This window comes from Pungitius pungitius, chromosome 9 (assembly GCF_949316345.1).
Source record: "Pungitius pungitius chromosome 9, fPunPun2.1, whole genome shotgun sequence".
NCBI classification, from domain to species: domain Eukaryota; kingdom Metazoa; phylum Chordata; class Actinopteri; order Perciformes; family Gasterosteidae; genus Pungitius; species Pungitius pungitius.
The window spans coordinates 19,778,777-20,051,050 of NC_084908.1; the positions used below are offsets into that span (position 1 = coordinate 19,778,777).

The following is a 272,274-nucleotide window of genomic DNA, read 5'->3' on the forward strand; positions in this document are numbered from 1 at the left end:
GTAAGTAATAATGTGCACATTTCTTCAGTAAATAATATACATAAGTACAAATAATAATAATAAAGTGCAAACTGCACAGTAGAATTTACTTTACCATCTCTATAAAAGAGACCATTCTGCTATCCGATAGAACAATATTAAAAACATTTTCCCTACCATCAGTTGTCAAAGGCCCTACAGAGGCACACGCCTGCATTTCCTAGCTGCAAAATCAGCTCTCAGGTCATATGACAGTTTCTGAGCCACGTCCCATTGATGCTGATGACAGCCAGACCACTTAAACGTTCCTGCCCCATTGATGAGCGCAGGTACGTTTTGATTAGTTTGAGCTTTGAAAAGCTTCGCTCAGCAGAGGCAACTGTGACAGGGAGAGTCAGTGCAATACGAAGCAATCCATAGATTGGGATATGCCGCTTGAAGCCGATTGTTATGCTAAAACGTAAATGATAACATAAAAAACAAATGATAACAGAAACGGTAACGGTAACAGAAACTTGGGGCGGGCCGCGGACGAGTACCAAATACGGCCCACCGCGGTCCGTGCGGACATTATGAGGCGAGTACATGTGGGCAGCCGGCCGCCCGGTGACCGCTAGTAACGGTCCTCACGAGACAAAGTTCGGGGACCCCTGATTTAAAACATTGTCTTAGCTGAGAGCGACGCGCGAGCATCATCCCGCTGTCTCTTTTTTCCGCCCCCGACTCTTGATGCCTTTTCGAAGCCGTTTCAAAGCTGTCTGCCACATTTGAGATTTGAGGCATAATGGAACAAACCACTGGGAGGGGGGGGGAGGGGGGGCCGCACAGGAGGTTCCCCTTTTTCTCCACTAATTTGGTCTAGGCCTATTACTTTTTGACTTTGTATTGATTTTGCATATTAGCATGCTTTAGACATATTTTATTTGTTATTTATACTAGTAGCCTACTGTGATGATTTTTCACGTCCCAGACTTTTTGGTGCCCCCCCAGGCACTTGGTGCCCTACGCGCAGCGCGTGATGTGCGTGTGCGGAGCGCCGGCACTGCTTACAGGCTCTTTAAATATGGGACACCCTACGGACAACAACTATACGGACATCTAGTCCTAATCGCCCCCCCCGTAGTCCCTCCTTTTCCTAAATAACACGAGCACCGCTGGATTGCACGCCAACTGGAATTTACTCACGCTCAACACGTGCCTTTGAACGCACCGCCTCACTACAGACCTTTCACACACCTTCCGGAAATGCACAATCTTCGTGGTGATCTTCTTCCTGTCTGTTCAGGGCAACAGTAAACAGAATGGAGTCAAGCGTCTTCAGACTACACCTCGACTAAACCACTAACAAACCCTAGCACTTGAATTTGTACTTATAATGACACTTATCTATAAAAAGTTGTGAAACGGCTTATGTGACGAAAATGGCACTTCTTGTTGTTTCTTGTTCTTCTGACGTTGCATCTCTACGGTTGAAATCCACTTGTCGTAAGTCGCTTTGGGTAAAAGCGTCAGCTAAAAGGCTTCCCCCCGTATCTGTGGTTGTCCTGTTCCCTGGAACCATTGAACCCCTACAGCAGGGGTCCCCAAACTTGTTCCTGTGAGGGCCACATGACTTTTCCCTTCTCTGGAGGGGGCCGGGTCAGAAAAAGTGTGACGATTGCAGTCGGTGCCTAAATGTAAACATTTAATGTTTTCCAGAAAGCCACATATAACCAAATATTAATAATCCAGGATCTTCACAGAAAGAAAAGTCAGGAAAATAAATAATATCACTTAATGAAATAAACAATAACCAAATAATCTTCTCGCCACCGCCTCTTGACCGATGAGAGCATTGAACAAACAAATAGTGGTTTGACCTCTGCAGGTTAAATACCTGCATTCTGAATCAACCTTTTCTCCATTATTCCGTTCTACTTCACAGGGGCAAGTCTAGGATTTGCGTGGCCAGACTGAAGAGAAAATAATAATGCCCCTCTGGTATTGTTCAGGGGGCCGGGCCAAATGTGGAGGCGGGCCGTATCCGGCCCGCGGGCCTTAGTTTGGGGACCACTGCCCTACAGGAACAAGGGAGCCTGTGTTTGAGAGGTGCAGCTGTTGAAGTCGAGATGAAAGGAAATGGCAAAGAAAACTTTAAAGCTGGACCACGATGATGCAACGCCTTTATTTATTTGGTTCTTTTTTTTGTGAGTTTTCCTCCACCAGTCTCCACCCTCAGCAAATGTAACCGGAGGTAAATCTGTGAGTGAAGTTGTGAAGACTCGGATCCATTTTCTCTTGACATGAAGTCCACTTCCACATTGATTACGCATTTCGCCTTACTTTGAAAAAGGTCTTTTCACATTCAATCTGCAGAAGTAAGCCTCTGTTGCTATGCATTGTTTGCTCAAGTGATCAATGCTACACTATTGGCTTTTAGCTCCAAAGGCCTCACCTTGTGCGACCAGATCACTTTGCAGTAATAGACGCAAATACAATTACAAATTAAAAACGCTATGAATAATCCTCTAACACCAGTACACGACACATTCAAGGATTACAACGCTTCTTCAAGTAAACCTATTATGGCAACTTTTACCATCTGATATGTAATACACTCTAATCATAACATATCTTACATCATCACATTTCATAACATCATTAATCATTATGTTTAACTCATTCTTTAGATTTCACAATCAAATGCTTGCCATGCAGATCTTTCCTATCTGTACACCTGTGACATCCCTGGCTCCTAAACTTTAGCATCCGCCCCCCAGTCTGAACATTACATTATAGCTGGATGCCATTCAAATGACTGACGAGATATACAATGTGTTTAGTTTATGTTGCAGATTTTTCTCTAAAATACCAAAATACTAATAACTAATCTAAAAACACACAACTACAAATCAATCACTTTTTATGATCACACGTATTATGATTCTTACCACTAATTCTGCTTAATTTCCTGGCATAAATATTACCGAAAATAAACAAACATTTATGTTACATTAAGATGCTCTTTACATGTTATCAACACCTTTAAATGTTTCCTTTCAGCCGGAAGATGACGATAACATCTAAGCAACTTCTGTGGTTCTGTAGATTATGTAAATTAGTCATTTAAAGAGGAAGGAAGCCCTGCTGGGGTTGAACAGCAGCTTAGTACCAACTCCAGAAGAGAGGAGCTGACCTCAGAGACATCAGCCTCCTCTTTAGTGTAGACGTGTTGGTGGTGACTTAGTGAATAAAGAGTTTCTGATCTGAGGAGCAGCTATGAGTTCATCAGCCGGTGGATTAGTCGTCTTCCTTCTCTCTGTACAAGGTACTGTACTTCTACATTTAGATTGGGAGGCCGTTAGCACCTCACACACACACAGGGAGCTGGCTTTTTAGTTCATACACAGGTCTGATGGCATCAAACACAAATAAGGACTAAATGAACATTAACAAAGAAGAAATGTCTCTGTTCAACTTCCTCTAATCGTTCAGCAGCGTTTCTTTGCATTACAACACATTTAGAGGCTGGGAGTCACTCACAGTCTCTGAGGAGCTTTGTTCTGCTTTTTGTCGGGTTTTATTGTGTATTTGTGATCATTTTTATTCTCTTCCTGTTTCATCAGTGTCTCTTTGAGTGACATTTCGTAGCTTTGATCCGTGTTACAGAGAATTCATTCACTGCCAGATGCTGAAAAGTCACAAATACATGGTGGTATTTGTGAAAACAAATACAATTTGGGAAAATTCTATTTCTTATTTCTTTACTTTTGAAAGCCATTATCAGTGAGTGTGAAATTTCTCATCAGTGACGTGTAATCTAATCAGTACAAAAATTGCACCATTTCAGGGGGATGTGTGAAAATGTGCGTCTATGTGCCGCCATTTTGTCGGAAAAAAGACCAGATATGAGAGTGTGTGTGTGTGTGTGTGTGTGTGTGTGTGTTTTAAGACTCCCATTTTAATGCCTGTATTTTAGATATCAGATTGTATTCTCACTTGATTGATTTCTCCATAAATGTTATTAGATAATCGAGTCGTTTGTGGGTCAAGTCTGTCTAGTAACTCAATGGTTTATTTTTGTTACATCCTGATTAAGTGTTAATATCTTTAGAAATAGTGTGTGTGTGTGTGTGTGAGCGTGTGTGCGTGTGTGTGTGTGTGTGTGTGTGTGTGAGCGTGTGTTTGAGCGTGTGTGTGTGTGTGTGTGTGTGTGTCTGTGTGTGTAATTGTAATTGAATTCATCATAAATGTGTTAATAAAGTCATTCTTTGAGGTTTGCAGGTGCTTTGCTGATATATTGATTAAATAATGCATCTAAACGCTGATGTCAAAGGTTACGTTTAGTTACATTAAGAAGACTTCATGCTTCATTGAGTGACATTTTTGTGTCAGAGGTGATGCTGGAAGCAGGACTCAGTTTTTGCAAATAAAGACTTTATTTGAATAATTAAAATACTTTTAAACGCAGCCCAGGATGCGGGGAAACAAAAACTCACTGGCATACACACTCATACAACGTAATGACTCGATAAGGGACAAGAGACACACAGCTGGGAAGGTGCAGGTCATTGGACAATCAGGGACACGTCAGACAATCACAGGGGACAACAGGGCAGGAAGTGAAGCCAGGAAACTACAAAATAAAACAGGAAAAGAACCAACGCACACCAGATTTTACAGGTTTACATTTGTAAACTCCACGATAAAGTCATAATTTAGCTTCGACTGAAACAAAAATGTTCCCGAGTTGAGCTTGAACGCACCTTAATGTGACTGAATGTAATCTCCATTGAGCTCCATTATTTAATCCAACAGGTGTGTGGGGCCTAGCAGCCGCAAACCGTTAGATTAACGCACCTGAGCAACCAACCTCATTTAGACGGGTTATTTACAGGCTTTAATGAATGTTCATCATCATGTATTTACTACACCTCACAAGAGAAAGGAATAGAACACATTGTTGTTCTGTAACGTTTGCGTCACACAAACTAAACCACTAAAGCAAGCGAAGCAGGAAGGAGCACATACTCACCTGCATATTAGTAGCTGTTAAGAAAATAAGAGTTGTCCTTAATTGAGAAATACAAAACGGATTTGTTTCCCATTACGGAAAATTACTCAAACCTTCCTGGTTTGGGTCTTTACGAGTCCTTTATGTGACAAACACCATCAGAATGACAATAAAGTGCATCAGTCAGTCCACAGGTGACAGAGTGAGGTTTTATTTGTGGTCTGACTGGAACACTGTCAGGTTCACCCTCAGTCCGGTGTGCGATCAATCACTGATGACCTTCATTCAAGGCTCTAGTCTGACGGTACAAACCCTTTTCTGGGTTGATGATGAACCGAACTGAGAAGAGAATAAACCCGTAAAAGGCGATAGAACAGAGAAAGGATTTGTGTGTCAACGAGTACGTGACAGACGGCAGAGAGACAAGTAGGACTTGTGATGTCAGGACGTTGTGTGTCTTTGTATGAGGAGTCATCAGAACTCAGAAGGTCATCAGAATTCACAAGGTCATCAGAACTCAGAAGGTCATCAGAACTCAGAAGGTCATCAGAACTCACAAGGTCATCAGAACTCACAAGGTCATCAGAACGGGGTGCAGGAGACAAAAAGTCAAAGTAGGGGGAATGTTAAACAGTATCCTTAAAAACTGAACATCACATTTTACTCCTGAAGACAATATTTCTAGAGAAAACTTAAAGTAGTCAATTATTGATTTTACTAATGAACCTGCATATAATACTATACTACTAATAATAATACCTACAACACTATAGTTTAGGAATAATACTTATTTTTACTGAAACATTTATCATTGTCAATACAATAACCATCTATTTGTCTTAATAATTACAAATGCACACAGCAGGGAACAATTCATTAATATATTTACAAACTTAAACAGATGGATTTAAAAACACATTCCAATGCAGACATTTTCAACAAGGACCTGTAGCCAATCAGATGTTGCCCTCAGCAGTTGGATAACGCTTGTATTAAAATGCCTCAAAATACATCAATGTGCAACATATTTAATGAAGCAATAATTTACAACTTAAACGCAACTTAAACTTAAACTGCAAGTAGCGTAGCTCGTGTGATTGGTTGAAAATGAGGGCAACGTCTGATTGGCTGCAGATCCATGTTGAAAAAAGGCATTTGTGGATCTGCGAGGTAAGAAGAGTCTCAAAAAACCCAAATGTGAAGCGATCCACTGGCAAATAGAATAATTACGTAATAATAATATGGTAATTTATTGATGTGTGCATTGGAATGTATTTATAAATGCTTCTGTTTGTAAATTAAATGTATTTGGGAATTGTTTTGTGCGCATTTATGCATTTGTAATTATTGATGTCTATAATGCGCAGTAGCTGCGTGCTGCAAAGGACTCGTTGTCTGTAACAAACGTGTTTAGACAAATACTAGTGGGATGTTTGTGTGACAATCAGTGACCATGAGGACATTTCATTATTAAATAAAGGACCCTGTCTGGCCCTCTGTTCTATTAATACACGACAACACCTTATGACACCTTTTAACACGTCGTATAACAATGTAGTTAAATGTGCCCTCACACACACACACACACACACACAATTTGTTTAATTTCCGACAAAATGGCGGCCAAAATTGCCCAAACAGACACGTGGACGTGCATTTTCACACTTTCCACCTCCCTCCAAAAGGTGCCATTCAAATACCGCTAACCTCTATCTCCCAGTATTGTTGCCCTCAGAGTTGTGGTTTCTCTACAGTTTCCATCTCCACTCTGCAGCAGACTGACCACAGACAGAAGAGCACAGAGCAAAGCACTCTTCTTCTCATCAACCAAACCCTTCTAATACTTCAACTTGAGCTTTTTCAAGTCCACAGGTTCAATACATCGCTGTTCCTTCCAGCTGCAGAGTTCATGTGGACATCGTGGACTCTTTCATTACTTTCTAGAAACTCAATGATTTTCACATTTCTCATCATATCTTTTCTCTTCAGTAAACTACCAATGAGAGTGTGTCCTGTGATGTTGTTCTGAGTGTGACTGTGGTTCCTGATGTGCTGTGTTACAGTGATACAGAGTCAGGACGGATGGAGAGTGACTTACCCTCAGACTGATGTCTGTGCTGTAAAAGAATCAACTGTGTATATATTCTGTGACTACACACACCCACCTGGAATAGATCCCTCTGATATAAAGGACACATTCTGGTTCACTAAAGAGAAAGATGGTGAACCTGTGGATCTGAGAACAGTCTCTGAGTATTCAGACCGTGTGGAGTACTATTGTTATGAGAAGAGATGCTATCTGTTCATCAGAAACCTGACAGAGAGCGACTCAGCTGAGTACAAATTCACATTCAGGACAAACAAAGGAGAGAAATATACTGGTTCACCTGGAGTCACTTTGTCCGTCACAGGTAACATTTTAATTCACATATTAATCATCTCCAAATGTTCAACATCTAGAAAACTAGAGTATAAATGTCTTCTGTGAATGTTGACAGTTTAATAAATAATATTCACAGGTTCAGGTCTCCAGGTGCAGGTGAACAGATCCAATTCTACCTGGTTGGAGCTGACGTGTCACAGCAGCTGTGATCTGTCTCATCATCCTGGATACTACTGGTTCAAGAATGAAGAGATCATCAAGACAGGATCTTCTCTTCTAGTCTCCTCTGGTTCTACAGACAGATATTCCTGTGATTTAAGAGATTCTTATGGTCATCGTTCTCCTGCAGTGTGTAAGTTGACTCCTATGGAATGCCGTTTTAGTCAAAATTAAATAAATGACCAAATACACGGTAATGCATAATGACACTGCATTTCATGATAAATAAATGAATAAATACACGGTAATGCATAATGACACTGCATTTCATAATAAATAAATGAATAAATACACGGTAATGCATAATGACACGGTACTCGGTAATGCATAATGACACGGTACTCGGTAATGCATAATGACACTGCATTTCATTTCACGTTCTTATATGCAAATCAGGGGGCGTGGCTATCTATCACATTCAGAACAGACGACAGAGCCGTGTGCCGTCGACACCGCTAGCGAACGCGGAAGCACCCCCCCCCCCCCCCCCCCTAGCATGCTAGCATTAGCGGATCAAATCGATCAACATGGGTTATCTGCGGTATTTATTTACGGTATTGAGCAAGTAACCGGACCAAACTTTGAGAAATTGTACCGTAAATGTCAGCATAAACGTGCACTAAAATTCAAGTGTCGGCTGAGTTGACCACGGATATCCGAGTGTCGCCTGAGTTGACCGCAGTCTAGAGCTGCCGAAGTGGGAACCGCAAGCCCTAGTATTTCCAAAAAACCCTCAATATGTGTCAAAATAGTATCTGCAGATAACCCATGTTGATCGATTTGATCCGCTAATGCTAGCATGCTAGGGGGGGGGGGGGGGGGGGTGCTTCCGCGTTCGCTAGCGGTGTCGACGGCACACGGCTCTGTCGTCTGTTCTGAATGTGATAGATAGCCACGCCCCCTGATTTGCATATAAGAACGTGAAATGAAATGCAGTGTCATTATGCATTACCGAGTACCGTGTCATTATGCATTACCGAGTACCGTGTCATTATGCATTACCGTGTATTTATTCATTTATTTATTATGAAATGCAGTGTCATTATGCATTACCGTGTATTTATTCATTTATTTATCATGAAATGCAGTGTCATTATGCATTACCGTGTATTTGGTCATTTATTTAATTTTGACTAAAACGGCATTCCATAGACTCCAGTGTGTCGGCCTGTGGAGCTTCAACAACATTTCATATGGAGACACCAGAGCGCTGCATGTAAACTAGAGGCATCAAAAAGATGAAGCACCACATTCCTCAGGAGGTGGAGCCGTGGTCCACTGACCAGAGGGTCGCTGGTTCAATCCCCGGCCCCTGCAGTCTACGTGTAGCAGTGTCACTCACACACTGACACAACAATATGATTCTAATCACAGCTGTAAACACACTGGAGTCTAAATGTTAAAGTACACACAGCTGCTTATTGATGTCATTCTGTTATTAATAGAAACTCAAATATAAACTATTACCAGACAGAATAATATAATGTTCATAAAGACTCAAGTGGATTCTTCCAGAACAGAAGTAGAAGTGATGTGTCAGCTGGGTGGAGGAAACAATCAATAACTCCTCCAACAACTAGAAGTGAGAGGACAGACTCAGCTAAGGACACAAGCAGCATCTAAAGAGAAGAATGTGTGGAGATATGAACATTACAAAGGATTAAAGGCTGCTTATTGTCACTTTACACCAGCAGGAGTCTCACCTGTGACACCTGCTGTGATGAAGAACAGAGAAAAACACACAAGTATTCATTCAAAGGATCAACTATCTACACTGACATCTTCTAACCTCTTAGTGTGTTTATTCATGTCTCCTCCAGATGGTCCACAGCGTCCCTCTGTGTCAGTGAGTCCCTCTGCTGAGATGATGGAGGGTGGTTCAGTGACTCTGACCTGTAGCACTGATGCTAACCCAGCAGCTAACTACACCTGGTACAAGGAGAATGGAACTTCAGACCCTCATCATCTCAGTGAAGGACCTCAGCTGGTCTTCATCTCCATCCAGTCCTCTGACTCTGGAAAGTATTCCTGTGCAGCTGAGAACCAGCTGGGGAGGAAGAGGTCTGACTTCATCTCTATCGATGTGAAATGTGAGTGAAACACAACCTTCTGAAAAACAACATAATCACTATTAAGGTAGAGTTTTGTTATAAACTTCTATTCATTTAACTATAACATGTAATAACATGTGGACATGTCTCCTCCAGATGGTCCACGACGTCCCTCTGTGTCAGTGAGTCCCTCTGATGAGATGATGGAGGGTGAATCAGTGAATCTGAACTGTAGCACTGATGCTAACCCAGCAGCTAACTACACCTGGTACAAGGAGCATGAAGACTCACCACGAGCATCAGGACAGATGTTCACCATCACTGACTTCAGAGCTGAACACAGTGGGAATTATTACTGTGAAGCCCAGAACCAGATGGGACGTAGTACCTCCACCTTACTTCTGATTACTTCTCCAGGTGAGTTTCTCCATGACATGAATCATGTGACTAATAAACATCTCCCTGCACTTTTATTCATGGATCAAATCCTTCTAATGAGGTAACGTGCTGTTTGTCTAATAACTGTGTGTCTCCAGGTGGAAATACAACAACAATGATAATGAACATCACCAGGTGGACTCTGGTGGTTGTGATGCCGATTCTTCTGCTTGTCTTCTGTCTGTGGATGAGGTGAAACATCTAGAACTCATCCTCACTGAGCTTTTACTCACTACTAGTTCAGATAAATGTTGAATGTATTTGTGTATTTGTGTGTTTTATGATTGAATGCAGGAAGAAGAAAGCTGTGAGCTCCACCACTGAACCACATGAGTCCAGAGAGGCTGTGGAGGTGAGACATTTGTCCTCAGAGACAGAACCCACCAAAGGGACATCGTCTGTTGTTATTAAGTCATGAAGATAATTCAAGTAACTTCATCACTGACATCTTTCTCCTTTTGAACCACCAATATCATCGTCTCTCCATCAGATGGACCTTCATCCTGAGTATGAGGACCTCTCAGCACAGAGAGAAGAGCCAGAGGAGCAGGAAGACCAGGTGTGAAGGTCAGCCAGGTGTCAGTCTGCTGCAACTCAAAACTACTTCCTGCTTCCATTTCTGAGGAATAACGTCATGTGATCTTCTTCAGATGCAGTGGAACCAGAGGGAGACTCACCTGGACGGAGACAGCAACAAGTGGACATATTTCCCTTCAGAACCACCAGTTATTATCTGAGGTCTTTTTATTTCATTCTCTTTGCTCTTCAATCGCTGTTCTTATTTGAAATGTTATTTTTGTATGACTTGTATTGGTGGAGAACTTTGAATTTCATTGTTGCTGAAATGTGTTTCATAGATAAACTTGCCTTAAACAACAGAACCAGTGGCTTTTAGCAGATTATTCATGATGCTTTAATTATACCTGTGTTGGTACTTGTGTCCATGATTTAATTGAAATGCAATAAATTGCCTTTAACAAATACTGATCACCAACTTTTCTGTCTTTCTTCATGTGATTAAAGCACAAAGGACAGAAGTAAAATTATTTTAGGAGTTAAATGGTCTCCATCTTCCCCCCCACGTAGTGATCCATCTCTGTGGCCAGTGGTCTGACCTGCTTCTTCTCTCCCTCGGGTCAGAGGTCAGGGGCTCGAACAAATCCCCCCCCCCCCTTAGAGACAACAGCCTTTAGGAGGCATCAACGCTTCTAAACTGTAGTGGAGGGTAAAAGGCCTCGAGCACAAAGACTGAAGAGGATCAATTCACCTTAAAAAACACTGTTAATAACGTGCTTTCAAAGACGAGGATGCAGGTAACAAGCAGCCTCCCTGCTTCCATGTAAATATACTTAATCCTCACCTTATTTAGGTCATGAAAGGTGTACAACACCCTGTAAGCCAAATACACTGGAAACATGGATTATCTGAAAACAAGTCTGATCTCAATGGGAATCAAACCCTTCATGGTGACAAAGGTACACGAGTGTTCCTTCACCTTCTCAGTGGAGTTGGTAGGCTCCATAACTGGTGTCCTCAGCCCCACAAGTCAGAGAGCACAGAGAGAGGAGAAGCCCCAGGAGGTCCAATAGAGAGAGAAGAAAGAGGGAGGAGGCTGGTGAGAGGACCAAAGAGTGGAGAAGAGCAAAGAGGAGCAAATGAAAGACCAACAGAGAATGAAGCAACAGAGAAGGATGAAATCGATGAAGAAACAGGAAGTAAGAGAACGGTGAGGGTTCCCTGTCATTCATTGGAGATGAACTTCTTAGTAGAACATGTCATTTCAATTAGATCCATTGTTAAAAGCCACTGTGTAACTAGTCATAATAGTATTCTATGTCTACAAAATGAAATTGTATTGCGTTAAAAGGAGGATGGTTAAGTATGTTATAAAATGCCATAAAATAGTATTCCACAATAAAAGTTAGCGTATTAAATTTCCATAAAAGATTCATAGTATGGAATGTTAATACAATAATCTGTAAAAGTACAGCAAATAGTGATCATAAAGATCACAATATAGTACAAAAGAACAGTATGAGGAGAAAGTTACAGCATATTCTGTTAATAAATATATGAGGGGGTGAGGGGAGGAGGAAGGTGGGTGGAGGGAAGAACTCTGGACGTGTTGGGTCTTCACAATGAGAGGAATTTATTCATTACAAAGCTCCACTAAGATGTTAAAGTGTTGTAAAGCATGTCATGTTCTTGGGGTTCTTCTATATTAATTTAGCTCTAGTGTTTTTTAAGATGATCCTTTTTTTCTACAATAACTCTTCCACCTCTTGTTAGCTTAGTGTTTCCAGTCTTAGAAAAGTAGAAAAGCGACAGTTTTGTTGGGTTCAGACCCATCAAGCTGTTATTGATTTAAGCAGAAGAATGGAAACTAGAACACATGTGACCACGTCAAGTGTTAAAATTGTAGTGTGTGTGTTATTAGTTATTTTAGCAATAAGGGAGGAGAGACTGTACTTTATTGTAAAAGTTTGAGGCTCTTTTTAGGCCCGACGCGCAGACAGCAGCCTCCTGTGAAGCCATTTATAATATAGTTATTATATTCTTAAATCTTTTGATTCTTCACCTCCTGACGGGACGAAAGAAAAGAGGAGCTGAGCCTCTGATGTGCTTCTTTTTATCTCTGTGCAGAGTCTAAGTGCAGCTTTTACTTCCTACTCGATGTGTGTGACCAGATACAAGATTACAATCCTTTCCTCCACTTTAGTTTGTAGATGTCAGTCACGTCTTTCTTCATCATCACTTCTGATCGTCCAACAAGAGGAAGGAAGCCTCGCTGGTGATGAACTCGATAATTTTGACGTGACTTTAACTCCAGAAGAGAGGAGCTGACCTCAGAGACATCAGCCTCCTCTTTAGTGTAGACGTGTTGGTGGTGACTTAGTGAATAAAGAGTTTCTGATCTGAGGAGCAGCTATGAGTTCATCAGCCGGTGGATTAGTCGTCTTCCTTCTCTCTGTACAAGGTACTGTACTTCTACATTTAGATTGGGAGGCCGTTAGCACCTCACACACACACAGGGAGCTGGCTTTTTACTTCATACACAGGTCTGATGGCATCAAACACAAATAAGGACTAAATGAACATTAACAAAGAAGAAATGTCTCTGTTCAACTTCCTCTAATCGTTCAGCAGCGTTTCTTTGCATTACAACACATTTAGAGGCTGGGAGTCACTCACAGTCTCTGAGGAGCTTTGTTCTGCTTTTTGTTGTGTTTTATTGTGTATTTGTGCTCATTTTTATTCTCTTCCTGGTTGTTCAGTGTCTCTTTGAGTGACATTTCGTATCTTGGATCCGTGTTACAGATAATTGATTTACTGCCAGATGCTGAAAAGTCACATTCTGTGGTTTCAGAAAAACAAATACAATTTGGGAAAATTCTATTTCTTATTTCTTTACTTTTGAAAGCCATTACCAGTCGAGTGTGAAACTTCTTATCAGTGACGTGTAATCTAATCAGTACAAAAAAATGGCACCATTTCAGGGGGATGTGTGAAAATGTGCTTCTACGTGCCGCCATTTTGTCGGAAAAAAGACCACATATGAGTGTGTGTGTGTGTGTAATTGAATTCATCATAAATGTGTTAATAAAGTCATTCTTTGCGGTCTGCAGGTTTGCAGGTGCTTTGCCCATATATTGATTAAATAATGCATCTATACGCTGATGTGAATGGAGATTACGTTTAGTTACATTAAGAAGCCTTCATGCTTTATTGAGGAACATTTTTGTGTCAGAGGTGATGCTGGAAGCCGGACTTACTCGCAGTTTTTGCACTTAAGACTTTATTTGAATAACCCACTAAGAAAAGAATAAATCTGTAAAAGGCGATAGAACAGAGAAAGGATTTGTGTCTAAATGAGTAAATGACAGACGGCAGAGAGACAAGTATTATGTTACAAAAAGAGACAAAAAGTAAAAGTATCCTTAAAAATTGAACATCACATTTTACTCCTGATGACAATGTTACACTTAAAGACTTAAACACTGAAGCCAGTGACAAACTGGTTTAATCACCAACAATAAGCCTCAAGAAAAGAGTATGTCTTATATTACAGGTACCATGATTGGTACCAAGTAGGCAGATAATATGGTTCTGTAAACAGAACAAATGACACACAGCTCAGTCACGTAAATGATCATATGGATGTTTAAAGGGTAAGAAGTTCATGATGTATGAGAAACATGGAGCAGATTAGACAAAGTTTGGCCGAGTTAAAACAACTTCAACGTTTTTGGCGAATGGTGGTTTTTTGAAAATCTCCATACACACATAGTTTGGAAATTCTTCTGGTAAAGTCTCAGGATCACACTGCGCAATTTTGAAAAGAATCGGGTTTAATCCCTGGCTGGAGTTCGTTTTTTTTCAATTGTAAGAAATCATGAAAAAAGGCCAAAAACAGGCCAAAAAGGCAGATTTTCAACCATTAATTACAGCGCCCTCTATTCTTCAAAAATTACGTAAATATTAGTGTGTGTTTAGGGCTTCAATGTTTACACATACTATAATTTTGGTGAGGGCAGGCCAAGTCATTTGGAAGTAAAAAATCTGCCAGATAAAGCCACACCCCTTGTGAAGTAAATTACCCCATATATCATTAAACAATGAGTTAGCAGCACCATTCTGATATATCAAGGGCATATTGACCCAATAATGATCCACCGACGGTTTCGTGACAATCAAACTTAGCGTTTAGGAGAAATTGCCAAAAATGTGTTTTTCACTAAATCCAAAATGGCGGAAAATCTAGTTCGGTGCATTTGCATACTATGATTGACTTTTTTGTAGAGCATGCCAAAGAGGACCTGTGTGACAACTTTCAAGTAGATTGGACATCGGGGGCGGAAACAATTCTAGTGTGGTCTTTTTTAGATTTCTAGAGGGCGCTATAGAGACATTTCTTTACCCAATCGTGAGACCCAAAAATTATCAAATTTTTAACAGTCCAGATATCAATGCCAAATTTAACATCTTTTTGAATATAATCAAGGCCCCACAAATGCCAGCGGTATGTGAGAATAATGATAATAATAATTACTATTACTAATTAACAGAGGTGGGACAAAGTCATTGTAATGCAAGTCACAAGTAAGTCTCAAGTCGTTGCCCTGGAGTCCCGAGTCCCGGGTGAGGCAAGTCCCAAGTCGAGTCAAAAGTCAAAGCCAACAAGTCTCAAGTCGAGTCCAAAGTCTTACCATTTTAGTTTCGAGTCATTTCAAGTCCTCTTATTACAGAAAATCCCATACAACCACATGTTTTATTTATTTATAAAACTACTCTTTACTCTTATCAATGTTGTGTTAATATTCATTGTCTATTGTACACTAAGGTATACGATAATACATTTCCGTTTATGCAATATTTAGAATATTTTAACTGCTTCAAAAGCCCTTCCCTCAAGAAACCGAAGTCATATGCTTTAAAGAAAAGTGGGGACGGGGAACCCTGGGTGATGGTGCGCTGCCTCACAGACCTAGACTACGTAGGGAAGGGAAGGGTAATGGTGGATCGACTGTGACTGCATTTTAGTACTTTAAAACGGACGTTGACATAATGTTGGTGTCACAAGCAGACGCTCCCTGTCTCCGGAATATTGAGGTTCGAAGATCGGGACCTCAGTCACCCCTCTGTTTAAAGCCGTAGTGGTTTGTGCCATCTGGGATCAGCCCACCGACACACCTCGGGCTCGTCACTAATCAGGACCGGCCCTGTACTTAAGCCTGTGACTCCCCAAAGCTCCTTGCAAAGTCTTGTGCATGTTCCATCACATTCTGAGCGTTATTCTCGATCACCTGTTCGTGACCTCTCGTTTGTCCCAGACCTCGTTCCTGCCTGCCTGATCCTCAACGGTACTTCTGCCTAGTTCCACGCAATCCCGGCTTTCAACCACCCGCCTTTACTCCGGACACGACCACGCCTGACCCCCCCGACGGTGCCTCTGTTTATCCCCGCTCTCCTGGCTTTCGACCCTCTGCCCGCCTACTGGACTCGACTACGCCTAACCCTTGTTTGTACTTCCCCATTAAAGCTGCGCTCTGCGCTTGGGTTCACTCCTGTCTCTTGTGGTGCGTTGCAGTTGGCGAGGATTTCCATCGGAGTCTGAATCCGGGTTAAAAAATCCATATTTTTGTAAGCATGAACGAGCCGTCTCGTTGATACGGTAAAATGCTCGTGAGTTACGGTACATTCGATAAGGTGCTCAGCATTCGTTCAAAACGTACCTTTCTTTGTGCAACTTCAGTTCTCGAACAAAGTTGGACGTTGTGGCAGCTCCGTCTGTAATCTTCGACCCGCATGTTTTGCAAATAGCAACTCTTTTTTTGTCGACTACCTCGTCATTTTTACAGCCAAACAAAACTATCTTCGGTATCATTTTTCCAACTGGCGCGTTGTTGCGCTTCATTGGTTGTCTTGCAATGTGCCTGTTTAGATGCTGTCGAATCAGAACCAGGTGGCACTGCAGTGATTGGATGTCGTGCAGGTGGCGCACATTTTTTTGACAGATGCAGATAAACAGAGCGGCGCGGCCGTGTGAAAATGTTTTCCCCCGGTTTTCATGGGAAGTAGCAAGTCTTCTCGAGTCAAAAGGCTCGAGTCCAAGTGAAGTCACGAGTCATCGATGTTAAAGTCCAAGTCGAGTTGCATGTCTTTTTGTCGAGTCAAGTCTGAAGTCATCAAATTCATGACTCGTCAAGTCACATGACTCATGTCCACACCTCTGTTAATTAACCTGCATATACTACCAATAATACAATACCTATGACACTATAGTTTCATTTACTAAATTAATAGAGACTTTTAGGAATAATACTTACAGAAAAATGTATAATTATCAACATAATACCCATCTATTTGTATGGGGTCAGTCTTAATAATTACAAATGCACACAGCAGGGAACAATTCATTAATATACTGTATTTAAAAACTTAAACAGATGGATCCACTGCCAAATATAATAATTCCATAATAATAATATGGTAATTTATTGATGTGTGCTTTGGAAAGTATTTATAATTGCTTTTGTTTGTAAATTACATTTATTTATGTGCCCACACACACACACAATTTGTTTAATTTCCGACAAAATGGCGGCCAAAATTGCCCAAACAGACACATGGACGTGCATTTTCACACTTTCCACCTCCCTCCTAAAGGTGCCATTTAAATACCGCTAACCTCTATCTCCCAGTATTGTTGCCCTCAGAGTTGTGGTTTCTCTACAGTTTCCATCTCCACTCTGCAGCAGACTGACCACAGACAGAAGAGCACAGAGCAAAGCACTCTTCTTCTCATCAACCAAACCCTTCTAATACTTCAACTTGAGCTTTTTCAAGTCCACAGGTTCAATACATCGCTGTTCCTTCCAGCTGCAGAGTTCATGTGGACATCGTGGACTCTTTCATTACTTTCTATAAACTCAATGATTTTCATATTTCTCATCATATCTTTTTTCTTCAGTAAACTACCAATGAGAGTGTGTCCTGTGATGTTGTTCTGAGTGTGACTGTGGTTTCTGATGTGCTGTGTTACAGTGATACAAAGTCAGCGTGGATGGGGAGTGACTTACTATCAGACTGAGGTCTGTGCTGCAAAAGGATCAGAAGTGGGAATGGGCTGTGACTACACACACCCACCTGGAATAAATCCCTCTGATATAAAGGACACATTCTGGTTCACTCAAGAGAAAGATGGTGAACCTGTGGATCTGACAACAGACTCTGAGTATTCAGACCGTTTGGAGGATGAATGTTCTAAAACGAGTTGCTATCTGTTCATCACAAACCTGACAGAGAGCGACTCAGCTGAGTACAAATTCACATTCAGGACAAACAAAGGAGAGAAATATACTGGTTCACCTGGAGTCACTTTGTCTGTCACAGGTAACATTTTAATTCACATATTAATCATCTCCAAATGTTCAACATCTAGAAAACTAGAGTATAAATGTCTTCTGTGAATGTTGACAGTTTAATAAATAATATTCACAGACTCAGGTCCCAAGGTGCAGGTGAGCAGATCAAATTCTACCTGGTTGGAGCTGACGTGTCACAGCAGCTGTGATCTGTCTCATCATCCTGGATACTACTGGTACAAGAATGAAGAGATCATCAAGACAGGATCTTCTCTTCCACTCTCCTCTGGTTCTACAGACAGATATTCCTGTGGTTTAAGAGGATCTTCTGGTGACCGTTCTCCTTCAGTGTGTAAGTTGACTCCAGTGTGTCGGCCTGTGGAGCTTCAACAACATTTCATATGGAGACACCAGACCGCTGCATATAAACTAGAGGCATCAAAAAGATGAAGCACCAAAATCTTCAGGAGGTGGTGAAGACAAGATAAAGATATAAAGAGAAGAATGTGGAGATATGAACATTACAAAAGTTTATAATACGGGGAGATCAGCGTTCTGATTGGTTTAGAGTGAGTCAATATTGAGTGATAATGTACAGTTGCTGTTCATCCGATCGTTCCAAATCTCTGCGCACTCAAAGAAACACGTTAGATTTTGTGCGACCGTTAATTGACAAGTAGGGTGGACGTTATGAGCGATGTGAATGGTGCGAGACCCATTGCTGTTTACATGCATGTACGAGGACTATTTTGTCCATAACCCTAACAACGTCCTCAAACTGTTACATTATTGGATGATAAAGTACAGCCTCAAGTACCTTTATTGCTTAATTAAAGGCTGCTTATTGTCACTTTACACCAGCAGGAGTCTCACCTGTGACACCTGCTGTGATGAAGAACAGAGAAAGACACACAAGTATTCATTCAAAGGATCAACTATCTACACTGACATCTTCTAACCTCTTAGTGTGTTTATTCATGTCTCCTCCAGATGGTCCACAGCGTCCCTCTGTGTCAGTGAGTCCCTCTGCTGACATCATGGAGGGTGATTCAGTGACTCTGACCTGTAGCACTGATGCTAACCCAGCAGCTAACTACACCTGGTACAAGGAGAATGGAACTTCAGACCCTCTTCTTCTCAGTGAAGAACCTCAGCTGGTCTTCATCTCCGTCCAGTCCTCTGACTCTGGAAGGTATTCCTGTGCAGCTGAGAACCAGCTGGGGAGGAAGAGGTCTGAATTCATCTCTATCGATGTGAAATGTGAGTGAAACACAACCTTCTGAAAAACAACATAATCACTACTAAGGTAGTGTTTTGTTTATCAATTCATTTTTCAATTCATTTTATTTTGTGAAAAACCCTTCAATAGGGAAAAAGGGAAGAAACCTTAGTGAGAAGGTCAGAGGAGGATCCCTCTCCTGGGATGGACAGACTGTAATGGCTGTCATGTGTACAGAATAAACAATGTGAAAGATGTACAATACATTCAATTCTTACAAAAATAATACAAGTAATTGCAAGTAGCAGAACAAGTGTACAGCAAGACCACCATCAGATAGAACCACCATCAGATAGAACATCCATCAGATAGAACCACCATCAGATAGAACATCCATCAGATAGAACCACCATCAAATAGAACCACCATCAGATAGAACATCCATCAGATAGAACCACCATCAGATAGAACCACCATCAGGTAGAACCACCATCAGACAGAACCACCATCAGTTAGAACCACCATCAGATAGAACCACCCTCAGACAGAACCACCATCAGTTAGAACCACCATCAGATAGAACCTCCATCAGGTAGAACCACCATCAGACAGAACCACCATCAGTTAGAACCACCATCAGATAGAACCACCCTCAGACAGAACCACCATCAGTTAGAACCACCATCAGATAGAACATCCATCAGATAGAACCACCATTAGGTACAACCACCATCAGATAGAACCACCATCAGGTACAACCAACATCAGATAAAACCACCATCAGATAGAACCACCATCCACAAAGGCTTCTGTGGGGAGGGAGCACAAAGATGTTGGTTCATGGTTCTGCTAGGCGAGAAAGCACAAAGAACTCCCGGAAAGAAGCTGAATTAGTTATGTACATTAATAAAACATGGATTATTGTAGGAGAGAGATTGAGAGTGAGAGAGGGGCTCGGTGTGTCATAAGAAGTCCTCCAGCAGTCTAAGCCTAGAGCAGCTTTACTAAGGGCTGGTCCAGGCTAACCTGAGCCAGCCCTAACTATAACTGAAGGCTCTCTGGCCCTCATCCTACTTTTTAAAACTCTAGGAACCACAAGTAGCCCAGCATCTACAGAGCGCAGATGCCTTGTAGGACAATACGGTGTAACAAGCTCTTTAAGATGAGACGGTGCCTCACCAGCAGGTGCCTTGTAGGTGAGGAGAAGTACCTTAAATTCTATTCTTGATTTAACAGGAAGCCAGTGCAGAGAAGTTAATACAGGAGTTATATGATCCCATTTCTTAGTTCTTGTTAATACACAAGCTGCAGCATTATGAATCAACTGGAGAGGTTTACGAGATTTACAAGAGCAGCCTGATAAAAGAATTACAGTAATCCAGTCTAGAAGTAACAAATGCAAGAACTAGTTTTTCTGCATCACTTTGAGGCAGGAAGTTCCTGATTTTCGATAGATTCCGTAGATGAAAAAAGGCAGATCTTTAAGTCTTCTTAAAAAGAGAGTTGAAGGACACATCCTGGTAGAAGAGGGTTCTTGACGGTGTTGCTGGATACCAGAGCAATTCCATCCATAGAGACTGTATCACGTGACAGCTGACTTATGAAAGAAAGAAAGAACCAACGTGTTCTAAATGTGAAGCTCAGTTGGGGATGTCTGGAAGAATTCAGCCAAACGAGTGTCTTGTTCTGGTAGATTTATTTGCCAGGTCACAGGTCAAGTATCAGCGCTGCGTTTGCAAAGGCAGGAGCAGTTCTGTGGGCCCGCGTGCCAGAAGAACAACTCACTGATATCAGGAAGAACATCATGTTTTATAATCCTTGTTAGACAGAAAAGGAAAGATTTCTATTGGCCCTAAACTGGCGTTGAGAGGGAGCAGGTCCTCCCCCCACAACACAAGATCCACTCACATCCAATGTGTGTCTCCTGACATTAATGTGAACATAAGAACAAAGCGTGAGTCTTGGATGGTGCCTGGTGTGTCTCTAACCTCCATCCTGCTTGGAGCTCTGACCTTTCATTCCTCAACCAGGACAAGACAGTGACTCCCTAACTGAGCACTATGAGCCTATCATGGGATCTTCCATTATGAACTTCTATTTAACTAAAACATGTAATAATATGTGGACATGTCTCCTCCAGATGGTCCACGACATCCCTCTGTGTCAGTGAGTCCCTCTGATGAGATGATGGAGGGTGGTTCAGTGAATCTGACCTGTAGCGCTGATGCTAACCCAGCAGCTAACTACACCTGGTACAAGGAGGATGAAGAATCACCACGAGCATCAGGACAGATGTTCACCATCACTGACTTCAGAGCTGAACACAGTGGGAATTATTACTGTGAAGCCCAGAACGAGATGGGACGTAATACCTCCACCTTACTTCAGATTACTTCTTCAGGTGAGTTTCTCCATGACATGAATCATGTGACTAACAAATATCTCCCTGGACGTTCATTCATGGATCAAATCCTTCTGATGAGGTGACGTGCTGTTTGTCTAATAACTGTGTGTCTCCAGGTGGAGATACAACAACAATGATAATAAACATCACCAGGTGGACTCTGGTGGTTGTGATGCTGATTCCTCTGCTTGTCTTCTGTCTGCGGATGAGGTAAAACATCTAGAACTCATCCTCACTGAGCTTTTACTCACTACTAGTTCAGATAAATGTTGAATCTTTTTGTGTATTTGTGTGTTTTATGATTGAATGCAGGAAGAAGAAACCTGTGAGCTTCACCACTGAACCACATGAGCCCAGAGAGGCTGTGGAGGTGAGACATTTGTCCTCAGAGACAGAACCCACCAAAGGGACATCGTCTGTTGTTATTAAGTCATGAAGATAATTCATAAGTAACTTGATCACTGACATCTTTCTCCTTTTGAACCACCAATATCATTGTCTCTCCATCAGATGGACCTTCATCCTGAGTATGAGGACCTCTCAGCACAGAGAGAAGACCCAGAGGAGCAGGAAGACCAGGTGTGAAGGTCAGCCAGGTGTCAGTCTGCTGCAACTCAAAACTACTTCCTGCTTCCATTTCTGAGGAATAACGTCATGTGATCTTCTTCAGATGCAGTGGAACCAGAGGGAGACTCACCTGGACGGAGACAGCAACAAGTGGACATATTTCGCTTCAGTACCACCAGTTATTATCTGAGGTCTTTTTATTTCATTCTCTTTACTCTTCAATCGCTGTTCTTATTTGAAATGTTATTTTTGTATGACTTGTATCGGTGGAGAACTTTTAATTTCATTGTTGCTGAAATGTGTTTCATAGATAAACTTGCCTTAAACAACAGAACCAGTGGCTTTTAGCAGAATATTCATGATGCTTTAATTATACCTGTGTTGGTACTTGTGTCCATGATTTAATTGAAATGCAATAAATTGCCTTTAACAAATACTGATCACCATCTTTTCTGTCTTTCTTCATGTGATTAAAGCACAAAGGACAGAAGTAAAATGTAATTTAGGAATTAAATGGTCTCCATCTTCCCCCCCACGTAGTGATCCATCTCTGTGGCCAGTGGTCTGACCTGCTTCTTCTCTCCCTCGGGTCAGAGGTCAGGGGCTCGTGTTCAAACCCCCCTGTTTATCACCAAGTCACACCCGGGGATGTGTACTATAACGCTGAAGTGGAATTACTGTCTAACTATTTTTAGTTACCTTTTATTTATAACCTGAAATTGACCAACAGTAGTCCTGTGAAAGATTTTGAAGGAAACCATTTAGCTGATTCATGGTATTATGAGAGGCTTTAATTTTGGAATGGTCGATCAGAATGTCCTGGTTATAGCAGGCTTATAACGAATGATGCTTTACCAGCTGCTTTCATACCTTCATAAACTGCTGGGTAGCTGTACTCATACTTGGGGGTTTATTTATCACTCTATACGACTCTAAAACGATACTAACGTAGTGAAAAAGACGTCATGGAGTAAAAAGTACTGCCTCTTAAAATGAAGTGCAGCTAAAGGATAAAGCGGCAAAAAAATGGACATATTTAAAATTCGACACAGTAAACCACCAGATCCTTATCTCCGCCCTTCAGGAACTTGGTGTCACAGGATCCGCGCTGTCTCTTCTTTCATCCTACCTTGATGGTCGCACCTACCGGATAACTTGGGGAGGATCAGTGTCGGAACCATGTCCCCTTACAACTGGAGTTCCTCAGGGCTCCGTCCTGGGTCCCCTCCTCTTCTCAATTTACACCAACTCCCTTGGCTCCGTCATTCGCTCGCATGGTTTTTCCTATCACAGCTATGCCGACGACACCCAACTAATTCTCTCCTTTCCCCACTCGGACACTCAGGTGGCTGCACGGATCTCTGCATGTCTGACTGACATCTCCCAGTGGATGTCCGCTCATCACCTGAAGATCAACCCCGACAAGACCAAACTACTTTTCTTCCCTGGAAAAACCTCGCCCACTCAGGACCTGACCGTTAACATCGGCGACTCAGAGTGCCAGGAACCTCGGCGTGACACTTGACTCCCAACTCTCCCTGACTGCCAACATCGCAGCGACGACACGATCCTGAGGATACACGCTCTACAACATCAGGAGAATACGACCCCTTCTCACTCAGAAGGCGGCACAGGTACTGATTCAGGCGCTTGTCATCTCCCGCCTTGACTACTGTAACTCTCTGCTGGCAGGTCTCCCAGGTACCGCCATACGACCACTGCAGCTCATCCAGAATGCAGCAGCTCGACTGGTCTTCAACCTTCTGAAATACTCCCACACCACACCGCTTCTCCATTCTCTTCATTGGTTACCAGTGGCTGCCCGCATCCAGTTCAAAACATTGGTACTGACATACCATGCTGTGAATGGATCGGGAACAGTCTACATCCGGGACATGGTGAAACCCTACATCCCAACCCGCACACTCCGATCTGCATCTGCCAAGCGGCTTGTTCCTCCCTCACTGAGAGAAAAACACTCGACGAGATCACGACTCTTTGCTGTCCTGGCTCCCAGATGGTGGAATGAGCTCTCTGAGGAAATCAGGACTACAGAGAGCCTCTACGTCTTCCGTCGAAAAATCAAGACACGCCTTTTTAGACTCTATCTTGACTAAAACACTAGCAAACCGTAGCACTAACAAATGATAGCACTTAAATTGTACTTATAATGGCACTGTTCTATAACATGTTTTAAAAATGCTTATTTGATGAAAATGTACTTTCTTGTTACTTGTTCTTCTGTGTTTGTAGCTCTATGTGGAAATGCACTTATTGTACGTCGCTTTGGATAAAAGCGTCAGCTAAATGACATGTAATGTAATAATGTAATGTAATGTAAAATGAAAGTACATTGAAAAATGTCCTTGAAGTTGTGTCAATTTTAGTCAGAACGTTGACCATTAATTCTTTCTGCTGGTCGATCAGCTTGAATCACAGTAACAAAGTGACAGAAAGTTTGTACTCTTTTGATCCCTTTCTTGTTTCGTCTTTGTTACTTTCAGTACTTTGCATAAACGCATCGATGCTCTCTGATGAAGGATATGCAGGCCAGCGTCCTCTAAACAGAGAAGGGGGGGGGTCCTACATCCGGTTAATAACCATCTAAATCCAGTGTGATTCATGGAGGCTCCTCCTCCTGGCTCCGGTTACTCTGAGATGAGCCCGTGAGGGTGGAAATAGCCGCTGGGCCTCCTGTACGGTGGCACTTGGGTGGCTTCGCTGCGACGAGGACGACTGGCTGGTTAAAAATAGCCCCAACTGCTGCCCACAAGTGTCCGAGGAGGACTGGAGAACCCTAAAAAGGTCTCACGAGGCTTTAGCCATGTACCAGTGAAATCGTCTTTGGTGCTTAGTGAACGTTGGTGAAGTTGGTCTAATCTCGTTAGAACAGGAAATCCGTCGTCCTGCCAATACTTTTGAGATCTTCTTTTTACCTTTTAACGGAAAATAAATCCATGAATGTAATAAACGCAGCAGATGAAACACTCCTCTAAATAGTTCAATAAAATCGAGCTGGGGATGCACACTCTTCTACTCCAAAGATCAGAATGAGTACAAAATGTGGGGGTGAATGCTATATATAGTCTTCAGTGCGCCCATACATGGGGTGGAAGGGGAGCAGCATTGCCCCAGTGAGAGGGTAATATTTTTGTAGTGCTTCCCAAGCGGCATCAGGCTGGTGTTCCTCCGCTTTGCGCTCTTTTAATCCCTTTGGGTAAGTCACTTTTCTTAATTTTACCTTCACCACTGTAGACATGACTCAGGAGTAAGAGGAGAAGCTGCCATGTGCTGTGCTTTAGATGATCTGATGTGCTGAGCAGCACTTCCTCACGTACCAGAGCTTTGAGAGGTGGCCGACCCTCTTCTCTCGCCTTGAATTGTCATGTTGAAACTATCACGATGTTCAGTTAATGAGCATGGTTTGATTTGAAGGAGCCTCTGCGCTTCCCGTCATGTGGTTTTCTTTATTAAAGAGTCCGATGGAGGCTTCCTTCTTTTCTCTATTCATGGGACGGATCTATTGGAGCTATTCACAGCTGGGTGAAACAGAGCCGAGCTCCATGACGGTTTGTGCTGATACGCTTATGTGATGTTCTGCATATCAGGGTTTGAGCTACGCGGTTATTTCACATATATGAATGTTCCTGGAGGAGAGCGACGTGATACACGCTGTAAGGTATACCGTGGATCACAGAGACGTCATGGGGGGGGTGTAAAGAAGGGTGGAGGTAACATCTCCTGGCTAACACTGTGGTCTGGTGTTGTTCCCCCCCACTCGCTCCCACCCCCTCCACTTCCCAACGCCACTGGTGTCCAGCTGTCCTTCAAGTGTTCCCGTCATGGCTTCCAAAGTCACAGCTCGGTCTAAGAGGAGCCAAGTCCAAACCGATTACGCGTACCATCACTCTAGATGCGTGCACAGCGTGCAGCAGACAGCAGCGAGGTAATGTGGGGGGGAGGTGGGGGGGGGGGGGGGCACAGCTCCTTGCTGCTTCTGCAGAGCGACAGATACGCGTAGCTGACAGGTGGTCCAGGCTTCCCGGGACGCTGTGCATGTTGGGAGGTGCGGGGGCCACGTTTGAATACAGAGACCTGCCGATGACTCATCACATCCTAAAAAAGAGTCAAAGCAGCTTGACTCACAGAAGCTTCCGGCCTTTTTCACAGACTATTATTTAAATAAAATATCTTAAGAAGCAGCGGTTTATTATTTCAATTCAAGCCGGAAATTAAAGCCATTCACATCTAAAATGTTTTGTCTATATTGCTAAGTATTGATAGATAACGTACATATGCAACATGGCAGCTTTAAAAATAGTATTAAATAGAATTATTTATTAGAAATGTGAATAAAAGAATACTCTGTGAAGCTGTATCGCGATGAGGGGTTTAGGAATCAGTACTTGCTCATTTTAGAAAGATATTAAAGCATAAATAAATCACACCCTTGTTGTGCTACTTGGCTACTGTGGTAGAAACATGTGGTCTTCAGGTCTACAAAGAGCATGCGTGCTTGTATTGATCTGCATACGGCTCCATATCTAAACGTGTCTCCTTCTCATGGCTGCAGGCAGCAGCGTGTGGCTTTGTCTTCCCACTGGTTGGCTGCAGAGCTCTTTGTAGAAGCTTCTCAGCGGCTCGGTGCATGGTGGACATGGGGATCACGCTAGAACCCCGACCTGGCTGCTCCAAAGACAGGACGTCTCCAGTTCGTCCTGCTTAGAGACGCAATGTCGTCATGTGGCGTCCTGTTAAGTGGTCAGAGCTGTAGATGCTGACCTCAGCGCCCAGAGGGTTTTTATACAGAACTTTGAATAAATTTGATGAACTAAATGTTTGCTTTAAATGGTTTTTGATGACTTCTCAGTCTGTCATTTCAGCAAATGTTAAGTTTTAAGTTGACCCAAATTATTGTTAATCAAATGAGTTCATTTAATAAGAAATCGGTGGAGAGATGATTATTTAGAAAAAGACTATAAAAAACCCAGATAAAGAAGCCAGCATCTGTGGTCAACTGTTTCTATCAAGTTCTAATTTTCCCCTCAGTTGGATGTCAGGGGATTTTTTTTGCGCCGTGCTTCTGGTCCACTAATACCCGAAAGTCCATTGTGGTGGAATGTCCCTTTAATGTCTGCTTCATAACGATGGCGACAGGAAATCAAGCTCTTATTCAGCGAATCAGGTGCAGGCCCAGGCCACGGAGGCTATGGCGGAACCAGCTTATACCATACCGGTGTTCCGGCAGAGGTGAGTCCCCATTGGCTGCTGTGGTGGGTCGGGCTATTTTAGGCGTAATACTAGTAACTAGTAATACTGATCCACAGACTCTGCCAGCTGACCGCACACATAACATTTCCTCCAGTGTTACTAGTTCATTTTTCACTTACCGCCCTAAAGCACCACCTGCTGTATGGTCTGTTTGACTCTAAATGAACATCATGTTGTATTGAAGAAGACTTGAAACTAGAGACTGAGACCATAAACTCATGTTTACAATGTTTACTGAGGGAATAAATTAAGAGGTCTGTTGGGCAGTGATCCCACCAGAGAAAATGGGAGCATTTTTATTAAATGGGAGCAGAGGAGTCGCCCCCTACTGGTCACTAAACAGAAGTACAGTCATTTCCTCATAGACGTCTATGGGAGCAGAGGAGTCGCCCCCTGCTGGTCACTGCACAGAATGCAGCTTTGAAGGCACTGCCGCCTGGTGTGAAGCAGCGTCTTGGTTAGCATTGCCAGTAAATGGTTGCTTTGGCCGAAATAGCAAAGAAAATAGCAATTGAATTGAAGCTATATTTGCAGATCAACTCTGTTCTTCGGATTATAAGTTTAGCTCTAAATGTACTTTTTGCGTCTCGTATTGGTTAGCGGGTGAACTGAAGCTGTGTGTTGGTAGGACTGCCGACGAGGGGACGGAGGAGTACCAGCGCGTGAGCACCAATGTCGGGAAAGGACTGACCGTCATCCAGGACGAGCTCCACAGGATGAGGATGGCCACCAAGGCCAAGGTGGAGAGTCTCGCTCTCCAGAGAGAAGTATGCAATGCCGTTAGGATTCATGTGTATTATTTAAAAATATTAATGCAACCAGACCAAAGAGTCACCACCTGCTAAGGTGTCTGATTTTATGAACTTAGTTATAAAAGCTAAGTCATAATAGTGCATTTAAGGTCTGTATATTGCACATATGCAGATGACACTCAACTCAACATTGCACACCACCTGGTCCTATTGATATTTAGTTTAAATCTCAAAAACACGTTGCAGGATGCAAAATGTCCTCCAGTTTAATGGGTACAACAATCTTATGGTGTTTCTATGTTAATGCTAATGCTAATTTGGTGCAGTGTCTTGAGGATCTATTAGTTAGTAACTGAGCGAGTACACAAAGTCACTTAGTGGGGAAGAGGCTGAATAAATGTAAAATTATAAAATAACATTTAAAAAGGCTGCTGCTGAGTGTTTCACCACGCACACCCTGCCGTGCTCCCTCCAGGTCAAAGAGATGATGTACAGGAGGGTGGATACCTCGGAGGAGTTCCCGAGGATGCCGGACTTCCTGGTGGCCCTGCGGCCTCACACCGTGTGGGAGAAGACCCCCGTCAAGCTGTTCTGCACCGTGCAGGGAACCCCGAGGCCGGTGGTCCAATGGTCAGAATATTCTCCACCTCCCCGCGGGTGTTCCGCTTGGTTTATAAGAGCTGACGCCTTAAATCAAAATGTTCAGCCCCGCCTTCCTGTTTGAAACTCGCTGGTTTTAGCTGCTGACTGTCTGCAGGTATAAAGGAGGAGTTCCTGTCGATCCGCTGAGCGCCCCCGGAAAGTACAAGATAGAAAACAAGTATGGAGTCCACGGTTTGATCATTAGCAGGTACGGCAAGAACACTCCGATGACGTCACAATCTGATGACATCACACTCTGGTGTGAAGGGTTTCCAATGTGTCAACTCTCACCGTACTAAGAGAGCCGCTAGGAACAAGTGTTTAAAAAAATAACAGTACTGTATATCATTTATTGTATTAATATGTAAAAATGTACTTTGGTTTTCATCCAATATTGTTTAAGCCTAATTTTAGGGCAAGACAAGTATATTCACATAACACATTGCAGACACTGTCTTCTCAAGGAGCTTTATTATTATTATTATTACTATCAGGTATAACATGAAACCTGTAGGAAGAACAGTATTAAAACTATAGAAAACATTTAAAATAAAACATTTGAAATGACTACAGGTGTCCAATAAAACATATTGAAGACAATGAATAAAGATGGTATTTTATTTAAACTTATTTTGAGAAGACACATGAAAAAATAAGAAAAAACATGAAATCAAATTTTAAAATAGATAATGAGAGTAAAAAAGTATAACATAGAATCGAATAAAAAAAAGATAATGGAAAAATACAAGCCAGAGTTTAACAGAAAGAAAATCACATTTGAGAGAAAGACAGGAAGAAAGATAGAGAGAGAGGAGGAGGACTCTCAGACTGACGCCATCTTCAAGACTCGTCAGCTGTTCGTGTCGAGCTGCTGACCTCTGCGTCATTCGAGCCACGAATTCCTCCCACAGCTCTCTCTCTCTCTCTCTCTCCTTCCGTCATGACATCACTGTGTATTAAAAATATCGTCAGTCGTTAAGAGGCCTAAGTGAGAAACTGTATAAGAAGAAGAGCACAGAATCTGTTTAAAATAAAGAATAAAGTCGTCTTCTACAGTATTCAGTATTCCACATTCTACAATGTAAAAAAATACAGAAATGTGATACAAAGTTAAATGAATATAGATCAAGTTTTAGAATTGTATTTCTTTATGTTGAAGTACGGAACAGACATGTAAATCTCCCTTTGACACGTCTCCGGGGGGGGCGGTCCTGGGGGGTTTAGGTGTGTTGTGAGTGATACCGCTGAGTACAGCGCTGTGGCCACCAACCCGCACGGCTCGGCTACCAGCAAGGCGACCGTCACCGTGAAGAGTGAGTCCCTCATCCTGCACAATGACCTCCTTGGTCTCATTTCACACGTGTCATACGTCACGTTCCCTCCACAGGACCGGCGGGAACCGGGGAGTCCTGCCTGCTTGGGTTAGGTAAGTGTGAGAGGGGAGAGATAGCAGACCACGTGATGAAATGTGACAGATTGTCAAGTCTGAGGTGCCCCCCCCCCGCTCAGTGCCCCACCTGACGGAGATCCACGCCAGTAAGCTGGAGGTCACCCTCCTCGACCGCTTCTCCGTGAGCTTCGGGGTTGAGGGCGGCTCCATCAGCCTGGCGTGCACCATGGTGGTCGTGCCCGACCTCCCCAACGTGCCCCCCCTCGCCCAGTGGTACAGAGACGGTAATTCATTCATTTGATGCCTTGCTCCAGGACACATCGGCAATGTTCTTCTCTTTAACTATTCAGATGGAATTTGTGTTGTAACTGACACCCCCCCCCCCCCCCACAGATAAACTGCTGACCGCGGGTCGGCGTGCGGAGATGTCGGTGGGCGGAGGAGCGGCCCGCCTGACGCTGCCCCACCTGGCCAAGGACGACGAGGGCCTCTACACCCTCCGCATCTTCACCAAGGACGGCACCGCCGAGCACAGCGCCTACCTCTTCGTCTCAGGTTCCCTCTGTTCTAACCCTAACCCTGTATTCATGTTTAATGCTGTATTCAGCGGCACGTTGGAGATCTGCATGTGATCCACGGCTTGGAATCAATGAGACAAACGAGCCACGGCGAGTGAGCAAATATCTCAAGAAAGAAATGTGAACCTCCAGGAAGGAGGATATGAGGCGATGCTTGATTACATAATTACACACAATTCAATGTTCAAGTAGAATCCTCCCTCTTCTCCTCCCCACCTTATGTCCTTGTTTCCTTGCCCCCTCAGACGCCCCCCCCCCTGCGCCCGGCGCCCCCGGTGCCCCGGTTAGCGCGAAGGCGTTCGACATCAACGCCGACTACGTCCTGGTTGCCTGGAAACCGCCGAACGCCGTCAACGAGGCGGCGGTCAGCGGATACTTCGTGGATCGGTCAGTCGATAAGTTCAAATCAATACGATGTCATGCTTCGTTGATATGACATCCCCTGACTGTGCTGTTGGATTTGAGTCTCACAACTCCAGTATGTTTATGAGATCGTTGTTGTGGCGCCGGTGATGTCATCACACCAATGATGTCATCTCTCCGTAGCTGCGAAGCCGGCAGCGACACCTGGGTCCAGTGCAACGACGCGCCGGTGAAGGTGTGCAAATACCCGGTGCACGGGCTGAAGGAGGGCCACTCCTACCGCTTCCGGGTCCGAGCCGTTAACAACGCCGGCGTCAGCAGGCCGTCCCGCGGGACGGACCAGGTGACCGCCCTTGACCCCGCCGAGAGCGAGAGGCTGCAAGGTAGCGAGGAAGGTAAACACCGCACGGCACGCCCGGCGCCCTCGGGCCTCCTAACGGGCTCCGTTGTCTCCCGCCACAGTGATTAAGATCGAGGGGAAGTACGACGTAGTGGTCCGGGCGGACGACCTGGAAGGTACGGTAGATCCCGGAGGCGGATCTGGGATCAGGGTTCGAACCCCTCCGCGCGCTTTAGGTTCACTAAACATCCTCCTCAATTCCCTCAGTGAAACACACTGACATCTAAAATGTCCAAAACCGATAAATGGATAATAAACTCACATCGACTCGCGTCTAAAACTCCCTCATAACCTCCACCTTCAAAACAACCCTCCCCCCCCACACTTTAACCCACTCAAGTGGTTTGTTTCCGATTAAAACACTCAAAGAGTCGAGTTTCTCCTTTAACCCCAAAACTGAAAAGCACGCTGCTGTTTCTCTGAGTCTGTTGTAGAAGTCCCACATCGACTGTAAAAAGGTCCTTTCTCATTCTCCTACTGTGTAAATACACCAACTGTGGAGAAAAACCTCATACAAAAACATCTGACCTGTCCCTAGAGTCAATATTCTGCTTTCAGACCCCCCCCCCTTTATGTATTTAACATCATCACAACATCCTCAACAATGTGAGACTTCTGCAAGCGGCGCCGCTCTTTGTCACTGTCGCCCCCCCCCCACCCCCCTTAGGCTACGTGACCATTCCGACGGCGCCCACCGACGTGCACGCCTCCGAGCTTTTTCAATCGTACGTGGTGCTGAGCTGGACGCCGCCCAGCCCGCGGGGTCGAGCCCCGCTGTGGTACGTCGTGGAGAAGGTGCGTGCCCCCCCCCCCCCCTCCCCTCCCACCCATCCCCACCCCCCGAGGGCCATCTCCCCAACCCTGATCCATCCATGCAGAGAGAGGACACGCCTCTTAACCTGTGGGGCTCTCCCTCCTCAGTTAAACAGAACAGCTGCACATCAAATCCAACGGTGACATCACAGGATGAGCACGCGTGTGAGGTTAGATTTACCGTCAGAGTTCAAGAGGTCACGCGTGACCATCAGAAGCTCGTTGTGTAGCACTTGTGTTGTTGGGGCTCCACCTGTCACCCAAACCTACACAATTACACAAAAGCAATCGACAATTTGTCACACGTATGATGTATCGTCAGGATCAATAGAACCAGTGGACCAGTATTATTATGACACACACTTACTATAAGCCGGGTAAAACCCTACAAATCCAAAGTTGAGCCGCAACTATGCAGCGACACAAGCGCCCCCCCCCCCCCCCCCCCCCACAAGCTCCTCTTTGTGTATACGCTGCATTGCTGAGGTTGTCTCCCCCCCCCCCTCCCACAGTGCTTAGCAGGCACTGGAGCTTGGCAGCGGATCAACACGGCAGTCGATCTGCACTCCCCCCGTTACCCGGTTTTTGATTTGCAAGAGGGGCAAAAGTACCGCTTCCGGGTGACCTCGGTCAACCGGTTCGGCTCCAGCGAGGCCTCGGAGGCCTCGGAGCCCGTCCAGAGGGGGGGCGAGGACGGTAAGGCGTACGGACACGTCTCAAAGCTTTTCACCTGTTTGTGTGAGTGTCACATTTTGTAGAAATGTTGCTCCCCGGCAGTTTAACGCGGCTCAAATTGTTCCTGCATCTCGGCGTGGGGCCGCAAAGAGGCTTCTTGAGGGACCTGTAGTTCATCTTTGTCTAAAGTGCTTTGGTTGAGCTCTGGTGGACGTGATGTGTGGTGTGTTGCAGGTGCTGGGGGGCCGCTGGGTACGTACAGTTCAACTTAAACACTGATTCACGCCGCTGTGACCTCACAGGTCCCTTCACTCCTCACGCAGTATATATAAATATATATTTATATATGTCATCCTATTTCAGTCAAGCTCATCTGATGGCAGTTGTTTGAGCTCGTATCCCAGCATGCATTGTGCAGCCTTTGTTATACACCATTTGGAAATTAAAGATGCAAAGAGTCAAATGCTCTCTGACTTCACGCTTCTGTCACGGATCCTTTGCACAAAGCCGAAATGGGCGTGTGTTTGATTCCTGTGATTGACAGCTGACCCAAGGGCCCCCGTTGACTCATCTTCGTACAGACGTTCACGGGTCCTTTTTCCTGATTCTGTGATGTGTCTCACGAGCTCCCCCCCCCCCCCCTCCCCTCAACAGGCGTCCCCTCTGCCCCCGGTCAGGTGGTGGCCACCAGGAACACCAAGTCCTCCGTGTTCGTGCAGTGGGACCCCCCCAGTCATCCGAAGAACCTGGTGGGCTACTACATCGACGCCCGCGTCGCTGGGACCAAGGACTGGTTCCCCTGCAACCACAAGCCCTTCAAGCACTCCAGGTACCCCCCCTCACTGAGACCCTTCTGGAGAGGAGGGGTCTCGACACCTGTGAAAGCTTTTATTGTATCTCAGAGTTCTTTTGGAGTTTCTGGGCCGGTGTTCTAAGTGACAACACGAGCTGATGGGTTTGTCCTAATTTGACTCATTGATGATGTATGGATGTTACGTATTATGTTTCAAGTGCCAGTATCTACATAGAGACATCATTCGGGGTTCACATGAGTGATGGTGACTATGGCTATGTGTGTGTGGTCTTCAGGTTCGTGGTGCATGGACTCATCCCAGGAGAAACCTACACGTTCCGTGTCCAGGCCGTCAACGTGTTCGGCCTCAGCGATGAGTCTCAGGAGTCTTCTCCCATCTCTGTGGAGCCGGCCCTCTGTAAGAGACCCCCCCTTATCATAGTATACCTTTATCAAAGTATACCTGTATCATAGTATACCTTTATCATATTATACTTTTATCATAGTATACCTTTATAATATAATACCTGTATCATAGTATACCTCCATCATAATATACCTTTATCATAGTATACCTTTATGATATTATACCTTTATCATAGTATACCTCCATCATAATATACCTTTATCATAGTATACCTTTATGCTATTATACCTTTATCATAGTATACCTCCATCATAATATACCTTAATCATAGTATACCTTTATTATACCTTTATTATGATATCTCTTTATTATGAGCTCTGCTTCCAGACTTACAAAGTGAAAGGTAAACAAAGGAGGTGATGGGAGGTTGATGGTGATGTCATGTGTTGTGTTCATGTGTTGTGTTCATGTGTTTGGTTCATATGTTGTGTTCATATGGTGTGTTTATTTGTCGTGTTCATAAGTATGTCTTCATTCCATAACTCTATCCAGGCCCGGGGGGGGAGTATGGTACGTAGGGAAACAGCATTTTTTTCCCCCTCCTGACACTTTGTGCACTGTCACTGTGCATCGTGAGCTGTAATCACACGTTAACTGTCACAATGAAGAGAATGAATAAAGATGGTATTTTATTTAACTAGTGTTCAGTTATCAGATATTTATTTATTTTATATTTTGAACACATATATATATTATAAAAATATTCACAATGTGTTATCGTCTGCATATAGCGCCATACAATTATAGTTAACTAACTAATCAGTGACAAATTCTTTATAGCAACAAAAAGCTGTTTTATTATGTCATATAAGGTTAAGTTATTAATACTTAGTAAATAACCGTCTAATAATAATAATAATAGTCTTGAATAAAGAATTTCTTTATTTTACCTTCTAAGTTATTATCAAATGGTTTATAATGTGTATTGATTATTGATCTGAAGCAATAATAAGTCTGGGTATAATGAGCTACAAGCAGAGTTTAACATATAAGTATAATCATAATTCATTATGGATACTTTCACTCTCACAGTGAAGTCAAAAGCTCTGTTTACGGTTGTTAAGCCTCTGATATTAAACGTGAAAATTTGTGATGCAGCAACTCCCAGCGCTCCCTTTGGCATCACCATGCTGAGCTGCGACGGCTCCTCCATGACCTTGGCCTGGAAGAGCCCCGCCCACTGCGGCGGCTCCAAGATCAACGCCTACTACATCGACAAGAGGAACGCCGACACGCTGCTGTGGAAAGAAGTCAACCTGACGGGGCTCACAGAAAGGCTCTGCAGCGTGAGTGGGCTCATATCACACTGTATCACACTCTGGATTATAAAAATAATCACACTGGATTATAGAACCAATCACACAGGATTATAGAACCAATCACATTGGATTATAGAACCAATCACATTGGATTATAGAACCAATCACATTGGATTATAGAACCAATCACACACTGGATTATAGAACCAATCACACAGGATTATAGAACCAATCACATTGGATTATAGAACCAATCACCCACTGGATTATAGAACCAATCACACTATTGATTATAGATCCAATCATAGACGGCATTATGGAAACAGAAACTCTCTCTTTCTGTCTTTCTCTCTCTCTGTATCTTCAGATTGACAATCTGACGGAGGGAGTCTTCTACGAGTTTAAGATCCAGGCCGCCAACATGGCCGGTGTCGGCGTTCCCAGCGCTCCCAGCGCTCCAATGAAATGTGAAGCCTGGACCATGGACGAGCCAGGTGGGACGACCGCCGCTGCTTCTCCAATAATAACAACAAGGTGCAGACATCGTTCCTTTCAGCTCATGTTCCTGTTATCTTACACCCGTCCTCCAGGCCCGGCCTACGACCTGAGCTTCAGCGAGGTCAGAGGTCAGTCCCTGGTCATCCTGTGGAAGGCTCCGGTATACACCGGGGCCAGTGCAGTGACCGGATACGTGGTGGAGATGGCCAAGAAGGGCTCATCGGAGTTTGTTACTCTGAACCAGGAGGCCGTGAGCCATCGCTACCTGCAGGTAGGGTAGAAGTTGGCGAGGCCATCACAGAAACACCTCCAATTACAGCCAACGTTGCAACATGTCGGCTCTAACGTTGTGTTTCCTGCAGGTGACTGGTCTGAAGGAAGGGGAAACCTACGTCTTCAGAGTCCGGTCCGTCAACGCCAACGGGGTCGGGAAACCGTCCCAGGCGTCTGAGCCGGTCTGTGCCAAACCTCTGCCAGGTAACCACCACTAAGCACCACTTGTTTGTTCTGGTGTCAACAAGAACAGCAACAGCAACATACCCTTCTCTCACGTCACTCCATCTCACCAGACACTTTTATAACCGGTAGTTAACTATAAAGACCGATACATGAATGGTGTTATTGCTCTCAGGGACTCAGGAGCTGGTGGCCGGCGTGGACGAGGAGACCGGAGACATCTTCCTGTCTCTGGAGGCCTGCGAGATCTCTGAGACCTCCAAGTTCGTTTGGTCCAAGAACTACAGAGCCATCGGCGACTGCCCGAGGGTCGCCGTCACCACCAAGGGCCGCAGGTACGTGAGAACTCAACCTTACATATATACTTGTAATTATTATACGCAAGTGAATAATTTTTTGTTAATTAGTTGTTCATCCGTTTGACTTTTAATGGATATTTAGTGAATTTTAATGGATTTTAATGGATTTTACAGCTCCAGGCTGACTTTCACCAACCCGGACAAAGACGACCTGGGCCGGTACTCCGTGGTGGTCACCGACACGGACGGAGTCTCTGCCAGCCACACGCTGACTGAGGACGGTAGGGCCCCCCCCCCCCCCCCCTGGCCCCTCTCTTACTGCTGTTGTTGCTGTTGTTGTTTGTTCCGTGCTCACGTTTGTCGTCTTGGATCCATTCGCAGCCCTGAACACGATGCTGGAGCTCAGCTACGCCATCCAACACCCCGGTGAGTACCGTGCACCTCCTGCATTCACCTCCTCCCCGTTTCCTCCGGATGCTAATGGGTGTGTGTGTGTGTTCCCCCTGCAGTCGTTCCTCTGAAACACGGCCTCAACTACGAGGTTTTGGAGAAGGGTCACGTGCGCTTCTGGCTGCAGGCCGTCAAACTGTCGCCCTCCGTGTCCTACCGGGTCATCGTCAACGACAAGGAGGTCCACAGCGGGGAGGTAAGGGGAGGGGTTCTCTGTTGACTTCTGTTGGCGCTGAAGAGAGCAAAGATAACAGTGTGACAATGAGATAAAGCAGGGAAAATATTCTAAATATAGCTTCTACTTACACAACCACACTCCAATACATCTGTCTCACCCTTTCAGTACAAGTCAATAGAGAACAAATGCACCGTTTACTTCACCGCAGTTATTTTAGAGCTCTGGTTACTTTATAATAAATAATGTGTCAGTCTTGAGGTTTTCACAGGTTCACACCAGATGGATGTGAAGGCGGATCAATGGGTAGAAAACCTTTCTTCTCTCTCAGGGCATCAAGATCAGCCACGACGTGGCCACGGGGGTCATCCAGATGACGCTGGATCACTTCACCAGAGCCAACGAGGGAACCTACACGGTGCAGATCCACGACGGCAAGGCCAAGACGCAGAGCTCCCTGGTCCTGGTGGGAGACGGTGAGTCCCGCCTGAGAGAGGGGATTATGGGGGATTTATTCTCTCACGCCACAGGAAAACAGGATGCAGCATTTATTTAAGGCCATCCAGAATGCATTTTGTTCCGGTCTCATCACTTCACATATCATCACATAATTTTTTTACATGAAATGAAATCAATGGTAGAAAGTACTTTAATCGAGTAAAACTTTCATTCAATTATAGAGTTTTAGAATATAGAATGTTTTCCCCGTTTCAGTGTTCAAAGCTGCTCTGAAGGAGGCCGAGTTTCAGAGGAAAGAGCACATCAGGAAGCAAGGTAACTCCCCGTCACCATGGAAACCGTACCAAACATCGCTTGCGCAAACACAAGCTTTCATTTCATGAATATATATATATATATATATATATATCTTTTTTATTGCACCTCTTCATTTTAGGTCCACATTTCTCTGAGTATCTGTACTTCACCGTCACTGAGGACTGCACCGTCATGCTCGCCTGCAAGGTACCACTTTAACTTCCATCTCCTTCTAATTGCATCTTTTTAGAGCAATTTAACAAATGGGTTATGTTTATTTGTTTGTTTAATTGTTTGTTAGGTGGCCAATGTGAAGAAGGAGACGTCCTTCCACTGGTACAAAGAGGATGATGAGATTGTTCCAGAAACTCCAGTCAATGTGATGTCTGGAGCCGTCGCTCTTCCCATCCCCATGGTAACTACTGCAGCATCCACACCTACGTACACTCCCTCACTGCATTTATACATCTATATCTGTCCATATATACTTAATATGTACAGCTTGTGATAACAATGTTGTTGTTTCTTCCAGTTTTCCAGGAAGGATCAAGGCGTCTTCAAGGCCGTGCTCAGTGACGACAGAGGGAAGGACACGTCTCTGTTTGACATATCAGGCAACGGTAACAATCTGTATGCTCATAACACACCTTTCATACATTACATGCACTTTAAAGGGCTTTGTATTAAGAGAAATCTGCAACTGTTAGACTATTTTTTTCTGTTGTACATTAATGTGTTTAATTCTTGATGTACCATATTTTTGTATTCAATAATTCTAACTTTATTCTTCCATAAATCAGTGTGCTGTACCTCCTGTGTGGTGTCATGTGGACGCGTTGTAAAACATTACTGCTTTATTTAAATTCAATATAAATAATATTTAGATTTCTAATTGTAATTCCTGTTATAAAATATAACGTATTTGTGTCTGTGTGATTTTCAGTGTTTGATGACATCATCAATGCCATCGCCAAGATTGCTGGTGAGTTTGATCAGCTGATCAATAAAATGTGAATCAAGGTGTTCGACTGGGCAAAAAACTAATGCAAATCTTAAAACAAATAAATAGAAATTCAAAATATTAAATGATTTGATGCTGAAACTTTTCTTGAACCGGCCAGTGTGTATCGTGCCCTTTAATATAACGTTTGCCTGTGCGACCTGCGCTTCGTCTTGCAGGCGCCTCGGCCTCTGAGCTGGTGCTGCAGTGCACTCCAGAGGGCATCAGGCTGCAGTGCTACATGAACTACTACACAGAGGAGATGAAGACCATCTGGAAACACAGGTACGGTTAATCTAACACACCGCTCCTCCCCCGGACATCACAGGTACACAGATGTGTACTTTCACCTCTGAAAGGGCAACGATCTGGCAACGATCTGTTTTTATTATGTAGTTTATGGGTAGTGAATATCCGTATCACTCATATGGATATCGATCGCTTGAGTTAAATTCAATGAGAAATTCCTCCAAAACGAGGGAACCAGTATTACGCTCACTTCCCATTAGCGTCCATCAATAAAATCTCCCAGTAGGCGTTTCGGAGTCTGCTCCTGTGACTTGTGATGAACCCCCTGCAGGGAGAGTAAGATCGCCTCCTCTGAGAAGATGCGGATCGGAGGCACGGCGGAGATGGCCTGGATGCAGATCTGCGATCCTTCCGACAAGGAGAAGGGCAGCTACTCCATCGAGATCTCAGACGGCGTGCAGACCCACACCAGAGCCTTCGACCTCTCCGGACAAGGTAACGAGATAGCTCATGTGACATCAGAGGGTATTCTTGTAGATTTTAGCTTGTTTTATTTTCCTAGCCATTTTTTTATTATTCCTGTATTTATTTTTGCATGGATTTATATGTTCTAACTTCTGATTTTTGATTTCCTCTAAAACCTTTTATGAGATGAAAGTCCTGAGCTCATTTTTATTTTTGCAGCATACACTGACGCCTATGAAGAGTACTTGAGACTTAAGTGAGTTATTTGAAAAGAACAATATATTGATAACATTGATTTCTTTAAATTATGTCCAAATAATTCTAATCATTTATATATTTATTCTTTTATCCTTTAGGGCAGCCGCATTTGCTGAGAAGAGTAAGTATATCATTAGTTTTTAGGGAGATATTATATTAGATGAATTCATTTTTTATTTATTGAAATATTTGGAAATCTTTTTCAAAAATATTTTTTTTAAGTCAAAATGTGTTGTGTCTGAAAAAAAGAAACAAAAAGTTGAAATTTGTCATTGACAAAAATTATTTGGCTGAAAAATGTTTTGGAAAAAAAGTCCAATTATGTTGTGTGGAAAGATTTCATGGAAAAAAATGTCAACACATATTAGGTTAAAACATTTTAAAAAGAAGTAAAAATAGGTTGTGTTGAATAATGAGTAAAAGTGGCAAAAAACATTATTAGGTCCAAATATTAGGTCCAAATATAGTAGGTTGAAAAATGTGTTAAAAAAAAATTCTGAAAAAAAATGTTTTGTCAAAAGACATAATGGAAAAAGGTTTTTTTTTTAAAACATCTTGATGAAAAGTCAAAATATGTTGTGTCAAAAAATTTCATTTCGAAAAAGAATCATTTGAAAATAATTTCAGTAAATATTTTTCGTCAAAAATAAAAATGTTCTGAAAAAATCTATTAGGTCTAAAATACTTTTTGAGCGCAAAAACACGAAGGCCAAGTCACTAACCATTTGCCCCCCCCCCCTCCCTCCCTCAGATCGTGGCAGAGTGGTCGGTGGCCTTCCTGACGTGGTCACTATCATGGAGGAGAAGGTGAGGATGTTAAATCGACACACTGTTAACAGGTAACATGACATCATCATACGTTCATTCCCCTCTCCCCGTCCCCCTCAGTCTCTCAGCCTGACCTGCACCGTGTTCGGCGAGCCGACCCCCGAGGTCTCCTGGTTTAAGAACGAGCAGGAGGTCGTCTGCAACGAGCACACCAAGGTCACCTTCGAGGGCGGCAAGTTCGCCAGCCTGGTGATCAACAAGGTGACCCCCGACGACTCGGGAAAATACAGCATCAACGTGCGCAACAAGTACGGCGGCGAGTTCGTGGAGATCACCGTCAGCGTGTACCGGCAGGGCGAGAAGCTGCCCGAGCCCAAGCTGGGGCAGCCCAAAGCCCCCGCCACTGCAGCCACGCCCCCGCCGCCCAGGTCCCCGGCAACGCCCTCCAAGACGCCGACCCCCGCCCCTTCTCGGATGTCCGTGAAGAGCCCGACTCCGGCCTCCACCCCGGTGCCCAAATCCCCCACCCCGACTCCCAGGTCCCCGGCCCCGAAGTCTCCCACCCCAACTCCGTCTCGCGGCGTCAAGTCGCCCACCCCGCCCAGATTCATGAAGTCCCCGACCCCGCCGAGGAAGTAGGCGATGGCGGTGACAGGGGAGCGGGGGAAGAAGGGGGGGGGGGGGTTCCGAGTAGTAGCATGAGTGTGAAACCAGAAGGCGTTAAAGTTTAAGTAGACGTAGGAACCTCTGCAGGAGCGAAAAAAAGCCTCCCCAGAGATGAAATAAGAAATAAGAGGCTTTGACAGCGGCTGCTAACGTGCAGTAGATTTACTTTCTAGGATTAATATCAGTTAACTGAAACAGCCGAAGAGAGAACGGCGCAGAAAAATGTTTATGTTGAGTGTTTGGAAAGCTGCACTTTAGACGCTGGTCTAAAGGATAACTCCTGTTAATTACACATTTTTAATTCCTGTCAGTGACATCACTTTGACGGAGTCAGACGTCTAGACCAGCTGATTTGGAAATGAAAGTCTCGAGTGTCTCTTTCAAAGAGGGAATTCCAACGACATGTCAGGTGTGATGACTTTAAGGTTTCACCTCCCAATAAAAGTGATTCTGTTCCTCACCCGTCTTCAGTGATTTCCAGATCACCTGGTGGGAACAATGTTGTAAGAACGATGACCAAAGCTCTGGATATGAGATGAAAGTCGTCACTAACAGGAATGACCTTTTGGGGCAGATGAGCCGGGGTCACACAAGACACCAGATTATTTATTAGTCCTCTCTGCAGGGTGGGGATGTTTTCCTCTGTTATCAAAAGCTAATGTCTTTCATCAGCTGGAATAAAACAATATTCACTTCCCGCCCTGCTCTCTGTGCCAGTCTGTCTGTGACATGTTGCCCCCCCCCCCCACCCCACCATGCTTTGTGATAGCAATAAACTCTCAACCTCCTTCCGATGTGTGTGTGATTAATCTCTTCTATTCATTATTTTCACGATGACATCACACCAAAGGGGGTCCTGAGAGGTGATCTCATCAGGCGGGTCTGTGTTCCTTGTGTCCTCTGTGGTTCACTCAGTGTGAGATTAAAGAGGTGTAAACTGTGATGGGCTGATGTGGACCAACCTTCTATTTCTATTGTGGAGTGTGTAGAAGAGCTCAGCCACGCTTTCGGGAGAATGAATACTCATGAAACAGGGAGCTGCTCCCACTGAGCTTCCCCCTCGCTTCACCTGCTCGTTTCTTCTGTTCCAACTGTTGATTTGGACGGATCTTTGTCTCGCTCTGTGTATATTTGTGCGTTTTATTCTCCTTGTGCAGAACTAAATAACATCTGTTTGTAAAGACTCAACACGTGGAAACTACTCAGACATCTGGCGGGACACAATGAGGCCTTTGTGACAGCTGGGAGAAGATAAGCCTTTAAAAAGGGCTTAATGACAACAACACGGTAACATGAGTCCCCCTGAAGCACGCGTCCGTGTGCCCTGTTGTGTGTTGCTGTGTATTTGGGCTCGAGTGCAGCTGGATAGGTTACCGAAAAACCGGCTCCCGCTCACCGAAACCCAGGCGAGCCGAGGTGGGCGGGGCTTTGTTACAGCTTTGTGAGCTGTCAGTGGAGCCGACTGGGCAGGTACGACAAACTCAACAGTCACACCTTTAGTGCAGCACACACGCAGACACACACACACAGACACGCACAGACACACACACATACATAAAGGCTTCCTGGAGGGTTTGACCGTGTCTTTTAAGCCGTACCTTGGATTTTCAGGACTCTTAATGGATTTCTCTTTCCAGTCATGAAGTAAGTCCGTTCGAGGCACTTTTTAATCGCAATGAGTCGAATGTGCCTTGTGCTATTTACCCACGTACCTGTGGTGAATCACACCTGACAGACTGGTTTTGACATTTTCCCCATGATGGGTTTGTTTTTCAGTCTGAACATTCATGTTCATCCGTGACACACGACTCCCACTGAAGGTAAAGGAGAGGCCTGCTGCTCATTGAGGTCTGGGGTCACGGGAAGGGGGCGGGGGATCCGGCATCCATGGAGTCCAACCTGTCGTGCCTGTCTTCGCTAAAAGAAGACAACAGTCCTCTTTACATCCAGCCACATTACAAAGAGTCCTACCGCCTGGCCATTTACGCGCTGCTCTGTGGAGGCAAGGAGGCCTACGAGGAGTTCCTCCGCGCCGAGCAGATCGGCCACTTCCTGTCCGAGGAGGAGATCCTCTACATCTTCCAAAATGCGGAGCTGCCGGTCACGGACGACTCCCCCGAGGGTAAGCAGGTCGAGGACCGGGCCGGCCCCTCCACCTACTTCCCGATGGAGTCGGACGAGGAGGTGCCCGAGCTGGACCTGGGCTGGCCGCAGGTGTCCCTGAGGAGCGAGGAGACCAGCATCAGCCTGCTGTTCAACCCGCCCCGACACAACACGCCGACCATCAAAGAGGTGGTGCGCAAACAGATACAGGAGGCGAGGCAGGTGAGAACACGATGCTGTTGAATGCTCTGAAGATGCAGGGTGATGTCGGTGTCATCTCATCCATCAGCGAGGGGATGGCGAGGTAGAAAAGATTCCTCTTCCTGTCTGTGTTTCACACATCACAGCCTTTAAAACACACAATCGAAGGCCTTGCTTTGCTCAGGAGACGATACACATCACGCTACATATTTCTCTGCACATACAGCATACTCTGATCTTGTTTATTGAGGGGAAAGTTTCAATACCACAGTCTAAAAAATACCTCATTAGAAGTAGAAGTCCTACTTAATGGAAGAAGTGTTCTCTGCAAGATCATAGTATCAAAAGTAAAGGTACTCCATTTGCAGAATGGCTCCAGTTCTATTGTTCAGTTCATATTATGTTGTTAGTATTTTTAAATGATGTTTGTCAATGTGAAGTTCGTTTGAGGTACTTTATACTGGAGGATCAGTAGTGTTGTACAGCGCATGTACTCTCATGTAAAAAAGAAAAATAAATAGCAGAGTAAAGAGTACCCCTTCTGGTTTCAGCTCAGGAAAACACATCTTTTCAGCACTGCTGCGCATTGCAGGCGCTGTTAGCGCCGTTAGTTGCTAGCCTTGTTAGCTCCTAGCCCTCCGTCTTAGCGGTTGCCATGTTAAGAGCTTTGTTATGTTGAGAAGCAATCCCTCTGATTAAATTAGCACCTAGAAGTGATATGCTGAGTAGTTGTACTTAGTAACATTGGCCTCGTCAGGCTGAGCTAAAGAAAGTATTTGTAGCATCGCTGCTCTTTGCAGATGATGTGGTGCTGTTCGGATCAGAATATGACCTTCAGGACGCCCTGAGGCGGTTTCCGTTTGAGACGAGCGTCGACACTCTGAGTTCATGGATCTCTGAGGTCAGAAATCCGGAAAGAACAGATTACACTTTTCTATTTTATTTTAAATTGCATGAATTTTGCTTGTATTTATGGAACAAAAACTTTCTACCACAATCGTCTTCATTTGGCTGCAGATTTTGGTAAAAAAAACAAACACGTGAGCGTTGTATTGAACAGTCCCTTTGTGAAGAGTACGAGATGAACCGTGAGCCTCAGCAGGCAGAACCCTGACTAACCGGAAAAAACGTAGCCGAGAGGGAAAATCGATTATCCATAACTCTTGTTCAAAGACCATCTTGGGGCACACAATGAACAGAATCCACATCGGAACATCTGCACACTGACAAAGAGTCAATTTGCCACCTGTAATGAGAGCTCTCGATGGAAAAGGTTAACCTGAAAGCCGTTTTTTCCTTTAGGAGATGTGACATGCCAACGTGTCTCTGCTTGATTTTTCTCTACATTCAGCTGCACACAACCATTTTAGTAGAGAACCACACCTCTTATCATTCAGCTATCTGATACAACATGTCTGGTTGAAATTGAGATTTAAATTACCTTATAAAGTCTTATATGAGGCAAGGAAGAGTGTGTTAACTCTTTAATAACATGACATTTCTGTTAGAGCAAATGAAATCTCACACGGATGGTTACGCTTGTAGCACCTGTTTTTGTTCTGTGCAGGAAAAGAGCTTCCAGATATTCTTCTTTTCTTTAAGTTTTTTTTAAACTAACTTTTTTTAATGATTCAATTTCAAATCAAATCTCGGTAGAGCTTTTAATCAGGAATCAGGAAGAATTTATTACCATAATATGTTAGACACACAAGGAATTTGACTTGGCGGTTGGTGACACATTCCGCCAGTCATTTAAATATAGCATCGGTCATTAAAAAACGCCTCTGACGCCTTTTGTTTGTTACCTTTGGGAGTGAATGAATCATTTTAAGTTCTTCTCCAAATTTTTTATTCTCTCCAGGTCATCGCCATAGCGATGGACGTCTTCACCGACCTGGATATTTTCAAAGAGGTCGTCACTGCCGCGCTGAGGGGAGTGATGGTCTACATCCTCCTGGACGATTCCCAGTTCAGGAGCTTCCGCACCATGTCACAGAGGGTGGGCATCAACGTCCAAGACTTCAAGGTGAGGAGAGACACAACATGAGTCCCTCTCCTTTTAAAACGTTGTCTCTCTCCTGACCAGCTGGGGGCAACTCCTCCACGTGCAAAAAGCAACAGTTGACAGCTCAACTAAATAGATCGTAAAAATGTAAACGCTGCAGTGTGAGGCACATAATATATATAGATCTGATCTACAAAACCTTCAGAGTGTTTCCCTACATTCGTATTCCACCTGCAGGAGGATGCTTCGCCTCTGGCCAGACCTTTCTTGTATTGGCACAGGCGTTTAGTTGGATTAGGTCTGACATTTGCTTCACACGCCTTGGTGAAAAGGCTGTCGTGAAAAGGCTGTCGTGAAAAGGCAGCGTTTCCCAGCCTGTCAATATCATGCGAGACGACCTGAGGCCACCTGGGACAGCCCATGTTGCCGTTGCCTGATTTTCCTGTTAGACAACCGACGACATCTCGACAGCCAGATCAACGGCGACTGAGTCAGAGCGGCGTTGAGATGTAATTATTTAGCCGGTAGCCATCTAGAGAAAAAAAAACTGACACACAGGTTTGGTCATGTTGAGGATCCTAAGGGGGGTGTGTCCTGTTTTTATCGTAGGCTGATGCTTTGTGCTGGATTGCCGATATTCAAGTTCACTTAACAGGGTGTACGGGGCGGCGGCCATTTTTATGTGTGCTGCTGCCACGGCGACTGTTGTACGTTACTGCACAAGATTCAAAAAAATTCACAATTATGAATCTCGAATGACCGAGAATTACTACAGTTTAACAGCTCAATGCTTCATCAAAAACATGCATTGTCCACGGACAACTATTGAAGAGGGACAACTTTGTTCAGCTAATTTTTTTATCTTCGCATTTTTCAGCTCATTGTTTTGATTTCACAAGCGGAAGTTTAATCTTGTAAATTTATATTTAATTTAATTATTTTGATTACCCTCCTCAAGCTGCTCTGTATTCCATTCATTCAATTATCTTTTTTACGTACAATAGCCGCTGTCCTACTGAGACCACTCAATGTCCACCGAATGGATGTGTCATCAGGAAACTGTTTGCTACCAACTGTGTTGTCACTAACCCCTAGTGGCCAGAAACCTTTGATGCAGATGTGCCTAATGAGTTTATTGAAAGGAAAATGACAAAATATGTCTTTTTTGTTTTGTTATGGCTCTAACTTTGTGATTAATTTCGTTTGTCTCTGCACCAGAACATCCGTGTCCGGACAGTTTGTGGGCAGCGGTATCAGTGTCAGTCCGGGGTGAAGTTTCAGGGAGATTTGGAGCAAAGATTTCTTCTAGTGGACTGTCGAACAGTTTTGTATGGAACATACAGGTAAGTCGGTCCTTCCTTTTTCTCCCTTCATCAAGAATTATAAAATAACAGAGGCCAATATTCATCAAAAATAGTCTTTGCACCGCCGCCCCCCCTCCCGTACCATTAGGCCCCATGAAGGGGCTCAGAAAGGTCTTTCCATCATCATTATCATCCTTTCTGCTTGCACTCTGATGACTGCCTTTTTCCTTTTCAGCTACACATGGTCCTTTGAAAAGATCAACGTTAGCATGGTCCTGGTGATCACTGGTCAGCTGGTTGGCTCTTACGACGAGGAGTTCCGCAGACTGTACGCCCGCTCCACGGTTCCCACCATCCTCTCCAGGGAGAAGTCGTCCGTCCAGTACCTTAGAGACATCGTGGCCCTGCAGAGCCCCAACTCCAGCCACCTCTCCCTCCACCAACTTCACACCCAATCCCAAGTGACCCACGGCACGTGGGGCGCTCGGGACGACCGGTTCAGCAATTCCACCGCGATGACCCGAGGGCTGAGCGTGCAGGAGAAGCTGCACCAGTCACACTGTTTCGACATGGGGAACCTGATGAGGGGGCACAGCTACGGCGGAGAACTTCAGAAGTTGAGCCCCCTGACTCGGCTGCGGATGGGGACCAAGAACATCGGAGTACCCATCAATCCAGAGAAGACGCGCCCCAATCCGAGAGGGGGCAGCGACCTACTGCCACCAAACAGATCATCTCAGCACCACCTCAGGCACCAGAACCGCTACGGAGCGGACCAGAGCCTGATCCCGTTCAACTCTGAAACCTCCCTCAACAGGTGGAAGATGGACACGTACTTCAACGACAGCGGCGTGCCTCTGGATGCATCTTGTGACACCATGTCATCTATAATATCTCCGTACGGGAGCCACACAGGCCTGAACGAGCATCAGACGCAGCTGATCCACAACAGGTCGATGGACATTAAGTCCAGGCTGGAAGAAGTGAGGCAGAAGAGGCTCAGTCTGCAGGACTACACCAATCTCAGGCACAGCCAAGAGTCCCTGAGGTCTACTTACCAGGAGAAGACAAAATATAAGCGGAATTTGGACAAGAGGAAGGTTGTGGCAGACTCAGAGCCAAATGCGCAAAACGGGCACAGCAGGGATCCGGCCGACCACAAAGACAGCGAGCAGAAGAAGGTAGCGGACAAAAGAGAGCAAACTCTCCCCAAGGGCCAGCGCTCTGCCTCCCACTGCGACGGGGCCGTAGCTCCAGATCGCAAGACAACGCAGACGTATGACTGGCACGAGCCAGGGGCTGATTTAGATGTTACACAAAGCGATTCAATGCTCAAGGTTTCTCATCTCCAACACCCAAGGGCGATGAAGTCCTTGACTGAGATCCCGGAGGAAAAGGGGGAGTGCTTACCCGTCAACAGTTCAGACTCGGCTGTGTTGAAAGAAGGACGAGAGGAGGTTTGCAAAGATGAGAGAGCTGTTCCAAAAGAAAAATCTGTTGAGTCCAGCATACCCGCAGAGTCACAGCTCAAGGACCCAGGCGGAGAAGGCCTTGACTCCATCTGCAAGGCGGGAAAAGGCTCAGGCCCAGCTCCCCGGGAAAGAAAGAAATCCACATCCAATGATGTACAAACTGTCCCAAAAATCTTAAACCCTTTTGCAGGATCTCAGCCCTCACTGGCAGATAAAAGTGGTCAGGTGGAAAAAAAGAAAGGATCAGGCCAGGAGCCGCTGCTTCAAAGGAAGCATTCCTTAAGGATGAAAGTTGCGTCAATGCTTTCGCAAGACGAAAAGAAAGTGCACAAGAAAGAGGAGAAGTCCCTCCAGAGAAAGCCCTCGGTAAGATCCTACGCGGCCCCCGCCGGGCACCCGGCCGAGAGGGACCAATCGTCGAGCCTCTCCCGGTCGCAAAGCACTCCCGGCGGACCGGCGGAGACTGTGAGGCAGAAGTCTCCGTTCCCGAGGCTGACTCCTCAGCGCTCCTCCAGCCAGAGGAAGCCAACCCCCTCCGGGGAGCCGCAGCGAGGCTTGAGGAGCGACGAGGCAGCCGATGACTCCGGGAAACAGAAGGTCTACAGTCGATTCGAGGATTTGCTCAGCTCTGATGGTCTTCCTCCGGAGAGTGACGGGCGCTCCTTCCTGAACAGGCAGGACTCCACGCATCAGAGCGCCGCCGACAACAAACTTGGACGCTTCATGCAGCGTGTAGGAAATCTAATAGGCAAGAACAAGTGAGGGGCGCAGAGGCAAAAGATGGCCGCCGCGCTGAAGGTCCTCAAGGTGCAAGACCCAGGGGTTGCTTGAGGATTTATTTGGACCCCGATGCAGAGACATTTGATGGATTTGTTTTGTTATTGTCAAGTCAAACTCCAGATGAAGCCTGGGCCATATAGTGTTATGAAACACTTTTTCTTATTCGGCAGTCTGAAATACCTCAACTTTGATTAACAGTTCCAACTTCTGCCTGTCTTCAACCCAAATCAGGGCTTCGTTTTTGCATTTCTTCAATCGGGGGAATCCTCAGACGGTCGATGATCTAAAATTTAAAACATGAAATGAAATTTATCTTCAAAATCTTTCAGATCAAGAACATTGTGCATCCTTTTCTGTGATACCAGCGCTCAATGGAGAACAGCATGTGGTGTTAGTGTGTGTTCTCTGATCGTGATATTTTCCACGGTGCTAAAACACACTGTTTTAACCTTTGTTGGATATTAGGGTGGACGCAGTCGATGGGGGGTGATCATATCGGTGGGTCAAGGTTTTGAAAATATTTGTGAAAATAAACGTCACTCTTTTTATTGAAAGTGTTTTGTCTCTTTTAGTAAAGTTGAGTTAAAAAGACATTTTATATTTTTTCGTTAAAAGCATAAGGTATTGTGTGTATCAAAGCCTGATACCTCTTCCTCCTCTTTGCCATAGACCTCCCCCAACATCTCATCAATGATTATATTATCACCATAACGATACACACTGTAGTTTTGCTTTAATTTGCTGTTTAAAGGAATCTACTGAGAGCTGTATTTAAATGTGAAGGATCTATTTTTGTTACTTTAATCTATCTATAAAGTGAACAAATGGGCTTGTGGAGTTTTGAAAGTAAGGATAGTTTTGGTTTGATTTGTTGACAATAACACAACAAAGACAACAAGTAATGTGATTTACCTGTGCACATAAAAGGGACATTATCTGCCTGAATGGGAAGACACCACTACGACAACACAATGTCCAAGTGTCATGGTCCAGCACACAACAGCCGTTTAGAGAACAATGACACTTCATGGTAGGCCTGCCACTCATTTTGTTGGCAATATATTGTGTTTTGTTAAAAGATGGAAGGTTTAGCAGAGGAACCCTTGAATAAAGTAAGATATAGAAGCTCTTTGAAACTGCAGAGAAGCAGAGGCTCCCAAAGAGGAGGAAAATATTAAATAACAGCTAAAGCTGGAGAGACACAACCAACAAAACGTGTTTGCACATTGAGGGAGTACTTATACCTTTATTTTGAAATAATTGAAAAATATCAACAATCCATGTGATAATCATGCAGATTCCGGGGTTTTCTTATCTTAATAAAGTATCAACATAATATGTCAAATGAAAAAAGCTATTGAAGCTATTTCATTTGTGCGGCAGTACCATAAAACAGAGAGGGTGTCTAGATGAAATACTCCAGGCACTTGTTCCGCTCATCGTCCAGCTCTTGAGTCTCAATCTCAAACTTTTTCATGGCGATGAAATACTGAACAAACGGTTCACCGAGGGTGCTGCAGATGACGTGGTCCTCCCCCAGCGCCTCTAGAGCATCGTCCAGCTTCACAGGGACGGCAAAGTCCTTCTGCTGGCTGGGGGCTTTGTCAAGACCGCCGTCAAAGTTCAGGTTCCGCCGGATGCCATCCAGTCCCGCGGCCACAGTGGCGGCCAGCACAATGTAAGGGTTGGCCATTGCCGAGCCCAGCTTGTTGTCGATGTGCGTCTCCCTCCCGCCGTGACACTTGATGTTGAAGGAGGTGCTGTTGTCGTTGCAGCCGCACGTGGCGTAGAGCATTGGTTTGGGGTCTTTGATCGTCTTGGCCATGTGGCTCCGACAGCTGAGGCCGGGCGACATCAGGCAGCTCAGGGCGGCGGAGTGGACAAGGAGCCCGGCCAGCCACTTCCTGCCGATCTCGGATAGCTCGACGGCCTTGTCTCCGCTGACGAAGAGGCTCTGCCGTCCGTTGGCATCCCACAGGCTGTGAGAGAGCACCCCGGCGTTGTACAACCCGTCATCGGCGAAGAAGCTGGCAATGTAGCTGTGCTTGCGAGCCATCTCTTTGATGCCGGTGCGGAAGGTAAAGGCGCTGTCTGCAGCGCCGATCCCGAACTCCGGCCTCAAGTTGATCTCCATCTGACCGGGGCCGCTGGCAGACGCGATACTGTCTATGTCGGCGCCCATGCAGTACATGCTGTCCACCAGCTGCTGGAAGAAAGGCAGGTCGTGGTTGCCCAGCAGGGTGGTGGCCGGGAATAGAAGAGTCTTCGGTCCGATCCGGTCCGGCGCTCCCAGGACGCAGCACTCGTAGGTGAAGGACGACTGCAGGGAGAACCCCAGGCTCTGCAACTGGCTAAGGAGCTGCTTGGCGATGAGGCGAGGAGAAGTGCGAAGGGAGCTTCCCTTCACAGTGCAGGGGTCGCAGATGACTCGGGCGGTCTGCTCCGCCCAGGGTAAGACTCTGAAGGTCGAAAGGTCGGGGATCAGAAGCACGTCACTGCTGAAGTTGGCTGCGTTGGCGTTGTCTACCTCGTTGCTCTTAGGGCTCAGAGTGAGCTCCAAGTAGCTTCTCGGCATCGGTACCCCGTACACCGCTTTCTCCTATGGATGCAACGTGTATATCGAAGCATTAATGCAGGGGTGTCAAACTCAGTTTAGGTAGGGGGCCAGACTAGTCAACCGGGCGGGGTGTGCGCGGATGGTCCGGTCGGACTTGCGGAGTGCGGGTGTGGACGGTCTGGTTGACCAGGGGGGAAGGTGTGATGCGGCCGTCGATCCTCCTGGTCAAACGCATGCGCTCACTCACAGAGTGCAACACCCACGGGACGTTTTAGGAATTACAGCTACTTTTGACACCCCTGCATTAATGGAATGTACCCATATCTTTTTGAGAATAAATGCCATTAAAAGGAATAAAAGGAATAAACAAAACGAAAATGGAAAGACATTGATTATAAAAAAGATGGGGTTAATGTTGAATAAATTACCATAAATCAAAAAAATCACTGTAGTATAGATAGATAGATAGATAGATAGATAGATAGATAGATAGATAGATAGATAGATAGATAGATAGATAGATAGATAGATAGATAGATAGATAGATAGATAGATAGATAGATAGATAGATAGATGTGGTGGGGTGATTACATGGAAGAAGCGGACTGGCACAGTCTTGGACCTGGACACCCCGTGGAGGTCGGTTGCCTCAAAGCGGACAAAGTTGATGTCTTCTCTGGCAATCTGTTGCTTGATCTGCTCCATGGCTGTCATGAACTTCTGGTTTCCAAAGATCTTCACAGTCTCGTTTCCGTTATCTGTGGAAGGAGTAATATCCTTATTAATATAATACATGCTATAAAGTACACATAGGATAAACTTATGTCTTAATCAGAGCTTCACCAACCTGTATGAGGAGCTCCAGTCTCTCCACAGGAGCCGCCGCTTGCATATGAGTCGTCCCCAACTACAGGCTGCCTATTTGTGTTGTTGTTTGCCCTGACTGAGCTGGATGAATCCACGACGGAAGGCTGCTGAATAGACGTGCCGTCACTGGGCACGGGCCCTCTTCTGGAAGCGTCAGAATGGGGTTTGAAGGTGCTGAACGTCCTGCCGGGGCTCTCGTTGTCCTGACGCGCGTCTGGCCTCCCGATCCCTTCGGCGCTGCTGCTTCCGTGCAGGTAGGTGTAAGGACTCCCTGGCTTCCAGCCGTCTATTCCCCCGGGGCTGAGCAGAGGACTGTCCCTCAGCATGGTCTTCAGCTCCTCCGTGGTCTGAAGGGGGAGTCCCGAATCCCTGAAGGACGCGCGGTATTGAGAGGGCCCCTTTGTGGTCCAATCCTTCCCCGAGGCAGGTTTGTCTACCTCGGGATCATCGGCTGTCTCCGGGCGCCTGTGAGGCAGGGGGGCTATGGAGATCAGGGTGGGGGCGGGTGGAGGTAAAGGGGTGCTGGCGGGAGAGTGGACGATGGATGGACCTCCTGTTCTGCAGGCCCAGTCCACACGGTGTACATGTTTGCCCGTCACTTTCACCCCCTTCCTGGTGCCCTGCAGGCTCATCCTTGTGCCATCGGTTTGGTCCATCACTCTACTCTGGAAAAGACAAAGGAAAGGAACGTTCAAGTGAAGAGTGTGAGGATTCAATTTTAAAAGGCACAGATAAAGGTTTTTAAAATGTATTTGAAGCCCAAACAGATGAATCCATACACCCCTTTGTGTTTAAAATATAAAAGAGAAAGATAGACTTGGAGTTATTACCTGGAAATCTTCAGAGTCATTCATTTCTTTGTGTGGACTGTTTCATGAACTGTGATTTGGAATTTGATCGCCCTCCTGTGAAGGCAGAGCTTCCCTCGCACATCAATCTTTATAGACAATTGGTACAATAGTGACGGATTGGAAAATTCTCTTTGTACCCACCCCTCCTATCTCCAGCCCCCCCACCCCCCCAACACCCACGGGGGTCCGGCAGGAAACTGGCACCGTCCGGCGTGCTGGAGGACACGGAGCCGCCGCCGCTCCCTCTCATTGGCTGCGCGGAGCACCATTCAGAGCCTCTTTTGTGTCGCTGCAGAGTGAAACTGCAGAGGTCAGCGGCTCTGCTCCGGCTTCCAGAAAGGTGTGGGAGCAAACTTATTCATTCCAGAGAGATGCAACCACACGACTACGAGGAACCAGACAGATTTACCTGAAACTGCAAATTATATACAGTATATTGAAAGTGAAGAATACGAATTAATCAATGTTTCTTTTTAACTACATACGCGTATATCCAGGAACCTTTTTGGAAAGTAAAAAAATGGTGTTCCCAAATGACTTTTCTTTTCAACCGAGAAGTTGTGTTAAATATTGGGTTGTCATAAGTTAGAACTAAAAAAAAAACAAAATACCTGAGTGCAATGTGGTACCAATATAATTAAAATTCTTAAAGTACTGATGTATATTTAGCAAATCTTCTCCTCACAACATTTGCGTTTGCCTCTTTTACAATTCCCCTTCTGGATGGGCCACCTCCCTCTGGTGCTGTAGGCCTCCGTCTGATGACTGGTGACTCAGCGTTGAGGATTCGGAAATTAGACACTGATGACTTGGGAATTCAAACATCAAGTGGCCTGACAAAGTTCATTTAATTAGGATTAAATTGCCCTAGAAAGCAGCTTCACATTTTCTTAGTCTCAATAATATTGATGCAGAAGTCTCCATTCTCACATTTAGCTATAAAAATGACATGCTGTATATTTTAGAGTTAGGCATTTTCAGTAGATCCATGTCTATGTATCTCGTCCGGGTGTAGTATCTGTATCATCTTTCTTTTTTCTTTACATTGTGATCATTTGTGATCACGGATGGTAAAAATGTGGTGGTTACAGGGGATGGAGGGGCAGTCCGAGGCCTCACCACCTGACCGCTGCAGCATGCAGGCAGAGGGATGTCTGGGCAGAACACCTCACGTTTACCGGGTGGGGTTTTAAAGAGCCGCATCAAGCTCGCGATAATTCAATCTAGGCATCACCGGAAGTCTTCTCGGTTTCACTTCAAAAGAAGCTTACGGTCTGCCATTAAAGGGTACAAATATACTTGGACGGAGTAACAAACAAAAAAAGAGATGTACTCATTGTGGTTACTGGCCGTTTAAAGTATTATATTTATTATTTTATTGGATTGAAGTTGGTGATGCATGAATGTGACTAAATTGCATGGTTTGAGCCGGTGTGGGACACGTATTTAACCACACATCAGATCATTCTGAATGTCATGATGATTTCCCCAAGTCATCAATTATATCTCAATATCTGACAACGCATGACATTGAATAGCTGATACGTGTTTACGAATGTTTTCGGAAATAATCAGCACCTGTTACGTTTTATTTTGAAAGTCCTGTCCGGAAGCTGTCTGATTCTTCCTCGGCATCGTGACGCTGTCGTCGCAGCGGATCAGGAGACTTCGGCTCCGCTCGGAGAAACACGCGGGACTGTATGGTGGAGAACCGTTTCACACCTTTACCTTTTTCTGGGGACCGGCTGTATGATTAAGCTACAATCTTCAATGAGTAAGCATATCCCAGTAAGTACCGTGTGTCTGTGTGTGTGGCCGCCATACTGTTTCTACTGCATCGGGGTTTTGAGTCAATCTGTTCGTTATCGTTCACCAAGCTGGCCTTCTTCTCCGTTAAAATCACGGCCTGCTCGACACAACGACAAAGGAAACGCGTTATGGATCTCGTTGACTCCGGCGTTGACGTCGAGATGTCTCTCTCGAATCGAGAAACATTAACCGAGCGGGTGAGCTTTGGGCTCGTTGTCCGCGGTTGGTGCGATGTTCGTCACGGGGAAGGAGGAAGCCGTCGTCGGGATGCGCAGCTCGGAGCTTCCTAACGGTTAAAATGGACGCCCCTTCCCCTTCACCCTTTCCCTCCTTCGGGTCACGCACACACAAGCGAGTGTCGCCTCGTCTGCCGCGTGCCACTCGGAGTGGGTGAAACGGGCCGCCGTAAAGCGGTTGTCCGTCGAGTGCCTCGGGGAGAGGGGAGGGGGGGGGGCTCTACCGGGGCGGCGATGAACCCGGTGTCCCCTCGCGGTGTCCCTGTCCCCCCCCCCCTCACACAAAGGACGCGACGCCGCGTCCTCCGTCCAAATCACCGCTTTGACACGACTCGTCTCCTTCGCCTTTCTCCTAAAAACCCTCCCGCTCCGTCATTTTGGAACTTTCTTTGTCCTCGGAGCAATCATCATCATCCACCGCCCCCCCCCCCCCAAAAAAAATATGCTGGAAGCCGGAAAATACCGGATTAGCCCGAAGCAGCCTTGAGCCGCTTAGTGCGTGTTTTTGTATTTACTGCGGGGAAAGGGACGTGTCCCCCCAAGCAGTCTTCGGATGCGGGCTTTAAAGGACATGCAGCCGCGGTGAGTCGGATGTACGGTGCGGGCGGTGGTAATGCGTGTTAACGCTGGAGGCCTCGGTTATGTCAGATATGACACATCCTTCCCGTTATACACCAGCAGCCATTAGGTAAGACGTTACCGAGCCGCACTGTCACTTTACGTAAGCGACGCCTTCATATTTTGCTGTAGTTCTTTCTTTTGTTTTACCTTAAAAAAAAAAAAAAAATCACCTGTTCAGGGTGGGACTCGAACCCCCGTCTCCTGGCAGGTGATTAGTGCCTTGCATAATAACATGTTGGGATGCTGCCATCGCCACTCACAGGGGCTGTTGTGCAACTTAACGTCACATGTTTTCGTCTGTTTATTATCGTCGCTTCATATTTTGGGTGCTGGTTGCATCACAAATAGGCAAAGACACGCAGGGCGGTTTCGGTCTCGTTGCTTGATGAACTCTCATTGATTTTAGGACTTTAATTTAAGATGCAGTTTCACCATCGTGGGTGAAACTAGTTTTTATTTAGGTTTGTTGCCTTTGATGAATAGAACGGTTAAGTGATTTCAAATAATGTGTAATTATATTTCAGACTAATTAAAGAAGAAAATGAATACAAAACGGCCACTTTGTGATCATTCTGTTTTTCAAATCAAATGTAACCGACAAACCTCGCCGACCAAAGACTTTTGACCCGACCCATTAGCAGAAAGCCAAACCACAGCCAGATCTTTGCCTGTGAAAAAACCCGCCGTATTCGAACCGACTGCCCAAATCTAAGTGCACTGCCCCGCTGAGTCCGGTCTGTAACGCTTTGATTTCAGCAGAAGCTCTCTCTGTGTTCCGTGTCCTCTTCTCAAACCCCTCCCCGTCTCGTGTCCTGCAGCAGTTCTGTGGTGTTCTGGGTCACACATTTATGGAGTTTCTGAAGGGCAGTGGGGACTACTGCCAGGCTCAGCACGCTGCCTATGCAGACGAGTGAACGGCCGAACCCGCCATCCATCCGACGCACTTGAGCCCCAGCGGGGACCCCGGATAGTTGGCAGGACCGGGACGCCTCCCACAACCAGCGACAACTCGGCCTGGATGGGGTAACTTCACCCGCTGCACACTGCCCTCGTCGGCTATCCGCCTGCCCCGAATCCAGGTGGAACCAGCTTCCTTTTTCCTTTCTTTTCTTCCAAAGGAGAGGGTTTTGAGTTCTTTTCCCTTTTTTTCGTCCTTCAACTACCTAAATTTCCTCATTGGCCCGTTGCAGCCTTCATTTTTTTCCCTTTTATTTTTTTTAGCCAACCTCGTAAAAAGACAAGGTTTTTAAAAGCTCGTTGGACATTTGTTTTTTTGACTTTCCCTCCCCAGTTTAACCAAGTGTTTACATTCGTGTTTTTACTCTGCGGAGGATTTTTGGTTTTGTTTCCTTTTTACGTTGTCACAATGGCTCGTATGAACAGACCGGCCCCCGTGGAGATCACCTACAAAAACATGAGGTTCCTCATTACCCACAATCCCACCAACGCCACCCTGAACAAGTTCATCGAGGTGAGCCTCAGCGCCATCGGTTCACTGTTAAACTGCTTATTCGGGGTCGAGGGGGACGTTTAGTTTGTGTTTTTAAAATAACATGGTGGGAGTGGTTTAGAATATTGTTTCATAATGAAATGAGCTGCAGTTTAACCAATGGAAGACACATTTGAGACTTGGAAGCAAGCAGCATCATTTGTGAACGTGCTTGAGATAACTTTCTAACACATCCCATGATGCATCTTCACAGGAGCTGAAGAAGTACGGAGTCACCACCGTGGTGAGAGTTTGTGAGGCCACTTATGACGCCACTCTGGTGGTGAAGGAAGGGATCCAAGTCCTGGTGAGTGTCGGTGCCATAAACCCAAACTGCTTTTTACTCTCCCGCCCCCTTAAATGCTCCTTTTATTAAAACTCAAATAACGCTGCGCTCAAATCTTTGACTTTTCCCCCAGATTTAGTTTTTAAATATGACCTGTTGCATCGCTGAAAGGCATGCTGGGTACAGCTCGCTCAGGCACACGTGGTACATTTCATGAAGGAGATATTTCATCAGAGCAAAGTTCTAACATCAGCCACTTTCACCCTGAAGTAGCCTGTTAGCACAAATAGCTAGCTGTTAGCAGTCGGGTGGTTGACATGAGCATTGCTGGAAGACATTTGCTCCAAAGTACTGTTTGTACTGTTAAGTGAGTGGGGGGGGGGGGGGCTGCCTCCATGAACTGATAAATTCATGACCAAATTAAATCCATAAACTGTCAACGGAGACGCGTGTGAAGGCAGAAACCCCCCCGGACATCCCTCCCACTGCAACAACATTCCTCTTCCCCCTGCAGCCGGTTCAGCCTTCTCACCTCTTTTGTTTTGGTTTTCCAAGAGACTGGGCCGATGACATAATCTACCCCACCCCCCCACCCCTTACTCTTCCAGGATTGGCCCTTCGATGACGGAGCTCCTCCCTCCAACCAGATCGTGGACGATTGGCTGAACCTGCTGAAGCTGAAGTTCAGGGAGGAGCCGGGCTGCTGCGTGGCGGTGCACTGTGTGGCGGGTCTGGGGAGGTGAGCCGTCTCAAGTCATTTCTTATGTTTCATTTGTTCTGCGGTCGGCTCCAACTGGCTGGTTGTTATGGGAGATCCAATAAATGCTCCTGGTTGCGTATTATTTAATGTTGGCGTATAACGGTCGCTAATTAAACGTTATTTCCCACTAGTGGGTAATGTAAATATCTGCCATAAATAAGCTGTGGTCTGTTCCACCACTAACGATGAAGATGGCACTGAACATTCATCACTTTCGACTGAACATGAGAAGATAGATCAATAATAACGGCCTGTCTCCCTCAGAGCTCCGGTTCTGGTCGCGCTCGCCTTGATCGAATGTGGGATGAAGTATGAAGACGCGGTCCAGTTCATACGGCAGTAAGTGACACTTGTGGCTCTTTACATTAGTTAGTCACAATATAAAAGCACCCTTTTAAAATATGGATAGTGATGATTAAACCTATATGATAAATGTTAATAATATAGCACTTGGATTATTTTAGTCTACACCTCCTGTCAATCATTTTCAGTGTTAATCAGTATCGAGCATTAATTAGAGAGCATTACCATTTATAACTAACCTTTTTATAGATATTAGGATCAAATAGAATAGTTAGTTTTTTTCGCAGTCGTAAACTTAAATTTGATGGATCTATAAAATATCCAACGGGACGTTAGTTTAGCAGATGGTTGTGTTTTATTTGAGAAGCAGATTTGTTCTCATTGTGATTCTCCAAGAAAAGACTGGACCTTATGGTCTGAGAAATGAACATCAGCGCTCTCTGCTGGACAAACGGCATGAAAGAGACCATGACACACACACACACACACACACACACACACCATGATCTTTCACGCTAGTGGTGCAAACATTACTCATGTGTACGCCAATAATGTCTCTACGTAGATTCTGTGATTTAAAACATAAACATCATCAATGAGTCCAATTAGGACAAATCCATCCAGAACATCAGCTCTCCGAGGTCTGCAGTAGAAGTCCTAGACCTCCTCTTCTGAATCAATCAACGGGGATATTATTGATTTTTATCAATGACAAACCAAAGTCGGTGCAAAACGCATCTTTTTGTTTTCGTATTTATCTTCTCACAGCGCTGCACAGATATTAAATAACCATTTTATCAGATTTGGGGCTTTCACAGAATCCGATTTCCGCTGTGCTAAAACAATTCAAGCTGATGTTGTTGTAATTAGGTAGAAATAACAAATGTTTTTTCTGTATTTGTATTATTTACGTGTTGTGTGTGTGTGTGTGTGTGTCGCCCTGACCCTCCTGCAGGAAGCGCCGCGGAGCGTTCAACAGCAAGCAGCTGTTCTACCTGGAGAAATATCGTCCAAAGATGCGCCTGCGCTTCAAAGATTCCAACGGCCATCGCAATACCTGCTGCATCCAGTAGAGCTCCACCCCCCCCCCCCCCCCCTTCAGTTTGAACCCGCTTGTTGTCTTAGCCATTGTGTTGAAGTATTTTATTTTGGTAAACCATGCTCATTAAGTCAAACTGCCCCCCCTCCCCCCTTCAGTAAAGTAAAATGAGTTGTGTTAACTGGAAGCACCACATTTTCTCCTCAAACCGTCACAAACCCGCTAAGGAGGGGCAGCGCGTGTCATCGTTTAACTGGTGAAATGTTTCCCCTCCGTCGGCCCACGTTTACAAACCCTGAGAATCTCCCAAAAGGCCAATTCATGTGACGAGAGAGAGGAATGCCTTCCTTCAAACAGATGGTTCATCCGTAAATGCCTTACAGTGGAAGTGAGACGGGGGCAGAGGGGGCGGAGTCTCGCCGCCCGCCGGCATTTGGAAAAGGTGTTTTCATTTTTCTACTCGGAGCAAAAAAAAAAGCGAAACAAAAAAAAAACCTAGAAATCGTTGCCTTTGTCTTGTGCAGGAAGTCTTACTCTCACTTTCAGTAACTATTTTTAATATACAATGCTTACGTGTTGCAATATTTGTCAATTTTATTTCTTTTCTCTATCAAACCTTCTGTTTACTAATTAACTGCCATATCCAAAATGTGATTTCATTTTTTAATTTTAGTTTTTTTTTATTTTGCTTCAAGCTGGACTTCCAACGTCTGCGATATTTTGTATTTCTCTTTATTTGATGTCTGTAACTTAAGACTTGGATACTTGATGATTTTATGTATTTGATAATGTGTATTATCATTATCATCATTATTATTATTATTAGGTTGGCTATTTATACTATCAATGGATGTGTGATTTAGTACCGTGAGCGACAACGTTGTACCTGTTCACCAACCTGTGAGTACATTAAATGATACACTGATGAGCAGAGTCAGCGGCGCATTATTGATCCTTCTTCTCAAGTCGTGCCGTCATTTATGATTACATTACATTCCATGATCATCCAAAGGCAGCGATGAACACATGAGGTTTAAAGTTTAGTGGCTCAGGTTAAAATGTGTCTGTTGAACATTAAATCAGTTTTTATTTTATGGTTCTGAGGGAATCAAATGTAATTTTTGTTTTCAATTATTACACCAGAAAAACATGTTTATGGCAGTAATTTTTATTTCATAGGAGCCATCTTATGTTTCAGGAAATGTATCAGAATTCAGGCCTTATGTTCAGGATTGAATCACGTCGTCCTCTGTATAGTCATCATGAGTTAAGAAAACCTTCATTGCATTAAATGTCTTTCAAAATCCCAAATTATTTCGGTGGTTTAGTTGGATGTAATTTTGAAATCTTGAAACAATCCTAAGTAATGGAATTTTTCATTCATGCACCACGCGATTAAAAGAATAGGAGAAAATGGTTTTGTTTAAACAAAACATGCCAGAGGTTATCAAAACGTGTTTATTTCTTCCTTTGTACAACTCGAAGACGTCACCTTGAATCGTGATATAATAAATAAGTCATAAAACTGAGGTTTTCACAAACTACAGTCGTCATGACAACAAATATCAAACATAAGCTGAAGTTAAAGTGGACAGAAGCTCAACAACACGTGCGTTCAGCTGGATCATCTGCGTATCGACACATTTACAAGAACAGAATCACGTTCAGACGCTGCTGCTCGGGTAGAAACGTGAGGTCAAAAGGTCAAATTAAGCTTTTTGCGTGAAGGCCTTTTCAGGAGCTGCATTTGGCTTCTCAGTGTTCACCTTCAGCTCGTAAACCAATCCGCTTCAAGGGAACCCAGTGACCCCCAGAAATAAAACCGTGAAAAAGACAAATGCCCCCCCCCCCCCCCTCCTGGTTTCCGGCTCCTGCTCCTCACATCTCACCGGGGCCCTTCATGCCGGAGTCCTTGGCGAACACCGGCGCCGCCACCATGGGCGGGACGCACTGGGACGACGCGCAGTAACCGGTGGCGCCGGCGGTGCCGGGGGGCCCGGGGACTCCCGGCACGCCGGGGACGCCGCGGGGGCCCCTCTCCCCGTCGCGACCGTCTGTGCCGTAAGCCGCTCGGCCGGGTTCGCCTGAGAGGAGCAGGGGGTCATTCATTCTTATATATTCTATAGCTTCGTCATTTCATAGCAATGAGTCCTTGGTCATCATCACTTGCCTGGTAGACCCGGGGCCCCCGGCGCCCCTTTGGGCCCCCTCTCGGTGGGTCCCCTGTCCCCTCGGTCGCCCTGGTCACCTGCACAGAGGACGCACGTAATTGAATTTGCCGGATTTAGCCGTGAGTTCGGGCGTTGCCTCGGCGATGAACCGGACGGAAGTGGGTCAGAACGGGATATAAATAAAGAACACGGGAGACGGAATGAACCAAACATTCCTTCAGAGGGGAGGGTTCCTCCCACAGACGCACCAATCACATCCTTTCTCTGCCAGAACTGATCCGAAGCTCAGTTTCCTCGAGATGAACTCGAGGTCAGCAGGTGCTGCTCCCCAGACATTTTACTTTGAGGATGAAAAGTTTTAGAATCCAAAAAGGCCCAAAGGTACAGAAGAGAAGAGATGGCGCGTGTTACGATCATACTCTGTGCAGAGGAAGTGGACGAAGTTGTCGTGACGCCACCTTGGACCTACTGAGGGAATGAATCAAGAGAGAAGAGGGTATTTTTCCCATAGACGTCTATGGGACCAGAGGAGTCGCCCCCTGGTGGACAGTAGAGAGAATGCAGCGTTTGACCGTCTGGTGCCGCCTTGGGAAGTGTTACTGGTCCTCCAGAGAGTTTGAGAATCTTACCAGTTCATTTTTCCCCAGACGCAAACCACCTTAAGTCACATGACCACGCGACGCGAAGCTCACCTTTGGGTCCTTTGCGCCCGATGAGCCCGGCCGGACCCTTCAGCCCGGGCAGTCCCCGAGAGCCGCCGTGTCCGGGGAAGCCGTTCTCCCCGGTGGGGCCCGGGGGTCCGGGCGGGCCGGGGGGGCCGGGGATCCCGGAGATGCCGGACTCGGGCCTCCTCAGGCTCGCCGCCAGCTGGGCCAGCTGCTCTGTGACGCAGCAGGACACGTCGCAGGTCGGTATTCAGAAGCTCTGTCAGCGGTAATCTGGGCCGCTCCAGTAGAAGTGGGCGCTACGATACTTTGCCAGCATGACACATGATGGGTGGGGTAGAAGGTGAACCTTACCTTGCATCACCCTCATGCAGACCCGTTTGATGTCTGTGTCCGTCGGAGATTTCCCCTGAACAAAAACAAAAGGTTGCTCTCAACGAGGAGCCGTTTGTTGACCTCAACTGAAGGACATCTCATGCGAACGCGGCCCCCGGAAGCTTAAATGAAGGATTGGTACTTTCTAATCCAGAAGTCTGTACGGACGGAAACATTTCGGAGGTAAAAAAAAAAAGGCATCTCACCGCTGGGCCCTGCCCCCCCGGCAGGCCAGGTACCCCCGCGTCGCCCTGCATGCCACGAGGCCCCGGTTGGCCCGGCTTGCCCTCTTTGCCCTGCTGTCCTCTGCCGCCCTCGGGTCCTTTGTTCCCCGTCTGGCCCGGGGGGCCGGTCTGTAATCAACACCGCGACGTCAGGACGGGGGGCGGGGCTTAGAACACAAAGGAGCTTTTCGTGGTGAGCTCAAAACGTTGCCGCTCCACAGCAAAAACACAAGCATCCCCGTACCGATCCTTTCTCCCCCGGTTCTCCTTGATCCCCCTGAAAGAAGAAGACATGCTGTTATAAAAAAGTCGATCCTGCAGTGCTTCTACTACGTTGGAGGCATTCCTCACATTCCTCTGTGTTTTTTTTTTTATTTCTCCCTCAACAAACAAATCACGACTAATGCGTGAAAACAAAGGGTTTCAGTCGCTTACCAGTTCTCCGGCATCGCCCGCTGTTCCTTCAGCGCCTGCAGAGCCCTGAAATCAAAAGCATTTTCATCTGTTTCATGTGCTGAACACCGCGTGGTCTAACATTCAGTTGCAGGCGTGTTATCTGCAACCTGTGAGACGTACCTGGTCTCCTTTCGGACCATCGAGGCCGACGGCCCCCTGAGGAAGAAAAAAACATTTGAGCTCGCACACAAATCCAACACTGAGGAGGTGAAAGAGAGTGTGTCTTAGCATCACTATGTTCAGTGTGAGCTTGGATCAATCACTGAACTACAGATGTAAGTATTTCAAAGGGGGAAACTTACAGCTGTGATGACTCTTTTCATTTTGACATCTACAGATTCCCGACCATGGCAACCATCACTGTCTTAAAAGCTGCATTCTGTGTAGTGACCAGCAGGGGGCGACTCTGCTCCCATAGACGTCTATGAGGAAATGACTCTACTTCTGTGTAGTGACCAGCAGGGGGCGACTCCTCTGCTCCCATAGACGTCTATAAGGAAATGACTCTACTTCTGTGTAGAGACCAGCAGGGGGCGACTCTGCTCCCATAGACGTCTATGAGGAAATGACTCTACTTCTCTACTTGATTTATTCCCTCAGTAAACATTGTAAACATGAGTTTATGGCCTCAGTCTCTAGTTTCAAGTGTTCTTCAATGCACCATGATGTTCATTTAGTGAATGATGGTCCATTTAGAGTCAAACAGACCATGAAGAGGGGATGCTTTAGGGCGGGGCTACACGCTGATTGACAGGTTGCTGTCACAGCGTGAGCCTGAGTACATTTTACAGCAACCTCAATGTGTTGACAAAGCGTCTATGTGCTCCTGACTGGTTTGGGTCCATCTTTGTGTTTGTGTTGTGTGTTGTGTGTCACTCACCCTGTCGCCCTTCTCACCGCGGTAACCAGCAGGACCAGGAAGACCGGGGAGGCCTGGATCCCCCTTGATTCCCTGTTAAAATATGCGCACACACAAATAATCAGTCAAATACACACAATGTACACACACTCAGATTCACAACATAAGACCGACTGTGTGACGCTTGGAACAGTCCCACCCCTTAACCTGAGCACAGCCGCAGTATAAACATAAACATACCCAGCTTCACATCATCTGATCTGTGAGGCTGGACCCCCCCCCCCCCCCCCCCAGGACCCAGGAGTACAGTGGGCCAACGGGTTTCAGGCATTCCTGGGGAACAGAGAGCTCTTTCAGGGCCTCTTTTTTGCTATGACCCCCCCGCCCCCCTTAAATGAAGAAAAACCCCTTTGCCCATCGGATTTGTGCAACAAGAGGCCATTCATGCCCGCTCACGGCGGATTAGAGACTTCACCACAGCCACAGGAGTTCTTGGAGGACCTGCCACTCTTCAGTGGACACCTCAGCTGCCAGATGCGAGGTTTCTCCTGGTCGAGTGGTACCTTCAGCACGAAGTATTTGTGGACACCGGTTGCTTGTGTTTCGACCTCTTAGTTTGAAATAGAGCCGAGGTTTTGAGCAGGAAGGTTCAGGAGATTATTATGTTTTGAGCTTAGCTTTATAATATGTGCATGTTTTTGTATCTGCTTCACAATCCGTATATGGTCTAATCTTTTATAGTGTTACTGTAATCCTGTTGTTTTTCTCTCAGGTTTAAAAAGCGCCTTCAGAAAAGCAATGTTGTTCCTACATTTATCTTTACAATGATAACAATATCTTCTTCTTTACATCCAGGATTCAGGTTTTTTAAATCTATATCTAATGTATGGCATTCATTCTTATAAAACACAGAGAAATTTCTTTAAAAAAAATGTTTTAACTAAATTGTTTGTGTGTGATTAAAAGCCAGTTCATCACGGCTTGTTAATCAACGAGCTCGTCTCGACTTCATGAAAGTGTTATTTTTCTTTGTTTTAACATAACACGTCATTTTATGGAGAGACGCTTGACTCATAACTCATAACTAAGTTTGGAGCACCACAGGGTTCTGTGCTGGGGCCACACCCCTTTTGGGCACCTTTCTACGCACTTGATTAGGGTCAAAGTTATTATTCTTTATTTGATTTAACTTTGAATGTATACATAGTACTTATGTAGTATGCACCTGTGTTGATGCTTAACTCGATAGAGCCGGGTATCAAGTTGTGGGTTTTATCTTTTATATAATATAATACATACTAAAGATTTTTCCAGTAAATATCAGGACACAGAAACTTGTGGTTGTGGTTTGACCCTCATTCTTTGTTCTGTACCCACTCAGGTGTTCAGGTGTGTTAGAGGGGGGTCTTACCCGGGGTCCTGGTGATCCCAGAGGCCCGCCGGGCCCTCGCTCTCCTCGTGCGCCCTGAACCAGAGAAAAACGACATTTTAATGTGGAGAGAAAACACGAAGAGATGCATAAACGTATCAAATCACAAATTAAAACAAAAACAAATGTTTGGCTGTTGTTGGCAATTTAAAAAATTGAAAATTAAATGAAAATTTTAAACAAAAAGAAGATGCTTTTAATCTAGATTACACATTTGAGCTGCAAATGCAGCCTGACTTAAGTTACGAGAAGCTCAGTTATAGTTTCTCTCTCTTTTTTGCTTTCATCTGGCAGCGTTTACGTCGGCTTTAGCAACTGAAGTCATCAGAATTACTTATTTCTTTGCACCGTTTCGTATTAAATGATGCAAATGGCATCATTTACGCTTCACATTGATCTGGTGATCCTCGCTCAAGTCAGGTTTACTTCTTGTTAAGTTCTCATCTTGGAGACGAAGGATAAACCCTTAAAAATAGGGTTTGTGTTCCTGCTTCAATTGGACTTTAAGCGTTTACGCAATCTACAAATGCTGCCCGGCCCGGACGGGCGTGAGTGTGCGATGGAGGCCGCTGTACTGGAATGAAGATGCAGCTGACTCACTGGTCCTCCTCGGGCTCCGACCGGTCCCACCTCGCCCTGCTCGCCTCGCTCGCCCTGCAAGCAGACGGACCGCACCACGAGGTCAGAACAACAAAACACGTTTAGATCTGAGGCCTTTGCTTTAAATGAAATGTGTGTGCTTTACACTTACTTGTTTCCCTGGAGACCCCATCTCCCCAACAGCACCTGGATCACCTGGGATTCCCTGGAAAGGGGAAACCGGAGCAGTTCATTTAACCGTAAATAATCATCCTCTAGAAGGTTTCAATGTTGGAGACGTCAGTTACGATATCAGATCATACCGCTGCACCACTGACTCCCTTCTGGCCCCAAGTGCCTGGCAAACCCTACATGAAGACAAGACACATCAACACATCGCTCTCTCTCTCTGCGGAGGAAGAACCAGGGATGCTTCTGGGTCAAAGGTCACACTCACAGGAAGCCCTTGTGGGCCAGCAACACCCGGAGCCCCATTTTTCGCAGTGAGACCCTGAAGAAACCACAGGAACAAACGTTCAGACGACCGCCTTTCTACCTGAAAGCCAACTGGTGCGACGGATGCAGTAAATAATTGTCGGGCGATACCTTGGATCCGGGCAGACCAGGTATTCCCTCACGGCCATCTGGCCCGGCGAGGCCCTGTGGACCAAGAGGACAAACGCTTTACGTCGAGATCTCTCTCTCTATATATGTATATACATATATTACAGCATGTGATATCTGTTCAAATGAAGGGCCAGGCCTCCATCAGGTTGCATTGTGGGAATTATTGTTAGTGATTGATTGAGTGAGGAGAAGAAGCGGCGCTCACAGGCTCTCCCTTGGGCCCCGGCACTCCTCTGATCCCCGACGGACCGGAATCCCCCTAAAAAACATCACAGGAGGAAGCATCTCGTGTTGGTGACAGGGAACTCAGGAGAAACAAAAGAATCGGTGACAAACTTGTGTGTGAGTAAGATCTCACCCGAACCCCCGCTGGTCCGAGCTCCCCGACGGCTCCCCTTTGACCCCGGTCGCCCTGAAAGATGTCATCGGTTGAGGGTTTTAGCATTTTTTATGTTTAATCACAAGCGGGGGGGGGGGGGGGGGGGGTGAACAGAGGTGAAAGAAAAGACTCACTGGGGCTCCCTGGATTCCTCGAGGACCTCCATCACCTTGTTGTCCACGAGCTCCCTAGAAACGGGAACATTTTGTAAGGAAAAGCCGATTTGTTTATCAATTTATTGATGAATCCTCTGTTCTACAAAGTGGCAGAACGCTGAACATCCCGGTTGGAGGGGATTAAATGTATTTTTTTTAGCAAATCACAACAATATCCATTTTTAATACGATGCAAACAAAAAGAGAAAATAGCCCAAAAAAAGGCCTTCAAGCCACTTGTGTGACTCATGTTGAATGCATGTTGTAATGAGCTTTTATTGTGAAATGTCGTTGATGTGGGTTTAATCATAATTGGTAGCATCATCTCTGTTTTCGCTTCACGTCTTCGCGTCTTTGTGGGTGCGTTCGACCGGTCTCACCCTGTCCCCTTTGGGCCCGGGGATTCCTTGGAGGCCTCTCTTTCCGCCTGGGCCCTAAAAGCCGAATTCGGCGGACGGAGGGAGGGAGAAGAGACAGAAAAGTGTTGGTACGTGCGATGAGACGTCTCATTGTGAAGCGTCTTCAGAGAAAATGGAGGAATATTTCACCGGTGGTCCTTGAGCTCCGACTTCCCCCGCCGGTCCTTGTTCTCCTTCCTCCCCCTGAAAGAGAAGCTCGGGTAAGTTTTTCATCCACTGCCTTCTACGTCTCAGAGGGGATCATAGAGGCAGACGCGTGTTACCTTGTGTCCTTGTCTTCCGGGCTCACCGGATTCACCTTTGACCCCTTTGTGGCCCTAAAGGCAGAAAAAATGGGTGAGATTCGATTATTATAGAAGTTTTTATCCACCATTCATCTCATGTCAAGAGTGAAATGTTCGTTTTGTCACAGGGATTCACTTGATTTTTTTAACATCGTGACTGAAATGATCTCTGGTGTCTTTTGTCCCAACTCATCGGCAATAAAGTTTAAACATTCATTTGGTAAAAAATAAAATACGCTTCACTCACCTTCATGCCGGGGAGGCCAGAATGTCCGTTGAGTCCTGCGGGACAGGCGTTGGGACACTGAAACACACCACAGCCTATTTAAGGTCATGGAAGAGCCCCGCCACTAGGGGCCGCCACCCTCCACTGCCCCCCCCCACACACACACACACACCCTCACACCCATGAGCGAGTAGAGACAAGTTTAAAAATAGAGGACGCCGTGCCCTTGATCAGTCGATGGTCGTCTCTCCGATGTCCGAGCTTTCTACGAGCACTTGAACACATCACTGTGGCTTTCAGTTGTGTTACAACACAAATTATTGAACTTTAAAGTAAACAACGAGGTCCTTTAATAGGCCAAAACCTGATGGATGAAACTTGCTGACTTTGTGGTTAGATGTCAGCCATGTTTTTTAGTCTTTATAGCAGGAAACAAGTGCTTTTATTTTGACGGGGCAGAAAGCCATTTTGTTGAAATTGTTGTGTCCCTTGGGGTCAAACTCACCAGGTCCTCGCCTTTATACACACCCGGAGGACCCTGGGAAAAAAGACATGAAAACACATTACTCTCATATGAGCTGAAGTTAACCTTTGACCTTTAACCTCCCGCAGTGTTACGCCCACTCATTAAGAGTTAGAGCTTAACATCAGTCATATTATGATAATATTTACCCGCGGCCCAGCAGAACCAGGGAGACCCACAGGACCTCGCCCGCCTCTTGATCCCTGTGAGAGGTTTAAGTCTTTCAGCACAAGTACAACTACATTATATACATTATATCTCTATATATACATATATGTATTTAGTGGTGGTTTTTGTCGTGCTTATAAACAGGACCAACAGGTGTACTCACAGGTGCTCCAACTTTGCCGAGTTCTCCTGGCAGCCCGTCTGTGCCCGGGAGGCCCTGTTGGCACACGAGAAACATCACCGTGTGACGCAGTGAGTCCTCTTACGCAGCTGAACAAATGCAAATAAATATGTATAAAGTATCAATGTATTCACTTAATAACTTTTTTTACCGGCACATATTAATCCACCAATAATAATATATAAATACGGTTCACTCCCCGCTGTAAACAAACAGATTAAAGGACCAATGACACTTTGTTTCCAGAAAATAAATGAGACCAAGTGGCCAGTAACAGTAAAATGTACATTAAAGCCGGTGGTTTTTGATGAAATCAACGCAGGTATATCTGCATCCTCCGGGTGACCTCGTGACCCACCTGACATCGGTAACCATGACAACGCTGTGCTTAGACACTGTGTGCATACTCACATCCAGCCCGTCGGGTCCGACCCCCTGTGGAGAGAAATCGGGGATTCAAAGTGATCTTTAAATATCTTTTTTTAAAGTCAGTAACTCAAAGATATTCAGTTTAAAATCATGTGAAGCACAGAAAAGACTGAAAACTTCCTTTTCTGTCTCGAAAAAACGATTAAACACAAAGTAATTATGGTCAAAATGCTTTGTTGTTGTGTTTGTGCTCACCTTCGCCCCCACAGACCCGATGGGCCCCTGTTGTCCCTGAAAACAAACACAAACAAGAACCCTGAGTGCGACAGATACAGAACATCATACATTTATTTACATTTATTAAACAGAAGGGAAAATCCAACAGAGTAAAGCAATAATAAAGTTACTTTTTGTCCTTTGGGGCCCCCCAGGCCCGGATCTCCAGGAGGTCCAACGGGTCCCTACAAAGATGACACAACATTTGAAAAAAATAACCTTAATGGTGGAATAAATGTGTGGAATAGAGCATCAGTGGTTGTGGTGAGAGACAAGTTTCATCTCGAGAGGATTACGATTGATGTTGCACAGAGGGACCAGTGACGTCATCACTGAACCAAGAGAGAGACCAGCCCAACACAACAGGAAATGGTCCTCTTAAGGTATGAATGATCTTTGTCATATCGGGAGGGGGCGTGGCCTTCCTTCCATCAGCCCCTCCCCTCCCGTGCCTCCTCCATAACTCTCAAAGACACTCCCGAGGTCACAAAACCAAAAGTCAAAAGGAAGCTGTGTGTGTTCCTCCACCCAAAGACCCAAAATGATCTCCTCCAGGCTCTGCAGTGTGGTCTATTTGCTGACGTAGGTGTAGCTCCTTCCTCCACCTCTTCGAGCTTTTCCCACACGTTTGGATCCACATGAAGCTCTGGATGTGTCCTCAGCGCTCGGACACACTGGGTCCATTCTGCACCCCCCCCCCCCTCCCCCAACCCTCCATCCACCTCCCACACACAAAGAGCCCTGTTTCTGTCAGGAAGGCACGCGAGGCCCCCCCCCCCCCCCCAAAAAAAGAGCGACGTCGACGGGTGTTCCGTCCGGTGTCTCCACTCACGTCGGCCCCCGGAAGGCCTGCAGCTCCCGGAGCTCCGTCCCGGCCGTCGTCTCCGTCGGGTCCCTGCAGACGGATCAGAGAGCAGATCAGTCATCAGCCATCAATCACACCGGGGGGGGGGGGATGGGGGGGGGGGGGGTTAGGGCCCACTCACCGGTCCTCCGTCCACCTTGGAGTCTTCTCCTCGGTCGCCCTGCAGGAGGAAGGTGGTTGAAGAAGTCAGAGAAGCTGAAGGACATTAAGGGTCCTGCTGTATAACCCCACCACCCCACGTCGTCCACTGAGCCGTTGTCCCTGGAAGGATTTATTAATAAATCAATGGATCTACTGACTCTTTGTTTTTGGTGGAACTCGAATGAACATGTTTGTGGGATTAAGAAAAACTTGATTCAATCGGGATTAAAAATCTTTTCCAACTCATGGTGCAGAATTTAATCTGAATTAAAGGCTAAAAATGATCTGACTGTAGTTTGAAAGAACAACAATCCTTGTGAGGTCCGTTAATCTGTTTTCTTCGCCTCACGTGAGGACTTTTTAAAAAAAATTAAAATAACTCCTTCATGTGTGAAACGATTAAAAACCTGCTGGACCCGATCCCGCCGGCTTCAGAAACTCACATCAATGCCGTCCACTCCGGGCACGCCTGCTACTCCCATCGGCCCCGGGGGGCCTCTGGGACCGACCGGGCCCCTCTGCAGAATAAACACACGCATTAAAATACTCACTCACTGAATTTCATCTGTGCGGCTCAGACACAGACGCTCATTGTTCAGGGAAAGGTCAGGAAACTAAAGCCGGGTTCCCATTACGGTCCCGTTGCTGCGCCCCACCGCCGCCATCAGCTCCACGGAATTAAACGTCTTTTTGTAAATAACGCCGGTTTTGAATGAAAACGTTTAAAACGTTTTCCCCTTAAATGAGCCCAGATTTAACAGATGGGTCACAAAGTGATTTCATAGGTGGTGCCTGACAATAGAAACACTAAAACCAGAAATAAAGTACACATCAGTCCCTCAAAATGATCTCTATGACTCCAAAATATTTAATAAAGTGTACAACGTGTACATTTCCGTTTAAAAGAAACACATGAACCATTAAGGATCATACCTTTGCCTCAGATACTCACATTATGACATCGTTCATACACATTGGATAAAAACACTGAATATAATCCACGTTTTACAACAATCTGTGTAAACGCCAGCCACCTGCAGGAATAAAGAGCTCTAACATCTTCTCACCTGAGCCGAGCAAATCAACACCACCTGCAGCAAAATCACCAGCAAAGACTCCCGACAGATCCCGGAGCGAGACATGGTCGTCCCAGGGCCGAGGAAGACGAGGAAAAGTCCCTTTTCTCCCAGATTAAACGGTCCACCTGTCAGTCTCCCCCCCGACTGAAAGCCCACCGCCTGCTGGAAGGGGAGGACGTTAGAAGCCCTGATTATTCATAAGAGGCTCAGCAGGAGAAGGGGTGGGCTTCTCTACACACACACACACAGGGGAGGGGGGTGTACTTACCTTTTTCCATGAAATTAAAATACATTTGACCCCACAGTCAGTTGAGAGTGGCCGTGACAATGAAAGATTAAAAGAGGAGAAACGAGAGGCCTGGAGGAATTAAGTGGTTCGCACATGTTCAGGTCTGTTATTTTCATCCAGGATCCGCCTCGACTGGTGGACACAATCCAGGTGGACGCCATGATGCTCGCTGCTCAGTCGGATGGACAATGTTTGTAAGTGAGGTAAAAGAGGTCGGCCGCATTACTTGGGCAGAGAACTGTTTGTGTTGCTGCTTTTTACTCCTGGAATCAACCATCCAGTTTTGCTTTTGCTTGTCATGTGTTGGATGACGACAACAGATCCCTGGATCCCCGGAAGAATGCAGGCGTCACGAATCAAAGACGATTCCAAAGTCAATGGAAGAGGACGTATTCAGATTCACAAGTAAAGGAGCTACTGTGCAAACACACTACTAAGTATGTAAGTATTAGCAGAAAACTGCACTTTATGTATTACCTGAAACTAGTTTTTCACTGTAATTTAACTTGTTAAAAAAGGAAGAACATGATTTGAACTGGGGTTGTTTAGTGCTCCTGTTGCACTCCGGACACGCGGGTGGCGCTGCTGCACAAACCCGCCGACCGCTAATAAACACCAACGAAGAAGAAAAGCACCGGAAGTTGGCGGAAGACGCCGAGGGCGTCGTTTTCAAAGCTCGATAACCGGCCGTTGTCTCGGCGCTGTGGTCCCCTTCCTGTAAACAACACAACGACATTTATGAACCAAACCACACACACACACACGTATCCGGGGATGTTGACCTTATGAATTCAGCGTAACAGCGAACCGTCCTCCTGCAGTGAGAAACAGGTAAAACGCCATCAAGTTAACGTTAGTTGTCGTTGTTTTTGTTCACTGCAGCGTGAATGCTAACTGTTAGCCTAGCTCGCTCCCCGTACCCTTTTTAGAAAGGCGTCCACTTTACGGTTTAACTAATTAAACTAAATCAAACCAAAACAAGAGGCCGCATTAGATCTCAACAGTGAACTGCTTAATTCGTCTCGAACAATAGCCTCAGTTCACTTTAATTTATTTATTACATAAGTAGCAGCTGATGTAAGTGAGCTTTAATTCACTATGTTTTTCTGCATTAATCTTCGAGTAATTTAATTCACTTTTCTATAGTAAACAACGTCCTCACTGACAACGACTCACTAAAGTCAAGGCAGGAATGTTTATTATTTATCACTAACTTCCCAAAGGAAACCTGACTACACAGAAAGAGCTAAAGCTGAACTGAATAAAAAATAAATGTGTTTTAACTTAATTTAAGAGCTCTTTTGATCTTCTTTAGACCTGTTTTATAGTCATTTGTTTCCACCTTCAGGCTTTCTGCTTCCTCCTTAAGAATATAATGGACATCCTGGATTTTTCAGAAGAGGAAATTCAAGAACAACTTTTAGCCCTCGGATACAAAAACATACCGAAACATCGTCTGTGTGAATTCAAGCAAGGTCTGAAGCACAAATACAACTTTATTTTGCACGTTGATGTAACATAATGAATCATTGTAATTCACCACCGTCCAATTATAACAGACGAAGAAATAACTATCAAACATGGGACATTGATAAAAACTCTTCTCCCTTTAATGTCAGACCTGGACGAGCTGGTTCGACGTGGAGAATGGAAACGCTTTGCCTCGTCGGCTGGGACGAACGGCGCCGCCTCTGGGCCGAGTCCTCCCGCCTACACCAAAGAGAAAGGTCGGCGCACGCCACGCGGCCGCCGCTCACAGCGTGTCAGAGTAAATAAATAAATGTAATAAATGTCCTCCATTAACACTAATCTATTCCCCGCGTTGCTTCACAGTGGGTCCGTGCTACTTTGAAAACTCTGGTCAAGGCTTTTTCTTACATGCAGGAAACGTGCAGCATGAGCGACAGGTACGTGTAGCGACACCTGAACAAAGTAATCTCAGGCATCAATAATGACACATTCATTTATTGTATTTCAAATGTGACTATTTTTACTCCCATGGAGGAAAAAGTGCACACTTAAAACTGGATTATTGTGTAACGTTTGGTGTCGTTCACGTGGAGATTTGTCTTGAAGACAATCAACCTCTTTGAGTGGCTTGTGACGGGTGCTTTGCGTTGGCAGGTGATCAGCTGTGACTCGTACGCTCGGCACTCGGTGGCTCTGAACCACGGGCCTCCTCACGGGCCGCCCGGCAGGCTGCAGGTGGAGGAGGAGGAGGAGGAGCCGGACCCGGGCGAAAGCCTCCACCCGGCGCTAACGGACAGCTACGCCTCCACCCCCGACTCCCACAGGGGCCGCTACATCAAGAGGAAAGTCCTCAGGTGAATCTGGTTCCTTTTCATTTCCCTCTTCATTCTTTAAAGTTATTATTTAATTTGTTGTTGTTTTGAATATTTGGTGAATTTTTTTACACAAACTGAGGATGAATAAAGGTGCAATTAGTAGGTTTTAGTGGGAAGTGTTTTTTTCACGAGTCTCGTGCTGCTCGCTCTGTAGCTTTGTACTTGTGTAACACCCAGGCTGGAAATATAATAATAATAAAAATAATAATAATAATGCAGCTCTTTTTCCACCTGTAGGAAACACGAAGGACAATCACTCGTCTGCGATGAATCCGTCTACAGCGAAGAAGGTGATTTATTAAGTTGTTTGCTTTATATTCCTCTCTTTTTCAATTGCAAAACAAACTAACAAATAAATATAAAATAATTTAAATATTTCTAATTGAAGAACTGGATCAATATAAAATGGATAAAAATAATTCTGTTAGTTCAGAATAAAAGAAAAAGAGAAAGTTGAGTTCCACATCTGCTCCGTCGAGTTCCAATAAAATATTGAAGTAATCCCGCTGGTCACCACCGGGGGGGGGGGCTGCGTCGCTCCAGAAGAAGCTCCTGGATGTCGGCGTAATCCTCTTAGCTCCCTCGCTGAGCCTCCTGCCTCCAGACACACACCTCGGCAACATGCACAAAGTGCACCGACCTCCAGAGGACCACGAGCAGAACTCGCTCTGCTCCTCCTTTTGGTCCGATGGAGACGGACGAGAGGAGGAGGAGGAGGAGGAAGAAGAGACTGAGCAGGTGGTTGGAGAGGAACACTGCGAACCTGTCAGCGGGTCAGAGGACTCTCACCAGGAGCAACGAAAGGAGGACGAGTCCAAACCCTTTGGGGACGACTCGCTCCAGGAGACATCTGATGAAAGGGACTCTGAATCCTTCAGCTATTCAGAAGACTCTCTCCAGGAGGGACAGGTGGAGGAGGAGGAGGAGGAGTCCACACCTGTTGGCGAAGCAGGAGACTCTCTCCAGGACGAGTCAGAGGAGGAAGACGACTCCAAGCCGCTCAGTGGTTCGGAGGACCACGAGGACCCGGAGGAGGAGGAGGAGGAGCGAGTGATCGCCGAGGAAGAGTCTGCACCTGCTGCAGGTGAAGAGGACTCTCCTCAGGAGGAGGAGGAGGAGGACGACTCTCGTCCTCTCCGTGAAGAAAAGCCTGAGGTGAACCACGAGGTCGGCGTCAGCACGGAGGGTTTGGAAGGCGGACATGATGATGATGAGGAAGAATGCTGCAGCAGGCGCTCCAATAGTCTGATGACCTCCGGCTACGGAACCTTCCAGCCGGAGGAGCTGGACGGAGGAGACGACGGGGACATCGCGGGCTTCGATCACGACAGTCGCCGAGACCCGTCCGAGACGGGGGACGATGAAGAGGAAGAGGACGACTGCTCGCTGGGCTGGTTTGACCTCGGCCCCTCGGAGACACGCTGTCCCCGCAGAGAGGTGGACGCGGCGGGACCAGCAGGAGACAAAGGGCCGCGTGCAAGATCTGAGACGGGAGGACAAGTCTGTCCCGCTGAAGACAAAGTGGACGTGAAGAATCCTGAAGGCGGGAGAGGTGACGAAGAGGCGACGCGACGGGAAACTAAAGCGAGAGACACTGAGGACGAAGCAGAGTCCTCGAGCAACAAGGACATCAAGTTTATAGACTCCAAAGTGGACCCGGGACACCCTGAGAGGGACGGAGACCTCCGGCAGAAGACGAGTAAACGGCTTCCTCTCACAAGACATGAAACAAGGATTCAACCGTCCTCTTAATGTGTTCCCCCCCCCCCCCCCCTTATATGAAGACAGCCCCCCCGATGTTTGTAGATATTGTACTTAAGTTTTAGTATTTTAACATTGTTGACTCGTATACACGTCACAGTAAGTTTGGCGCTGTATTTAAAGGGAACACACATCGTTTTATTAACACAAAGAATCAAACGTCAACGAGTCGTCGTTTGTGTCCGTAGCAGCGAGCGTTCTGGAGCAGCGGCTGGCCGGTCTCCACGTGTCCTCCTCGGGTCACAGCTCCGGGACGGACCAGGTCTCCTTCAGCGCCTTGGACTCCTACATCGGGGGCCTGGTGGGTAACTAGTCTCCCGGGAGGGGGGGGGGGGGGGCTAAAAGCAGCCACTGTTTACTGGGTTTCTTTTTCTCTTCTTTCGGGACAGATTCGAAGTCGTAGCGACGGTGACCTTCGACCCAAACCCAAATCCTGTGAGTGAGCAGAACCCCAAAGTACAAACTCTGAATATCCTCTTATTGACAAAACCGCTCTTATTCAAAGAAAAAAAAACAAATCCTGTTTCAGTCATCCGGCCAGCGATGAGTCAGCAGACCTTAAAGAAGACGGACCCGGTGGCCAAGTGAGTCACGGCGGCTGCGTCTGAACCTTCTCTGGTGCTGGTGGCTGTCGATGACTCATCGCTTTCTCTTCTGCAGGTATTTCAAGTACAAGCAGCTCTGGGAAACGTTCACGCTCCCAGGAGACGGGGACCGGCGGTCCCTCCGCTCGGAGCTCAGGGTGCGTGAATGTAACGTCGATTCAAGTGTTTAACAACAATGGACAGTCGTGATATGATGGGAACCGTTTCCTGCTCAGTGGTGAACGTTAACCGTTGCTTCTACGCGTTTGTTTTTTTTAGGAACGACTTGCATACCAACCTCCAGCAGTGAGTAACTTATTATTATCATTACATATTCATCCCTCGGATTCATCCCCTTTCCTCACCGCTCCTCCTCCGCCCGGCAGCCTAAACCTCGGAGGACCTACGTGCCGAACTCCTACGTGGTGCCGACGGAGAAGAAGCGCTCGGCGCTCCGATGGGAGCTCAGGAACGACCTCGCCAGCGGACTCCTCCCCCACAGATTCACATACCAGCCTTAGGCCTTCTTAAAGACTTTTAATTCCACTGCATTGTTGTTTTTATTCAAAACGGTATTTATTGATTCTTTCTGTGTAATAAAGGGTCTCTACGGCAGGTCCGAGTAGGGCAGTCTGTACGGGTACAGGGGGGTGTAGCGCTGGTCGTGCCAAAGCAGCTTCTCCTCCAGGAAGCGGACGCTTTGCAGAGTGAGGACGAGGGCTTCGTGCTTCAGCATGCTGTGCACGTTCAGTCCTGGCGCACAACAAGACAAACGCGTTCACTTAAGAGTCCTGAATCACGGCTGCTGTGTTCAACGTGAAGACGATCGTTAACAACCACAAAGACTCACCTATCGCTGGAATGATGTTCACCGTCTTCAGACTCGCCGTCACCTCGAGGATGTTCTCGGAGAACTCCTCCCCTCTGAAAACAACCAGAACAACTACGTCAGCACCGAGCGAACCCCCCCCCCCCCCCCGCGGGTGGAGCTTTAGGCGGGTGACACTCACACGTCGACGATCAGCACCGACTCCCCCCACAGCTTCTCTCTGACGAGGTGCAGCAGGTCCTGGGGGTCGGGGCTGGAGAGGTTCACAGAGTCCACGATGTGAAGGTCGTCCTGCAACGGCATCAGAACCAGACCCCTTAGAAGCCACAGGTGCTCCCAGGTGTCGAGAGGACGGGTGGGACGTACCTGCGCCAGCTTGGAGCTCAGAGCCACTTTGAGTCCTTGAACTCTGAGCTTCATGGGCAACATGTAGAAGTAGCTGGTCGGCCCTCTGGGTCCATTGGACACGCCCCCTGAGAGAAGAACACCCGTCACACTCGGAAGAAGGTCAATTATCCAGTACGTCCAAGAAATGCATCGTGTCCCGTGTCGAAAAGAGTCATGTGACCGTCACTTCTAAGTATTGATTTTGAGGCATAAAACTATAGAAAGAAAGAAAGAAAATATCTCTTCCCCCCCCTAGATATTATTTTATAATCAGGCCCGTTTGCGTTGATGGAAGCACAAGTTTCCACCTCCTTTCCAGATGGGCGAGCGGATGCTTCCATGTCGAGCTCTTCCGCTTCCTTTCTGGTTCCACGGTTTCCTTCCTCCTCCTCTGACCTCTGACCTGATCTTCGTGTTGGCGTGGCTCTGAGAGTCAGTGAAGACAACGTCAGCTTCAAGGTTACTGATAAACAAAAACACTACATCACTCAGACATTGATGAAGAATTAAAGGTTATTTATTTCAGCCGTTTGTTAAACTGCAGCGAATCAGGTGGAACATTTACATTATAAAATTGGCTTTTTTGTTCCTTTGAAGCTCAATGTCTGTCGCACAGCATCACGCATTTTAAATGTACTTTAAATGTATTCTTGTACAAAAGCAAATCTTTGCTGCTGCTGCCCACTGGGTTTTTGAAAAAAGAGGCTGTAAAAATGACACATCTTTGACTAGTATTGATAGAGACACATGTTCCACAATGAAGATGTTTTGACTGATATAATTATACTTCAAAAGCTGACATTTAATGTACTAATAAAGTGTGTGTCTGTGTGATCATGTTGCTACCTCTAAAACCATATAATAATTACATTAACAATAATTTAGTAATTCTGTATTCATTCATCCCGATTACAAAGCGTAGGTAAAAAAAGTGAATCCGGAACTTACGATTCTTTTAAAGTTTTTCTGCCAGGTTTCAACCTCGTGGAGAATATCTAACCTGAGGAGCAAAGACAACAGATTAACTTTCCTCCTGTAACTAAGTGACATTAGTACTACTACCTTACAATAGTACTACTACCTTACAATAGTACTACTACCTTACATTAGTACTACTACCTTACATTAGTAACCCTAAGTGACATTAGTACTTACTACCTTACACTACTACCTTACCTTACTACACCAATGAAAGCTGAAACATTTACCTGGGGGCCACGGCAAAGACGTCCGGGTGGAGCTGAGCCCAACCCAGCGGCTCGCTGCCCCCCCCCTCCAGAGTCTCCACCCACGCCTGGACGGCGCTCCGGTGCGCGGGGACGGCGGCGTCGCAGCTCCTCAGCAGCGGGAGGGAGCAGTCGGCAGGAGGGGGGGGGCGCTCTGCAGGAGGAAACACACCCGTCAGTCACTCAGTAAATGAAGGCTGCTGATCAGTCATTGGGTGGGGGGGGGTGCGTGCATGTGGAGAAGGTTTCCTAAAATATGAACATGTTCAGCTTAGTGTCATTGAAGAGGAAACAAAACGGGAAGTATTCACATTAAAAGAAGCTGGAATCAGAATCAAAATAGATCAGTATGAATTTAATAGTAGTTTCATTAATTCTGCCACATTTTATCTGAGGAGACTTTTACTTCAGTTGTTTACAAAAAAAACACAATATTCAAGTGTTAAGAGGATCAAACTGAAAAGTGATCATGTATAAAATACCAGGACACACACACACACAGAGAGTCAGACAGAGTGAGGACTCACTGGATCTGGAAGGATCCACCAGGTTGGTCGGCAGCAGTAAATTGGGGGGCAGCGCGCTCTCACTGCAGAACGACGAGGACAGCTGAGCGGGACAAAACCACACACATACAAGTCAAAGAGTTAAGAGTGCTTTTACTAACTTTAAATAACATGCCGCCAGCAAATGTAATATTTACTTTGCTACTTGGCGGTTTCTTATACATTTAAATGCTTTATGTTGTGAAGTCGTTTATTAGACAATATGCGTTTAAATGGTCACGCATGCGTTTAGGTTGTGGAAATGTCTCGTATTACTTTGCACGTGAGACATATTTTGTAGATGGAGTGAAAACATCTGTACGAGGATTGCACCACTGTCAGGAATCAGGTCCAACAATCATATCACACGACACGCTTTATTCAAACCGATTCATTGGAGACCTTCAAATGTTAATAACTGACGTGTTTTAAAGTAAACACACAGATGCAAAGTAAGCTAATAGCAGCGTGTGTGCAGCGTGTAACTCACCCGTCCAACGGCTCCTCTTCCGCAGACCAGCCGCGTACAACGAAGCATTTCGGTTCTTTTCTCTTTCTCCAAAAGGCTCAAACGCACGACAATAACATCGCAAACGCGTCTATTAACACGCCGTGAAAGGCACTCGCAGCCGGTTGACGCACTGAAAGGTCGCGGTCGCGTTTTCCCGTGTAGTCTTTCGGCGCGTTTTGATGACGTCAGATCGGGATCAGTCGCTACAGCGGCTGCGCCACCTAGCGGCTGGCGGTGGAGGTTATTTTCCTAATTATTATGATAATAACACATAAATAAGAAGTTCCACCTTCAGCCGCTCAATTTGATATATTAAGACTTAATACAACACGCCTAGATTCAAATGAGTTATTGTCATTGGTGCAAATGTAAGTAATTGAATTGTAAGTAAGTGGTTATTTAAGGTATTTGTACTTCACCTGCGTATTTCTATATATTACCATTTTCTACATTTATGCCTATTTATGCTATAGATAACTGTTTTACTTTTAGATTCACCAAATTTGTAATACTAGGTCAAGTTACTTTGCAGGTTTTGGATTATTAATTCAAAATATCAATTTAAAAATGATGATAATGTAATTGTATAGGTCCTGTTACCTGGAAGTATATGGAGTCATATTTTAAAAATCATTATGATCCAATAGGATTTATATGATCCTGAAATTGGCCTTTCTGTATTGAATGTACTTTTGTATTTACAAAATACTTGTGTATGTTGTTTTGAAAATATGAATCAGGAAACAAATGGAATTCAAATTATTCATCTTTATTATTTCGTACAAAATGTTAAATGCTGTGCCCATTATAATCCATTGTAACAGCTTCATGTCTGCCTATAAAACAGCCACTCAGGTTGAAAAGTTAAAAATATATTGTCATCTTAAATACTTTCATCATATTATTATTGCTTAAAAACGTTGCAAAGCAAACCTCTATTGAACCACAAATGGTTATAAAAATAATAACTAAACTGTATACTCTAATGAATATGAAATACATTTAGTTTAAAAAGTATAGACATAGTATGATACAAAGGTTATCCACAAATTTGTAGGTAAATATACATCTTTAAATACTTATATCTTTCGATCTTGTATTAGTCCCCCTAAACCCTCTTAACTCCAATGTAGATAGAAATAATACCTTGTTGTCAATTGCCAAAAAGTACAAAAACCGTAATACATACAAAACAAGTGCAAGAAGGCTTCGTAATGAAGGCTTCATTATTATGAAGCATCAAATTGATTTTCTATACTAACAAACAAAACAAACAAACAAAACAAACAAAAAACCTTTAAAAGGCATAAACGAGAAACACATTTCCAAATTCCACGACATCTAATAAAAGTACAAGAGCTTAAATCACAACAAAACAACAAAATATAAAAACCACACTAAAAGAAACATCTGGTTCTGCTTATGGAAACATGTTTGGTTTCAAACCTACATGAGATTGGACAAAAAAACCCCTTTTTGGTAATTTCCTGCTGGGACTTCAAGGTCCATGTTTTGTGGACGAAAGTCAAGCCCCCCAAGTGTGTTGTATTTGATGTTTGGCCTTCTTTGATTGTGTTGTACGTTGGGGAAAGCAGTGACGTGGTATTGATCTGACTCGTTTGGGACTCTGATTCTTGAATCTAGTGACAAATGTGCGTTGGGTACCCGCTGCATCGATCTGTGGTCCATTGAATACATGTTGTTGCCTCCAGAAGGCATTCTATTGGTTTGTCCGGGGTCCCTTGAGTGCACGTTACCATGTGACGGAAACATGACTTCTCCAAGCCTATGTGGCGCCTGGAAGTCAAGTTTTGAACCTCTCGATCTAAGCACATGATCCTTTCCTGTGAAATCATCAATGTTGAGATCTGAACGGTGGAAATCTATTTGGTGGCCGAAACCAGCATCCGCTTGAGGATAGCTGGACCTTACGTTGTGCCTAGTTGGACGTATGTCCATGTGACGAAGTCCGACATCTCCATCTACGTCCAGGTCGGGCATTCTCATGTTCCCCCCTGGGATATCAGATCTGCGATTCCTATAAGAGGGCTCTCTAAAATTAGGTGAGGGATTGTCTATGTTAAGATCTGGAGATCTGAGATGTAGTTGTGTATCCCTCATTGTCACTTTTGTCATATTTGGAGCACTTACATTTGGACCTGTGAAATCCCCAATCAACTCTTTTGGTTTCATGTTGAGTTTTGCATTTGAAGACAAACCCAGATTTTTTGGTCTGCGAGATGCACCAAAGTCCATATCAGTTCCTTCTTGGTTAAAATCTGGACCTTCAAAAGGTGTAAAGAAGTTATGAAAAGTGGATTGGCTGTCTTCCAAATGATAATCAGTTTGAGGACCCTGGAGGTTTCCTGAAGGAAGATCTGGACCTCTTATTCCTCCATGGACATTAGGGGCAGTAAAGTTAAGGTCAGGTCGACCTAAGTTACCTTCTATCCCTTGATCAGGATGCTTAGCATTAAGGTCTAGCTGAGCGCTGAAGCGGTCTTTCGGCAGGTCTGGCATTTTTGGACCATGGCCTTTCAGCTTAGGTCCTGAAAGATTCATATCCGGTAGTTTTGCCTTAGGTCCAGAGAGATTGAGGTCTGGTGTATTTACACTTGGAATATTAAATGTTCCTTTTGGACTATTGAAATCTACATTTGGCATATTTAAGTCAGGCCCCTTTAAGGCCCCATTTATGTCAACATTGGGGCCCTTTGGCATATTTATCATGGGCTTTTGGAAGCTTACATCAGGGAAGTTGAAATCTGGAGTGTCCATATCTAATTTGGGAGTTTTAAGGTTCATTTTTGGCAATCCCAATTTGGGGGAACTGATTCCACCTTTCAATTTTGGAGTTTTAAGGTCTGACTTCATGTTCAAATGTGGTAATTTGTTATTAAGATCTGGTGACTTTAAGTCAAAGTTTGGACCATCTAACTTTGGACTAGAAAAACCCACATCAGGAATTTTCAAATGTTTTTTTTTTAATTTTGCAGATGGGCTGTTAAAACCAACATTTGGCATTTCAAAGTCACTTTTGGGTCCCTTAAGGTTGATGTTAGGTGCATTGATATCGATGTCTGGGCCATCAAGGTTTCCATCAATCTCAGGTCCTTTTAAACTTGGTAGATTCGCTTCCGGCATTTTCAGTTGTGGCATTTTGGGAGCTTTGAGGCCAAATTTAGGCAAGTCTAAGTCAGGGGCGACAATTCCCCCCTTTAACTTTGGAGCTTTGAGGTCAGTGTTCATGTCTATATTTGGTCCTGAAAGATTGAATTTAGGCAGTTTAATTTTGCCTGAGGGAGCTTTAACATCCCAGTCTGGAGAATGGAGCTCTGGCATTTTCATTTTACCAGATGGCATGTCTAAGTTGAGATTTGGGGTATTAAAGTCCATTTTGGGGCTTTTAAGATCAACTTTAGGCATGTTTATGTCTGGAGCATTGAAACCCCCGCCGAGATTGGGACCAGATATATCTAGATCAGGTGTTTTGAGGCCCAGGTTAGGACCCTCAAACTTTGGACTAGAAAGCCCAAAACCAGGCATCTTAAAATTTGGCTTCTTCAGTTTACCCGATGGACCAGAAACATCCAAATCTGGCATTCCCAGATCAGCGTTAGGGCCTTTGAGGTTGACATTGGGTACATTTACATCAACATCTGGGCCATCAAAGTTTCCATCAATTTTAGGTCCTTTAAAGCCGGGGAAGTTCAATTTGGGCATTTTTAATTTTGCATTGGGTGAGCCAATGTTCACATCTGGAGCGTTAACATCAAACTTGGGAGCTTTAAGGTCCATATTTGGTAAGTCCAAGTCAGGGGCATCAATTCCACCCTTGATCTTTGGAGCCGTCAGACTCAAATCTGGTGCACTCAGACCTGTGTTTATGTCCATGTTGGGTCCTTTTGGTAATGTACCTGTAAGATTGAATTTAGGCAGTTTAATTTTGCCTGAGGGAGCTTTAACATCCCAGTCTGGAGAATGGAGCTCTGGCATTTTCATTTTACCAGATGGCATGTCTAAGTTGAGATTTGGGGTATTAAAGTCCATTTTGGGGTTCTTAAGATCAACCTTAGGCATGTTTATGTCTGGAGCATTGAAACCACCGCCGAAATTGGGACCAGATAGATCTAGATCAGGTGTTTTGAGGCCCAAGTTAGGACCCTCAAACTTTGGACTAGAAAGCCCAAAACCAGGCATCTTGAAATTTGGCTTCTTCAGTTTACCCGATGGACCAGAAACATCCAAATCTGGCATTCCCAGATCAGCGTTAGGGCCTTTGAGGTTGACATTGGGTATATTTAAATCAACATCTGGGACATCTAAGTTCCCATCAAATTTAGGTCTTTTTAGGCCAGGGAAGTTCAATTTGGGCATTTTGAATTTGGGCTTCTTAAATTTTGCATTGGGTGAACCAATGTTCACATCTGGAGCGTTAACATCAAACTTGGGAGCTTTAAGGTCCATATTTGGTAAGTCCAAGTCAGGGGCATCAATTCCACCCTTGATCTTTGAACCCTTGAGACTCATATCTGGTGCACTCAGACCTGTGTTTATGTCCATGTTGGGTCCTTTTGGTAATGTACCTGAAAGATTGAATTTAGGCATTTTCATTTTGCCTGAGGGAGCTTTAACATCCCAGTCTGGAGAATGGAGCTCTGGCATTTTCATTTTACCAGATGGCATGTCTAAGTTAAGATTTGGGGTATTAAAGTCCATTTTGGGGTTCTTAAGATCAACCGTAGGCATGTTTATGTCTGGAGCATTGAAACCCCCGCCAAAATTGGGACCAGATAGATCAAGATCAGGTGTTTTGAGGCCCAAGTTAGGACCCTCAAACTTTGGACTAGAAAGCCCAAAACCAGGCATCTTAAAATTTGGCTTCTTCAGTTTACCCGATGGACCAGAAACATCCAAATCTGGCATTCCAAGATCAGCGTTAGGGCCTTTGAGGTTGACATTGGGTACATTTAAATCAACATCTGGTACATCTAAATTCCCATCAATCTTAGGACCTTTCGGGCTTGATAGACCAAATTTAGGTAGTTTGAATTTGGGCATTTTGAATTTTGCATTGGGTGAACCAATGTTCACATCTGGAGCGTTAACATCAAACTTGGGAGCTTTAAGGTCCATATTTGGTAAGTCCAAGTCAGGGGCATCAATTCCACCCTTGATCTTTGGAGCTTTCAGACTCAAATCTGGTGCACTCAGACCTGTGTTTATGTCCATGTTGGGTCCTTTTGGTAATGTACCTGAAAGATTGAATTTAGGCATTTTCATTTTGCCTGAGGGAGCTTTAACATCCCAGTCTGGAGAATGGAGCTCTGGCATTTTCATTTTACCAGATGGCATGTCTAAGTTGAGATTTGGGGTATTAAAGTCCATTTTGGGGTTCTTAAGATCAACCTTAGGCATGTTTATGTCTGGAGCATTGAAACCCCCGCCGAAATTGGGACCAGATAGATCTAGATCAGGTGTTTTGAGGCCCATGTTAGGACCCTCAAACTTTGGACTAGAAAGCCCAAAACCAGGCATCTTAAAATTTGGCTTCTTCAGTTTACCCGATGGACCAGAAACATCCAAATCTGGCATTCCCAGATCAGCGTTAGGGCCTTTGAGGTTGACATTGGGTACATTTACATCAACATCTGGGCCATCAAAGTTTCCATCAATTTTAGGTCCTTTTAGGCCGGGGAAGTTCAATTTGGGCATTTTGAATTTTGCATTGGGTGAACCAATGTTCACATCTGGAGCGTTAACATCAAACTTGGGAGCTTTAAGGTCCATATTTGGTAAGTCCAAGTCAGGGGCATCAATTCCACCCTTGATCTTTGGAGCTTTCAGACTCAAATCTGGTGCACTCAGACCTGTGTTTATGTCCATGTTGGGTCCTTTTGGTAATGTACCTGAAAGATTGAATTTAGGCATTTTCATTTTGCCTGAGGGAGCTTTAACATCCCAGTCTGGAGAATGGAGCTCTGGCATTTTCATTTTACCAGATGGCATGTCTAAGTTGAGATTTGGGGTATTAAAGTCCATTTTGGGGTTCTTAAGATCAACCTTAGGCATGTTTATGTCTGGAGCATTGAAACCCCCGCCGAAATTGGGACCAGATAGATCTAGATCAGGTGTTTTGAGGCCCATGTTAGGACCCTCAAACTTTGGACTAGAAAGCCCAAAACCAGGCATCTTAAAATTTGGCTTCTTCAGTTTACCCGATGGACCAGAAACATCCAAATCTGGCATTCCCAGATCAGCGTTAGGGCCTTTGAGGTTGACATTGGGTACATTTACATCAACATCTGGGCCATCAAAGTTTCCATCAATTTTAGGTCCTTTTAGGCCGGGGAAGTTCAATTTGGGCATTTTGAATTTTGCATTGGGTGAACCAATGTTCACATCTGGAGCGTTAACATCAAACTTGGGAGCTTTAAGGTCCATATTTGGTAAGTCCAAGTCAGGGGCATCAATTCCTCCCTTGATCTTTGGACCCTTGAGACTCAAATCTGGTGCACTCAGACCTGTGTTTATGTCCATGTTGGGTCCTTTTGGTAATGTACCTGAAAGATTGAATTTAGGCATTTTCATTTTGCCTGAGGGAGCTTTAACATCCCAGTCTGGAGAATTGAGCTCTGGCATTTTCATTTTACCAGATGGCATGTTTAAGTTGAGATTTGGGGTATTAAAGTCCATTTTGGGGTTCTTAAGATCAACCTTAGGCATGTTTATGTCTGGAGCATTGAAACCCCCACCGAAATTGGGACCAGATATATCTAGATCAGGTGTTTTGAGGCCCAAGTTAGGACCCTCAAACTTTGGACTAGAAAGCCCAAAACCAGGCATCTTAAAATTTGGCTTCTTCAGTTTACCCGATGGACCAGAAACATCCAAATCTGGCATTCCTAGATCAGCGCTAGGGCCTTTGAGGTTGACATTGGGTACATTTAAATCAACATCTGGGACATCTAAATTCCCATCAAGCTTAGGACCTTTCGGGCTTGATAGACCAAATTTAGGTAGTTTGAATTTGGGCATTTTGAATTTTGCATTGGGTGAACCAATGTTCACATCTGGAGCGTTAACATCAAACTTGGGAGCTTTAAGGTCCATATTTGGTAAGTCCAAGTCAGGGGCATCAATTCCTCCCTTGATCTTTGGACCCTTGAGACTCAAATCTGGTGCGCTCAGACCTGTGTTTATGTCCATGTTGGGTCCTTTTGGTAATGTACCTGAAAGATTGAATTTAGGCATTTTCATTTTGCCTGAGGGAGCTTTAACATCCCAGTCTGGAGAATTGAGCTCTGGCATTTTCATTTTACCAGATGGCATGTCTAAGGTGAGATTTGGGGTATTAAAGTCCATTTTGGGGTTCTTAAGATCAACCTTAGGCATGTTCATGTCTGGAGCATTGAAACCCCCGCCGAAATTGGGACCAGATAGATCTAGATCAGGTGTTTTGAGGCCCAAGTTGGGACCCTCAAACTTTTGACTAGAAAGCCCAAAACCAGGCATCTTAAAATTTGGCTTCTTCAGTTTACCCGATGGACCAGAAACATCCAAATCTGGCATTCCCAGATCAGCGTCAGGGCCTTTAAGGTTGACATTGGGTACATTTACATCAACATCTGGGCCATTAAAGTTTCCATCAATTTTAGGTCCTTTTAGGCCGGGGAAGTTCAATTTGGGCATTTTGAATTTTGCATTGGGTGAACCAATGTTCACATCTGGAGCGTTAACATCAAACTTGGGAGCTTTAAGGTCCATATTTGGTAAGTCCAAGTCAGGGGCATCAATTCCTCCCTTGATCTTTGGACCCTTGAGACTCAAATCTGGTGCACTTAGACCTGTGTTCATGTCCATGTTGGGTCCTTTTGGTAATGTACCTGAAAGATTGAATTTAGGTATTTTCATTTTGCCTGAGGGAGCTTTAACATCCCAGTCTGGAGAATGGAGCTCTGGCATTTTCATTTTACCAGATGGCATGTCTAAGTTGAGATTTGGGGTATTAAAGTCCATTTTGGGGTTCTTAAGATCAACCTTAGGCATGTTTATGTCTGGAGCATTGAAACCCCCGCCGAAATTGGGACCAGATAGATCTAGATCAGGTGTTTTGAGGCCCATGTTAGGACCCTCAAACTTTGGACTAGAAAGCCCAAAACCAGGCATCTTAAAATTTGGCTTCTTCAGTTTACCCGATGGACCAGAAACATCCAAATCTGGCATTCCCAGATCAGCGCTAGGGCCTTTGAGGTTGACATTGGGTACATTTAAATCAACATCTGGGACATCTAAATTCCCATCAATCTTGGGACCTTTCGGGCTTGATAGACCAAATTTAGGTAGTTTGAATTTGGGCATTTTGAATTTTGCATTGGGTGAACCAATGTTCACATCTGGAGCGTTAACATCAAACTTGGGAGCTTTAAGGTCCATATTTGGTAAGTCCAAGTCAGGGGCATCAATTCCTCCCTTTATCTTTGGAGCTTTCATATCTCGGGAGCCAATAGCTCCTTTGAATTTGGGGGCTGAGAGATCAAAGTCAGGAGTTCTTAGCTCACCATCAAGCCCTTTAAGCTTTGGTCCTGACAGTCCAAAATCTGGTCCATTTAAATCTCCATTAAACCCAGGAGCTTGAATATCTGGTAAATCAAAGTGGGGCATTTTAAACTTAGGAGCTTTGTATTTTCCAGATGGAACTTTCGTGTCAACCGATGGAGTGCCAAAGCCTAGACTTGGTTCTTTCAGGTCAGCTTTTGGAAGATTTACATTTGGTGTATGAATGCCACCTTCTATTTTTGGTGTTTTGAGACTCATGTCAGGTGTTTTAACATCAGTTTCACTACTGCCTGAGAACCCAAAGTTGGTCATGGAGAATTTACCAGATGGAGCATCCACATCTAAAACTGGAGATCGAATCTTTTGTGGCATTTTAACTTTACTTGACGGCAGGCCAGTTTCCAGTCCATGTATGTCATGTTGCAATACATCAACATCTGGACTTTCTGATAACCTTCCGGACAATTGATAGTCCGAAGTGTTGAACTGCAGATTTCTAGCCTTGTCTTTCAATCTTGGTACCTGTGCCCCACCTTGGGCATTCCCATTACCCAAAAAGGGAAGGTTCAGATTGCCTTCATATGTTGGTTCTCCATTGTCATCCGATTGTGACTCATCATCAATGTCTGTGATCAGAGTCCTGGGTTTCATAAGTCCAAAGTCAACTCCGAGGCGAGGTAACCCCATGTTGTTCTTTAGGTGGACCATGGGGGACCCTGGATCGGTTCGCTTGGTGGTAACGTTCTTGTCCACAATGCTCTCCATTGAACCGAGTGTGTCACGTTTCATAAACTTCCTGATTTTGGCATTGTAGAGTTTGTTGTAGGAATCATTCAGCATCTAGAAATGTAACCACAAGTTGGTGATTGAAATGTAATTATGATTCCTCCATCGAGGTAAATATTATCTACCAGTTTGGGTGCACATTCATTTTACTATTGCTACCAGAATGAATGCCCTGGAGTAGTTTGGTTTTTATCCCGTTTGACTTGATAATAATTGTACTCCACATACCGTCTCGGGGCCCGCGGCACACTGGTCCAAGTTTCCGAGGCTCTTGCTCATGTTGTTCCTGGTGAGGACTCGGACCTTGTCATCAAACGGCTCCATCATCTTCAGCATTTTTAACACCTCAGCTTTTGACGGATGAAAATTTATCGTGTCTCGCAGAAGGTCATCTCCTGAAAAAAGGAAAAATATTTAACCGTGAAGATAAAACCCGGGTGCAAATCGTAATATATAGCACCTAGAACATAGAACCCCAAAATTGGAAATAACAATAGCGGAGCATCGAGGAATTGAAAAGCATTTTGCTTAATTGCTACACTGGGTTTAGATATCAATCAGCAAAACATAAATGTATACTAGGAAAATATGCAATCAATTTCCACTGGACTGATCATTGATGTGATTGTTCACCAACTAAAGTCCAAAATGACTATAGGCCACAATAGGAAAACTACTGAAGGTGAGAAAGTGAGAACAAGTGCACATTTTAAGTGCGTAACCTCCTAAGGCGTACTGGCATGAATATGAACAAAGACGTCATTGAATCTTTAAGGCGTGTTCCATTGTGGACCAGAAACACATCAGGCGGCAGCAAACACAGATGTTTCATAATATGTTTAAAACCGAAGAGATTTTAACAGCAGCACGAAAAGTACATTTTACAATTATTAACACACAAATAATAATTAAATAACAGGTGGATGTTTCGTACCACAAACGTTAGGTCTCTGTCACAACCCTTGCTACATATCTTCTCACTTACTTATCCTTCCACCCCACTAGATTTTTTAAGGCAAATATTGCACTTGCAACATTTCTACAGCAGTTTACATTAAATTACATGGCATTTGATTTATAACTTTGCACAATTATAGTTTTGAATGCATCTTTAAGCAGGGAACAAGAAATACGAGACCATTCAAACCTTTTCAGGTGGGAAAAATCTAATGGTGGGGCCATCAAATACAGTCTATGAATGGGAAACACTCGTTTATCTTATTACAGTCGCATTAATCAGTGATTATTAATCATGTCTTTTGAAAGCTATGAGACGATGAATCACACATTGTTTTAGAGAAATTCAAATCTGCTCATATGTATGTAAGTATAAGTATTTTTTAATACTTTTTGTATATATATTTACCTCAATGTATCAGGGGTTTATTTAGACTAAAATAAATATTAACATAACAGTCATCTGCAAACAGTAGGAAGAGCGACCTCGTGGAACTCCAAAGATTCACCTCTCAGGTATTTGAGCTGTGGCTCAGGAGGAAAGCGAGGAACAGGTTCATCGAGAGCGAACAAGTGACCCGCTGTTGGGTGTTTCCTTATTTCAAGCTCACAAAGTGAGAAATAAAAGAAAGAGAGAGAGAGAGAGAGACTACGCCCAGCGCTTCCCAGTGTGGAAGAGGACTGGCAGAACCCCAATAAATCCAGACACACCTGGAACATCATGAGGATCAACTGTTTGAAATGTATTCAGCTCAATTCATAGAAGCGTCAGTGCGACCTTACTACAAATGATTTCTGCATCATTTCTACATTTTGATGTGTGAAAAGAAATGAAGTGGCAGAATGTTCAAAATCCCGCTCGGGTCAACATTCATTCAGACAAAACAACTCGACCACAAACCTTTGTGTTAACACAAAGAGAAGAAACTACACAACAACACCATTATTCAAACAATCCCAACTCTAAATCCAGATTAGATCAGCAGTTCTTGAGAAGCTACTTCATGAGGACAAACGGCTCCATGTGTCTCCATGTGTCTTCATCAAAGGATCATCGGCAAAGCAGCTGATTTACTACCTAAAAAGTTACATATTACTCGTCTTACAGGTGAGCCAAAGTGCACCTGCCTGAACCCAGCAGAACCACAACGATGAATACGAGTATTTAACAGATTTGGTCCGTAAGCATTCACAGGTACTCGTGCTTCTATGTCGTCTGTATGTTCTCAGCATCATGTGGTCTTCAGTGAACACATTAACACAACCATCCCTCACTAAGTAGCGCTCAGGCTGGTTTTAAGAGAAAGTCTTAGTGGTTCCTGGCAACAAAGTACAAAGACGGAGTTTCTAGTGCTACGACTGCAGGCTTATCAACAATAAATGACTCATTGTTTAAGTGCTTGATAAATGCGTACTGAGCCTAACAAATACACAACTACTACACACAATGCTGAGATAAAAACATGATCAGCTCTGATCTTCATGTGGTTGACACACTGACAAGAGACGATTGAAGCAGGACAAAAGACACAAGTACTGACCTCGGGCTCCGGGAGAGCGAGTCGTTTCCCTCCAGAGTCGCCGCGCTGTGTGACGGAGGACGGGGGCCGCGGGGCAGGTGCACCGAGCTCACCTGGAGCCGACAGACGGGTTCCACCTGTGAGGCCCCGCCCCCTTCCAACTGTTAGCATGCACACGCACACGTGCAGCGCGCACGCCCTCCTGCAGACACCACCCTGACTACCCCGCGGCTCCCATGCGTGCAAAACAAAAACACACAACAGAAGACATAAAGTACAACGTGAAGACTTGGCCTGGTTTCCCTCAAACGACAACACACCTGTTCCCACAGTCTGAATCGCACGCACGCACGCGCGCGCACACACACACACACACGAAATACTAATATATAATACTTACACATAAAAGTCTTTTAAGTTAAAACTACCAATGAAAGTCCCAGCGTGTGAGTTATTAATGGTTTGATGGTTGGGTTCAGTGGTTTTACTGGTTTATGAGCATTGATGCGTTGATCGTCCCTCTGACGTCACCGTGGGCGACGGGCTCACCTGGTGCCCGGGGAGCGGCCGGCGTTCGCCCGGTGAGTCACTTTGATTCGGGCCACAAAGAACAAGCAGGAGGAGGCGTCAGGTGACGCTCCCTGGACTCGTTTATTACACGAGGAACCCGTTCATTTACAGTTCTTCTTTTATCACGCAACCTGGTCCACAGGTAGGACACATCGAGTTGTGTAAAGTACATCATTCCAGCCATAGCTAGTGGATTAGTACTAATACAGGCATCTAAACTCCACCTAATGGAGTCAAACTACTCTGCAGACTACAGAAGAACCTTGTTTATGGGATTTAAAACCAATAACTTAAACCTTAAGTAACCTTAAGGATTGAAAAATAAACAAGTATATAAACAAGTGTTAATAGCAATAAAATCATTTAATTTCCAGAATGTGAAAACAAACCCGGTGTTTAATATTTACAGGAAATAGTTCCACGTTTCTTTATTCTCATGAAAAAACAAAAACAATGTTCAAAATGTTCAAAAACGACAAATTATTATTTGATAGTTGGTGCGAAGATTTGACTGAATGAAAGTGGAAAAGGAAAGTGAAGTGTTCAGTGATTAAGGGAACATTTGAAGGTGCGGCCGTCATTAAATGTGACAACAACGAATGTCCCTCACGGCTGTGAGTCATTGATCTGAGGACAGAGACGTAAGACATACAAACCTGGAGCAGCAAAAAACACCAGTCACATGGCGGAGGATGAGGCTCGCTGCCGCTTCCTGCTCGTAGTGAGGGGGGGGGCGACATGCTTCGGTCCCACGCAGCGGAGACGGGCGAGGACGGGGGGGACGTCTGAAGAATAAGGCGGCGGGAGGGGCGGTGGCGAGGAGCACCCTCCTCCAACCGCCAATTTAAAAAAAACGAAACGTCAGCACAAAAAGGGAGGAAACCTCCACCTGCCGCCGCCGCCGCCCACGACCCCGGAGCAAGGCGCTCGCCGCTCCAGACGACGTAAAAGACAGTCAGCAAGTGGCCAAGATACAAAAAAATAAACCCTGTCCCCTCCTACAGGCCGGCCCGGGGAGCCGGGACGGGTCCGTCTGGGTAGATGGCCGCCGGGGTGTCGAACGCCTCCACCTTCCCAGCATGCATCACCAGCACCCGGTCGCAGTCCATGATGGTGTTGGTTCTGGAGACATTTTAAATGGAGAGAATATAAATAAATGGGGAGAATATAAATAAAGAGGGAGAATATAAATAAAGAGGCGCTGCGTTGCTCATCCCGCCCACGGGGGGGCGTGACGGCATCACCTGTGTGCGATGGTGAGGACGGTCTGGTCCTCGAACGTCTCCCTGATGGTCTGTTGCAGCAGTTTGTCCGTCTTCGGGTCCACGCTGGCTGTGGCTTCGTCGATGCACAGGACCTGCAGACGGGGGGGCGGGGGGGGGGACGAGAGGTCATCTCATGAGAAGCAGAGGTCACCGCGTCTCAGAGGCTCGATTCAAACAGGAGACATGAGGTCTGACCTTGGCCCGGGTCAGCAGAGCTCTGGCCAGACACAGGAGCTGTCTCTGTCCCACAGAGAAGGACTTCCCTCGCTCCCCGACCTCAGCATCAAGACCCCCTGAGAGACACACACACACACACACACACACACACACTTTCATATCTTAAAAACCTTTTCTCCTGCGTCCCGAGCTAAACGCCTCCCCCTCCTCCCCCGCCTCTCACCCATCCTGAGGACCACCGGGCCCAGGTGGCACTGGTCCACCACCTCCAGCAGCCGCCGGTCCGGGTGTCGCCCGCACGGGTCCAGGTTCTCCCTGACGGTCCCGCTGAAGAGGAAGGGGTCCTGAGGGATGATGGCCAGCCGGGACCTGCAGAGGGACGCACAGCAGGAGTCACGTGACCGAGCCCTCTGATTGAAGAAGGGAGATCTTATTTTATAGAATTCACTCTGAGTCCATTTTCGCAATCAAAATACTGAAAACATTTTATTTTCAAAACTCAATTTAAGAATAAAGAAAATCTAAATCGTGCATGCGCGTATCTCACCCTACCTGAGCTGGGCCAGGCCCACGGCGCTGATGTCCAGCCCGTCCAGGAGGATCTGACCCCGGTTCAGCTCCACCATGCGGAACAGCGCCAGGAACAGGGTGGACTTCCCGGAGCCCGTCCGCCCCACGATGCCCACCTTCTCCCCAGGTCGCACCACCAGGCTGACCCCGTCCAGGGCGTCGGGGAGGCCGTCCCGGTAGGACAGGGACGCCCCGCGGAACTCCAGGAGCCCCCGCTGGGGCCACGAGGGGGGCAGCTGAGGGGGTCACAGGAGGTATGAAGATCCACGCGCCCCACCCACTGACTCTCTTTGACTCACCTGTGTGTTCTGGTGCTGCGGCTCGGTCGGCAGGCGGGTGGAGTACTCCTCCGTCCTCTCCACGCTCACCAGCTGCATCTCCGTCTGCGTGAAGCTGGACACGAGGCCGCACAGCAGGGAGGTGATGGACAGGGCGTAGGACAGGGACAGACCCACCAGACCTGAAAGCCAGCGCCGGGCGTCACGGAGACGACCCCGAACCTCACAGAAGAGAAATAAAAATGAGCTGAAATCACTCACCTGGATCGACGGAGTTGTACCGGTGCTGGACGACGGCCAGCACCCCGAGGCCGGTCACCACGGCGACGCCGATCAGCTGCAGGCGGATGCCCAGCCACTGCGCGGCGGCGTTGGCGAGGAACAGGCAGCGCTGGTTCTGCTCCAGGCGCCTGGCGAGCTCGTCCTCGAACCTGCGGCGGCGGCGGGAAGCTCGAAGTCGGGCGGGGGCGCAACTTTGGTGTTACCGTCGAACCCATTGATGATTTAAACCTCACCTGGGCGCGCTGCCGCTGGCCCGGATGGTCCCCAGGCCGCTCAGCGTCTCGGAGAAGTGCGAGTAGACGGGCGACAGCGTGACGCTGCACAGGCGCTTCAGCTCGCGCGACGTGTGGCGGTAGAAGCGCTGCGTGCGGTGGTAGAGCAGAGCCAGCGGCAGGGCGAGCACTAGGACCCAGGGGAGCCCGTAGCCGATCACCACCAGCACGCCCAGCAGGCCGAACGCGTTGGCCAATAGGATGTTGAGGATGAACGGCAGGCTGTCGTCCACGGCGTACAGGTCCGAGGAGAAGCGGTTCAGGACGCGGCCCGTCGGCGTGGTGTCGAAGAAGGACGCGGTGGCCTGAGGGGGGGGGGGGGGGGGGGGGCAGGAGTTTTAATAGCAATAAACACGATTTGGTGACACAGCGGGACCCTCGACCCCCCCGATCACCTGGAGGACCCGGTCCAGAAGCCGGTCGTGGATGGCGGCGGCGGCGCCGACGGCCCCGTAGGCGAACAGGAAGGCTCTGAGGGCGGTGAAGACGGTGTTGGCCCCCGCGAGGGAGCCGTACACCGTCAGGTAGAAGCTCACGTCGGGGGTCACAGCGCTCGGGGACAGCGAGGACAGAGGAGACCTGGGGGGGGGGGGACGGACCATGAGGTCAACGTCGACTGAAAAAAAATTAAAAAAAATAATAAACGTGTTTGGAGAACGTACATCAACCCTCCCGGAGAGAAGAGCAGCAGGCGCGAGCAGCTGGAGGCCCCCCAGGAGGAGCCGTTGGTGGGGGGGGAGCCGTTGTTCCTCAGCTCAGAGATCCAGTGGGAAAGCCACCAGTCAGACACGTTCCTGGAGGCTGAGGAGCAGAGACGAAAACTCCAAGAAAGGTGGAATCAAAAAGAGCAAACTATCCACAGACACCCACACACACACCCACACACACACTCACACTCACACACACACACTCACACTCACACACACACACACACACACACACGCACTTTATCCACACACACACACACACTCCAAACCTTGCATGAGGAGCAGCGACATCAGGATGGAGGCGCTCAGTGCTCCGCCCACGGCCACCCAGTAGGTCCGGTACACCCGCCACGCCAGCCCGCCCACCTGCTTCTGCTCCGCCCCCGGCGGGTCGGGGGCGTGGGCCGCGCAGACGCCGGGGGGCGGCGCCGGCTCCCCTCCCTGCTGCTCCACGCCATCTGGTTTCCGTGACGATGATAATTCACAATGATCCACACAGAATGTCTGATTTCTGAGCCTGACGATACGAAGAGGCGAATATAACCATAGAAAAGCGTGTTTATTGTGAAGCTGCCATTGACACCGTGACCTCATCACCATGTGACTAAACCTCATCCAGACGGCGACATTAGCAGTGACCCAATTTCACAGCAAGTCGTGGTTGACATTTTCCATCAAAGCTTCTGATGTGAACTTTGTGTTGTTGCCAGAACAAACAACGGTATTTATTTAAGTGGGATTGGAACTATTCTGTTGGGCGACACGCTGCTATTTACGAACCAACCTCTTTCTTTCACGTTGTCGTCGTTCTTCCGTTTTTTCGGCACCGCCTCGACCAGCGGGAGGATTTCTGCCGGCGTGCCTTCGAACCAGAGAGTAGTAGAACAATGAAGTAGATATTAGGCATTGATCACAGTGATCAGAATTAGCTCTCGGCTCGTGTTTGGCTCGGTTCTCTACCCGTCCTGACGATCTTCCCGTCGTCCATGAGCACCACGGCGTCGGCTCGGTGCACAAACTCCACGCGGTGCGTGCAAAGGATTCTGGTCTTCCCCCCGAGGAGCTCCATCACGCACCTCCTCATGAGGTGCTCGGCCACGTCGGCGTCGACGGCGGCCAGCGGGTCGTCCAGCAGGTAGATGTCCTTGTCCTGCAGGGAAGAGAAGAGAACAAAGCGCCGCAGTGTGAACCTCTTCGGTCTAAAGACCCGTCAGACTGCTGGGTTTAGGCTCATTGAGCCACTTTCTGAAGTTGTTCCGATCGGCGTTTGGTGGAGCTGACCATGTAAACCGCTCTGGCGAGGGCCAGGCGGGCCTTCTGTCCCCCGCTCAGCGTCACGCCGTTCTCCCCCACCTCCGTCCTGTCGCCGCTCGGCAAAACCTGGACACGCGTTAAAAAAAACAAAAAAACAACAAAGTCAAACGATCACACAGACGAGGTTCCTTGAAGGTGGGAAAGACGCGGGCGCGAGAGGCGTGTCGTACGTTGAGGTCGTCCGACAGGGCGCAGGCCTCCACCACCGCCTGGTAGAAGGCGGGGTCGTAGTCTCTGCCGAACAGGATGTTGTCGCGCACCGAGGCGTGCTGGACCCACGGCTCCTGGGACGCCAGGCCGAAGCCGACCTCTCGGCCCGCCACGTAGACCACTCCGCTCAGCCTGAACGCACACACGGACACACACACACACACACGGACACACAGACACACACACGGAAACTAGTTTATCAATCACATGTAGGATCATCATATTCTTTACAAACACTGGACAGGAAGTAAAGAACAACTTTTACCTCCGAGTTGGATGGAAGAAGAAGTAAAACAGGACATACAGAAGTACAAATACCACGTGTACTACGGCAGTGTACTCGAGGGGGTGTGCAGTACTCGAGGGGGTGTGCAGTACCTGCTGAGCTCCCCGGTGAGAGCAGCCAGCAAGGAGCTCTTCCCACAGCCGACCTTCCCCACCACGGCGACCAGAGAACCCTGCAGCGAGACGCAGGGATTCAACCACAAGAGCAACAACAACAGAACATAAAATCCTTAAGAATTTAAATCATCGGATTTCGACTGAGTTTTAGATTCACAAATCTGGGATTGTTTAGTTTGTGTTTCACATCTGTTCATCTGCACCTTGGCGACGTGCAGATTGAGGCCGCGCAGCAGCAGGCTCCCCGTAGCTCCTCCCTCTTTGTCCGGGGGCGGACCCTCGGGCCCCCGCCAGGAAAACGTCCCCTGGCTCAGCAGGATCGCCGTCTCGCCGTCTTCAGGAGGCACTGGGGCAGATGTGGACAACATGCGCGAGGTCACTCACTGCTCCTTTCCTGCACACGTGCTGTGAGCCCAGAGGAGCCCGCCCTACCGACGCCGTAGTGCCCCCGCAGGTCCTGGTTGGTCAGCTTGAAGAAGCCCTGGATCCGCTCCAGAGACACCTTGGCCTCCAGGACGCCGTTCAGCACCCACGGAAAAGCGTTGAGAGGGACGATCAACATTCCCACCAGAGCCAGCGTGGTGAACACCTGCAGGGGGGGGGGGGGGGGGGGGGGTGTGATGCTGCACTTCTTAATTCTACAGCATGATCTTTAATAGAATACAAAGCGTGTTAAAGTTAAACCAGAGAAAACTGGTGTATTTTTAATATATATTTTATATTTATAGAAATAAATGTGGCAGCCCCCCCTCCCTCCCTGCTCACGCTCTGATGCCCCGCGGTCACGTTTGACACCATTTTTGGGGAAGCGCCTCCCCACCTTGGCCGCGGTCAGCTGGTGTCCCAGCAGCACAAAGGTGACGAAGGTGAGGATGGAGACGACCACCGGCAGAGCGGCCCAGGTGTAGACGCACATGGCGTCCAGGTACTTGAGGGCCTTGAGGTGCTGCAGCTCTCGCTCGCGGCACCCGGCGACCTTCCGGGCAAAATGAGGCTCCCAGTTGTAGAACTTGATGACGCGAATGCCGAAGAGGATCTCCGTCATCATCTGAGCGGGAAAAGGGAAAACACGTCATTCTCCTCATTTTTCGTTCTGGGAGACACTCGATGGATTTGGTTCCCACCTTAACGCGGCTGTCCTTGTGCCGCAGCATCTGTTGGTTGTTGCTAAGGATACGGGAAGCGAGGAGCTTGTTGAGCGGCACCAGCAGCAGAGCCACGGCGAGCCCTCCGAGGAAGGCCACGCCCACCTGCAGGTAGAGCAGGTACAGGGTGACGGCGAACTGCAAGGGAAGGCTCCACAGCTCGTGGAAACTTCCGAAGAAGTTGACCACGCGGTCGGCGTCCGTGCTCATCAGGTTCAGCACCTCCCCCAGCGCGGTGCCGGCCAAGCTGCGGCCGCTGACCCGCAGCGCTTTGCCGTAAACGGCCGACACCAGGGCGGCGCGCGCCGACAGCGCCACCTTGGACACCTCGAAGACGAAGACGTTCTGGAGGAAGGACGCCAAGAGGGTGGTGGCGAAGAGGCCCAGCGCGCACCAGGCTCCCCGGCTGACCGGCGCCGCCGCGTCCTCCACGAAGTTCACCAGACTGCTGAGGAGCAGCGGGCCCGCGAAGCCCAGCATGTTCACCGCCGCCTTCAGCGCGCCGAGCGCGTAGTAGCGCGGGCCGAAGGCCCTGTGCAGCACCCTCAGCAGGCCCACGTCCCCCTCCAGCGCCGGCGCCTCCTCCTGGCAGCGCGAGCTCCAGGTGCCGCTCAGGAGGTTCCTGCTGACCGGCCGGGGCCACTGGTCCCGCCCGTCTGGGGCCGTCGCCGCGCCTCGCCGGCAGGCTTCCCAGCACTGGTGGAAGTGCCGGCACACCACGGCGGTTCGGAGGGTCCGGGGGAGGTGGTAGACGTCGGCCGGGCGGTCCAGCTCCCCCCGCCGCCCGCGCCCGAGGAGCGGCGTCAACCAGAGGAAGAGGAGCCGAGAGACGCAGCCGCTGCCGTCCTCGGCCACCATGGCGCCCGTGTCGGGCCGGGCGCCGCCGGGGTCGTCGGCGCTCAAAGCGTAGCCGGCATCGCCGACGCAGGGGAACGCGAAAGCCAGGAGGTAAACCAGGAGGGGGAGCGCCCGGGCCGAGGCGAGCACGAAGCGGGAGAATTCCAGAGGCTCCGCCGGGTTCAAGCCCTCCCGGTCGTGGCAGAAGGTCACCAGAGTGACGGCCAGGTTCGGCACGGACAGAAGGACCGGCAGGAGCAGCAGGGGGGGCCCTCTGGTTCTCCGGGACGCCGTCCTCTGGAGCGCCGCGACGGCGCCGAGGTGGACCAGCCAGGCCAGGACGGCGCAGCCGTCGGCCAGCGCGTCCAGGTACACGTCGGCCCGCTGCAGGAGGCCCGCCAGCGCCGCGTCGGCGCCGAAGAGCAGCGCCGCCAGGAGGGCCGAGACCTGGCGCAGCGTCCAACCGCAGGGGGGGGGCGCCGGGAGGGGGGCGCACCTACGAAGCAGAAGCATTTACACGGAAGTTACAACACAGGGCGGGTCAAGGAATTCAGTTTTGTGGTCAATACTGATGTGAAAGGAATCAGAGGTTGAAGATAAAAGCTACATTATTATTAATTAATTAATTTAAATCATTTGAAAGCCCTCAGACTACGTTACTGCATAGAGAATACCTTGTTACAAAGGGATGGATGTATGTTTATCCTTTTCAAGGACTCATCTTTACAGGATCACAAATGAGTGAGACTTGATGTATTCAGGTGATCAGACCCAGAGATCCAGAATTTCTAGTGCCCGAATGATCCGTTTGGACCAGGAAGTGAATGTTGTCGTAAAGTAGTAGAGTGTACTTCATGGACCCACCTTGCCGCGCCGAGGTAGCAGGCGCTGAAGACGGCCATGGCGGCGTGAGGCAGCGCCCCGAGGACCAGCTGGTTGAAACACGTGCCGACGCGTCCATGCTGCCACACGGGGAACAGGTTCTGCTCGTTTGAATGACAGAAGGCCGCGAGCAGCTGGGCCGGCCCAGATGAGCTCATCTCTCCTCCCGTCGGACCGCCGTCATCCTAGAAAATACCTGAAGGGCACAAGAGCATCACTGTAAGCGATGGAGAGGGATAACACTCATTTAAATCTTTAATCTTATTTAGCTGTCGCTGAGTGGGATCTTTGTCTCTTTTTCAACTATCACTTTAGTTTAATCATTTCAAAGCTCCTCAACATACAAATAATATGTGACGATTATTTGGCAAGAAAACTTACAACCCAAAACGTAAAAGATACATAACTGCACGTTACAAACTAAATCCAAAGGACATTTCATTTATATTTTATAGAAGGAAGTTTGAAGACTGGATGGGCTTCAAACACCAGAGACACCATCAGCATTCAACCCTTTCCCAGAAGAGGTCATGGTAGACTGACATAACGTCACTTCACACATATTTGTCGGTGAGTTTCTATCCTAAATGTGTTTCTTATCTTCAAGCTGCACATGTAGCAGAAGAAAAAGAAAGTTGTAAAAACGGACCACAGCAGAATTAAGTCGATTGCTGACTTGAAGTTGGCAGGTGGATCAGATGTAAACAACCGGAGCTAACGTTAGCTAGCTAGCTAGCTAGCTACTCAGTTAACTAATAGCTTGTTTAAAGGGCTCTGTCATGCTAACATGAATAAAATGTAAAGACATATACGCGTGCTTAATATAACTCAAGAACAACGAGGGTGGGAGAAAGTTAAAATGAGCAACCATTACATTTTATCGGCGTTTGCTCAGCTAGCAGGCATCGCGTGTCGATTCCTGATGACGCACAGCAGTGACGCGGACGAGCTTTTCAAAATAAAAGTAAAATGCCAAAATATTTTTTTAAATCAAAGTCCTTTTTAGATGACTTACTTGTTAAAATAAGAATCGAATGCATCAATGTTTTGTTCATTAAGTACAAAACACAAACATTTTTTTGTTAACAAAAGTAGAATAAATGCAGTCAAACTGTTACGTTACTGTACTGATGTCTGAAGTAAATGTTATTATATTTTGCTCTGTCTTTATCCTAGAGTTCGAATGCTTGTCTCCAACATTGGCCGGCTGTTTAAACCCAGGACTTTATATTTTGAATCCTGACCAAGTTAGAAATGTATAGACATGATATATATATATAAATAGTATTGAGGACAAAACACTTCACTGAGAACGGAAAATAGGAGACAGGCAATAACAGTTTGAGTTGTTTATTGAGATGTGTGAATGTAGAAAAGGAGCAAACTTCATATTTTAGCACCGTTATAAAAGATAGATTCTCCTTTAAGCGACATATGCGGCGGGAAAAGGAGAAGCATTTAATTCGCCAAAACCAAAGCGTTTAAATTTGGAACATCTCATCATATTTCATTAACAATATTAACATTCTAATGCACAGTTCATTATCATGTGCATTAGTTAAAAACACAAAGGAGTTTTTCAATAATAGACATAAAACAAAGATTTTTAAATACTGGGTGCAGCTTCTTAAGGCATTTTTAATTCAATAGAAAAAGGTTGTTTTATACAAAGCAATGAAGTAATATAATATCACATTATATTTGATTCCTTCAGCAGTGGGCAGCTTCACTTTAGTGTTTCTATTCCCTACATTATTTACACATTCAGTCCTGATGTAGAAAGATATGAGCTGCGTTTGTCCTCAACAGCATCTCGTGTCTTCAGACACCATCTCTGAAAGAATTCACCAAATATTGGCCTCCTCCGTGTCCGCTTTATGGGTTATTTGTCGGCCCGTGAAGCACTTTGAATAAAACCGCTTCAATGTGCTTTTTAAAAAAATTAAATACATTGGACTTTTTGGTCAAAGTTCTGCTGTTGGATGTTTAGAATGAAAACGCTCCTTTCACAATACGTTGATTTTTTGTTGTCGTTTGAAATAAAAGGTTCAGACTTCAGGCTAAATGACATTTCTCTCAGCAAATCTCCATCACATGAAAGCAACGACATGACAATGTTTTGTCTTTTTGTAAAGCCAGAATTATTGGAGTAACTTGTGTAAATATACCGCGAATCAACCAAAACTAAAAGCTATGAACAACTAAGAAAAGAATAAAGTAACCGATGGAAGCGTTTTCTTTTTTCATTTCTGGGTGTCATTGTCATGGTAACTGAAATATGAGCGTGTACACACACACACACACACACCAGTGCACAAGGCTCCAACATGCCGACGTGAGCAAAGCTGACTTCACTCATTTATTAGTACACACAGTGTAAGTAGGGCTGGGAATCGCACGTTTTCGACACCTTGCACGTCGACAAGAACAAACACCTTTCTTACCAACACACGCGCCACAGTGAAAATGCGAAACCTTTCAAGTAAAAAATACAACAATCTTTTTAATAAAAAGGAGAGTTCAGATAAAACGTCTACACACACGCAGACATTCAGAGAACTGAACAGAATACTGTCTAAATGTTGGGATTCAAATCAAACTGTGACGAAAGAACAATTCATACGAGTATGAACCTCTCAATACTCTTGACACTGCGCGGTGAGGATACATTTCGGGTAAATACGGGCGCCGCGGCTCGCAGAGGGAGGAGAGCGAGGCTTGACAGACTGGATTGGTTCCGCAGGTATGACGCCACCGCTTAAACACACAGGGAACAAAAGAAGAAGAAGAGACTCTGACGTATTACACACACATCATGAATGAAATCATCCCTCAGTTACTCAACGGCGTTTCCTGAAAGAACAGCTCTGAGGTTCCTCACTGAGGCGTTAGTCGAATCGTCCGAGATGTCGTAAAAACAACTTCCTGCCAACAGCTGATAAAAAACAAAAAAAACAAAAGTGACATCCTGCATCACCTCGACCTCCACAGACGCTGCTGGAGTCCCACAGGGGTCGACCCCGGGTCCTCTACTGGTCTCGGGTGACGTGTTTCTACAAATCCTGATGAATTAACCAAATGGAAAAAAAAATAGTCCTGATCAACTAGATGAGATTTGAGACATTAGTGAGCTTTACTCAGGTTTGAATGTGACAATTTAAATGTATGTATATTTCAAATTAAGAAGAAATTTGTTGCGTTTAGATTTCTCAGTAGTCAGGATTGTCACTAAGAATTCAGTTTACTCGTCAGATCTCAGCAGCTTTTCACTCGTTGCCTGTTTGTTTAGACATTTTTAATGTGGCTCCTTCTCCCCCTGAAGTGCACATCGAACTCCTCCAAAATAAAACCCTACGACTGCAGCTCCGCCTCCTCAGTACCGTCTCACACAAAATGGGCTTTTTACAGCCGCTTTGTGATCCTCCTGCTTATGACTCATTTATGTTATTTATCTCAGGTTTTTACACCCTTACCTTGTATATCCATTTCTAACAATTGCATGGAAAAATGTTATAAATAGTTTATTATCAATATTATGTATAATAGTATGCATACACACACTTAAAAAAATAGTCAAGTTAAACTTCTAAAAGCTTTTCAAAAGTCTTTGAAGTGGAGTTGTTATGCAATATATATTTATACATATATGTATACATAGGGAAAATTCAACACACTGTATACATAAAATACATGTATATATATATATATATAGTGTATTGAATTTTTTAATTTTCTTTCCTTATGTTTAAAGCCAATTTCTGGGATCTCCCACCGGTCCACAAACGTAAAAAAAGAAAGCAGGTCGGACTCGCAGAGGGAAAGTGAGACTGTGACTGGAGTCCTGCGGCCTCGTTGTCCTGTGGTCTCGTTGTCCTGTGGTCTCGTTGTCCTGTGGTCTCGTTGTCCTGTGGTCTCGTTGTCCTGGACGTTCGTCCTCCGGAAAAAGTTTATAAATAAGCGAGTGAAGCTTCTCTGCGTCTTCGGTTCCGGAATCCACCCCCCCCCCCCAAAAAAAACAAAAACAAAGATGAACTATTATTAATTGATTTTCTGGATGCTTTGAAGTCCACCAGGAAGGATTTCTTTGTACCCCTCACAGTGTCCCAGGGGGAGCGAGCACCTCCCCTCACGGGGCGCGTCAGGGACGCTTTAGTCTTTAGTGTCACTTCGTCCTCACAGGTTCTTGGTGTTTATGTGAGTCTTATAATGCTTCGTCAGGTGGTCGCTCCTCATGAAGCGCTTCTGACACTGGCTGCACTCAAAGCGTTTGTCCCCTGTGGGGGACGGACAGAAGACGAAGCTTTTTAATTATCCCAACAGCAGCACGTCTCTACGATGTCATTTACAAACACGTGTGTGACATACATATCAAAGTACACAACATTACAAAGATACATTAGATCAGGCTGCAATTAAAAAGTACAACTTCAAATGTTTAAAAGAAGGACAAATAGGTCGCATTTATCTTTGCTTTGGGTTTAGTAGATGTCTTTGTGTGTGTGTGTGTGTGAGTGTCGGGGTCCAGCAGACAGACCTGTGTGCGTCCTGGCGTGCCGCTGCAGCTCGTCGCTGCGCGTGAAACGTTTCCCGCAGAAAACCCAGTTGCAGACGAAGGGCCGCTCGCCGGTGTGCAGCCGGACGTGAGCTCGGAGCAGCGACGTTTTCCTGAAGGTTTTATCGCAGCCGGCGACGTGGCAGATGTGCTTCCTCTTCCCCACCTCCCCGGGCCTGCAGACGTACACACAAACGCACACCGTGAGATCCACGGGTTTTTGAAACCGTTTCTTACATAAAACTCTCAAAAAGGTCCGTGATTTGCTCAGAACATTTCACACACTCACCTCTTGTCTGCGTCTTTGCAGTTGGGACAGGTGCAGGCCATGCGTCTCTTCTTCTCTCCCGGCGGGCCCGGCAGCTCCAGGGTGAGCGTCTGGTCCACCTGGATGGCCTGCTGGCCCGGCGATGCCGCCAGCTGGAGACCCCCACCCTGCATCGCCTGCACCGTCAGGTGCTGCTGGCCTGACAAAAGACAGGAGGAGGAGGAGACGCCGTAAGAGACACCGCGGGGCTGCTTGCACTTTATACCCTACGACCTCGTTGTTACCAACCACCGGACCCCCAAACAAACACCAGCTCACCCCCCGCGTTGGTGATGGTGACGGGGACTCCCTGGACCTGGACCCCGTTGATGCTGATGGTCTGCACCGCCTGCGTCGTCGAGGTCAGCTGCTGCGGCGTGTTCAGCGATATCATCCCCCCCGCCGGAGCGATCTTGGCCAGAGTCCGTTCCTTCCGCCCCCCCGCCTGCGTCCTCTTGGAGCCGGCCGGCGGCGAGGTGGTGACGACCGAGGCGGTGGGCGTGGGCATCGTCGGGGAGACGGAGTCCTGGATTTGGAGAGACTGCCACTCGCCGGAGGCCGTTTTGAAGAGGAGCTGAGGGAAGAAGTTTCATTTAAACGTTGGATCCTCACAAGAACGACGTTGACGCGCACACACACGCACACACACACACGCACACACACACACGCACACAGCAGGTCTGACGGAGGTCACGGGTGATACCTGCGTCGGCGTCGCCTCCGCTTGTGAGACCTGCAGGCTCGACGGGGCCGGCTGCCTCTGCGGGACGGTGGGCAGCGTGGCGGAGGCGGCCTGCACCACCTTCAGGGCCTGCTGGGGGATCTGCACCACCTGAGGCTCCGGTTTGGACTGGACCAGCTGCACCTGCTGCACCATAGCCGGCTGGCCGGGACTCTGCACGATCAGGAGGTTGTTACCTGCCTGCTGATAGAGACAGCAGAGGGTTACTCTGTGGTGTTCAAGTGTGACCACAGATTAAATGCATCAGATAGTTGGACAATGACTCTGGTTTGACTATTACAGCTTGACGTGAAGTGATAAATATCCACATTTAGCTTTTTAGCAGCAAAATAAAAATGTATCACATCATAATTTACATTATTGAAACCAAAAGCTAATGAGGCCTTCCCCGTTGGTTCTTTGATTCCATATGAACATGAACTACTCTGATCGTATGAGGTGTACCTGAATGATGTTGTCTACGGCTTCTATCAGGATGGTGTCCATCTGCTCCGGGGGTGGAGAGGCCGCCTCTGCAGGAGGATAAGATGGAGGATAAGCCAGAACAACTTTCCTCTTCCTCCCTCGCCCTCCCTTTCCTGGCTTGGCGGCGGCGGGCGGCGTCTCGGTGACGTCTCCGGTGGCCACGCTGTACGGCAGCGTGATCCCGCCGCCCAGCTGCACCACGTTGGAGTGGTTTGCTTTGCGCTGCTTCGGGGAGGGCTTGATGGCCACTGCCTTCTGCGGCGTGACCGGGGCGGCGGGCGGCGGCACGCTCATGGGCGTGGTGATGATGGCCTGGTTGGTGCCCGGTATGAGCTGGATCTGACCCCCCTGCGGCATCATCTGGATGGCCTGGGCGCCCTGGATCTGCGGCATCATCTGGTACTGGATGTTGGCTGGGCCCGAGCTGTGGGTGCGGGCCGGGCTCTGCTGGATGGTGAGCACGATGGGGCTGCCGGGCGCCGCCGAGCCCAGGCCGGCGGGCAGCTGGATCACATTGCCTTTGGCCGAGAGAAAGCCCAGGTTCTTGGGTGGCGCCGGGGCGATGGGAGCCGGCTTTATGGGGAGGAGCCTGCGAGGCTGCGGCTGCGCCGGAGGCGAGGTGACTGGGGCCTGAGCTGCGGGGGGGCCGATTTTACTGCAGGTGGCGGCCAAGAGGGCCAGAGGAGAGGGCTGGGCGTCCTGCAGAGCACACAGACTGCATTAAAACCGGCCTGAACATTAACAGTGAAGCAGGTGAGATGCTCCAATAATACAGAGACAATATTATAACGACAATAAACAATGTGGATGTTTCCCCCTGCAAAGCTTCTGTCATTCTTTTATGTGCTATGTATCAAGCTACACTTGAGCTACAATAAAATACTGTATAAACAATAGAACATTTTATGTAGGTAAGAAAAAAATCAAGTATTATCTGCCGCGGCGTACTGACCTGCGTGGAGGCGTTGGAGGGCTGGAGGTATTCACTGGGACTGACAGCAACAGTGGTGGCCATACTGTCCTGTTGTTCTGGAAAAGCACACAGACACAGCAGAGTCACATTCAAGGCCCTTTCAAGGACATTCCAGGGGCCTTACTACAAAACAAAAGGCACATCTGAGGATGACTGAGGGACGCGTCCGTTAAGACGCCTGTGATTATGTCTATTGGTTACAAACGTCAAGGAATATAAGTCAGGAATGATCAAATATTTTCCCTGTATGATTCAACATTGAACCACTAAGCAGATGGGCAGCGAATAGTTTTCCAAAGAACTACTGCTACCAGTGCAATAGACAAGTTACTTAAAAAAGCCTTTTATAAGCCATTTTGATAATGACGTTGAAATATTTACCTCAAAGCACATTTTCAGTTCGTTTTTTTTATAATTCATTTCAAGCTAAAAATAAATGGCGAGGAACTGAACACCACTGTGATGAATTGTCTAGTTCCAATACTTAGTTCCCTTCAAACAGCATTTAAATATTATAGACAGCTACACATATCACTTTGATGCATTCACTACTACTCTGTGTTAAAAGTTCAAATCATTTTGTTATTTTGATGATTTAACACCCGACTAAACAATCACCCACGCACACGCTTAGATATCAAGGACAATCAATTGTGCAAACATTTGGAAAGAAAAGGCTTTCTGCAAAAGTATGTGCGAAGCAGATGACATCTTTTTGATATCTTTGACCAGCAGACATCAGAATACTGCCAACAATTCAGACGCTCAGCGGACTGCAGTCATTACTTGCTGCTGCAGCCTCTAAAACAAGTGTTTTCATTTGGTTAAATGCAGCAGTAGTGCCAAGAGGAGGAGTGAGAGGGGGGTCTAAGAGGTCTAACACAACATATGTCACCATCAGTCATGAACGTGTAAACAAACTGAAATATTAACATCGGCAGTATTTGAGTCCATCGACGTTGCACATCCTCTTGGCAAAGAAACTTGAAAATCAAACAGCAGGTGACACGAGAGCGAGAAGCGCAAAGGCTGCTGGGAAAGCACCGAGCTCACGACGCACTCGTGAGCAATTGGGTGGAGCAGTTTGTGCCCCTAAAAGCGGAGCATCACAGATGCTGTGTGCCATCTGTGCGAGGACACCACTTACAGCAGACGTCTTTATCTGGGTTTGTAAATTGGGATTTCATCATTCGTCTTTGAGCGATCGCCAAAGACTGACGTGTGTTCTTTCTGCGGTAACAAATGAGCTCGGTGACTCTGATGTAATCGTAGCCAGGGGGTTCATTAGCACCACGCTCAAACAATGAAAAGGAAAAAAAAAATCACTAGTCGGCGTTATGAAACCTGCAACCACAACATTAACTGCGTTGATCTACCGCCTCCTCTGTCTAAAGGGAATTTTACCCCGACAGAAAAAAAATAACCTCTTTTGGCTGCTGATCAGCAGACCAAACAGGAAGTGTTGTCTTCCTCATCAAGTGAGAATATTATAACTGCAGCTATGGATCATTGCACCAAAACCTTTCCCCCCCTGAGAAACCACAGCACCCTGAGTGAACGCACTCCGATGCCGCAGGTACATTTTTTGGCAGCGGTGGAAGAAGGATTCAGATATTTCATTTGAGTCGAACTACTGAATCACACAGTTTAACCATATGAGTGACGTACGGCCTTCAAAACAGTACGTCAGTGGAAGTATTACAAGTAAAGGGAAAATTGTGTAGGCAAACGTGGCTTGTTTTTAAAGATTGTTTATGAGGTTTCAGGATTATTGTTGCAGCTGCATTAATGTGAATGTTACATTTTCCTGGTACACATGATACAGCTCTGCTAATCTTACCTCAGTCATATGCTGTTAGGCCGTTTGACAGAAATAAAGCAGATTCTAGGAGATCCTACTATGACTGTAGCGTTCTGTTAGAACCACTAATCCCCCAAAAGAGAACTATTCAAGAGCTCAGAAAATTTTCAAAAAGTTTAAGAAGTAGATTTTTCATGCAAAGCAACACTTGATCCTTCGGTTTCGAAATCAACACATCTGGGGATACAGTTTAAAGAACTAAATGTCCCTCTGACATATACAAGTTGCATACAATGGAAACACTGAAATAAAGTTAGATATGAATTGAGCCACCTTTAGCAGTTGCAACATTAAAGCCAAGAATCTTGCATGATTTTGTTTATTTAAGTATGCATTTTTACTCGAGAACGCTTTTGAATGAAATACTTGTACTTGTATAAAAAAAAAATTTAAAAAAAAAGTATTTCCACAATGCAGCCATGCCACTTCATGGGAGTGAGTACTTGGTCCACAGTAATGCAAACATATTGACAAAAACAACACCACGGCCACAAAATAGCGCCGCCATCTAACACAGATGGTTTGGTTTGCTGTGGACAGCCAGCTAACGGTAGCTAGCCGGCTAGCTAACTAGCAACACTAACCGAGGATACACTGAAGTTGCTAGCAGCTAGCTTAAGCAGATCTGACCCGAGTGCGGCTTAGGTTGTACTTTCAAACCAACCAAGATGGGGCCGTTGCTTGCACTATTACTGTATTTTATTGTGGAATAGATGGGCGGGGGGGGGGGGGGGGTAGGGGGGGGCGGGGGGGGTTAGAGGACCGCAGCTAACACTCGCATATTTGGCTAGCTGAAGAGAAGCTAGCAAGTCAAACTCTCTTTGAATACGTTACAGAAAAAAGCAGCTCTTTTTTTCCGGAAGTGCATTGCTTATTTCGGGTCACACAACTGTCCGAGCCTCACCTAAAAACACATGTATTTGTGTCGCATAGCGTCCAGTGCGTTTCTGCCCGACGCAAATACAATGTTAAACGAAGTAGAATGTAATATAAACACCAATGTTTTAATTCCTACCCACCGCTCATGACGACATTCGCTCTCCGTGAGCCTTGAAGACCGAGCCCCATGGAGGAATCCGCCCGCGCGCGCTGCACCAATGGGCGGACAATGGTGCGTTGAGCGAAGCGCGAGACGGCCAATCGCCTTGAGCCATCCGCGTGAGTGAAATTCAAGACAGCCAATCGCGGCGCGACATTAATGTACGTGACGCCGAGAAAGACGGCTCGACCAATGGGATATCATGATGTGCACAAGGCGGGGGCGTTTCTAAAAGAGTAGGCCGCGAACACGCGAGGACCCTATTACAGCGAGGCTGCGGTTCTACTGACGTCCCAGACGACCAATGAACGCGTTCGAGGGCCGATCGATCCGCGCGAGAGTGACAGCCGCATCAACCACTAAGCTGTGAGCCGCTGGTACGTGACCCGTTTAAACTGCCCATGTTTCAATTATGAGGCTCAGACTATTATGTGTGATGATTTACGAAGCACGTAATCCCTGCAGACGGATTATATAGATTTAGTTTTGAAGCGAATATTTGTTCGTTAATCAATGCGTGCAAAAAGACACAGGACACTCACGTGGTTCGCACTTGTGGAGGAAGCATTTGAGGTCTTCCAATTTGCCTATTGACATTACTCATACCATTAGGTAAAAATAGCCTGCTAACGCTTTATTAAAATGTAATTGCATACTCTGGTCACATGGGAGTGGTGGAGCTCAAATGGAACGATTAACTTGGGGTTGTTTAAATTATGGATTAATCTGCTGATTACTTTCTCCATCAATCAATAGTTGGTGGTTTTGGTTCTTACCCCCCCCCCCCCCACACACACACACACAATTAGTCCAAAGTGACTATATAATCATGTTATAATAAAGTTATAATCCACCACTTCTTGAGGTCCGTTGGGGGCCGTCTGAGTCCGGCCTCCAGCATTTTTCAGCCAGATGATGAGCTGTGCTGTTCCTCATTGGATCACTCTTACTACACTCCCCCCCCCCCATGGAGCGCACTTGACCTTATTCACCGCCATAGTCGTGTCAGTCCCGCCCCCCTTCATCCTGCCTCACCACAAGTTTCGTCTTTAGTGCTTTGGAAACCAGAGGCTTTTAGCTGTAAAGCTCTTCCTCCCTCCTCAACTCAAGTGTGCTGTGCATAGTGGTGGTGGGGGAGGGGGGGGGGGGGGGGGTGCAGATACTGTCTATCAGCGTCTCCCCGGGCACCTCTGTGGAGAGTCTCGGAGAGAAAGAGCTGCATAATTCAGCCGGAATATATTTCCATTTGACAAGCTTCACGAGCGAGCCGGAGAGGATTCGGCCTCAAACGTTTCAGAGCGAGCGGCTGCCGTTAAAGGAATGAAAGAAGCTCCAGAAGCTGTCGAGCACCGATGGGACGCTTCAAGCTGAAGCAGGAACATGTGACTGAAAGGTTGAGTCAATTAAATGATGGACACACACAATCAGCTAATTAAGGATAATCACATTTTTTGGAAAAACCTCTGGATTGAGTGTTACTACTTTGGCTAAAAAAACTCTTAAACCCAATTTGCCTCAAAGCTTTTCAAACTAAAGGTACATTGCTGAAAACAAAAAAGAAATCTCATCACAAAGTCCAACTTTTGAAGATTTGTCCGCATTGGTTGCGTTGCTCGGGAGGCTTTTATAGCTGTGACTGAAGCGTGGACTCCATCCACCAGTTACACGCCAGCAGAACCATCTCCATGACAACTGAGCAGCAGCATTCGCGCAGCGAGGCCATGTCATGTGGTTCAGAGCTTCAGAGAGGGAGTTGGACCTGAAATTTAAATTCTAAAGATACGGATGTTTCAAAAAAATATATATCTTTGACAAAATAAATGTTAAAAGTAAAATCGGACGTCAATACTTCTAAAATCCTGAATCATTATATCCTTCATTTCTTATGATTATATAATTATAAAGGCTGGAAATGTGTTTTTTTTTTAAATGATACCACAAAGACCTGTTATTTTTCTTCTTTTTTTATACTGAAATCACTGAGCCAGTAGCTTCAGCAAAAATACACCTGGGCGATTTCAACAAATAAAACTGACAGGTAAAGATGAGTCACAGATACACACACTGAGGCAAGGCATTGTGAGGCTCACAGATTCCCGATGCTGTCATTCTAAAAAACAGTATTTGCAAAACTCTCTTCTGTTTGATTTTAAGACATTTGGGGAGCTTTTAACTTCTACTAAAAGTGGACCAATCATAGCAAATAAAGTTTCTTTTTATCACCGCGACAAATCGCTGTTGTTTGGTGACTTCGATGCCAATGAGCGGTTTGCTTTTACAACACCAGCTCTGCTCAGTTTAAAGGTTCCTCTTTGGTGTCGCGCGTGAGCCTCAATGGACCAGAATGCATTGCAGCTGCAGGACACGTGGTGCATTGTGTACGAGACGCTGTTCATGAGATTTACAAACAGGTTGCAAAGGGGGATTCTGGGAAATGTAGGAAATCACTACAGTGCTACATTCCAAAATATTTTCTAAAACCGTCCCCGAACACGAACCTGATGCTTTTTGTTGTTGCCATGACAACGAGAATGACCGAACTGGTTTTTTGTTGTTGTTTTTTTTTACTCTGAACTGGAGGTCAGATGTTTTTGAACTAAAGGCACAATCCACCATGTTGGAGGCGGGACATCAAGAGGTGAAGAGGTGGGAAAACACAAGGTCAGGTTTCTGTGACCCTGTCGCTACAAGAAACGGACGAGACCGAAGCAGAGGAACGTGACATCAGAGGGACGAAACGAAATGCCCCTTCATGCTATAAATAAATATTCATGTCAAACTAAACTGCCCGAGGAAAGGGAAGAACAAGCAAAAACAGGGAAATTAAATTGAGGGTTGAATTGAATTTCCAACAAATCTGTATGTCCGAGACATCTAATATACATTCGAGATGCATCAGCGTCGTAGCTAACGTTAAAACGTTGTTATTTCCGGGGCAGAAACAAGGAATCCGCTGAAGAAATGAGATTCTAGGTCCTCCAACATGGTGACTCGGTCTCCTGTTGAACACGTCCGGCCTGCCTCTGTGTGTGTATCCCTCCTGAGGACCAACGCTCGATCCACAGCATGGAAAGGAAAAACAAGGAAACGGCAGCAAACAACACTTGTACGAATGGACCAGTGCATTGTGGGTTTCAGAAGTCCAGTTCGGTAGCTTCGGGGGGGGGGGGGGATTTTGCAAATTGAGTTCATAAATCCTCCTTTTTGTTTCACACCGACACACGTTTGGCAGCTGAGAACATCTCTGCAGTCCCTCTGAAGACGAGGCCCGTGTCCTCTCGCACCTGGATGTCTCCTCGACTGTCTGTCCGCCGCACGGCCGCAAACACTCGTCCCTCTTTTGGGTCGGTCCGGAGTCAAGAGAGAGGCGGGTCCTTCCGAGTCCAGCTGGAGACGCGGAAGCATCCAGGCGCTCCGATTGGCCGATGCTGGAAGACTGGCAGACCGGCACGGATCCGTCCTCCATGCGGAAACCTGTGTTTGGAGCAGGGTTAAAGTCATTTTCAGTCATTTTCTCATAGACTTCTATGGGAAAACGCCGCCCCCCGCTGGTCACTGCAGAGAATGCAGGTTATAATACTCTTCTGACGTTAAGTTAATCTGCAATTATGTGAAGCTGTAATGTCGGTCCCATAACTTTAAGTCTAAGTTTATTCGTGCGATTTCACAGCGAGGAACGACACTGATTCTGGAATCGTCTCTTAAAAAACACTCCTTCACTGCATACACACACACACACACACAAATATATATATATACTCCTTTATTTAATTACCAACACCAAACCGACACTCACTTGAGCGGAGAAGATCTCCGGTGCTACGTCTGCGACTCGGCCTCTTGTGCTGCACCCACCACCCTCCGGATGCTCTTGATTGAGAGGTACGTCTCCTCCTCGGGGTCGTAGTAATAAAACTTACTCAGGTAGGAGATCAGCGGTCTGGAGGAGAGCCGACGACAGACGTGGGACAACAAAGTCACACCTGTGAAACGACGCTCCGATCCCCCCGCACAGCGCATGCTAAAGTGTTAGCATTCAAGCTAATAGTCATCGGTAAAATAAAAGAGGTCCCAGCCGAAGAATTTGAAACGGCTAAATTATCTTGTCTAATTATCTGAAAATTGAAATTATGACAATTTATTTCAAAAGCCACAATAAAAAGTCTGGAATGAGAGCTTATTGAATCGAACGAACAAAGTCAAATGGGAGCACAGAGCCTCGTGTTCGACCTCCTCACAGCAAGGTCAGAACCTTCCCAATATCAAAGAGGTGGAGACAGACTTTGGAGGCCACGCCCGGACGCCTGGTCCCCACCAGGTGTGTGTCTGTCTTGCCCGAGGGCGTACCTGGGCAGCGGAAGCTCCTGGATGTGGTCGATGCGGACCATCTGTCGGATGCAGAAGCGGCAGAGGTGCTGCAGTGACTTCACGTTGCTGAAGCGAGACACCGGGTACAGCAGCTGAACCGGGGTGGGAGGAAGCCCTGAATCACACACACACACACACACACACACACACACACACACACAGAGGATGAAGCTGGTGTTTCTCCACATTCTCTCTCAAAGCACTTCTCGCTAAGTGGAGGCCCCGCATCCATTTTTGATGTGCGGCGCCTTTTCCTCACCTGGCACCCTGGAGCGCAGGAAGTAGAGGAACTTGCCGTTCTTGGAGTGCATGATGGCTCGCTCGATGAACTCCACCACCGAGTGGCAGCGGTCCTCGAACTTGGGGTGACACCACAGGCTGAACGTCCCTGAAGAGGCGTTTTGACATGAATAAATCACCGCGGCGTTAATTATGAAAACAGTTTGTAGTGACAGTGAAGGCGGGCAGAGCACCCGGGTGCGCGTCGGGCCGCTTGGACCTCGTTCTGATCTCAGTGTTCAAAGTCGCGTCCACAGAGCTGAAGAAGGGCTTCGGGCAGTTTTTCCTCATCGCGCAAAAGGAACATTTCACCCTGGAGGGTTTATGAAAACTTTACAAATAACAAACTCTGCAGAGCCTCCCTCAGCACTTAATGCAGCGGGTAGATGGTGAGCTTCGCTGAAAGACCTGGTGATGTCATCAGAGCTTCACCAAAGCCAGTGCAACGTGTCCCCCAGAGACCCCGAACATATGTGAAGATATTTCACTGAGTCGGAGGGTTCATCCCGAGGGGACCTCGAATATCTGAGTCAATCAACCCATTGGTTGCACTGGTTCAATCCACGTTGCTTTAACAGATGCTTCAAGACGTGCCCTTTATGTATTACTGTCCATGTATTGCTTGTTTTAAGTTGTATGTAACATCTATAGTATTACTAGTGTTGAGGAGGTCATTCAGGTGTATGAACCAGCATCCCCTAAGAAACACATACACACATATCATATCTTGTTATGCTGTTCCATTTCTTGAATTGTGCGAAATAAACTAAACTGAATGAAACACTTCAGAATAAAAGCCCCCCCCGACTTGAAGCGGTGTGCAGAGAGAACAGACGCAGCCAAATAAGTTGCTGAGTGTGGTTGTTGACTTCCTGTTTATCTGCCCTCGATGCGTTCATGCACACATGATCGTGTTGATGTGCACGTGTTGTGTCAGTCTGGCCCTGACGTCTGAATTATGGATGTTTTTGGCCGTGTAGCTTTATCATGGTGAGTCATTAATATAGAGCCTTGTTGATGTATGGAAGTATGTGTGTGTGTGTGTGTTTGTGTACACATGGATCTCAGAGTCACCCTGTTGAGTTATTCACAGCTCTGTGTTGTAGTCGACCTTTTTGGATCCTTGGAACGTCACGTTTTTGCCCTTTTTTGTTTCGTTACGTGCTGTTTGATGTCCTGTTGTCCTGTTGTCATGTTGTTGTTGTGTTTATGAATACACACACTCACACAGTCCTAGCAGGTAAAGCGTGATCATTGGGAAGAATTATTTCCACACAGTGTGTGTGTGTGTGTGTGCGTGGGCCTCACCTCGGTAGTGCTCCATGCGCGTGTGTGTGTGTGTGTGCGTGGGCCTCACCTCGGTAGTGCTCCATGCGCGCGTGTGTGTGTGTGTGTGTGTGTGCGTGGGCCTCACCTCGGTAGTGCTCCATGCGCGTGTGTGTGTGTGTGTGCGTGGGCCTCACCTCGGTAGTGCTCCATGCGCGTGTGTGCGTGTGTGTGTGTGTGTGCGTGGGCCTCACCTCGGTAGTGCTCCATGCGCGTGTGTGCGTGTGTGTGTGTGTGTGCGTGGGCCTCACCTCGGTAGTGCTCCATGCGCGTGTGGTGTGTGACCCCCTGCGACCTGAAGCTCAGGCTCAGGATGTACCGGGGATCCGAGCTGTCTCGGACCAGGAACGATCCGTCCGGTTTCCCCTTCAGCTTCATCTCGGCGTCCTCCCAGTTCATGGGACCCCAGTACCAGCCACACTGAGGAGAAACCCCACAAATAACCCACTTTGCAGAAATTGTAGTGCTAAATTTGTGCTTTTTATCCATTTTATACTATTTTAGGCTCTTTCCTGGACAGTGTTGATAAAAGACTCAAAATGTCCCCGAGAGAGAACCTTTTGGACAGTGGGACAGGACGTGTGGACATTGTGATCTCGGGGGGGTTGTTTGTTGCCTTAAATACTAAATGCTGCTCAGTCCACGGCTCGTTAGAGGGAACTCACCTTCTCCAGCTCTCTCAGGCTGGCGGTGAAGTTGCTGGCTTCCGACCGCCGCAGCGCGCACAACATTGGGGGCGGGGCATGTCTGGAAGGGGGCGGAGCGTCAGCCGGCGATGGGGTCGAATGAGGGAGGGCTCGAAGGAAGGCGTCTAAATCAGAGGCAGAATGTAAGGGGACGTTTACGGGTGCCTAGTAGGCAGATATTTTAAATCCACTGTTTCATTTTTTAATGTCAGGAAGCAAAACTGTAACAAAGCTGCAGTGATGGAAACATTTGTTTAAGTAACTTCTGAAATCGATTGTTTCATCTCCCCCGGACTTCTTCGTTTGCTCCACAGCGACGCTCACTTCCTGCTTCGCGCCAGGAAGTGATGGAGTAGATTCAACGAAACGTCTTACCATTGAGGCTGAGACTGTGCTGCATGGTGGCGTGGGAGGGAGGAGGAGGAGGGGGGAGAGGCAGGGGGAGGGACTGCAGGGAGGCGCCCATTACACTCACTAGGAAAGGCCCAGGCTGAGGCCCAGCTATGTCATCTGGAGGAAGGACAGGAAGGACAGGGGATGAAGAAAGAGCAGGAAGGAAAGGAAATACAGAAGTAAAGGGTGGAAGGAAAGAGGGATGAAAGGAAGTAACAGAACGAGGTAGGAAGGAAGGAAACAAGTAAAGGAGAGAAGACGGATGGAAGGTGAAGGAAGGGAGAAAGCAAGGAAGTAAGGAAACAAGTGAAGGAGAGCAGATGGATGTAAGGAAGTAGTTATGCAGGGAAAGAGAAAGCAAGGAGGGAGGCGAGGAAAGAAGGAAGGATGCGCCGGCAGACGAGGATAGGGATCGAGGGAGGATGGTAGGACAGAAAGGGAGAAAGAACAAGGTAACAGGGAAGGAGGGAGGACAGGAGAGAAGCACAAAAGCCATGATAGAAGGTGAGAAGGAGAGAGGGAAGGATACGAGTGAAGTAAAAGGAGAGGGTTGGAAGGAAGGATTAAAGGAACGAGGTCGGGCAGGAAGGAAAAGAGAAAGAAAGGAGGGAGAAAAAGATACATGGGCATGAGATGAGAAAGGGAGGGAAGATAAAGGAAGGAAGGAAGGAAGGAAGGAAGGAAGGCTTTTCAGCACTATCAGACAGGAAGCTTTGGCCCACCAAATTAAAAGAATCTTTCTTAATATTCAACATTAAATGTTCACTGTGAGTCTCCGTTTGTAACGTAGACAAAAAGAACAAAACCAAACCGCTACAAACTACAGAACCCGTCCGACCTTTTCTCCTAAAGCACCAAGAGATGCTCAAGAAAGCTGCACATGTGGGTCAGAAGACACCAGGAGCACAAATATGCATCCGAAAGGTCAGAGATATTAGAAATGAGGGGGGACAAAAATATCATTTGTGCCTTTTACAATCAATCTTTTCCCCAATATTCTATCGTTTCGAGGTAATCTCAGATTTCTGGGTTTGCTTTTTGAGTTGCTGTAAATGGACAAATGTGCCTCTCAAAGCAACAAATAATCCAATTAGAGCTGTTTCCTGTGAAGAGAGGAAATCGCAGGCACAAAGGTGGGGGGGGGGGAACAGTACCTAACAAACTGAGACTTCTGCGCGGAGGAGGGGGCGGCGTGGGAGGGTGCGGCGTGTTGGCCCCTCGCCGCGAGATGTCCACGTCCACCAGGGACACCGTCTCACCTGAGGCCAGAGGAGCAGAGCAGGAGAAAAAGAAAAGGGAGGGAAGGCGCGTTAAAGACGGCGTTTCCGCGCTTGTCGTGTTTCGTGACCTTCCTCCCCCCCCCTCGGATCTCCTTCCTCCAGAAGCTTTTCTTAGCTTCTTCTGTGAAACACCGCGGACCAGCTGGTGAGCTTTCTGCAAAGAACCCTGCGGTTCTGTGAGAAACAACATCAGCTGGTCCCGCACGGTGCAGCTTCAATGTTTTCCCTTTTAATTGGCGGTGCGATAAAAAAAAACTACAATAACCAGAGAGTACTTTTAAAGCCCTGCGGACCTTGTGGACAATTCTCATAAAGTCAGCTGAGTATGTTTTTTTTTCGCCAGCTGAGCTGCCGACCTCCTTCGCCCCTTCTTACCCAGAGGCCTCTGGGGCCTCGCGTTATCTGGCGCGCCACACGGCGTCTGACGTGAGAGGCGCTCACGGTGTTGCTCTAAAAAATACCAGCGATGCGTTTTTGGACTCTACGTTTAAGTGGTTCGGATTTTAAAGGAATAGAGAATCGACGACACCGTGATTTGTCAGTTAAGTATGAAAGCTGGTTAGCTTAGCTTAGCATAAAGACTGGAAACAGAGGGAAACAGCTGGGGGGGGGGGGGGGGGGGGGGGCGTTCGATGTCATCACCATCACACTGCAGTGCACTCATTGGAAAAATCTGGCATGTTCCTGCATTAATGAAATGTAATGTTATGTTGATAGGAGGTGGTACTGAATGTGTTGTTGTGTTGCCAGAGATGCAACTAATCGTTTTACTGTTGCGTTTTATGACGAGTCTTCATGAGCTCCACGGATGCAATATTTTAAATCTCAAGATGCAGCTTAACTACAGCTGTCAGAGTGAAATATGGAGGAATATCCAGAAGCACAAACAGAAGTCTATGAAGGAACTCCACCTCGGTCACATGACGTCATGTTAGTCTATGAAGGGTCACATGACTTTACTTTTCACCACTAAGCTGAAGGAGGACTTGTGTTGTATTGAGGACGTTTAGTCATCTCATTTAGACTCTTTTAAGAAACACAGAAGACAGAAAGTTGCCAGAGGCTATTTACTGACCTATTTTATGTAAAACAATACGATCAAATATCTTTTAGACCTAATTTCAGGCGTCCAAAACACAAAAAGAACATTTAAAAAACATGTTGACTTTGTGAGGAACGACACGGAAGGACAATATAGGTGACTCACTCTCAATGGTGACTGTTACCATGGGAACGCTGATCGATCACCTCTCCGTTTAAGGACTTTTTAAAGCATGAAGCTGCACAATTGTGAAGATGAGGCGGAGGGCGGAGATGACACCAAATAACCTTCAATTACTTAAACCCTTGAACAGTATTTGATCTCTGAACAGATCCAAGTACGAGGTGAACACAATCAATCAGGTTTTTAGGCACAAACACAAGACGAAAGAAAGGCTCAATGTTTCTAAATGTACAGATTCTCCATCGGTGGTCAGAGCAAAGTAATACCATTAAAACTGGAAGAATTATAGTGTAAATGTGAACACATTATAACAACAATGTCCCCTTGATTGGAGTGGAAACATTGATGGGAACATTTTCATGACAGAATTTGGCAAAAAATGGGCTTGTGACTCAAGTGGATCCTCTTTCCTCTGACAGTAGATGGGATATATTCGGGGTTTCGGATCGTTGATTTTATTATAGGTATTTTCTTTTGCAGTTTTCTTACACTTTATGGATCTAACTATTGAGGGACATGGTTATTAGTGCTTTAATAAGCCCGCGTTAATCCGTCCGACATCGTTGCGCTTGAGTTGCAGAGGGTTTTCGAGCTGGGTTTCATGAGTCAACCAAAGAAATAGATCCTCCCAGAGGCACGAACCCGAAGCAGAGAGCATCCCTTACCGGTGAAAGCAGAGAGGGAGGCAACGAGGGAGGCGGGGGAGAAGGCACTGTGGGCCCTGGTCAGTCTGGGCTGGCTGTGGCTGCAGGACGCACACGGACACATGCAGAAGACCAAGAAGGAGAACATGAGAAGAAGAGGTGTTAGTCGCTGCAGAGGTTCTTTTTCACTATGAGCAGTTTTGGGTCCTGCAGCTTTTTCTTTCTTTTAAAAAAAAAAAACTTTTCTTCTGTTTGAAGCTCTCTGGCAGCCGAGGCTTCTGAAGCTATGTTTTTTTAATCATAGCCTTCCTTCAGCGTGATGCTTTGAATAATGACTAAGCAGCGAGGGGGATACAGAGAGGGACAAGCAACAAAGGTTTGGAAAATATCTGCATCTAACAAGCAGCACCGAGCATTTTCTGGAGGGGGGGGGGGGTGTCTGAGCAGAAAGACAATTACAGCTGAGTGAGTTAATTCAAGAAACAAAGGTGGCCTCTGAGTGAGAAACAAACATATTAAAGATTATGGACCCACATTTCTAAACGCAGCAGAGGGAACTCATGAAGGGACACAACACCTCTGGGCTCCTGGTCAAATGTCACATGTTTGCCCACCCCCCCTGAGTCATCCATGCAGGCAGGTTGAGGGAAATAGGAATGCCACATTATGAAGGACCAATGCTGGGCCGTTTAGGGCCACGTGGAGCTGCTCACCTGTCTGCGTCCTGCTCAGCGCCGGCGGTGCTCGCCATGTCCACCAGGCTCCCGGCAGAAGACACCGAGTAGGTCACCGAGGGCCTCTTGTCCAGCAGGTGGCTGGAGCCGCTGCAGCTTTTAGTCCGGAACAGTTTACTCAGGCGGATCTTTAACGAGCCTTTTTTGGACTTCACCGGAACCTTGAGCGTCTTTTCTCCACCCGAGGCCCGACCCGTGGGGGTCCGCGGCGCGCTGGCGCACCGCTCCGGCCGCCTTCTGGGGGTGGACGCCTGGCTCGGGTTCGGGCTTGTGGCCCACGGCGAGCTCTGGACCGGCGTGTGCGACTGAGAGGTGGCCGAAACCTGGGCCACGACCTCCGAGTGCCCGGACCTTACCTGCGAGAGCCGGCTGGATAAATCCCCGTGGAGGCTGCACACCTGCGCGCCCAGGTGCACCGCTGCAGCCGCCTCGGTCGCGGCCGGGTCCATCCCCTCCACCTGCCTCCTCAGCTCCGCCTGGAAGCTGCTGATGGAGAATGCCCCCGACATTTTCTGGACTATCTCCCGTTTCCTGTTGAGTAAAAACTCGCGGCGTCCGTGCTCGTCGTCCGGCTCAGCCTCCGGGCACTCGCCCATGCCCAGGCCGGCCACCTCCCCGCTCCCCAGGCCCTCCAGCACCAACAAAGCGTCGCTGGTCTCTGTCGGGTCGTCCCCGGGCTCCACTCGCGCTCCCGCCGGCCTGTGCGCGCCCTGACACGAGCACTGCGGGAGCTCCCCCGCTTTGAGCAGCATCTTGGGCACAGCGCCGACCCCGAGCTCCCCGAACCGTCGGGCCAGTTCGAACACGGCTCCCTCTCTGTCCCTGGAGGCGCACCCCCACTTAGAGTCGAGCACCGTCAGAGGGTTGGCTCGGTCCGACAACAGGGGCCACTCGGGCGGGGTGGCGATGAGTCGGTGCCGGTGGCAGAGCTCCGCAGCTTCCTGCATCTCCGCGGTTACAACCGGCGGATGCGCCCCCCACGTCCGCTCCAGCAGGTCCTGGTGCTGCTGCTGCTGCTGCTGCTGCTGCTGCACGTCTCCGGGACTCAGGCTGTTGTTATTCACAGCCGCGCCGGAGCGAGCCGACCCCGGGCTCAGGTCCAAGCCCAGAGCATCCCTCGGCTGATTCCGACGGTCTAATTCCAAAATCCCTTCCCCGTTCCGCATTATGTTGGAGAAGACGAGCAGCTGAGGCCGCAGGCCGGGGCTGGGGCCAAAGTCGAAGCCCTGGGCCTCCATGGGGCTCTGCGGCGGAGCGGGCGCGGGCAGCGCGGCTCGGCTCTCCGTCGCGCCGGAGTCAGGTGCGGCCGTGCCCTCGCCGCTCTGCTGGGCTTTGTTCAGGCGGCCGCCGGGATGCTCGAGGCCCGCCGTCAGATCTCGGCTGATGTCCAAGCCCGCTTTGACGCCGCCGCGAGCCAGGACCTCCTTCCCCTTCCCCTTCCCCATCCCCATCCCCGCCACCACCACTCCTCCTCCCGGCGGCAGATTCCCGTTTTCCGCGTCCGGGCGGTCGTCCTCGGCCGCGGAAACCAGGCGCATCAACACGAAATCGGGCGACATATCTTGCGCGTTGTTCATCGTTTGTTCCTCGGGGGAATCGCCAAACGAGAAATGAGTAGGGGCGATCTGGTCGTCACATAGCAAAACCCGCGGCGATCTCTCTCCTATAATAAAGAAAGGGCCAAGCCGCCGCTGCCTCCCATAAGTAGGCTATGAGCGAAAACACACACACACACACACACACACCAGGCGACGGTTTCATCCCCTCCTCCTCCTCCTCCTCTTCAACGACAGCTCAGCATCCATCTGGTAAATGTCGGGGAAGATGAGCGCGGTCGGCTCCCGGCAGCAGGCGGACCTCCCCCCCCCCCTCCCCCCCAGCCCCCTCCGGGTCAGACACGCGGTCTGGTTCGAGTGGAGAAATAAAAAGGCAGCAGAGAGTCCTGGTCAGCGGCCGCGCTGGTTTCGCCTCCGTGTTCCCAGCCAGGCCCCACCCGCTCCTCCTCCCCATCATGCCGCTCCATGAGCGCACATGATGGCAGCCCTAAATTAAGACTGGCGTGGGTTTTTTTTTTTTTTTTTTTTTTTTCGTATCGCAGGGCTGTACCTGATTTAGCGTGATTTGGGTCTTCATTCTTCAAAAGACGACGGTGATGGATAATAATAATAATAACACAAATAATTTTTAAAAGGACTGGATTCTTTCTAGAATATTCAGTCGGGGATGAACATCCTGACGTGTTTCTGCGGTGCAAGTTTACACAATATGTTGTGATCTCTTGTGTTTAGAATTTCATGCATACATTTATTTGGGAAGAAAAAAAAGGTCCAAGTTCATATAATCCAAAGAATACTGTGCAATCAGTACTGCAAATATTTCACAGCCCCCCCCCCCCTCCCCAACCCATGATGTCATAGTGATGTCATGATGGGTGTTATGGATGGGTCGTATAAAACGTTTATTTTAAGCTTGAGTGTTAAAGTCATTAATTTGGAGGCTTCGTCTTCTTGGGACATGTGATCCTCCTGCAGAGACCGGTCCACTGTGGACAGACCCAGAGCTTCACCTGAGACCGGAGCTCCGGAGGGAGGAGGAGAGCTCAGCAGCAGCAGTGTCTCCTCCTCCTCCTCCTCCAGGAGGCCAGCTTCTCCTCTCTCAGGACGTGTTGCAGGACCCGCCGGAGGGAAGGTGAGGCGAATGAGAATGAAAAAAATCAAAGTTCCTTAATACAAAGGACATACAGTGAACGCCATTGGTTTCTCGATTGGGGCCGAAACCAATTGGCCAAGGGGACCTTTTGAGATGTCCATGATGGAGAGGAAAGGTTCCAGCTCCACTGGAGCCGTGGACTTCACTGTCTGTGCACTGGTCACAGGGTCGATGGGTCGACTCCCGTCCATCAGCTTGTGTCCACTGACCTCAGAAGCTGCTGATAGTCGTTTCCAGTACGTTCCTGCAGAACCGGACCCTGCTGCAGTGAAGTCAGAGGTTTGGAAATGGTCCTTCTTGTTCTTTGTTTCTGGAATCAAAACCATCTTTCTGCACATGTAATAAAGACTGAGGCAGGAACCCTCAAGTCCTCCATTTTGTACAAACGCTTCTGATGCAACACAAATATCATTTATTTATTCACTCGTGAGACACTCGGCCTTTGAACAAAAGTGACTCCCCGCAGCGTGATGGAGAAAACAAAGTCTAATGTCAGACCGCACTGCATGATGGGAAGTAGAGCAACGTTTTTACAGGTACTAAAAGTCACGATGGACCGCTGAGAGAATTGTGAGTATTCAGAGTATTGTGAGTATTCAGAGTATCACACACAATTCATGTTGTCAAATTGAAATGTTGGTAAATTACTTCCATATTTCTTACAAGATTATTTTCTGGGCTTCTTATTCTTTTGAGGTGCTGCGCGGCCCAGAGGGGACACAGCTGACCTTTGACCTGCTGAGACTGCATGAAGCTCAGATAGACAGCGGCCAGCAGTGAGTCTTAACAACAACAACAACAACACTTACCTGGAGTGTTGCATTAATGCCGTGCCGCCACCAGATGGCGCTGCCGGCCACACAGCAGTGAAGGATGATGATGCAGCTGTTGGGTACAGATAATGATGGGAGAGTGCATGTAGGGCCATTAATCCCAAATGTACGTGTGTGTGTTTGTACAACCGTCTTTGTGAGGACCAATAGCAGCTTCACGACTCACTTTGGGACACACTTTGAAAGGCTTGTTGGAGGGTTTGGGTTAGAAATAGATTCAGGTTCAGGTTTGTCGTGATGGTGAAAGTCGGGGTCTGCGGTTACGTAACGCATTATGTCAATGAGCATCCTCACAATGATGGGTTGTGTATCATTGTGTGTGTGTGTCCATATGTAAGCCACAGAGAAGAAGGCACTATTTGCTAATACAGGTTTATGTTGAGTAATCAAAGTGACAACCCGCCCTGCAGAGCTGAATTTTGATGTGACGCAGCCCAGAGGTCAGAGGTCGGCAGCATGCAGCTTTAGCATTACACCGCCGTTTAAATATCGCTGCAGCGCTTCACGTTTGGGTCGATGACGTCCTGCGCATCTGATCGCATCTTAAAGCATTTTTGTGTCATTTTAAGATAAATGTTAATTTGTTTGGCTTTAATGGGAAAAAGCAACGAAGGGAAAAAAAGAGGAGCAGAAGAACTGAATATTTCCTCTGTTTTCACATTTTCTCTTTCTAGGACTGGTTGGTTATTACAGTCGTTGGTAGTCAGTCGACTTAAGGTCACTAAACATCACAATACATTTTGTTGTCCAAGCCTAACTTATTGTGAAAAGATGTAACAGGTGGAAACCATCTGAAACCAGGAGGGAACCTATGTTTGAAGTTCATGCTCATTGACTGAATGTGTTGGATAGTTTAATTTCTTTCAAAACCGGTAAAAAAGGTTCTGTTTTAATTGTCAGATTATATTTACCAAACCCGGATCAAAAGTCTTTGTTTGCCAGCACTTCCTATTCATGCAGATTTGTTCACAACTCCTAACAGTACTTTTGGTGAAAGTGGGCGGGGCCAAATACACATCTGGAGTAGAAACAAAGCCGGACTCTGAGAGAGGAGTGAAGATGGAGACTCATGTTGCGTTTAACTCATCTTTACACTGCATGTTCTCCTGTGACGATCACACTGCAGCGCTACATGTGCACGGGGCGACACACACACACACACACACACACACACTTTATAGTCCTCCTCAGGATTAACTGCAGCGCTGTTGCAGTGAAGTATCTGGGTGGGAGTGGTGTGTGTATGTGTGTGTGTGTGTGTGTGTGTGGGTGTGTGCGTGTGTGTGTGTCGGTCTGAGGGGAAGGAGGGAAGTGTGTGGGGCAGGCAGCTTGTCGAAAACTGGTTGCCATGGACACCAAAACAAGGATTCTTGCCTGCATCATTCCTTGGAGTGAGCACGCTTTTCGCCCCCCTCTCTCTCTCTCTCTTCCCTGTGTTTCTTTTTCTTTTCACGCTTTTCATGCAGCATCTCTCGCTCATCCAGACTTTGGTGCAAACACACAAACATGAAGTCAGTGTATGCTGATCTGCACACACACTTGCGCGTGCACACACACACACACACACACACACACACTGAAGCAGGGGAATTCCCTGACAGTGCAAAAAACAACTGACCAAAATGTAAGGAAGAGCTTTTTTTTGTGTTGACGCTGTATTTTTTAAATATCTTTAACAATGTATGTGCGTCGATGTGCTGCATCTATGGGGGTGTGTGCGTGTGGGGGGTTAATCCATCCATCCATTGGTTCAGCAGGGGGACTCTTGATGGACGCTCCAATGCAGCAGAGCTTAACCCTCATCTGTGACTGCATCATCCCCTCACACACACACACACACACAACAGATGTACCACTCTCATCACCTTTCAGCACTGGTAAACGTCCCCGTCGTTACGGAGGCACAGGGTGGATGAAGGAGAGGGAGGGGAGGAGGGAGCGGTGGGAGAGGGAGGGAGGATGGACGAGCATCACGAGCCTCCGTCAGATGGCAGGAGGCTCTTTGGAGCAACAGATGGGCAGAAGGAGAGGAGAGTGTGTCTCCATCCCTCCATCTCTACGACACACTTCTCTCCTCCTCACAGGTGAACATGTGTATCCCTCAACTTTGAGGCCTCTCTCTCCCTCCCCTCCTCTTCCTCCTCTTCCTCCTCTTCCTCCTCCTCCTCCTCCTTGCGCACGCTGCTTTGCTCCGCAGCTTTTGGCTGCCGGCTTTGCGACAGAAGAATCGGGACTTGAGCGGCACCGCGAGGCGCGAGAGACACACGGACACGCAGCGGAGATGGGGGGGTTGCTCCACGCCTCCTCCTCCTCCTTTAATCACAAACACCCCCACCAGGGACCCGCGGATACCATCACCTCTCCGTGTGAGCGTGAGCGCGCCGCGGACCGAGTGGCCGCGCTGCTCCCCGACACCTCGCTGATGTGAAGATGAAGGAAGTCCGAGCCGCGCCAACATGTGACGTCTCTTTATTTCATCCTCAAGGGAAGTGCAAAAGGAGTCAAGCACCAACAAAGAAGGTTTCGTAGGAGTGTGACCTTTGGATTAAACTCAGGATGGGACCTGTTTGGCTTCTCCTTCTGATCCCAGCCCTGCTCAGAGCGCAGGTGACACCAGGCATCGCACCTGGACCCTCGGTGGGCGCGGACAACAGCACCGACTTGTTGGCGAACAGCACCGCAAAGGTCTCCCCCTCTAGTACCTTCGGACCTACGTTGCCGCCTCCAGAAGCCCCCACGCAGGAGGAGGATGACTGGTCACCGGCAGAGACCTTCCTGTACACCAGAGACGCGTCGGCTCTGGAGGCCGCCCGCTGCTCGCGGGCCTACAGCCCGCCCGGGATGTCCGGATCGCTGCCCGCCAGCTTCGGTGCCCCCCTGCGGCCGGCTCTGGACGCGCTGGCCAACACGGCCAACTTCCTCAACATGATCTTCCAGGCCAGTGACCTGCGGGAGAGCACCGTGCAGGAGGACATGGAGTGGTACCACGCCCTGGTTCGGGCCCTCATGGAGGCCGACCTGCTCATACGGCGCGCCCTGCTCACCTTCGACGCCGACCCGACGTCACCGGCGCCGCAGCTGGTGCTCTGCGCCTCGCGCAACCCGACGGCCAAGGTGCAAACCATCATCCTCCAGGACCTGTCCAAGGCCTGGGACAGCCTGCACCCGCCCGCCCCGGCACCCGATGACAGCTGGTTCCGAAGCCTCAAGTTCCCCGAGTCCAACCGGCCGGCGGCGGCCCTGTCCAAGCGGGTGCTTCTCAACGACCTCAGCACCTTGGACACGCCCAAGTGGAGGCAGGGCGACAGCTACGTGACCGATCGCAGCGGGGTGCGGTGGGGCGGCAGCCCGTTCCTCGACTGCGAGGATGGACTCTTCCTGTCCGACTGGATGCTCACCTTGTCCACGTCGTTCTACGGCCTCAAGCCCGACCTGACGCCCGAGTTCAGGTTAGGTCTCGCGCACAAAGAAAACGCAGGCGAATGCCAGCTTTTGGCCCCAGTTGGCCCCATGTTATTAAGCATTATTGCATTATTGAATGATGATACGTTGACAGTTCGTGCAATGATGTGACGTCATCGCCCTTAGTTTTTGTAGACAAAATCATCCCAATCGCACTCTAACGAAGCAACATGCTGAATGAATTTAGAATGAATTGTTAATTCTTTTATCTTTAATGCACCAGTTTTTGATGCACTGATTTTTATTTTATTTTAAATTTGCGACCAACTGCAAAGCTTCTTGTTACTATCATATCATCACATTAATGAGCACATTATGGCCCTAAAGGGTCATCCATCGATTTTGATTGATTATTGTGAGAGTAAACTAGAGTTTTCTTCACTGCCAATAAAAGATATGTATAGGATAACTTGTAAGCGAGTCTCAAAGATGCTCTTTTTGTTTGCGTGAAAAGGATAAAAGCTTTCAAGCTGACATCGACATTATTCAGCATTATTACCTGCTGTTCTAGTTCAGCGTTGGTTCATGTGACCTTCTGTCCAGCACTCAGACAAATGTGAAATAAGCAAAATGTTTGAATTAACAAAGCTCTCAAAGACATTTGAGAGGGACTCCACTTAGAGGACAGACAAGTAGATTATTCCAAAGAGTCTGATCACAATCTGGGTGATTTTTATTTCCTTACTCTGACTCACATGTGTGAACCTCCTTCCTCTGTGTGTGTGTGTGCGTGTGTGTGTGTGTGTGCGTGTCAGAGGTGTGATCCGCGTGGACGTCAACATTCAGGACATCGACTTGGACCAATGTGCCACCGGAGACGGCTGGTTTGCAGACACTCACCAGTGCAACCGAACCACCATGGAGGTAAAGCGAAAAGATCGGACCTGTGTCCAAGAATGGACAAATGATGTGGTCTACTATGAAGGATTACTATAGAGGATTGGCAATAACCAACCACACTTGGCTGGCTCTTCTGTGATGGAGTTAATGCTGACATTCGGGAGAGAGAGAGAGAGCTGCTGAGATGGATAAAGTTTCTTTCTTCTGGTTTTTGTTTGTGGAATTAGTACAATACACTTAAGTAGAGTCACTGAACCCAACTGTTCCCTTTTAATTCAAAAGTAGACGCGTTTAATCAGTTTAAACTCTCGAACTCATCGTCTGTGACTTTTTGGTGTGAACTCTCTGCTGTTTGTGACCTCTGAAAACGGTTTAAGCTCTTTCTGTCTGTGCTCATTTTTTTTGTTGCCTTTTATCCTTTATCCACGTTTTCACACGTTCACCTCCACCCGTCTCTTAGCGTTCCCTCCTCTGTGCAGACCCAATCCTTCACCCTTTATCTCAGCCGTCTATTTGGAGATGGATGCGCTGGGTGGCGGGCAGCGGGATGATCTGATGGATTACGCCGATAATCCAGCGCGCTGACATACTTCCTCCTTTATGCGCCCGCGAGGTCTGAAACACAAGAGAAGAACAGTCCCAAAAAATGAATGCGACCCAAATCCACCCGGTTTGTCCCGTCCCACCCGTCTGAAACGAGTCCACGTGAGCGGACAAAGCCCACTTATTAACTAAAGGAGCTTTATTCAACATTCTGACGGTAAAATTAAGCGGCAGAGGGCTTTTATCCGTGTGAAGACACAGAGGAGGACCGTCACCCTCCCTCCGTCCTCTAGTCTGGTCTTCTAGACCTCGCCTCGTTGACTTTTAGGGCCTTGTTAGCGTTAGCCCACCGTTAGCCCACCGTTAGCTTACCGTTAGTCTACCGTTAGCTCCCGCCGCTCTGTAGCGCGTTCATTTGGCGGTTAGCGCCGTTAGCTTCATGTGCGCCTGGTCACATTCTACATTTTTAGTCTTTTACTCTTTGTGGGTTAATCATTTTTAATCAATGACACAGATTATGAACAGCATTTGAGTCGGTAAAACGATTTTAGAGTTTACTGGAGACAGAAAATAGCGTCACACACAAGCGTCATATTTACGTCTTTCTACATTTCCTTTAATGGTCGGTTACACCTTCAGTAAAGCCTACTGCGATTGACAGGTCTCTACTGGAGACTCTCTTTCACTCCTTAACATTTCACTTCAACGGTGGCGAACAAAACAACATGGCGACGGAAAAACTGTGAAACTCGAGGCTGGATAACGGCGGCCCACAAACCAACGTGTGACTTATTACGTCCACTTCTCACACTCAGCCCTCTTCTGCACCACAATGACAGCCGAGGGCGCCCGGTGCTCATCTTCACGACATTTCCACCGAAAGCCACCGACGCGCTCTGATCGCCGGATGAATTGAGACGCGAATTAAGTTTCCGGCTGGGTATAATTCATATCACATCCATGTCCATGTCGCCATTAAGTCTTTGAGTGTCTCACACAGGGGACGAGGGTTTGTGTATACATATGTACGAAGCCAGTCCGTGTGTGTGTGTGTGTGTGTGCGCGCTTGGGAACAGAATTGCACTAGAAGAGGATAATGCTTTCAGTCGAGGCATTATGTATCCATTTAGCTTTTAACTTAGATTAACACACAGAGCATCCAAGTGTGTGTGTGTGTGTGTGTTAAAGCTAAATTGAAGCTAGCATCAGAGCGACAGAGTAAGAGAGAATAAATTGACCCCCTCTTTTGGTCCAAAGCTGCTTCAACCACTGCTCTGGGGTCCATAAAACATTTTAGAAAGTCAATAAACAGCAATGAACTTATGTAAACCTCCAGAGTTCTCATGCTAGCTAAAAAATGTCAACGGAAATTGTACAAATATGGTAAATTTCTTAAAAGTTTAAAGAAAGTTCTTAAATGAACGCTACCATGTGCAGGAGAACATTAGATACATATTCGATTAGTGGTGGAACCCTGTGATGAAGTGGTGTTTGCTGAAGGGATCCGTTGTGTAATAATGCAACAAAGGGTCATCATGTCTTATCTCAGGTCACAGCAGCTATTGTCATTTTAGTTTGATTAATTGTTTTGCGTTGTATAATAATCTATAAAAACCAGTGGAAACTTGTGGAAACGCTCGGTTTGCTCTTGTTGTCCTTGTTACTCTGAAACGCTCCCAAACAGGAACAAACAGACTAATCCGGATGCCGTCTGTGTTTCTGGCAGTGCGTACCGAGTCCGGGTCAGGGCTTTCAACTGGGTCAGTACTGCTGCCGCTGCAAGGAGGGCTACTACGACCCGGAGACGTCCCCTCCAGACTCAGGTGGGTTCGACAGGTAACCTCCGCCGCCTCGCGGGCGCCATCATCACTCCGCCAGAGTATCTCCTCCCCATCAGGGGGTTCGCCTCCCGTCATCCGTTCTGCCATTTCCACGCCTTACTTCCATGAACCCGAGGACTCAAACCCGCTTCCGGTCACCTGAGTTGATTTCATAATAAACGAGAGAAAGCGCTCCCTTCAGAGGCGTGAACCTGCTCTATGTCGCATGCACACGAGGTGTCTTCACGTGGGTCTGCGTGGGTGTCGATGCAGATGGCGGCGCCGCGAACCGGAGCGACGGCGGTACGTGTTACCCGAACATGCCCATCTGCCTCCCGTGCTGGCCGGGCTGCGGGAGCTGCCAGGACGGCGCCCCCTGCCGGGTGCAGGAGGCCTGGCTCCTCAGGGCCGGCGTGCTGGCCGTCCAGGGCGTCTTCATGCTCCTCATCTTCGTCAGCATGCTGGTGGCCTACAGGCACCGCCGCAGCCGCGTGAGTCCCCGGGTTTGGGCTTCGATCATATTCATCAGGATTCAACTTCTCCGCAAACACCACATCTTCTTTATCTCCTAACTGCCCCCCCGTCCCGTAACCCCTCCCCCCCCCCCTTCAGAGGATCCGGGCGTCGGGCCTCCTGCTGCTGGAGATGATCTTGTTCGGCTCTCTGCTCCTCTACTTCCCGGTGAGTGTCACAGCTTAGAGCTCTTTACAGATCACTGCACGGCGCCGCGGATTATTTCATAATGGACCATTTGTGGGGGGTGAGCGGGGGTGAGCGAAGGGGGGGGGGGAAGTGGGTCGGGCGGGTTTAGGTCGTCGACAGTTATCATAAATCAATCTTTTTAATGGCCAATTAATGGGCCGTTAACGTAGATACGATACGAGCCCTCCCTGCTGCTGGAGTTATTGACCATTGATTAGTTTAAGATGTGTGAACATGTTCTGGTGGCACCATTTCTAAATATCTCCATTTCATTTTATGAAAAGCAATATACATTTTCTATTTATAATGAATTGCTGACATACGAGAGCGATCTGTGACAAAACCAAGACCACCGAGGAATGCAAAGCTCACCTGAGGACAACGTCCTGGACGAGCCAGAGGACATTTACCCGGCACTGAGGAGGAAGGACTGCAGGAAGAGAGAGATTTAGTTTGTAGTAATTCAAAGGAAGCAGCCCACACACCTGAGTGCACCTCAGACCGTCCCAGACGAAAGGTCAGAGTTCACCCTCTCATCTCGGCGGGGGGGGCGCTGTGCTCGGGCGGCCGTTTCATCTACAAACAGATCACCTGCTGGCGTTGGTCTGGAGAACCGTCATAGTGCACAGTGGACTGCATTATGCACATTTATACACATAAATTACGTCCGAGGCTCCGGCTGAGGCTCCAGCGACGAAGATCGTCAACTGCAGCGGGAGCTTTAAATCCTGGATTACACCGGGCCTACCGGGCCTAGAATCCAGTGAATGGGACCAAATCTAACATCTAACATGAAACGTGTGTTTTATTCTGACAGAATACCTTTCCGTCTATTGATGCTGATGAGAATTATCGTAGCCACAGTAGCTTTTAGTAGTTTGCTCTAGAATCTCAGACCGTGTTAGTAGTAGTAATATTAAGGGTATCCATCAGCACCAGATGCTCCAGATTCTGCATCAAGCCTAAGTTTTATGGTTCTCCACAACGGCAGCATGAGCAGCATGTCCCTGTTTCTCCCTGCAGGTGTTCATCATGTACTTCAAGCCGAGTACGTTCAGGTGTATCCTGCTGCGCTGGGTCCGAATGCTCGGCTTCTCCATCGTCTACGGGACGGTCACTCTGAAAATGTACAGGTAGGTTTGCTTCATTTTAGATGTCACAGAAACATCCAACAATGATTCCAGCTGTTATTTCAAACAGTGTGTGCTGCACATTTATACAAATATCACACTTGCTGCAAACGCACTTAACATTGCAATAAACATTTAATGATATTAAAACACTTTCAAAAGAATCAAAAGGTGCACACCTGACTGGTTAGTTCTATGCTACTGGAAAAGGATCCTCTAATGTGCCATTATATGATAAACTCCTGGCAGGGTCCTGAAGGTGTTCCTCTCACGCACGGCCCAGCGGGTGCCCTACATGTCGGGCCTGCACCTGCTGAGGATTCTGGGAGTGATGCTGATGACGGTCAGCTGGTTCCTGTGCGCGTGGACGGTCGGCGTCCTGCAGAACCGCGACAGGAACATCCCGGTGTTCGTGGGGACCAGCACGTGGGACGGCCAGGGGTTCAACCTGTGCCACGTGGACCGCTGGGACTACATGATGGCTGTGGGTGGGTCGCAGCTCTGCAGAAAGGAGACTCTTTACAGAACCTGGGCTCATGGGTCCGCTCCTCCAAAAGTGCCGTTATTTCTGTTTTTACTTATTTCTCAATCAACTGAATTTGCGTGTATTTTTACCTCAAGTAATGGTCATGAAATTCTTACGTTGAAATCAGTAATGTTTGGTTCATCTTTTGTAATCTACTCTCCTATCCTTACTGGACAAATTTAGTAACATTTATTACAATTTGAGTCAAATCTTCATCAATAATTTCTCCCAGTAAAAGAAGAGCACAGACTGCCATGCCCCAAAATAGAAGTCCTGCCCTGATTGGGCTCCACTTTTAAATGTCATGGGTTCCTCCTCCAAATGTCACGGAGATCTGGTCATCAGTTTCTCTGAAATCCTTCTGACAAACAAGACAAACCAAACCAAAAAACCAGGCCTCCTGGACGGAGGAAAAGCCAACATTGTTCTCACAAAAGTCACTGTGTAGATCAGTGAAAAAGGCGACGTCCAAAGGGGGGGTTGTTTTAAAAGGTAACACCCATCGTGAGCACGCCTACACCTTCTCAAAATGATCCTTTGTTGCAACAGGAAGTCTGTGCGCACACAACCGCAGCTGAGTGGCTTTAACGCCTCACCTCTGACCTCGCTCTCCTCAGCCGAGCTTCTGTTCCTGTGCTGGGGGAGCTCCCTGTGGAGCGCCGTGAGGCCGGTTCCCTCGGCCTTCCACGAGCCTCGCTACATGGGCATCGCCATCCACAACGAGCTGCTTCTGTCCTCCCTCTTTCATCTGTTCAGGTAGAGGTCCTCAGAAGGCCCAGGAGCCAGCAAAACATTTAAATAATATATCAACATGTGTGACGGAATTTTGTGCTTTCCCTCAGGTTCACTTTTCCCTCTCTCCATCCTGATTGGATGCTGCTGCTGTCCTTCACGCACACTCATGTGACCATCACCATGACGCTTGCCCTGCTCTTCGTTCCCAAGGTACTCGCGGCCTCTCGGGCTGGAATAAGGGGTGAAGTTGGGAGGTTGTTTTCTTTTGGTGAATCTTTTCTAAGATTCTGGGATAATCCATCAAATAATGTCCCCGTGAACTTGAGTGTACCTGAACGTTCTATACTGCCAACAACCAGCCTGTGTCTTTTTCCCCCTGTGTCTCCTCCACAGTTTCTTTACGTGTCCAAGCCGGGGAGGGCGGAGATCGCGGCGGAGGTGTACGAAGAGGAGGTGGACCTGCGGCGCTCCGGCTCGTACCTCAACAGCAGTTTCCACTCTGCGTGGAGCGAGCACACTGGAATGGACCCGGAGGACTTTCGGGTAAACTCTCTTGTACTCTCAGAACGATGTTATCACTTCGCATCAGGATGTAATTTACAAAATGTGGAGGAAATTCCCAAGATCACATTTAAATATGAGGAAAATAAATGTCCCTAAATGTCAGTCGTGATCAGTTGTAGACTCACTTAAAAAGATCTTAAAAGTAATTTAAATAATAAATCAACAGTTAGAATGAACATTTGCATTATAAACCCTTTATCCTAAACGGTGGTCTTCTTACATGGGAACGTTGTCTGTTACCTCTCATCTGACTTGTTACTCTCCATATGTTTTCCTCTCCCTCAACCATTCACTCAATCCCTTCATCCATTCTCTCCCCCCTTCATGTGCACCAGGATGAACTGAGGAAGTTATATGCCCAGTTAGAAGTCCACAAGACCAAAAAGATGACCGCAAACAACCCCCATCTGTCAAAGAAGCGAAGTTCTCGCTGTGCATTGGGAAGATCCATTATAAGACGCATTGCTGAGATCCCAGAAAGCATGAGCCGGCGGTGCAGCCGCGACGACAGAGACGGGTCCTTCCACAGCAGGATGAGTGCGAACCAATCAGAGTCCTTCAGGAGAACCCCGGACATTGTCAGCATCGGTTACAAGAGTTCCATAAAATCCCCATCGATGCGCAAGTCCCAAAGCGATCATCACTATGTCAGGGAAAGAGACCACCCCTTGTGTGACCCCGCGTTGAAGGAAGACTCCATGAAGAGGTTTTCGCAATCGGAGACGGATTCCTTGGATATCCCGCCAGGAGTTTGCAAGTCAGCCAGTGCCCAAAATCTGTCAATCGATACCAATCTCCTGCACCCTGATCACACCAGGCTCCATAAGTCCTGGAGTCTGACCTCAGCCACCACCCATTCGATGGAGAACTTACCGAAGGTTAGCAGATCCAAAACAGTGGTGTCCAGGTCCCGGCAGAGCATTTCCATTAGTGAGCAGACAAGGAGCGCTCTCCAGCTGGAGTCATTTGACAAGGCCGAGGTCTGTCCTTGGGAGATGGCTCAAGAACAATCGGGGGACAAGAACCAGAAACATGTCACCTACGCAAACTTCGAGGACGGCTCCGACAAAGGGCCACAATCGCCAGAAGCGCTGGTCTGTCCCTGGGACCATTTCCCATCCGTAGAAAAGAACCCTTCAGAGGACAGGGGGGAGAATGACTCCCCGAAACCACAGGTTTGTGTGTCTGCGAGCGCACCAGGCACTCCGAGACCACAGGTCACGAAGGATCAGCGCGTCTTCTCCTTCCGCGGCACCACCACCACCACCAAGTGGCTCGCTGTGAAAGCAGTCATGGGATCCTTTGACAGCGGAAGCCGGTCCAGCAAGGAGGGGAGTTTAAATGAGTTCAAGGATTCCGTTCCACAGAAAAGTCCGGAGAGCACTTGCACAATGCCGAGATCGAGGAGAACGAGTCGACGTCCCAGCAAGGAAAAGAAGCCATTGCAGAAAAGAAGCATGACAGCGGTGGAAAAACCGTGTCTCGTGAAACAGAATGCGGTCAGACTTTCTTCCGGGGATTCTACCGACAGAAGCCCCAGGAGGCTTGCCGCCGTGAAGTCGGGCGTCTACCCGTGGGACCTGGACGACGCGCAAAGGGATGCCACTTGTGAAAATGTGTTTTTATCGAGGCAGAACAGCAGGCGTAGCAGTATCAGTTCTTGGGAAACCATTAGCAGCTGCAGAACTCCTTCAACTCACCGAAGAGCAAGTAATCGAATCACACTGGTCCGCAGTGCTGCCAACAAAGACGTGTGTCCATGGGATGGAGCTGGTGCTGCCCAGGAAGGGCTCCAGAAGCAGCAGAGCATCAAAGCCGACGTCTGCCCTTGGGAATCTCAGGCACCTGACGTACGTCCAAGGGATCCTCAAGAGCAAGGGGCTGGGAGCAGGCGAGGAAGTGGTCGTGTTGAGGCGTGTCCTTGGGAATCACAGGATATTCCAGTTATTTATTATACGAACACGTCGAGAGACTCACAAGGACCTCGGCCGTTGAAACCTCTGGCAGATGTATGTCCCTGGGAGACTGTGGAAAGTCCCCAACCTTCTGTGAAGCAAGATCGTGAATTTACTAATGTTTGTCCCTGGGAGGCTGAGGACAAGGCTGAAGTTGTATATGAAAACCTAAATCCTTTGGAGATCAAGGGGACGCTGTCTGTGCCTCTTCGTCAAGAGGTCATGAAACCTGCCGTCCACCTGGGGGTGTCAAAGGACATTTTAAGTAATAAGCCCCATGCAAAATACCCTATCCTGCATTTGGGGAAACAAATGTCCAAGGCAGCAGAAAGTTGTCCCTGGGATTTCCCTGATCCCCCTAAATTCACAGGAGACATTTGTCCTTGGGATGAGGAGAACAACGAGCCAACTGATATAGGCTCAAACACACAAATAAACATCAAGGTAGACATTTGTCCCCGGGAGACTGGACATCAAGACAAACCGGCAGGCTCACAAAAAGGTACTTCGCCTTTGAGAGATTCTTCTCTGCAGACTAATGGGGAAGACAGAACAAAAGAAAACATATGTCCCTGGGAATCCGATAAAACCACAGCAACCAGCATCTTCTCAAAAGGACTGGAAAGGCCAGCAGATGTTTGTCCATGGGATAGTGCTGAACCAGAATCAGGAAATCCACAGACTCCCAAAACACCTGAGAGTCATTTGAGGCAAGACGCAGTTCGCGCAGAGGCAGTAAAAACAGAAATATCAAAAGCAAACTTACAAAGACAAGGAACGTCGAGGGAAGACGTTTGTCCTTGGAATACAGAAGAACCAAAGGTTCTCCAAAAGCTAGACAAGACTGTGGGAGATGTTTGTCCTTGGGAGACAGAAGAACCAAAGGTTCTCCAAAAGCTAGACAAGACTGTGGGAGATGTTTGTCCTTGGGAGACAGAAGAACCAAAGGTTCTCCAAAAGCTAGACAAGATTGTGGGAGATGTTTGTCCTTGGGAGACAGAAGAACCAAAGGTTCTCCAAAAGCTAGACAAGATTGTGGGAGATGTTTGTCCTTGGGAGACAGAAGAACCAAAGGTTCTCCAAAGGCAAGATAGCACACGGGGAGGTGTTTATCTGTGGGAGTCTGATGGTCAACAAACCTCAACCAGGAGCGTAGATTATATACCCAACCTTGAGGAAGGAGAAGTCCCAGAGAACCAGGGGCCACTGTGTGTTGAAGACGGCCCAGCAGACACCAGCACAGAGCAGATAGACGAGACCAAACAGAACCTGTGCCGGCGGGATGCGATGTGTCCCTGGGACATGAGACTGAGCCAATCGGGTTCCTTCACGGACAACGCCACGGATGTCTTCACGTGGGAGCCCGAGAATATTCCCGAGGAAGAGGAGGAGGACGACGCAGAATGTGCCGCCGAGGCGTTTGTGTTCCCGTCTGACTTGTGATCTAAAACTCGATGGTCGAGGGGGAGCTTTGTCTCTACGGAGTCCAGGATCTGCTCACCGGGCTCCAATAAGCGCTCATCCTGGACAGAACGTTCTTATTTCAAGTTGGACTTTGGACCATCCGACGATGAAGAAGAAGACTCCATGGGCGGGACCTAACTGGCTTTGCGAACTGGAGCGACAAGAAGTCCTGTTTCAGCAGAAGCCGCCGTGCTGGACGTCCTTCACTAAACCAGACAAGGACACACGGACAGACTTTTCTTGGCTGATGGGCGTCTTGAGGCTTTTAGATGAAGTCCCTTTTCTTCCCGCTTCTACCCCCCTCATTTTAAAATGGAGATGTTTTTGTGTGTCTTTGTGTTTAGGTGACAATAATCACATTTAACATGAACCAGTCACAAAAAACTTGAGCTAAAAACTGATCATAATAACAAAATATGGCCCAGGGCCTAATGGACTAAACTCAGACTAATCATTTTTCAAAGTAAAAGAATGAGTTTAGTGTGAAGCACTAGATGTCTATTTACATTTATGTGTTCTATGTATTAAAATATTGATGAAACTATGCATACTTGTTTGCTTAAGTGGCCAATTTAGTGGTTATGATGATGCTCTGATTAATAATTCATTCACAATTACGTAATAACATTCCAGTACTTAAAGAAACGAATGAATACATAAAATCACCATAAACTCAAGAATTACACCCTTAAATAAAATGTGACAACATACTCACATGTTTTAAATTAGTCAAAGATAAATTTACTATTAGAAATAAATTAAGCTAAATAAATTAGCTTAGTTAATGGACATCAAGAGCCACTTTCATTTCAATGTACAACAGCGATGACCATATTTGACAAAGTCTTTAAAATCAGCATTAGAAGAATGAATAACAACATTAACAATATTCTCTAAGGAGAGAATTCATTTAAATGTCACTGTATTAAGTCAGGTGTCTTTTTTTTAAATGTCATTCTGTTCCAGACAGCAGGGGATTTTTCTTCTTATTCAGCGATCGCTTTGTTTAAAACCTGCACCAGTTTTTTTTTCTCTAACGACTGACCTAGTTTTGAGTATTGTTGCCTGTTTGTTTGTCTTTTGATTGAGTGTCCTGTAATTTGACGTAAAAAGGAAAAACAATAAATTATTGTAACACATCCCTTGATTTGCATAAAGAAACAGCCCATGTTCTGTTTTGTGTGAAAGATCTTCTATGAAAGCTCGATCCGATGAACAGAAATATACTGGACTGGAATGAGGAGACGCAGGTGGGACACTTTGTTTTTGTATTTCTTGAGGTCAACAGAGTATATTCATCACGGAAATAAACCAGTCACTTCATCTCTAGACGTCTCTTCCTTTTATTCATAACTTAGTCGCTGTTATTATTCCCCCCCCCCCCCCCCCCCAAAAAGCTCACCTGCTGCTTCTCAAACAGATCGGAGCCTCTAAAAAAGGAAGGTTCGACCCAACGGGCCGAACTAACCGGCCACAGCCGGAAATCTAAACTCTGCGTTTGGCGCATGAGAGCTCACAAAGTCCCAGTGTGGCTCCGCGCCTGAGAGCGAGCGGCGCCCCCCTGTGGCCTATTTGCTCCACTGGACCGCCTCGGGTTTGGGAACCTCGTGGTTGAGGGCGTCGAACTCCTGTCCCGGCCTCAGCTCCGGCCCGGGAATCATGAGAGTCTGGAGGAGGAGAAAAGATAGAATTATATTATTAATGCGTCTCTTGGTCTCAGCAGGCGGGACAGATTGTTATGAGCAGGTGTCGGAGCATAAATTAATCTATTAGTCAAACCTCAGGAGGTTTAGTGTAAGATTATTACACGTCATTTAGCCGCCGCTTTTATCCAGAGCGACTTACAATAAGTGCATTTCAACCATAAGGATAAATATAGTGCCAAGATATCTGGAGCATTGTAATTGGGAGTATAAATAAATGACAAATATAGAATTCAACATTCTTTAAATTAAATCCAAGTCACCGAGTGGAAGAAGACTAATCCGGGAGATAAACATCTCCAAATGAAATAAAAGCCAAAGCTCCTGTTCCTCCTGCTTCTCTACGGAGGCCCTTTAGTTTCGTAGATCACGCGGCATGAAACGAGTCACTTGCCTCCGAGGTTCATGGGAATATTTTTGTCAAAAACGATCAAATATGACTGAGGATCTTCAGCAGAGATTTATTGACTCACTAGTTGTTCATATTGAGTATGAAAGAGTTTGGGTTGTTCTGTGCCGTTTAATCTACATTGTCTATAAAAAGACAGGATTGTTGTATATGAATCCATGCGTCTTAACGAGTGTACCTAATAAATTGGCAGTGTGCATGTGATGGGGAGACAGTTTATTAAATCTGGGCTTCTGCAGGTTTTGGACAGGAACCAAACAGCTGATAATTTAGAGGAAGACGCAAAGGATGAATAAAAGCTTCATGAAGCACAGGAAGAGGAAAATAATGTTCTGACAACGTGAGAAAATGATCCTGAAAAGCCTGAAACACTTTGACAACGTGGTTGTTAAAGTGACGTATGGACTGGCTGGTTATAAAAGCCTTTTAAATCCCTTCGGGCAGTAAGTTAGGTTTGGATCGCTGCCTCCTCCTTCTGCTAAAAGATCCGTGTGGGCAGCCAGCGGGGCGCGGAGGGTCACCTTAATAATCGGGTCTTTGGCCGGAGCCCAGGACGGAACGATCTTCCCGTGCAGCCTCCATCGGCCGTAGGGGTTGACGAGGTGTCGCTCTATCACCAGGTACTCCAGGACGTCCTTCGACTGCTCCTCGCTGCCCAGCATCAGGCGCCCGAAGCGGTCGTAGATGGCCAGAATCTAAGGGACGACCGAGCGCACAAACATCCTTCACAAGGTCACCTAAATCCAGAGTGTGAAAACCGCTCTTGAATTGAATTAAGTTGTGAAACGCGGACGCTTTGCACTTAAAAACGCAGCGTTAAAAAAAGGACAGGACGCCCAAACCTGGAGGAAAAAAGCTCTGCACACTACGGCCCAGTCCTACCTGTTTGGAGTGCATGCGGACCGTCACCTGGCCGTACAGGTTGCCCTTGGTTACCATGTCAGGGCAGCGGGCGTGCACCACTTTGGGCGGCTCCAGGGACTCCACAAACCTCCAGCTGATCGTCTTGTAGCGGTTCCCCCTCGTCATCTCCTGCTCGAGGGACAGAGGGAGGAGGGGGGGGGGGGTCAACGCCGAAATAAGTTGTGGATCGGGAACGGGCGACATTAAGAGGAGCCGCTTACGGGATAACACCGCTCCGTCACCAGGGAGTGAAGCTTCTCCTTGTTGAACCTGCGGGGGGAAAAAACAGCAGTCAATTCCCCAAATCCCGCCTTCAGTCACATGATGTGCAGCGTTGTTGTGAGTCAGAAAGCTAGAAAATAAATAAATAATCTTTAAAAGCCTTTTAAATCGGAGACATTCTGATAGAACCCTGCATATTGCTACGTCTTGCTCAAAGACCGAGTGAGAAGGGAATCAAACCGTCAACCCTCTGGTTAAATGACAACACTTTTTTTTTTGACGTCCTTTTACACTACAAGGACGTCAGCACAGATATTATCTGAGAACCAGCTAGTTCAAGTCAAATGAAGCTATTTTTTATGGAACGCTTCCCTACTTTGGAGCAGAGCTGAAGGCATCTTGAGTCGACTTCTTCAACAAATGTAACATTCTGAGATGCGTCATTTTCTTACTGCGTCAGCGCGTCGTGGGCCTCCGTGAAGATTTCTTGAGCTCGCTCTGCAAAACTCTTTGTCGCAAACTCAGAGTCGTGATCTTTGATTTTACGGATCCTGTAGGAAACAAACACAGAATAAATAAATTAAGCTTTCCCGAGATGTTTTCGGCTGAAACAAGGTGAGGAGGAGGAGGAGGAGTCAGGAGACGTGTTCTCACGCTAGCTGCGAGGAAGCGCTCTGTCGCATCTGCTCGGTTCGCTGTTTCAGGCCTTCTTTGGACAGAGTGGACAGACGAGCGTCGCCCTCCGGGGGGACGTAGGGATCAAAGATTCCCGCTGGTACGGACATCAAACAGGAAGGATACAAATTAGTGTGAACCTTCCAAACGGAGGAGACAATACGGAATGCGTGGCTGGAGAGTAGAGCCCACTCAGTTTTCGATGGTCTTTAAATCATCGCTGTCATCGGTCTGATGAGTTGTATTTGATCCACGTACACACTCACACACACAATAACTTCATGTGCTCCTGTGGAGATGGACAAACAGCGCTTGGATTACCGGTGCAGGCGATGTTGATGGGCCTCTCAAAGTACTGCTGCTTGATGACGATGCCGGCCGCCCGGGCCTTGGCCTCCGGGTTCTCCTGCTTATGGCCCTTCCGCCCCACCGCAGGGGGGACAAAGTAGCGCTTCTTGGTGCGGACCGGCAGGTAGAGCGGGCCGGGAGGCCGCAGGTCCACGGACGCCTCGGCATTCTGACAGGACAGAAACTTCATTTATGCCCAACGCAAAGTGACAAATCATACAAAATATATGTTGTACAAATAAAACAAAATAGATATTGTTATGCACGGGAGAAACTAAACGTACACAACGCTATAAATAACTGGATAATCATAATAAATATAACTGAACCAAACTGGAGGGAATATTCAGACACGATCAAGTACCAGTGTTACTACAGACACAAAATAAAAGTATTTAAACATAATAACGAAAATGTCCTTATAAGTAGAAAATGTCCCCTGGCAGCATTGTTCATCATTAAGGCAGTTATTACTTATACAATAAGGTAAAACGTTATATTTCTTCATGTATTTCCATTCTCACCGTTAGCTAACTTTAGCTATGCTAGCTCTCTCAGAAAAAGCTAGTTTTAAACATTAATCGCAATCTTAAAAACAACGAGCTGCCTCGATTACATATCGACTGTTTGATAAAGTATAGTGCAATTAAGTGGCTCAGTACCTTCAAACTGCTACATCTGGCTCTGTGTAGAGCGACCAGTGTCCTCTTCATGGGCAGCGCCATCTTGCTACCATTTGACAGAAAAAAGCATTTCCGTTTTCCGCTTTCAAAATAAAGCTATCACTTTAGAGGCGTGTTTTTGTGTTGTCATTAAAACCATATTATACAATAATTATGTAACCTAAACCAAAACAATATTATCCAATTCATTTGGTTTGATTATCATCATATGATTTATGTCTATTTATATTTTCTAAATTACCTCTAGTAGATCAACTAAAAACGTACACATAATGCAGAATCTCCTATTTGTATGTATTTTTTTGAAATAGTTAAAGATAAAGTTTTAGCTCTAACTCATTTTAAGCATTTAAGCGGTATGTGTGTTCAATTATATGAATTAACACCAGTGGCAGTGGAGCTCCTTTTAATCCATTTATTAAGTATATGAATTGACACCAGTGACAGTGGAGCTCCTTTTTATCCTTTATTAAGTGCTGGGCAGCTTCAATATAAAACCTCAAACATGTTTTAAAGGGAGTGTAAAGCAGCATAATATTGTAATTTTACAACATCAACATTGTAACCGTAATTTTTTTTATATTTGCTAATATGTATTTTATTTTGGCATCGTCTTGTAAATGTACACATACCTTACGTTTCTACATATTCTCACAGTACTTGTGTCCTTCACTTCAGTAAAATTCTTAATGCATGACTTTTACCCCCAACGGCGTTGGGGGTAAAAGGCTTTGCTTCTTTCACTAAATATAACATTGTAGTATAAAAATGTACACAATAAAGCACGTTCGAAACCTACGCTGCCACAGCGTGGTGACGTCACGCGCACGCCGGCCGACGCTGCGTTAAGTTGAGTTGTTTGGGCTGTGAGCGGAGGGGGGGGGGAAGTGCTGCGAGGGCTCCAGTTGATGTTGCTGCTCCTGGGCCGCAGGGTTCCGCTGTCATTCGTACACAGACTCACTACCTGCCGTCCAGCGTCGAGGCCCGTCCTGCTGCGCGCAGCGTTATTGAAACTCACAAAGACAACTGGAGCCTCGCACAGAACCGTGTTCGTAAACGCCACTGGCCAACACACAGGAACCATGCCCGAAAGGAGGCCCTTCGTACGGTTACCAGCTGACGTTTACCCCGTCAACTATGGCTTGTGCCTGAAGCCCGACCTCATCGACTTCACCTTCGAAGGCAAGCTGGAGGCGCTGGTGGAGGTAACGTTGCGCTGAACCCGGGCGTCTGGCCTTATTCACGGGGGGGAAGATTTTTGTCTGTGCATGGCCGGGATCTTGTTATGTAATCTGACCAGCTAACGTTACCAGTAGCTAGCTAATTTACCTCGTCCGACTGATAGCGACAAACCGTAACGGTAAGCCACTAGCCCCTCAGTAGCCACCTAGCTACCGGCTGCGCTGCCTCCAGCGAGCTTTAACGGCAGCCGGCGGGCTGCTAACCTGGCCAACCGTTTCACCCCGGGTTCCCTCTGGCCGAAGAGACCCACGAATAGGAAACTAAAAAATAAAAATGATGTACCGGCCATGTCTTTGACTGAATAACTGAAGCTAGCTAGCACAACAGTCCCGTAGACGTCGGCGGAGTTGCACTCTCACGTTAGCTTAGCGCCGTGGACGTTAGCTTGCTAACGGGCTGCTGTGCAATGCGCTTAACGTTAATGTGTTTTCGGGAGCGGTTCGTCCGTTGCCAGCAACTTTAACCCCTTGGTACACCGATGCATTGCTATGAATCGAGATCGATTGGCCTCTTTGAGGTCACCGAGGTTGTCAAGCAGCAAACTAGCGGCTAGCTAGTGTTTGCTAAATCATGGCAACACCATGTTGCCCCCTCCCACCCGCTGCCTCTCGGTGGTAGAAGTATCCCGAGCCTTAAATAAAAGTACTATTTTTATGCCACCCTATGAGAACGCTTCCCCTAACCGTGCAGAAATATTTTTTTAAAGTATATATTTTAGCAGCATATATTAGCATATTTTAAAATGTGCCTAATGTATGGAAATGAAGTCCGTAGTCTGTTAAAGTATTAAAACGTTATGTAATGTTTCTGAATTAATATTACAATACGGTTTGTTACATTTTTATTTCTAAATGTTGTGGTTAATTCAGACACATGTGTATAATGTGAGTAGTTTAATCTTCAGCAATGCATCATTCTATAAGATCATGTTCTTGTAACTTCTCATGAAAACAGAGTCCTATTTTCAGCTTTTTGACGATGCAGCTTCCATCTGATGCAAGTTTATGATTTTAAAATACCTGAAGTAGAAAGATTGATATTTAAAGCACTTAAAGGAATCTTTTAGTTCATTTAAACGCATCTAAAATCAACAAATATGGAGTTAGTGTTTTTTTTAGAGCTTAAAGGATGTGAAACATTGTAATCTGAAAAGGAAATGAATGTATTGTTTATGTATCTAATGGATTAAGTAGAACATTTGCCCCACGTTGCACGCGATGTATGTATAAAAGTTGGTTTAAATTGCAATACTCGGGTAATGTAAAAGCACTACAAAGGTAAAACGAGTATTGTATAGAGTTTAAACCATGGGGACGACGTGAGGAATGCGTTTGCCGGTTGGTAACTGGTTAGTGAATGAGTTTGGGTCCCTGAGGCTTATCCCCTCTGTGACTAACGCACCAAACCGCGCGGCAGCCTGCTCTCCGGGTATTGCACAGAAGAATTCGTGCCGCCTGTCAGCTGAGGGTCTCTCACCTGCTTCACTCAACGCACGTTATCGGAGCCATCGAGATAAACGGCGTCCTCCGTGTTGTGGTCTGAATGTGCGTTTCTGTTGGTAGTTTTTCTTTGTCACACCCTTCACTCCTGGGATGTTTACTGCTTCCCTATCAACAGCAGATCATATTGCAAGTAGTAAATAAAACCTGATAAGATAACTCCAAGGACCATGAGTCAAATAGGAAAAACGCAGCAAACAGCGGGAAAGCAAAGTAAATGTTTAACATGACTGCATCATCCCAGTTGAAGAGCCGCTCTAACGATTACTTATCAAAGGAGTTAATGATTATCTTTCTTCTGATCAATTCATTGGCTGTTTGCACTGTTTTGTTTTGGAGAAGTTTGTCTTATTTAGTTGGTTATCTGTTTGGCACCACGACGGAACTGACTCAGCACGAGGAATGTGTTTTGGGAGATCATGTGCTTGTTACTAATTAACGTGTCACCTCTATTAGCGTATTTATACCCACCGTATGGATTAAACATCAGAACAGATTTGCATTTATGCCCAAAGTCTCATTTAGATGTTTGGGGAGTTGATGCAAATCCAGCAACTCCTAATGAAAGTTCATTTGAATCCTGTGCTTGGAAAAAAAAAAAAAAAACTCCCACCAGTTTGTTTCAGTCACGCCCATTTCCCCCGTGCTTTGTGTGCAGAGACGGCTGCAACACAATGGAACCCGGGAGAAGAGCCGTGTGGCGCTTTGCCACATGCGTCATATTAAGCGTCCACAGCAGCACATTAAAAGTGGACAATAACAGTGAATGACACCACTAACTGTTTCCCCTTGGGGGGTTAATAATGTCGCTCACAGTGACTGACAGTGTTAACGGTGAATTGGCTCACAGCGAGTAGATCTGTGCTACGCTAGTGTCTCATCTTTCTTCACCAGACGCATCGGGATTTGAAAGGATGGCAGCGCAGATATTGGAGGTTAAATTGTGCCGTTTCATGTCAATATTTACAGGTTACACAAGCCACAAATCAGATTGTGATGAACTGTGCCGACATCGACATCATCACGGCGTCCTTCGTACCGCCGGGGGGCGATGGTGAGGGTCGCACTCTTCTTTAATTATACAGGACATGGCAGTTAGTAGATATCGACTATTTTAAATAGGAAGGGGGAGTCTTGCATGTTCACACTGCCGGGTCTTTGTCTTATCTCTCTTCAGAAATTAACGCCACGGGATTCAACTATCAAAATGAGGACGAGAAAGTCACCTTGTCGTTTCCTAGCGCCTTACAGAAAGGTGAGAGGCAGCTTGTCCTTCTAGGAAACATCGTTCACCCGTAATGATGTTGCATAATGACATATAACCCCTCCCCCCTCCGCAGGCTCTGGCACGTTGAAGGTAGACTTCGTCGGGGAGCTGAACGACAAAATGAAGGGGTTCTACAGGAGTAAATACACGGCCCCCACTGGGGAGGTCCGCTACGCCGCCGTCACTCAGTTTGAGGTGAGCGGAGCCTGCCAGTCAAACGGGATGTTTGGTTTTGGAACGCGGAGCGTGTTGCTTAACCCACGACGGCCCCGCGTTGCATCACAGGAGGGGCGTGGCGGTCATGTGACACGTCGGCTGGGATGTGTCCTAAAGATGAGTCAATGGGCTCCATACAGGCAGCTCCTGTTTATAGCCACAGGGTTGTTTGCTCACACTGGATAAGAATAAATGTAGCGAGATAAGTTGACACGGGGGGGGGGGGGGGGGGAGGCGTGTGAGCATCCAAATGGTTAGGAGGAAATGTTAAAGTCAGTCGAGCACACACACAAAGGAACGGAAGTAGTTGCTTGAGAGAGAAGTTCAGACCCCGCCTCCTGAAACCCAGCCGAGAGGAGAACATAACTCATGTTATCAAAGTTTAGAGACTAAAGTAGTTCTGTGAAAGAAATCCGAGTTACTTCCTCAGGTCATGTGTTGAAAGCGGGGCGGACTCGTAGCGACTGGCACTGACTGCTCACCAAAGTGGGAAATGTTTCAGGAGCTCGACTACAAAACAAATTAAAGGCCCCTTTGTTCAGGGCTGGTCAGCAGATCTAATCATCGGCTCCGGGGTTTTTTTATTCAAAGGAAATGCCTCAAATGCCAGAACTTAATATGATGTTTTTCGGTATGTGTGCAGCACGGGAGAAACGGCTGACAGGTGGGTTCCTTTTTCACCTGACAGAGAGAATAGAAACGGCGAGCTTTGCGCGCAGCACTGCTCCTGTAACAAAAGGGAAAAGGCTGCTGCTGCTGCTGCTGCTGCACAGCCAAAAGCAAGAGGAAAAGACCAGAAGTCTTTAGGTTGCCATCGAGAACGCTGCTCCCCACCGGAGGAAGAGTTGGAATGAAACCACACAACAGTCTGCAGATGCAGCTGGTTACTCTGTGCATCTGTAACATGGAGCTCCCCAGCAAATGTAGAAATAAAAGATAACATTTACTGCATCTACCTCATCTAAGGGAGAATGTGTATTAGACACGATCCAGTCAGCGAGGTTTTCATGTGGTTTTATAGAGTGAATCATTGTGTAATAACTTCAACCCCCCTCTTCTCATCCCCCCAGGCTACGGATGCTCGCAGAGCTTTCCCCTGTTGGGATGAGCCAGCGATTAAAGCCACCTTTGACATCGCTCTGATAGTTCCCAAGGACCGCGTGGCCTTGTCAAATATGGTACGTGTCACATGGTCTCTCCGCAGAGGCTCCAGACGGCCCGAGTCCCGCTCTGCTGGCAACTTTCTATTACGTGTGTGTGTGTGTGTGTGTGCGTTTGTGTGTCCACTTTCTCTTGGCTTACATAACAGTGGGAGGACTGCCGCTGCATATTTTACCTCTTGGCTAATGTTATATTTGCCGTTGTGGGAAATGCCAACTACCGTAGAGAAAGAGTCCTTTTATCTTTAATGGCGCTTGCAGCCAAATTGCATCATAAACGCTCCTCTGTCTCGGATCAGTTCTAACGAGCCAAAATCATCTTCTCAGAAAGTCCACTTTGACCCTTTTTTAAAAAAGTGGGGCGCAAACATTGAGCATCAGATGAGCGCCTGCTGAGTTCTTAGATAACTGCAGGCCACAAGTGTCGATACTGATGCGAAAGGAGCAGCCTGGTGATTAGTGTGAAGAGTTCTTTTATCGGGTACAAAGGTTTCTGCTAACAGGCATTGTTTGGGAATCACAGCCCGACGGCTCTTCTTCCTCTGAGCCCTTAAGTACAGTGAGCCTCACCGTTGCCCCGGGTGACGTGTTACTTAATTACCATAAACACACAGTGTAGTTTATTTAGTCTCTTCCAGAGCGCACCGCCCTGCTGTCAGAGACCCGCCAGAGAACCAAATAGTCTCCAACAAATGCACTGATTTAAAAAGAAAAGAAAAAAAAGAAATGACACTATGTATTTAAGACACATGTCCTCAGTAGGAACCAATGGGCTAAGAGCCACGGACAGGAAGTCACACTACTGAGAGGAACAGCGTTGGTTTCAATCTGTTCATGACATTTGGAAACCACAATATGGATATGTGAGGATTTCCAGATGATGAGCTTGATCCCGTCTCTGGTGAAACGTCTCCTTTACCACAATAAACTAATGGGAGTGATGTCCCAGGTGGTTTCCAGGTGATTAGTGCACTTTCTCAGTTTAATGACCCCACTGGACATGTCCCCCCCCCCCCCCCCCCCGCTGATGGCTTCTTGGACCAGACGGTGACCGTGTGGCGCTTGATAAACATTTCGGCCTCAACAGCTGCCAGTGCAGCTTGAGACTTTGTGTCGGGCAGCGTTTCACAACAAGAGAGCCGAAGCTTTTTAACATGAGGACAGAAGGTCTCACTCCGCCTGCGTCCCTCTGCGTCCAGAACGTCATCGATCGGAAGCCATTCCCGGAGGACGAGAACCTGGTGGAGGTGAAGTTCGCCACCACGCCCATCATGTCCACGTACCTGGTGGCGTTCGTCATCGGGGAATACGACTTCGTGGAGAGCCAGTCGTCGGACGGCGTCACGGTGCGCGTCTACACGCCGGTCGGCAAGGCGGAGCAAGGGAAGTTTGCGCTGGAGGTGAGATCCTTTTTTTTGTTTTTTTCTTTGATGTTCCAGTTCATCGTGTAGCGTGCACAGAGTTGGTCATTTAAAAGCTGATTTTTCTTCTCCTGGCAGGTTGCAACTAAGACCTTACCGTTCTACAAAGACTACTTCAGCGTTCCTTATCCGCTGCCGAAAATCGATCTGATAGCCATCGCTGATTTTGCTGCTGGTGAGTAGCTGCCAACTGCACCTTCAGGGCTTCACACGTTCCCACTGACAATGTAATGTAATGTGCCGCTTCCTTCCCCCTCAGGTGCCATGGAGAACTGGGGCCTGGTTACCTACAGGTGAGACTCTAGGAGACACACACACACACTAAGCCTTGAACCCTTCTAAGATGACAGATTTATGACGACAACAGCTAGACGTCTCTTGTTGCTCTTCATGGTCCCAGCTTCGAGGTGATGTAGTTGACTCGGTTCCAAAGGTCCATCATGATACTTTCTTTATATTTCTAGTAGTCTCCGGGTTCTGTGGATCGGACACAGCGAGCAGCATCTCTCTCTCTCTGTGTGGGATGATTTTAATGATGACAATAACGACATGAAATGACGTGGACTTGCTGTGTCTCGTTTCCTTCGACCTCCTCGGTTGCCGTCCGCTCTTGTTTTTCGGTTGGCAGCCTTGAGGGCTTTTTAATTGCCTTCTGTTCTGCCGGCGTGCCGCCACCTGTTAGCTATTCAGGCGTGTGATGAGCGCACGGCTCCAGCCACCTGCACGCCGCCGTTCAGAGACGACCGCCGCGCTCACTCTGCTGCTGCTGTTGTTGTTGTTGTTGTTTCCAGGGAGACGGCACTGCTGATTGACCCCAAGAACTCCTGCTCTTCCTCCAGGCAGTGGGTGGCGCTGGTGGTCGGACACGAACTCGCCCACCAGTGGTTCGGGAACTTGGTCACCATGGTAACAAGCCATCGTCTTTCAACAGCTATTTGTGAAAGTGACCGTAACCATTAAGATTTTATGACCCGCTTTGAATTCGATTAAAGTCATAACAAACACGCCATTAAAGTAATGATTTAATCACTGGATCCCTAATTGAAAGAAAGGAAGAGCTTAATACTTTGTTTACTGGAGGAAAGCTGCACTGGATAACGTTTCCCAAATGGAGACAATTTAGAACAGACGTTCCCGAAATTCTAAAATAATGTATACAGCTTACAGCTGTTTTCTGTGTCATGTTGTCAGATCTAAGAAGCTTTTTGTTACGTTGTGTGTGTGTGTGTGAACAGGAATGGTGGACCCATCTGTGGCTCAATGAGGGATTTGCATCCTGGATCGAGTACCTGTGTGTGGACCACTGCTTCCCAGAATACGACATCTGGACCCAGTTTGTCTCGGCCGACTACACGCGCGCTCTGGACCTGGACGCGCTGGACAGCAGCCACCCCATCGAGGTGAGGCCCCCCCCCCCACCCCCCCCCCGATACGCAGCCTCCCTCTGGGATGTTGCTCTGCTTTTAAGTCTGGTCTCTGTGCTCCAGGTCAACGTGGGACATCCATCCGAGGTGGACGAAATCTTCGACGCCATCTCCTACAGCAAAGGGGCGTCTGTGATCCGGATGCTGCACAACTGGACGGGGGACGAGGTTGGTTGTGGAGCCCTCGCGCCGCTGTCGTTTTCCGCCTGCGTGGTTTCATATGGAGGTTCACCGCTCACTCTTCCTCTCTTAGGACTTCAGGAAAGGAATGAACGCCTATCTGCTGAAGTTCCAACATAAGAACGCTTCGACAGGTGAGAACACGCCGGAAACAATTTTCCCCTTCGGGGTGACGGCGGCTGTTGAATCGATTTTTTTTCTTTTAATTTCCCCCATTTCTGTTTCCCGCCGGCTGTCAGAGGACCTGTGGGACTGTCTGGAACAGGCCAGCGGGAAACCCATCGCTGAGGTGATGAGCTCGTGGACCAAGCAGATGGGCTTCCCCATCATCGTGGTGGAGGAGGAGAAGGTGAGTGTCGCCGGAAATAAACACCCGGCTGAACCATTCAAATCAAAATGTTCACGAGCTCGGAGACACACACACACACACACACACGCACACACACTAACCACGATGTTTATTCATAGCAAGGAGACGAACGCATCCTCAAGTTATCTCAGAAGAAGTTCTGTGCCAGTGGACCACACAACGGTGAGAGTTTAATCCCATCAAGTATAATGAGTCGTATACTCTCATGTTAAACTAAATCCATGACGTATTAGAATCTAAAAATGCAGGCTTTATTACAATTGCCGTTTTATATATATATTATATTATATTATATATAATATTATATTTATATATATACACGTTTTGTGACGCCTGCGTTTGGAATGTACATTATGGTAATGTTTTATTGAAGGATTACTCAACCCTAACCCTAGCATTACTCAATCATAACACAATGTTAGTCGGTTCCGAAAAGGCCCCACTGTCACCCTTTATAATTTAGTCTTTTATTTCTCTATATTTTACTGTACCTTTTACATCCTTCCCACTCGCGTGTCGTCTTGCAGGTGAGAACTGCCCCAGCTGGATGGTCCCAGTCAGCATTTGCACCAGCGAGGACCCCAAATGCACGAAGCTCAAGGTTCTGCTGGACAGACCCGAGACCACAGTCACCCTGAGCGGCGTGGCGCCCGACCAGTGGATCAAGGTGAGCCTCATTCAGAGGAGCTTTCACACATACGTTACATCTAGTGGTGAATAAAACAATGCTGTGAACCAGCTACGGAGGATCTCCTGCTTCAGGCCGCACACGACGTTTTAGCTCTTGTCAGATTCTCTTTGGGCCACAGATGTGGTCGGCGTGAAAATGTAATCGATCCGTTAATTTGAGTTTGAACGTGAGTGGACTCGTTGGGCGTCTCGTGGGAAGAAACCTCCGTCGCCGTGTAAATGAAGCGTGAAGATGTGTCGGGCTTTTACTGCGCTCCGTAAATGATCGACTACGTTTAGAGGCTCCAGACTGCACACCGGATTTAGCTTTAGCGTTAGCTTTAGCGTTAGCATGGCGCCGCCTCTCGGCTCGAGGGGGGTCGGAGTGACACGTTCTGACCCAGTTGTGTCCGTGCTGCTCACAGATCAACCCCGGCACCGTGGGCTTCTACCGCATCCAGTACAGCACGTCCATGCTGGAGAGCCTGCTGCCGGGGGTCAGAGACCTCAGCCTGCCGCCCGTGGACCGACTCGGCCTGCAGAACGACCTCTTCTCCCTGGTGACTGACACACACACACACACACACACACACACACACACACACACACACACACACACACACACGGAGCTACGCCGATTCATTTATTTATTCTTATGGCCTTTCCTCGCGTGTAAACAAACGTTGCTGAATACAAAGTGAGGGATTGTGAAGTATTCTCATTTTTAGAGGAAGACCCTCTTTGAGGTTGTGACTAAATGTCATATTATAACAAACTGTTCACCAGCACTACGAATGATTTATAACGTCTATCTATTTAATGCTCTCCAGCCGGTGTTCATTGCATTCTGGTGTTTCCTTATAAAACCCTCACTTTAAAACGGGAGGAAGCTCGTAAACCGCCTTCCTCCCGACGGCTCGCTGCTTTTATCCGGCGGGTCTTGAAAACGCCTCCTCTGAGCCGGTCGTGTGGCCTCAGTCTCGTGCAGGCATGATCAGCACGGTGGAGGTGCTGAAGCTGATGGAGGCGTTCGTCAACGAGCCCAACTACACGGTGTGGAGCGACCTCAGCAGCAACCTGGGGGTGCTGTCCTCGCTGCTGTCCCACACAGACTTCCACGAGGACATCCAGGAGTTCATCCGGGACCTCTTCACCCCCATCGGCCTGGAGCTCGGCTGGGACTGCAAGCCGGGGGAAGGTGAGGAGGGCGCGTCCTCCGCTTCATTTATGTTCAGACGCCTTGAGTAAGATCAACCAGCCGATGACCGGTGTGTTGGTGCTGCAGGTCACCTGGACGCCCTGCTCAGAGGTCTGGTGCTGGGGAAGCTGGGGAAGGCGGGTCACAAACCCACGCTGGAGGAGGCCCGGCGGAGATTCAGGGACCACGTGGAGGGCAAGCAGGTGCTGCCTGCCGACCTGCGCAGCCCGGTGAGCCCAACGGCGCGTTGGTGGTGACACTAATGTTGAGGAGGACATCGGCATCATGTTGGACTTTGTCTTCCAGGTGTATCTAACGGTGCTGAAGCACGGAGACAGCGCCACGTTGGACACAATGATGAAGGTAGCCCCGCCCCAAAGCATCCCCTGCAGAGTACTCGCCCCCTGCTGGTCACTGCACAGAAGTAGAGTCATTTCCTCAGCAGAGGATCACTGACTCCAGATTCACTTCATAGTTTAATGTCCTCCATTGATCTCTTGAATGTGTGTCTCCTTTCAGCTCCACAAACTAGCAGACATGCAGGAGGAGAAGAATCGCATCGAGCGAGTGCTCGGCGCCATCTCCGCCCCCGACCTCATCCAGAAAGTCCTCAGCTTCGCCCTCTCGGTACACAGCATTTTCTTTTTCTGCAGAAAAGAGTGAAGTCTCCCTTGGTGTAAAGGTTTTTTTGGGGGGGGGGGGGGGGGGGTACACATCTGGTTTGTTTCCTTGTTTATCTGAACTTTGAGTCTTTGTTTAATGATTACGAGGCTCAAACTAAAACAATACCGTAAGCTCTTTGCTCTTTGGTTCAACGTCCAAGTTTCCAAGTTCTCACCAGCTGCAAACCCCCCCCCCTCCTCTCTCTCTCTCTCTGGGTCCTCTCCCACCGCAGGAAGACGTGCGTCCCCAGGACACGGTCTTTGTCATCGGGGGCGTGGCCGGCAGCAGCAAACAAGGCCGGAAAGCGGCCTGGAAGTTTGTCAAGGACAACTGGGAGGAGCTTTACAACCGCTACCAGGGCGGCTTCCTCATATCACAGCTCATCAAGGTGAGGCGAAGCGCTGCACGTTTTCATTCTGAAACGGATCGGACTTGAACTAAAGCTCTCCCTTGTTCTCGTGTCCCTGCAGTACACCGTCGATGGATTTGCGATCGACAAAATGGCCGCTGAAGTGAAGGTGAGGCTGTTGGGTTCATCAGATTTGATTCCTTTGGCTCCCCATGATGTGCCCCCCCCCCCCTCCCCCCGCTTGTTGCCTAAAGGCCTCTGTGCCCTTGTGTCCCCTCAGAGCTTCTTTGAGAGCCACCCGGCGCCGTCGGCTGAGCGCACGGTGCAGCAGTGCTGCGAGAACATCAACCTCAACGTGGCCTGGCTGAAGCGCGACGCCGACGACATCGCTCAGTATCTACTGAAGCGCAAAGGCCCCCCTGTCTGAGGCCCCCCCCCCCCTCCTCCCTCCAGAGCGGACCCTCCAGCATCACAGCCCCCCCCCCACCCCACTGCAGATCAGAGCTGGAGACCAGCGCGTATTTACAGCAAGCTTAATTACTCTCAAACTGTGGATCAAGAACGCAAAGCCAAGAATTTAACACCGTGGTGGAAACACAAAGACTTTCTACGTCCAACCAAACAAAGTCATTGTAGTCGGACCAGCAATGTAGTTTTGCCCCATTCTGCCTCCAAACTAACGCTGCCCCCCCCCCCCACCCCCCTCCACAGACACTTTCATCAATCTCTGCGTCACCACCACCTTCAAATTCTCCTGCTGCCACTCATTTTGAATGCATGACTTGTGATTTGCTGCTTTCGTTTACTCCGGTTTGTTTTCTGTACAAACGGGTTATTTTGTTGTAGTTTTTTTTTCTTTTTGAATTTCACACCCCTCTGTACCCCCCCCCCCCCCCTCCCCTCCCCAGTTATCATTAAGTAATTCACACCTCCTCCTGCTCATTGGGCCCCCCAGAGCGTAGTGGTGTTGTAGCTAGCATGAGGCTAGAGGCTAGCATGGTACGTTGTCAACTGTGGGATGAGTTTTATTTTTTTTGTTTTGCAGACAATGTTATTAAAAAAAAAAAAACTTTTGTATAGTGAACAAACACATTTGATCCCCCCCCCAAATGAAACAAAAATATTGCCATGTTTTATAAAACATCCAATGCAGTGATTATTTTAATTTAAGATGCTGATGGTCTTTTTATTCTGAGGAGTGAGACGTGCTGTCAGTGGGGTTCTGGTGGGACGCCACGGATCGACTGGACTGAGCCTGGAGGCCTCGAACCGACCGGTTTGAGGTAAATATTTATCGCTGAAGGGGTGAAAAATAGATTTCCACATAACGTCAAATGTATCTAATGTGACAGATTATGCAGACTTGTTGAACGAGTATATCTATATAGAATTTACTATTTGATGTGGGTTCTTTTTTTTTTTTTTAACTTACCAACCCAGAGACGTCCCACCTGTCTGAGACCTCAACCCTCCCCCCCCACCCTACACACACACACACACACACAGAGCCCTGACATTTCTTTTTTGTTTTGTTTAAAAACTACAGTTGGTGTTCATTAAAGTGAAAAAAAAAAGGATTATAAAAAGAAATGATGTTAAAAACGTGGAGAAGTTTATTCTAACGATTTGAAGTGTGAGGAAACATTTTAAAAGGGTTTGTTTTTCTTCTCACTTGGGGATCATCTCATGACTAATGGATGAAACGGCACCGAAACGCGTGTAAAAAGAAATCAAATAACAGACCTCCCGTCCACACCGTTTGGTTTCAGTGAGGCTTTGTTTAGACGTAGTTTATCTACTTTATTTGGTGTTTTCTATTTCTCCTGATGGATCAGAATTTGTAGTTCTGACTTGAAGACGCTGGACTGATTTGAATCACCTATCTGTCGCCATGAGACATTCTCAGTGGGTCACAGCCGTCAATCCTACTCGTCTGGACTGGAGGGAATGAGAGGTCAAAGGTGAAGACGTCCTGAGGGTTTTGGAGTAGCACGTTGTGGTAATTCAATGAATTGACCGTTGTAGCGGGGGGGGGGGGGGGTGAACGCAGAGTATTGTCACCTCCACACCAAGAGGCTGCAGCTGCTCCTTATGTGAAGGAGTTTATTTGCTTTGTATATTTTAGCCTTGTCATGTGAGGATAATGTGTACTTTTTTTTATTAGCTTTCTAAAGAGTGATTTATGTACATGAATCAACGAAACCACTGCAGGTTCACTGCAGTTAGACTAAATATAACTAAGGATATAAACATAGTTAAATATAACTAAGGATATAAACGATAACAAAGGATATATAAGAGGGCTGTTTGTGTTTATAACACTGGGAAAGTTCTGCATTCATAATATTTGTTAAATAAAGTGCATGTATTAGTATATAATATCCAAAGTACAGATTATGCAAAGTGGTCAATTTCAGAATATAGTGAATTAAAAACATTGGAGTATAATTAGCGTCTTTTTGTTTACCTTTTACATTTTTGTTTTATAAATATTCTCTATATGCAAAATAACCTACGCAGTCTGATACATGCAGGGTGTAGAAGGACACGGTACCTGCACGGAGACGGAAGCACAGGAAGCTGCTGGGTGTAGTTTCTACTCTGTACCGCTGGGTGTAGTTTCTACTCTGCGCCACTGGGTGTAGTTTCTACTCTGCACCGGCGGGTGGCGCCACTGAGCGGCTCGCCTGGCTGTCACTCGGTCAAAGGGAGTGAAGAAGTGAACTTAGTTCCCAGCAGGTCGCTGTGTGTTGGGACGAAGATGCTGGTTAGGAAATGGCAGCTATGTAAGTTGACCCGGCGCGTTGTGTTGATCGATACATGGTTGATGCTCACCCGGTTACTTAATCGATCGAGTCTCGTTTCCTTCGGCAGCCCCTCTTACCTGGAAACTTAAAAAGGATTTAGCCCGACCGGAATTAGCTAGTTAGCAACGTTAGCTGCTCGATAGCTAACGTCAACGGAGCTGTGAAAAGAAGCTAACCTAGTTAAGCTAACATTAAATAAGTGAGGTTGCCTTCAGCTAAGGCTTGTCTTTTTGTAAGTCTACATGTATATACTACATAATATTTAGTTCTGGTGCCGTGTAGGGCTCTATTTACCCCCTCATTCGATACTTTAACCGTCGGGTCGTTACGTTACAGGTTGTCTCGTTAGCTTCCGGCAGGTGTTAGCAGGTTAGCTTTCAACTCTAACTCAGCCACCCTCATTTTAACCGTTGACGCAAACCAGGAGCCTTGTAATATTCAACCAATATCAAACTTCAACATCGGTTAGTGAATCGCGGTAATTTCCATTTAAACTGGTCATCAAAGCGAACACCGGGCTACTCAATGCTCGTTAAAAGGGATCCTTTCTGGTGTTGTTTTCCTCCGTATCAAAGGTCACACTCACCGGGAAGAGAGACGTGTATTTTTAGCTCTGCTGAGAGGGGGCTTCTTCTTAAGGGACGGACCCAGTGCTCCAGTACAGGCTGATTACCGCCATGTCATAAATGATCAAGAAAGTGTCATTTCATCAGATAAGATACACGTACAATTTAAGTGCTACTTTTATTTAGCTGAATTTCTCCAAGCAATTAAAACATCTGCATATGTGGAGATACAAGTGTCCGGTGTAACTGGGGACGCTGCAGCTCCGTAGTGTCCCCACAGTGCTCTGTTTGTTATGGGGGGGGGGGGGGGGGTGTCAGAAGGTAATGTTCTTTTATGGGTTGTAAAAAAAAAAAAACGTCGCCCTTCCCTCTGTTCCGCAACCACAAATGTCATCAATTATTTCATGCACCAAAAGTTCTAATCGGGAACCGTTTGGCTTGGTCCCGTCAGGCTGTGCGCTGTCGTCCAGGCGGTGACTCGCTGACCGATGCCTTCATCATGATGGCGAGCTGCAGCGCCCTGGTGGTCGCCCTCCTGCTGTCGCAGGCCGGAGGCTTCCTGGGCCCCTCGGAGGAGGAGGAGGACGTCGACGGCGGCGTCCCCGACGAGTGGACGCTGCTCCATGTGGTTCAGGGCCACATCGGGGCGGGAAACTACAGCTACCTGCGCCTCAACCACGACGGGCGAATCATCCTGCACATGCACAGCCTGAAGGGCGACGCCGACCTCTACGTGTCGGACAAAACCCTGCGGCCGAGCTTCGACACCTACAAGCTGCAGTCGGTGACCTGCGGGCGCGACGCGGTGGTGGTGCCCGAGGACTTCGCCAGGCCCGTGGGCATCGGCATCTACGGCCACCCGTCCCACAAGGAGAGCGAGTTCGAGATGCGCGTCTTCTTCGACCAGACGGCCCCCCAGGAGCCGTTCGATAAGGGCTCGTACAACTCTGAGGAAGGGCACGAGAAAAGGAAGGCCCCCCAGGCGCCAGAGGACGACTTCCAGGAGGAGGAGTCCATCTTCTGGACAATTCTAATCGGACTTTTGAAGATTGTGCTAGAGATTTTGTTTTGAAAATAGTTTACGCAAGGAGGTTCTTCTTTTTCCCCTCTTTTTTTCTTCTTTCTTCTGAAAATGGTTTTCTTTCGTTCTGTAAAGATGATAAAATGTGGCACTGAAGGCTTTTTAACGTATTTTCTTTTCTTGTGATCAAACACGGATGAACTGAGTGTTAACGTTTTTGGTGGATGATCTGCTGGATGAGGCCTGACCGGAACACCAGTCCGTTTGGTGTCCTCATCGAAGCCCACAGAGTGAAGCGCAGGCTCAAGTCAAAAGGACAGGAACATTTCCAGAGTGGGACATTTAAAAAAAAAAAAAAAAAATCTTTAACTAACTAACTGGATACTTTTTAGTGAACTTAAATTCTTCCAAGTTTTTTTTTTTTTCTGAAGAAATCTCATTAAAATCCCCTCAATACTAAAAAAACAAATAGATTGGATCAGAGTCTTTATTTAAACTTCCAGTAAGTGAAACTAGTTTAAAAGAACAGTCAAAGAGGTGCACTGATACCTGTGGCTCCCTAAGCCCCGCCTTAAATCCCCCTCCCCCTTCGCTTCCTGGTCTGTTTTGACTCTGAGATCCAGCCCGGTTTGTGCAGCTCACGCTAAGTCCGAAGCAGGCGAGCAGAGGTGACCGAATGAAACCTTGTGTCTTAACTCTGAGTTTATTTATAAGAACCACAAACAGCCCGACGCTCTTCGGTTCAGGTGGGAACCTCCAGCCTGTCGACACTCGTAGCATTTTCACTCCGTTTGATCGCTCAAACGTTTTTTTGCCTGTTGGACAATCTCCTAACCCCCCCCCCCCCCGTTTGGGGTTCCCTAACCACTAAGCAGAAATGTTCCACAGTGCCTTCCAGTGATCGCTCTCCTGTTTCCAGAGACAATCAAGTTTTTAAAGCAGTTTTTTACGCAGACTGTTGAATAAACAAAAAACTTGTGTCTGGTTGATCTTTGTGATGTTTCTGGGGAGAGTGCAGCTTGAATGAGTAAGTGTTACGATGACAAAGATGAGTCATACAAGTATTTAAAGGACGTAAACAATAGAAGTTGGGTTTTTACATGTCACGTTACTATGGGACCCCACGTTTGGGATGAAATGGAAGTACTTAATGTACTTTCCTCCACTACTGATAATCTAAATACTTTGGTACATCTACAACTTGTAAAGTATTTCCATTATTTTATATTTCAAATAACAATAGATTACATGAAGGAGCGCCAGCATAAAGGTATACTTTAATATTTTTATACGGACACCTTTGTTGGTTTACGATGGAGGACTTTGTAGCACTGCAGTAGATACTTTGAGGTAAACTAGTACCGACCGGTGAAAAATATTAGAACAGAATGATTAAATATCTGCAAAAGATGAAGGTTTATTTACAGTTTTTGGACACACGTTCACCTCGATGCAGGTTTAAAACAAGTCATGAACAGTTTTTTTTACTAAGTGGAAACAAACAGTGAGAAATCGTCCCCTCTTCTTCTTCATCATCATGCGAGTCTGGGGGCCAGCTCGATGCCGTTGATCCTCAGCACCGTCTGCGGCTGGACGATGATCCTCTTGCGCTGGAACCGGTGCCTCTTCCAGAACGCCATGTGCACTTTGGGCCAGGACTCGGTCTTCTCGATGATGGTGGCCTCGACCCGGACCAGCTCCCTCCCCAGCAGAGGCCTTCCCACCAGGGTGAAGTCCTCGGCGCCGACCAGCAGCACCTTCTCCACGCGGATCCGCTCCCCGCACCCGGCCTCGACGCGGTTCTCGATCAGGACCAGGTCCTCGCCGGTGACCTTCCACTGGCGGCCGGCGAAGTGCACCACGGCGAACAGGCGGCCGAAGTCCTGCCGCTCGATCCGCAGGTTCACGGCGCGCACCACCGCGGCGTGTCGCTCCCGCTCCTCCTCCCCCGAGACCGGACTCGTCTGCTGCGGCCACGGCGGGCTGGACAGGGAGGTCCGGGCCGACACGCCCCGGTCCGCGGAGCTCTGCGCTCGGACGGCAGCGGGGAACGGAGGAGGGTGTCCCCGCAACAAGCCGCAGCACGTCCTCCACAACGCCGACCCTCTGGACAGCGACATCTTGACAGGAAGTGCTTTACGTCACACTGCGCATGCGTGACTAATCAACGCGGGAGATCTGCGCATGCGTCGCTGTGTGGGATCACCTGACTTTTTCTGCTTTCAAAGACATTTTATTAGTGGAGTAATGGCAGAAGAGGGTAGTATTTGTAGGTACCTATACTGCTAGTTCGCAACATTTCTGATGTATAGATCGTGCTTTTTACTTCACTACATCTTACAGGTAAATTGTATACTTTTTACTACGTCTCAGTAGAAGTGAATGTTGTACTTTACATTACATCTCCGGTAAATGTTGTACTTCACTACATAATAATAAAAACAAGCTCTTACTGTAGGTATATGTGTCCACACTATTTACTTGTAATTGAGCAATTTCACCACACTGCTTTTACTTAAAATATCTGATTACACATTTGGGAAAAGAATATCCTAACCGATATACCATTTCCAGATAGTACTGCTTTGTTTTGACATGTAAAGGTCTCTGTTTGCAACTCTTGAGTCCGGAAGTTGTCATTTAGGACAGCCAGTAAACGCATCACCTCCATTTTGTATCGGTCGGCCCGTTTCCGGGTTTCTGAGAGGCGACCAATAAAAACGGTGTCAACGGCGGGTATGGCTCTGCTCGCAGCCGGTCAGGAGTGCGGGTAAAGTTTTCCGTAGCTCGCAGGAAACCGTTAAAAAGTGACTAGTTGACGCTTCGTCGTTTCAAATCGACGACGGCAACTCGCAGGCGGCCGGACCGCGCGTGACACTGACAGCCGGAAAGTAAACAGCCTCCATGCTAGCCAGCTAACTAGCCTCCATGCTAACCAGCTAACCGCGGCTAGCTACGCTGCGTTACCGCCGCTAGCCGAGCTGGTAAGCCGGCTAACTTGCGAGTGGTTTTTCACCACAAGGACCTGCCACCACATTCCGTTCCTATATATATTTTGTTCAAACTTCACCGACGAAGGATTCGCCTAAACGGCACTTTCCATGCATGTTGTTTTGGAGGACGAGACCATCGAACCGCCACTTCTTCGGGCCCCAAGGTGAGCAACATTTTCGAGACGTAGAAGCTAATTAACTCGGCCGAAGTTTATGCTAGCGCCAGGTGTGTTTCCTCCATCTACCTGGGCGCGGCTGAACGACCTGCCCAGGCCTGATTATTCCGGTTTCACCGAGCTCTATGTCTTAAGAAGCACTCTGGTAATTTGCTCGAGTACTAATTGCATAAATTGAAGTGACGAGCCCTGCGTTCTGAGAGATGACCCAATTAAAAGCTGCGTGCGTGTTGTCGCCGCAGTGAACGCTGGGATTTATGCAACAGCTGTTGTGATGCATCGCTTCACAGCGAGGAGCAGCCGATCGTGTGTGTGTGTGTGTGTGTGTGTGTGTGTGTGTGTGTGTGTGTGTGTGTGTGTGTGTGTGTGTGTGTGTGTGTGTGTGTGTGTGTGTGTGTGTGTGTGTGTGTGTGTGTGTGTGTGTGTGTGTGTGTGTGTGTGTGTGTGTGTGTGTGTGTGTGATGACTCTTAAAGACAGGCTCTCGGGGCTTAGTTTCGGGGCATTTCCTTCACCACAACAGCATCCTACTTCCTCATCGCCCCCTCCCTCAGCGGGTGCATTTCCCTCTGCAGCCTCACGCTGTTGATGTGGTCAGAATCCTTCGTTTCCATTGCATCCCCGTTTGGTGTAATGACGATACTTACGGACCGCTTTACTTTGATCTTTAATGGAGGAGTATAATCAGATTAAAGGTGTCAGAGGTCAGGACTTTCGGTCTTAACATTGCTTCTGTGTTAAAGTGCTCTCTGTGGCAGGCAACAAAAAGCAGGAGTGTGTCCCTAAACAACGGTGTTCAGGAAGAGTCGCGGCGCATGTAAATCACCCACAGACAAAGGTTTCATTATACCTCCATTTGCTCCGTCATCGCTTCATTTTCATCCTGTAACACATGTGAACACGTTCTGTGAAATGTTCCAAATAAGATATTAATTTATTCGTTGGAGCCAAATGATGTTTTGTTTAGTCAGTGACTACATGAATCTGGGATCTAACTGGTTGGTCCTTGTGCCCAATTTGGTGTTTCTGAGATATCTGGTTCCAGAGGAGGGAGCCGGACAGCAGGTCCTCAAACAAAGCCGATGTGTATTTTTGTGAGACATCATTATCACAGCGTCATTGCAGCTTGAGGCTTGAGCTGAATTAAACTCCAGCCATCAGCGGAAACAAACCCCTGGGGTTTGCTGCCCGTTCTTGGGAGCGAGGGAGGCTGCTGAAGCAGCTTGTGGGAAACATCTGTGATAAGAGTGTGGTAAACACACTGGAGGAGGACAGCTATCCAGACATGAGTCTCCGTGGACGAGTCCAGTCGTCTCCGGTAACTTTGTTGCCTTGGCGGAGTGTGTTTTAAGCAGATTTGTGGTTTACAGTAGCGGAGCTTTTCAGAAAGGCATTTCCTGACTAGATAGATCTAAAAATGCCTCTTACTTTCTATGGTGCAAAACAGCATGCGTTTGCTCTCTGCCTGTTCAAGGAATCAGGAAACGTTTATTGTATAAGGAGGAGGAATCCCTGTACAGCTGCTCCACATTATTCCTGCTTTAGAAGTTGTGGTTTTTTTTTAGCCCCCTCACATTATAAACCCCTGAGGCCAATTTGAATGTAAAACAGTATTTAAAGATCCTTTCCTAAAGCAGGGGGACGAGAGCCACGGGTTAGAAGTCTGAGTTGGACAAATCGACAGGTTTTCTCTTCCAAATGGACAGCTTTTCAGCATCTGGGTGACATTCCACCTTTTTTAAGCTTCCTTGTACAGCTGCAGGGCGATGACAGCATGTCGGAGCCCCCCCCCCCCCCCCCTCATAAACATAAAAAAATGGTCAAAGTGAGAATGCTTGAATAGGCTTCAATTCTTCTCATTTTCACTTCTGTAAAACTCCCCTGTTGTTGCCGACTTCACGTGAAAGCATTACCTGCTTAAACAAGCTCTCGTCCGCATGATAAACCATCGACTTGAAGCTTCCAAAACTGTTTCAACACGACGATGAGTATCTCCCCAAACCAGTTGGTTGTCTAGGCCCATTGTTGCTCATGCAGGTACCCCACCCCTCCGCCCCGCTGCTCCAGGCCTCCAGCAGCCTGGTCGAGTGTTCGGCAGGTTTTCGCCAAAGGAAATCCAAGGAATCTCACTGATCAAGCTCCCTCGTCGGTGACGTGGTTTTTACTGAGAGGCATGCGGACCGAAACTTTTGGGAGGATTAACTCCTCTGCTCCCATAGACGTCTATGAGGAAATGACTCTACTTCTGTGTAGTGACCAGCAGGGGGCGACTCCTCTGCTCCCATAGACGTCTATGAGGAAATGACTCTACTTCTGTGTAGTGACCAGCAGGGGGCGACTCCTCTGCTCCCATAGACGTCTGTGAGGAAATTACTCTACTTCTGTGTAGTGACCAGCAGGGGGTGACTCCTCTGCTCCCATAGACGTCTATGAGGAAATGACTCTACTTCTGTGTAGTGACCAGCAGGGGGCGACTCCTCTGCTCCCATAGACGTCTATGAGGAAATGACTCTACTTCTGTGTAGTGACCAGCAGGGGGCGACTCCTCTGCTCCCATAGACGTCTGTGAGGAAATTACTCTACTTCTGTGTAGTGACCAGCAGGGGGCGACTCCTCTGCTCCCATAGACGTCTATGAGGAAATGACTCTACGTCTGTGTAGTGACCAGCAGGGGGCGACTCCTCTGCTCCCATAGACGTCTGTGAGGAAATTACTCTACTTCTGTGTAGTGACCAGCAGGGGGTGACTCCTCTGCTCCCATAGACGTCTATGAGGAAATGACTCTACTTCTGTGTAGTGACCAGCAGGGGGCGACTCCTCTGCTCCCATAGACGTCTGTGAGGAAATTACTCTACTTCTGTGTAGTGACCAGCAGGGGGTGACTCCTCTGCTCCCATAGACGTCTATGAGGAAATGACTCTACTTCTGTGTAGTGACCAGCAGGGGGCGACTCCTCTGCTCCCATAGACATCTATGAGGAAATGACTCTACTCCTGTGTAGTGACCAGCAGGGGGCGACTCCTCTGCTCCCATAGACGTCTGTGAGGAAATTACTCTACTTCTGTGTAGTGACCAGCAGGGGGCGACTCCTCTGCTCCCATAGACGTCTGTGAGGAAATTACTCTACTTCTGTGTGGTGACCAGCAGGGGGCGACTCCTCTGCTCCCATAGACGTCTATGAGGAAATGACTCTACGTCTGTGTAGTGACCAGCAGGGGGCGACTCCTCTGCTCCCATAGACGTCTGTGAGGAAATTACTCTACTTCTGTGTGGTGACCAGCAGGGGGCGACTCCTCTGCTCCCATAGACGTCTATGAGGAAATGACTCTACTTCTCTCTTGATTTATTCCCTCAGTAAACATTGTAAACATGAGTTTATGGTCTCAGTCTCTAGTTTCAAGTCTTCTTCAATGCAGCATGGTGTTCATTTGGTCAAATATGGTCGGTTTACAGTCAAACAGACCATAAAGCAGGGAATGCTTACCAATTCACACGTTTGGATACTGAAATGCATAAACTGAAAACTGGATGTGCAATGTTTAAATTCTTTGGTGCACCAATGAAATCTGAAATGACCTCCTGATCAATTTCCTGCACATTAGATCATGGGCTTAAGCTCTGATTCCAAACAATGAGGTGTTTAAGTGGGTTTAGTGAAACGGAGAAGTAGGCCTGAAGGGAAACAAATACACTCAACTACTGTGAACCACAGATCTTGGGTTAACCTAAAATTCACTAATTACAGTGATGCAAAAATGCATAGTATTGGCACACGTGTTGCCCGTCTGCGCCCCACGACGTGTGTGTGTGATCACAATGTTTAACCTTTTAAGAACTCCACGAGGGCTGTTCCTGCTCTGAATAACTTTAATATTGTCCACTACACAATAGACTCGCTTCCTCTACGGTGTCCACTGAGACGTCGTCACTGCAGACGGCGAGGAACCCGATCACTACGACAGACTGAACCCTTCTACCAGCTGCTCACATCTCTAGATTCTCATATACAGTATGAAATGGGCTGGAGGGACATAGAAAAAAAAATAAAGTGTCTTAATGATCATTTGTTTTTGTTTTTAACTGATTTTGCAGGACTTGTCGGCCCAGCTGAGCCGGTGACATCACCGGTCCTTTTCCCCCCCTCCCACCCCCACCCCACGCAGAGAGGTCCCAACAGAGTGTCAGGATGCCTCCTCCACCTCCCCCTCCTCCCCCCGGACCCCCGCCTCCCCCCACCTTCAGTCAGGTCAGTGATGGCACCTCCATCAGGTGGCTGCCGCGTGTATTTTTTTGTCGTCTCTGGTTCCGGTCGGGGGACTCGAGGTCCGGTCAACGATTCGTTCTCCTTTCTTCAGGCGAACACGACTCCCCCCAAACTGGGCTCGTCCGAGACCAAAGGACGAGGGGCGCTGCTGTCCGACATCTGCAAAGGCGCCCGGCTGAAGAAGGTGGGCGTGGTCAACGACCGCAGCGGCCCCATCATAGAGAGTGAGTCACTGCGAGGGGACCTGCTGGCTGCCTCTCACTTCTGACACAATAGTGAACTCACTGTGTCACTAATGTCTCACTCTGAAGGCGTTTGATTGAATATCATTTTATGTTGTCTCCAATTATTTTAAAATGTATTTTTTCGACGCTGGGCTCATTTTTTATTTATTTTTTTATCCATCAGAATCAGGTGGAGGAGGTGGAGGAGGCAGCGGCGGGGGTTTCAGTGGTGGGGGGCCGATGGGAATGGGAGGCCTTTTCCAAGGAGGTGTTCCAAAATTACGCTCAGTCACAGGTAAAGAAATAGGCTTTGCTTCATTTCTAATGTGATTCTTTATATTTGAACGTGTTGATTGATTAGTTTTTTCTGCATGAATCTCCTGATCATTCGTGTGACTTTTAACAAACCAGGAAGTGAAGTCAAAGTCCAGCTCATGATATCAGTGATAAGGAAGCTCAGGAAATTTCTGTCTCAACTTTATGGACCGCACTAATTTTTTCTTCCACTCTGTGAAGCAGGAAGCAGCAATTGTAGAACTGTTGACCTTTGACCTCCCTTCATTGGCGAGAAGCTAAAAGCTGAAGATGTAACTCGTGGAGTATTGATTCTTTAACAAAGCTTCTTAGTGGTCATTTTCTAGTAACATGCTTCTAATGATGTTTGTTGAAGGCAGAGACGACATCGGCGTAGTGACCATTTTAATATTCATGGTGTTGGACCAGATCGATAAACTGAGCTTTAAGTTATTTCTCAATATAAAATAATTAAAGCCTAAATTGTGATAAACTGCAGTTGATCGGCATCCTGGATCCTCCTAATGCTGTTTCCCCCCCCCCCCCCCCCCCTCAGATGGCTTACCCGGCGGGTCGGTGGGCAGGTCGGCCCTGCGGCCCCCGGGCTCCCGGGCCGCCGCCCCTCGCCCCCCCGCGGGCTCCTCCTCGCCCTCTCGGGCCAACAAGCCGTCTCCCCCTGAGCACCAGCGCTCCCACCGCCCCTCGCTCCCCGACATCTCGCGCCCCCCCCCCAGCAGCAGCAGCAACGGCTCCTCTGCAGGCGGCGGCATGAAGCACAGCACCTCCGCCCCCCCGCCTCCTCCGCCCTTCAACAGAGGAGGCCGCGGCAACCCCCCGCCTGCCCCGCCCGCCCCGCCCGCCCCGCGCGCCCCCAGCCCGAGAGCACACGCTACGCCTTCCTCGTCCTCCTCGCACAGCAGAGAGAAGCCCCTCCCACCCACGCCTCACAGAGGCCACACCCCTCCCGGCCCCGGGAAGCCACCGCCGTCTTCTAGCAGGCCGCCCACAGGCGGCTCCTCGGCTCCTCCGCCTCCTCCGCCGTACAGGCCGCACCTGTCAGGCAGCGGCGCCAACGGGTCGTCCCAGGTAGACGGCGGTGGGGGCGGAGCTCCGCAGCTGCCGCAGAGGCACAACTCCCTGAACAAAAAACACTCATCGGGGGGCGGCACCCAGGGACGCAGCCACGCTCCTCCGCCGCCTCCATCACCGTCTCCATCCTCCCAGCAGGGCAGCAGACCGCCGCCGCCCGCCAGAGAGCCGCCGGGACGCAGATCAGGTACACACCCCCACGCCGTCGGTACCGGGTCGTTTTCTTTTTACAGGTCAGAGGTCGCCATTAAAAGGCACAATTAAAGGGAAAGTGTCTAAAAATCAACAATCTTCAGCCGGTTTCAGTGATTCAGATCTGCTGTAATGGGCTTCAACTCGAGGCCGATCCGCCATTTTGTTCATTCAGCCTCCTGAACACGGGGGTGATGAGCTGTGTGTGTCCCCGTGATGAGGACGACAAGGTTCCTCCTCGTGTGTGTGTGTGTGTGTGTGTGTGTGTGTGTGTGTGTGTCTTGTTGATCTGTGGGATGAAGGAGCAGATCACTTCACAGGGAGGCGTGCGTTCAGCGCAGTGAGCTCTGTGTCGTGATTGGACGCTGCAGGCGTTCTGGCTCCTCTGCATTCCTGGAGTTCGGTGGAATATTCCAGTCCCGTAACCTCGTGGGGATGGGGGGGGGGGGGGGGGGGGGGATGTTTGTTCATCCAAACCGCTCCAAAAGGGTTAGACGTCACTATTTTGCAGCATTTAAAGGAAAGTTGTGTGTGTGTCTCTTAAGTGAGTTATTAAAAAAAACAAAAAAAACTACTATCAACACTTCGGGAGTGAGGACTCTATTTGTGCTGCATTCAAGATCACCAGGAATGTGTCTCTGGGTTCAATAAGTTGTGTTTTTATGTAGAGAATCCAACAACAGCTGGGAAATAAAAACGAATAAGAATTTTCTTAGTCGCTTGTTCAACTGCTTCTAAAATCTGGTTTAAATCTGCTTGTCTCACTGCTGCAAATATCAGCGGGAACTGATTTTAATGCTTTTTTTTGTGTGTGTGTGCCAGCTCCCCAGGTGCCCCCCTCTGTTTCTCGTAACGGCGGTCGGGATGCCCCTCCCCCCCCCCCTCCGTACCGCGGGCACAACTCTGCTGCCCCGGAGGCCCACAGCCGGGTGGGAAAACCGCCTCCTTCCTCCTCCGTCTCCTCCTCATCGGCTTCACCGCTATCATCCTCCCGCACCCCGGCTGTGCCCCCTCCGCCGCCCCCGCCCCTCCGCAACGGCCACGCCATCACCGCCATGAAGTCCATCATAGGTGAGTCGTGGAGGGAGATCACAGCGGGTAAATGAACCCAATCATATAAATAATAATAATAATAAACAATAAGGATTCTGCCAATAGCAGCAAGTTAAAGTTACTCATTGAAGCCGATTCTACTGTCGTTCTACTTTGATTCAGTATCAACTAATGTAGAACCAGGATGCAGTTGATATACATTCAAAAATTGGTTATTAAGGGACTTTTTTATATTGAGGTCGTTGTGTTTTGCTCCTTCACTTCATTTAGAAGATGCTAAATACTGGAAAAGGTTTGATTTTAAGTCTTAATTTTTAGTGTCGGTCACAAGAGTAACATTCACAGATCTCTAATGAAGCCTTTGAACTAAAGCTGTTCTGTGGGTTACACCGTTCACGTGATCCTAATGGGACATTTTTAATTGATTTCTTTCCGCAGATGATTTTGAATCGAAGTTTAACTTTCACCCTCTTGAGGACCTTCCCCCTCCAGAGGATTACCGTCACTTCAGCAAGGTCTACCCCAGTAAGACCAACAAGGGTAAGAACGCACAGCCGTCTGGTTTCTCTCCCTCATCCAAAGTTCTGACATCTAACGGACTGTCTGTCTGCCTTCAGCCATGATGAGAGGAGCTCCTCCAGCGCCGCCAGTGGGGAGGTGAGTGGACCTCAGGACCCTAATCCCACGACACACACACACTCTAACACTAAAGCCACCAGCTGGAAGCACACCGTGAACACGCCTCAGCAGGTTTGACTCGCTGGTCACTTTCTGTCTGCACCAGAGGAACTTTGGATGGGAAAAAAAAAAACCCACTGGTGGAGGCCGTCGAGGCTTCTGTTCCACACCAAACATATCAGGACCAAACCAACTGTGTGCATTCCATCTGCTTACCTTTCACCCATTATCATGATTACAATAACGTTTGATTTCATTGTTTTGGTGTTGGCATTAATTTCTGCAGGAAACTTTTTCTGTGTGTGTGTTTTTTTTTTTGGGAGATGAATTCCAGTAGAAGTGGTGATGCCATGAATGTGGGGGCATAATGACAGTTGATGTTTTTATTAGATTGTTGGTCATACTTTGTCTTAAATAGTCATTCCAGGAGTGCCAGGTGAGGGTGCGTTTGATTCGACACTCTGTCAGTGTGCCAAACTGGGTGGAGTCGAATCGACAGCATGTTTCCATGCATGTTAGAGATATATATTTATAATATTGACATGTTTTCAAACAGAAGGCAAGTTGCAAAGCGCACCATGTTCCCACAGAAGCTTTGCCCACTGGCTGGTTTTAACATTCGGGGAAGGATTGTTCCTCCTCGTTTGCCCACTGCTTTATATTTGTGGGGGGGGGGGCGTTTTAATATTTCCACCTTGCACAGAATCTCACCTGCTAAACCGGGAAACTCTCTGCATGAGGCTCGTTCATTTCTCACCTCGAGATCAGAAGTCCACAGAGAATACGAGGCTTTGCCTCCAAACCCACTACGTTCCACAGCGGAGGGCAAACACTACGTCAAGGTTTTCTTTTAATGGACTTTTACGGCCAGAGGACGATACGTTGTTTAATTGCTATGCAAGAAGCAGTTTGTACAGATTCTAGTTGGTAACAGCTAACCAAAAAAATAAAATGACATAATAAAAAAAGATCAACACTTAAGTGCCACAGAAAGGTACCAGGAGCTTGACTTTAAAACACTAAATGTATATTCAGACCCAGATGAAGCAGGTAGATGCTCGGTGACGCAGCGCCCCCTGCTGGGCTTCGCCTTACACTGATCCGTGGTCACTCTCATTGGTACCAGTACTTTATTTTTTTTTTATTTGTTTAGGGGGTAAAGATGATGACGGTAAAATAAATAAGAAACAAGTTATATCTGAAAATGCAATAAGTATTGTATATTCACATTAAAGAGTATGTTAATCATAGCTATTGATCTATTTTGTATGTTGTAAAAAGCTTGTAATATAGGAAGGAGAAATGATTATAACAATGTCCCGCTGAGCTTTGGGCCGATAGACTCTGGATCTTCTCTGTGGAGGTTCTGCAGTGCCTCAGAGTCCTGTAGTCGGGTACTGTGACGGAGGGACTGCACTTCCTGTCCCGGGCGGTGGCATCAGGCTCCTGTTCTCACTTTGTCTAAGAGCAGAACTCTGGTCATTTCATGTTAATCAACCATGTTTTTATCATTTGGAATAATTTCAAATAAAGATGGGAAAAGGGTTCCTGACGTGCTTGTTTACTCATCTATGACTTTGTTCTTTGTAGGGATTGGAAAAACACTTTCTTGTGTTCATATAACTTGTTTGATTATGTTTAATCTTTAGTAATTTCTTTGAGTTTGTATTAATTTAGTGCCGTGAAAATTAAAATGTATGAGTCGAGTAAATATTTCTCATAATGATAGCGTACAATCAACCAGTGTAGCTTTTTGTTTTCATTATATTCAAATTTTGGTAAAATTTAGTTATTGATTACTGATTTTTTTTTGTCTCTACCTATGAGGAATATGTAGAGACTGTTGCTTCAATATTAACTTAATTCCGCCAAAAGTTTAATTTTGAAACTTGCGCGAAACCCTCAACCAACGAGAAGCCGGACGCGCCCCCAAATAACGCGGGAAATGTGAAGGGGAGGAGCCAGATACCCGGATGTTGGTGCAGACGTGCATCATGCGGAGGTACAAGGAGGTCTGTCAGGTAAACTATAACTTTATTTTATAAACGGCGATGTGCGACGGGTTTAAATGAACTTACAAAGTGTAACTTCGTAAAGAGGATCTGTTTACTAAACGTTAGTTTGTTTAATGCAGTTAATGAGAATACTCTTTCTGTACAGCATGGTTGAGCAGAGTGATGACGTAAATACATTTTATTTTAAGCATCGAAGCAGACTATTTTCCTAAAATTTTATAGACAAAAAGTTGTAAATGTAAATTAACTTCATGGATGACTTTTTATCATAAATAGTAACGTTAGATAATTATCTGTGCTTAATGTTCAATATACACAAATTAATACATTGATTTATATTGAGACTTTTTCATTTTTATTGAGACCGTCTCTGCTGGTATAATCAAAGAAAAACCTGCAATAAAACATTTGTATTTAAAATTCCATAAACCCGATCCATTTAAAACACGTGATCCGGACAGGAACCCATTCCGAGGAAATACTATTTAACTGTAGAATACACATCCGAGTTCTCACTCGGAAGCATGTCATTGATGAATTATTTCATTGGTTACTTAATTATTGGACTTTTATCTCGTCTCCCTGTGGACAAACGTGGACGCGTTTTCGAGCACCAGCCTCCCTTTAAAAAGCTCATTGCACCCCGAAATGGATCAGAAGGTCCAACCTGCTCCGTCTCCCGGAGCCCGCTGGCCCCCAGGCGGGGACTCGGGGAGCGGGAGACCGGTGTTTGGCTCCCAGAGGAAACCGGAAATGGAGGGCAGCAGAAATCCGAGCTGCTCCGCGGGAAATTGAAAAAGCCCGTGCGACGACACATTTGTTTCCCGGAAGCGGTGCAAAATGTCGCCATGTGTGATCGTGACGGTTCTAACGGCGTTTAGTGTTTATAACGCTGCTGTCGGTAAGTTTATCTCGTGGAATTAGTATCAAACAAGTAAACTAAAGCCCCGGTGTTTCTTTTATGTTATGTAAACACTCGTGTAATACGGCTAGCTAGCATGTTGTGCTAGCTAGCCGTTCGCGGTGTACAAACTTTCTCAACTTTTTGACGCGTTTGGAAACGTCTCAAGAATGTAAACAGTTGCGGGGATTTCACGCTGTTTTTGTTCGACTTTGTTCAGTTTGTTTGATCAACTTTTTGCTAACTGCATTATGTCAACACTCAATTTAATACCGGTGCCGTCGTGATGCACGTAAATAAAAGCCGACTGAACGAGAAGGAGCGCGTGCGTGTTTTTAAAGAGTTGTTCTTCTCTTCTGCTGTTTCCCATGTGTGATTTTGTTCATGTGTGTTTCCTCCAGGAGACCAACAGCTCGTTTGTCCAGAGTCGATCCAGGCACCTGAGGGTGCAGAGGTCACGCTCAGATGTTCCTCTGAACTCCCCCTGGAAGGGGTCTCTGTGGAGGTGAGGAGAGATGACCTCCCCAGGAAAAACAACATCGTCCACCTTTACAGAGACGGAAGAGATGATTTTGACAACCAGATGACTGGGTACAGAAACAGAACCACTCTGGACCATGAAGACCTGACCTCAGGAACCATCACCCTGGGGATCTTCTCGGTCCACAAGTCAGACAGTGGACGTTTCACAGTCTTTATCCCAAAGCTGGACATCTGTTGTGTCATCAACGTCACTGTCGGTAAGCGAGATGCCTTCCGTTTTATTCTGACACTCCAAGCAGGAAATGAGCCCAACGTGTTACTGAGCATCTCCTCAGAATGGTCAGAGTGAACCTGAAGACCACTCGACTCTTGTCAGGATGTAAAAACACTCTTAACAAACACGGATGATGTTTCTGGGGAAGCTTTTGAACCTTTAAATCACAGCTGATGCTCTATAGAATCCTATTTTAAATGAATAAATCCACCTGCATCTCCTTGATACCTTCTCATCAAGGTCATTGTTTCCTAAAATGTGTCCTTTACTCAGATGTATGTTTTACTTTGACTTGGTCTGATGTTACTAACAATCCATCCTGCTACTGAGAAGATTCTTATCTTTATTTCAACAGAAGCTAAAGACCCAAAGAGTCTTGACTCCATTACAACTGTCCCTCCAAAGTCAGAAGATCCTGGTAAAGTATTTTTTTATTCTTCATAAAACTCTTATCTCCTCTTATTCCACAGCGTCTTTAAACACAACATGATCTGACCTGGAGTTGTGTGTCTGAATGAAAAGCTGCTCTTCTTCTCATCTTCTGTCTGATGATCCTTCAGTTGCTGAGAAGGAGAAGAAGAAGAAGACGGACGTCTGGAGGATTCTTGGTCCTCTTCTTGCTGTCCCTTGTGTTGGTGCTGTTGTTGCTGCTTTTCTTCTGAGGAGACACCTGATCGGTGAGTTACAAACTTCTCTCAGCATTGTTTTGTCAGCAGTTGAAAGTACAGATTCACATCTCTGATATAAATAAGTTATTAATGTAAGTTTATAAAGAGATAAACACGGAGGAAAGCTAGTTGAGATCCAAAGCAGACTTCACAGAACCTTAAAAATACTGAATTTAAACTACTGCATTACAATAAGGGCTTTCACGACACCAACATTGATTGAGATGAACAATATAATTGTAACTTTCTGACCTCTGACCACGTCAATGCGTCTTTTACACGTCTCTTCAGCGGATAAATTGCTCGCTGGAAACTCTCAAGCTTCACAGACGTCATGCCAACAGCCCTAAACAAGGACAACACATTATTAGATTCATATATAAAACACTACACATACAACACTTCCTATACAAAAACAGGGAAAAGGTTTGAGCAGATTGTCATAAAAGAAGCAAACTGCATGAATGTTTTTTGTGACAAAGTGTCGGTTCAAAAATTTGTAGAAATAACGGGAAACTCGAGAGTCATGACATTATGTTCTTTACAAGTGTATGTGAACTTCTGACCACAACTGCAGCAGCAACATGAACCAGTTAGTTTAGAACAGTGGTCCCCAAACTAAGGCCCGCGGGCCAGATACGGCCCGCCTCCACACTTGGCCCGGCCCCCTGAACAATACCAGAGGGGCCTTTTGATTTATTTTTTTTCAGTCTGGCCACGCAAATCCTAGACCAGCCCCTGTGAAGTAGAACGGAATAATGGAGCAAATGTTGATTGCAGGGTATTTAACCTGCAGTGGTCAAACGATTATTTGTTTGTTTAATGCTCTCATCTGTCAAGAGGCGGTGGTGGTTATTATTTATTTCATTTTTTTCTGTAAAGATCCCAGAGAAGATGGTTTATTGGTTATTATTTATTTCATTAAGTGATATTATTTATTTTCCTGACTTCTTCTGTGAATATCCCAGATTGTTATTTGGTTATATGTGGCTTTCTGGAAAACAACAAATGTTTACATTTAGGCTCCCACTGCAATCGTCACACTTTTTCTGAGCCCGGCCCCCTCCAGAGAAGGGAAAAGTAATCTGGCCCTCACAGGAACAAGTTGGGGGACCCCTGGTTTAGAATGTTGTGTTTGTAAACCATTTTTCTGAATCATTGGCACATTTACAGATTCTGTAACAAGATCTGGTTCTGAGTCACTTGAATCCGGATCGTAGACCTGAAATCAGCTCCGTCTCCCTCATCGTCACTTGGATGACTCAGAACGCACAGAACACCCCTCAGTTGCAGATGCCTCTAGTCAACATGTTCATTCGTTTTATTTTGTTCAACCCCGAAATGAGAAATAATTCCTGAAGGTTCTTCCTCACAGAGATTTGTAAGAACACCAGAGGAAGGAGACCAAACAACAATGAACCAGTAACCATGGAGACCGGACAGAAGGAGCGGGGAGAAGAAGCCAAAGAAGCTTCCATCGAGTTGATGGTCGAGCACGACGAGGAGGTTCATTAATGATGGTTTTCTTGGTCCATCTGGTGCCACATTGAGACCGACCGGTACCTACTGGACCGCAACGCAGATTTCGGTGCTTCCTTCCGGTGATTCCATTGAAAAACTTTATTTATACACTAAATAACCAACGTAAAAGTCATGTAAAGCTGTTTTAAATCAAACCCAAGACCCATTTGGTTTTTTAATAGTTTGAAATGCATTAAACCTTTTAATAAGCTCATGAAATAGATCATTGGAACATTGACTAGATTCATTTTAGTAATTAATAATAATCATTTATGCGTGATGTTCCCCCCCCCCCCACACACTTTTTTTATTTATGTCTTTTCATTTCTGCCTGTATTTGTCTCCAATCCTTCATTTTCAGTTTGAATGTATTTAGCTGTTTTCAATTCAGGATTCTACTCAGAAAATCTAACAATTGAAATGACTGCTTTCAAACGGCTCCACTGGATTTGTTGATTTTAAATGGTATTGATCTGATTAGGACTGTTAATAAACTCTACTTTTATTACTCTTAATAAGGTGTTATTCCCTTTACTCATTTATCTTGTGAGCCTGGTTGGATTAACAGCGATAGCATCCGTCCCAGGTCGGATGGAGAAGATCTCATTTCTACAATTGGGACCCGGTGTGTTGGTGGTCCGTATCCATGGCGACTGGCAGTCAGTGGAGTACAAGGTGAACAGGGAGCCTCCAGAATCACGGCCCTGTCCCACAAACTGGTCAGTGAGGACGTGTTGTCCCCCTCCACCTGCAGCTTCTCAGCAGCACGGTTGGATGCTGTTGGATGCTCTGGAGAACCAAAGGACGTGATTCTCTGCGACACCGGTTCCATCCAGGTGTGACAGATGTTGTTGCCACAGATAGGTGAAGGAGTCCACTCCCACTCTGAATAATCCATTGATGCTGTAGCTTCAGCGTGGTACAGGTGACAACCATTACGCCCCGCCCCCCCCGATGTCACTGCTGACGTCATCGGGTTGGACATGGCCTGTATAAAACACTAGGCCTCACTGCTTATAGACATATACATATATATATATATATATATATATATATATATAAGCTAGGTGTCCTATGGCGGATTCTAGAAGAAAAGCAAAAGCTCTTAAATTGGAAAAAAAATCAGGGTCCACCCTGTCAAAGGCCTTTTCCTGATCTAAGGCAATGACACCAAAATCAATATTACAGTTTACCAACATCCAACAAGTCCCTCATTATGGACCTGTCTGGCACGCAGTAAGACTGGCCGCTAGTGTACTGCTGCACAAAGACTCGAATGTGGGCCTTTCCCACATCACCACCAAACCCCAGTGTTAAAATATGTCCATTATGTCCTCAGTTTGTAATAATAATGTAATGCAGTACCGTTCTGTATTAAGCTTAAGCCACAAGGGGGCGCTAAAGTGGACGCGTTTGCATTACTGTTTTGTTACGTTTTAAGTTGCTTGGTTTTCCTTTAAAAGTACATAATTTGTTTTATAAAAACTGGAGCAAACACCAATTCATTGTTGATAACCGAACAAACAACATCATTAAAACAATGTGCTTATAAAAACTGAACTCGAGCCCGAGTCTTCCCCTCTCCGTTCTTCACCCCCCCCTCTCCGGCCTTTATTCACCTCGCCACCGAGAGACAGCCCCTGGAGGGCGGGGCTGCGAGAAATCACCCTGGGCCTGGGGGCTTTCTGCCACAGAGGCAGGTAGTGCGAGTGGAGTGGATAAACCGGCATTCACACATCACTCCATCAGGGGATAGTAGGCTTCTTCTCTCTTCTGCACCGAGTGGATCATGTTTGCGTTCTTCACCATGAGTCTGTTGGTGGACCTGATCTCAGGTAGGTTCATGTCATTATTCATTTCTACATTAATCTGGAATTAAATTCCGTTTGAGGGGTTTTGTCACATGGGTGAAGTTTTCTGAACGTAGGCGAGGAGGCGCATGGAGAAGAGAAAGGTGGGTGGTTTGAATCCCAGCTGACCCATGTGACATGTACCTGGGCAACACTCCTAACCTGAAAGTCGCTTTGGGTAAAAGCGTCAGTTAAATGTGATGAACATTGAGGATGAGATAAAGTCTACATGAGAAGACATATGACTGATTGTATTTGCAAATATATTTACAATAAAGACGACTGATACTGATCTAATTGCTAAAAAACGTAACAACACCTTTATTGTAAGCTATCAGGGAGGCAAATAAGTTTCTTCCTGTTAATTAACTTTGCGCGCCTTGTCTTTTCAAATGATGAATATGAATGATTTGTCACACCAATAAGTATTAAAATGGTATCCGGTGAACATAAGTAGACGGGAGAAGTGGTGCTGTGTCGCTCGCTCTGACTAAGTGGCAGTCAGGAACGCGCGAGAGGAGGAGCTCTCTCAAAAAAGTAGCTGAGAAGAAGAAAAGAAAGAAACTTGGAACACACACACAGAAAGACTCAAAATTAGTGTTACCGGCACCAGACCTAGGGGTAATCTGGACCAGCAGCAAGAGTCACACAGGCTAAGAAGCACTGTGTAGCCTGTGAATTACAAACAGAGAGGACACACGTTGATGTCATGCTCAAGCCAGAGCTAGTTTTATTCTGAGCTGCGCATGAGCAGAGTCTAAAGCTACGTTCTCTCCCCTCAATCCCCAGCCGCACCACAGCACCACCTGCTGACGTGATCGTGCAATACCCTCATATACCGTCTGAAAGTGCAATGCTTAACAACGGTCTGTTTTAATAAAACTACCGTGTAGCATTTCCAACCTACTACACTAGCACAAGTACAGAGAAAAGTGACTTTTCCTCAATACTAAAGCACAGTATGGGAAAGCCTAAAAAAATTATTGTATTTCTGTTTAATCTATCACTTTAAAGTCTACCTATAGGAATATGTAGAGACTGTTGCTTCAATATAAACTTAATTCCGCCAAAAGCTTTTATTTTGAAACTTGCCCGAAAACCTCAACCAACGAGAAACCGGAAGCTCCCCCAAATAACGCGGGAAATGTCAAGGCGAGGAGCCAGATACCCGGATGTTGGTGCAGGCTTGCAGCATGTGGAGGTACAAGGAGGTCTGTCAGGTCAAATATAACTTTATTTTATAAACAGCGATGTGCGACGGGTATAAATGAACTTTCCAAGTTTAACTTCGTCAAGAGGATTTTGTTACTAAGTGTTTTTTTAATTTAACGTTTGTAATTGTTTAATGTTTTAGAGACTTTAACTCGCTTGCTGTACAGTGTACAGCATGTTCCTCAACTCTAGTAAATGTGACAAAATGAGACGTATGCAGATTGTTGAAGTAATTCAATACAATTTTTACATTTTTTTTAAATATTGAAGCCGACTTCTTTTTTCTCAAACATTTTATTGACTTAAAAGTTCTGTCTTTGCTTAGTGTCCTCATCGATTACATTTCTAATCATAAACCAATAACGATGATGATGGACAATATTTTCCTGCGCATAATATTCAATATATGTTCAAATAAATGCATTCATTTACCAAATGTATTTTTATTAAAACCGCCTGCAGTGCTGTCATTTTAAAGAACCTCCCGTACGACAACAATTGTATATAAAACTTCCATAAAACCGTTTTTAATTAAAACTGCACGGACCATGATGCGCGCTTCCGCGCATTGCGCGAGAGTTTAGGGTATATAACCCGCCATGCACCGCGCGGAGCATGCCTCGCTGTGATTGGCTCACTATTCCGGTGACGCAGTAGCTCGGATATTTTGACGGCTTCGCGGCAAAGTGTTAAAGAGAAGCAGAGAAGCTCATCCGCCGGCGTGATTGTTCAACTGAAGCGGGGCAGAATGACCGTAAATATGACCGTGACAATGATGACTGTCCTCAGTGTTCTTCGTGTTGTCGGTAAGTTTATCTCGTGGATTCAGTATAAAACAAGTACTTTAAAGACGTTAGCATACTTCCGCGTGGACATAGTTTCTTATTAGCATGTTGTGCTAGTTAGCTAGCTCGGTGCTGCTCGCGTATTTAAACTCATCTTTCAAGGTTTGACGCGTTTGAAAACGTCTCCAGAATGTGAACCGGTGAAGATATTTTACGCTGCTTTTGTTCGACTTTGTCGAGACTTTCTTCAGCTTTTGTCTTTATTTTTAAGTCTCGATGTCTTTGTTTACGTCACTTTTTTCCTGCCGGTTTCTTTTTGGACACACGAGTCCATGTAAATGTTACTGTGAGCATGATGTTTGTGCACAACTGAGCTTAATAAATCCAGTACAGCAACACAAACGACAGTACAGCAAATATCAGCGTTGAATCAACATCTGAGTGTCAACAAACAAACAAACAAACACCAACAAGTGCTTAAGAGCCTCATTGATTACGTATTCAGGAGATTCTAATGGTGATGTAATGGTGCTTTATTGTGGCAGCTGTTTCTGTGATTGTGTCCCCGACACAATAAAGACATGTGGCATCCATGGCTAATCACAACTAATATGAATAATGGTTCATATGAGGCAAAGTGAGATCAACCCGTCCCAGATGAGAACAGGACCGTGTCCGTCCAAAGCTGAATGTCTTACTCCTGTGTCCCTCAGGAGCGTCTCGGGTCGTCTGTCCGGTTCCGCTGACCGTGGCGGCGGAGGGAGACAACGTCACGCTGCCATGTCACCTGGATCCCGAGGTCAACGCGGTGAGTCTCACGTTTGACTGGAAGAGGGACGACCTCAGCGGGTGGGTCTACATTCGTCGGGATGGGGGGCGAAATGAAGCCGACCAGAGGCCTGAGTACAAGAACCGGACGCGTGTTGACCTGGAAGGACTGAAGAGAGGAGACCTGTCACTCATCATGTCGTCTGTGAAGCGGTCAGACTCTGGATCATACAGATGTTTTGACGTTGAGAGAATCTCCCCCTGCTACGCAAACCTCACTGTTGGTAAGCTTCCACGTTTGATACATGTTTAACGTTGTCAATAATGTTGATTAACAGATTGAAACTCTGATGTTACTGGAAGACATTTCTAGAATCCTTTGAACATTCTCATGTTTATTTATATTCAACAGACCCAAAGAGACTTGACTCCATTACAACTGTCCCTCCAACCTCACAAGATCCTGGTAAAGTATTTTTTTATTCTTCATAAAACTCTAATCTCCTCTTATTCCACAGCGTCTTTATACACAACATGATCTGACCTGGAGTTGTGTGTCTGAATGAAAAGCTGCTCTTCTTCTCATCTTCTGTCTGATGATCCTTCAGGTGCTGAGAAGAAGACGACAGACGTCTGGAGGATTCTTGGTCCTCTTCTTGCTGTCCTTGGTGTTGGTGCTGTTGTTACTGCTTTTCTTCTGTGGAGATGCAAAGTGATCGGTGAGTTACAAACTTCTCTCAGCATTGTTTTGTCAGTGGTTAAAAGTACAGATTCACATCTGATATAAATAAGTTATTAATGTACGTTTATAAAAAGATAAACTTGAGCAGACTTCACAGAACCTTCAGCGTGCTGCTTTAAAAGTATAAAATACTGCTTTACAGCACTATTCCCGCTCATCAATAACCTCAATTGTATATATTATATATAATCAATAATCTTTTATGTAAATGGCAACCAAAATGAATATATATAAAGAGAATGTTAGATAATTCAGTCATTAATCGGCTCTTAAATAACATTTATTTATGTATCAGCCATATTTCTGACGTGATTCTGTGGAAATGTTCCATGACATAATTCCTCTACTAAAGTTTTTCTCCAAAGCAAACGTATAAATAATAAAACTGTTTAGTCCAACATCAACCTTTGAGTTAGTTTCCATTTATTGTTGCTTCATACTTGTAATCCTTCACATGTATTTGACCTCCACGGCTTCTGGCTTCTATCTCACATGTACATTATTCACCATGAACCTTCTTAAAGTGCGAATTAACGTCTCAACGCTGTTTGCATGTTCTCACAGACATTTGTAAGCACATCAGAGGAAGGGGACCAAACAACAATGAACCAGTAACCATGGAGACCGGACAGAGGGAGCCGGGAGAAGATCCTCTCGGAGCCGGAGAAGCTTCCTTCAAATTGATGGTCAACGACGATGAATCGGGGAAAACCTCCAACGAGGTTCATTAATGATGATTTTATTGATCCGTCTGGTTAGAAAAAACAAATATAGGAAAATCTGTCGCTTTGTCTTTGAGTTTCCCAAACTACTGAGATAATGTCTCCTCTGCAGGGGTCACAGCCAGTGAGTCATTTTAAACATCTCGTCCCATGCTTTGTCATCACTCGGCCTTCCTTCTGGACAAAGTGTAGGAAGCGTAGTTATTAAATAGGTTGGCGGCGCTGCTGAAGCACAGCTCTGTATCATGGAAATGCAGTCGTCATTATGTACACACACACACACACACACACACAGCCTTTCCCCACGGCCACTTTACTGACTTAAATCAACGCTCTTCAACATTCTGTCATGTAAAGCTGTATTTCATCGAATCTTTACAAACTAAAGAATATAGTTTTAATAAAAAAAATAGTTTTAAATATATTCAAGACCACTTTGAAGTTTCAAAAAGCCATAAGAACAGTAACTGCGAAGAATCTGGGAAATGCTGCTGACGCTGTGAAGACTATTGAAGAAAGAAATGTATATTTGAAGTGTTTGTCAGCGCTCAGGATTTTTTAATGTATTATGTTTTTCAATTTAGGATTCTTATTTTAATGGTGGTATGGAAATATTTATAACTTCTTAAGTAAAGGGATAACTGTTTTTATAAGCATTTACTTGTACTGTGAGTCATTTGTGCCAGAAGTGTTGATGTCAAACTTTGATCAGACTATACCTCAATTAAAAAAACTAACATTGTGGCACTTGAGTGATAAATTATAAGTATCATTATAAAATAAGTATAATTTATCTATAGCAACATGTAAATTGGCTTATTTGATGAATTTGCACTTTCTTGTTTCTTGTTCTTCTGAGTTTGTTTCCTTATGGTTGAAATGTACTGTAGTAGCTTTGGATGAACGCGTCAGCTAAATGACTTTTTCTTTTTCTTAAGATAAATAAACTTTTATAAAAGCCTCTTGGATCAGCTTGAAAATGCACTTTCAGAAAGCTTTGTTGAAGATCTTACGGAATATGATGCATTGATGCCAATTTAATTTCCACCATAATGGACAATAAAGATGCATTATTCTATATATTAAAATACAGCAGCACACTAATCCATAAATACTAGACCTTCCACTAAAACACTCTCTGCTCAAAGAGAACTATTCATTTGCCCCAAGTCTTTGTTTACGTAAGACTTTCACTGTAAGACTTTTACTGATTTTGTGTTTTACTGATAGTAGTATTTAGATCCTTTCCTTATTCAAAACTACTAATGATTTAAATAATCGATAATGCCATCAGTAATACAGAGTGAATTGCTTCTTGGAAACCGTGAGATTCGACACGTTACAGAATGACGTAACCAAACAACAGCTGACAACATTCCGCCAAAACTCTGCTCTACTGAAACTCCCGCCACCCATCCAGCCCGGCACTGACGTAGCTTCCGTCTCCGGTGTAGGGCCAATCAGAATCCAAGGACAATACCCCCTGTGCTTCAGCGGGCCAATCAGCGCGTAGTGACGCGGCACGCAGCTGATCGCAGAAGGAGATTTGGCGCTAGCTTGAGCTCAGTGTGCGGAAGGAGACGGAGAGGGACGGAGACCCGCAGAGGACCTTCAGGAGACACAAAACATTCTTCTCAACTTTTAAAGAAAGGTAAATCTGCCAATGACGCGTTAATTCACCTCGTGAACACTTTAAAATGTGTTTGTGTCGTGACCGGAAGTGAGTTCTTCTTCTACTGTTCGGTGTCTGTTTGCTAACTTGGTTTAGCTTCTAAAAGCCAACGATTGCTTCGTGTATTTTCCTTAACAAACATTTATATTTTGTAACCTAAAGCGTTTTTGACTAAACGGTCTCGTCTTAATGTTAAGTTGAGTGTTTTGTGTAAACAGAACCGCTTACGTTGATGCTTTCTTGGCGCCATTTACTCCCCGCGCGCATTGTTCGCCTCGTGTGATTAAATCTAAATATAATGAACTGTTGGATGAGGCCATGAGTTACAAACTTCGTACAAGTCACATTTTATATTGATTTCCATATACTATTTTGTTGTAAATCTGACGTGGAACATGAATGAACTACATTCAATTTACTAAAACTTCATTTCAGTTTGCGGTACTTGACGTGAGGACGTATTGTCCCCCATTTACTGCAATCCTTCAGTTTGTTGAAATTACAAATATATGTATTATGATATAATGAACTGAAGTTACAGTATAAAGTAACTATAAAAGCTCCACCTTTTAACCATCATTAAAGCGTTGCACACATTATTACATATTCTAAATAATCAGGTCTTTACTCTGGAAAACTTACTCTGGAAAGGGGTCATTCTTTGGTACGTTTTACTGTAGTAAAGTTGTGATTGTAGTTGTGTTCTATAGATCTATAACTTCTAATCTATAACCACTTCAATCGGCACCTTTTCATATTGTGATATGTTTTACTATATTGGTTCCCAAATAACTGTTTTCTTTAGTTTGGTAAATGTCGTGTTGTGTGCTCATTAAAGTAAAGAAGTTGAAGTAAATATAAATACGGCAGAAAACACAAATTTGCTCAAATATCCCATCATTGATCCATGTACACGTTAAAGAACCCCCCCCCCCCCTCGTGTTTCAGATAGAAGATGCCGAGCACGCGCTCTGCTGGCCGGGCTCAGCCCACGCTCTCCTTCCCCCGCCGAAAATCCTGCCGGGCCCCCCCGGCCCCGAAGACGGCCGAGCCCGGGACCCAGCAGCCCGCTCTGCCCCGACTCGGGCCGCTCTCCCCCAAAGCGCCCGCGGCTCACCCCTCCCCCCTCTCGCCCCGACGCCCCGCGGCGCCCCCCCCCGCCCTCCAGCCGCGGCTCCCGCTGAGCCCCCGCAAACGCACAGGTGAGCGTCCACACGAGGTCACAAACACGAAACCTCACGCGGGAATACTACAACACCCCAAAGAACAAGTTTTATTCGTAGTACTCGGTAGTCTTTGACTGTTTTCGTCTCTCCAGGTGACGAGAACGGCTGCAACGTCGGCGCCGACCCGCGCTGCTCGCCGCCGAAGCAAAGCAAGTCTCCCCGGGAGCCGGAGGACGCCGAGAACTCGCCGGTCCCGGCCCGCCGGCGGCTGGTCCCGTCCTCGTCCCCGTGCAAAGCGCCGCCCCCCTCCCCCGACGGATCGGCCCCGAGGCGCCAGGAGACGCCGACCAGGAGCCCGGCGCCGCACAGGTCCGAGAGGAAGCCGCCGGTCGTTCGGCTCTTTGGAGAAAGTGAGAGGCGCCGTTTGTCACACGATCCAAACGTTGATGTCAGGAATATTCTAAACAGTAATATTACCCCCCCCCCCCTCCCAGAGTCGAGGTTCCACAGCGCGAAGCAGGCCCTGCACACCGCCGCCCCCGAGCGCCTTCTGTCCCGAGAGGTCGAGCGCGCCGCCATCCGCTCCTTCCTGGAGGAGAAGGCGCTGCGCCGCCTCCCCGGCAGCCTCTACATCTCCGGGGCGCCAGGGACGGGCAAGACGGCGTGCCTCAGCTGGGTGCTGCACGAGATGAAGGTACTGCAGTAGTACTAGTGGTACTATGCTGCACGAGATGAAGGTACTGCAGTAGTACTATGATGCACAGGACGAGGGTACTGCAGTAGTACTATGATGCACAGGACGAGGGTACTGCAGTAGTACCAGTGGTACTATGATACTGGTAGTATTGTGATGAAGGTCCACTAAGCTTCGTAGCAGTAGTCGGTGACGTCAGTGTGCAGCAGCCACATAGAAGCCTCTCAGATGCCTTCATGTGTTGCAGTGAGTCATTATTCAGCCATAATGTGCAGTAGCTCTTCACACTGACTCACTGCACTCAAAGTAACACACGCTTTTGTGCAACATTTTAGCTTTTAGCTCGGGGCGATCGCTGTAAACCCCTAAATGATGGTTTTGAGGCGAGCCTTTGCAAGGTGGACGCCATGAGCGATGTGACTGGATGAGATGGAGAAGGACCCGATGCTTAATCAATGTTCATTACGTTTACCAGCGTTCTAACAGCGTCCTCTGCCCCCCCCCCCCCCAGGCCGAGCTGGCGTCCCTGCAGACGGTGCTGGTGAACTGCATGAATCTGAGGAGCTCTCACGGCGTCTTCCCGCTGCTCGCCGACAAGCTGAAGGCGCCCGGCGGGGCGAGCGGGCTGCAGAGGTTCCTCACGGCCCCGGGGCCCCCAGTGTGAGTGGCCCCCGCTGGATCCACATGGGTTTTAGTCCACGCTCCTTTTCATCTGCAGGGTTTTGTGTTCGTATGGCAAACTTCTTCACGTCGAGAAACCGTAGCTTTAAAGCTGTAAATTAACTTAATTTTTACCAGTAAGACAAATCACATTATTTTTATATTTAACATTGTGACAGCGTTTCTCAACCATGTATCTGAAGAACCAGATTAAATAAGGAACTAATTTAATGTGTAGTCTGTAGTGCAGGACAAAAAGCAGATCATTAATTATTAATTCCAAACATGAATCTGCTGGTTAAAGACTAGAAAACTCCTTTGATGATGATGATGATGATGATGATGATGATCAGAACAGCTGACTGAGTGTTTTTGGTCCTCAGGCTCCTGGTTTTGGACGAGATGGACCAGCTGGACAGTAAAGCTCAGGACGTCCTCTACACCGTCTTCGAGTGGCCGTACCTGCCCGAGTCCCGCCTCTGTCTCGTCGGTAAGAGCTCCGCCCACATCCTCACGCACCTGTGAGTCGGGGTGTCTAGAATGAGCGCTTCGAGGCTCCCTGTAACTGCTAAAGCGGCTCCTCGTTGTCTTCAGGCATCGCCAACGCGCTGGACCTGACGGACCGCATCCTGCCGCGCCTGCAGGCCCGGCCTCACTGCCGCCCCCTGCTGTTACACTTCCCCCCCTACAGCCGGCAGGAGCTCACCGACATCGTCCAGGACCGGCTCGCCCAGGTGAGCCGAGATCACGCCTTCAGCAGAGAGAGCGCGCCTGTGTGTGTGTGCAGACTTCTGAACCCTTTGCCCCCCCCCTCCCCCCCCCAGGCGTCGGCTGACGGGATCCTCGACTCCTCGGCCGTTCAGTTCTGTGCCCGTAAGGTGTCGGCCGTGTCGGGAGACGCCCGGAAAGCTCTGGACATCTGCAGGTAGGGCTTCCTGCTCCGTTCCCCCCCCCCCACCCCCCACTGCTCTACAACCCGCTCGACGTTCCTCCTTCCGCCTGCAGGAGGGCCGTCGAGGTCGTGGAGTCCGACGAGAGGAAGAGGCCGTCGGATCCGAGCGGCGCCCGGCCCCCCCGGGTGGGCCTCCCCCAGGTGGCGCGCGTGCTGTCCGAGGTCTACGGCGACCGCATGGCGTCTCCGGGCGGCGGCGGGGGGGGGGACGCGGACGGGGAGAGCTTCCCGCTGCAGCAGAAGCTGCTGGTCTGCTGCCTGCTGCTGCTGACGCGCGGCGGCGGGGGCCGAGAGGTCGTCCTCGGGAAGGTGAGTCGCTTTCGCCATCTGTGTGACGTTCCAGATGTGGAGGGGGGGGGGTCGCTGTTGGGCAGAGTGTGACGGCGCGTTTGTCTGTCCCAGCTCCACGAGGCGTACAGCCGGCTGTGCCTGCGGCGCCAGGTGTCGGCCGTGGCGCAGAGCGAGTGTCTGTCGCTGTGCGGCCTGCTGGAGAGTCGGGGCATCTTCTCCCTGAAGAAGGCCAAAGAGGCTCGTCTCACCAAGGTAACGCCCAGTGAGGGAAGGGGGGGGGGCTCTGGTTCCTGGGACTGCTTTGTGTGACAGACAGCTGCTTCTGTTCCACCTGCTGAGATGATGTGTCTGGTTCCTCCTGCAGGTTTTCCTGAAGATCGAAGAGAAGGACGTTGAGAACTCTCTGAAGGACCGAGTGCTGCTGGGCAGCATCCTCGCTGCCGGCCTCCCCTCCTGAGATCTACTGTTTTTTTCTAGTGTTTTTACTGAGACTTTGTATATATTTCATGAAAGTTTTTTATCATTTTTTTTTAAATTATCTTACTGATGTTGACGCTCGGTTTTTAGTTTTTAACTTTAATGAAATGACAGCGTTTTGTTTGTTTGGATTCAAAACGTTTCCATTTTAATGCTGCAAATAAACAAATGTGCAGAAACTTTAATCACTTTCCCGTTAGAATCATTCTGCCACAACTTGTTTATGCTTTTATATACAAAAAGGGGCCGAGGACACACTTCTGGATTTTCAAACTAAAGGACTGAAGTCACAACAACCAAATATTCTTTGAAAGGCAGGTTTATTTTGAAAAACGTCCCCTTGAGTTTAGTTTTATAGCAACAAATGAGTCTGATCCGATCAAAGGTTTTTCAAACATTAAACCTGCTTTTAATAAGATCAATTTTGTGAAATGATGCAGATAAAAACTGATTTTAATCCATATTGAAATACAAGACACAAATCTACTATTCATATGATTTACAGCAAGTGGTAGTGCATGTTTTCAGATACAGAGAATGAGTCGACATTCAAACTGACTCAAAGCTCCAGAGACACAACAAACCAGTAAAAGCAACTTTCTCCACCACATAAAATAGAATTTATCATTCTTTAGTTAAAATACGATACTTTACTGTGATTGTCAGACAGTTTGACTCATCGGGTCCCAATAAACGGCACAAAGAATCAAACCCTAAACCCGCTTCATAACGTTGTCTTTGTACCTGAGACGTTTGCTCACAATCACCACGTTGTTCTTCTAAAGAAACATTTTAGAACTTACAGAACAAGTGTGTAAACATACGGGATTCATTTCTGATAAAAATATTCATATATGAAATAAATTAAGTTATACAGAGTGTCCATGTTGGAACACGTGATGACCTTTAGCCCTCCGAGCCGCGCTGACATCAGCATTTATTTACAATCCTTAGTTTCATCCAACAGTCGGAAAAACAGTCACATCGAGTCAGTTTGATTTGAATCTAAACACAAATCCAACCAGGCGCTAAAAAGGTTCAGATGTTGGTTGTAAACACTTTTTTTAAAAACATTTTCCATTCTGTCCCCAAGATGATCTCAAGAAAAAACCCTCAATTTACTGTCATATAAATGAGTTAGTAGTTATTTTGAGGGATCCGGACACTCAGCACATTCATTTCTTTATAAATGATATATTTTTTAATTTAACTGGAAGAAACCTCGAACTCTGAGCAGATTGATTTGGACAAATCTGGTCATGTGATCAGTTGGTGATGACTTCACTCGATAAATACACACAACACACAATCACATCATACGGTGAAGCATCTCTCTGATTCTACTCTTAACTCCGGGTGCTTTGGTCCTGTCAATCATTTGTAAAGCACTTTAAATTGTATTTCATGTGTTTCAGAGCTGCTTTTATGAATAACTCTTGAAATTAATGAGCCGACAGCCTTCATTCCTCCAGTAAATCAAACTGTTTAAAGCTTGTTTTCTAATAAATAAATTCATCTTCAGCTGTTTTATGCAACATAAATAACACTGTTGCATTTAAATTAATCACAAAGTTATTATCTAAAATTGTACTGAAGCAAAAAGTCTGATACTTTAAATTAAGAGATTCTGTTTTTGTTAATTAATCTGTTTTGGTTCATTAGACTTGTAAACTAAAAGTTTATTTAAGTTCATCATAAAGGCAGCACATCTTAAATATAGTTTATACTCAGAAAATACTCATAAATACTTATTTCTCTTGTTTCTATGTAGCTTATTTTCATCTAAACACGAGCTCCAAAACAGTCAAACATGAAAAGTACTTGAGTTTGGTCCCTTTCTGCTGCCTTTTGTCAAACAAAACTCAACATAAAGAGAAAAGTAAAGCGTTTGTTCATCATCAAACATCAAAAGCAAAGTTTCTGTCCAGCAACAAACACACATTTTAAATAATAATAATTAAATAAATAAATAAGTAAGTAATAAACGACTATAAACTTCTGGGTGAGTTTCCCTCTGAATGAGACCTCGTGGTCCTCAGTTTGTCCCCATGAGGACACGTGGCTTTGGGGGGGGGGGGGGGGGTCCTGTCTCTACCTCAGCCGGGCGGAGAAGCAGCGCATGTACTCCGTCACCCAGCGGTCCTCCACCACCGTCAGCTGGGGCCTCCTCGTCTTCTCCAGGTCGGCGGAGCGGGCCCGCCGGCGGTCCGGCTCACAGACGCGCCGGGTCTGAGAGCAGGCGTCAGACGTGAGGACCTGAGGGGGGAAACCAGAGAGGGGGGAGAGTGGTTTGAGAAAAGCACACCCGTGTTGTATTATTGATGCCTGCAGAGGGTCCGGTGACCCGGCGCCGAGTCTCCGGTGTCCCGTGGCGTTACCTTTTCTCCTCCTGAGCTCCTACTAAAAGGTCCGGCGGCACCACTCACGTCGTTCGGCGTCCTCCTGACCGCCGCGTGTCTCTCGGTCCAGTCCAGGCGGCCCGACGGCCTCCGGTTCTCCGTGGCGCCGACCGGGGGCTGGCTCTTCGCCCTCGGCGTCTTGCGGGCCGCGGGCGGTCCGGCGGCGCCGGGGCCGTCCCGGTGCGGCAGGGGCGGCGGCGCGGGCCGGGGGTCGCGGTGCCGGGGCCGCCGCTTGGGGACCGGCGCCGGCTCCCCCCCCTCGGAGGAGGACGTGGAGTCGGCGGGGCCGCTGTCCGTGTCCTCGGGGGGCCCGCCGGGGTCCGGAGCCGCTGGCGCCGACCCGCCGCTGGCCTCGCTCACGCCGTTTTCTACAACTGCGGGGTGGACACACAGGAAGGTCTCAGAGCTCAGTGACACCACCTCCTCCAGAGAAGCTTCTCACCGAGGTTCTGATGACGTCATCGCTTCGTCTGTCTGGTGGAGTTCGGTTCTGTTTGGTTCAGACAATCGTTTTGATGCTATCGATGAGGATCATGAAGACCTTCCTGTCCGATGACCCAGTAGCTCTTTCTATCTGAATCATCGTGACGCTGAACCTTCAGTCCAAATATTTTTAGCATCAGCGTCTCCTGAGTTTAAGCAGTTTTTTGTCTCCGTTGCGGTCGGAGCGACGCTGAGGAGACTTTAGTCACTTATAGATCCCTGTTTTCTCACATGAATCCTGAACCCATGAGTGAGCATCTGGTTCCATGACGCCTGAACTCAGAGTCGGGATAATTACTACCACTAGTCAAGTTAGCTAGCATGCTAACGTTGTCTGATTAGCAACAAAAACTTAATTTAACTTCATTGGTTTTACAGCGATTTGATCATGAAGTGTTTAAAGTTACTTTGATATTTAAAAAGTCAAATGAATTAATGTCTGTGTAAAAGCTGCAAAGGTTAGTCAATTTATTGATTATCAAATATAAATTAAAAACAGCAACCGTGTTGATAATCGATGGTTAATAGAAATATATACACATTTTCTAATTGTATTCTATTAGAATATTTGCTGTTTTTTTTGTATATTATGGTGTATTATTGTGAATCATATGTCTTTGGATTTCTTTACTCTTAAATTAGATATCTATTAATATTCCTATGATATAGTACTATACCATACTATACACTAATATATTGTTTATTGTACATCAGGAGTTCAGAGACACCAGAGGGACGTATGAAGGTCTCCAGGTTGCAGCAGACGTCCTGCTGAATTATCACTTATTACAGTGAGTCAGAACCGCTGCTCCTCACCTGCAGCGGGCCCAGCGTCCGCCTCCCCGCCTCGGCCCTCGGCCCGTCTTTCCCCAGAAGGCGGGTCCGTCCTCGGCTTCCCCCCCGCGGCCGGCCGGGTGACGGACAGGGGGGCGGTTTTGTTGCGGGTCGGCCGCGGCGTGGACCAGCCGCTGGACCCTGAGCTGCTGTCCCAGCCCTCCCAGAACCAGGGCTTGTGGGAATGCTCCATCACCCGCCGGGTCAGACGGTACTTCAGGGAGTCCTCGTAACACTTGGAAAACGTCTCCCATTTGGGGTCCCTGAACCGCTTCATGTACTCGGTCCGGATCTTCTTGGTCACCATGGTTCCTGGTATTGCTGCTGTCTGGGCCGTTTCACTGTGGAAAGCAGAGGGGGAATTAAACGATATACACAATGTAGCCTGCTAATTATTGCTGTATAAGTATTTAAAGCAGAACATGTCTCCTGTGACTGTTATACTATCACATTGTTATTAGATTACTTTTACTAATGCATTCATGTAAAAGAAGGCTTTACAGACGTAGTTGAGCTCATTTGGAATAATTAACTTGTGATCTTTTTTTCTTGTTTACAGAAAATAATAAAATAATAATGACAAATGTGCCTTGCAATAATAAAACCATTCCACTATTGATAACCATATGAAAACAAAGTAAATGTATTTCGCCCCTCGTGACGTCACGGTGCTAGGTGTGGTCTACCTGTAAGCCCCGCCCACCTCCCCGAGCAGCGGCTGCAGCTCATTAACGTCTCAGTTCTGATGTTCAGCTCCTTCTCTCACTAGCAGACCCGCCGCTACACACATGTTGCACATCCCTGAATCATCTGAAGCCTGCGAGACTAAACTGCATCATTCATTCATTCATTCATTCATGAGGTGACGTTTGATCCAAGAACGAAACCGGGACGATATTCACCGTCAACAGCATCCATTGGTGTGTTATTTTGGTTAAACTGAAACACTCTTATTTTGAAGCCTTTTTCACAGTCACACCCCAAAACATCGTATTTTAGAATTGTGTCCTTTAACCCCCAGAGGAAAACAACACATTCAACAACATGTTCTGCACGTCGTGACAAAGTCATAATGTTTAAAAAGAGTTTTAGCGGAGAGTCTCCGTGTGAATCATCGCATTCGTTACCGGAACTGAGCGCTCCGTTAAGCCCCGTAAACACGGTGACGTTTGACGGCTTCGATACATTTGAGGCTCACGGTTGAATATTAACGTCAAAGCGGACTTTAACTCACCGGACCTCCTTCCTGGGGGGTCCAGTCTGTGTTCAGGACCCGTCAATCGCTTCCCTCCCGCGGTCACGCGCCTCACATCGCTCCGTCCTCACCGGCCGTCAGGATGCACCGAGAGCTACAAGCTACAAGCTAGCTAGCGCAGAGCGACGAGCTTCCGCCTGATCCTTTCAGAGTAAAACACTAAATAAAGTGCAGGTACCCTAGAGCAGTGTTTCTCAGCTGGAAAAAAAGGCGAAACTCCGCCGCATTACAGAAAGTCCCTTCAAAATAAAATCACAGGACGATTTTTTTTAATTTTCACATGCAAAGGCCCGCGACCCACTACAAACGGGTCCGCGACCCACAAGTTGAGAAACACTGCCCTACGGTACCGTGTTTGTGTAAAAGTACAGGACCAGGAAGACGTCTGGATTCATCTCTATCCATTTCAAATGTCACTACTAAGGTGGTGCTTTCTCGAGATTTTTTTTCATGGTTGTTGTGGTTCTTGTTATTGTTTAATCATTCTAAGGCTATTGCAAAGTTAAATCAATGATCTTTATCCCATGAAAAAACAGCTCTAAATTGCCCAAAGGTGTGTTAATGACTGGTTGATTGTCTATGAGGGGCCGTTTAGGACTTAACTACTGAGACACTCTCACCCTGAGAGCATCTCACTATACAATGTGAGAGAATCTTAGTAGTGTGTGTGTGAGTGTTTAGTGTCTCAGTAGTGTGAGTGTGAGTGTCTTGGTAGTGAGTGGGAGTGTCTCAGTAGTTAAGTCCTAAACGGCCCCTCATAATTGTCTGTGTAGCCCTGCGGTTGGTTGGCGACCTGTCCAAGGTGTCCCCGTCTCTAGCCTGATATTAGCTGGGACATGGCTGCGCTAACGAGCCCCTCCCCTCCTCCTCCTCTGGGTCTTTAGTTGAGCTACATGACAGTCTGGTGAGGAATATTGTGGTGTATTATTAGTGTAATGCTGCTTATGCTTCAACTCTGTCAGAAAATAGTAAACAATTTGCACAACATTGATTTATCTCATTAAATCTCATAAGAAAAGAGCGACTCCATAAGCAGAAGTAAAGGGGAATTTTTTTAAATTATTTTATTTCATTTGTTTTGTTTGGAGCACCTCCACCTAAAATGACATTGCATGTGCCTGTGAACCTTGTTTTAATTTCCCCAACAATATTATATATTTTCATCACTAATGAACCTATGTTTGTTTAAAGGAGCGCTTCATATGTTCACCGAGAGCTGTTTTTCATCTCCATGTTACCTGAAGGACTTTGTGAAGGGAGGAGCGAGCGGCTGCAGTCTGCAACCTCACCAGCAGATGTCACTAAACACTACACACTGTCCCTAACAGTCTCTTTCATATTGTGTTAAAATGTGTGAATAGTTGGACCAAACAATACATGAATAAAGCAGCATGTGTGTGAGTTGACAGCTTGTTTGTCTTGTTTCTGTCCTGAATGTGAGGAAGACGTATGAAGAGCTGCAGAGAGGACACATTTATCTCCATGTGGACAGGAGGACGTCACACTGCATCCTTTCATTTCATGTGAATTATTACAGACGTTGATGCTACTTCCAGCTTCATCAAGATGATCTTCACTCATTAACAACACTTTAATGATGTTTCCTTTCAGCAGAAGTAAGACACTAACTTTAAAGCTACTTGTGGTCCTGCAGCTCATGCTAATGAGGTAAAGAGGAAGGAAGCCCTGCTGGGGTTGAACAGCAGCTTAGTACCAACTCCAGAAGAGAGGAGCTGACCTCAGAGACATCAGCCTCCTCTTTAGTGTAGACGTGTTTGTGGTGACTTAGTGAATAAAGAGTTTCTGATCTGCTGATTCAACACAGAGGAGCAGCTATGAGTTCATCAGCCGGTGGATTAGTCGTCTTCCTTCTCTCTGTACAAGGTACTGTACTTCTACATTTAGATTGGGAGGCCGTTAGCACCTCACACACACACAGGGAGCTGGCTTTTTAGTTCATACACAGGTCTGATGGCATCAAACACAAATAAGGACTAAATGAACATTAACAAAGAAGAAATGTCTCTGTTCAACTTCCTCTAATCGTTCAGCAGCGTTTCTTTGCATTACAACACATTTAGAGGCTGGGAGTCACTCACAGTCTCTGAGGAGCTTTGTTCTGCTTTTTGTCGTGTTTTATTGTGTGTATTTTGTATTCTCTTCCTGGTTGTGTTGAGAATTCAGATTCTGTGGTTTCAGAAAAACAAATACAATTATGGAAAATCTCTTTTATTACTTTCTATAAACTGTTGACGCGTTGACGCCCTTGTCCTCATTGAGGTGTGACCTCTGTCTCCCAGTATTGTTGCCCTCAGAGTTGTGGTTTCTCTACAGTTTCCATCTCCACTCTGCAGCAGACTGACCACAGACAGAAGAGCACAGAGCAAAGCACTCTTCTTCTCATCAACCAAACCCTTCTAATACTTCAACTTGAGCTTTTTCAAGTCCACAGGTTCAATACATCGCTGTTCCTTCCAGCTGCAGAGTTCATGTGGACATCGTGGACTCTTTCATTACTTTCTATAAACTCAATGATTTTCATATTTCTCATCATATCTTTTCTCTTCAGTAAACTACCAATGAGAGTGTGTCCTGTGATGTTGTTCTGAGTGTGACTGTGGTTCCTGATGTGCTGTGTTACAGTGATACAGAGTCAGGACGGATGGGGAGTGATTTACTATGAGACTGATGTCTGTGCTGTAAAAGGATCAAGAGTGTATATATTCTGTACCATCACATTCCCACCTGGAATATATCACTCTGATATAAAGGAAAGATTCTGGTTCACTAAAGAGAAAGATGGTGAACCTGTGGATCTGAGAACAGACTCTGAGTATTCAGGCCGTGTGGAGTACGGATGTTATGAGAAGAGTTGCTATCTGTTCATCAGAAACCTGAGAGAGAGCGACTCAGCTGAGTACAAATTCACATTCAGGACAAACAAAGGAGAGAAATATACTGGTTCACCTGGAGTCACTTTGTCTGTCACAGGTAACATTTTAATTTACATATTAATCATCTCCAAATGTTCAACATCTAGAAAACTAGAGTATAAATGTCTTTTGTGAATGTTTACAGTTTAATAAATAATATTCACAGACTCAGGTCTCCAGGTGCAGGTGAGCAGATCAGATTCTACCTGGTTGGAGCTGACGTGTCACAGCAGCTGTGATCTGTCTCATCATCCTGGATACTACTGGTACAAGAATGAAGAGATCATCAAGACAGGATCTTCTCTTCTAGTCTCCTCTGGTTCTACAGACAGATATTCCTGTTTTTTAAGAGAATATTGGGATCAAGGTTCTCCTGCAGTGTGTAAGTTGACTCCAGTGTGTCGGCCTGTGGAGCTTCAACAACATTTCATATGGAGACACCAGACCGCTGCATGTAAACTAGAGGCATCAATAAGATGAAGCACCACATTCCTCAGGAGGTGGAGCCGTGGTCCACTGACCAGAGGGTCGCTGGTTCAATCCCCGGCCCCTGCAGTCTACGTGTAGAAGTGTCACTCACACACTGACACAACAATATGATTCTAATCACAGCTGTAAACACACGGGAGTCTAAATGTTAAAGTACACACAGCTGCTTATTGATGTCATTCTGTTTTTATGTCACTCAGTGTCCTTCACACCTCGCACTTCATCTAATCCGTTCATTCTGTACTCTTCTAGTCACATTCACCTCATCAGCCCAAATGCACTCACCTGTCTACCCTACTCACTACCTTCAGTGTCACTCACTTGCTGCCACATTTGTCTCCGCATTCATGCCAGACCTTCCAGCACTTTCCTTTGGATTGATTCCCTGGTGCCGACCCTGCCTGCCCGTCTCGCTCCTGCCCCAGTAAGCCACCTTGCCTTCAGTCCCAGACCACGTCTTTTTCCACTAACTTTAACTCCACTTTTTGTTTTTGAGGAAAATAAATGACTCTTATTGGAACCAATATTGTCTGTTGTACTGCATCTGGGTCCAAACCTCACGTGTTACATATTAAAAGAAACAAAATATAAACTTTTACCAGAAAAGGACCAAAAAAACAATAACCTGATAATCTGAAATTATTTTTTGGAGGTTGATCAAACTTAACTCAGGCATAATTGAAACATTTGGTCCTTAAAACTTTGATTTATTCATAGTAATTATTTCCCTAAAGACTCAAGTGGATTCTTACAGAAGTAGAAGTGATGTGTCAGCTGGGTGGAGGAAACAATCAATATCTACGCTAATCAATATCTTCTAACCTCTTAGTGTGTTTATTCATGTCTCCTCCAGATGGTCCACAGCGTCCCTCTGTGTCAGTGAGTCCCTCTGCTGAGATGATGGAGGGTGGTTCAGTGAATCTGACCTGTAGCGCTGATGCTAACCCAGCAGCTAACTACACCTGGTACAAGAAGAATGGAACTTCAGACCCTCGTCTTCTCAGTGAAGGACCTCAGCTGGTCTTCAGCTCCATCAAGTCCTCTGACTCTGGAAGGTATTCCTGTGCAGCTGAGAACCAGCTGGGGAGGAAGACGTCTGACTTCATCTCTATCGATGTGAAATGTGAGTGAAACACAACCTTCTGAAAAGCAACAAAATCACTACTAAGGTAGCGTTTTGTTATGAATTTCTATTTATTTAACTATAACTTGTAATAGTATGTTCACATGTCTCCTCCAGATGGTCCACAGCGTCCCTCTGTGTCAGTAAGTCCATCTGCTGAGATGATGGAGGGTGGTTCAGTGACTCTGACCTGTAGCGCTGATGCTAACCCAGCAGCTAGCTACACCTGGTACAAGAAGAATGGAACTTCAGACCCTCGTCTTCTCAGTGAAGGACCTCAGCTGGTCTTCAGCTCCATCCAGTCCTCTGACTCTGGAAGGTATTCCTGTGCAGCTGAGAACCAGCTGGGGAGGAAGAGGTCTGACTTCATCTCTATCGATGTGAAATGTGAGTGAAACACAACCTTCTGAAAAGCAACATAATCACTACTAAGGTAGTGTTTTATTATTCACTTTTTTTGGTTAACTATAACTTGTGATAATATGTTCACACGTCTCCTCCAGATGGTCCACAGCGTCTCTCTGTGTCAGTGAGTCCATCTGCTGAGATGATGGAGGGTGAATCAGTGAATCTGACCTGTAGCGCTGATGCTAACCCAGCAGCTAACTACACCTGGTACAAGGAGAATGAAGACTCACCACGAGCATCAGGACAGATGTTCACCATCACTGACTTCAGAGCTGAACACAGTGGGAATTATTACTGTGAAGCCCAGAACCAGATGGGACGTAATACCTCCACCTTACTTCAGATTACTTTTTCAGGTAAATCTGTGGGACTAGAAGGTGAACCTGAGCAGATACACTATGACCCACTGAGAATCAGACCCTGGACCCTCGGTTCATCACTTTAAACCTTCACCAGCTGAGCGTCCTGGCAGACTTCACGTGGTCTGATGCTGATCATCTCATCAAATGATGGAGTCAGAATTGTAGAAGGAACCAGAAGAGTCACAGCCCTCCTAGAAGATCTGAATATGTTGATACCTGAACACAGTGTGTAGCTGTAAGGATGCAGGAGCAGTTCAGCAAGAGAAACCAGTCTGGAACAAACAGAATGTTCTGTTAGCAATACAACAGTTAGCTAGCATGCTAACTAGTTAGCTTAGAGTATTATAGTATTTTGGGGGTAGAGTTAAAGTTCATCATCTGCATAGAGCAGATCTTAAGGTCCCAGATATTCTTTCACTGAGTCAAAGATCATATGTTTGACCAGTTGGTCACTCCTAATTCATTCTCCATCTAATCATCAATCATAATAGTTTATATTTGATTTTTGTTTCTCTTTCCTGTGGAAGAAAAGAAGCCTTCTTATGGTCAATAACAACAACAGCAGCTGTTGCGTCCACATCTACTATTTTCCTGGTGATCATGATCCTTGGTGCCTTTCTCTGGATCAGGTGAGTGGTTCAGCTTCACTGTGATAAAATGCAGATGTGGATTTGATCACTTGATTTGATCATTTATTTGTTTGTCCATTCATTATTCTGTCTAGAAGAAAAAGCTCCTCACAAAGCTTTTTCCCTGGAAAGATACCAGACAACAGCGCTGAGGTGAGGAGGAAGAGCTCAGTGTGGAGTTCTATTTGAACATTGATCATATTTTATATGACAGATATTCTCATCGTTTCCATTTCCAAAAGGTCAAACTACATCCACGTGCACCCTGGTTTTATTTAATGTTCTTATTGAATCTGTGTGTGTCCTTCTTGTGTACAGCGTGCACAGTATCCACAGACACATTACATGTCATTCAGCTGACGCTTTCATCCAAAGCGACTTACATTGCTTTTTAACCCATGGCTTACATTTTGCCTGGGGAGAAATTAGGGGTTAGGTGTCTTGCTCAGGGACACTTCGACAGGGTCCATGGGGCAGATCCAACAATAAACCTATTCATCCAATAAGTATTTACTGTTCTTTGATGCAGATCCCACTGGTGCAGCTTTGCAGCGTGAACTTTTCCGGAACCCGGAAGGATCTTCTCTACTCCAACATCAGGCCAGCTCGCCCCTCCAGGGGCAAGCAGGAAGAGGAGGAAGAGGAGTACATGTATCAACTTTAAAAGTTCTGGTGCTGCCAGTGAGTGAGACTTTGACAATCTTGCTGCTTTTATCATCACTGTTTGTTTAAACATGTTAATTCTTCATGGTGTGGGTTTACGGTTTTTTAACTGATGGAGGTGTGAAGGAGCTGTGGATGATTCTTCTGCTCTGTACAGCACCGTCAGCAAAGCACCAAGAGAATGAAGCCACACGGACATGTGGTACTTTACATAGTTTAAGCACACTGTAACAAATTACTGTAACAAATTACTGTAACAAATTACTGTAACAAATTACGAGGAATTCTCAACAGTAGCATACTGTTATTCGTCAATACAGTACTGTAAAATATTGCAAAGGTTGATGTCTTGGAAGAATATATTTTTTGCAGTACAGTAGAGTGTTCCGATTGTATTGAACAGTTATTTAAGTATTTTGAATGTTTTTTGTTGTTGAATATGTTTCCATTTGTTGCACCATACTACCAGATCTATACAAGCATCTTCAAGTTACATTCATCTACAGAGAGTCTTTACCAATTTTGCCAATATGCTTCTATTTATTTTCCTAATTTTTTACCTTTTTTTTCTTTTCTCAACTTAAAGCGGCTGAATTGGCCTTTCAGAGCCTTAATATTACATCTAAATGTCCAATGTAGACTTTTTGAGTTGACACATATCTATATATAGATATATATTCCCTCCATAAGACATCTGGGCACCACATAAGTGGGAGTTTGGTTCATTACAAAATAAGTGTTAAATAATGTATTCTCAATGAAGTTATAACACTGAGATCACCACATTTTCCTCTGGTTTTGGAGCAGATGTGTAACAGATGTGTTGTGGAAGATCAAGATAATCAATTAAACCTCAAAGTAGGGATTACCAATAATAGCAAAGCTCAGTTACAAAAGCAGTGGCACAACCTGAATTATACTTCTACTGGCTGTTTCTATGGCGACTAGTGCTTCCGGTTGACGTTGCCACAAGAAACCGTGGCAACGTCAACCGGGCCCCGCCCAGCCTCAGCTGCTCCTTATCAGAGAAACTGGAACAAGGTCGGCGGTCGGGAACACCGAGGGCTGAATGTGTGTGTGGGCAGAACCCGTGCTGCAGGAATGTGCTGGAAACTAGATAAATATCCTGAGGAAGTCCCAAGTTCTGCGTGGAGGCCCTTGATCTGATTCCTGTTGATCCCCCGTTGAATTGTTCCACAGATGTGTGGTGGTTGTTCGTGCATCGTGCAGCCTGGGAGTGTTTGATTGACCTCTGAACTGTCCCTACTGTTCTATGTTCTAATCTGAATGACTGACTGACAGTGTTGGGAAAGTTCACTTTCTACATGAACTAGTTCAAAGTTCAGTTCACAAATTTTAAAATGAACTAGTTCAGTTCATAGTTCAAACTTCAAAATATTTGAACTAAGTTCACAGTTCCAACTAGTTTAGTTCTTTTTTTCCATATGTTGGTGCAAGCTATTCTTTTTCAAAATTATTGCCACAGCCCAGAACCACAGGCAGCAATTATTTTATCAGTTTTAACACTGAAGCTATGCATCAGATTTAATCTTCATATCCAATTTTGAATCCTTATCCAACCAGGGTTTACATTAGCATTGAGGGGATTGTTGCTTTAATGTTGCTGTCCATTCACTCCACACTAGCAGCAGCTGCAGCGTTCACCCCTACAGTACATTCTCAAACACATGCTGCTTGAATGGTCTTTTTTAAATGAGGAATAAAAACAGTATACAAATAGTGACAGTTATCATTAAAGTGCAAATGTTTGTAAAGAAAGGTCAGATTCCTCCCATCCTCACCCACCTTGTCAGTAACTTCATAAAACTCTTTATTTTATGAACGCCGCCTCTTTGCTACACGCAGATGTCGCCTCCATGCATTTCTTTTTTTTTGATGACGCATGCGCGGTGCAATGCTGGAGGCTGGTGTTGCCAGATTGGGTGTTTTTTCCGCAACTTATTAAGGCGCGTTTACGGTGAGTTTTCTATAGAAATCTGGCAAAAAAATTAAAGCCACGTGCAATGATAATCATTTAGAAACAAAATCTTTATTCATAAATGTTGTATACAGTTCAAATTTTAATTATAAGTGATCACCGGAGAGACCCTCTAGTACGATGGCCAAGTCCCAAGACGGAACTCCAGTGCTGGCTGCTGGCCTCAGGGTGCCACGAAGGAAGCGGGATGCCAGCGGGCTGTCTCCCCAGAGAACGCCCGTCCATATACCTTCATGGTGGACGGGAATAAACCTGTGGCAAAACGCTCCTGCAGGAACTCCAGTACTGAACCGACTGGGCAGTTAACTGGGTCCAGCTGTCGTTGCCCACACCTAGTGGCAAAGAGCTTCCATCTACCGGCGTACGCAGTAGGCCACCGTCCTGACGGACCTTCTCCAGAATCCCCGGGAGCAGAGCAACCGGGGAAAAGGCGTTCAGACATGACCTCGGCCATGCCTGCCCCTGCACAGGGGCAGAATGCACGAGGGAGAAACACAGAGGACAATGAGAGAACTCTCTCAAGGCAAACAGGTCTACCTCAGTAAGACCACCTTTCCACAGGAGCTCCACCACCTCGGGGTGGAGTCCAGTCCCCGGGCCTCAGCCTCTGTCCCCCATATGGCCAGAGCCTGCAGGCAACGCCGTGTGACCTTGATCAGACGGCGCTGGTTTCCCCTCGGGGAGAACCCCTTGGCCCTGAGCCACCACTGCAACGGTCTCAAGTGTAACGGGCCGCTAAAGGATCACGTAGGATGCCGCTGCCAGGAGACCTAACAGTCTCTAAAACTGTTTCACAGTGAGTGGCTGGCCTAGCTTGTCCTGCTTGACTGCAGAGAGGATCGAAACTACTCGAGCGGGGGACGGATGTGCCCAGGAAGGTGGTCCTATGCACTGGGGACGGCACGCTTTCCCTGGCGTTGAGTCTCAGCCCCAGACGGTTGATGTGGGCAAGCACAACATGCTGTTGGTTTTTTGTTGTACTTGTTAGAGTCTGAGGGTCGTCGCAGGACCTGCTCAACTTTGTAGCCTGTCCTAGACTGTGGGTTAAAAATGTGGGGCAGACACATAAAACCGATCTCTGATTCCTGGTCTATTTTTTTATTTGTTTCTATGGACCAGGATGTCTTTCAGGTTTTCATTCCTACGGAAGGCAGCGATCACTCCACTGTCCTCCAGCAGAGCTCCCTCGCCCCCAATTTAGGGTCAGTAATAGCCTAACCCTATTTTCCAAAAGAAAACACCCGGAATGTTTAATTTGGCTGTATTGAACACCATTGTTAATATAGGTTAAATAGATAGTAAAAAAAGTATATAATATTATAAATATTTACAAATTGTGTCAAAAAGGGCCCAAATTTCTATTTTGGAAACCTTGCCTGATTTTTCTGTACTAAAGCCTCTATAAAGTTGTTTATAGACCACAGATACTGTCCACAACCTGGGATTTGCTCTGATGAGTTTTTAGCTTGGTGTCTCCATGTCTTATAGTGATGAATACCCTGTAGGCCGATGAGATTATTTGTCAGGGAGATTCTAGAAATTAAAAAAAATGTGCCTTCTTCATTTATTAATTAATTAGTAAGATATATACTGATATTTCACACTTACGAGGGTTCATTCCTTTATTCTACAGAAAATAAAGTGTCCTATTAGACAAAGTAGTGTCAGAGTTAATACCCTTTTACTCAGGGGTGTGCTATTTTCACAGAGGCCAAAAACGGCCTGATGGACTAAAGGGTTAAACTGTCTCTGCTCCGTTTACTGAAGAAACAGAACAATATCTGGATATGAATATCAGTGCAGAAAACTGTGTGTGTCTGGTTTAGCCACCACGCTTTGTAGTTCAGTTTTATAGGAAAAAACAAAAAAGAATTAACGTCGGCAGTTTTTTAATTAAAAGAAGAAACAACTATCGGGAGCTGGCTTTTTACTTCATACACAGGTCTGATGGCATCAAACACAAATAAGGACTAAATGAACATTAACAAAGAAGAAATGTCTCTGTTCAACTTCCTCTAATCGTTCAGCAGCGTTTCTTTGCATTACAACACATTTAGAGGCTGGGAGTCACTCACAGTCTCTGAGGAAATGGCGATTCTGGGGGGTGGCCACCCCTGAAAGCTCATTGGCCACCCTTGTGGCCACCCCAGATCTGATAGGTAGTTGGTCAAGTTCGTCAACACAAGAAAGAAGAGAAATGCTGTCAATCAATGATGACAGCTGAACAACTGATTTAGGGCCAGTTTTACATTTTTAACTGACACAGTAATGGTCGTACTGAGGCTGTGAGAGCTGACTTCTGTTCAGTGGTCCGTGAAGCACGAGGACGGTCAGTTTACCACAGCGACGATACAACACCGATAAAAACGCCGTAATCTGTCGAGTGAGAGGTATGGTGATTTAATGTTTAGTTATATCGTTGTTCCCTCAGAATGTAGGACAACTTTATCTAGCGCTCAGTAGCAGCTAAAAGTCGAACTACACTGCACTAGCTGGCTAGCTTAGCAGCCTCCAAACCGAGTTAAGCGTTGAACGTTAGCATTTTATTTTTTTTAATTATTAGGATACCGCCATGAAATATGAATCGCTGTTTTCTTGACTGAAGACTGAGGGTGTTTGTTTGCAGATGTGTGTTCAATAGAGCTAACAGTGTCTGAAATATAGTGTGACAGTCTAGATTTAAGTAGCTGTAACACAAGAACAAGCTGTAACTTATTTATTTGCTCTGTGATTTAAGGGCTGTTTAAAGACTATTTGCTCTTGGAGATAAATGACTTTTTGTTTGCAGCGCAAATTGCATTCAAATTCCTGACTTGCTGGGTTTGTCATAACCTCTACGTTGGGTCAGCGCAAATGTAACGATGGTGACAAGGATTCCTTTAGGAGGACGATCTTCTACCTCATTGTGGACACCATACTTAGAAGAGTTAGACAGGCGCTTCTCCAAAGACAATTGTGAAATAATGAGAGGAATACAAGCTTTGGACCCCAAAAGCAGATGTTTCCTTCGAGAGGAAGCAGTCTTTCGCCTGGGAGACATTTATGAAAGTGACTCTGAAGATCTCAGTCAGACAAGGACTCCACCAGACAAGGAGGCTTTTGCAAAGGAAACAGCAAAGTGGAATGCCAAACTTATTATTAGAATTGTTCATGAGAGGTTAAAAGTTTACATAACATTACTTCATAGTATATACTTTGTTTGGAGTTAAGATTTGTTTGGTTTTTGTTACAATAGTTTATGTATATGTTACAGATTGTATATAGGTTCTGTTAAATTGCTGCTTAAATGGGGACAGCGCCGTCTACCATGGCCACCCCACACTAGCTTTGGGTCCCATCTTGGCCACCCCAATAAAAATGTTCTGGATACGCCACTGTCGCCATCCCCAAAACACTACGGTTTTTTTACACACCAGTAAGAACTACAACTTCCCACTTCCTCTGTTCCCCAAAATCGACATTACCCCGGAACCCCGGCCCAAGTAACAGAGTAAGTAATCAGAACCATATACACATTGAGGAACTTAAGACACGCTACAATACGCTCGCTCCCGTGGGCAGTTACTTCCGTTTTCGCTTTTGTGTTGTGTTTTGGCGCTCGGTTGTGTTGTGGCATTTGTATTTTTCTGAAGCTTCTCGGCCACCGTACTAAGAGCAGTGGTTGAATAAATTATTCCACTGAGTAAGAGGTTTTAAAACCTGTAAGTTTAGATAGTTGCTAAGTGATTAATCAACCAAACAAATTTACAGACATGACTCAAATTTTTGAACTACTGTGTTTTAAAGTAGTCAGGTTTGCTTTTCCAGCAACAATGTTTTTTCTGAATAAACTCTGACATCTAGTGGTAGTCTGATGGCAGCAGATTAAACCCTCTGAATTGTGGCGATAAGAAAAATCAGAGAGACTGAGATGGTAGTGGAAGATGGAGAGAGCTTTTTACATTGAAAGTAAAACAAACAGAAGAACTGTGCAGAGGAATTCATCCCTGCGTCAAACAATTCTATTCAATTCATTTCATTGTGTACAGCCCAAAATCATAAATGACACATCTGCCTCAAAGGGCTTTAAAGTGTGTACACATCCAACATCCTCTGTTCCAAAAACCCTCACATCGGCACAGGAAAGTTACGTACCAGCACAGGCATAATTAAAGCAGGCATTATGAATATTCTGCTACACGGCACTGCGTCTGATATTTTAAGGCAAGTTAATCCATAAAACATATTTCAGCAACAATGAAATTCACAATAAAAGAACATTTCAAATAAGAACAGCGATTGAAGAGCAAAGAGAATGAAATAAAAAGACCTCAGATAATAACTGGTCTTACTGAAGCGAAATATGTCCACTTGTTGCTGTCTCCGTCCAGGTGAGTCTCCCTCTGGTTCCACTGCATCTGAAGAAGATCACATGACGTTATTCCTCAGAAATGGAAGCAGGAAGTAGTTTTGAGTTGCAGCAGACTGACACCTGGCTGACCTTCACACCTGGTCTTCCTGCTCCTCTGGGTCTTCTCTCTGTGCTGAGAGGTCCTCATACTCAGGATGAAGGTCCATCTGATGGAGAGAAGATGAGAGTCAAAGGCCTCAGAGAAGCAGTTCAGATACAAGCGACCCTGATGTCAGTTCTGGATTAAACATTGTGGAAGACTTCACTCACAGCTGAATCCATCAAAGATCAACATGAACTCCTTTGTTTGCTCCAAGGTGAGATGCTAATAACGTTAGCTTAGCATAATAGTGGAATATAAGTTATTCTTAATGAATGTGTGACAAACACAGGTCTCTCAGACAGGAGGCCGTTGTTTGTTCCTGGTGTGAAACAACAAGTACAACTTTGTCTCACGACTTCAGTACTTTGGTAAAGTACTTCAGTAACAGTACATTAAAGTCAAGTTATTTTAACCCTAACTAATATTTATTCAAACACCCCGGTAGTTTTGTTGCCTGGAACCAACCAAGTATTTTACAATCATTTTACTTTTAATTCACTGAAATCAACAGTCGTTTTACTGTAAAAGTCTGTTATGATCTTTTCTTGAACTTAACTGAACTTGTTGCCTTACCAAGAATTTCATGCTCTTTTTCTAAATGTTGTTCTAGTGAAGACACAAGCGTATTTAGTAAAAGTCTGTATGACTAATGTACACGTGGCTGCTTTACATCCCAACATTTCACCATGTTTCTGTGCTGTGATGCTGAAGCTGGACAGACCTAGCAACAGTAACCGAGGGGAGGGGCTTAGCTGAGGGTCAATACGACTGTGTCCTTTAAATCTCTCCTTGGATTCAAAGGACATTTGCAGTAAATGTGGTGAATAAATATTGGTGGTTCAAAAGGAGAAAGATGTCAGTGATGAAGTTACTTATGAATTATCTTCATGACTTAATAACAACAGACGATGTCCCTTTGCTGGGTTCTGTCTCTGAGGACAAATGTCTCACCTCCACAGCCTCTCTGGGCTCATGTGGTTCAGTGGTGGAGCTCACAGCTTTCTTCTTCCTGCATTCAATCATAAAACACACAAATACACAAATACATCCAACATTTATCTGAACTAGTAGTGAGTAAAAGCTCAGTGAGGATGAGTTCTAGATGTTTCACCTCATCCACAGACAGAAGACAAGCAGAAGAATCAGCATCACAACCAGCAGAGTCCACCCGGTGATGGACGCTATCATTGTTGTTGTATCTCCACCTGGAGACAGGTATTAGACAAACAGCACGTTACCTCATCAGAAGGATTTGATCCATGAATAAACGCGCAGGGAGATGTTTGTTAGTCACATGATTCATGTCATGGAGAAACTCACCTGAAGAAGTAATCAGAAGTAAGGTGGAGGTATTACGTCCCATCTGGTTCTGGGCTTCACAGTAATAATTCCCACTGTGTTCAGCTCTGAAGTCAGTGATGGTGAACATCTGTCCTGATGCTCGTGGTGAGTCTTCATGCTCCTTGTACCAGGTGTAGTTAGCTGCTGGGTTAGCATCAGCGCTACAGGTCAGAGTCACTGAACCACCCTCCATCATCTCAGCAGAGGGACTCACTGACACAGAGGGACGCTGTGGACCATCTGGAGGAGACGTGTCCACATATTATTACAAGTTATAGATAAATAAACAGAAGTTCATAATAAAACTAGGGCTGTCAAATGATTAAAAATTTTAATCAAATTAATCAGAATTTTCAGTGGATTAATCATGATTAATCACACCTGAATCCTAACCATTTTTTCTTTCTGAAATGCATACTAAAGATAAATAACAGGACACAGATACATAATTATTATTATCATCATTATTATTTTTTACATAAATACATGTTATTGAAAATAATGCACAGATTATTATCAAATAATCAAAGCAATGTTATTTGATAAGTTACAGACTGATTTCCCTGCATGGCTCTAGAAGGGTCTCGAGCCTCTGCAGTTTATCCCACTCTGCTGTGAGTTTGTGCTCCTGATGGTCCAGGGCTACGATGACCAGACATGACCAGACATGTCAACCCTCCCGAATTTCAAAGCCCCTCCCGAAAATCTCCCGGACCGACCTTTCTCCCGATTTCCACCCGAACAACAATATTGCTGCACCACCCGTCACTGGGCGCGCCGTTTCAGACCGGGCAATAATAAAGGTTACACCTGACGGCCTGACATATGCCTGCAGGTGGCAGTAATGTGTTGTAAAGAATGAAGTGCATTCCCTAGAAGAAGAGTCACTTTCCTGACCTGAATCATTTGTCACACTACGCATGCGTGAAATGCGTCAAAAAAATTAACGTAATTAACAACAAACAGCTAATTAACGCCGTTAACGCGCTATTTTTGACAGCCCTGAATAAAACACTACCTTAGTAGTGATTTTGTTGCTTTTCAGAAGGTTGTGTTTCACTCACATTTCACATCGATAGAGATGAAGTCAGACCTCTTCCTCCCCAGCTGGTTCTCAGCTGCACAGGAATACCTTCCAGAGTCAGAGGACTGGATGGAGCTGAAGACCAGCTGAGGTTCTTCACTGAGAAGATGAGGGTCTGAAGTTCCATTCTCCTTGTACCAGGTGTAGCTAGCTGCTGGGTTAGCATCAGCGCTACAGGTCAGAGTCACTGAACCACCCTCCATCATCTCAGCAGAGGAACTCACTGACACAGAGGGACGCCGTGGACCATCTGGAGGAGACATGAATAAACACACTAAGAGGTTAGAAGATATTGATTAGGGTAGATATTGATTGTTTCCTCCACCCAGCTGACACATCACTTCTACTTCTGTAAGAATCCACTTGAGTCTTTAGGGAAATAATTACTATGAATAAATCAGTTTTAAGGACCAAATGTTTCAATTATGCCTGAGTTAAGTTTGATCAACCTCCAAAAAATAATTTCAGATTATCAGGTTATTGTTTTTTTGGTCCTTTTCTGGTAAAAGTTTATATTTTGTTTCTTTTAATATGTAACACGTGAGGTTTGGACCCAGATGCAGTACAACAAACAGCAATATTGGTTCCAATAAGAGTCATTTATTTTCCTCAATGCAAACAAAAAGTGGAGTTAAAGTTAGTGGAAAAAGACGTGGTCTGGGACTGAAGGCAAGGTGGCTTACTGGGGCAGGAGCGAGACGGGCAGGCAGGGTCGGCACCAGGGAATCAATCCAAAGGAAAGTGCTGGAAGGTCTGGCATGAATGCGGAGACAAATGTGGCAGCAAGTGAGTGACACTGAAGGTAGTGAGTAGGGTAGACAGGTGAGTGCATTTGGGCTGATGAGGTGAATGTGACTAGAAGAGTACAGAATGAACGGATTAGGTGAAGTGCGAGGTGTGAAGGACACTAAGTGACATAAAAACAGAATGACATCAATAAGCAGCTGTGTGTACTTTAACATTTAGACTCCCGTGTGTTTACAGCTGTGATTAGAATCCTATTGTTGTGTCAGTGTGTGAGTGACACTTCTACACGTAGACTGCAGGGGCCGGGGATTGAACCAGCGACCCTCTGGTCAGTGGACCACGGCTCCACCTCCTGAGGAATGTGGTGCTTCATCTTTTTGATGCCTCTAGTTTACATGCAGCGCTCTGGTGTCTCCGTATGAAATGTTGTTGAAGCTCCACAGGCCGACACACTGGAGTCAACTTACACACTTCAGGAGAACCTTGATCCCAATATCCACTTAAAAAACAGGAATATCTGTCTGTAGAACCAGAGGAGACTAGAAGAGAAGATCCTGTCTGGATGATCTCTTCATTCTTGGACCAGTCGTATTCAGCACGATGAGACAGATCACAGCTGCTGTGACACGTCAGCTCCAACCAGGTAGAATTTGATCTGCTCACCTGCACCTGGAGACCTGAGTCTGTGAATATTATTTATTAAACTGTCAACATTCACAGAAGACATTTATACTCTAGTTTTCTAGATGTTGAACATTTGGAGATGATTAATATGTGAATTAAAATGTTACCTGTGACAGACAAAGTGACTCCAGGTGAACCAGTATATTTCTCTCCTTTGTTTGTCCTGAATGTGAATTTGTACTCAGCTGAGTCGCTCTCTCTCAGGTTTCTGATGATCAGATAGCATCTCTTCTCATAACATTCATCCTCCACACGGCCTGAATACTCAGAGTCTCTCCTCAGATCCACAGGTTCACCATCTTTCTCTTCAATGAACCAGAATCTGTCCTTTATATCAGAGGGATTTATTCCAGGTGGGTGTGTGTAGGCACAGCTTATATATAGAGTTGATCCTTTTGCAGCACAGATCTCAGTCTGATAGTAAGTCACTCCCCATCCATCCTGACTCTGTATCACTGTAACACAGCACATCAGGAACCACAGTCACACTCAGAACAACATCACAGGACACACTCTCATTGGTAGTTTACTGAAGAGAAAAGATATGATGAGAAATATGAAAATCATTGAGTTTATAGAAAGTAATGAAAGAGTCCACGATGTCCACATGAACTCTGCAGCTGGAAGGAACAGCGATGTATTGAACCTGTGGACTTGAAAAAGCTCAAGTTGAAGTATTAGAAGGGTTTGGTTGATGAGAAGAAGAGTGCTTTGCTCTGTGCTCTTCTGTCTGTGGTCAGTCTACTGCAGAGTGGAGATGGAAACTGTAGAGAAACCACAACTCTGAGGGCAACAATACTGGGAGATAGAGGTCACACCTCACTGAGGACAAGGGCGTCAACACTTTAAAGGGAATGGCTTTCTAAAGTCAACAATTAATAATAACTCAAATTGTATTTGTTTTTCTAAAATCACATGATCTGACTTCTCAGCATCCGTCTCAGAATCTATTTTCTGTAACACAGATCAAAGCTACGAAATGTCACTCAAAGAGACACTGAACAACCAGGAAGAGACTTAAAATGACCACAAACACACAATAAAACACGACAAAAAGCAGAACAAAGCTCCTCAGAGACTGTGAGTGACTCCCAGCCTCTAAATGTGTTGTAATGCAAAGAAACGCTGCTGAACGATTAGAGGAAGTTGAACAGAGACATTTCTTCTTTGTTAATGTTCATTTAGTCCTTATTTGTGTTTGATGCCATCAGACCTGTGTATGAAGTAAAAAGCCAGCTCCCTGTGTGTGTGTGAGGTGCTAACGGCCTCCCAATCTAAATGTAGAAGTACAGTACCTTGTACAGAGAGAAGGAAGACGACTAATCCACCGGCTGATGAACTCATAGCTGCTCCTCAGATCAGAAACTCTTTATTCACTAAGTCACCACCAACACGTCTACACTAAAGAGGAGGCTGATGAACTCGTAGCTGCGCGCTCCTTTTAAACTTGTTTTAACGGTAAAACGACCAAACGGAAATTGTGAAACTTCACCGATTCTCGAGTTTCGCTTTCAACCAAAACGCGAGAAATATGGCCGACCTTTACTACCGTAAATCTCCTTTTTATTTTTTTCTCATAAAATGAAAACATGAAGCGTAGCATTTAAACCGGAAGTACGTACCTTTTCACAGTAAGAGTCAACGCAATGTAACGTTTGTATCCTAGAAGTAACATTAGAAGAAAACCTCATTAATGAATTTAAATAAATCATCCTGGTATGATGGGATGTGTGCACGCATTGTGTGCTCGTATTGTGTTGTTGCTCTAATTAACATAGCAGAACAGTTTAAGGAGACGCAGAGTAAACGTGTTCAAACGTCGACCTTTAGGGGGCAGAATACGTCTTTATATAAACCATAGATTTAATTATATTTAACTTTTTATAATGTTTATCTAGGTTATTACAGAAGTGTTTAATGCAGTTTACACATTTTGCTTTATTTATTTCATTTAAGAACCAAATGTGCTTCCTAAGACGAGGCAGTATTTGTTGATTATGTTGTAATACATAATGACGATTAAAAATGAATTAAGAAAAATATTTATGAAAATCAATAGAAGAATATTGTCAATATTGGTAAAGACTATTTATAGATATATGTACTTAAAGCAACTTTCATAGAACTGATAGTGGTATATTGCTCGTTAATAACATTTGAAAGTCTATATATAGACTGTGAGCTGGCCTCCCATTGGCTCACCTCAGTGTTCTCTGGTCTCTCTGCAGGCCGGCTGCTTTGTGAGGACCTTGTTCTTCTGGACAGAAGAATGAATGAACAAACCAATCAATGACCAATTCAAGTGATTAAACGACTGTGTGAATGTAAGATCCACATCTGCATTTTATCACAGTGAAGCTGAACCGCTCACCTGATCCAGAGGATGACAGCGAGGATCATGATGATCACCAGGAGAAGCAGATGTGGACGCAACAGCTGCTGTAGTTTTTGACCATAAGAAGCCTCCTTTTCCAACAAGGGAAAGACAACAAATATAACGTATTAAAACAGGGCGAAGGATACATTTAGAAGTGACCAACAGAACAAAAATAAGATCTTTAACTCAGTTTAACAGAATATCTGGGACCCTAAGATCTGCTCAACCCCCAGAAATACGATAGTACTCAAAGCTGACTAGTTACTAGACTACACTTGTTCATGTGTGAGTGAACAGAAGAACACGTGTGATTTACCTGAAGAAGTAATCAGAAGGTGGAGGTATTACGTCCTATCTCGTTCTGGGCTTCACAGGAATAATTCCCACTGTGTTCAGCTCTGAAGTCAGTGATGGTGAACATCTGTTTTGGGATTTGCGAGTGATTGTATTAAATGAGGCTGGAACATCCTTAATTTGATTTTCATCCTCTACCAGGGGGACTTTTAGTGGGATTCGAAAGGAACGTCGCCACCTAGTGGCTTCAGCTAAATGATCACATTCCAGCCACCTACACCTCTGATAATTAATGTGCCCGGCTCGATTGTTAGTATTTCATAGGTCATCTGAGAAGATGGTTCCATAATAAAGTGTTTTTCGTGGTGGAACCTCGTCTCATGCTGTTCTGTACACACAAATCCGTGTCTTAGGATTTCTTAGAGCTTAGTCCATGGGTGAAATTCCCGAGGCTGCGTGGCTGATATCTGACAATTTGGTACCGCTTCAAATAAATGAAAGACCAGATCCCATCCTCCCCTCTAACCAGGCCATCTCCGGCTCACATCGTACAATAGTGACAGATTAAAGGCGTTGGTGAACAGGTCAAGGTCACATGGTGGCCAGCACTTTACCAGTTGGCTTGTGTCCATTGTTTCTTAGCTGAGCCCGAGCGAGTTAGTGTCCGGTGAAGCGGCTGTGTCTCAATTCCCCAGGCCGCATCCTTCAGGACGCTTCCCTCCAGGCGTCACTTGGGCTGCGACTCGGGCGTCCCGTTCCGTGGGCTCCTCTGTCGAGGGACGCAGTCCTCCAGGAGCCGGTTTGGAGGACACATCGGACCTGTCCCTTAACCTTCACACTTTAAAGGCTGACTAACATCCTACTATACGTCCTACGACTCGTTTCCTTAAAAGCCGTCACTGTAAAATGTGTCCCTCTCTGTTTTTTTAAGCCATGCTTAAGTGAGATCGGTTTGTTCCGCCTGTAGTTATTAGTGAAAAGTCACTTTAATGACTTAACTTTCACACTGCGGAGGCTGACTAACATCCTACTGAGGTTTTGACGTTTTTTATATATAGTTTATACTTTAAATTATGAACAGAAATGGATGAGTGAGCTCAGGCAGACAAGTTATAAACCTGAAATATCACTTTCTAAGTCAGTAACATTATAGAATAAATACACAAAGAAACTGAACTTGCTTTGCTCCTTTTTTTTAGTTGTGTGATTAATAACTAACTTTACATTTAGTTGTGTTTGTTTGGAGCAGGAGGAAGCATCAAGCTGAAGGAGAACGATGTGTGGTGACATTCAGCTTCTCTACCGTGGACATATTCTGTAATATCTTAAATTACAGTAAAAAATAATTTGTATCCTAAGAAAAGAATTTGAAAAAGTTAATACATGTGTTTGCTGTCGTGGTTTTTATGGACAGAATTGATTTTCTCTGCCTTAAGCATTATTACTTGTTGCTAAATGGCTTAACTGATTTAAATTGAACATAAAATAACCAGAACATTATTATCTCAGCCCGCAGCGAGAGGCTCCGTGGACCTTTTCGACTGGTCCGGGAAAGACCTCGACACTTTTAACCATAGCTTACAACCATATGTGCCTTTTTACAGCATCCCTTCACTGCACTGGATACAGTAGAATAAAGTGTAGGGTAATTCTATTGTTTAAGGGCACACTGATACTTTATATTAAGAATGATTAACGACGTTTGCTCAATGATAACGTGTGTTTGGATGTGCTTATGGACACGATGTCTCTCCACGGGACAGTTCCCCTCGGCGTGGAAGTATGATGCGAAGGCGGCGAACTCAGGTGCCCGATCCGAGCCAACGAGCTTTCAAACGGGCAACGGCTGGCACCGGGTACCGCTAGATGCGGCACTCATCCAGACGCTGTTTCTGTGGAAGTCGATGAAGTTCATCGAGCTGTCTGCGCCTGCGAATGCTATTTAGTACAAAAATACGACTCAGTTTGAAGGTCCGACGTTAGTAGGACTTCCACAACAAGTACAGAGTCGCTATGTCTTCCAGGTTTGATGCGGAGCAGAAACAATGGCGGAAAATTTAAACTGTTTCAGGGTGAAATGGGTAAACGACGCCTCTCCTAGGCCACGCCCCTTTAATTTAGATGTCCAACTGCCAACCAAACGTCATCTTAGGCCACGCCCATTTCGAATTGCTGATCACCTGGCGACCAAAACGTCATCTTAGGCCCCGCCCCTTTCGCATTGATGTTCGAATGGCAACCAACACGTCATCGTAAGCCCCGCCCCTTTCGCACTGATGTTTACATATTAACCAAGAAGTCATCTTAGAACCTGCCCCTTTTGCTTTGAACGCTCAGTTACACGACGTTCAACACAGCGGACACACACGCTTTGTACACGACGTTCAACACAGCGGACACACACGCTTTGTACACGAGTTCAACACAGCGGACACACAGGCAGACTAATGGCTGAGAATAATCAGATGAGCAGTCCCAAGGACGACCTGCATTTTATAATTGAAGAGCTCACTTTGTCCTCAAGGACAATCATGAATCTGAGAGATCGGGTGATCGAACTGGAGATGATCGAGAAACAATCTGACCTCCAAAAATTGTCTTTAAGACAAACAATCCAAGAAGGCTTGGAAAAAATGACTCTCATGCAGAAAGTTGAAGCAGAGCAAAATAACCAGATTGTCAAGCTTCATGAGGAGAAAGTGGCATGGAATGAAGAACGAAAAGTCCTTGAGGAAACCTGCTTCAGGTTAAAGCAAGAGTCTTGCGGTGGCTTTGGGAAGATGAAGGATCACGAAGTTGAGCTGGAGAAAATAAAGCAAAATGCACCAGAGTTTCACAGCACAATGGAGTTTTGGAAGGAGCAAATTGTCAACCAAGAGGTGCAGGAGGAAGGGTGTTTAGTCCCTTGTTCCCCCTCTACAATCTCCATCACTCTATCTCCCTCAAGTCTTCACAAGAAAGAGATGAACATGGCTCTGACGACAATGGAGAGACAAAGGCAAAACATTTCTAGTCTGAAGGAGAATCTTCGAGATCTCCAGAACAAGGCCAGAGATTATGAAGCAACAATGTCTGAGGCTCGGCAGACCATCGAGAGACAAGGGCTTGAAATCTCCAGTCTGAAACAGTGTCTCCCAGATCTCCAGAAGGAGGTCAAAGATCATAAGGCAGAAATGACCCAAGCTCATCAGACCATCAAGACACAAGGGCTGGAAATCTCCACTCTGAATGAGAGACTCCAAGATGTCAAGATGGTGGTTAAACATCAGGCGGCAGAAATTCAGACGCTCTCTGAAGAAAAGCTTCTGATTAGTAAGGAGGCAGATCTCCTAAAGTCCACCAACATCGACCTTGAGAAGTGCCTCTCAGAAAGCAGAAGTCTCCTCACAAACGCAACAACCGAACTCGCCCAGGTCCAGACGAAATGTAAGACAGAGGATACGACTCTGAGGACACAGTATGAGACTCTGAAGGGGGAAACCAGGACTCTGGAGACAACCCTCTGTGCTGAGCGGATTAAACGCGAGCAACTGGAGGATGAACAGCTGCTCCTAGAGGACATCTGCCTCTGGATGAAGAAAAGAACTCTAGGGTTCTTTGGTAGGAGGATGCAAGACAGAGCCACTGAGCTGGAGAAACTAAAGAAGAAGATGTTAGTAAGGGACACTCAGAATGGGTGTACCAGGAGGAGGAGACACTAATACTCCACGGTTGGCAGTTTAAACCCTGCCTGCTACACGTAAAAGACATTGTGTAAGACACTGTGTGAGACAGTGTGTGAGACTGTGTGAGACAGTGTGTGAGACATTGTGTGAGACTGTGTGAGACAGTGTGTGAGACATTGTGTGAGACACTGTGTGAGACAGTGTGTGAGACAGTCTGTCGGGCAGTGAATGCTCGGCTGTGGCGTGCGGTGTACACGTAACGTGTGTAACACACTGTGTGAGACAGTGTGTGAGACATTGTGTGAGACACTGTGTGAGACAGTGTGTGAGACAGTCTGTCGGGCAGTGAATGCTCGGCTGTGGCGTGCGGTGTACACGTAACGTGTGTGACACACTGTGTGAGACAGTGTGTGAGACAGTCTGTCGGGCAGTGAATGCTCGGCTGTGGCGTGCGGTGTACACGTAACGTGTGTGACACACTGTGTGAGACAGTGTGTGAGACAGTCTGTCGGGCAGTGAATGCTCGGCTGTGGCGTGCGGTGTACACGTAACGTGTGTGACACACTGTGTGAGACAGTGTGTGAGACAGTCTGTCGGGCAGTGAATGCTCGGCTGTGGCGTGCGGTGTACACGTAACGTGTGTGACACACTGTGTGAGACAGTGTGTGAGACAGTCTGTCGGGCAGTGAATGCTCGGCTGTGGCGTGCGGTGTACACGTAACGTGTGTGACACACTGTGTGAGACAGTGTGTGAGACAGTCTGTCGGGCAGTGAATGCTCGGCTGTGGCGTGCGGTGTACACGTAACGTGTGTAACACACTGTGTGAGACAGTGTGTGAGACATTGTGTGACACACTGTGAGAGACACTGTGTGAGACAGTGTGAGACAGTGTGTGAGACAACCCTGCCTCAGGCTCTTCCTCTGCCGCCCCTCCCTTCTTTCCCTCTTTCGTTTCCTTCCCTTCCTTCGTCCGATAAGACCGGATGACACCATTTCACGCACTGCGGTTGAAAAGAAGGCCGACGAAATCCTCTCTTTCTGCTGGTCACACTCAAAATGAATCACACGGACAAAGATGTCGATTAAGTGGTTGTTAAACAGCGTCTTTATGCATAAACAGCAGGTGAGCGGTGGGCTGAGACTTAGGTGGATTCAAGGAGAATTACTGTTCATTACGGATCGGATCTTCCTTTCTGTAACTGCTGACGTCGAGAAATGTGATGCCATCGCCCGAGAAGATGTCTGACAAAGCAGATCTGAGCTTCCAAAGCATTGGGGGGACTTGATGGCCAACCTCTAGGCTGAAGTTTGACCTGCCAACCAATGCCAATTATAAACTATCATTTAAATTATTATGTGCCCCGTCAGTCCCGGCTCCACGACGCCTGATCGTGCCCCCTCCCGTCCCCTGGTCCTTTCCCCCCCGCCCTTTGGGGTTTTGGGGTCCGTCTGGGATCCGGCCCTTGAGGGGGGTAGGGGTCAGGGGTTGCGCCCCACGCCACGCAGCCGGAGCCAGACCGCCGTCTCAGCCGACCCCTTGGCCGACCCCCGGAGACCCCCAAGCCTGACCTCGGAACCCTGGAGACCCCGACTCATGCCATCATCTGCACCTCCCTTGTGTCTAAATGTTAAATATAAATGTAAATGTTAAATCTAAATGTTAAATATACATTTAAATGTTAAAGGTTATATATAAATGTTAAATCTAAATGTAAATGATAAATATAAATCTAAATGTTAAATATACATTTAAATGTTAAAGGTTATATATAAATGTTAAATCTAAATGTAAATGATAAATATAAATATAAATGTTAAATATAAATGTAAATGTAAATGTAAATGTAAATGTTAAATCTAAATCTAAATGTTAAATATACATTTAAATGTTAAATGTAATATATAAATGTTAAATGTAAATGTAAATGTTAAATATACATTTAAATGTTAAATGTAAATCTAAATGTTAAATCTAAATGTTAAATGTTATATAAATGTTAAATCTAAATGTAAATGTTAAATCTAAATGTAAATGTTAAATATTAAATGTTATATATAAATGTTAAATCTAAATCTAAATGTTAAATCTAAATGTAAATCTAAATGCAGCAAGCCAAGATGGCAAGTCCGTATGAATTAGCGGCCGTTTCCCACCCCGTCGATCGAACCATCTCAAACGGCCGCAGATGGTCCGATCGACGGTGGCTGGACCGTCCGTTAAACGGGTCGGGGGGGAACTTTCGCGAATGGTCCCGTAGACGAGGGTAGCGCGTCCGTGGACATTTCTGACCCCCGACGGTCCGATCAACGCCGATGGGAAACGGCCGCGTTTGGCGGACGCGGATGCTCGGCGATGGTCCGTTCGACGGGGCAGATGCTCCGATCTACGGAGGCTCGCGCTACCCTCGTCTACGGGACCATCCGCATTTAGCGTTATCATATGAAGAAAAAAAGCAGGACATTATTCACATGTCACTTTTTCAAACATTTAGAGACAAAATCATGTAAATACATGCAACAACTTTTCCAAGTACAATGTTTGGCAGTAACACAAAGTTGTTAAATAATAAATGTTAAATGTTATATATAATTGTTACATCTAATTGTAAATGCTAAATCTAAATGTTAAATATAAATCTGAATGTTAAATCTAAATGTTAAATGTTATATATAAATGTTAAATCTAAATCTAAATGTTAAATCTAAATGTTAAATGTTATATGAATGTTAAATCTAAATGTTAAATCTAAATCTGAATGTTAAATCTAAATCTAAATGTTAAATGTTATATATAAATGTTAAATCTAAATGTAAATGTTAAATCTAAATGTAAATTTTAAATGTAAATCTAAATGTTAAATCTAAATCTAAATGTTAAAAGTTATATAAATGTACTCATTTATATAACATTTATAAATGCGTATGGCAGACGCGGATGCTCGGCGATGGTCCGTTCGACGGGGCGGGGGGAACGATCGCGAATGGTCCCGTAGACGAGGGTAGAGCGAGCCTCCGTAGATCGGAGCATCTGCCCCGTCGAATGGACCAAACGCGGCCGTGATCGTTCCCCCCGCCCCGTTTAACGGAAGGTCCGGCCCTCCGTCGATCGGACCATCTGCGGTACCCCTGCTCTATAGCAAGAGCTAATTCATAAGGACTTGCCATCTTGGCTTGCTGCATCCGTGTACGAAAACTGCGCAGGATTTTAGAACGTGCAACATTTTACAAACGGCGCCCCATAGTTTGCATGTCATATGTCTTTGACACCTCAACACCTCCAATCAGCAAGGGAAACTGGCATATTGAAAGAGGGGAGCAACTTATTCTCTACCAACACCACCAGTGTCTGGATTCCCAAAAGCGGGGATAGGCCTCATCGTATCTCGACAGCCCGGGTCCATCCGACGGATGGATGGAGTCCAAGACCCAACGTCTGCTGGACAGTGTTCAATAAATTGCCACAATTTTTCTAGATGGACTCAAATGCCTTATTGGTGTTACAAGAAGATATCGTCAGCACTTGTTATACAGGTGAAAAAGCAGTTTAGAGCACTTCATGCTTCCTTCAGCAGACAAGCTTTATGGAGACGCTGACTTCATTTTCCAGCAAGACTTGGCACCTGCCCACACTGCCAAAAAATTTCTGAGATTTTGAATTTGGGGTTTTCATAAGCTGTATGCCATATTAATCCAAGATTATATCAAATAAAAGCTTGAAATATCTTACTTTGCTTGTAATGAGTCTATATAATATATTAGTTTCACCTTTTACGTTGAATTACTGAAATAAATGAACTTTTGCACAATATTCTAATTTTTCGAGTTTCACCTGTATTTATCTCTTTCTTCTACTTGTAAATAGGTCAAATATACATGTGATGTGGAGAGAGAGGACCCAAAAACGGGATGCAGAAAAAAAGCCGCGAAGGCAGGCACAAAAACGACAACTGAAAGTCTTCAAGAAATAAACAGAAAGTCTCTCGGGTTAAACGAGGCACTAGAGGTCGATGGCTGGGAAGAGGCGTTCACTCTCAGTCATTCCCGACAAAGTCGGCTGGCCGGGGTGGCGGCTGTTCAGCGGGGGCTCCCACAACTCGGCGGGGCTGGACGCTGAGTCTGGGAGGTAAAAAAACAAGACGCAACAGGACACGGCTGAGCATAAGAGCCGCAGAAGGTGAGTGTGCCTCCTGCTTGGGCAGCGAAATAATCTGACAGAGAACAGAGGAACAGGGGGACTAGAAATAGCAGAAATAATCAACAACATAGAGAACAGGTGTGCAACTATTAGTGTTGATGAGCTGATGAGTTGTGGAAATAATGTATGAGTAACTAAAGACCAGTAGGGGGAGGAAAGGGGAGAGAAGGAGCCCAAAACCATGACAATAGAATGTGAAATGATGCCATGTCCACCATGTTTCTCGGTTGAGGCCAAACAGTTCACTTTTGGTCTCATCTGACCAGAGCACCTTCTTCCACATGTTTGCTGTGTCTCTCACGTGGCTTGTGGAAAACTCCTAACAGGATTTCTTATGGTTCTTTCAATAGCAGCTTTTCTCTTGCCACTCTTCTGTTAAGGCCAGACTTGTTGTCCCGTGCACAGATTCTGTCCACCTCCAGAGTCACCATGGGACTCCTGGTTGCTGCTTCATCAAGGACATCACAGTGTCCTCAAGATAAATGTGACCTTTGACTTGGTGATGATAGAGGAACTTACTCAAGTGTACAACTAAAGAGTCTACATTTCAAAAGGTGTCTCTCTGCCACTAGAGACAACCCGTCCAAACATTCATTTCTTCTACTAAATTACATTCCAGTGTCACTAAACTGCAAATTAATCTATATATGGACATTTTAACCCAAACAGGCTTCAGCAGACTACCGTTGGCGGGAAATACATGTTCTGTAAGTGTCATGCTCGTGTCTCCAACATGCTTAAGAGCAGGTAGGCTGCTGCAATGGTTCCCAACCCAATTTTAGCCTGACGGTGTGCATCCGTCCACAGCTCCAGAGGTCACTCTGAGGCTCACATGAAAGGTAACATGGTAGCAATGAAGAAAAGAGAATGAATTAGTTTCTTAGTTTCCATAGAGTCTACGTCCCAGGTTCTAGACTGGAAAGTATATTTGCGACATCATTTAAGTGGCCCGAACGCTGCCTCCTGAAGGTCAAGCCTTTAACACACACACACACACACACACACACACACACAGCTCTCACTGACGAGCGTGACGTCATGCAGACTCCTGTGAACCTCTGATCAAGGAACAAAACTGTTACCCTCGACCTTTCTGAGACGAGGAGTCATAAAGAGTCAACTGGCTTGAGTTAAATAAATTATAAAGAATTTAATAACTAACAGAAATAATAAGCAATACAGTTACAAAGTGAAATAAAGTATCATATTATTTTGCGAAACAGAGAAGTCCCCTCATCCAGTCTCATATTGCTTCACAGGAGGCTTCCGCCCGCCTTTTTTCCAGCTCAGCTTTTATTCAAACAATTCCGTATATCAATATATAACTATATTTAAATATCAAATAATAAATACAAAAATTAAAGGATGAATATATTACAAAATATATAAATGCATATATATATATATGGATAAATTGAGATGTATCTATGAACCTAGTTGGTTGGGGAGACCCCCGATCAGTGTGTTGAGAAAAGACCACCTTTAAAAGCCGTGGAGTTGAAGATGCTCGTATGAGAACCTCGTTCCTTGTTGTTGTTTATTCATGTCTCCTCCAGATGGTCCACAGCGTCCCTCTGTGTCAGTTAGTCCCTCTGCTGAGATGATGGACGGTGGTTCAGTGACTCTGACCTGTAGCACTGATGCTAACCCAGCAGGAAGGAGGCTCGGTTCATGTCCCTTACACAGAGACCCTGTTTACACGCTGCAGTGAGCTAGATCTCTCTCTGGAGTTATTGTTCCTTGTAGTTTTTCCGTGTCAGACCTCAGTGAACTAATAATTAAATATAATAATAATGAAATCTATGGTTTATATAAAGACGTATTCTGCCCCCTAAAGGTCGACGTTTGAACACGTTTACTCTGCGTCTCCTTAAACTGTTCTGCTCTGTTCACTGAAGCAACAACACAATACGTGCACACAATGCGTGCACACAATGCGTGCACACATCCCATCATACCAGGATGATTTATTTAAATTCATTAATGAGGTTTTCTTCTAATGTTACTTCTAGGATACAAACGTTACATTGCGTTGACTCTTACTGTGAAAAGGTACGTACTTCCGGTTTAAATGCTACGCTTCATGTTTTTATTTTATGAGAAAAAAATAAAAAGGAGATTTACGGTAATAAAGGTCGGCCATATTTCTCGCGTTTTGGTTGAAAGCGAAACTCGAGAATCGGTGAAGTTTCACAATTTCCGTTTGGTCGTTTTACCGTTAAAACAAGTTTAAAAGGAGCGCGCAGCTACGAGTTCATCAGCCTCCTCTTTAGTGTAGACGTGTTTGTGGTGACTTAGTGAATAAAGAGTTTCTGATCTGCTGATTCAACACAGAGGAGCAGCTATGAGTTCATCAGCCGGTGGATTAGTCGTCTTCCTTCTCTCTGTACAAGGTACTGTACTTCTACATTTAGATTGGGAGGCCGTTAGCACCTCACACACACACAGGGAGCTGGCTTTTTACTTCATACACAGGTCTGATGGCATCAAACACAAATAAGGACTAAATGAACATTAACAAAGAAGAAATGTCTCTGTTCAACTTCCTCTAATCGTTCAGCAGCGTTTCTTTGCATTAGAACACATTTAGAGGCTGGGAGTCACTCACAGTCTCTGAGGAGCTTTGTTCTGCTTTTTGTTGTGTTTTATTGTGTATTTGTGATCATTTTTATTCTCTTCCTGTTTGTTCAGTGTCTCTTTGAGTGACATTTCGTAGCTTTGATCTGTGTTTCAGAAAATTGATTCACTGCCAGATGCTGAAAAGTCACATTCTGTGATTTTAGGAAAACAAATACTATTTGGGAATTCTTTTTAATTGTTGACTTTAGAAGCCATTCCCTTTAAAGTGTGACCTCTGTCTCCCAGTATTGTTGCCCTCAGAGTTGTGGTTTCTCTACAGTTTCCATCTCCACTCTGCAGCAGACTGACCACAGACAGAAGAGCACAGAGCAAAGCACTCTTCTTCTCATCAACCAAACCCTTCTAATACTTCAACTTGAGCTTTTTCAAGTCCACAGGTTCAATACATCGCTGTTCCTTCCAGCTGCAGAGTTCATGTGGACATCGTGGACTCTTTCATTACTTTCTATGAACTCAATGATTTTCATATTTCTCATTATATCTTTTCTCTTCAGTAAACTACCAATGAGAGTGTGTCCTGTGATGTTGTTCTGAGTGTGACTGTGGTTCCTGATGTGCTGTGTTACAGTGATACAGAGTCAGGATGGATGGGGAGTGACTTACCGTCAGACTGAGGTCTGTGCTGCAAAAGGAGAAAGAGTGATGATGGGCTGTTACTACACACACCCACCTGTAATAACTCTCTATGATATAAAGGACACATTCTGGTTCACTAAAGAGAAAGATGGTGAACCTGTGGATCTGAGAACAGACTCTGAGTATTCAGACCGTGTGGAGTACACATGTCATGGGGCAATATTTGGGGTTAGTTGCACTGTGCTCATCACAAACCTGAGAGAGAGCGACTCAGCGGAGTACAAATTCAGGACAAACAAACCAGGAGAGAAATATACTGGTTCACCTGGAGTCACTTTGTCCGTCACAGGTAACATTTTAATTCACATATTAATCATCTCCAAATGTTCAACATCTAGAAAACTAGAGTATAAATGTCTTCTGTGAATGTTGACAGTTTAATAAATAATATTCACCGATTCAGGTCTCCAGGTGCAGGTGAGCAGATCAAATTCTACCTGGTTGGAGCTGACGTGTCACAGCAGCTGTGATCTGTCTCATCATCCTGAATACGTCTGGTTCAAGAATGAAGAGATCATCCAGACAGGATCTTCTCTTCTAGTCTCCTCTGGTTCTACAGACAGATATTCCTGTTATTTAAAAGGATCTTTGGAACAAGGTTCTCCTGCAGTGTGTAAGTTGACTCCAGTGTGTCGGCCTGTGGAGCTTCAACAACATTTCATATGGAGACACCAGACCGCTGCATGTAAACTAGAGGCATCAAAAAGATGAAGCACCACATTCCTCAGGAGGTGGAGCCGTGGTCCACTGACCAGAGGGTCGCTGGTTCAATCCCCGGCCCCTGCAGTCTACGTGTAGAAGTGTCACTCACACACTGACACAACAATAGGATTCTAATCAATCAATAACTCCTCCAACAACTAGCAGTGAGAGGACAGACTCAGCTAAGGACACAAGCAGCATCTAAAGAGAAGAATGTGTGGAGATATGAACATTACAAAGGATTAAAGGCTGCTTATTGTCACTTTACACCTGCAGGAGTCTCACCTGTGACACCTGCTGTGATGAAGAATAGAGAAAGACACACAAGTATTCATTCAAAGGATCAACTATCTACACTGACATCTTCTAACCTCTTAGTGTCTTTATTCATGTCTCCTCCAGATGGTCCACAGCGTCCCTCTGTGTCAGTGAGTCCCTCTGCTGAGATGATGGAGGGTGGTTCAGTGAATCTGACCTGTAGCACTGATGCTAACCCAGCAGCTAACTACACCTGGTACAAGGAGAATGGAACTTCAGACCCTCATCTTCTCAGTGAAGGCCCTCAGCTGGTCTTCATCTCCATCCAGTCCTCTGACTCTGGAAGGTATTCCTGTGCAGCTGAGAACCAGCTGGGGAGGAAGAGGTCTGACTTCATCTCTATCGATGTGAAATGTGAGTGAAACACAACCTTCTGAAAAACAACATAATCACTACTAAGGTAGTGTTTTGTTATGAACTTCTGTTTATTTAACTCTAACTTGTAACTAGAAAATGCATTTCCTGCTGAAAATGCATTGGAATGCAGAAAGCTGAAATAATTTCAAAAAGTTGCTTCAAGTACAGAAATGAAACACGATGAAATTATTCTAAACATTGCTGAAAGAATAGAAAAAGCTGAAATTCATTGAAAAATTGATGAAAATACAGAAATGTGAAAAGCTGAAATGAACCTGAAAGAATTGCAAAAAAACAGAAGTGGGAGAAGCTTCTATGAATTTGAAAAAATACAGAACTAATAAAAGCTGAAATTAATTTAAACATTGCTGAAAGAATAGAAATAGGAAAAGCTGAGAATTAAAAAATATTTTTTTTGTAGTAATATAAGGTTTAGTACTAGTTATAGTTGTAATTGTGGAACTAGCAGTAGAATAAGTAAGTACTAGTTGTACTAGTATTTGAAAGCAATTGTGGTGTACCTATGGTTTAGGTACAGGCTTTTATTTTGAAATAATGGAATTGAGTGAGGGGGGGTTGGGAGAGAGAATGGTTTTCATTTAAACTGAATGAACTTGGTAAATGGTCTTGTACAGCGCTTTTCTAGTCTTCTGACCACTCAAAGCGCTTTAACACTACATGACATCATTCACCCATTAATACACTGATGACACAACCCACCATACACAGTGGCACCTGCCCATGTGCACAGAACAAACAAGACAGGAGAAGATCTTGGCAACAGGTCAAAATAAAATATAAAAACATTTTGCATGGTTGGCGAGTGCCTTAAAAGTTTGCAAATGGTGTAGAAATTACTGAGAGCTTCGTGCTGGTCCCATCAAAAACGCCCCTGTAGTATCTTGGATACTAAGTTGACCGTCATGTGTTGATGATGTCACAGAGGTGAGCGGGTTTGTGAAATAATAAGGATGGACGCATACAGCGCCAACGACTAATATTATTAGTACTACGTGTTTTACTTGGACAATTAAATGTCAGTGGACACACAAATACTACAGCCCCCATCATGATTACAATTGTTCACTCCTCAGTGCGCAGTTTCGGCCAGCAGCCCACCCCCCCCCCCCCCCCCCCCCCCTAACCGGTCCGCCCGCAACTTTTGACGTGCTTATAATCCGACGGACCTTCTTGCGGTCCGAGAAAAAGGTTATTAATAGTATATTAAGTTGACGCTTTGTTGCTTAAAATAAAGACCAAACGAAAAGAATAAAACAATCTTCTGTCATTTGCGTAAGAAAATATACTCTCGTGTCTGCAGCTCAATGACAACACCGAAGGAACAACGTCACGGCCCCGGTTTACATCTCCAGCAGACTGAAAATGCTGGGGTCTCGTACGGAGGCGGTGGGCGAAGAGAGACGTGTAGCCTCTTTAGCAATCGCCCTCTCATAGGGTTCCTGTAGTAGCTAGCTACTTTGTTAGCTACTACAGGACACCATTAAATCATAGGGAGGGGGGGATGCTGACAATCCCATACGGCCGGAAGGACACGGCCAGCCTGTCGGACCGCACTGGATGAATTTGGGTCGCGAGTTTGATATATGTGGAGTACAGCGTGCAGATAGCGTGAGGGTGTCTTCTCACTGGTGTTGATTCTAACATTCCTTCCAGAACGACCATCTGCCTCTGTATTTTGAGGGGTTTGGATTGTGTAATGGCAAAATATAATGATGCCATAATGTTTTATTAGATTAATGTCTAAAACCAATCATGACTTTAATTCTGAGGAAGTTCCGGGACACCAGCTGTGTGTGAACTATCTGAGCAGGAGAATCTCAGAGCACCTCTCCTCTTTGATCCCATTTGTCTTTGCATAACACCGCTGCGTGGAGGAAGGAGAAGGTGTGAATTTCTTTGGCTATTGTCCTACATCTAATCAAACATCTGTTGCAAACATCTTGAGTTTCCCTTCAAGTCTGGGACCTCCTTGACTGTCTCAAACTCTTTAGCATAACAAAACCAAGGTGTTACCCCTTCCAATGTATAAATATAGCCGTGTTCCTCTCAAACATTAAGAAGAAGCCTGTCCATGTATAGCTGTCGCAGACCTCTTCTTCCTTGCAAGATATAAACGGAAAATGCAACTTTGATTGACAAGAGACTTTTCAACTGATTCCCGATTGCACGAGAAAATCTGCCACAACAATTGTTTCTCCAACACCTCCCCTCACTGTCTGTTTAGTGTGCAGCAGTTAGCCCTCAACAACAGTTGCCAAGGCAACGGGACCCAATAACACGGCCGCCGCTCCGACCATCCAGCTACGTTATATCGAATAGACGTTGATATTTAATTTGATCACCTGCATAAAGATGATCTTAAGGTCCCAGATATTCTGTTTCACTGAGTTAAAGATCTTATTTTTGTCCTGTTGGTCACTCCACAATTCATCCTCCATCCATAATGGTTTATATTTGTTGTTGTTTGTTTTCTTTCCAGTGGAGGAAAAGAAGGCTCCCCAGGGTCAATAACAAAAACGCCAGCTGTTGCATCCACATCTGCTATCTTTGCTGGTGATTATGATCCTCGCTTTCTTCCTCTAGTTTAGGTGAGCGGTTCAGCTGCACTGTGATTATATTACAGATATAGATCTCACATTCATAAAGTCGATTTGATCATATATTTTTTATGTAATGAATTCCTCTTTTGAGAAGAAAAAGGTTCACAAAGCATCCACCCTGCAGAGAGAGCAGATGACAGCGCTCAATGAGCAGTCCTTTCAAATCTAATGAGCTAAATATTACTTCCAGTTCAAGTAAAGTTTCTTTAAGTACATTTATCTATAAATAGTCTTTACCAATATGCTTGTATTGATTTTCATAATTCCTACTTAAGTTGCATCAGAAGCTGCTAACCGCAAGGTTGGCGGTTCAAATCCCGGCTGCTCCATGTGTCGTGTTGAAGTGTCCCTGAGCAAGACGCTGCTCCCCAGGCAAAATGTAAAAAAACATGCAATGTGAGTCGCTTTGGATTAAAACCTCAGCTAAATGACATGTAATGTACTTAATATCAGATCTAGAAGTCCAATTTAGCCCCTTTAAGTTGATTTATATTCACTGAATGTGACAATATTACATTTTATCAAAGCAAAGTGTTATTTTCTCTCATGAATATGTTTAATTGTATTAAGTATTATTGTTCATAATCTGCTAATTGATTTGTTTCTGAAGCTATCACATAAAGGTATTTCCTTTGGTTTTGGAGCAGATGTAACGTTATACCGTTTCAACCGGTATAAGATTGCTTTACGGCAGGAGTCCCCAACCACCGGGCTGCGGACCGGTACCAGTGCGTGGGCCATTTGCTACCGGGCAGCGCCACAGAAAGATGTTTTTTGATTTTGTTGTCATTTGAATTTTTTTCTGAAAATTGTTTTATTTTGAAAATCGAACAGATTCTCTCTTACGTGTGCTCATCCCTCTTCACATATTTCCTGATATATTTTTTTACAGGACATTTTTAAAACTGTTTAGGCTTCGTGTACCTATAAAAAATAGCAAATGTTTTAAATACAAAGAGCTATTCAAATATTGTTTGATGTAAGTAATGTAAAATGTATGAATATGTAATATTTTACTTTTGTGTTATGGTTAATAAATCTATTATTGGCATTTTTTGTGTTTTAACTGTTCTCAGGTTATTGCACAGTTAAATCAATGGTTTTTATTCAATGAAAACACAGCCTGTGTCATCTAAGGCAGTAATTCTCAACTGGTGGTGGGTCGCGGACCTGTTTTTAATGGGTCCAGGGCCTTTTCATGGGAATATAAAATTTAGAATTATAAAATAAAATCACAAAAAATTCATCCTGTGATTTCTTTTTGAAGGGCCTTTTTTAATGCAGCGGAATGTCGTTTCATTTGCTGGCTCGTCCATCCATGTTTTCAGCAGCGTGTGCCAGGTTGGGTCAAACCATTCTGATGTGGGGGAGACATTGGGTTTTTGGATAATTAAACATCCTGAATATAAAATATAAAATTCAGCTTATGAACTTGATTTTGAATAAATTTGAGAAGTTTAGAATGTTCCTCGATTTGGGTCGCGGCTTGTCATTAAGTGGTGATGGTGGGTCCTGGAGCCAGAACAGTTGAGAACCACTTCTCTAATGTTTATTCTCTGTAGTGACATTTATAGTAACATATATACTGATATTCCAAACCATACCACACACAAGGGTTTCCTTTTATCCTACAGGAAAATAAATAGTCCAAATACACAAAGTAGTTATAATCGTTTTATAATTGGTGTGCCATTTTCAGAGGGACTAAAGGGTTAAACTGTCTCTGCTCGTTTACTGAAGCAACAGAACAATACCTGGAAATACATTTCATAATGTGTGTCTGCTTCAGCCGCTACGCCTAGTAGTTTTGTTATATGGGAAAAAAAGGGATTAACAGTAGTAAAACTCTAGTTTTCTTAGTTTTTGAGTACAAACTCAGGACAAACCAGGAGAGAACTATACTGGTATCTATGTAAGAAATGTAATATGAATGAATATGTACTTTTTATATGTTAAAATATCAATTATTGGAATGCTTTTGTTGTTGTGGTTGTTGTTGTTGTTTAATCGTTCTAAAGCGTTCTAAAGTTCTAAATTGCATGAATTAATCAATCATTTTTATTTCATGAAAATCTTTTTCACAACTTGTTTACAGCTTTTACTTCACATTTTAGGCTCATTAAACTAGAAAAATCTAAATACAGCCAAAATCCACATTAATGCAGTACGAAATGTTGGAATTAAACAGTTTAATTGATTTTGCACAGGTGATCAGTCTGTTTTTATCGAGGAGGGGTTGATTGTTTAGTGGTACAGCAGCAAAAAGGAAGGAGGCTCGGTTCATGTCCCTCACACAGAGACCTAAATCTATGGTTTATATAAAGACGTATTCTGCCCCCTAAAGGTCGACGTTTGAACACGTTTACTCTGGGTCTCCTTAAACTGTTTCTGCTATGTTAATTAGAGCAACAACACAATACGAGCACACAATACGTGCACACATCCCATCATACCAGGATGATTTATTTAAATTCATTAATGAGATTTTCTTCTAATGTTACTTCTAGGATACAAACGTTACATTGCGTTGACTCTTACTGTGAAAAGGTACGTACTTCCGGTTTAAATGATACGCTTCATGTTTTTATTTTATGAGAAAAAAATAAAAAGGAGATTTACGGTAATAAAGGTCGGCCATATTTCTCGCGTTTTGGTTGAAAGCGAAACTCGAGAATCGGTGAAGTTTCACAATTTCCGTTTGGTCGTTTTACCGTTAAAACAAGTTTAAAAGGAGCGAGCAGCTACGAGTTCATCAGCCTCCTCTTTAGTGTAGACGTGTTTGTGGTGACTTAGTGAATAAAGAGTTTCTGATCTGAGGAGCAGCTATGAGTTCATCAGCCGGTGGATTAGTCGTCTTCCTTCTCTCTGTACAAGGTACTGTACTTCTACATTTAGATTGGGAGGCCGTTAGCACCTCACACACACACAGGGAGCTGGCTTTTTACTTCATACACAGGTCTGATGGCATCAAACACAAATAAGGACTAAATGAACATTAACAAAGAAGAAATGTCTCTGTTCAACTTCCTCTAATCGTTCAGCAGCGTTTCTTTGCATTACAACACATTTAGAGGCTGGGAGTCACTCACAGTCTCTGAGGAGCTTTGTTCTGCTTTTTGTTGCGTTTTATTGTGTATTTTTTGTATTCTCTTCCTGGTTGTGTTGAGAATTCAGATTCTGTGGTTTCAGAAAAACAAATACAATTATGGAAAATTATTCTTAGTGTTTGTTGGCTTTCTTAAAGTCATTCCCTCTAAAGTGTTGACGCCCTTGTCCTCAGTGAGGTGTGACCTCTGTCTCCCAGTATTGTTGCCCTCAGTGTTGTGGTTTCTCTCCAGTTTCCATCTCCACTCTGCAGCAGACTGACCACAGACAGAAGAGCACAGAGCAAAGCCCTCTTCTTCTCATCAACCAAACCCTTCTAATACTTCAACTTGAGCTTTTTCAAGTCCACAGGTTCAATACATCGCTGTTCCTTCCAGCTGCAGAGTTCATGTGGACATCGTGGACTCTTTCATTACTTTCTATAAACTCAATGATTTTCATATTTCTCATCATATCTTTTCTCTTCAGTAAACTACCAATGAGAGTGTGTCCTGTGATGTTGTTCTGAGTGTGACTGTGGTTCCTGATGTGCTGTGTTACAGTGATACAGAGTCAGGATGGATGGGGAGTGACTTACCGTCAGACTAAGGTCTGTGGTCTAAAAGAATCAGAAGTGGTAATAAGCTGTATCATCACACACCCACCTGGAATAAATCCCTCTGATATAAAGGAAAGATTTTGGTTCACTAAAGAGAAAGATGGTGAACCTGTGGATCTGAGGAGAGACTCTGAGTATTCAGGCCGTGTGGAAAACAATTGTTATACAAAGGGTTGCACTCTGATCATTGCAAACCTGAGAGAGAGCGACTCAGCTGAGTACAAATTCACATTCAGGACAAACAAAGGAGAGAAATATACTGGTTCACCTGGAGTCACTTTGTTTGTCACAGGTAACATTTAAATTCACATATTAATCATCTCCAAATGTTCAACATCTATAAAACTAGAGTATTGATGTCTTCTGTGAATGTTTACAGTTTATTAAATAATATTCACAGACTCAGGTCTCCAGGTGCAGGTGAGCAGATCAAATTCTACCTGGTTGGAGCTGACGTGTCACAGCAGCTGTTATCTGTCTCATCATCCTGGATACGACTGGTCCAAGAATGGAGAGATCATCAAGACAGGATCTTCTCTTCCAGTCTCCTCTGGTTCTTCAGACAGATATTCCTGTTTTTTAAGTGGATATTGGGATCAAGGTTCTCCTGCAGTGTGTAAGTTGACTCCAGTGTGTCGGCCTGTGGAGCTTCAACAACATTTCATACGGAGACACCAGAGCGCTGCATGTAAACTAGAGGCATCAAAAAGATGAAGCACCACATTCCTCAGGAGGTGGAGCCGTGGTCCACTGACCAGAGGGTCGCTGGTTCAATCCCCGGCCCCTGCAGTCTACGTGTAGAAGTGTCACTCACACACTGACACAACAATATGATTCTAATCACAGCTGTAAACACACTGGAGTCTAAATGTTAAAGTACACACAGCTGCATATTGATGTCATTCTGTTTTTATGTCACTCAGTGTCCTTCACACCTCTCACTTCACCTAATCCGTTCATTCTGTACTCTTCTAGTCACATTCACCTCATCAGCCCAAATGCACTCACCTGTCTACCCTACTCACTACCTTCAGTATTTAAACCGCAGTCACTCACTGGCTGCCACATTTGTCTCCGCATTCATGCCAGACCTTCCAGCACTTTCCTTTGGATTGATTCCCTGGTGCCGACCCTGCCTGCCCGTCTCGCTCCTGCGCCAGTAAGCCACCTTGCCTTCAGTCCCAGACCACGTCTTTTTCCACTAACTGTTTGTTTGCAATGAGGAAAATAAATGACTCTTATTGGAACCAATATTGTCTGTTTGTTGTACTGCATCTGGGTCCAAACCTCACGTGTTACATATTAATAGAAACAAAATATAAACTTTTACCAGAAAAGGAACAAAAAAACAATAACCTGATAATCTGAAATTATTTTTTGGAGGTTGATCAAACTTAACTCAGGCATAATTGAAACATTTGGTCCTTAAAACTTTGATTTATTTATAGTAATTATTTATAAAGTACCCATTTTCTGAAGTGACAAATATTATATTTTTGATAATAAATGTGTTAACACATGAGTGCTGCTACAATATCAGAGGCTGGACAGAATAATATGATTTCCCTAAAGACTCAAGTGGATTCTTCCAGAACAGAAGTAGAAGTGATGTGTCAGCTGGGTGGAGGAAACAATCAATATCTACGCTAATCAATATCTTCTAACCTCTTAGTGTGTTTATTCATGTCTCCTCCAGATGGTCCACAGCGTCCCTCTGTGTCAGTGAGTCCCTCTGCTGAGATGAAGGAGGGTGGTTCAGTGAATCTGACCTGTAGCACTGATGCTAACCCAGCAGCTAACTACACCTGGTACAAGGAGGATGGAACTTCAGACCCTCTTCTTCTCAGTGTAGAACCTCAGCTGGTCTTCATCTCCATCCAGTCCTCTGACTCTGGAAGGTATTCCTGTGCAGCTGAGAACCAGCTGGGGAGGAAGAGGTCTGACTTCATCTCTATCGATGTGAAATGTGAGTGAAACACAACCTTCTGAAAAGCAACATAATCACTACTAAGGTAGTGTTTTGTTATGAACTTCTATTTATTTAACTATAACATCTAATAATATGTTCACACGTTTCCTCCAGATGCTCTGAAGATTTCCTTTGTGTCGATGAGCTCATCTGGTGACATCATAAAGGGAAGTTCAGTGACTCTGAACTGTAGCACTGATTCTAACCCAGCAGCTAACTACACCTGGTACAAGAAGAATGGAACTTCAGACTCTCGTCTTCTCAGTGAAGGACCTCAGCTGGTCTTCATCTCCATCCAGTCCTCTGACTCTGGAAGGTATTCCTGTGCAGCTGAGAACCAGCTGGGGAGGAAGACGTCTGACTTCATCTCTATCGATGTGAAATGTGAGTGAAACACAACCTTCTGAAAAGCAACATAATCACTACTAAGGTGGTGTTTTATTATGAACTTCTATTTATTTATCTATAACTTGTAATAACATGTGGACATGTCTCCTCCAGATGGTCCACAGCGTCCCTCTGTGTCAGTGAGTCCCTCTGCTGAGATGATGGAGGGTGATTCAGTGACTCTGACCTGTAGCGCTGATGCTAACCCAGCAGCTAACTACACCTGGTACAAGAAGAATGGAACTTCAGACCCTCATCTTCTCAGTGAAGGACCTCAGCTGGTCTTCAGCTCCATCCAGTCCTCTGACTCTGGAAGGTATTCCTGTGCAGCTGAGAACCAACTGGGGAGGAAGAGGTCTGACTTCATCTCTATCGATGTGAAATGTGAGGGAAACACAACTTTTTAAAAGCAACATAATCACTACTAAGGTAGCGTTTTATTATTCACTTTTTTTGGTTAACTATAACTTGTAATAATATGTTCACACGTCTCCTCCAGATGGTCCACAGCGTCCCTCGGTGTCAGTGAGTCCCTCTGCTGAGATGATGGAGGGTGGTTCAGTGACTCTGACCTGTAGCACTGATGCTAACCCAGCAGCTAACTACACCTGGTACAAGGAGGATGGAACTTCAGACCCTCGTCTTCTCAGTGAAGAACCTCAGCTGGTCTTCAGCTCCATCCAGTCCTCTGACTCTGGAAGGTATTCCTGTGCAGCTGAGAACCAGCTGGGGAGGAAGAGGTCTGACTTCATCTCTATCGATGTGAAATGTGAGGGAAACACAACTTTTTAAAAGCAACATAATCACTACTAAGGTAGAGTTTTGTTATTCACTTTTTTTGGTTAACTATAACTTGTAATAATACGTTCACATGTCTCCTCCAGATGGTCCACAGCGTCCCTCTGTGTCAGTGAGTCCCTCTGCTGAGATGATGGAGGGTGATTCAGTGACTCTGACCTGTAGCACTGATGCTAACCCAGCAGCTAACTACACCTGGTACAAGGAGCATGAAGACTCACCACGAGCATCAGGACAGATGTTCACCATCACTGACTTCAGAGCTGAACACAGTGGGAATTATTCCTGTGAAGCCCAGAACCAGATGGGACGTAGTAACTCCACCTTACTTCAGATTACTTTTTCAGGTAAATCTGTGGGACTAGAAGGCAGAGGTGGGATCAAGTCACTGTTAGGCAAGTCACAAGCAAGTCTCAAGTCATTACCCTCGAGTCCCGAGTCAAGTCGAGTCAAAGACGATGCAAGTCCCAAGTTGAGTCACAAGTCACAGCCAACAAGTCTCAAGTCGAGTCACAAGTCGTACCATTTTAGTTTCGAGTCATTTCGAGTCCTTTTATTATAGTGGGGACGGGGAACCCTGGGTGATGGTGCGCTGCCTCACAGACCTAGACTACGTAGGGAAGGGTGATGGTGGATGGACTGTGACTGTGTTATAGTACTGTAACGCTCACCCCAATGCTGCAGCGTAAATAAGGAGGCTTGCAACTCCGCTGCATTTATTTATATAAAACAACTCAACTTCGGTCACTGTTGGCCGTCACCACGCCGAACGAACACTTCCGCATACACAGCCCCCCAAAACTCGGGTTGTCTCGCGTAACTACAGCTGGTAACAGAGCATAACGTGAACACATGCAACATCTGCATAACTGATTAACTAATAACTTTAAACTCAGCTCATTACACTACTTTAAAACGGACGTTGACATAATGTTGGCGAGGATTTCCATCGGAGTCTGAATCCGGGTTCAAAAATCCCGATTTTTGTAACCATGAACGAGCTGTCTCGTTGATACGGTCAAATGGACTGCAGTGATTGGATGTCGTGCAGGCAGCGCGCGCTCTCTGCATACAGGTGGCGCACATTTTTTTGACAGATGCAGATAAACAGAGCGGCGCGGTGGTGTGAAAATGTTTTCCCACAGTTTTCATGGGAAGTAGCAAGTCTTCTCGAGTCAAAGGGCTCGAGTCCAAGTCAAGTCACGAGTCATCGGTATTCAAGTCCAAGTCGAGTTGCAAGTCTTTGTACGTTTTGTCGAGTCGAGTCTCAAGTCATCAAATTCATGACTCGAGTCTGACTCGAGTCCAAGTCACATGACTCGAGTCCACACCTCTGCTAGAAGGTGAACCTGAGCAGATACACTATGACCCCCTGAGAATCAGACCCTGGACCCTCGGTTCATCACTTTAAAGCTTCACCAGCTGAGCGTCCTGGCAGACATCACGTGGTCTGATGCTGATCATCTCATCAAATGATGGAGTCAGAAGTGTAGAAGGAACCAGAAGAGTCACAGCCCTCCTAGAAGATCTGAATATGTTGATACCTGAACACAGTGTGTAGCTGTAAGAATGCAGGAGCAGTTCAGCAAGAGAAACCAGTCTGGAACAAACAGAATGTTCTGTTAGCAATACAACAGTTAGCTAGCATGCTAACTAGTTAGCTTAGAGTATTATAGTATTTTGGGGGTAGAGTTAAAGTTCATCATCTGCATAGAGCAGATCTTTAGGTCCCAGATATTCTTTCACTGAGTCAAAGATCATATGTTTGACCAGTTGGTCACTCCTAATTCATTCTCCATCTAATCATCAATCATAATAGTTTATATTTGTTGTTTGTTTTATTTCCTGTGTAGGAAAAGAAAGCTTCTTATGGTCAATAACAACAACAGCAGCTGTTGCGTCCACATCTACTATTTTCCTGATGATCACGATCCTTGCTGCCTTTCTCTGGATCAGGTGAGTGGTTCAGCTTCACTGTGATAAAATGCAGATATGGATCTTTCATTCACTTGATTTGATCATTTATTTGTTTGTCCATTCATTCTTCTGTCCAGAAGAAAAATGTCCTCACAAAGCTTTTTCCCATGGAAGATACCAGACAACAGCGCTGAGGTGAGGAGGAAGAGCTCAGTGTGGAGTTCTATTTGAACATTCATCATATTTTATATAACAGATATTCTCATCGTTTTCATCTCCAAAAGGTCAAACTACATCCACGTTTTACTTAATGTTCTTATTGAATCTGTGTGTGTCCTTCTTGTGTACAGCGTGCACAGTATCCACAGACACATTACATGTCATTCAGCTGACGCTTTCATCCAAAGCGACTTACTTTGCTTTTTAACCCATGGCTTACATTTTGCCTGGGGAGAAATTAGGGGTTAGGTGTCTTGCTCAGGGACACTTCGACATGGTCCATGGGGCAGATGAAGGGCCCAAAGAAGTAATTACAGCCCCCCTGCAGATATTCTGCTATTTGGTCCTTTGTACTACAGTCCAACAATAAACCTATTCATCCAATAAGTATTTACTGTTCTTTGATGCAGATCCCACTGGTGCAGCTTTGCAGCGTGAACTTTTCCGGAACCCGGAAGGATCTTCTCTACTCCAACATCAGGCCAGCTCGCCCCTCCAGGGGCAAGCAGGAAGAGGAGGAAGAGGAGTACATGTATCAACTTTAAAAGTTCTGGTGCTGCCAGTGAGTGAGACTTTGACAATTTTGCTGCTTTTATCATCACTGTTTGTTTAAACATGTTAATTCTTCATGGTGTGAGTTTACGGTTTTTTAACTGATGGAGGTGTGAAGGAGCTGTGGATGATTCTTCTGCTCTGTACAGCACCGTCAGCAAAGCACCAAGAGAATGAAGCCACACGGACATGTGGTACTTTACATAGTTTAAGCACACTGTAACAAATTACTGTAACAAATTACTGTAACAAATTACTGTAACAAATTACTGTAAAATTACGAGGAATTCTCAACAGTAGCATACTGTTATTCGTCAATACAGTACTGTAAAATATTGCAAAGGTTGATGTCTTGGAAGAATATATTTTTTGCAGTACAGTAGAGTGTTCCGATTGTATTGAACAGTTATTTAAGTATCTTGAATGTTTTTTGTTGTTGAATATGTTTCCATTTGTTGCACCATACTACCAGATCTATACAAGCATCTTCAAGTTACATTCATCTATAAAGAGTCTTTACCAATTTTGCCAATATGCTTCTATTTATTTTCCTAATTTTTTACCTTTTTGTATAAGAACTTTTCTCAACTTAAAGCGGCTGAATTGGACTTTCAGAGCCTTAATATTACATCTAAATGTCCAATGTAGACTTTTTGAGTTGACACATATCTATATCTATATATAGATATATATCCCCTCCATAAGACATCTGGGCACCACATAAGTGGGAGTTTGGTTCATTACAAAATAAGTGTTAAATAATGTAAGTTATAACACTGAGATCAGCACATTTTCCTCTGGTTTTGGAGAAGATGTGTAACAGATGTGTTGTTGAAGATCAAGATAATCAATTAAACCTCAAAGTAGGGATTACCAATAATAGCAAAGCTCAGTTACAAAAGCAGTGGCACAACCTGAATTATACTTCTACTGGCTGTTTCTATGGCGACTAGTGCTTCCGGTTGACGTTGCCACAAGAAACCATGGCAACGTCAACCGGGCCCCGCCCAGCCTCAGCTGCTCCTTATCAGAGAAACTGGAACAAGGTCGGCGGTCGGGAACACCGAGGGCTGAATGTGTGTGTGGGCAGAACCCGTGCTGCAGGAATGTGCTGGAAACTAGATAAATATCCTGAGGAAGTCCCAAGTTCTGCGTGGAGGCCCTTGATCTGATTCCTGTTGATCCCCCGTTGAATTGTTCCACAGATGTGTGGTGGTTGTTCGTGCATCGTGCAGCCTGGGAGTGTTTGATTGACCTCTGAACTGTCCCTACTGTTCTATGTTCTAATCTGAATGACTGACTGACAGTGTTGGGAAAGTTCACTTTCTACATGAACTAGTTCAAAGTTCAGTTCACAAATTTTAAAATGAACTAGTTCAGTTCATAGTTCAAACTTCAAAATATTTGAACTAAGTTCACAGTTCCAACTAGTTTAGTTATTTTTTTTCCATATGTTGGTGTAAGCTATTCTTTTTCAAAATTATTGCCACAGCCCATATAGAACCACAGACAGCAATTATTTTATCAGTTTTAACACTGAAGCTATGCATCAGATTTAATCTTCATATCTAATTTTGAATCCTTATCCAACCAGGGTTTACATTAGCATTGAGGGGATTGTTGCTTTAATGTTGCTGTCCATTCACTCCACACTAGCAGCAGCTGCAGCGTTCAACCCTACAGTACATTCTCAAACACATGCTGCTTGAATGGTCTTTTTTAATAAGGAATAAAAACAGTATACAAATAGTGACAGTTATCATTAAAGTGCAAATGTTTGCAAAGAAAGGTCAGATTCCTCCCATCCTCACCCACCTTGTCAGTAACTTCATAAAACTCTTTTAAATTATTATACGCCGCCTCTTTGCTACACGCAGATGTCGCCTCCATGCATTTCTTTTTTTTTGATGACGCATGCGCGGTGCGACGCTGGAGACTCGTGTTGCCAGATCGGGTGTTTTTTCCGCTATTTATTAAGGCGCGTTTACGGTGAGTTTTCTATAGAAATCTGGCAAAAAAATTAAAGCCACGTGCAATGATAATCATTTAGAAACAAAATCTTTATTCATAAATGTTGAATACAGTTTAAACTTTAATTATAAGTGATAAGTGATCTTAGCTCAAAGACAAACGCAATGATTATTTGCTTATTTACTTTTTTGGAATTCAAAATAAAATTTAGTTCCATAATGGGAGCCCAAATAAAACAAATCTATTACAAGTTTTCAGAATGTTGGATCAAAATCAGAGATAACTTTTCAATTGGAATCAAGTTCAAATCAAATTCAAACCAAGATAAATGTTAGAAAATATATAACATAACATCACATCTTAGTTTAAGACATGGCTTGAGTTACTTGACGTTGGTAACCAATGTCATGTTTTTCAATACACATCAGACGCGAGAAAAAGCTGCTCTTAGTTATGACGTTAACTCTGTCATCATGCCCCCTCCCCTTCCAGGTCCATGTACTGTTCTTATAAACATCAATGAACCAACACACATTTACAACAAATACCTAAACCAACCAGCGACTGTCCGCATCCGCCCGTAATCATTAGTGAAAAGTGACTTTAATGGCTTAACTTTCAGGCTGACTAACATCCTTCTGAGGTTTTGACGGTTTTATATATAGTTTATACTTCATATTATGAACAGAAATGGATGAAAGTGAGCTCAGGCAGACAAGTTATAAACCTGAAATATCACTTTCTAAGTCAGTAACATTATAGAATAAATACACAAAGAAACTGAACGTCTCTCGGTTACGTATGTAACCTTCGTACCCTGAAGGGAACGAGACGCTGCATAAAAACGCTGTGGGAACGCCTCTGCGTGACCGCGTCATGAAGCACGTGTGAAATCTAACCAATGGCGAGCTGGTACGTCATAAGCGGGCGACGCTGGGACCAGGGCGCTATAAAGGGACCCGAAGGGCAGGACCATTCATCTCTGAAAGGTAGAATCAACTGCCACGGGCAGGCCCGGGAGTATGGCAGAACGTTTACGCAGCGTCTTCAGGGAACGAAGGTTACATATGTAACCGAGAGACGTTCCCTCTCAGGGAACTCGAGATGCGTAAAGACGCTGTGGGAACCCTATACCCACTCACCATATGAGCAAGTGACCGTGGTGTGAAGTTTAAGACGCACACTCAGATGAGCACCTGTGCTCCAGGTGTAGCGTTAAGGCCAAGGTGGTAAAACCTCACAAACGTGTGGGGAGAGGACCAGCCTGTCGCCATGCAAACGTTGTGTGGCGATACTCTTCCCGACAACAGGGCTTTAGAAGCCGCCATACCCCTAGTAGAATGGGCCCGGACAGCCAAGGTGCGGAATGGCCGTCCAATTCATAAGCAAGTGTGATGGCCTCAACCACCCACTTGCTCATCCTCTGCTTAGTCACCGGGAAATAGCAAGCAGGAAGAGGTTCTTAAGAGCCACACACTTCACTGCAACCTCCGCCATGGGCTCGAAGGGAGCACCGGAGAGACCCTCTAGTACGATGGCCAAGTCCCAAGACGGAACTCCAGTGCTGGCTGCTGGCCTCAGCCTCAGGGTGCCACGAAGGAAGCGGGATGCCAGCGGGCTGTCTCCCCAGAGAACGCCCGTCCATATACCTTGATGGTGGACGGGAATAAACCTGTGGCAAAACGCTCCTGCAGGAACTCCAGTACTGAACCGACTGGGCAGTTAACTGGGTCCAGCTGTTGTTGCCCACACCAAGTGGCAAAGAGCTTCCATCTACCGCCGTACGCTTCCTCGTGGCGGGGGCTCTGGATTGGAGGATGGTCTCCACGACTTTGTTCGAGAGACCGGCTCCTAGGAGGCGGATCCCTTCGAGGGCCACGCCGACGGTTTCCATAGCGCGAGGCGAGGGTAAACAATGGACCCCGACGCCTGAGACAGCAGGTCCACCCTGATGGGGGTCTCCAACGGAAGACCTGCGAGGAGCGACAAAAGGTCCGCGAACAATACTAGGGCCGGCCAGAGCGGGGCTACAAGCAGTAGGCCACCGTCCTGACGGACCCTCTCCAGAATCCCCGGGAGCAGAGCAACCGGGGAAAAGGCGTACAGACATGACCTCGGCCATGCCTGCCCCTGCACAGGGGCAGAATGCACAAGGGAGAAACACAGAGGACAATGAGTGGTCTCTCTGAAGGCAAACAGGTCTACCTCAGTAAGACCGCCTTTCCACAGGAGCTCCACCACCTCGGGGTGGAGTCCAGTCCCCGGGCCTCAGCCTCTGTCCCCCATATGGCCAGAGCCCGCAGGCAACGCCGTGTGACCTTGATCAGACGGCGCTGGTTTCCCCTCGGGGAAAACCCCTTGGCCCTGAGCCACCACTGCAACGGTCTCAAGTGTAACGGGCCGCTAAAGCATCAGGTAGGATGCCGCTGACAGGAGACCTAACAGTCTCTAAAACTATTTCACAGTGAGTGGCTGGCCTAGCTTGTCCTGCTTGACTGCAGAGAGGATCGAAACTACTCGAGCGGGAGACGGATGTGCCCAGGAAGGTGGTCCTATGCACTGGGGACGGCACGCTTTTCCTGGCGTTGAGTCTCAGCCCCAGACGCTTGATGTGGGCAAGCACAACACCTCGATGTTGGGCCGCCAGCCGCACGGATGGCGCTAGAATCAACTAGTCGTCTATGTAGTTCAAAATGCGGATGCCCTGGAGACGCAATGGTGCCAGAGCAGCGTCCACGCATTTGGTAAACGTACGGGGTGAGAGGGCTAGGCCGAACGGAAGAGCCCAGTATTGGTAAGTTTTGTCCCCAAAAGCGAACCTCAGGAACTTCCTGTGTCGTGGGAGGATGGAAATATGAAAGTAAGCGTCCTGAAGATCTACCGTGACAAACCAGTCCTCGGACCTGATCTGTGCCGCGATCTGTTTGAGAGTGAGCATCTTGAAGCTCAACTCCGCAACCACGCGGTTCAAACGGCGAAGATCTAGTATCGGACTAGTGTAGTAGAGCCGGAACCCTCCTCGTGCTCGCTGGACCCGGTCGTGCCCCGAAGCGGCGGCGGGGAGAACGGACCGACTCCCGGAGAGCCCCCGAGCGGCCCCGCGGACGTGCCGTCGTCGGGCTCTTACGAGGTAGCACCATCGTATGCAGGCAGGAAGCCGCCTGCACTGCCGCCGAGCCAGGGCCGCATCCGCAGCCGGTCGACTCAAACACTAACAAACTGCAGTCCGTCCTAGTCTTAAAAAGAATCCTTTAAAACAGCTATATTAAGGGCGTGAGGATCTTTGGTGGCCAGTCTGTGGTCCATCTCCTCCCGCTGGGCCGTGCTCCACCACCTGAGGCCTCCAGGCCCTCACTGTGAAGGCCGTGTGAGCCGTGGAGTTGAAGATGCTCGTGTGAGACCCTGGTTTCTTTCCCACGGTTGGTTTTTTGTTGTACTTGTTAGAGTCTGAGGGTCGTCGCAGGACCTGCTCAACTTTGTAGCCTGTCCTAGACTGTGGGTTAAAAATGTGGGGCAGACACATAAAACCGATCTCTGATTCCTGGTCTATTTTTTTATTTGTTTCTATGGACCAGGATGTCTTTCAGGTTTTCATTCCTACGGAAGGCAGCGATCACTCCACTGTCCTCCAGCAGAGCTCCCTCGCCCCCAATTTAGGGTCAGTAATAGCCTAACCCTATTTTCCAAAAAAAACACCCGGAATGTTTAATTTGGCTGTATTGAACACCATTATTAATATAGGTTAAATAGATAGTAAAAAAAGTATATAATATTGTAAATATTTACAAATTGTTCCAAAAAGGGCCCAAATTTCAATTTTGGAAACCTTGCCTGATTTTTCTGTACTAAAGCCTCTTTAAAGTTGTTTATAGACCACAGATACTGTCCACAACCTGGGATTTGCTCTGATGAGTTTTTAGCTTGGTGTCTCCATGTCTTATAGTGATGGATACCCTGTAGGCCTATGAGAGTATCTGTCAGGGAGATTCTAGAAATTAAAAAAAAATGTGCCTTCTTCATTTATTAATTAATTAGTAAGATATATACTGATATTTCACACTTACATGGGTTCATTCCTTTATTCTACAGAAAATAAAGTGTCCTATTAGACAAAGTAGTTTCAGAGTTATTACCCTTTTATTCAGGGGTGTGCTATTTTCACAGAGGCCAAAAACGGCCTCGTGGACTAAAGGGTTAAACTGTCTCTGTTCCGTTTACTGAAGAAACAGAACAATACCTGGATATGAATATCAGTGCAGAAAACTGTGTGTCTGGTTTAGCCACCATGCTTTGTAGTTTAGTTTTATGGGAAAAAACAAAAAAGAATTAACGGAAGTAAACGTCGGCAGTTTTTTAATTAAAAGAAGAAACAACTATCGGTGGTGGTTCCGTATTTTAGTTTTTAACGGAAAAACAAGTTTAAAAGCAGCGCGGAGCGAGCAGCTACGAGTTCATCAGCCTCCTCTTTAGTGTAGACGTGTTTGTGGTGACTTAGTGAATAAAGAGTTTCTGATCTGCTGATTCAACACAGAGGAGCAGCTATGAGTTCATCAGCCGGTGGATTAGTCGTCTTCCTTCTCTCTGTACAAGGTACTGTACTTCTACATTTAGATTGGGAGGCCGTTAGCACCTCACACACACACAGGGAGCTGGCTTTTTAGTTCATACACAGGTCTGATGGCATCAAACACAAATAAGGACTAAATGAACATTAACAAAGAAGAAATGTCTCTGTTCAACTTCCTCTAATCGTTCAGCAGCGTTTCTTTGCATTACAACACATTTAGAGGCTGGGAGTCACTCACAGTCTCTGAGGAGCTTTGTTCTGCTTTTTGTCGTGTTTTATTGTGTATTTGTGCTCATTTTTATTCTCTTCCTGTTTGTTCAGTGTCTCTTTGAGTGACATTTTGTAGCTTTGATCCGTGTTACAGAAAATAGATTCAGAGCCGGATGCTGAAAAGTCAGATCATGTGGTTTTAGAAAAACAAATACAATTTGTGAGTTATTATTAATTGTTGACTTTAGAAAGCCATTCCCTTTAAAGTGTTAACGCCCTTGTCCTCAGTGAGGTGTCACCTCTATCTCCCAGTATTGTTGCCCTCAGAGTTGTGGTTTCTCTACAGTTTCCATCTCCACTCTGCAGCAGACTGACCACAGACAGAAGAGCACAGAGCAAAGCACTCTTCTTCTCATCAACCAAACCCTTCTAATACTTCAACTTGAGCTTTTTCAAGTCCACAGGTTCAATACATCGCTGTTCCTTCCAGCTGCAGAGTTCATGTGGACATCGTGGACTCTTTCATTACTTTCTATAAACTCAATGATTTTCATATTTCTCATCATATCTTTTCTCTTCAGTAAACTACCAATGAGAGTGTGTCCTGTGATGTTGTTCTGAGTGTGACTGTGGTTCCTGATGTGCTGTGTTACAGTGATACAGAGTCAGGATGGATGGAGAGTGACTTACCGTCAGACTGAGGTCTGTGCTGCAAAAGGATCAACTGTGTATATATTCTGTGACTACACACACCCACCTGGAATAGATCCCTCTGATATAAAGGACAGATTCTGGTTCACTAAAGAGAAAGATGGTGAACCTGTGAATCTGAGAACAGACTCTGAGTATTCAGACCGTGTGAAGTACGATTGTTATAAGAAGAGATGCACTCTGACCATCACAAACCTGAGAGAGAGCGACTCAGCTGAGTACAAACTCACATTCAGGACAAACAAAGGAGAGAAATATACTGGTTCACCTGGAGTCACTTTTTCCGTCACAGGTAACATTTTAATTCACATCTAGAAAACTAGATTATGAATGTCTTCTGTGAATGTTTAATAATATTATAATATTCACTGATTCAGGTCTCCAGGTGCAGGTGAGCAGATCAGATTCTACCTGGTTGGAGCTGACGTGTCACAGCAGCTGTGATCTGTCTCATCGTCCTGAATACAACTGGTACAAGAATGAAGTGTACTTCAAGAGAAGATCTTCTCTTCCAGTCTCCTCTGGTTCTACAGACAGATATTCCTGTGATTTAAGAGGATCTTCTGGTCATCATTCTCCTGCAGTGTGTAAGTTGTCTCCAGTGTGTAAGTCTGTGGAGCTTCAACAACATTTCATATGGAGACACCAGACCGCTGCATGTAAACTAGAGGCATCAAAAAGATGAAGCACCACATTCCTCAGGAGGTGGAGCCGTGGTCCACTGACCAGAGGGTCGCTGGTTCAATCCCCGGCCCCTGCAGTCTACGTGTAGAAGTGTCACTCACACACTGACACAAGAATATGATTCTAATCACAGCTGTAAACACACTGGAGTCTAAATGTTAAAGTACACACAGCTGCTTATTGATGTCATTCTGTTATTAATAGAAACTCAAATATAAACTATTACCAGACAGAATAATATGATGTTCATAAAGACTCAAGTGGATTCTTCCAGAACAGAAGTAGAAGTGATGTGTCAGTGTCAGTGGCCGAGGTGAAAAAAAAAAGTTATGTTGCCAACAACGCCACCTAGGTAAAGGCTAAGAGCCCTAGGAACTCAACTAAAACAAAAGTCCAGGTTCTTTATATCTGGGGGAGAGCAGTGACATAATGACCCAAAAGGAGACAAGGGCAGAAATACTAATAAAAAGTTATTTCTTTTAATATAAATGCTTAAAATGTATCCTTAAACCTAAAATAGTCTGTCCAAAGCCACCACAGAAGAGTCCCGCACGTAGATCTCCCACCAGCTACAACACTGGGTTGACAGCCGCCCTCTGCTGCTGCTGCTGCTGCTCCAGCTCCAGCTCCAGCTCCAGCTCCAGCTCCAGCTCCAGCTCCAGCTCCAGCTCCAGCTCCAGCTCCAGCTCCAGCTCCAGCTCCAGCTCCAGCTCCAGCTCCAGCTCCAGCTCCAGCTCCAGCTCCAGCTCCAGCTCCAGCTCCAGCTCCAGCTCCAGCTCCAGCTCCAGCTCCACACTGCCACGTGTCCTCTCTGTCCTTTCTTCTCTTTCTGAGTTCTCTAGTCTCCGTCCACCTGTCTTAAAAAGGGAACAGTCCCGCCCTTGGCAGTTCCCCATTGGTCCCTTTGCCAATTAGCGGCTGATTGTTGATGTGTCACTGGGGCAGATTGTCAATTAAGGACACCATGCCAATTAAAACTGCAAACACAAATTGCCACACACAAATCATGCAAGCAAACAAAAAAACCATGCAGCAATATCAATAAAATAAACCAATAAACATGCAATTGTCCACCCCGTGACATCAGCTGGGTGGAGGAAACAATCAATAACTCCTCCAACAACTAGAAGTGAGAGGACAGACTCAGCTAAGGACACAAGCAGCATCTAAAGAGAAGAATGTGTGGAGATATGAACATTACAAAGGATTAAAGGCTGCTTATTGTCACTTTACACCAGCAGGAGTCTCACCTGTGACACCTGCTGTGATGAAGAATAGAGAAAGACACACAAGTATTCATTCAAAGGATCAACTATCTACGCTGACATCTTCTAACCTCTTAGTGTGTTTATTCATGTCTCCTCCAGATGGTCCACAGCGTCCCTCTGTGTCAGTGAGTTCCTCTGCTGAGATGATGGAGGGTGGATCAGTGAATCTGACCTGTAGCGCTGATGCTAACCCAGCAGCTAACTACACCTGGTACAAGGAGAATGGAACTTCAGACCCTCGTCTTCTCAGTGGAGAACCTCAGCTGGTCTTCAGCTCCATCCAGTCCTCTGACTCTGGAAGGTATTCCTGTGCAGCTGAGAACCAGCTGGGGAGGAAGAGGTCTGACTTCATCTCTATCGATGTGAAATGTGAGTGAAACTCAACCTTCTGAAAAGCAATATAATCACTACTAAGGTAGTGTTTTATTATGAACTTCTATTTATTTATCTATAACTTGTAATAATATGTGGACATGTCTCCTCCAGATGGTCCACAGCATCCCTCTGTGTCAGTGAGTCCCTCTGCTGAGATGATGGAGGGTGGTTCAGTGACTCTGACCTGTAGCGCTGATGCTAACCCAGCAGCTAACTACACCTGGTACAAGGAGGATGAAGACTCACCACGAGCATCAGGACAGATGTTCACCATCACTGACTTCAGAGCTGAACACAGTGGGAATTATTCCTGTGAAGCCCAGAACGAGATGGGACGTAGTACCTCCACCTTACTTCTGATGACTTCTTCAGGTAAATCACACTCATCCTTCTGTTCACTCACACATTATATCAACATACCAACTGAAGAAGTGACTCCCAGTAGACCCTGCCTTTAGCTCCTGTCCTCTACTCAGTGAAGCAGGAGAGCATTGTGGGACTAGAAGGTGAACCTGAGCAGATACACTATGACCCACTGAGAATCAGACCCTGGACCCTCGGTTCATCACTTTAAAGCTTCACCAGCTGAGCGTCCTGGCAGACATCACGTGGTCTGATGCTGATCATCTCATCAGATAGTTGCTGTTGACCCGAGCGTTCTCACACCAGCTTTGAGTGTTATAGTATATTTGGAGGTTGAGTTAAAGTTCATCATCTGCATAGACGTTTCTCCAAAACCTCCCCTCACTGAGTGTGTTTAGTTTGTGTAGCAGCTGATCCTCTACAACAGTTGCCCTGGCAACATGATACAATAAAATGGCCACCGCTCTGACCATCCAGCTAAGGTACAATGTTTTAAAAAGACGTTCTAATCGTATTTATTTCATGATCTGCATTAAGCAGATCTTAAAGTCCCAGATATTCTGTTAAACTGAGTTAAAGATCTTATTTTCATCCTGTTGGTCACTCCTTAATTTATCCTCCACCCTCCGTATTATATTATGTTATATTTGATGTTTGTTTCTCTTTCCTGTGGAGGAAAAGGAGGCTTCTTATGGTCAATAACAACAACAGCAGCTGTTGCGTCCACATCCGCTATTTTCCTGGTGATCATGATGATCCTCGCTCTCTTCCTCTGGATCAGGTGAGTGGTTCAGCTTCACTGTGATGAAATGCTGAAGTGGATCTTTCATTCACTTGATTTGATCTTGTAATTGTTTGTTCATTCATTCTTCTGTCCAGAAGAAAAAGGTCCTCACAAAGCTTTTTCCCTGGGAAGATACCAGACAACAGCGCTGAGGTGAGGAGGAAGAGCTCAGTGTGGAGTTCTATTGGAACATTCATCACATTTTATATATATACCGTAAATCCTCCAATAGTGGCCGGGGCTTTTATTTACAGAGGCTGCACAGCGCACCGGCCTGTATTAGGGGCAGGCCTTTATTTCTTACTTACCGGTATCTGCTGTTATAGAATTGTGTAATTTAAATAAAATAATGGGCATAATTACAGTAGGCTAATATCATTCATTGCATATGCGTTCAGCACTTCCTGCAACCATTTACCGATAGGCTGCCGGTAGAGCCTACAGCTAATCAACTTTCTGGAGACTAACCATTTAGAAATGAATCAGTAATAAACCATAGTGTCAGTCTTAAGATACATCGTTAATTGCAGATATTTTCCAATGTTCTCATTACAATCAAGCAAGTCAAAAATTTCACTCGGCCAAAAAAAAAGTTTATCGCGTATACCGCTTTATTTGCAGTGTCAACGTAACAATAAATATCTGAACCAACAGGAGACAACCAAAGTTAAACCAAATGGCCAGGACTTAGACTAGGACTGTCATCATTACGCAACTACCAAATTCATCAGCAACATCTGAATGGGCATAGCCATTAAGCTACGGTCAAATGGAGCAAACAAACTCCCAACTAAATGGACCTTGCAAAATAGGTCTACATCTAAACATAATACTTAGGTCTACATCTAAACATAATACTTAGGTCTACATCTAAACATAATACTTAGGTCTACATCTAAACATAATACTTAGGTCTACATCTAAACATAATACTTAGGTCTACATCTAAACATAATACTTAGGTCTACATATAAAAATAATACTTAGGTCTACATCTAAACATAATACTTAGGTCTACATCTAAACATAATACTTAGGTCTACATCTAAACATAATACTTAGGTCTACATCTAAACATAATACTTAGGTCTACATCTAAACATAATACTTAGGTCTACATATAAACATAATACTTAGGTCTACATCTAAACATAATACTTAGGTCTACATCTAAACATAATACTTAGGTCTACATCTAAACATAATACTTAGGTCTACATCTAAACATAATACTTAGGTCTACATCTAAACATAATACTTAGGTCTACATCTAAACATAATACTTAGGTCTACATATAAACATAATACTTAGGTCTACATCTAAACATAATACTTAGGTCTACATCTAAACATAATACTTAGGTCTACATCTAAACATAATACTTAGGTCTACATCTAAACATAATACTTAGGTCTACATATAAACATAATACTTAGGTCTACATCTAAACATAATATTTAGGTCTACATCTAAACATAATACGTAGGTCTACATATAAACATAATACTTAGGTCTACATCTAAACATAATACTTAGGTCTACATATAAACATAATACTTAGGTCTACATCTAAACATAATACTTAGGTCTACATCTAAACATAATACTTAGGTCTACATCTAAACATAATACTTAGGTCTAGATCTAAACATAATACTTAGGTCTACATCTAAACATAATACTTAGGTCTACATCTAAACATAATACTTAGGTCTACATATAAACATAATACTTAGGTCTACATATAAACATAATACTTAGGTCTACATCTAAACATAATACTTAGGTCTACATCTAAACATAATACTTAGGTCTACATCTAAACATAATACTTAGGTCTAGATCTAAACATAATACTTAGGTCTACATCTAAACATAATACTTAGGTCTACATACAGTATAAACATAATACTTAGGTCTACATCTAAACATAATACTTAGGTCTACATCTAAACAAAATACTTAGGTCTACATATAAACATAATACTTAGGTCTACATCTAAACATAATACTTAGGTCTACATCTAAACATAATACTTAGGTCTACATATAAACATAATACTTAGGTCTACATCTAAACATAATACTTAGGTCTACATCTAAACATAATACTTAGGTTACATGTTACATCCGAAGCTCACCAGTAATGAGGCAACATTTGTACAGCTATTCGGCGTCCCCGTCAACATCCTCTTCCCCATCCTCATCATCAAGAACAACAAGTTCATTATTAAGCAGCTCCTCCTCGTCGTTCTCCTCATCCTGGCCTACTTGCGTGCGGTTCTCCTCCCCTCCGCTGCGCCTAGTAGGCCTACGTGGTAAAATGTATTTTTTTATTGCCAACAGTCCATGAAATTAGCCAATGACATTAAACATAAGGAGAACATGTATTTATGAAATATTGCTTTTATATATATCATTTTTTAGGATATTTATTTGTCTGTATCGACCACGCCCCCGGCTACTATCTGAAGCCTGGCCACTAATTGAATCCCGGCCTTTATTTGAGGATTTACGGTATGTGTATATATGTATATGTATATATACTGTATATTAGGGCCGGGACGCGATTACAAATATTAATCTAATTAATTAGAGGCTTTGTAATTAATTAATCGAAATTAATCGCATATATTATACATAAAAATATTTGACCTGAGAACAGTGAGAAGTCATTTTTTTCACATGGATTTTTATTTTTGTTCAACCAATTCCAGTGTAGCAATAGCATATTTAGAAATATAGTACTTTCAGAAATTCAGGTAGCCTATAGGTAAGTAGACCTTCTGTAAACTATGTTTTTTTAAGTAGACCAATACTTTCAAGTACATTCAGAACATTGGTTATTTTTTCAGACGTGGTCTTAGTTACCCTGGTTCTTAAACCAGTCATCTGGTGCAGTGTGGGTTGGGTGTGGGTCCTTGTACTCGGGTCGGGCTAACGTCCACGCTAGCTGCTAATTGTTTTGCTTTGAGGTGATACTTGAGGCTCGATGTGCTGCGGTGATATGCAAATTCCTTGTTGCACAGCTTGCACACAAACATGCTCTTATCGACCGTATCCGTTTGTTTTTTATAATAAAATTTCCCATTCACGGGGCCACCCGACACGGTCTCGTCAGCTTCTTCGTTCATGTTCACTGTGGTTTGTTGTTGTCTGAAGTCATGAACGCTAGTTGGTGCTCCAGTATAATCGGTCCGCCAAAACTCATCCAGTGAGAAACGTTCCGCGGTGCAAAAAATAAGTGTAAAAATGCGTAAAAAATGTTTAATGTGTTATTTTTTGTGTAATTAATTAATCTTAATTCACATTGTAATTAATTAATCGTAATTAACGCGTTAAGTCCCGGCCCTAATATATATATGTATATATATCCCCGTACACCCTGGTTTTACTTAATGTTCTTATTGAATCTGTGTGTGTGTCCCTCTTGGATCCACAGACACATTACATGTCATCTAGCTGACGCTTTTATCCAAAGCGACTTACATTGCATTTTAACCCATTTTTCCTGGGGAACAATTAGGGGTCAGTTGTCTTGCTCAGGGACACTTTGACATGGCCCATGGAGCAGCCGGGATTCGAACCATGATAACAGTTTGTAGATGAAACTTTATTAACCTCAATAACCTTAATTACAACCACTGAAACACATGGGACCTTCATGAGAACCTGGAGGGCCCAAATAAGTTATTACAGAACAAGCCCCCCCCCTTGCAGATATTCTACTATTTGGTCCTTTGTACTACAGTCCAACAATACATGTACATCCAATAATACTTCTTGTTCTTGATGCAGATCCCACTAGCAAAGCTTTGCTATACCAGCTTGAACTTCTCCAGAAACCAGGAGGATCTTCTCTACTCCAACATCAGGCCAACTCGTCCCCCCCAGGGGCAAGCAGGAAGTGGAGGAAGAGGAGAAAGTGGAGGAAGTACAGAACTCAAGTGTCAACGTTAAGAGTTCTGGTGCTGCCAGTCAGTGAGTCTGTGACATCTTTAGTAAATGTGGATCCATCTCTTCTTTTATCTTCATGTTTTCTTGCTGTTTAAACGTGTTCATTCTTCATGGTGTGAGTTGACGGTTCTTTCACTGATGGAGGTGTGAAGGAGCTGTGGATGATTCTTCTGCTCTGTACAGCACCGTCAGCAAAGCACCAAGAGAATGAAGCCACACGGACATGTGGTGTGTTACTTTACAGAGTTTAAGCATACTAACAAATTACGAGGAATTCTCAACAGTAGCATACTGTTATTCGTCAATACAGTTGAATACTGTAAAATATTGCAGGTTGATGTCTTGGAAGAATATATTTTTTACAGCATGCTACTGTTTAAAGTTGTGGTATGCTACTGTATTCCTTTTTTACTCTAACTCTGCCCATTACTCATATAATCACATTGCATCAAGTGTCTACTTATTTAGCACATTCAATGTACTTTAGACTTTATCTTATTTTCACCAAGTCAATTTCCTCTATGTGTAACATATAGCAATAAATGGCTTCTGATTCTGATCAAGACAGTGTAAAGAAATCTGTAAACACCATTGATCCATTCTATGGCGACTAGTGCTTCTTTAAGCAAACACCGCCGCACCTTTAACTCCTTCACACTTTCAGCTATTAAGAACGTTCAAATATTAAAATGTTCAGCTACTTCAGGAGAGGGGTGCTATGACTTTTCAGCTTTTTAATTGAATTTATATAAATTAAAATCATCCACTTTTTTTAACATGGGTTTCAATGGAGTTAATTTTCCAATCCTCTAAAAACTTGTTCAACTTTCAACTTTTTCGGCGTCGCCAATCTTTCAGCTAGAGACACTATTTAAACTTTAAAATGTTGACAAAAGTCTTAACAATTTTATTAAAAAACAGCTTGTTGATATCTATTATACTTTTTTCATAATCACTAATTATGTTTCATTAGTGTGGCATTTTAGCCCTCACGGCAACAATATCAACTTTTCAAGCTTATTTTTTGTACCAAAACAATGCCGTGCTTGTGCTGGTCGGACTCATACGGGTATGGAATCCCAAAGTTGGATTCTGTGTAAATCACTGTCTACTCAGACGTGCGGAACCTCCTCCTCATGCTGTAATGGCAAAATATAATGATGCCATAATGTTTTATTAGATTAATATCTAAAACCCGTCATGACTTTAATTCTGAGGAAGTTCCAAGACACCAGCTGTGTGGGAACTATCTTTGCATAACACCGCTGTGTGGAGGAAGGAGACGGTGTGAATCTCTTCGGACGTAGTCTTAGATCTAATCAAACATCTGTTGTAAGCACCTTGAGTTCCCTTCAGGTCTGGGACCTCGTTGCCTGTCTCAAACTCTTTAGCATAACAAAACCAAGGTGTTAACCCTGTCGATTTATAAATATATCCGCATACCGGATACTTCCTACAGATGTCTCTTTACTTGAAGCGGATTCTGTGAGCTGAGAGGGGGTTTTTTTGTCATTATGTGTATTGAAAAAGTTTCTACTTTAGAACATTCTGGATGTAGGACCGGTTTTCTTCTGAGGATAAACATTTCATATCCATCACTGATTGGATCATTGATTTAAAACATTACTTCAGTCTCAGTTGTAGTTTTAACTACCTGCACTCTGAATAGAGCAATACTGAACTGTGTTTCTATAAATAAATATATAAACAAAACACAGCAGTCTAGATACAGAAAAACATTTATTGAGAAAAGAGAAAAACTCCAACAAATATTGAAAGCTATTAGAAGGCGAATAAAAGCTGAAGTGCAAAAGGCGGCGCCACTTGGTCACATCTGGACTTCCAGGTAATGTTCATAATTCGCTCGGAGGACAAATTCAAAATAAGGTTTTGATTTCAAACCGCTGAGGTCGTCCAGCTCCAGCAGCTCTTTAACGTCAGGCAGGTACGTCTGCAGAGAGACTCCTGAGGGACACAGAGCCAAAAACAGAAAACGTTCATATTTCAGACAAATGAAGCTCCTCAGAACTAAATGTTTCCAAGCAGCAAATGTTGAAATACGCATTTTGTCCCTCATTCATTAGCGCAGAGGGGCTCTGTGCGCTGGGGGTAGGTTAGCTGGAAGGCTACACGCTAGTTAGGGAGCGTCTCGCACCTTCCTGGATGAGTTTGAGGAGGATCTTCACAAAGATGCTGTCCTTGGCGGCTTCCAGGGGGTCGTCGGTCCCGTCATCCGAGAACCAGCTGCGAGACACGCAGCAGCGACATCATCAACAACAACAACAACAACGTACAGCGCTTGTGAGCACTCTAAAAGTTCAGCCTCCCAATCGGACGGATCTTACTCGTCTCTTCGGAGCGCTTTGCCGAAGATCTCGCACTTCAGCGAGTCGGTGTCCCCGGCTTCCTCCTGCAACACAAAAGCACGCAGAGGTCACGCGGGTCGTCTTCCCGACAGCCGGCGGACCCCCAGCAGGCGGGAGGAACTCGGGAGGGTCACCTCGTCGATGTACTCCAGCAGGTCCAGAGCCTTTTTGAAGTCGTACTCGTTGGCTCGCCTGTTGTCGTCGCAGATGTACAGCTGAGGAGGAGGAAAACGCTCATTTGTAACGCGACCGTTTCCCATGTGGCAGCAGAAATGTCCGCGTAAAAACGGGAAATAGTGTTTTTGGAAACCCGTCGCGCAGATTGTTTGGTCCTACGGTTTCTTGCAAATATCTTTAATTGTGACTTTAAAAAGGTCACAGATCTGTGAACATGGCCGCTGGGCTCACGGTGCTAAAGAATAAAAAGAGAAGGGAACAGGAATGTGTAGTTTGATGGAGAAGGAGCACCTGTATGAGGTTGTGAGCGCTGAGCAGCGGCATCGTGTCGGGGTTCTGCTGCTTGTCCTCCAGAAGCTGCCGGGGAAGAGTCTCCTGATGCAGCAGGAAGCGCTCCTGCTCCAAGATTTCTGATTGGACAGAAAAACGTCACGCTGATTCTCTCTGGTTGAAACCAGGTTGAGAAAATGTGTTTAAGCTGCATTCTGTGTAGAGACCAGCAGGGGGCGACTCCTCTGCTCCCATAGACGTCTATGAGGAAATGACTCTACTTCTGTGTAGTGACCAGCAGGGGGCGACTCCTCTGCTCCCATAGACGTCTATAAGGAAATGACTCTACTTCTGTGTAGAGACCAGCAGGGGGCGACTCCTCTGCTCCCATAGACGTCTATGAGGAAATGACTCTACTTCTGTGTAGTGACCAGCAGGGGGCGACTCCTCTGCTCCCATAGACGTCTATGAGGAAATGACTCTACTTCTGTGTAGTGACCAGCAGGGGGCGACTCCTCTGCTCCCATAGACGTCTATGAGGAAATGACTCTACTTCTGTGTAGTGACCATCAGGGGGCGACTCCTCTGCTCCCATAGACGTCTATGTGGAAATGACTCTACTTCTGTGTAGTGACCAGCAGGGGGCGACTCCTCTGCTCCCATAGACGTCTATGAGGAAATGACTCTACTTCTGTGTAGTGACCAGCAGGGGGCGACTCCTCTGCTCCCATAGACGTCTATGAGGAAATGACTCTACTTCTGTGTAGTGACCAGCAGGGGGCGACTCCTCTGCTCCCATAGACGTCTATGAGGAAATGACTCTACTTCTGTGTAGTGACCAGCAGGGGGCGACTCCTCTGCTCCCATAGACGTCTATGAGGAAATGACTCTACTTCTGTGTAGTGACCAGCAGGGGGCGACTCCTCTGCTCCCATAGACGTCTATGAGGAAATGACTCTACTTCTGTGTAGTGACCATCAGGGGGCGACTCCTCTGCTCCCATAGACGTCTATGAGGAAATGACTCTACTTCTGTGTAGTGACCATCAGGGGGCGACTCCTCTGCTCCCATAGACGTCTATGAGGAAATGACTCTACTTCTGTGTAGTGACCATCAGGGGGCGACTCCTCTGCTCCCATAGACGTCTATGAGGAAATGACTAAAACTCTATTCCCTCAGTAAACATTTCATGGACTCAATCTCTAGTTTCAAGTCTACGTAAATACAACTGTTTCCAGTTTCCATCCAGATCGGAGACGTCAAAGCGAGCGCAGCCTTCTCTTACCGTCGACCTGCTGGTGGAGCTGCTCCTCCGGCAGGTCGGATGCGAGCACCGTCAGCTTGCTGAGGGCCAGCAGCGTCTTCTTCTTCACGAAGTAACGCGTCTCGGCGTTGGCCTGGCTGTACAGCGTGCGGTTGGCCTGCGGGGACACAGCGCGTCACTCTTTACTCTTTGGATGTAAAAGAACACGTCGGTCACAGAACGTCATACGAAGAACAACAGATGTAATTCATTGAAAAATATTATGAATATGAAAACCAATATTTCTTTCTAAAAAAACATTTTTCAAAATCCTTTTAATTGATTAGTAGATTTAGAACATGTTCAATTTAAGTGTGGAAGATTTTATTTTTTATGTCTCACATAAATAATTCTAAAGATAAAAAGGCTGAAGGTCAATAACAGCTTTTTTATTTGCAGCTGACAGTGTTTCTTACTTTTTACTTACTCAAAAGTAAGAAGTGAAAAATACACATTTGAAACCGGAGAGGTTTGGCTTTCTGTGCACGTGTGTGTGTGTGTGTGTGTGTGTGGTTTTGATTACCGGAAACAGGATGGAAGGTGTGTGTGTGCATGTGCGTGTGTGTGTGTGTGTGTGTTGTGAACGTCAACAACTCCGCTGAAAGTGGAAGGAAACTGATTTTATTTCCTCTGTTCTACATCGTGGTGATTGTACGCAATGACAGGAAGGAAGGAAGGAAATAAGGAAGGAAGGAAGGAAGGAAGGAAGGGGTAAACTTGAACGAAAACAAACAAAATAAGATAAACAAAGGCAAATGGGAGGGAAGACATGGAGGAAGATACATATAATAGATAGAAGGGAGGAAGAAAGGAAGGAAAGAAAAAGCATAAAGTAAATATGAAAAAAGATAGTACAAAGAAAAAAGTAGAACAGATAGACAGAAGGAAGGAAACTAAAAGATAAGGGAGCAGAGAAGGAAACTAGGATGAAAGGAAAAAAACAGGAACGATGAAGACTGAAGAAGGGAGGAAGGGTGAGAAAGATGAGAGAAAAAGAAGAAACGGCAAAGGGAGGAAAGAAGAAAGTAAAACATGGGTTCTAGAGGAAGTGTAAAAGAGGAAGGACGGATGTGTGTCCTTTTAGCGTTGACAGATGGGAGGATGTGGTAGTGTGCGCGCGGCGTACGCTGCAGTAGTCGTGCACGTGGATGTGGTGCAGCCAGCTCAGGTGCTGGTGCGACTGCAGGAAGCTGGCCAGCTGCTGGTGCTGAGCGGCCGGCTGGGAGAGCAGCTTCCCCCTCTTCCCCTTCTCCATGTACCAGCGGAACAGGAAGTCAGCAAAGTTCTGCGGCGGGAAGTGGCACAAAGAGGAAGTGAGCCGAGCGGCCTGTTCGAGAAGGCTCCAAAAAGTGAAAGCAGAACAAATCAAGTTGTGTTCACTTCTTCTATTATAAACTTTCGGGTTTACTCACAGTCCAAAAATAAATGCAATTCAATAAAAGCTTTGAACACAGGACGCTTCTCTATTAGAAACGTCAGTACAACTTCCTGTTCTGAGAAGAGTCATTCTGTGTAGTGACCAGCAGGGGGCGACTCCTCTGCTCCCATAGACGTCTATGAGGAAATGACTCTACTTCTGTGTAGTGACCAGCAGGGGGCGACTCCTCTGCTCCCATAGACGTCTATGAGGAAATGACTCATATGATCGCCTCTCATCCTCCGAGCGCAGACTCTTTTCTGGTTACCTGGTCTGCGAACTTGGTCAAGTAGTGCTGCAGGCGGCTCTGGTTGTCGGTCTGCTCGCACATCTGGACCAGGATGTCGAAGTCACAGTACTTCTCAGCCAGCGCCGCCACCCACTGGTACTGACCCAGTTCCACTGCAACACACACACAACAACGAGCGCACAGTCTGACACCAGGTGCAACACACCTTGGAACATGAAACCTCCCCAGAGACACAAAGACTGGATGTCGACAGGTTTTATTCGATTATTGGTTTCTCCAATAAAGACTTTAAATGTCTCATTGAACTCATTAGTTTCCGTCTATTCAACAACTTGAATTCTGATTTTTTTTTCATACACAAAATGAAATATTAGATTTATTTTCTGTGCGAGTCACATGACGCTGTCAAAGACGTCTGTTTGAGTGAAGTCGTCCAAGGTGTGCGATTCACATTGAATTAACAAAAAAAAGCATTTTCAATCTGTCTATTCTATATTTCGTATTTTCGTGATGTGGTAAAACGTTTACTTAACTTGCACTACAATGATGGTAATAATCTAATGAATAAGATTCAAGTTAACATGTGTTTGAGTGTGAAGTATAGAGTGCTGATTTGTAATCGATTAATCACATCTATGTCACAGTTAACTCAATTAATCGAATTTTTAAATTCATTCTAAATGTCCCTTCATTTTAATGCTCTCATCAACATGGAAAAGTGCATCGGCTTGCTTTATGCAAATGTTTTATTTAACAGAAAAACTTTGCTAAAACTGACGTTGTTATGATGTGTTTGCAAAAACTAAAATAAAAAGTAGTTTTTTTAAGGCGCTTGCACCGCTCCCATCAGCACACTCACACAGGGGGGCCAGCAGCTCGGAGCGCCGCTGGCTGTACTCCATCTCCAGGCTGTTGTAGCGCTCCTGCTGGGCCCCCAGGGGCCTCTGCTGCTGCAGCGAGGTCAGCTGGGCCACGTAGCCGCCGAGGTAGACGTCCAGCAGCGCCGCCAGCTGCTCGCAGAGGGCGGCGCGCAGCTCCGAGTCGGCGTGCGGGTACACCGAGCGCAGCACGATGTCGTGCTGGCGGGCGATGATGGCGCGGACGCCGCCGACGGCGCCCGACGCTGCGGGAGAGACGGCATGAGGCAACGTCAGGATTTCATCCGGTGGTCTTCATCAGCACGTTGGAGAGAACAAAACGTGAAACGCATATTTATGATGAAGACGTAAAGACGCACCGGTCCACGGGACGTACTCCGGCTCCACAGCGGAGCTCTCTCTGTACATGAAGGCCTTCGTCTCCCTGTACTGAGTAGCAGCCTGCAGCATGTCCTACACACACACACACGCACACGCACACGCACACACACACACACACACAGTTACTAGAGGGGTTTACAAGTTGCAACAGATCCTAATAATAGTTGAGCAACCATTTCCAAAAACGTATAAAACCACATTTTCCACATTTTGAGAATAGTTGTAACAACGGCGTGAATCCTTAAACTGCTCTCTTTGGTTTGCTCCCCCCTCGGGTCACATGCACACCCGTGCGCTTACCTTCAGGATGGCGTTGACGGTGAGAACCCCCTCGGCCCACTGCACCGAGTCCACCGGGTTCTCCTTCAGACTCCGCTCCTCCTCGTCCAGCAGACAATCCAACACCGAGGAGATCTGAGACACCTTCGCACCGCAAAACAAAGACACCAACCGTTCAGTTCCCCTCCTCCTCCTCCTCCATCATCAACTCTGCCCGGACACCCACCTCCCTGAAGAAGACGTCGGCGGCCGTGAGGCTGGGCGGGACGGCGCCGTTGTTCCTCTGCAGCGCCAGGCCGATGGCCCGGTTCACCAGCTCGCCGCGCTTGGTGTGGTGGCTCTTCAGCGCCATCGCCGCCTGCAGCTTCTCGGCGTGTTCGCACAGCAGCAGGCGCGTCGCCATGGGAGACGAGCGCACCGTCACGCGGCCGAGGCGGTCCAGCAGACCCGCCTGGAGGGGGCGGGGGGGTCACATGATCTCAAGTTAAATTTCTTGTTGGTTACATCGCAAAGATCTGAGAAAAGCCCTCATGTGACATCGCTTGGGTCAGCGCTGGTTTTGGATGAAGACGTTTGACACTTTGACACAACTCTACAGCGCCAACAGCTGCAAAACACCCCCCAAATTTAACCAATGCATTGTGGGAAATGAAGGTCTTGACAACAACAAAGACATTTTATCTGCTGCATCAAATGGTTAATCTTTGTGTGTGTGTGTGTGTGTGTGTGCACCTGCAGCAGGAAGTCCATGAAGCAGACGTGGGCCTTCATCTTGTCCTCCAGCTGGTGGAGGATGATGAGGGAGGTGAGAGGAAAGCCGGCGCTCTCTGCAGAAACAGAAACGTTATTTTAACGTGGAATAAAAGACAGAAAAAGTTCAAATGAGATGTTCAAGCACCTTCACAAAAACCCGTCTATTTTGTGCATTTCAGTCTTCTTTATGGAATGTGATTCCTTTAAGCAAAATAATCTTTTGGAAATACGGTCAGATACCGGGAGGAACCTTGAAATTGAATTGTTATTTCTTGAGGTCATTTGGACCCCCCCCCTCACCGTCGGGGACGGACTCGGCCCAGCGGGGGTCGGAGGCCGGATAGTCGTCCACCAGGTCCAGGTCGATTCTGGTCACCACGTCGTCCAGCTCGGCCCCCTCCTCCCCGTCGCCGTCGGGGGGGAAGAGCTCGTCTGTGACCGTCTGAGCCCCCACCAGGTCGTTACTGACGCAGGGAGGTCAAGGAGATCATTATTCAAAGAATCACAGGCTTGTGACGGGATTTTGTGGGATTTTCATCGACGTACCGGCAGAACTGCAGGAAAGCCGCCTTCAGGAGTTTGGTTTTGTCCTCCTGAGCCACCGGCTCCGCTCTGGTGGGCGTCTCCATCACGGAAACCTCCAAACAGACGGGAAATTAACACCAGAAACGTCAGAACATCGTACGCATCGTCACATTTTCACACCGTGTGAAGTACATTATATAAATATATATATTTATGTATTTCTGTTGCGTGCGTGGTTTCACCTCCGGCGTCGCGGCCAGCGAAGCGAACAGCGAGTCCTCCATCGTCTCCGGCAGGATGGAGGCGCTCTGCCGCGCCACCACCGCCACCAGCCCGCTGTTCTGGGAGAAGAAGACGGGCAGGTCGGCGCAGCAGCCTCCACCACGGACACCGTCACCTGGTTTTTAATAAAACGGCATTGTGATTGCCTGCAGTTTACAATTAAAAGACATTTCCCCTTGAATTCACGACTTGAGCATCACTCCATCACTCCCCTTTGTGTAAAATATCACCCAACTGCATCGTTGCACTAATCCTCACCGGGGGAGCTGAAGCTGATCTTCTCGTCTGGTAGTCCTCCTCTGACGGCGCAGGTGGAGGAAGCGAACACCATCTCCTCGTTGTACAGGAAGGCGGTGGAGCCGGTGGAGCCGGGGCAGCGCGGCAGCAGCAGCCGCGTGGCCTGCAGGGCCTCCTCGCTCTGAGGAGCCAGAGACCAACAGACCAGTCGTTGGGGGAGAGAGAAGAAAAGAAACAGGAAACGCTTGGTTCGTGCTTCACGGCGTCGGAGAAGGTTGAGGGGAGTCATCAAAAGATAGAAAACATGTCCATTTGTATTCGTCGGCAGATTAGAGTACAGAAGACTCTGGATCCACCTCTGCAGGGCGAGGATGAGGATGAAGACTGACCTGGAATGGAGGGTTGTACTTGGTGACTTCCACGGTGAACTGCTCGGAGATGGCGGCTCCGTTGTCCTGCAGGGTGACCAGGCAGAAGTAAGCCAGGCAGGGGGTGTCTGAGGGGTGCCAGGCGGCAGCCAAAAGCACCAGGCCGGCTCTGAGAAAGACAAAGAACCGTTTTATTCTCAAGTGTAAAACAAGCAGGTTGTGGGTGCACACACACACGCGCGCACACACACACACGCGCACACACACACACACACACTCACTCGCTGAGCTTCATGTCCAGGTACGTCACATTCGCTCCCTCCTTCAGCTCCTCGTAGTTGCTCTCTGACCCCTGGTGTTAAGACATGAACACGGACGGCAGATGGATCAATAATAAAAAATGTAATTAAAAGGTAATTAAAAAAAGTACTAAGAACCAATAGTGTGTAATCATTTCTAGTACTGTATTAACTAACACGGCTCTGCTTCTGCATCGATAATTACCTCCTGATGATTAAGTACAATTAGAAGGCAGAACGTTTACTTTGTCACAGAGTGTTGTCACTGTGTGACATCAGTATTTGTGCACGTTCACAATCCTCTCGCACTGACCCAGATGGCGTCGGCGATGCTCTCGCTCAGCGCGCGCTGGGCGTCCCAGGTGAGGATCTGATGCTCCCAGCTGTCGTCCACCTCCCACTTGCTCAGACTGGAGCTGGTCAGCGTGTAGAGGCAGCTGGCTCCGCCCACCCACAGCAGGCTGTGGAGCTGCAGCAGACGGACACGGATTTAAACTACAGTCAAAAATATGATATATATGTATATGAAAAGTATCATATATCATAGAAACACTTATTAGCATTATATTATCCATTCAGGGACTAATATATTTAGACTTTTCATAACACTTTCTGCTTCTCTGGGGAGATTGAGTTACTCTACAAAGTTAAGATGGTTACACATAAAACATTTAGTCAAATGATTTACTGTTAATTACTGTCCTGCAGGCACAGATTGGGTTTTTTGTCGGAGCATTTGACTTGTTGATGTCATGGGAATTTCACTCCATCCATTTAATCTGGTTACTAATGAATCGTTACCAAGAGACATACATTCAAACTCTTTATACTACATTTAAGGAGGAATTTAGAGCAGTAATTCAGGTTGTGTGATTACTAACTTCAGTCTCCAAGATCTGCTTGCTAGATTAGAATTATTTTAAAAGCACTCACCGTGTCGTTGGCTGGCGGCGAGAGCATCCCGAACAGGCTGGAGACGCGGCGCCCGATGCCGGAGAGCACGCCCTGACCCTGCTGCAGCGCCCGCCACTGCAGCCTCCCCGAGGAGTCGGCGCTCGCTCTCAACAGACGACACTTCACGGAGGACAGTACGAAGCTTCCACCCTGACAGTAGGGGGGGGGGGGGGGTGTCCATGTTAAAATCTGCAGCTGCTGACCCTCAAACTGAAACTAAATCGGATTCACTCACATTGACAGCGACGACGAAGTTGCAGAGGTCCCCCAGGTCCACGTCCGTCTCCGTGTAGTTGCCCTCCTGGGCCAAGCTGCTCCACAAGCGAGCGGTTCCCTCCGCCGACACCGCCAGGACGGAGATGGACTGAACGGGGGCCGACTCCAGGGGGGCGGCGGAGGCCACGGCCACGAGGTCGGCGGTGTAGCTGTACTCGCTGCCGGGCAGCTGCAGCTCCTTACACACAGACAGCTGCGGGAGATGAACGCAAGACTTTACTCATGAAGCAGTGAGCGTTTCCTCTCCTTCGTTCCAAAGGAGGAGAACTGTTGCCGGGCAGAAAGACACCTGGAGCCCGATAACAGTCAAAAAGAAACAGAGTTTAGTTTGAGGATCTTCACCCGCACCTTGGCCACGGCGGTCTGGGAGATCTTCCAGATGATCAGTCTCTCTCCGCACACCATCCAGGCCCAGCCGCTCTCATTCACCTTCACGGAGATCTGGTCGTCGACTAGAGGGACCGACCCAAACACACACAGAGATATTCAGTGGGAGAAGAAAAAAAAAAACTCTGCCAGGAAGATGAACTAAATTTCAACCGACAACCGGAGGCGTTGTGTACCGTCCGCCATCGTCAGGGCCTCCATCACTTTGACGGGCAGCGACGAGCCGAAGGGTTGCACGTCGTAGTTGATGGAATCTGCAGCCGAATGTGTCTGCAGTCTGGAGGGTGTTGACCTAACGGAGAGAGAAGTTCAGGAACATCTGATGAAGATTACTGAGCTTTATCTGCTTTGGTGCTGTTGTGATACACTATGTTATTATACGGGTTTAATATTATCAGTCATTAGTATCAACGGGTGAAAGAGCAACAGAAGTGAGACGTTTCAAGAGCACTAAAAACAACCTTCTCCAAAAGTGACGTTGAGTACAATGTTAAAAAAAATACATTTTAACCTCAATAAAGGAAGGACCAGAATATTCTATTTGACTCGTTTAGATGCAACCAGGAGGCCTAAAAACGGCAGTTGATTTTAAGTAAAAGTAAAAAACACAGCTGAACTGCCAGTCTTAGTGTTTTCACTCACCTGGCGGACAGCGGCGTCCTGCGCGGGGAGAACAGCAGACCGGCGGCCGCTCCGGAGACGCTCTTCCTCCCGGTGTTCCTGCCCTGCGGCCGGCGGCCGGAGCTCGGGGTGGAGCGGGGGCTAAACATGCCTGCTGCGGTACCGCGTACGACTCAACAGCAGAGAAACGTGTACTAACGTAACCGTGAAGAAACAGCACTGACACCGCTAGCACTCACTGTGTGGCAGCTTCTTCCAAACAACGCGCGGTGCAGTCGCTCGAATTGTGCGTCATCACTGTGTCAGCGGTAAGTCCCGCCCATTGAAAAAAGCTTTTTTTTTTATTTTCATAAAATCATCAGAATTATATATATTTTTTTAATGGAAATTGAAGACAAAAACAACACAACTGGATTTAAATACGCCATTTTATTATTCATTCATTTAAATAACACATTAGTGAAAGCTTTGCTATCTAAAATTACTGTTACTCCACCACTGGGCGAATTAATCAACACAAACTATCAACACATATTTTTTGATGAGGCTTTTACTTTATACACCGTCAGCTGACCGACAGTAGGAACTGCGAGACACTAATAAATTGATATTTTCATTCATGTTATTTGCTAGTGAGGAAATTACCTCCACTGTCGCTTATTCTCCTTAATTATGCAAAGAAGTTTGGAGTGTGGTTCACGCTGAGTCGATCCAGACATCACTAGTTAATCGTCGCTACATTCACCCTGTGATTCCAACGGCAAACCAGGACGACGAGTGGATCACCGACAGCTGTTAGCCATTCGAGATGAAAGCTAGCTAGCTAACATGTAGCTAACATGGTTTGATGGAGGCTGACCGGGGGGGGCGGAAGACCACGATGGAGCGGCAACGTAGTTTCAGCTAGGAACTCGGTCAGCATTAAACCCCCCACTAGCTGGCGTACAGCAACGCGGCACAGAGAAGGAACGGCACGATATGCAGTGAGTGAGTACCGACGTCCAGCCGGCGGGGCTGCGGAACCGCATCGATCCCGCTAAAAGTTTGGAGCCGACAGGCCCGCTGCCACTGGCGCTAAGTTAGCCAGTTAGCTCGGCTCGGGCATCCTCCTCCTCCGGCGGGGACACCAGCCCGCCTTTAAACGGGAATTTACACGTTACCAAACCGTTGCTTCGTGCTTCCACTTTTGTTTCATGCCACCACAAATGTTTGAAATGTCAGAAGGGGCGTATTTACTGTCTAATGCCTCAGTAAACACCATTAGCTTCCCCCCCCCCCCTGTGCTAGCTAGTTTGCTAAGTTGCTGGTGAGATGCTCGGGAGGGTTAATATTGCCATGGAGATGATGAATCGGTTCCGAAGCAGGATGACTGACACGCACCGCGGTTTTGCGGGCTTTCGCCGGCCAGAAAAGCCGTCTGACCAACCGACCAGTGCGGTGTCATGTCCAGGTGTCCTCTCTCCTCCCTGCAGCGTCTCAGGTGTGTGACACTTTTTTTTCTTCTTTTTTTTTTCGCTTCGAAATCCAGGTCATGAAGCGGGTTCGCACTGAGCAGATCCAGTATGCCGTCGCTCAGTACCTGAAGCGGAGGCAGTACGTGGACACCGATGGCTCCCTGAAAGGAGCCAAGCTCTTCCAGTCGGCGGAGGAGATGGCCGCGAGTCTCACAGGTGAGCTGACGAGGAGGATGACATGTGTCACGTGTGCGTTTGCTCGATAGTTTGGAAGACTTGATTTCGTCCATTGTTCAGAATTGAAATGTGAATCATCGTGTTGTGTATCGGGCCGGGCTTTGTGCCGATGCTTACTTCTGCCTCTCCATCTCCCCCTGAGCAGTGCAGACGGAGTCGGGCTGTGCCAACATCGTCTCTGCTGCCCCGTGCCAGTCTGAGCCTCAGCAGTACGAGACTCAGTACTCACGGCTGCGCTCCTTCCTGTCAGGTACCCCACGATTCCTGCTGCACCTCTTCATTAAAACAGTTTTAAATGTCTGCCCGAGGCTGTTTTGTAAAGGTTCCTCCACCAAACCATCCGTTACAAGTCCTCCTCGGGTTCCACCCTCACGCTGCTTCTCATTTCCCGTTAATCAGAGACGGACATTTCCTGGGCGAAGGAGGTGAGCAGCATTCTGTACCCGCTCTTCGTCTACCTCCACCTGGACCTGGTGCACTGCGGCCTGAAGGGGGCGGTAGACGGCTTCTACAGTCGCTTCCACGGCGCCTTTCTCCAGGACGGCGAGCAGCGCGCCACCATAGAGCAGCTCCGCCACGTCCTCACCGCGCAGGACGTGGCGGCCAACCCCAAGCTGAGTGCGTTCCTGGAGCACAAGTACGTGGTGCACCTGACGGAGCCGGCCTACAGCTACCTGCTGCGTTACCTGCAGAGCGAGGACAACAGCGGCCTCTGCCGGGCCCTGAGCACGCACCTGCAGGTGGAGGTGACCGCCTCCAGGCGCACGGACTACGAGCTGTACGGAGGCGCCGGCGCCCTGAACCCCGCCTCCTCCTGGCCGGGGGCGGACGGGGCGGCGGCGGCGGCGGGCGGCGAGGGGGTGGAGGTCCCCGCGGGGGTCCCGCAGAGCGAGGCGGCCCTGGAGGCCCTGCAGGACTGCATCAAGAAGGTCCGCGAGGGCCCCCCCACGCTCACCACCGTGTGCTTCTACGCCTTCCACCACACGGAGCAGACGCTGAACGCCGCCGAGGTCTCGGCCGACAGCCGGCTGCTGGCCGCCGGCTTCGACAGCTCCACGGTGAAGCTGTGGAGCCTCCGGCCCCGGAAGCTCAAGGCCCGAGCGCACCGGGCGGACGTGTCGCTCATCCACCTGGCCTGTGACGTGCTGGAGGAGGAGGTGAGTGGGCCGAAGGGACGCCTGTAAAAGAGAGTTTACCCTGATGGTGACTTTTTTTTTATGTCAGATTTTCTCTGATGGCCAAAGATGAAAACTTTCATTCCTTGTTTCACTTTGTTAAATGACCAAAAAGATTCTCTGCTATCAGCTCTTACCAAAGCAAATCTTCTAAATGTGGTTGCATTTGGTTTTCTTGGCTGAAAACATTTCTGACGTTACCAACGTAGTGAATAAGGAAATGACCTCTAATGAACAGGATGTTCGATGCTGCCCAATAACAAACAAACGGGATTCCCTTCACTGCAGTGCTGTTCCCATCCGTCACATCTGGTCAAAGTCTCATCCTTTGTTTCCGCTCAGGCCGACGAAGAGGACGGCTCCGGCAGCGAGATCAAGACGCTGCGGGGCCACAGCGGCCCCGTGTTCCGCGCCGCCTTCCTGACGGACAGCTCCGGCCTGCTGTCCTGCTCCGAGGACACCACCATCCGCTACTGGGACCTGGGCAGCTTCACCAACACGGCGCTGTACCGCGGCCACGCCTACCCGGTGTGGGACGTGGACGTCAGCCCCTGCAGCCTCTACTTCGCCAGCGGCTCCCACGACCGGACGGCCCGCCTGTGGACCTTCTCCCGCACCTACCCGCTGCGCCTCTACGCCGGGCACCTCGCCGACGTCGACTGCGTCAAGTTCCACCCCAACTCCAGCTACCTGGCCACCGGCTCCACGGACAAGACGGTGCGGCTGTGGAGCACCCAGCAGGGGGCGTCGGTCCGCCTCTTCACCGGCCACCGCGGGCCCGTGCTGTCGCTGGCCTTCTCGCCCGACGGCAAGTACCTGGCGTCCGCCGGCGAGGACCAGCGGGTGAAGCTGTGGGACCTGGCGTCGGGCACGTTGTCCAAAGACCTGCGGGGACACACGGACAGCGTCACCAGCCTGTCCTTCAGCCCGGACAGCAGCCTGGTGGCGTCGTCCTCCGCGGACAACTCGGTCCGGGTGTGGGACATCCGGAACTCGCGCGGGGCGGCGCCGGCCGACGGCTCGTCCGGCGAGCTGGTGGGGCTGTACACGGGGAACAGCAGCGGCGTGCTGAACGTGCAGTTCATGGCGTGCAACCTGCTGCTGGTGACGGGGACGGCCCAGGAGAAGGCCGAGCCGTAGCCCTCAGCGCCGCCGCCAGTCGCTTTCGCCATTCAGTTATCTTCCGAGAGGTCGAAGGTCGGAGCTTCGTTTTTGTTGTTGGCGTAGAGGAGTCTGCTTCCCTTCAACGGGCCCAGATGTTCCACACTGGTGCTGTCTAGTTACCAAAGCGTCAGTATTAAGTGTTTCCTCAGTGTGACGTCGTGCTTCTGGTGCCTTGGAGGTCCCAAACCGTTTACTCTGCTGCCACGCACAGGATCCATCATCATCATCATCTTCATCATCAGCAGCAGCATGTGACCGTTTAGAAACAATTCTTCCTGTTGAGTGAAAACACAAAATTTGAATCTGTAAAGATCAGTTTTACCCAAATAGGAGACGAAAAAGTGTATTTTCTGAGCTGAGAATAACACAACATTGTGTGTGTGTGTGTGTGTGTGTGTGTGTGTGTGTGAGAGAGATTACACGTATACACACACACCACCTCCCTTTAGTGCTGACATAACAGACGCACAACGACCTTAAATTAAATCAGAAAATAAAGCCTGAAATAAACACAAATCTGACCAGAAACTAAATGCTGGCTTTTTGAACTTGACAGTTGGGAAATAATTTGGCCAAAAAATGTAAAGCGTTTATTTGTAAATGGCGTTTGGTCCATGAAGATTGGAGGAACGGCAGCACTGGTTGGTTCAGGCTGTACCTCCAGCTGCTAGAGAAGGTACAGATGTGTATTTTGAAGGACTACAGGCACAGATTCAGGTTGGTCCGGTTTCTCGCCGGCTCCTCGTCTGAGAACCACGACACGCAGGCTCAAAGCGCTCAGACTGCTCCTCTAAAGCTCCCCGTGGTCGGATCACACGTCGGCTTCCATCCGGGTTCACATCCACACCAGGAGCCCTCACGGGAGTGACGGGACTTTGATGTTCAGGCGATTTTTACGATGTCTCAAAAGGTGGAAACCAGAAGTGTAAATAGCCTCCTCCTGCAGATTTCTAAGAATCAAAGGCTGTATTTTTGTTTTCAGCACTTTTCTGCGAGTGGCATGAACTGTGCAATGTTTGTGTACATAGACTATGTATTTTTGTAATATTTTGGCTACCAAGAGTTGACATTCAGGTTGAGCGTAACGAGGGCTACAGCGTACTGACTAGAAGCTGATTTCATACATCCAGAGTGTGATTGTATTTTGGTTTTATATAGTTGTTTTTCATATTTTCTTCATAAATCCAGCGGGGAAGTTTGTCCTTTGTGTTTGTCAGTGACCTTTTGTTGCCTCCTGTCGCTCAAAACAACACAAAATAAATAACAGAATTTATTTAAACTAATGCTTCTCTTGTCCAGGTTTGTGATTCTGCTTCGTTTAAAAAATAAAAAAAAACACCCCGATGTGGTTAAACCGGTGTGTGTGTGTGTGTGTGTGTGTGTGTGTGTGTGTGTGTACACACAGTGTAAGTACACACTCGGATGGAGCAATGTGGAGAATCCAGTGACGGTGCTGCAGGAATGTCGACAGCACAGTGGGTGGGGTCAAGGTGCAGCAGAGGCGACGGAGGCACTCCCCGACTCTGCACACGCCCCCCCCCCCCCCCACACACACTGACGGAGCAGGAAGGAGACGGAGGACGCTCAGAGTCTCTTTGTGGTGCCTTTGTGCGTCCTGGAGTTGGGTTTGTGAGTCTTTGAGGTTTATTGACTCCTCATTTGAGGGATTTTGTGTTTGTCTTTACTTCAAAAACCTCGTAAAGACGCAACATTTGACCCAAGAATCAAGCATGAAGATGCTGAACTTCTTTTGTCCTGCGTTGTGTGCAATAAATAAAAGTCCCCTAATGATTAATGCAAGGTTGTCGTTACCTCGCAGCATGAATCTAATTCATCATTCAAAAAGTAGAAAATGCATTTTCAGTTTTCGGAATTTCAACTTTTCTCAATCTTAATGTGGGAAACTAAAGTTTCTAAACATGGTACAGGTTACATAAACAGGTTTGGAGAAAAATATATATTACAGGTTGGATTAAACATGTATTTAAAGATCCCTATGGGTCAGAGGTACAACGTATGTTTGGATAACTAAATACACTTTATTATATTACAGACAGAGGTTAAAAGGCCAAAGTTCCCAATCAGAGATGCAGATTGGAATCAGGACGCCACATGAAGACGTTTAATATGAATCGATTCAAAGCACAAGGAATGACTTCTTAGAGAGAGAGAGTCAGCTGGGCGAGGTCACTGCCACAGGAGGACTAACCGGTTTCCTTCAGG

At 46.1% G+C, this 272,274-nt stretch overlaps 28 protein-coding genes and 2 long non-coding RNA genes across 44 annotated transcripts; 17 read left to right on the forward strand and 13 right to left on the reverse strand.

The window, feature by feature from the left end:
• Positions 1-25,211: 25,211 nt before the first annotated feature.
• On the forward strand, positions 25,212-42,313 carry myom2a (myomesin 2a). 3 transcript variants are annotated; one of them, XM_037471858.2, is made up of 37 exons: positions 25,212-25,335; positions 25,939-26,064; positions 27,276-27,368; positions 28,018-28,156; positions 28,617-28,771; positions 28,899-28,991; positions 30,008-30,096; positions 30,171-30,209; positions 30,293-30,457; positions 30,567-30,728; positions 30,997-31,138; positions 31,298-31,497; positions 31,577-31,630; positions 32,182-32,309; positions 32,840-33,023; positions 33,657-33,831; positions 34,092-34,213; positions 35,321-35,508; positions 35,849-35,975; positions 36,072-36,250; positions 36,342-36,456; positions 36,611-36,770; positions 36,909-37,015; positions 37,116-37,160; positions 37,244-37,380; positions 37,691-37,835; positions 38,074-38,133; positions 38,255-38,322; positions 38,417-38,530; positions 38,648-38,735; positions 39,059-39,097; positions 39,295-39,400; positions 39,696-39,859; positions 40,049-40,085; positions 40,186-40,208; positions 40,839-40,894; positions 40,976-42,313. In XM_037471858.2, exons 2-37 carry the CDS (start codon positions 25,961-25,963, stop codon positions 41,492-41,494), a joined length of 4,521 nt encoding a protein of 1,506 aa, XP_037327755.2. In that variant the 5' UTR covers positions 25,212-25,335; positions 25,939-25,960; the 3' UTR covers positions 41,495-42,313. The 3 variants fall into 3 exon arrangements, with proteins under 3 accessions (XP_037327755.2, XP_037327753.2, XP_062420594.1); XM_037471856.2 differs by lacking the exons at positions 31,577-31,630; positions 32,182-32,309; positions 32,840-33,023 and having other exon boundaries at positions 31,298-31,509; XM_062564610.1 differs by lacking the exons at positions 25,939-26,064; positions 31,577-31,630; positions 32,182-32,309; positions 32,840-33,023 and having other exon boundaries at positions 25,279-25,335; positions 31,298-31,509.
• Positions 42,314-43,026: 713 nt separating this feature from the next.
• Positions 43,027-49,918, forward strand: LOC119217883 (protein FAM83B-like). The gene is made up of 5 exons (XM_037471897.2): positions 43,027-43,165; positions 43,298-43,846; positions 45,687-45,851; positions 47,049-47,173; positions 47,370-49,918. Exons 2-5 carry the CDS (start codon positions 43,409-43,411, stop codon positions 49,366-49,368), a joined length of 2,727 nt encoding a protein of 908 aa, XP_037327794.2. The 5' UTR covers positions 43,027-43,165; positions 43,298-43,408; the 3' UTR covers positions 49,369-49,918.
• A 694-nt stretch (positions 49,919-50,612) lies between these two features.
• Positions 50,613-53,442, reverse strand: lgsn (lengsin, lens protein with glutamine synthetase domain). Its single transcript, XM_037471943.2, has 3 exons — positions 52,791-53,442; positions 52,535-52,701; positions 50,613-51,985 (listed from the first exon to the last, which is right to left on the reverse strand). Exons 1-3 carry the CDS (start codon positions 53,440-53,442, stop codon positions 50,792-50,794), a joined length of 2,013 nt encoding a protein of 670 aa, XP_037327840.2. The 3' UTR covers positions 50,613-50,791.
• A 4,065-nt stretch (positions 53,443-57,507) lies between these two features.
• ptp4a1 (protein tyrosine phosphatase 4A1) lies at positions 57,508-61,137 on the forward strand. The gene is made up of 5 exons (XM_037472179.2): positions 57,508-57,798; positions 58,031-58,123; positions 58,711-58,841; positions 59,127-59,201; positions 60,121-61,137. The coding sequence occupies exons 1-5, from the start codon at positions 57,694-57,696 to the stop codon at positions 60,236-60,238; spliced, it is 522 nt and encodes a 173-aa protein (XP_037328076.1). The 5' UTR covers positions 57,508-57,693; the 3' UTR covers positions 60,239-61,137.
• Positions 61,138-61,352: 215 nt separating this feature from the next.
• On the reverse strand, positions 61,353-72,786 carry col9a1a (collagen, type IX, alpha 1a). Its single transcript, XM_037472205.2, has 32 exons — positions 72,643-72,786; positions 72,019-72,093; positions 71,556-71,594; positions 71,402-71,464; positions 70,701-70,754; positions 70,549-70,584; positions 70,336-70,359; positions 69,907-69,960; positions 69,725-69,778; positions 69,558-69,590; positions 69,074-69,130; positions 68,806-68,859; positions 68,672-68,725; positions 68,504-68,557; positions 68,103-68,156; positions 67,948-68,001; positions 67,795-67,848; positions 67,569-67,622; positions 67,420-67,473; positions 67,286-67,330; positions 67,135-67,188; positions 66,984-67,037; positions 66,366-66,419; positions 64,976-65,047; positions 64,216-64,251; positions 64,075-64,119; positions 63,884-63,916; positions 63,622-63,768; positions 63,395-63,449; positions 63,068-63,256; positions 62,375-62,452; positions 61,353-62,288 (listed from the first exon to the last, which is right to left on the reverse strand). The coding sequence occupies exons 1-32, from the start codon at positions 72,715-72,717 to the stop codon at positions 62,083-62,085; spliced, it is 2,064 nt and encodes a 687-aa protein (XP_037328102.1). The 5' UTR covers positions 72,718-72,786; the 3' UTR covers positions 61,353-62,082.
• Positions 72,787-73,502: 716 nt separating this feature from the next.
• On the forward strand, positions 73,503-78,154 carry hyls1 (HYLS1 centriolar and ciliogenesis associated). Of its 3 annotated transcripts, none has more exons than XM_037472123.2 (12): positions 73,503-73,774; positions 74,292-74,418; positions 74,563-74,670; positions 74,777-74,850; positions 75,068-75,267; positions 75,526-75,578; positions 77,241-77,350; positions 77,439-77,484; positions 77,579-77,633; positions 77,710-77,791; positions 77,913-77,939; positions 78,020-78,154. In XM_037472123.2, the coding sequence occupies exons 2-12, from the start codon at positions 74,319-74,321 to the stop codon at positions 78,152-78,154; spliced, it is 990 nt and encodes a 329-aa protein (XP_037328020.2). In that variant the 5' UTR covers positions 73,503-73,774; positions 74,292-74,318. The 3 variants fall into 3 exon arrangements, with proteins under 3 accessions (XP_037328020.2, XP_037328019.2, XP_037328018.2); XM_037472122.2 differs by having other exon boundaries at positions 74,313-74,418; positions 77,238-77,350; XM_037472121.2 differs by having other exon boundaries at positions 73,504-73,774; positions 77,238-77,350.
• A 1-nt stretch (position 78,155) lies between these two features.
• mrpl4 (mitochondrial ribosomal protein L4) lies at positions 78,156-81,304 on the reverse strand. Its single transcript, XM_037472142.2, has 9 exons — positions 81,111-81,304; positions 80,603-80,684; positions 80,058-80,229; positions 79,798-79,849; positions 79,158-79,275; positions 78,829-78,935; positions 78,644-78,753; positions 78,484-78,557; positions 78,156-78,386 (listed from the first exon to the last, which is right to left on the reverse strand). The coding sequence occupies exons 1-9, from the start codon at positions 81,156-81,158 to the stop codon at positions 78,241-78,243; spliced, it is 909 nt and encodes a 302-aa protein (XP_037328039.2). The 5' UTR covers positions 81,159-81,304; the 3' UTR covers positions 78,156-78,240.
• A 768-nt stretch (positions 81,305-82,072) lies between these two features.
• On the reverse strand, positions 82,073-93,111 carry si:ch211-69b7.6 (neuroblast differentiation-associated protein AHNAK). Of its 2 annotated transcripts, XM_062564235.1 has the most exons (4): positions 92,975-93,111; positions 90,705-90,871; positions 85,718-90,530; positions 82,073-84,394 (listed from the first exon to the last, which is right to left on the reverse strand). In XM_062564235.1, the coding sequence occupies exons 2-4, from the start codon at positions 90,810-90,812 to the stop codon at positions 82,578-82,580; spliced, it is 6,738 nt and encodes a 2,245-aa protein (XP_062420219.1). In that variant the 5' UTR covers positions 90,813-90,871; positions 92,975-93,111; the 3' UTR covers positions 82,073-82,577. The 2 variants fall into 2 exon arrangements, with proteins under 2 accessions (XP_062420219.1, XP_037327712.2); XM_037471815.2 differs by having other exon boundaries at positions 82,073-90,530.
• A 1,146-nt stretch (positions 93,112-94,257) lies between these two features.
• Positions 94,258-102,828, reverse strand: abcc10 (ATP-binding cassette, sub-family C (CFTR/MRP), member 10). Of its 2 annotated transcripts, none has more exons than XM_037471851.2 (22): positions 102,739-102,828; positions 101,847-102,060; positions 100,125-101,478; positions 99,821-100,048; positions 99,433-99,589; positions 99,204-99,346; positions 98,977-99,056; positions 98,559-98,730; positions 98,356-98,454; positions 98,035-98,224; positions 97,859-97,936; positions 97,344-97,532; positions 97,030-97,168; positions 96,763-96,946; positions 96,329-96,672; positions 96,075-96,244; positions 95,835-95,995; positions 95,518-95,771; positions 95,189-95,334; positions 94,984-95,081; positions 94,768-94,880; positions 94,258-94,645 (listed from the first exon to the last, which is right to left on the reverse strand). In XM_037471851.2, exons 2-22 carry the CDS (start codon positions 102,020-102,022, stop codon positions 94,522-94,524), a joined length of 4,599 nt encoding a protein of 1,532 aa, XP_037327748.2. In that variant the 5' UTR covers positions 102,023-102,060; positions 102,739-102,828; the 3' UTR covers positions 94,258-94,521. The 2 variants fall into 2 exon arrangements, 1 of the variants encoding a protein (XP_037327748.2); XR_005120308.2 differs by having other exon boundaries at positions 94,618-94,645; positions 95,189-95,375.
• Positions 102,829-104,211: 1,383 nt separating this feature from the next.
• sp2 (sp2 transcription factor) lies at positions 104,212-111,917 on the reverse strand. Of its 2 annotated transcripts, none has more exons than XM_037471964.2 (8): positions 111,784-111,917; positions 108,883-108,959; positions 107,910-108,629; positions 107,427-107,645; positions 107,003-107,297; positions 106,706-106,883; positions 106,399-106,592; positions 104,212-106,138 (listed from the first exon to the last, which is right to left on the reverse strand). In XM_037471964.2, exons 1-8 carry the CDS (start codon positions 111,830-111,832, stop codon positions 106,038-106,040), a joined length of 1,833 nt encoding a protein of 610 aa, XP_037327861.1. In that variant the 5' UTR covers positions 111,833-111,917; the 3' UTR covers positions 104,212-106,037. The 2 variants fall into 2 exon arrangements, with proteins under 2 accessions (XP_037327861.1, XP_037327860.1); XM_037471963.2 differs by having other exon boundaries at positions 107,427-107,648.
• Positions 111,918-113,751: 1,834 nt separating this feature from the next.
• On the reverse strand, positions 113,752-124,610 carry socs7 (suppressor of cytokine signaling 7). 2 transcript variants are annotated; one of them, XM_037471904.2, is made up of 10 exons: positions 122,718-124,610; positions 122,026-122,105; positions 120,010-120,114; positions 118,838-118,972; positions 118,442-118,587; positions 118,028-118,196; positions 116,431-116,559; positions 116,151-116,286; positions 115,600-115,743; positions 113,752-115,277 (listed from the first exon to the last, which is right to left on the reverse strand). In XM_037471904.2, exons 1-9 carry the CDS (start codon positions 124,313-124,315, stop codon positions 115,623-115,625), a joined length of 2,619 nt encoding a protein of 872 aa, XP_037327801.2. In that variant the 5' UTR covers positions 124,316-124,610; the 3' UTR covers positions 113,752-115,277; positions 115,600-115,622. The 2 variants fall into 2 exon arrangements, with proteins under 2 accessions (XP_037327801.2, XP_062420765.1); XM_062564781.1 differs by lacking the exon at positions 118,838-118,972.
• Positions 124,611-125,762: 1,152 nt separating this feature from the next.
• Positions 125,763-141,194, forward strand: gpr179 (G protein-coupled receptor 179). 2 transcript variants are annotated; one of them, XM_037471846.2, is made up of 11 exons: positions 125,763-126,223; positions 130,498-130,606; positions 132,852-132,948; positions 133,219-133,436; positions 133,558-133,626; positions 134,671-134,780; positions 135,027-135,265; positions 135,921-136,059; positions 136,146-136,248; positions 136,432-136,581; positions 136,938-141,194. In XM_037471846.2, exons 1-11 carry the CDS (start codon positions 126,081-126,083, stop codon positions 139,998-140,000), a joined length of 4,440 nt encoding a protein of 1,479 aa, XP_037327743.2. In that variant the 5' UTR covers positions 125,763-126,080; the 3' UTR covers positions 140,001-141,194. The 2 variants fall into 2 exon arrangements, with proteins under 2 accessions (XP_037327743.2, XP_037327740.2); XM_037471843.2 differs by lacking the exon at positions 125,763-126,223 and adding an exon at positions 127,593-129,729.
• A 224-nt stretch (positions 141,195-141,418) lies between these two features.
• mrpl45 (mitochondrial ribosomal protein L45) lies at positions 141,419-145,065 on the reverse strand. Its single transcript, XM_037472138.2, has 8 exons — positions 144,944-145,065; positions 144,255-144,450; positions 143,913-144,030; positions 143,711-143,809; positions 143,258-143,306; positions 143,016-143,165; positions 142,655-142,828; positions 141,419-141,688 (listed from the first exon to the last, which is right to left on the reverse strand). Exons 1-8 carry the CDS (start codon positions 145,004-145,006, stop codon positions 141,590-141,592), a joined length of 948 nt encoding a protein of 315 aa, XP_037328035.2. The 5' UTR covers positions 145,007-145,065; the 3' UTR covers positions 141,419-141,589.
• A 756-nt stretch (positions 145,066-145,821) lies between these two features.
• On the forward strand, positions 145,822-159,070 carry npepps (aminopeptidase puromycin sensitive). Its single transcript, XM_037471895.2, has 23 exons — positions 145,822-146,169; positions 148,675-148,759; positions 148,883-148,960; positions 149,046-149,167; positions 150,259-150,366; positions 151,548-151,748; positions 151,848-151,944; positions 152,029-152,062; positions 152,561-152,675; positions 153,005-153,169; positions 153,257-153,361; positions 153,447-153,507; positions 153,613-153,722; positions 153,842-153,905; positions 154,271-154,410; positions 154,838-154,972; positions 155,391-155,610; positions 155,698-155,840; positions 155,917-155,973; positions 156,130-156,237; positions 156,506-156,661; positions 156,744-156,791; positions 156,903-159,070. The coding sequence occupies exons 1-23, from the start codon at positions 145,873-145,875 to the stop codon at positions 157,047-157,049; spliced, it is 2,796 nt and encodes a 931-aa protein (XP_037327792.2). The 5' UTR covers positions 145,822-145,872; the 3' UTR covers positions 157,050-159,070.
• Positions 159,071-159,299: 229 nt separating this feature from the next.
• c9h6orf120 (chromosome 9 C6orf120 homolog) lies at positions 159,300-161,099 on the forward strand. Its single transcript, XM_037472174.2, has 2 exons — positions 159,300-159,408; positions 160,447-161,099. The coding sequence occupies exon 2, from the start codon at positions 160,495-160,497 to the stop codon at positions 161,065-161,067; it is 573 nt and encodes a 190-aa protein (XP_037328071.1). The 5' UTR covers positions 159,300-159,408; positions 160,447-160,494; the 3' UTR covers positions 161,068-161,099.
• A 1,314-nt stretch (positions 161,100-162,413) lies between these two features.
• mrpl21 (mitochondrial ribosomal protein L21) lies at positions 162,414-163,136 on the reverse strand. Its single transcript, XM_037472169.2, has one exon. It carries the CDS (start codon positions 163,134-163,136, stop codon positions 162,552-162,554), a length of 585 nt encoding a protein of 194 aa, XP_037328066.2. The 3' UTR covers positions 162,414-162,551.
• Positions 163,137-163,236: 100 nt separating this feature from the next.
• wipf2a (WAS/WASL interacting protein family, member 2a) lies at positions 163,237-173,524 on the forward strand. Of its 2 annotated transcripts, none has more exons than XM_037472063.2 (8): positions 163,237-163,359; positions 168,276-168,429; positions 168,539-168,671; positions 168,856-168,966; positions 169,522-170,241; positions 171,069-171,317; positions 171,738-171,839; positions 171,917-173,524. In XM_037472063.2, the coding sequence occupies exons 2-8, from the start codon at positions 168,370-168,372 to the stop codon at positions 171,958-171,960; spliced, it is 1,419 nt and encodes a 472-aa protein (XP_037327960.2). In that variant the 5' UTR covers positions 163,237-163,359; positions 168,276-168,369; the 3' UTR covers positions 171,961-173,524. The 2 variants fall into 2 exon arrangements, with proteins under 2 accessions (XP_037327960.2, XP_037327959.2); XM_037472062.2 differs by lacking the exon at positions 163,237-163,359 and adding an exon at positions 163,708-164,173.
• A 1,244-nt stretch (positions 173,525-174,768) lies between these two features.
• LOC119218029 (uncharacterized) lies at positions 174,769-178,275 on the forward strand. Its single transcript, XM_062564735.1, has 5 exons — positions 174,769-174,893; positions 175,295-175,633; positions 176,006-176,068; positions 176,211-176,327; positions 177,694-178,275. The coding sequence occupies exons 1-5, from the start codon at positions 174,833-174,835 to the stop codon at positions 177,831-177,833; spliced, it is 720 nt and encodes a 239-aa protein (XP_062420719.1). The 5' UTR covers positions 174,769-174,832; the 3' UTR covers positions 177,834-178,275.
• Positions 178,276-181,587: 3,312 nt separating this feature from the next.
• On the forward strand, positions 181,588-184,662 carry LOC119218027 (putative butyrophilin subfamily 2 member A3). Its single transcript, XM_037472155.2, has 5 exons — positions 181,588-181,707; positions 182,400-182,738; positions 182,867-182,920; positions 183,063-183,173; positions 183,761-184,662. Exons 1-5 carry the CDS (start codon positions 181,650-181,652, stop codon positions 183,925-183,927), a joined length of 729 nt encoding a protein of 242 aa, XP_037328052.2. The 5' UTR covers positions 181,588-181,649; the 3' UTR covers positions 183,928-184,662.
• Positions 184,663-185,441: 779 nt separating this feature from the next.
• Positions 185,442-189,851, forward strand: cdc6 (cell division cycle 6 homolog (S. cerevisiae)). The gene is made up of 11 exons (XM_037471997.2): positions 185,442-185,569; positions 186,539-186,792; positions 186,909-187,166; positions 187,251-187,450; positions 187,962-188,110; positions 188,494-188,600; positions 188,705-188,844; positions 188,935-189,035; positions 189,116-189,371; positions 189,465-189,605; positions 189,718-189,851. Exons 2-11 carry the CDS (start codon positions 186,546-186,548, stop codon positions 189,808-189,810), a joined length of 1,692 nt encoding a protein of 563 aa, XP_037327894.2. The 5' UTR covers positions 185,442-185,569; positions 186,539-186,545; the 3' UTR covers positions 189,811-189,851.
• Positions 189,852-190,046: 195 nt separating this feature from the next.
• Positions 190,047-194,944, reverse strand: ccsapa (centriole, cilia and spindle-associated protein a). 2 transcript variants are annotated; one of them, XM_037472144.2, is made up of 4 exons: positions 194,781-194,944; positions 193,529-193,887; positions 192,257-192,603; positions 190,047-192,086 (listed from the first exon to the last, which is right to left on the reverse strand). In XM_037472144.2, the coding sequence occupies exons 2-4, from the start codon at positions 193,851-193,853 to the stop codon at positions 191,922-191,924; spliced, it is 837 nt and encodes a 278-aa protein (XP_037328041.2). In that variant the 5' UTR covers positions 193,854-193,887; positions 194,781-194,944; the 3' UTR covers positions 190,047-191,921. The 2 variants fall into 2 exon arrangements, with proteins under 2 accessions (XP_037328041.2, XP_037328040.2); XM_037472143.2 differs by having other exon boundaries at positions 192,209-192,603.
• A 5,722-nt stretch (positions 194,945-200,666) lies between these two features.
• On the forward strand, positions 200,667-201,922 carry LOC119218050 (uncharacterized). The gene is made up of 3 exons (XR_009956931.1): positions 200,667-200,745; positions 200,841-200,898; positions 201,275-201,922. It is a non-coding gene; the product is annotated as an uncharacterized LOC119218050 (long non-coding RNA).
• A 5,265-nt stretch (positions 201,923-207,187) lies between these two features.
• On the reverse strand, positions 207,188-209,475 carry LOC134132745 (B-cell receptor CD22-like). Its single transcript, XM_062564609.1, has 5 exons — positions 209,221-209,475; positions 209,012-209,105; positions 208,852-208,909; positions 207,888-207,964; positions 207,188-207,804 (listed from the first exon to the last, which is right to left on the reverse strand). The coding sequence occupies exons 1-4, from the start codon at positions 209,435-209,437 to the stop codon at positions 207,890-207,892; spliced, it is 444 nt and encodes a 147-aa protein (XP_062420593.1). The 5' UTR covers positions 209,438-209,475; the 3' UTR covers positions 207,188-207,804; positions 207,888-207,889.
• Positions 209,476-210,297: 822 nt separating this feature from the next.
• On the reverse strand, positions 210,298-213,395 carry LOC134132711 (sialic acid-binding Ig-like lectin 14). Its single transcript, XM_062564393.1, has 4 exons — positions 213,052-213,395; positions 211,864-212,211; positions 211,540-211,755; positions 210,298-210,575 (listed from the first exon to the last, which is right to left on the reverse strand). Exons 1-4 carry the CDS (start codon positions 213,098-213,100, stop codon positions 210,298-210,300), a joined length of 891 nt encoding a protein of 296 aa, XP_062420377.1. The 5' UTR covers positions 213,101-213,395.
• A 10,991-nt stretch (positions 213,396-224,386) lies between these two features.
• On the forward strand, positions 224,387-230,613 carry LOC134132757 (B-cell receptor CD22-like). Its single transcript, XM_062564682.1, has 5 exons — positions 224,387-224,681; positions 225,497-225,853; positions 225,968-226,177; positions 226,669-226,938; positions 229,442-230,613. The coding sequence occupies exons 1-5, from the start codon at positions 224,633-224,635 to the stop codon at positions 229,471-229,473; spliced, it is 918 nt and encodes a 305-aa protein (XP_062420666.1). The 5' UTR covers positions 224,387-224,632; the 3' UTR covers positions 229,474-230,613.
• A 3,278-nt stretch (positions 230,614-233,891) lies between these two features.
• LOC134132712 (vascular cell adhesion protein 1-like) lies at positions 233,892-235,626 on the forward strand. Its single transcript, XM_062564394.1, has 2 exons — positions 233,892-235,231; positions 235,349-235,626. Exons 1-2 carry the CDS (start codon positions 234,949-234,951, stop codon positions 235,624-235,626), a joined length of 561 nt encoding a protein of 186 aa, XP_062420378.1. The 5' UTR covers positions 233,892-234,948.
• Positions 235,627-236,517: 891 nt separating this feature from the next.
• Positions 236,518-239,815, forward strand: LOC134102929 (B-cell receptor CD22-like). 3 transcript variants are annotated; one of them, XR_009956911.1, is made up of 5 exons: positions 236,518-236,766; positions 238,273-238,375; positions 238,474-238,531; positions 238,966-239,117; positions 239,218-239,815. XR_009956911.1 is itself a non-coding variant. In XM_062564511.1 (4 exons), exons 1-4 carry the CDS (start codon positions 236,550-236,552, stop codon positions 239,098-239,100), a joined length of 513 nt encoding a protein of 170 aa, XP_062420495.1. In that variant the 5' UTR covers positions 236,518-236,549; the 3' UTR covers positions 239,101-239,815. The 3 variants fall into 3 exon arrangements, 2 of the variants coding, with proteins under 2 accessions (XP_062420495.1, XP_062420496.1); XM_062564511.1 differs by having other exon boundaries at positions 238,966-239,815; XM_062564512.1 differs by having other exon boundaries at positions 238,477-238,531; positions 238,966-239,815.
• Positions 239,816-249,022: 9,207 nt separating this feature from the next.
• LOC119217875 (uncharacterized) lies at positions 249,023-254,561 on the forward strand. The gene is made up of 5 exons (XR_009956910.1): positions 249,023-249,265; positions 249,932-250,037; positions 250,136-250,193; positions 253,840-254,022; positions 254,143-254,561. It is a non-coding gene; the product is annotated as an uncharacterized LOC119217875 (long non-coding RNA).
• Positions 254,562-255,719: 1,158 nt separating this feature from the next.
• nup133 (nucleoporin 133) lies at positions 255,720-267,538 on the reverse strand. Its single transcript, XM_062564373.1, has 26 exons — positions 267,452-267,538; positions 266,043-266,318; positions 265,577-265,692; positions 265,362-265,465; positions 264,973-265,206; positions 264,717-264,887; positions 264,097-264,252; positions 263,766-263,836; positions 263,506-263,653; positions 263,138-263,297; positions 262,840-262,994; positions 262,619-262,710; positions 262,373-262,536; positions 262,052-262,146; positions 261,546-261,770; positions 261,341-261,463; positions 261,019-261,112; positions 260,641-260,904; positions 259,800-259,933; positions 259,241-259,399; positions 258,097-258,232; positions 256,833-256,951; positions 256,499-256,579; positions 256,344-256,408; positions 256,154-256,242; positions 255,720-255,963 (listed from the first exon to the last, which is right to left on the reverse strand). Exons 2-26 carry the CDS (start codon positions 266,168-266,170, stop codon positions 255,827-255,829), a joined length of 3,420 nt encoding a protein of 1,139 aa, XP_062420357.1. The 5' UTR covers positions 266,171-266,318; positions 267,452-267,538; the 3' UTR covers positions 255,720-255,826.
• Positions 266,401-271,334, forward strand: taf5l (TAF5-like RNA polymerase II, p300/CBP-associated factor (PCAF)-associated factor). 2 transcript variants are annotated; one of them, XM_037471972.2, is made up of 5 exons: positions 266,401-267,008; positions 267,550-267,691; positions 267,858-267,962; positions 268,112-268,869; positions 269,230-271,334. In XM_037471972.2, the coding sequence occupies exons 2-5, from the start codon at positions 267,553-267,555 to the stop codon at positions 270,025-270,027; spliced, it is 1,800 nt and encodes a 599-aa protein (XP_037327869.2). In that variant the 5' UTR covers positions 266,401-267,008; positions 267,550-267,552; the 3' UTR covers positions 270,028-271,334. The 2 variants fall into 2 exon arrangements, with proteins under 2 accessions (XP_037327869.2, XP_037327870.2); XM_037471973.2 differs by having other exon boundaries at positions 266,402-267,004.
• The last annotated feature ends 940 nt before the right edge of the window (positions 271,335-272,274 follow it).

Bases quoted from the DNA above. Each gene is read 5' to 3' on its own strand.
- npepps (XM_037471895.2), top strand. From the start codon at position 145,873: ATGTTGCTGCTCCTGGGCCGCAGGGTTCCGCTGTCATTCGTACACAGA. The intron at 153,906-154,270 runs GTGAGAGTTTAA...GTCGTCTTGCAG, and splicing joins TGCCAGTGGACCACACAACG to GTGAGAACTGCCCCAGCTGG. The intron at 155,974-156,129 runs GTAGCCCCGCCC...GTCTCCTTTCAG, and splicing joins CGTTGGACACAATGATGAAG to CTCCACAAACTAGCAGACAT.
- taf5l (XM_037471972.2), top strand. From the start codon at position 267,553: ATGAAGCGGGTTCGCACTGAGCAGATCCAGTATGCCGTCGCTCAGTAC. The intron at 267,692-267,857 runs GTGAGCTGACGA...CCCCCTGAGCAG, and splicing joins GATGGCCGCGAGTCTCACAG to TGCAGACGGAGTCGGGCTGT. The intron at 267,963-268,111 runs GTACCCCACGAT...CCCGTTAATCAG, and splicing joins GCTGCGCTCCTTCCTGTCAG to AGACGGACATTTCCTGGGCG.
- LOC134102929 (XM_062564511.1), top strand. From the start codon at position 236,550: ATGATGGAGGGTGATTCAGTGACTCTGACCTGTAGCACTGATGCTAAC. The intron at 236,767-238,272 runs GTAAATCTGTGG...TTTCCTGTGTAG, and splicing joins ACTTCAGATTACTTTTTCAG to GAAAAGAAAGCTTCTTATGG. The intron at 238,532-238,965 runs GTGAGGAGGAAG...TCTTTGATGCAG, and splicing joins TACCAGACAACAGCGCTGAG to ATCCCACTGGTGCAGCTTTG.
- cdc6 (XM_037471997.2), top strand. From the start codon at position 186,546: ATGCCGAGCACGCGCTCTGCTGGCCGGGCTCAGCCCACGCTCTCCTTC. The intron at 188,111-188,493 runs GTGAGTGGCCCC...TTTGGTCCTCAG, and splicing joins ACGGCCCCGGGGCCCCCAGT to GCTCCTGGTTTTGGACGAGA. The intron at 189,606-189,717 runs GTAACGCCCAGT...TTCCTCCTGCAG, and splicing joins AAGAGGCTCGTCTCACCAAG to GTTTTCCTGAAGATCGAAGA.
- LOC134132757 (XM_062564682.1), top strand. From the start codon at position 224,633: ATGAGTTCATCAGCCGGTGGATTAGTCGTCTTCCTTCTCTCTGTACAA. The intron at 224,682-225,496 runs GTACTGTACTTC...GCTGTGTTACAG, and splicing joins CTTCCTTCTCTCTGTACAAG to TGATACAGAGTCAGGATGGA. The intron at 226,939-229,441 runs GTGAGTGAAACA...TTTTCTTTCCAG, and splicing joins CATCTCTATCGATGTGAAAT to TGGAGGAAAAGAAGGCTCCC.
- wipf2a (XM_037472063.2), top strand. From the start codon at position 168,370: ATGCCTCCTCCACCTCCCCCTCCTCCCCCCGGACCCCCGCCTCCCCCC. The intron at 168,672-168,855 runs GTGAGTCACTGC...TTTATCCATCAG, and splicing joins CAGCGGCCCCATCATAGAGA to AATCAGGTGGAGGAGGTGGA. The intron at 170,242-171,068 runs GTACACACCCCC...TGTGTGTGCCAG, and splicing joins GCCGCCGGGACGCAGATCAG to CTCCCCAGGTGCCCCCCTCT.
- sp2 (XM_037471963.2), bottom strand. From the start codon at position 111,832: ATGGGGCTCGGTCTTCAAGGCTCACGGAGAGCGAATGTCGTCATGAGC. The intron at 107,298-107,426 runs GTATCACCCGTG...TTCTTCCCTCAG, and splicing joins CGGAGGCGACGCCGACGCAG to CTCCTCTTCAAAACGGCCTC. The intron at 106,593-106,705 runs GTGAGTGTGTGA...GTACGTCTGCAG, and splicing joins TGCAAAGACGCAGACAAGAG to GCCCGGGGAGGTGGGGAAGA.
- si:ch211-69b7.6 (XM_037471815.2), bottom strand. From the start codon at position 90,812: ATGCTGAAGATGATGGAGCCGTTTGATGACAAGGTCCGAGTCCTCACC. The intron at 90,531-90,704 runs GTATGTGGAGTA...TTACATTTCTAG, and splicing joins GTGCCGCGGGCCCCGAGACG to ATGCTGAATGATTCCTACAA.
- hyls1 (XM_037472122.2), top strand. From the start codon at position 74,319: ATGGACATCCTGGATTTTTCAGAAGAGGAAATTCAAGAACAACTTTTA. The intron at 74,851-75,067 runs GTACGTGTAGCG...TTGCGTTGGCAG, and splicing joins ACGTGCAGCATGAGCGACAG to GTGATCAGCTGTGACTCGTA. The intron at 75,579-77,237 runs GTGATTTATTAA...TTGTGTCCGTAG, and splicing joins ATCCGTCTACAGCGAAGAAG to CAGCGAGCGTTCTGGAGCAG.
- nup133 (XM_062564373.1), bottom strand. From the start codon at position 266,170: ATGTTTAGCCCCCGCTCCACCCCGAGCTCCGGCCGCCGGCCGCAGGGC. The intron at 263,837-264,096 runs GTCAGTGCGAGA...TCTTAACACCAG, and splicing joins GCATCGCCGACGCCATCTGG to GGGTCAGAGAGCAACTACGA. The intron at 261,113-261,340 runs GTAAGCGCACGG...GTGTGTGTGTAG, and splicing joins CCGTCAACGCCATCCTGAAG to GACATGCTGCAGGCTGCTAC.
- lgsn (XM_037471943.2), bottom strand. From the start codon at position 53,442: ATGAGCCTGCAGGGCACCAGGAAGGGGGTGAAAGTGACGGGCAAACAT. The intron at 52,702-52,790 runs GTTGGTGAAGCT...CTCCTTCCACAG, and splicing joins GACTGGAGCTCCTCATACAG to ATAACGGAAACGAGACTGTG. The intron at 51,986-52,534 runs GTAATCACCCCA...TTGCATCCATAG, and splicing joins TGCCAGTCCGCTTCTTCCAT to GAGAAAGCGGTGTACGGGGT.
- LOC134132711 (XM_062564393.1), bottom strand. From the start codon at position 213,100: ATGAGTTCATCAGCCGGTGGATTAGTCGTCTTCCTTCTCTCTGTACAA. The intron at 212,212-213,051 runs GTACTGTACTTC...GCTGTGTTACAG, and splicing joins CTTCCTTCTCTCTGTACAAG to TGATACAGAGTCAGGATGGA. The intron at 211,756-211,863 runs GTAACATTTTAA...TAATATTCACAG, and splicing joins AGTCACTTTGTCTGTCACAG to ACTCAGGTCTCCAGGTGCAG.
- LOC134132745 (XM_062564609.1), bottom strand. From the start codon at position 209,437: ATGATGGAGGGTGGTTCAGTGACTCTGACCTGTAGCGCTGATGCTAAC. The intron at 209,106-209,220 runs GTGAGTTTCTCC...ACCTGTCTCCAG, and splicing joins ACTTCTGATTACTTCTTCAG to GTGGAGATACAACAACAATG. The intron at 208,910-209,011 runs GTGAAACATCTA...GATTGAATGCAG, and splicing joins GTCTTCTGTCTGTGGATGAG to GAAGAAGAAAGCTGTGAGCT.
- ccsapa (XM_037472143.2), bottom strand. From the start codon at position 193,853: ATGGTGACCAAGAAGATCCGGACCGAGTACATGAAGCGGTTCAGGGAC. The intron at 192,604-193,528 runs GTGAGGAGCAGC...TCCACCCCGCAG, and splicing joins GGACGCTGGGCCCGCTGCAG to TTGTAGAAAACGGCGTGAGC. The intron at 192,087-192,208 runs GTAACGCCACGG...TTCCCCCCTCAG, and splicing joins GGAGCTCAGGAGGAGAAAAG to GTCCTCACGTCTGACGCCTG.
- col9a1a (XM_037472205.2), bottom strand. From the start codon at position 72,717: ATGTCTCGCTCCGGGATCTGTCGGGAGTCTTTGCTGGTGATTTTGCTG. The intron at 69,131-69,557 runs GTGAGTTTGACC...GGTGTGTTTCAG, and splicing joins TGTATAAAGGCGAGGACCTG to TGTCCCAACGCCTGTCCCGC. The intron at 67,849-67,947 runs GTGAGATCTTAC...GATGTTTTTTAG, and splicing joins TCGGACCAGCGGGGGTTCGG to GGGGATTCCGGTCCGTCGGG.
- LOC119218027 (XM_037472155.2), top strand. From the start codon at position 181,650: ATGACCGTAAATATGACCGTGACAATGATGACTGTCCTCAGTGTTCTT. The intron at 181,708-182,399 runs GTAAGTTTATCT...TGTGTCCCTCAG, and splicing joins CAGTGTTCTTCGTGTTGTCG to GAGCGTCTCGGGTCGTCTGT. The intron at 182,739-182,866 runs GTAAGCTTCCAC...TATATTCAACAG, and splicing joins CTACGCAAACCTCACTGTTG to ACCCAAAGAGACTTGACTCC.
- ptp4a1 (XM_037472179.2), top strand. From the start codon at position 57,694: ATGGCTCGTATGAACAGACCGGCCCCCGTGGAGATCACCTACAAAAAC. The intron at 57,799-58,030 runs GTGAGCCTCAGC...GCATCTTCACAG, and splicing joins CCCTGAACAAGTTCATCGAG to GAGCTGAAGAAGTACGGAGT. The intron at 58,842-59,126 runs GTGAGCCGTCTC...TGTCTCCCTCAG, and splicing joins TGTGTGGCGGGTCTGGGGAG to AGCTCCGGTTCTGGTCGCGC.
- c9h6orf120 (XM_037472174.2), top strand. From the start codon at position 160,495: ATGATGGCGAGCTGCAGCGCCCTGGTGGTCGCCCTCCTGCTGTCGCAG.
- mrpl21 (XM_037472169.2), bottom strand. From the start codon at position 163,136: ATGTCGCTGTCCAGAGGGTCGGCGTTGTGGAGGACGTGCTGCGGCTTG.
- abcc10 (XM_037471851.2), bottom strand. From the start codon at position 102,022: ATGAGCTCATCTGGGCCGGCCCAGCTGCTCGCGGCCTTCTGTCATTCA. The intron at 96,673-96,762 runs GTGATCGGGGGG...CCCCCCCCTCAG, and splicing joins TTCTGGACCGGGTCCTCCAG to GCCACCGCGTCCTTCTTCGA. The intron at 95,772-95,834 runs GTGAGTCAAAGA...TGACCCCCTCAG, and splicing joins CGCAGCACCAGAACACACAG to CTGCCCCCCTCGTGGCCCCA.
- myom2a (XM_037471858.2), top strand. From the start codon at position 25,961: ATGGCTTCCAAAGTCACAGCTCGGTCTAAGAGGAGCCAAGTCCAAACC. The intron at 30,458-30,566 runs GTAATTCATTCA...CCCCCCCCACAG, and splicing joins CGCCCAGTGGTACAGAGACG to ATAAACTGCTGACCGCGGGT. The intron at 37,836-38,073 runs GTGAGTCCCGCC...TCCCCGTTTCAG, and splicing joins CCTGGTCCTGGTGGGAGACG to TGTTCAAAGCTGCTCTGAAG.
- LOC134132712 (XM_062564394.1), top strand. From the start codon at position 234,949: ATGTCTCCTCCAGATGGTCCACAGCGTCCCTCTGTGTCAGTGAGTCCC. The intron at 235,232-235,348 runs GTGAGTGAAACA...CGTTTCCTCCAG, and splicing joins CATCTCTATCGATGTGAAAT to ATGCTCTGAAGATTTCCTTT.
- gpr179 (XM_037471843.2), top strand. From the start codon at position 128,837: ATGGGACCTGTTTGGCTTCTCCTTCTGATCCCAGCCCTGCTCAGAGCG. The intron at 130,607-132,851 runs GTAAAGCGAAAA...TGTTTCTGGCAG, and splicing joins GCAACCGAACCACCATGGAG to TGCGTACCGAGTCCGGGTCA. The intron at 132,949-133,218 runs GTGGGTTCGACA...GTGTCGATGCAG, and splicing joins GACGTCCCCTCCAGACTCAG to ATGGCGGCGCCGCGAACCGG.
- LOC119217883 (XM_037471897.2), top strand. From the start codon at position 43,409: ATGGAGTCCAACCTGTCGTGCCTGTCTTCGCTAAAAGAAGACAACAGT. The intron at 43,847-45,686 runs GTGAGAACACGA...TATTCTCTCCAG, and splicing joins AGATACAGGAGGCGAGGCAG to GTCATCGCCATAGCGATGGA. The intron at 45,852-47,048 runs GTGAGGAGAGAC...TCTCTGCACCAG, and splicing joins TCAACGTCCAAGACTTCAAG to AACATCCGTGTCCGGACAGT.
- mrpl45 (XM_037472138.2), bottom strand. From the start codon at position 145,006: ATGGCGCTGCCCATGAAGAGGACACTGGTCGCTCTACACAGAGCCAGA. The intron at 144,451-144,943 runs GTACTGAGCCAC...CTGTCCTGTCAG, and splicing joins CCAGATGTAGCAGTTTGAAG to AATGCCGAGGCGTCCGTGGA. The intron at 142,829-143,015 runs GTAGGACTGGGC...GTCGTCCCTTAG, and splicing joins TCCGCATGCACTCCAAACAG to ATTCTGGCCATCTACGACCG.
- LOC119218029 (XM_062564735.1), top strand. From the start codon at position 174,833: ATGTCGCCATGTGTGATCGTGACGGTTCTAACGGCGTTTAGTGTTTAT. The intron at 176,069-176,210 runs GTAAAGTATTTT...ATGATCCTTCAG, and splicing joins TCCAAAGTCAGAAGATCCTG to TTGCTGAGAAGGAGAAGAAG. The intron at 176,328-177,693 runs GTGAGTTACAAA...TCTTCCTCACAG, and splicing joins TCTGAGGAGACACCTGATCG to AGATTTGTAAGAACACCAGA.
- mrpl4 (XM_037472142.2), bottom strand. From the start codon at position 81,158: ATGCTTCGTTGTACGCGGCTGGTCTGCGGAAGAGGAGCCGTTGGACGG. The intron at 79,850-80,057 runs GTAAATGTTTCA...TTTGCTCCTCAG, and splicing joins GTCTTTGCCGTGGCCCCCAG to GTTAGATATTCTCCACGAGG. The intron at 78,558-78,643 runs GTGAGTGTCACC...GGTTGTTTTCAG, and splicing joins TCGGTGCTGATCGTCGACGT to AGGGGAGGAGTTCTCCGAGA.
- socs7 (XM_037471904.2), bottom strand. From the start codon at position 124,315: ATGAACAACGCGCAAGATATGTCGCCCGATTTCGTGTTGATGCGCCTG. The intron at 120,115-122,025 runs GTAAGGGATGCT...CTCTGGCCTCAG, and splicing joins CTCCCTCTCTGCTTTCACCG to GTGAGACGGTGTCCCTGGTG. The intron at 118,973-120,009 runs GTACTGTTCCCC...TCCTTCCTCCAG, and splicing joins CAGAAGTCTCAGTTTGTTAG to ATGACATAGCTGGGCCTCAG.